This window comes from Typopeltis vanoorti, chromosome 7, assembly GCF_054136105.1.
Source record: "Typopeltis vanoorti isolate ZY-2024b chromosome 7, IOZ_Tvanoo_1.0, whole genome shotgun sequence".
Lineage (NCBI taxonomy): Eukaryota > Metazoa > Arthropoda > Arachnida > Uropygi > Thelyphonidae > Typopeltis > Typopeltis vanoorti.
The window spans coordinates 105,694,531-105,974,160 of record NC_143555.1 but is presented as its reverse complement, the minus strand read 5'-3'; the positions used below and the strand labels follow the sequence as shown (position 1 = coordinate 105,974,160).

Here is a 279,630-nt window from a genome sequence, read left to right as displayed (position 1 = left end):
TAATTTACTTTCTATAATCTTACAACCAAATCAGAACTTCATTGAGTTGAAAGTCATCTTATAAAAGAGAGGGGGGGGGGATGCTAATATACTTATATTTGCCCCGTCCTCTGTGTCTTGCAATAACTCTTCGTGTCTACAGCGTTTCACGAGATTGTTAATATGCAAATAATCTAACAAATCTGTTATTGTAGCAAATTATTTGCACATTAGTAATTCATTATAAAATTTGAAATATGTCTGACAATATTTGGTGTGTCTAGTGTGTTCCACTCAGAAGACCATATGCAATTAATGTGCAGGCTGCATAGTTTACTTTAGCTGCAGATACTGTCCATATCCATTACCAAAACTGCACCAACATAAGTTAACGTGTTGGATGTATTCTAATCCTGATAAATTGAAAAGACACGTCTATTGTTTGATCATACATTTCTCTAAAGTTTTTCAGGTATTTGTATCTGAAAATACTATTCTTCAGAATAGTATTTTCAGATACAAATCACATCGATAATTTTTTCAATTATCGATGTGAACTGAATTCAGTTGAATGTTGAAAATATATAATTAATTACTGCATAATATATATATAAACTTGCATTAATAAAATGTCAAAATTTAATTTGCCAAAAACAAAATGTCTTTGGATTCCCATCAGTTTCTGCCTTATCAAATTTTGATGCCCAGGTGAATTTTAAAAAATAGTAATGGCTTATTAACTAGTAATTGGATGACATTTCTTTACATGAGATGTTGTGCACTGATTTATATAACAATTTCTCTAACACCCAGATGTGCTTTCTTTCACCATCTACGAGTTAGTAGTTGAGGTATCTGATTATTTTTTCTTTTTACATTCTCCTATCCCACACAAACGTTTACAAAATATATAGTACAATAGTATTGTTTGAGGAAGTGGTTAAGGAAAAAAAAAGCTTATTTAATAAGTTCTTAATGTGTGACTGCTTTCAGTGTAAAACTTAAGTGTATCACTTGTTTTGACATGTGGAGTGTCGCACTACAAATTCCAGGAAGCAACTGAAATTGGTGATTAACTTGTAATCTGTGTTATCAGCTTGTGATAATACAGATTGTATCAAATGCTGTGTCTGGCAGACATTAAATCATATAGCAAACATGCATTATTTCCAACAGTAGAAAAAAAATCAAACATCTAGTACGTATTTTAAGTTTTTATTTGAGAAATTCAGTGTAATCTAGAAGCACTGAAAATAATTGCTATGTAAATATATCAATTTTAGCTGCTGTAATAAAAGTTATTACAGATATTTGCACCAATAGTTCATTTATATTTGGTGCAATGTAAATAATAGACAAGAAATTATATTCTTGTTTTTAATCCTTTATCCAAAGCATAAACAGTCTGCACATGAGGTATCTTCATAAGGAATATAAGCTGTTGACTCTTCAAATCAGTTGCCTCACTATCTCCATGCAAAGCACACTTTCTTTTAGACATGTATATTGCTGGACATTATGGAAAGGACCACTACCTCACCATAATGCAGAAACTGGTGCACTGTCTCAGTATAACTTGAATGCAAATCCCAATGATTTTGTTGATTTACTTATTCTAGTCAAATAAAATTCATTAACATAAAAAGGGTTACAAATTAAACTTTATACTTACATTCTTTGAACATAAGTAGATTTTTCAGTTGAAACCTGAGTTTTAGTGCATAATCAACATCGATAATAAGGTGAATGACTTGAACTGTTCTCTAATTATAATATGTATAACTAGTAATCTGCAATATATATTATATGTAGTAATTTAAAACAGATTTAAACATATATATACACACCTGAACAGAAACTGTTTGTCTTTGGTTCAGTTATTATAGTACCCTAACACTATTATTATTACGCCCTCCATAGGGTTAGCAGACTCATTGAGGGAGTTTCAACTGATAACATGTTTATCATACTGAATCTTAAAATCCTTAACACTCCTTACATTAACAACACGTTCTGGTAATGTGTTCCATTCACTGACAATTCTCCATGTAAAAAAATTTACTCCTCACACCCCTCTTCACCATGCTCTTACATAACTTCCAGGAATGGCTTATTGTTTTTCATTGTCGCTTTCAACTCTTTTTAATCCCACCTGGATTAATCTAATAAAATCCTCTCACTAACTTAAATGTCTCTGTCATATCACCTCTTTTCTTCCTATCCATCAAACCCTGCAATCCACATTTCTTCAACCTCTCTACATTGCCAGCATTTCCAGGTCCTGATATTGTCTTAGTCACTCATCTCTGGACCCTCTTGAATATTTCCACGTCACGCTGTAAACCAGGTGACCAAATTTGAGTACAATAGTCCAAGTGTGGTCTGATCAGTGCTTTATACAGTGGCACAACCACTTCCTTATCCCTACATGTTAGAGTACTTCTTATCATAGCAGCACTATGATGTGTAACACTTGCAACATGTCCTCTAAACTTAACTGTGCTGTCTACCATCACTCTCAAATCTCATCCACTTCCTGCAGTACGACACTGTCAATATAGTACACAGCCTTTTATATTTCTGCACTCCGAAGTGCAACACCTTGCCCTTATTAAAATATTAAAACTACAACCCCACTCTTTTGTCTAAATCAAAAGTCTATTATTCGAATCTTCTTGAAAGGAATTAACGTCTGCAGTGTTACTTATAATTCTTCCCAACTTTGCATCATCAGCAAAAACAATTGAATATCCCCAGTCAATCCATTTGATATATTATTTACAAACAAGGTAAACAGCAGATGTCCAAGGGCAACCAATGGGGCATTCCATTGGTTACCCTCCTTTTTTGAGATACTGCTCCATCGTACACAACTTGCTGGTATCATTCAGAGAGCCAATCTCTGATCCATATCTATTCCCATCCTTTGCAGCTTGTACACCAACTTATCATGCAGTTTATATCTATCAAACACTTTTACAAAGTCCAAGAATATCACTGTATATGATTCTCCTTTATCTAGCTAACTTGTTACATTATCATAAAATACAAGTAAATTGCTAAAACAGGACTTAACCTTTACAAATCCATGCTGACCATCATAAAGAATGCTGTGTCCATCAAACCAATCTTGTATTCTTTTCCTAATCAATCTCTCCAGCACCTTGACCACAACTTTAGTTATACAGACTGGTCTGTAATTGGAAACTTCTGTCCTACAACCATGCTATTTTGCCTTCTTTTTGCTCCTTAGGAACCCTACCTACTGCAAGACTTGATTAAATAACCAGCTCAAGGGCCAAGCAAACTGTTGTACACATTCCTTAAGAATACATTGTGATATGTCATCCATTCCCACAGCCTTATTCACATTTAATCCAACCAACATCTGATACACCTCTGTTTCTTTCACTTCCAATTCTCCTAATACTTGCCTCCCTTCTATATATTGCATAGCATCATTTACACCGGTATGATATACAGTAATAAAGTGCTTGTTCAACAATTCCACTATATATATAAAAATAATTTTGCCATTTGTAATAAAATTTGCTTACACTTGAAAAAAGGATTAAACCAAGAATATATCTTAGCATCTTTAATTTTGTAGTATAACCAAGTGGAAAAACTTTCCACATTTAGGAATATTCTCTATATATAGACCTTTGTAAATACCTTCTGCAAAATTTGACTCTTGCTATTCTTTTATTTAGCATTTGGATATTCACAAAAACTTCAGGTCAGAATCTAGAATCATTTTCCATTCATTTTTTAGATGATTTTTCTTGCATTATTTTAATTTAAATTTCAGATATTAATCTTCAGAATTACAAATATTGGGTTTTAATCTTAGCGATTTTTATTTTTTAGGATTGCTCTAGGGGATAAATGTATATGTTTGGGGGTTGAGAATCATCAAACAAATAAAAATACTGTTTTACTGACTAAGAAGTACAAATTATAAAATAACTATTTTAATACAGTTTTGCTAGCATTGCATTAATGATACTGCCTTATCGCTGATGAAAAGATTTATATGAAGAGATGTTATTACAAATTTTGTGTTATAAACAAAATCATTATACAATATCAACTTTAGTTATTGCTTGTTAATGAGGGGGTCTATCAAAAATGTGATATATTTGGAGTATAATAAAATATTTTAAAAGAATATAAAATAATGCTGGAGACCATTTTTAGTTACATTACATGTTTGTTAAATATCCAAAAGTATGCATAGTTGTTTTATCTCGTGTTATTTCAGAAGTCATTTAGGTGAGTTTATTTTAAACTGAGCTTGAGCAGATTGTTCTGAATAGAAAAGAGACCATCTGATTTTTCAGATGAACCATAAGCATCTTGAGACCTTTGTGTAAACCATCCATCCACTTTCTTCTTACATGCTTGTCTCAGTTTCATCATTTGATTAGAATTTAATTCGCTACTGAGTTATCTGTAGCAGCATATTCAAAGTTAACTTTGTTGGAAATAGGAATACAGTTCCAGCATAATCAAATATTTTTTAGTATCAAAACTATAAAGATCTGCAAAATTATACCTTATGTTTTCTTTGTTATGTTTGTTAAAAAACAAACAAACCTATAACTTGTGCTCCAGTATCATGAGGGTCTTTTCAGAAATACAGCTAAAATTTTTATTTTGTAAATCGTTAACATAATTTAAATAATATAACTAGTTCTCAAACTCCTGGAATGAATTCATAAAATGTTTTATCTGAATATTATAGATAAAACAGTTTTATTTGGCTTTATCTGCAATATTCAGTTGTCTGTATAGCTGTTTTGGTGATAAATATACTGCTTATCTGTAGAGTGATTTTTCTCAAAACAGATCCCTGAACTTTTAGGCCTTTTTTTTTTAAATCTTAATCAGTGATTTTGTCATCGTGCTAATTATTGATCAGTGTAAAAGTAAACATGAATATTTGTTAACTGTCTTTGTGTACACATGTATATGTGCATTAATAAATGAATGCAGAATAACTCAGATTAATTACAGTAAATTAAACCAACAGTAGTTAATGTAATTTTCATAGTGTTTTATTTAAGGTCCCAATTCATAATTTCATTTAAAATATAGTTGCAGCTCAGCTGCTAAAAAAAAATAAAATATTTCTCTATACATATAAATAAATCATGGTATTATTATATAGCAAACACATTCCAAAAATAAAATAATTTAATATCTTACCTTCATTTAATGCTACCATCACACATCCACATTTGGCATCATTATCACCGTGTAAGGCCGTTGGCTCCTTGAAACCTAATGCATTAAGCAATTGTCCTCAGGTAAGATCATTGTTTTAGCTGCAGTAATACCATCAGGCCTACATATGCCTGGGTGTTTGATCTTCTCCCCTCCCCATTTCCAGAAAGATATGCAGGTATAAAAATTTTTAAAAAAAATAACTTTTTAATAAAATGCATTTATTGAGAGTGATATATCATTTGCAAAACTATTGAAAACATGCATCAGATATTCAAAGCAGTTTAATAAATATGCTGTTTTTATTCAAATAGCGCATTATTAACAAAGCATAATTTAGTAAAAAAAATTATATAATAAGTAGAATGCATGCTGCCAAAGTATTTTTATAATATTTTACTGCCCAATTAAGTATACTCAAATATAAAATGGTCACTGTTTCAGTATCTAGCAGTCATACATTAGAGCTTTGATATATTTCATCTTGTAAAGATTTAACTAATTTAATTATTGTTCCATAGTGAAATTGTATAAAAGTTCAAAAGGCTGCCTATTTCCTGGATAAAATTAAACTAGAAATAAAATTGATCATAAGAATGCATTTCTGAGTGATAAGATTTAATTTTGATCTGATATTCTTATGTTTGTAAATATTTGTGTATAAATATAGAACTATGAATAGTGCTTCCATGTATTGTGTGTAACTGATGTAAAAACTAAGTTAAAATTATATTGTGTTTTGTTTTACTTTTTTTTGTTGGAAAGCAAACTTTGAAGTGTTATTTTATCAAAAAAAAAAAAAAGAATTTATGATGAAGCTTAAATTGTTGGATGTTTCAGAATTGTAAAAATTCAGAAAAGATTGAATAAACATGTTTCATCAAAACATTTCCTCAGGGAAAGCTTTAGAGCAAATTCACACTGACACTAGAATCAGTGTATCCTGTCTATATCAAATTAAATTTTCATTGAAGAGCATTATCAGATTTAAACTCATTATAGTCATACTTAGTTGTAGTATTTAATCAGGAAGGTCAGTTTTCATCCCTGCCTAAAAAATGTCCTATTGGAATATTATTACACAACCATTTCCTTTGGCTAGGAATGATTCATGAGTTGATGGATAACAGTGATCGCTTGTTCTTTCCTGTCATGTATTGAAAAATTTATCTATCTCTCCACAATATTTTGTATCGTCAAAAGTCCCCTTTTTAATTTTTCTGCCTTTTTTTCCTTTCTACTTTCAAAATCTTTCAAGAAGAATTACATATGATACATATCCTTGTTTTATTTATTTTTATTTTATTTTATTGTCTTTGTCATTCTTTATACATTCCTCATATATTCTGTCTGCTTACAATAGGGTATAAAAAATTTCAAACTTGCTCATATTGCTTTAAGACAATTGAAAATATTTGATAATACTAGATGACAAAACAATTGTCTTTTGTTGCATGAACAGAAATAGGTGGATCTTGAATTTTTAATACTAAGTTTTAAAAAGAATCAAAATAGTTCAAAATAAAGTCTCCGTAGCTCACATGGGTTCAATGATGCCCTTTGTTTTGAAAGAACTGAGTTTGAATCCCATCTAGGATGCAAAGAACCTTGATCAAGACTTTTCAATTGAAGTAAGTTAGCTGATTTCATATGACAGAATTTTTCTTCCTGGAAACTGAGGTTTTTCATCTTGCAAAATAAACCAGCCAGCAGAACATCTGCAATTAACAGCTATTATTAATATGTTAAGCAAATAGAATTATCCATGTTATCAGAGCTTTAATTAGTTTCGAAGATGCTAGTTTTGTTGGCCATTGCAGACCATTCAACCTAAAACTACGAGGATGTGCTGAAAAGTTGTGATAATCACCATGAAGGAATTGAGGTAAAACCATATAACTTACACATTATTCTACAAATTTTCCATGAAGTGTTAGACACTTGTTACAATGCTGCTTCATCATTTGCAGTCCTCTGAAAAAGTCTTTCCCTTGTTGCACAAATCAGTCCTCAGCTGCATATATGACTTCATCATCTGTGGTAAATTTTGTTCCTTTAAATTTGGGAATAGGAAATAGTCAGATGGGGCAGTTCTGGCAGACACTGAAGGTCTAAGTTATGTATTTGTCTGTTGGGTTTCATGAACAGTTGTGAGCCTGCAAAAGCAACATGTTATTCACAGGATGTTGTATTGGTGACCTATCCATATGGTACATTGATTTAAAAAAAAAAAAAAAAAAAAAAAAAAAAAGGAAAGCTAACACAAAGGATCCAAATGGTATGCTATTTGGACCCTTTCTGTTAGGAAACTCATCACAGCCATACCTAATCGGTTTCCTTTAAAAAAAAAAAAAAAAAAGTTGATTCTATTCAGATGGCAGTAGTTATATTAATTGGTAATTCACTCCAGTTGCCTTGTGTTATACCTCTTCTGTAGGTATTTTCATGAACAGCATTGTGTTGAACCTGATCAACATTCATTCACAGTCCAGCTTTGAACCTATTGAAACCATTTTCTCTTCTTCCTTAGAACACCCTTCATTTTTTTTTTTTTTCCAAAGGCTACAACTTCCAGCAGCACAAGAATTACATTAAAATGATTATTACTTTCCCTCTTACCTCATCATTGATATTCCATTGTACAATCTTTTTTGTATGGAACTGAGAGGGGAAAGTGATGCTGCCAGACCATACATGAAGAGTTGTAGTTTGTTGGTCTCTATAAAATGGCAGCTGCATATTAGACAATCATGTTAAGCAGCAGTGCTGATTGTTTGTGCAAAAGACATCAAGACCGGCCTTTAGATTGTTAGATGTCCTTAATATGGAGTGATGAATCATGTTATATATTCTCATGTAGGCAGCTGTCTGTGTGTGAGAGATGCTTGGACACAGAATACTTTGTCTGACTCAAGCATGTATTTAGTGACATATGGTGGTTGCAAATCAAGATAACTTTCAGATTTTGCAGATGTGCTAAGAATATTTGTCTCACCAGATGTCCAGTTATAATAACCAACTATTATGAAGTTGACACAAAAATATTTAATGATATTGAGCATTTGACCAGTTAGTACATCACAGTAAAATAGTAAACTTCTAAAAAGTATGCATTAAAGATCTTTGGGCTTGTATGGTCACTGGATTCACAAAAAAATGATTATCCAAAAATATCGCAAACAAGATATCAGACTTGTGGAACTGTGCATTTGTCATCCTGGTTGACTGAGTGGTTAGTATGTCTGCTTTCCAACAAACTTGTGATTTGTCTTTAGGTGGGAGACACCATCCCACCTTATTGGAGACCTGAACAGGTTTGAAAAAAGTTCCCATTTAATCTCTAGAACAGGGTTTCTAAATTATGTGAAATAAAAATATACACTGCTTGGAAAAAAGACATACCCATGGGCAAGGTGCATTATTGTAATGAGTCGTGTTTGCTCTAGTATAAATTGGAGGAATATGATGCTTCCAAGTCAGTGCAACTGTGTCCTGATAAAATGGCTGTGAGAAGGGAAAGGACAGAATTTGAAATGGACGTGATAGGATGCCATGTTGCAAGCCTATCTGTTCGGTAAATTGATCATCCTAGGTCAACAAAGATAACATACCATAATGAGATAAAAGCGCAGGGAATCAACAACCCACCACACTCACTGAACGTAACCATAGGGTGCTATGAAGGATATGTAAAATACGCCATTCGTCGGTGACACGTTGAATGCAGAGTTCCAGGAAGTGACGGCTGGTAAAAATTTTAAGTGTGGGTGCTGCATATACAAAACATAAAAACTTTTTTAAATTTTCATATCAATAGCAATGACGTGTAAACGAATATCGGCATTAGATCGCAGTGCATTTGTTTCGTGTAATTGAAAAAATTTTATACTTTTCATATTTTCAACAGTGACACTCGTAATTCAGCCTTGTATCTATAATAAATATGTTATTTTAACAAAATAAAATAAGATTTACAAAAAAATAGTTCACCACTCACATGCACCAATAATAAATGTTTCATATCTCACAGAAATAAGGCACGTAAGGATACTAAAAATACACTGCCTTTGAGCAGTTACAGTTGGGAATGACAACGTGCTATGACGAACAAACGAATATCAGCGTTAGATCGCAGTGCATTTGTTTTGTAATCTAAAGCGTTAATTACAATTCCAATTAACTATTCAATCAATGTCAACATAAGTTGTAACTTTTAACATGTACTGCATTTATATATATAATGTAAGCATTGTTATTTGTAAACACAATTTAATTTTTTTCCTTGGGGTACTGCAGTGTCACAGTGCTTATGTACGGGCCGCCACTGGTTCCAGGCATCGCGAATCTGCACCAAAAAAAATTCACAACATGGTTTCCATGGTAGGACCTTAATATGCAAGCCCAACATTGCCTGAACCTACATGCACCATTGTATACAGTGGGTTGTAGAAGATTGGAAAGCTGTATGATGAAGCTAGGAATCATCACACCTGCTGAGCAGATGATAGTTGTGGCATTTGCTGGGTGAACATCCACCAGGGTGCATAACCCCAACTATATAAATTCAGAGGTGGTTGTGCGATGATAATGGTCCTTTTTTAGGGTTTGGCCTTTGATCGTGGTGCCATGAACTTCGAAAGGTATCTGAACATTCTGACAATGCAATGCTTCTTTCTTTGCAGCATTTCTATGGAACTGGCTATTGTCTCTTTCAGCAAGACAATGCATTGTGTTATAAGGCCACTGCTGTAACTACATGGTTTGTGGACATGAACCTCACCACACTTGACTGGACAATGCAGAACTTTATTACATGCCTACAGGAAGAATAGTCCAAAATTTCCATTTATCTGTTGTGCAGTTGTGGACAGTATATCCCTTAGGATTGCTGCAGTCATCACAGCAAAAGGTCTGACATCTTATTAAGGTGAACATTGAACTCCGAGAAGTATCTGAACATTCTGAATAACACATTGCTTCCTTGTAAGTCGGAAGCTATACACACACACACACACACACGTTACAGTAAAAGCCCGAAAAGTGTTAAATCCTAGGTTTTACTACTTTTCGTGGTAAAAGTCCAAAAAAAAAGCTTGTAAACGCTTCCAATTCAGGCTTTAACTAAACCATCTCGGTGAATTCCAGCATTTACCAACACCAATTGAGCCTGTGTAGCTCAGTGGAAGAGGCGCTTGCGTCCTCTGCGCTTGACTGCTTGAAGTTAGACCTAGGTTCTAGTCTAGTCACTGGTAAGTCTGTCTTCGACCGGTTCCCGAGTTAGTCGATCTCTGGAACAGGCAAGCGGGTTTTTCCTCCCGGAAACTCGAGAAAATCGACTAGTACCCACGTTATTTCAGACAGTGACATATCTTGTTAGGGTTAGGTACCAAGAGATGGCAGCACTTGTTTGCCAGCCTCTTCATCGGTGGCTGCTATAATTACTGATAGACATGGGCCAGCTCTCTCTGATTGGCTACCGGTGGAGACTGAACTGCCCACTCAGTCTCCAAAAGCTAGATAAGGTATAAAGGCCTCGCCTACTCCCTGTTAGGGAATGAAAGGCGTTTAGTTGATTTTTTTTTTACCAACACCAATTGGTCAAAACCCGTTTTATTTACATTATAATAATTTACCTTTGTCAATTTAAATTTGAAACATAATCCAGAATAACATTAAACATAACTGCTTTATTATTTTTATTTTATTATTAATTAATGTATTATATAAGAAAATGTTCATGAAATAAAAGTAGCTTATTAGCAAGGTTAACTTGTGACATTTAGGGTTACAAAGTAAATCGGCTGATTTGCACAAACACTTCTTTGAACAGTTGCATTTTTGGAATCCCTGTCCAACTAAAGAAAGCTTTTTTTTTTTACCACTTCACATACACTTATTTCTTTCTTTCCGACTTCGATGCTTAAAAAAATTTTCTGTGCACCAGGTAAATTGGTTAGGTTCCTAACCTAACCTGATTCACTGTCTTCATTTTTATGAAGGAAATAAAAAACACCGAAAAATTTAATGTGATATACAGTGGAGTCGACAGAGACCAAAGAGCACAAGCAGGAGTCATGATTTGGATTCATAACTCCCTTTCAAAACAGTTAAAACATAAATTATGGAATGAAAGAATAATAGAAGTTAGAATAAAAATAGAGGCTACTTAACAATAATTGGCTTATATGCCCCAGAAGAAGGAAGAGAACAGGATAATATTGATTTTTATAACCAGCTACAAAACATACATATATAATAAAATAAATAAAAATGATTACGTAATTTTAGCAGGAGACTTAAATGCAAGAATTGGAAACACGAAAATTAATAAATATAGGAATACATGGAGAACATACTCTAAACAGGAAAGGTAAAAAATTGATTGACTTTGTAGTTTATATAATAACCTAAAAACAATGAATTCCATAAGATTTAATGATTACAACTACAAAGAGCCAACAATTTTCACTAGCCACTGTCTAGCATTTTAAATGCTGTACTGGTGTGAAAACAAATGCATCAAGTTACATGAAAGCATACACTTTAGTAACTGCTAGGCCGTTACATTTGATAATTCGTGTTTGATGGCGTGCATGCGTTCGAATGCTTCAGTCAGAATCCGGTACATGACCACGTGTGTAGTTTTTCGCATATTGTAGTTCTGTTGACCTGAGAGAATTGATGAGATATTTCCATATATCTTTAAGAATAGCACCTTGGTTTCTATTTAAATTATTGCCTATGCGTAGCACCACTGCTGCTGCTTTGAAAGTTCTGTGTCTGTAGTCATTCTCGATGTAAGGCACAGAACTATTTTTCCAATCTATAACGTGATTTGATGTTGAGAAATGATGAGCTAAACCAGATGTGATGATTCTATGCCTTACATCGAGAATGACCACAGACACAGAACTTTCAAAGAAGCAGTAGTGGTGCTATGCACAGGCAATAATTTAAATAGAAATAAAGGTGCTATTCTTAAAGACATGGAAATATCTCATCAATTCTCTCAGCTCAACAGAACTACAATAAGCGAAAAACTACACAACACGTGGTCATGTACCGAATTCTGACTGAAGCATTCGAACGCATGCACGACATCAAACATGAATTATCAAATGTAACGGCCTAGCAGTTACTAAAGTGTATGTTTTCATGAAACTTGATGCATTTGTTTTCACACCAGTACAGCCTTGAAAATGCTAGACAGTGGCTAGCGAAACTTGTTGGCTGTTTGTATTTGTAATCATTAAATCTTATGGTCTTTTAACAATAAAAGTTTTTAGTTTTAATACATTAGACCAAATATGAACAACTTAATGAATTCCTTCTATAAACATAAATAAATATACTTCTGCAGCAAGAGGATGGAAATCAATATTAGATTATTTTATATTAAATGAAAAGACACCAAAATTTTCACTAGATGTTAGAGTTCACAGAGGATATGAAATAAGCAGTGACTACTTCCTTGTTAAAATAAAATTAAGATTACCACCTAAATGGCTACAAGTGACAAGAACAGAAAGAAAATTTGAAACATTTGTTTATAAAACTTGACTATTGAATGACACAAATGTACTACGGGTATATGAACAAAGAATTTAACCAAATCTAGATAAAATAAAGCAAAATGAAGAAATAGAATGGCTTAATAGAAAAACGATACTAAATGCAGCAGCAAATGAAAGCTTGGGAAAGACCAAAAAATTCAATAAAAGGAAAAAAACTGAAGTTCTGGGATGATACAATCAGAGAAAGAAAAAGGAAACCTATCACAAATGGTTAAGCTGTAAAGATTAGAATATGAAATAGAATATATAAAAGAATAAAAGCCATAGCTAAAAGAGACGTCAGAGAATCATGGAACAAATTTGTTTCTAATTTAGAAAATGATTTATATAAAATAAAACCCAATGTATATATAAGATTTTGAAACACTTAAATGCAGATACCAAAGAAAACATAAAATTAAACACTGAATTGAAATTGGAAGAATTTCTAAATTACTACACAGAACTGTGGACACAAATATTTTAAAAAAGACAACTGGCAAACAATTAACGAAAATGAAAAGGAAATAACTAAAGAAGAATTAGAAATCAGCCTGAAAGAAACAAGAAACGGAAAATCACCTGGAGAAGATAAGCTAGGTTCAGAAGTATATATATAAATACTCAGGAACAAGACTCAAAGAAAGACTTATTATTTTTAAATAAAATTTATTCAACTGGTATCCCCCAATAGAATGGAAAAAAAAAGCAATTGTGATTCCTATCCTTAAAAAAAAGGTAATAGAGATGACCCTCAAAACTATAGAGGTATCAGTATACTAAATTCCTGTTACAAAATATATTGCAGAATCTTAAATAGCAAACTAATGAAATATTCCGAAAACTTTATTTTAGAAGTACAGAATGGATTTAGAAAAGGTCGATCATGTATAGACCCGGCCTTTTGCCTAAAATTAATAATAGATAAATGAAGAGAATACAATTTAGAAACACATATTGCATTTATTGACTTTGAAAGAGCATTTGACAAAGTTAAAAGAAAGGCAAGTACCAAATAATATCTTAAAAGCAATCACAAGTATATATGAAAATAATCAAATACAAATAAGATTAAATCACGAGCTATCATATACGAGAGAGATTAACCAAGGGGTCCGACAGGGATGTCCCCTCTCAGCAACTCTTTTTAATATCTACTTAAATGAAATAATAATAAAATTGAATAAAAATTCACATCAAGGAATTAAACTTTCTCCTACAGTGAACTTAAATACACTCCTTTTTGCCGACGACCAAATAATTACAAATTCTGAAGATAACTTACAGAAAGCTTTTAGATTTAAATGAGATAGCCAAAGATTGTGGTATGATAATATCAACAGAAAAATCAAAAACTATGGCCTTTAAAGGACAAGAACTAAAATAGTAATAGATAACAAGATCTTTGAACAGGCGAATTCATTTAACTACCTAGGATGTATGATCACATGGAAATGAAAAAGATATAAACGTAAGAATTGCAAAATATTTAAAAATAACAGGTGTAATTAACTCTATATATATATATATATATATATATATTTAAACCAAACCTAGTTCAAAAACAAACCAGACTAAAAGTATACAATACATTAGCCCTACCAGTCTTAATGTATGGAAGCGAGATCTGGACAATAAAACAAAAAGACAAAGATTAATAACAGCAGAAATAAAGTTCGTGAGAAAATCTGTGAAGTATACCTTATTTGATTACAAAAAAAAAAAAAAAAAACGAAGAAATTATGAAAGAATTAAACCAAGAACCAGTAATAGAAAATAATTAAAAAAATATAAACATAAATGGATGGAACATGTTCAAAGAATGAAAACAGAAAGATTACCAAAACAAGTTTTAAAGAACAAGCCATTAGGAAAAAAAAAACCAGGAAGTCCTTTTAAACGATTCAACGGTGACTTCTAAGACCGGAACAGGCCTAAATCCTTGATATGCATGATGATGATGAAATAAAAACACGTAAAATAAAACATATTAGCACAAAAACAAACTGGTTCTAGATCGTATCCACTCACACCCGTCTATACTCATCTTTTACCAATCGGTGTTGGTAAATTCTGGCATTTACCGAAATGGTTTGGTAAAAGCCCAAAATACAAGCAAGCATTTTTCGAACTTTTACCACCCCACTATGGTAAATGCTAGGATTTATCACTTTTCGGGCTTTTACAGTAAATATATGCCACACCATTGCGATTGGAAGTATGGAACATTCCGCTTAGCAAGATTAAAATGATAACTCCACTTATCTAAGTAAGCTACCAATCTAGTTACACTATGTTCATATGAATATGGATATTGCAACGCCATTGTATTTCAGAGAAACCGAAATTACGCACAATACCTGTGCCTCATTTTGCCGTGATCTCATTTATCATTATTCTTGACATACTCATAACACCACTTTATGATTATAATTAATTACGGCAAAATGAGGCCTTATTTTGCCGTGATTTTATCTCATTTATCATTATTCTTGATATACACATAACACCACTTTAAAAGAATGTAAGCACTATGTTGTTATGAACGATTCTTCAACATGACTAGCACTTCATGTACTATTATAAGATGAACAGCTCTGATCTACGTTTTCGAGGTCCTAATTCGTCCCAAATGTATTCTATTAGTCTGAGATTGGAAATTTGTAGCAATCGGTTAAACAAACTAATTTCTTTCACGGTGTGCATGATCTTTTACCAACTGTCGTTAGATCATATCGCTGATACACTGCTGAGTATCCAATAGAATTCCAGTAAAATATATCCTCCGCATGTGATTACATATTATTAGTAGGAAGAGTGAGAGCATCGTTTTAAATTGTAGCGGAAATGTAAGTGCGATTTTTTTACATAATTTTAAATGGTGTTGCGACGACATCCGTAGCATGACATGCTACACTGACTTGTTGATAGAGATATAGGTTTGCTCCATAAACCTACAATAAAAATCATCCAGGTGGTGTGTTGCATATCTTTCAAGCGTTATCCTATGTAATGACCTTTGGTTGTTTCTCTCATCCTTTCAGGCAACAACAACAAATATCCATAATCAGACCGATCTACTCTAGCAGTTCACCATACATTTCATGTGATCAATCAGAAATGTATTCTGATCTGTCCCTTTTCATATCGTTGACATCCACTGCTCTGCAGATCATTCACAATGTTCTTTATAAATGCACTGCTGATTGCCGTGGTTGAAAATTGGCTTATGTTTAGCTGGTTTTTGTGGGATAAGAAAAACTGCATTGTACAGTTGTACACGTAGTTGTCCTGCTACTAACATGTATACCTGTAGACTTTGAACGTCTGGTTAATCATTTCCCTATCAAAATGCTGAGGTTGCAGTAGAATCCCTTTAGTGCATTTGATGTTGACTTCATTAATCCTCCTGTGCGTTCTCTCGATTGCGATGTTGCAAATAGAATAGAGTGACACAGAACTAATATGGATAACATATTAGTAGGAAGAGTGAGAGCATCGTTTTAAATCGTAACGGAAATGTAAACATTAATAGTGTTACTCAATGGACAAATTTCCAATTTGTCCATTGAGTAACACCATTAATGTTTACAAGACTAGTGAACACTTCAAATATCTAGGAAGTATACTTTCTAGTGATGAATTTTAGACCAGGAGATAACGAGAAGGTCAAACTTTTTAAACAGTATAAGTAATATATTTTGCACTTCGTACTTAAGTGCAAGCTTTTCATGAAGAAAAGTTACTTTTTTTGCCAATTTTGACTTATTCAGCAGAGGCATGGAAACTAACAAAAAAAGACGAATAGAACACAAGCAATAAGAGCAATGTTAGGAAAGGCAATAGGAAATCTGGACAGAAATAATTTAAAGTTAAAAATGTTGAAGAAATTTTTATACATACTTTCGCTTGAAGTGATTTGAATATCTAATGAGAATATCAATAAAAGATGTATGAAATGAAATCTGAAGGGAAGAGACCATGAGGAAGATCACGGAATGGTATAGAGACCGGATAAGAGAAGATCTGGAAAAGAGAAACCTAAACTGACACAGTATTCATGAAGGAAATATTTGGGAGGATAGAAAGAGATGGAGAGATTTGATCTACCTATCTGACAGTTTCTGTTGCAACAGTTGTTGATAAAGAAGCTGTTCTCTTCACATTTTCTTCGACTGATAATGTATCACAGATTGCACGTCAGTGACCTATCCTTCGCGAACGGTGTATATATATATATATATATATATATACACACACACACACCGCTGATACATTACTGAGTATCCAATAGAATTCCTTCTAGTAAAATATACCCTCGCCATGTGATTTCCATCCAGAATGCACACGTCTATATATATATATATATATAGAAGTACGTATAGCCAAAATTAGGGTATATCTGTTTGTTTTTAATAACATTTATATACCATATGTGATGACCGAAATGTACTGTATATATCAGAATATTTCATCCTAAAACAGGGGCACACCAGCAATCATTTTATCATAGTGTAAATCCTCTTAAAGGAACTTGACCTCGGCATCTTTCTGAATATATCTTTTAAATCATATGCAACATCGTATAGCGACATGACACTGGATGACTACCATCTGCCTGTTGCACAGAAACTGCCCTCTGCTTACCTAATGATGTCGAAAGATATTTCCTACAGTCACTGAACTGTAGAACATACAGTGTACATACATATCTCACAACACACTATATCCCATAGGCGACCGATTAAGCTTAAGCCAATGAATTACCACACATCGAGATGGATGATTTCTTTTGAGGTGTTTCTACAGCCCATTCTTTACGAACCGGCCCTAGTGACATGGCACATTATTGTCTCTTCCTGAGACAATGTTCCAAGAAAGAGGGAAAAACCTATCTCTGTCTGAGAACAAACTGCTGCAACTTCTCTCGCAATGCATATGATCTTTTACTAGCTGTCCAAAGATCATATCGCTGATACATTACTGAGTATCCAATAGAATTCCTTCCAGTAAAATATACCCTCGCCATGTGATTTCCATCCAGAATGCACACTGGGAACCAAGCACAAGGAGCACAGCGACTTGTGTTGTTTACCAAATATGCACACGAGCGGTGCATTAGAAACCTGAACTTGTCGGACCAGTACAGCTGTATTCATTACTCAAGTGTCCAACTGGCATGCTGTTGACAATAGAGTAGTCGCTTTCGAAGACCACCGTAGCTGAGTGTCTTTTGAGCCTTCATCTGTGGAACTAAAAAGAAAGCGAACAGCATTATCTTATTCTGTTTCTTCATACCTCATGCATTGTGACATGAATTATGGTCACATACAGATTAGTCCTATGAGACGTTACTTGCAGGCACATCTAACTTCCAAGCTTCTTACCAGTTTTCAGAAGGAAGTGGTATTTCTTGCTGTCAGGCAAAATTCTGTATAACATTAATTCCGGTGGACTGAGAAAAAACCGACAAGATGTACCGTTCCGAATTAAAAATACTTGATGCACGACCCTGGTCCGACATGAAAAAAATCATAGAGAATGCCCTTTACGAACATAATAGAACTGGGAACTTATACATAAAATCTGATGTTAAATAAAAATCAAAGGGAAAAACAAACAAAAAAAAATCAAATCTGTTAACACCTTTAATCCTCTTACAGGAAGCAGACAAGGAGGTTTTAGCCATATCTAACTTTTGGATACTGAATGGGCAGTTAAATTCCATGCACAGCCAATCAGAGACTGCTGGTCTTATTCATTTTAAGGGGAGTTCAGTGAAGTTACAGCAAAAATAATTGCTGCCATCTAATGGTCCCTACAAATTTTACCATAACTGAAATATACTGAAAGTTCTCTGGTCGATTTCCTTGAGTTTCCTGAATAAAAAAAAAAAAAAAAAAAAAAAAAAAAAAAAAAAACGCCTGCAGTGCCAGAGATCAACTAACTCGTGAATCGGTCATAGAAAGACTTAGAAGGAAAAAAATATAAATAAATAAATAAAAAATGATAAATAAATAGATAAATAAATAAATAGTTAGGAAATTTATTGACGTTTTTAGTTATCTTACAGTAGCTACTTAGGTGGCGCCCTTTGGAATTGTCAGTTATTGTTCAATTAGGTTTATAAATGTACTGAAGATGCCTGCGATACACAGGCGAAAGCATACTATTAAATAATAATTTACGTGAGTTTTTCCGTTATTATATTTTTGAAGACTTAGAAAAAGTTCCTCCAGTGGACAACAAGAATTGGATGTAAGTCTTTCTTCGGCACTGCCTAGAGCCGTGGGTACAAACCACCGAAAATGAATTACAATCGTAAAAATTATTTGAAATAAAAAAAAATCACCTAACGAGATTTTATTCCCTTATAAGGAGTGGGCATGAAGTAATAAAACAAGAAACTGAAGTCATCTAAAATGTTACGATCATTATTTTTTAAATTTATTTATTTGATTTATGTATTAATTCCAATTCTAGAAATATTTATTATTATTATTATTCGTGACACCTCCAAGGAGTCCAAAGACTCACCGCGGGAGGACACCTATTGTAGAACTCTCCATCTCCACCACTGAACCTCTACTACCAATCATCTACATCAGCGCCATCTACCTCCCACCACAACTAGCATTTCTTGTCTGTAAATTGCGTGTGTTCTGAAGGGCTGATTTTTCTATATGCGGGATGAGAAACCCGAGTTTCCAGGAGAAAAAACCCTGCTACTTCCGTATGAGATCGGCTAACTCACCTTCGATTGAAAAAGTCCATATAAAGATTCCTCCCATCACGACAAGACTCGAGCTTAGACCCTTTCCAGTTGAATAGCGCAACGTACCATCGTTCTTCCAATTGTGCTACGGAGGCGGTTAATATGGCATATTTTATCCCATATTAAATCACAAACAAAAATGTCAAAACCCATTATTTTTTATTTCAGTTAGTTTTATAAAATATTTTATTTCACTTCATCAGGAAATAACATGAATAAACTAAAAAAACTGGAAAGCAAATAAGTTAACAATCTCCAGTGAAAAATATTCGAACACATTTAAACAATGGAAAGCGTGAATTCGCTGTTATATGCTGGTTCGTGAGTTGCTGTATACTGCTGATTGATATGAGTATGTCATGATGGATTAATGAAGACCAGACATGATGCAAAATCATAGCGTTAAATCACACTTTAGGTTGGTTCCCGAGTTAGTCGATGTTTGGAGTAAATGAGTAGGATTTTTACTCTAGGAAACGTTTCAACTCCCAAATTTAAAATAATAAATAAATAAATAAATAAAAAATCGACCGTAGAATTCACACTATTTCTGACAAAACATATACAGTACCTGTTAGGTTTCAGGTCTAGGAGATAGAAGTGCTTGTCTGCCATAAACTGTATTTTGAAATACATGAATTGCATTGACAGTTTGAGTTCACCATCAGTGCTTGATGAAGAATGAAGACTAGCTTCACGGCTAAACTTGGTAAAGGTTAGGAGTGGGAATAAAAGGTATTAGAGAATCTATTTATTTAAAGCGTTCCTGAAAGTAGTTTATTGGTTTTGAAGTGGAGGACAGGCTAACAATAAGGCAACGCTCGCTCACTCACACACACACACACACACACACACACACACACACACACACACACACACACACACACACACACACACACACACACACACACACACACACACACAGCCAGCATTTAAGTATAAGGATTTTGTCACATTTTAATTTTAATGTGGTTGTACCAACTTTTATTTTTCTATCAACAAACAGTATCATTTGCAGTGCAATTAGCATTTTGTGAAACAGATATGAATATATGCCAACGTGAGTGCGGCCATTGCAAGAGCCAAGTCTAATAAATTCATGTCGTGGAGACATGCAAAAACAAGAACAGGTTATATTATGAGATAAATTATGGTGTGTTTGTGTGTGCGCGCGCGCGCCCGCCCGCCAGTGGCGGCTCGTCCATATGGGCAGCATTGAGTATACGAGTATTAACCAGTACTACTCATATACTCAATGCTGGAGCTGCATTCAATGTAGCCCAAAGGAGAAGCCGCCACTGGTAGCTCAACTTTTGTCAGCTGGGGTTTCTGTGGTGACAAGGGTAACCTCGGTCTGTCTTCATAGGCAAAATTGGTTTTAAATGCAGATTGAGCGAGTAGTTTTGCAGAGCTTAATAGATAGACAGAGATGATATGTTAGAAACATTTAAGTTTGTGACGAAATTTTACAAGAATAATACGGAGGTGATTATTCACTGAGTTGGAGAGAGAAGGCAAAAAAACGAAACTAGAGTTATATAAGAATGGTGAGAATGACGAGTTGTGGATGAATGATATACATTGTTGGAAGATATTGTGAATGTGATGAGTTCAAGGTTCACTATTACAAATACACTTGTGATTTCACTATTATAAATATTATAAATACCAAATACCGGAGTGGCGTCGACCGGCGAATGCTTTATTCCACATGATCCCATAAATCCCTGAGATGCGGTGATTAATAATATCCTTGGATCATACTTCACAGGATCATTTCTGCAGTATGGTTAGCAAGTTCGCGTGTTCTTCGTGAAACAAACAAACTTAGCATCTGTTCATAACCGTTGATATCGGTACGAGTCCCATCGGGCCTCACGATATATTTAACGGATATTTACAGATCTTCCTAAACCCCGGACCGGGGCAATAATAAACACTTGGTGGTGGGAATAGCTAGGCCCCCCCTCGCCAGCTATGGCCAATATTTTGCCGCGCACGCGGACTCTCGGCATCGAGACTGACGCTGATCTGAGACCCCGACTTTTGGCTAAAGCCCTGATTGACTAAAGCCCTGATAGGAGCGCCAAGACTAGGGACAAGTTGCTCAAAGGCTTTCAATGTAACGGAAAGGAAATTTTTCCGTTCATGGTGGGGAGCATTATCAAACTGCTCAAAATCCCCAGATTCCCCTTGGAATATATACAATGTGATGAAAAAGTAATCCACGAAGTGTTTGGGAAATGGGGTGTTGTTCGAAACATACAAATCTTAAACGATGCAGACAACCCCCAATGGAAGTCGGGGGAAGTAAACATCTCGCTCGAGATGAAAACAGCGGTTCCAAACTTCGTCAGCATCGGATCCACTAGGGTAATGGTAAACTACCCTGGCGTTAAGAAGCAATGCTTCCGATGTGGATCCTTCGACCATCTAGGAGCGAACTGCCCAAAACTGACATGCAAAAACTGCCTAACGACAAGTCATTCACTAGACAAATGTCTCATGGCCTGCCTCAAATGTGGTTCCAAGGACCACAAAGTTAACACCTTCCCATCAAGAACGCATGCAGAAAGGATGGGAGGTGCTATTATGCCAGTCACAGTCACCTCAGTAGAGAAGCCTACAGCTACTACAGAACAAGAGTCGGGAAACACGGATTTTCCAACTATAAACGAGGCATACGGCAAAATAACGGCTATAGAAGAAAAGGCAGCCGCCACAGAAACCATAGCCTGCACACCCAAGAAAGAGAAGAAGCGAGAAACAGCCAATAAACAAGCTGTGTCACATGATGAAATCACTGCAGAAGGAAAAGTAAATAAAACAGAAAACATGGAGGCAAGCAGCGCCCCCTTCAAAAGACCTCTGAGTCCAGAGGAAAAAGAGATGAAAAAAATAAAACCAGCAGAAACAGAAGAATTGGAGACTCCTCATGCAAAAGCAGGGGAGACTCTAATGCATCTAGTTAAAGGTATCCCTGGGGTGGCAAAAAAATTTCAAGATGCAATAGTGAGAATAGGGTAACCTGAGCTCCTCCTCACTGGGAAATATGGTCCAAACGTAGTTAGTGCAAAATGGGGTGACTTATTTGTTGAAGACATCAGCCAAATCACCCCTGAGCAAGTACAGCTAGCCATGGACATAGACGAAGAGGCGGCATCGGCGTTCTTCATAGCTCTCTCCAAATTAGACATGGCCAAGGGAGGTGAGGTGGCTAAAAGAATAATAACTGCCCACAAAAAGCGACAGTCACAATAACCATCCCATGGTTTCCCGTCCACAGCAATAGTTCTCTAGTTCCAACAGGTGGGGGAGGGCCTGAGAACCTAAGCGGCGAAGGCCTACAGCGAGGCGATGCAGCTTCTTGAGAGCTGCATCACTTAGGCCAGACCCTTTTCCCCCCGACCTTTCTTTTTTTTTTTTTTGGTTTCCAGTTCTTTCTATAGTTTTATTTTCTCTGTACTTCATGTTTTTGTTTTTTTTTTCATGTTTCCTTTTTAGGACTTTTCTTTTTTTTTTTTCTAAAGTGAAAAATCAACGACCGTTTTAGAATCGCCCCTGGGGGGGAGGGGGGGCAAACAGCTAAAACAGGTCAACTGAGGCCTCTTTTACCTACTCTACCACTATGCACTCTATCTTTATTTCCTCTCCTACTATCTGCTGACTCTCAGTCTATCTTACTCTACAGGCCGATGATAAAGATTTCTTGAACTTATTTTTAATAATAATAATATTTGATGGGATTCAGATCAGAAGAATTAAGCAGCTATGGGAACAATGGGAACACACGCAATGCTTGGATATGCTATTCGAACCATGCTTGCTGCTAGTCTTGCAACAGCGGTTTAGAATTACCGGGTCCCATTGTTATGTAAGATAATACCTGTAAGACAATGCCCAGGTAAGAATTAACGGTTAACGTATAATTGTAAAACTCGATGTAGCTTTGAAATACCAAAGCGCTTTACATCGATTTTTACAGAGGTCAGGTCTGATGAGATTGTTACAAATATAACCTTGTTTGTCTCTCTCTATATATTTTAGTATGCTAAAATTAATGTAAATAACTCTACAGGAATTGACTGTACTTACTGTTTTAACAAAAATATTTAGAATGTCAAAAACAAAGGCAACTTTGCTACCGGAACTTTATATAATAGCTCTGTGTAAGGGCATAAGAAAGTTATTTGCACGCCCTGCATATAAACACCTTCAAAGTCAATGTCTAAGAGATCGGCAATGTTCAGACAAGTTTCCACTCCCCGACAAGATGGGATTAAAGGAGTGCATGGAGGAGAAGAAAGAACGGGTCGGTCTTAACAGAAGATCAAGCAGTCATGCTGAATTCTTCGGGGGTTACAACCCTTGGTGCAAGGTCCAGGAAAACACGAAATGAAAAGGGAATGAGCCGAACATTGGCGTGGGCAGTTTTCAGAGTCGGCAGAGAACTAGGGAGTCCGAAGTTAGAGTCGTCGGTAGTTAAAGGCAGAAATATCGGCAGTAGGATCCAGAGGACCAGACGTTACAGTGAACCCACGCCAGAGGAAAAGAACGGGAATGATGAGAGAACAGCTGATGTAAATACTCGAGCCAAGTGTCGGTCGGATTATCTTTTGGCCGCGAGAGGTCAACCGAAGCCAAATGCCGCAGAGCGATCTTCAAGCCCGTATGCCGAGACCTCTTGCCTGAGCTTTTCGGGTACCGGGAAAATTGCAGTCCAAAGCCGCCAATATCCCGATGAAACGTCCCCTGAAGCCTCTCCAGAAGGAAGCCTAAGGCCAGAGATGAAAGGAAAAGCATAGGGACTTTAGTGCAAGACCTTTGGATGAGTGTGTGACACAGAGCCTCTGTAAGTGTGTTCCATCTTTTGTTGTACATTCCTTTTGTAATCTAGGAGATACGTTATAGATGGACTGATAAGAAATAGTAATAAGAAGTGTCTATAAGAGAGTCCTCTGATTTATTATTAATTGGAATATAATTTGTGAGATAACTTTTCATAGTTAGCTAACCTCTTTGTGAGTAATTTAGTTTCAATAATTTGATTTAATAAGCAGAGCAGTAATTGAGTAATTATATTGTATAGTCATTTAGTATTGAAAAAGGAAAGTTTGTTTCTTTATGCTAAAAGTTTAACGGATAGGTAGAGAGAGTAACCTCCCTATCGTTTAATTAATGTACTTTGTTATTAATGTAAATAAATGTATTTTAATTATATGTCAATAGAGTGCCTCCTGATCTTTTTTTTTATAATGCACTGTTCCTAAATAAAGTCGGATCTGTGAGCGGGAAAAACAATTAAGGCGTTAAAAGTGTAGTTTAATACTTCAGAACCACGACTGTTTATGTAAACTTTATTGAAGGAATATATGTTAGTAAGAGAGAGAGAGAGAGAGAGAGAGAGAGAGATCTACCAGACGTATCACTAAGTCTTATGCAAATATAGAAACACTGGTGGCACTGTCTTAACAAATAAATTTTCCATAGGCATACGACTAGTAAATGCGAAAGGTGGATAAACATAGTACGCAATAGAATAAGTAAGAAAGGTTACGAAAGCAAAAGCACACTGCTAATTAGAATAAAGAGTTAATACCCCCGTCTACAATAACCCATTAGATATCATTTATTACATGTTCATCAGTGGGGATGACAGGACCCAGTAATGTCCAGAGAACAATGCGCATACTAGAATATCGCTACCATCGGTCTGTTTCCAGCCAACTGCAGTCTGGTTAGCCGAAAACAGGCTGAGTCATCATGATATTTGGGTTCCTGAGTTTATGTTAGTGGTCGAGTGCGATTCTCAACAATAAATTTCTTGACTTCATGGAGAAATTTTACTATACAATATATATATATATATATATATATATATATATAAATTTAATACTATATCTACGGCCGGGCTATTTGATAATGCAGATAGGGTACTTACTGTCCACTATAAAACATCCTGTTGGATTAAATCCCACCATGGGCATGAATGTTTGTGAATGTCATTGCCCTCTTGAGATAATTTTTCTGCTTTCTAGAGGCTTGGAAAAGTTTCGTATGGTTTACTACAGCAGGATTTCAAATGAGCTAATCTTTAGTTCATCTATAGTTTTCTGAAACTTAGTTACCAGTAAGGATATACTTAATAAATTGTTATCACATAATATATTATTATAGTATTATGCTATATAGCAGGGGTGGCCAGTGTTTTTGCAGCAAGAGCCCTAGTTACCTACCAGAAATTGTTAAGATGTTAAGAGCCACATCCCAAAGGTCTATGTCAGTCATATACGTACACATATATAAATACAATATCATTTATAAGGAATAAGGAAAAAAAGTTTTTGAAACATTATATTTATTATTACATATTTTTTTACATGTATTTACATTTTTTTATTTACTCTTTAGTGAAGGTTTATGGATTTCTAAGTTGCCAACTAATGTTTGATAATTTGATTTGTAATTAGTAATTGAACTTCTTATTAATTCTTTCAAATGTTGGTTTGTTAATTGAGAACTATATTTAAATTTTACAAATTTCATCTTTGAGTACAGTGATTCAACATCATACGTCGATCCAAAAATTGATAAGCCGTACTTTTTGGTAAGTACACATTTCCCAAACTGATTGAATTTACTGATTTATGTAACATTTTAAGATCTTCGTCTTCTTGCATTTCTATTAACTCCATTTCTCCTGAATGCCGTTCCAGGAAGTAAGCTTTTTAAAAGCGGGAAACCGTTGTTAATTACATCAATTTCAAATGGATTTAATAGAAATGCGATAGATGGTTTTAATTCTTGTAAGTCTACAAATCGTTCTTCAAAATCGTCCAACAGGTTGTTGAATTTTGCTCGATAGGAAGAATATCACATCCTGAAGTCGCTTTTTTCAAACGTGGAAAGTGATTGAATGTCTTTTCACTTATATGTTTTTGAAAAAGTTGTAACTTTTAAAAAAAAAAACTAAAAATGCTCTGACTCAGTTCTGCAATATTCTTGTCCTTGCCTTGCAGCGACACATTGAAATTTTGTAAATGTTCCATTATATCGGTAAAAAATATTAAGTCCTGGATCCATTCATTGTTTTTTAATTGTGGATATGATTGCTTTTTTATATCTAGGAATTCGATAATAGGTTCCAATAAAGCTACAATTTTTTTCAATACATCGTACGTAGATAACCATCTCACTATGAAGTACAATGATAATTATTTGTTCATTAAAATCAAGTTCATCAATAAAATTTCGAAACTGACGGTTTTTTGCATTGGTGCGAATGAAATTTACGATTTTTATGAGTGGTGTAAGCGCATGTTCAAAATTAAAGTGTTCAAAATTAAAGATGAAAGCATTCCCGATGAAATCGGGAATGCTTTCATCTTTTTTTAAAAGTTCAATTAATCCTACATGCTTATCCACCATTGCTGCTGCTCCATCAGTAGCCACACTTACTAATTTACTTTTTGGAACATTTTTAAGGGCAACATCAAAAGTTTCCTTAATATCAACGCCACGAGTACTATCTTTTAATGAAATTAAATCTAATAATTCTTCTCGCGTCACTCCGTCCTCAAGAACGAAACGAATAAAAATTGCTAATTCTGGTTAGTCTGTAATGTTGATTCGTCAAGCGCGAAACTAAATGTTACACAATCTTTTATATCGTTTTCTAATTATGATAATAAATCCTGAAATTTCTGGATTATTTCTGAAATTCGACGTTCAATTGTATGTCGGTAGGAATTTACTTTGTAGGAATGTCGGTAATTTACTTTAAAAGTTTTGAATTATTAGGGTCCAGTGACTCAATTGTATCAAGAATGTTTTGCTTAATAAATTCCCCTTCGGTATAAGGCCGTTTTGCACGTGCGATGTTCCATGATATTTTAAATCTAGCTTCTATTACAGTTTTAGATTCTTCAGTAAATTTTGTCATGAAGTTAATTTGGTTATTATATGAAGATTTAAACGATTTAAGTCGTATTTCAGATTTTTCTGATATTGAGACGAAAACTCGTGATGCAATTTTTCATAATGACGTTTTAAATTCCCTACTTTGAAATTGCTCACTGTTGAACTACGGATGAGGCAAAAAGCTTTACCATTTTTCTCAATAAAAGCATAGTCTTTTTACCATTCTTTCTTAAAATTTCTATGTTCGTCGATATACTTCCGTTTCTGTTTATTTTGAAGTCATGCTGCAAAATATTCTATAATAAAATTTTAAAAATAAAATATTAATATTTAAATCATTTGGAATTTAAATTATTACCGTTTTATTAATTAATATAAGAAGTACGAAATTCAGTAATGTATCTTTTTAATTTTTCTGACAAGGTAATATAAATATAACTACATTGTCGAACAGCATATGAACAGCAAATTTCAAGCCACTCAAAAACATTGACCAATCGAGCAGCAAAATACAGCTTATTAGGGATGGCAAACAAACATCGATGATTTTTTGAGAAAAACATCGATTTTTTCCCTTTTTTTTGGCTTTGCCTCGAGTTTTTTTTTTTAATTATTATCATCATTCGGAAAAACTTTATTACGTGATTGTCCCATGTCTGCTAGAAACTTAAAAAAAATGATAAATATTTTTTATTTGTTAGTTGAGCCACAATAAAACTTAAGAAGGGGCCACATGCGGCTAGCGAGCCGCAGTTTGACCACTGTGGCTATATAGTATGATTGAATAATTCGGCCGTTCTCGAGTTACTCGACCTTCGGCACAGGTAACAGATTTTTCTCCTAGAAACTCGAGTTTTTTAACCGTTCATTAAAAAAAATCGACCATTAAACTCACACTATTAGATACAATAATACGAGTGATATGGTTTTGAGCTACAAGGCGGCGGCAGTTTTCTGCTGTTGATTCTCTCTCTCCCTCTCTAAAAACCTCGATTCATTGATGATAATTTGAGCTCACTATCAGTGAAGATTAAAGTAGAGAGGTAAGCTGCTAATCTCTTTTCAAAAAGTTATTTAGGGATAAAAGAGTTCCACCTACTCCCTTTATGAAATAAAAAATAGTGGATTTATTTATATTTTATTTTTTATAAATAATAAGAATATAATGAATCATCATCATCATCATCATCATCATCATCATGCTTTCAAGGATTTAGGCCTAGAGTGGTCTGTTTCTGTTTTCCTTCTATTTTCATTCTTTCAACGTGTTCCATCCATTTATGTTTATATGTTTTTATTATATTTTTCTATTACTAATTCCTGATTTAATTCTTTCATAATTCATAATTCATTTTTTATAATAATAATTTACTGGGTGGATTCTTAGTGGAAAATTCACAGGTCACCTTACATTCCGAAAGTAGTAAAAAATTATAATAAGCCTTTCAATTCCCCAAAGGAAATAGGAACACACTTTTAAACTCTTTGTGGAAATCGTAAGCAGCTAACGTAAGATTATTATTAATCGTAATAACAGGAAATGATTTGTCCATATTAACATGTTTATGAAGTATTAATACGAGAATGAAGTTATACGATTGAACTGAACAAATTAAATTCTCTCGTTAAGCATAAAATTGCATTTTCGGGAACAAAGCATACCGAGTATTCCCATGTTTTGTTCATTGCGTCATCGCAAGGAAATCGGTTTTCCGCAAGGGAACTGATATTTTAAAACACGGATATTTAAAATAAGTTTCCTTGATTAAAATGCATGCACTCCATGTCAATGTTTAATCACAGTTTATAATTTCTTAACGCGTTTAATTGTATAATTTTCCTTGTTGCTTATTATAATCTTCATTGAAAATATTGCATTATTACTCTTTTTGGTATTAAAAATATTTTCATCAAATTTTATTAAAATAATTTTTTCGATTACCCACTTCTGGACACTGCTTTGATGATATCCTATAATAGCTAATTTTTCGTAACTCTGGTGGTCGAAAGATCGTAATTCTTTCCGTCCAACTATGTTACTGACGAGACGTTGACAACATCGAGCGATAGTTGCGCAGAAGTAAAAATCGTTCACAACGGTACGATAATAAATCTATTTCGTGTACTGTAATCATATAAAGAAATATGGAAATATTCTCGATAATTGAAAGTAAATAATTTTATAATACTGCTTGAAATGGAAACTGTAACACAGAGACAGATATTCAAGACAGGTTAGTTATATTATTTATTATTTTATAATTTGATCATGCAAAGTTAGAAAGGATTGTTGTCTTCTGAAATCGAGAATGTAAACAAATACCAAGTACTTTTTATAATACAGTAAATTATTATAAAATTATTATAAAAATTATCTAAAATATTAAATTATATTTTAGACAGAAGTTAAATAATAACCTTCGTAGCAGATAACACATATACGTGTTATGCCAAAAATGATATGGAATGGTACATTATTTTCTAGAACCATGAACGGCTATTTAAAACAGGTTTCACTGAGACCTATCTTTCTATCATATTTGGATTTCATCTTAAAATACGATTAAAAACAAGCATACACTTTCTTCTTATCTATAACATTTCACCCAATCCAATAATAAAATATTTCAACCCTTCTTGAAATAAAGGGTATAAAGAAGATATTTTTAATAAACAATTTTGTTTTTATGTAAGTGATATCAGGTTAGCAACTATCTGGAGAAGTGTATTCTCCACAGTGTATCTTTCCATTTGCTAACAGTGTCAGCGCAGCAGTTATATTATGGTGTGGAAATACATCTTGTTTGGGCAAGTCTCCCTTGATTTCGTGCCCGAAAACAGGAAGAAATGAAAATCAAATTTGCTTTCTGGACAATTCAATATAGTCTAGTTTTGTGGATGAATCCCCTGGACGAATATCAGTACGATTATGCATAATTTCGTGCTGCAAATATTGCGGAAATATGGTTTGAGGAAGCGGAGTGCAAAAATTCGATTGTCTGGCATAGAGTCCGCTCTGAAACTTTTTTTGGGGAGGTATAGTACGTTAGTTGAGTCAGAAAGCACCAGATTCAAATTCGCAACAGGAACTGATCTGTATTTACCAAAATGTAGTGAAAATGTACTTTAGGATAGTAGCATATGTAATTTATCGTGACCAAAGTTATGACAACGGTATATTAAAATTCAGAAATTTTGGAAAAAATAAACGATTTATGAAACACATTTGGGTATAATTTTTGTAACTATATTTAAAGAATTTCAAATCTAGTTAATTTTCCAGGTTTTTTTTTTTTTTTTTTTTTTTTATATAAATCGACGAATTTAAATTCCGCTAAGTGTAACTAAACAACGGTACTGTATTTAGATAATTGTAAGTATATATGTTACCGGAAAAGTGTGGAAACCGGCATTTTATAGAATGCCGAAAGTGGGATGTCAAAGTATGAAACGCTTAGATTTTCACACATTTCCTAGGCATTCTATAGAATGCCAAAAGGCAAATCGGTAAAGTATAAAATACTCTCGACAGTGACTCTTAATGTCGCAAGGCAAGTGACATGACTTTCGACGCTCGCCTCAAACAGAGAGCCAAAGCGCTTCCTAACCTAACCTAAACCTAACCTAACTAGAAATGGTTAGGTTACGTTTAGGTTAGGTTAGGTTCATGCCGCCTGCGGACATAAGAGTAAAGACGATGGAAATGAGAAAATAGAAGGTGATGATGTTAATATTTTGTGTACTCTTTGCTTCAATATTGAGAATGCTCTCGAAGGTAAAATTCGATCTAAATTGAATCTGGAAATACAGGCCGAAAAAATGAAAATGGATTCCAACAATAAATTTCCTCCTGTACCTTTGGGGGCCACTGCACCAGTTCCTACCTCAGACGTCGACAAGGGACGAGGTGACTCACGCAATCGGCTGGCGGTTGTTATGAGTGTGACAGACGATAGTTTTTACCGACTTGGAACTGCTGAAGGAATTTTAAACCAACTCTATGCCAGATCACAATTTACTTTATGTCCCAAGGACTTACTGAGAGTTGGAGACATTCCTGACCATGAAATAGCTCTCCGGTCAGCGGCTTCCGCTCTGTCCACGGGTAGCGGCCAAGGGTTCGTCAGGTGAACTTGCAAGACTAAGTACCGAAATTTGAATTGCTTTTGTATGAAAAAGTCAGTTAAGTGCAATTCAAAATATCATTCCAGTCTCCCTTATAGCAACAAGTAGTTCAGCACTGGTCTTTTTCTCTTTCTATAGAAAAATCCGGTATTTTACATTTTGTACTTCTTACATTTTCACATGCATCTTTTCAATAAAAGCCTTTCTCTTACTTTGCCGAAATAGTATTTGTCATTCTATATAATACTTAGGTATTCTACACAGTACCTAGGGAAAGTATGTAAAATATTAAAATAGAAACAGACATTTCATACTTTGCCTAAAAACGTCACGAATTCTATAGAATGCCTGCTTTTCACACTTTGCCGGTAACATATACATTAGGCTGCAATTTTTTTTTTAAATTTCGATTTATGAAATTTTTTTTTTTTTTAGAAAAGCATTACACAGGACTTTCCTAATAAGTCAAAAGTATTAAGGAAACGAAGAATAAATTGATTTTTTTTTTGTGTGTGTGTGTGTGTGTGTGTGTGTGTGTGTGTGTGTGAAGAAATGAATCGAGTATGCTGCTAGATATGTTAAAACGGGAATGTAGTAGAAATTATACAGAGAAAAATGAACAGAAATTGAAGGTTCAGAATATCACCATTTATACAATCATTTCTTTGAGAGAAAATCTCCTCGAAAATAATAGAAAAAATAGATTTTTTTGCAGAGTTTAAAAGTACAGTGGATGCGTATACGCAAGGAATTATACATTTTAATTTAGGGGTTTTTACATATACCTACTGCATTTTTTTTTTTTTTTTACATTTACGTACTCTGAAAACAACAACAACAACATATATATAAAGAATAAATAGGAGAAGCCCGAGAAAGGTATAACGAAAGTTTTTTTTTTTCCCTTCAGACGATCTCATCGAACAAATCGATGTCATATAAAATGCTTCTCTTCGTATTTTACGATGGTTGTCAAGGTTACAAAGAGATCGCGTAATGCAATAATAGCAAGTAGATATAATTCTCTCGTATTGAACTTCAAAACATGTCGTGTAGGGCTTGACCGTGCATATGCTGGGCTTCCTAGATATTTCTGCAAGCACATTACTGTTGACAACTGCTGTGCGTGCGTGCGTGTGTGTGTGTGTGTGTGAGAGAGAGAGAGAGAGAATATGAAACCCATATCCAGTTTTTGTATCATAAGTAGTTCACAGGCTGAATGCCTATTAAAAGTAACAACATTTCAACATGTATAAAGATATATTACTGCTTGTCATTAAAATAGGATATGTGCACAAGCCAAGTTCTTCACAGTAAGTTGAAGATTCCGCTTTGGAGGTAGTACTTACATCCACTTGGAATTGAGTTTAACTCCACGCTAGTAAAACATGCTTTGTACATGGAAGACTGAATCAAAAACCGGAAAAAGATATGCTGGACATTTTTAATACTTTCTTTCACCAAGCGAAAATGTTTTAATATTTTGTGTTAATTTCCAATAAGATTGTGTTGTTTACAACACAATCAGGGATATTAGAACCATTCGTTTCGTTATCAAATTAGGGCCGCAAAGAATTATACGTAAGGAATATGATATAGAATGTTGATAAATACCTCGTATACAGTCTTCAAAATTTGGTTTAGTTTCTATTTGTTGGATTTTGGAACTGTTCACTGGAGATCTGAAAAAGAGCTCCATTTTGTTTTTAAATGCAACTTTGTCTTATAAATATTGAACTTTGCATGTCTAGACAGGTTAGTTATTACAATGCATGCATGCATGACAAATTCGTTGATATATTTGCTTTTTGGACATAGTCACCAAAAATTTTAAAAAAAAAATTAAAATTGATTTATTGATCTGTCAGCTGCATCCTACACGACGCATTTCGCAGAAAGGACAGAACGCGTTATTTTGTGATATCTGATATCCCCTGCCAAAGGCTATCCAACTTAGAATTCACACTTTTCGATCTGCTCTGGCTCAAGATTTCCTTATCTTACTTTACAGCTTACATTTACAGCCTTTACTGCTCTCCTAACTTTGACAATCCTGCTGCCTATTTTGATTACCTATCACTATAAATTGATTTCTTAAAGACGAATTGCCTAAATTGTGAGATTGGGGACTTTAACGTCCATAACATACACTAGCTTCCCTACTCCAACTTCAAAGATGAAGTTGGTAGAGAAGCTGAATCATTTATCGTCGGTAATGACTAACACAAAACTAATCAATCTGCCAACCAGAATACTAGACAATCCTTATCATTCTACCAACGTTCTTGATCTTTTCATAACCAATTCTCCCTCCAAATATACCGTGGATGTCTGCTCTCCTCTTGGAAATTCTGACCATAATCATATTCAAGTCCCCTTCTCTACAGTTCGTCCTCCTCCCAGCCGATCTCTGCCTCGTATCCTGCGACACTATAATTGCGCCAACTGGGATGACCTCAGGAATTTTTATGCTGCTTTTCAATGGTGAGATTAGTGCTTTCGCTCTCATGATCCAAACACACCAGTACTGAATTAGTAATAGAAATAATCCTCATTGGAATGAGAATCTTTATTTCCCACTTCACTGCAAACCTCCGACCTGAATCCAAGCCCTGGTTCTCCAAAAAAAAAAAAAAAAATGTGGCTCTTTTGTTCATGATGAAAATGCGGCTTATGTTCAATGACTTACATTAAAACCTCCAGCTTCTCATTCAGCTTATATAACAACTAGAAACCTGTAAAAAAAGTTATAAACGATTCCTAAGCAGACTTCGTAAGAATGAAATGCAGTACACTCGACTCCTGCTTAACTGGCAGTCAAGTCTTTTGGTCCCTTGCTAAGGCAGTTGGGCATAACTTCTGCCCTTTCATGTTGCCACCTCTCTCTCTTGCATCCTGATGGCACTGTAGTAACCTCACCTAAAGAAAAGGCGGACTTCTTGGTATCCGTGTTTTCCTCCAACTCCTGCCTGGACGACCAAAGCAAATCACCTCCCGTACTTTCACGAACTGCCCACTGCATGCCTTCTCTAAACTTGCGAGAAAAAGACACCAGAAAACTCCTAATTAATCTTGATACTAATAAGGCTGCTGATCCAGATGGTATTCCTCAGGTTGTGCTCAAAATGGACACCCATCCTGTATCGTGTATATACTTTCACATTCTCCTGGCATCTATTCAAATTTTCTGTAACCAAAAAAGGGGAGACAATAGTCAGTCATCTAACTATTGTCCCATTGCTCTCACCTGAGTACTCTCAAATGTTATGGAGAACGTTATCAACAATCAGCTTCTTCATTATCTGGAGACTCATCAGTTAATTAGCGATGACCAATATGGATTCTGCCGTTCTCGTTCTACAGCCGACTTCCTAGCTAGTTTTGCCGACCTTTAGACTCAGGCCATGGAAAGATTTGGAGAAACTCATGTTATCGTTTCATGACTCATGTCATGGCTTCCTCTCATCAAATTTTCCCATGAATGTTGGATTCTGTGTTCTTACCCACACTCTTTCTCTATTACATTAATGACTCCTTTCTCTGACGTCAAATGCCATTCACATGACAGCGCTCTTCACGTGTTCGTTTCTTTTCTAAACATTACTTCTCTTCCTCTCAACTCCTAACACGCTAAGCGTCTCGGAACCATCCAACTTTGGAGCACTGCTCCCACATTTAGGGACAAGCACCCAAGACCTCTCTAATAATTCTTGATGATATTCAGAAGAAGGCAATCCGCTTAATAGACGACTCTTCCCTCACAGACTCCCTTCAGTACGTTATCATATGCGCGCTCTTTCAGTAATGTGTCTATTCTGTAGGTATTTTCATGGGCATTGCTCATTGGCTGCTACTATTCCTCCACTTTTTTATAACCGTAGAAGAACTAGAAAGCCACGAGCTAACACTCATACACTGTCCAGCTTCGAACACACCGAATTAAGTTCTCATTCCATCCACCTCTATTCTTTGGAACACTCTCTCCCATACCATTTTTCCCACTGAGAGTACAATCTCTCACTCTTTAAAAAACTTATCAACAGGCTATATTTCTCCTTAATCACTTGCCCTTTCAGGCTCCTCTATTTCGCTGCAATTCTTTCACTTAAAGATATTATAAAAGTAAAATTTTCTAATTTTAATTTTCTAATTTTCTAATTCTAATTTTCTAATTTAAATCCACTGAGAGTACAATCTCTCACTCTTTAAAAAACTTATCAACAGGCTATATTTCTCCTTAATCACTTGCCCTTTCAGGCTCCTCTATTTCGCTGCAATTCTTTCACTTAAAGATATTATAAAAGTAAAATTTTCTAAGTGGTAATTTATTTAAAGTATCTGGAAATAACATTTACAGTTAATTTTGATAAATAGTGCATATAATATGCAGCAAATAAAAACCCAAATTCTCTTCCAATCTTAACATCATAATGTCCGACATAAGAGACTCTATTTGTTATGCGCAATTAGTAGCATAACATAAATTAGAGTACGGGACGACTGCTGTGTGTGTGTGTGTGTGTGTGTGTGTGTGTGTGTGTGTGTGTGTGTGTGTGTGTGTGTGTGTGTGTGTGTGTGTGTGTGTGTGTGTGTGTGTGTGTGTGTGTGTGTGTGAGAGAGAGAGAGAGAGAGAAAGAGATTATAGAAGTTCAAAATAATAATTAGTTGAAGAAATTAAAAAAAAATCATTATTGATCTTTTTTTATTAGTGTCAAAACCGGTGAATGCCCATGAGTGAACAGGATCTGTTTCGACTGCTAAGCATGCAGAACTCTTAAGAACATCTAACGTATTCTAGTTTGACTGCACTATAAATATTGAACAGCAAATCGTGATCTATTAAATAAAATAAGACTAAATTTTTCATTTTTAGCCTAGTAAATGGTCTTAGTATGATTGATTGGATTCAAATCAGTAAATCTCATCAATTTTGTGATTGTCTTTTTTGTGTTTGTGACTGTCTTTTCCAACCCTGGGACCACTTCGAAGTCATGACTTTCTAAGTCTAAAAAATATCATTTAATATTTTTACTCGCTTATTCGTGACTTGATCGTCTATTTTATAATAAATAACATTTTGCACTTCTTTCCTTTATAGAAATTTAAATTGTTTTACTGTTAATGACAGAGGTAAGATAATTACATTCTTACTGAAGCCTTCCGCTTTTGGTTCTATCCTTAATACTATACCTTATAATTTGCACAACATGCACATTTTGGATGTTTGCATATATAATTATCTAAAATACTGCTAATCTATCCCTTTGTTAGATGCAAACTAAACAGAATATATCCCCCCACCCCACTTTTTTTTTTTTACAGCTTTTATCGTGACGATATTGGGAGTAGTGATGAGTATTATTTGGCAGTGGAGAAGATCTGCATACAGGATTGCGGATATTCCCAAAGTAGAATACGACTACATCATAGGTAATATATTTGTACCAATCATCCACATTACTACCATTCTTTAAGTTTGATAATCTATATAAAATCCTAAGAGCTGACCCTCGATCCAGATCACGAGGAGAAATCAAGATAAAGATAATGGTTTGTGTTTAACTGTATGCGATTGTAGATCAACATAAATGTGTGGATTTTTTTTAGATTTTACCGATGTTCCTTTCTTAAAATAATTGATATTTTGACTTTAAATTTTAAAGCGATAAAATTTTACAAGTTCTAATTTTGAAATAAATGTTTTTACTTGTCATATCTTCATACGGGTCAGAGACTCAAGAGGCTAAACATGGAACTTTTTCAAGCCTTTAGCAAGCGTAGCGGTGGTCTTCCATCAGATAATGAAGTTCATCTCTCACCTAAAGACGTTATAAAATATTCATGGCCACGGCGTGATTCGCCTGTTGGTTAGAGAATGACTACGCTATCCACTCGTTTAACCAGGCCGGAAACCATCTATTAGCTTAAGATAACTTAACTGTAGGTTAATATTTGACTTTATTGTTGTTGGTGGTGGTGGTGCAACAACTGAAGGCATTATTCTAGCAGAATTTCTTATCTAGCAAGCAACAAAATTATTGGAAACTTGAATTGAAAAAAAAAAAAAATATATATATATATATATATATCACAAACGTTGTGATATATATATAGCACAACGTTTTAATGTCAATTATGTATAGAGACCCTCTATGATGTTCATAGTTTATTTAAGCTTCAGTGTTTTAGTGTTTTTTCTTTTTTCTTTCTTTTATAATGTCACCTGATGAAGGCTGTTACAAGCCGAAACTAGTAGTGTTTTAATATTAAAACGTTTTTACTTAAATCTCGGTTCTAGTCGTTAAGTAAAATAAGCGAATATTCCTGGTGCTAGGTGTGCGGTGCTCATCCACGAAATATCAGTATCACCGATATTATATTTTTGCATTTATTCCTGTTAAAGACTCCCCCAATTCTTTGCAGACTTCATGCGATTCCTAAAATTGAACACAATATACTAATGCTTCATTGTCCTCTTCACGAGGATAATAAAGCATTAGTGCTTCATGAAGAAGGCGCTTTTCGCCGCAAACATTGCGTCACATTCCCGTTAATAGCCCGGATGTACTTTCAAAATGCACACACCTTTGAGCCATTCGAAAAGATGTCAAGAAGGCGCAGCATGTCAAATTCTTAGCTTTGTATTATTTTTAAACCGCTCAGAAGGCGTGACTAGGTGAGCTTAAATTTTGAGCTCACTCAGCACCTAGCGGCTGTGATTGGTTATTGTGTCAACCAATCCAATTGAATGTTGTCATTGTCATGAGTTGAGAGATCACTATATCCGATGGCTTTATTACAAACAGCTGTTACACATGTTTTCTGGAACTGAAAATGTGAAAGTCGATATTAGGAGAAAAATGCTAATTGTTTTTTCTTTTGCTTGTGCAGTATAGCCAGAGCCGGCGCTAGGGTCTTTGCCGCCCGCATGCAATTTCTATCTAAGCGCCCCTGTAACAATCCGGGCGTGTGTGGTTCTTTTACGATAATAAAAAGTTTAAATTATTTGAAATTTCTTAAATAAATTTTGACAGAACAGCCACACGTTGGTTCGCTAAATGTAACGAACCGGGGGTGTTGATTAGGCAGGATATTCGTTGAAAACCCGAATATTCAAAAAATTCTCAAAAGTTAAAGCAATTTTGATAAAGCCACTTCACTTTAATCGTTGAATATAATGATACAGTGATTATAGCCTTCTCACCGACCCAAATCGCTAACAAAATTAAAATGAATTTTAATTAAAGTTAAAATTTATTTGAACTACAGTTTAAAAATTCTTTCATTTTACAAGTTACTAAATTCTTAGTAACATGTAAAAATTTTTTAATAATATTTATAAGTGGAACTATCTTTTAGGAAAATAAAAGAAACTCAAGATAGATGAGAAAATAAGAAAAGAATTCAGAAATAATTACAAATTTTAATATAAGTATTCAAAAATAACATCTTTACAGAATAGCAGAAAATAAATTAAATTACATAAATATGCTTGAAATTTTTTAAATTAAAATTTTAGGGTTCTTGATTTCATGTTCACAAAATTAGAAATAAAAGTCTTAACGTCTAATTCCGCACATATATCATTTTCAATAGCTATTAACGCCAAACTAGCAAGCCCCTTTTGTGACGTACTTGTTCTTAAGTAGGTTTTAATCAATTTCAACTTGGAAAAGGAACGTTCACCGCTCGCCACACTAACAGGTAAGGTTAATAGTATTCTTAAAGCAATTGAAAAGTTAGGAAAGATAAATTATTGGACACCGTAAAATTAAGAATATCGAAAGGGTTTTGAATATTTAAATTATCCTTCCGAAAAATATCCCGGAAAGCACATAACTCGTCATATAGTTCTATTGCATTTACGTCTTTATTGTCGCTGTCCTTCAAGAGAATCTCTAAATCGTCACAATTTTTTCGTAAAACTTCGTTATTAATTTGTAGTAATCTATACAAGAAATTGAAATTATCATATTATGTTTTTAGTTGTTCAAAACGTTCTATTAACGAACACATTGCAACGTCTAGAAGTGCATAAAACACATTCACTCTAAATTTATCTTCTGGCGATTGTGGCGTTTCATCGTGATGCTCCTAGTCAAATTGTCGTGTCTTCTTCCGTCGTCGAACTTCCATACTAGTTTTAAATTCTTGTTCTCCATCCACCTCTTCACTCAGTTCTTTTGCCGTTTTTAGAACTTCTTTAAAATTTGTATCTGATCGATACTCTTGTAAGAATATTTTTAAGTTTTCGATAGATTCTAAAGCAAATGTAATGTCCATATTTCTGTCTTGAAGCATTTTACTCACAGGGTTTATTCTGTTAAGTAAATCATGCCATAGTTAAAATAAAGGACTACAAATTTTAGCACATAATTTTTGTGCTTCATGCTGAGTTTCTTTATTAAGATTTTCATTATTTAAAATTTCAAAAAGTGCATCGTAAATTTCTCGTAACTGATATCTTAGAGGGCGGATGGCATTAATTTTACTTTCCCAACGCGTTTCTGATTGCTGTTTCAATGTTAAATGTTTTACGAACTTTAAAAGGATTGCCCAACATTGTAAGAGAATGAAAAAATTGTATATTTCTTGAATAATTGCGAATAAACTAATTGTATCCGCATTCAATTTGGCTGCATCGTTAATGATCAAATTTAGAGTATGAGCAGCACACGCACTTAAAAAGCTCGAGGATTTTTGTTCAAAAGCAAATTTTGGAGCCCATATTTTTTCCCTTTCATATTTGCCCCATTGTCATACCCTTGACCTCGAATGTCTTCAATGGGAATGTTCCATTTTTCCAGTTGTTCCATTATTGTTGCACGTCCTGTAGAATCTGATATATCTGCAAAACCTAAAACGTTTTCCCTGATCTTGACAATTCCATTGTCACAAGAAACAAAGCGAATATTAATGGTCAATTGTTCTGTTTTACTTGCATCAGGTGTGCAGTCTAAAATTATGGAATAATATTTAGATTTTCGAATTGATAATAAAATTGTATCCCTGATTGCGTTATTTAAAGTTTCCAATATTTCATTTTGACTGTCTTTCCTCAAATAGTGTACTCTATTGTTTCGTTGTAGGGCCCTTTCAACATGATTTTCCATAACGGGATCAAACTTTGCAAACAGTTCGACTAATTTTAAAAAATTGCCGTTATTCCTTTCATATAATTTATCAGATGATCCGCGAAAAGCTAAATTTTGGCTACCAAGGAATTTTATAATTTCAATCAAGCATTCTAAAACACTCGTCCAATGTTTCTTTTCCATTTCATAGATGCTTTGAGTCTGACAATCAATAATAGTTTTGTTTTTTAAATTTTTATCAAGTTCCTTCCATTTTAAGAAATTTTTCATGTGAGTTAAACTAGTCTCATTGATTCAGTAGCCGCGAAAAGTTTGCAACAAAATTAAAAAACAGAATTTAAAGTTTCGGAATAAATGAACCATGTTAGTAGTATGGCGGCCACTAGTGACCAGATCAAGATCAAGATAAGATAAGGAATCGTGACGTGATTGGTTGATGACGTCATTGTGGGCGTGGCTTCATGGGTGTGTAATGTTTGGAATTTTTCTGTGGGCAAGTGTGTCACTGGCTTCTGTTGTTGTGTTTTGGTTCGCGTATGGGATTATGGGTGATGATAGATAAGGATTCGTGTTGTGATTGGTGGTGCACTAGTGACCAGATGAAGATCAAGATAAGATAAGGAATGGTGAGGTGGGTGGGTGTTGTTTTCAGATGTAGATAAGTGACGTCATTTGTTATTTGTAAATAAATGTCGTCATTTGTTATTTGTAAATAAGTGACGTTGTTGTTTTGAATGGAAAAGGGAGATATATTAGAGATAAGGATTCGTGTTGTGATTGGTGGTGCACTAGTGACCAGATCAAGATCAAGATAAGATAAGGAATCGTGACGTGAATGTTTGTTGTTATGAGATGTAGATAAGTGACGTCATTTGTTAGTTGTAAATAAGTGACGTTTTTGTTTTGAATGGAAAGGGAAATATTAGTGTATAAGTAATCGTGTTGTCATTGGTGGACACTTCTGACCAGATCAAGATAAGATAAGGAATCGTGACGCGAATGTTTGTTGTTATTGAGTTTGGAATGATAATTTAATTTAACTATATTCTATGTCACTCAAACATACAGTTTTTTTTTCTTCTATAGATGGTTGTACTAATTTTCCAATACATTTTGGGCATTTCTTTCCTGTTAAAGTGTGGGAATTCTTAGAGAAAGTCGTGATGGCTCTCGTGTTTCGAGTTTTTCTGAATAATTAATTATATACTTAAAGTACCTGTCCTTAAACACACACACACACACACACTAGACATAAAAATTGCTAATGTGTCCATGTTGATACTCTAATATATACCCTATGATTATTCTTATGGGAAAAAAAAAAAAAAAACTATTCAGTATTAGAATTACGCTTACCAAACAACATGCGATCAGTTATGTTTAAGTTAAAAAAGTACTTACAGCTTTCCAGATGACTCTTCGAAATTCGATTATTCCAAAATAGTTCAATTTTGTATCCACAACACAACACAAACACAAAAACCACAAAGAATGAAATTTCTGTAAATACTGTAACCTGAACTAGTTACTTCGTCCTTTAGATTACGGAGCGTAGATGGTGAGGTTTCGTCATTGCAATATCCCCCAGCGAGCGCTTTTCTTCAAAGGGGATGACATGAGTCACAACCGTAAATTGTGAATTTATTTTCCAATTTAGATTACTATCCGAATGGTTCGTTCTCTGTTTAATTCCTTCCCACAGTTGCTCATGCTATGTTTCCTAAGCATGGTAGGAAAGTCTATGCGCCTTTTTGTTTAGGGTAAGTGTAATTTCCTGTTTCGAATTCCGAGTGCTGTTAAGGTATGGAATTCTGACAAGTGAAATTATTTATTTTTTTTTTTTTTTCAAATTGAATGGCTATTTTCTGTATTTTAAAATTCAGTTAACTACATATTATAACCAGAATAACTGAGTAAAATAAATAAATTGTGTGTGAATTACTTTCCCACACTGTTAATTTTCATTAAGCTAGTTTGTAGATAACTGAGTGACTCATTTCCGGTCAGCCAGTCATCGTTCTTTTCATAGCCGTATATAGCGCTTACTTCAAAGGTAAAATATTTCCAGGGTAGTGTATTAGTCAAGCTTTCATGTGAGTAATGTTTACAATAGTGTTAGGTAGCAAAGATTTGTAAATGACCTCATGTGATCTTTGAGACCTAACTTGTTCGCATCACTTCCTATCCTACACATATTGCACTCAAGCTTAATGTTGTGACTAAGAGTTTTCGAGGTGTTACTCTACTGTTGGGTAGCAAAGGTTCGTAATTTGACCTTGTCTGATCGATGAGAACTAAATTATTCATTGTCACATGTTGTGATTATTGGTTTTCCATTGGTTCTGATTTTTCCCACACTGTTAGTTTTCATTCATTAACTTTGTTTCTAGATAACGAACAAATAAGACTTTTACTTCAATGAATCAAAAAAAAAAAATTCTCTGGTTACTTTGTGGCATGAAATTTCACAAGGAAAAAAAAAAAAAAAAAAAAAAAAAATGTTATCTTCTTTCTTAAATTTGTATAACACATCTACGACACCCAATTTGTTCATTTAATTTACACATTTTATTGAATGAAATATTATTTACAAATTGTATTTACTGAAGCTAACAATACAGAAAATAAATAAATTGAAAAATACATCAAAGGTTCTTCCATGGTTGTGGAATTACCATCGTATGGTTTTGACAATGTGATTCTCATCTGAAAGTTAATTTTCATTTGGTGGTTGTTTGTTGGGAATTTATTACTGTAGTAGTAAAATTAAGGGTTGCATATTTATATTTTCGAATCCAATACGTATACTTCAGAGAATTATTAAAAGCACAGAATCTTTCGTTATGTTTCCAAAAGCATTTAAAAGTACACATTATGTTTTCACGTTTTGGGCATCCAATTTCATTTAAATCAAGAACAGGCCTCCCTATTAACTTCGTTAATGTTTTTGATTTTTCTCTTCCTTTGGCAAGTAATATATGATATTTGCATGTTGATTCTATCATCCAATCTCTTAGTTTGTCCAAAGCTAGTGAACCAATTTCCCACTTCAGCTGATGGTTATATTTTATTAACCAAGAATTCTGTTTTTTAACTCTTTCAGGTAATTCTTTCCAACTACAAGGTGATTTTGTCACTGCATATCTTACACTAAAACCATCAGAAATACAAATTTCTGTAGGAAATAAATTTGAACTGCTATTCAACAAAAATTGTACATCAATTATCCCAATGATAAGTGAAAATTCGTATTTTTCACCCACTGTCGATTTTTCATAATCGTTTTCCTTCATTCTTCTTCTTCGATTACTTCATATGGCACCACAAATAAATAGTTATTTATTATTATTTCACTGATTATTAGCTCTGATCGTATACTTTATGGTAACTTTCGTTTACCAAATTCTAAACAATTAGAACTTTTCACAAAGAAACTTTCAATGAATTTGTGGCTCACCCATTATTTTTGCATTACCAAACACAAATCACAAAACAGCAGCTGCAGTGGATGAACGATTACCTTAAGTCCAAACTCACTCGACTCTCTGGTATTTCCTTATATTACTGTTTACACTTACCATCCCCTACCCTGACCGTTCCTTCAAAAATGAACCTTTGCGCAGATGACTCAACGACATGTTTTCACATGCTGTTGGATATACTGTTGGTGTGTTTTTATCTTACTTTGTGTAGGGAAAGGTAAAATTTTGTATATGTGTTATCTGTAGAGTACTAACATTTTCTCTATGCCAAACTTTAAAGAAGTGTTAAAGTCACGTTTTGTTGGTTTAATTAGATGCTTCTCTCTTTCTCTCTCTGTAAAATAACCAAATTCTAACAGTTCGGATTTTCGATTATGTGAACGATTTGTTTTCAGATAACTCAAATAATGTCAATAGATAGCATTAGACAATTTCTAAAATAATCAATACATGGATTTTCGTTTTCAACACTTTTTTTTTTCCTGTCCTGGCATTAATTTCACAGTTGTGATTTTTTAAAATAATTAAACAGAATTGCATTAAGATATAAAGTTGTGGATTTAAATATCAAGATCTAATCAGAATAACTGAGTAAAAATTCACTGTGGAAAAACACAACAACAAAAACACATCTTTGTTCATTTAAGTTTACAAATGCACATTTTATTTTGCTGAAATACTATTTACAAGTATATTCACTGAGAAAAATTCGAAACATGTAATTACCTAAAATATTTCACAATATTTAGTTAGACTCTTAACATTTTCCAAAGAGTTCAATGAATAAAATTTTTGTTACTCACTGTTTCTTGGTTACCTTACATCAAAATAGCTGGTCACGCAAAAGAATTTTTAAATCAGATACCATGGTAACCACACTTCCATACGTTTGATATTGTGTCAGTCTGGAAATGACACCATGCCTCGCTAAACATTCTGTGTATTCTTTTGTCAGCAAATATACACAAACAGTTTTTGTAAAATGTTCGTAAATGTCCCAAAATAAAGAATCTTTATCGAATTGGATAAAATCTTGAAATCTTAAAATCTTTAAAATCTTAAAGCTGACAAAAGAATACACAGAATGTTTAGCGAGGCATGGTGTCATTTCCAGACTGACACAATATCAAACGTATGGAAGTGTGGTTACCATGGTATCTGATTTAAAAATTCTTTTGCGTGACCAGCTATTTTGATGTAAGGTAACCAAGAAACAGTGAGTAACAAAAATTTTATTCATTGAACTCTTTGGAAAATGTTAAGAGTCTAACTAAATATTGTGAAATATTTTAGGTAATTACATGTTTCGAATTTTTCTCAGTGAATATACTTGTAAATAGTATTTCAGCAAAATAAAATGTGCATTTGTAAACTTAAATGAACAAAGATGTGTTTTTGTTGTTGTGTTTTTCCACAGTGAATTTTTACTCAGTTATTCTGATTAGATCTTGATATTTAAATCCACAACTTTATATCTTAATGCAATTCTGTTTAATTATTTTAAAAAATCACAACTGTGAAATTAATGCCAGGACAGGAAAAAAAAAAGTGTTGAAAACGAAAATCCATGTATTGATTATTTTAGAAATTGTCTAATGCTATCTATTGACATTATTTGAGTTATCTGAAAACAAATCGTTCACATAATCGAAAATCCGAACTGTTAGAATTTGGTTATTTTACAGAGAGAGAAAGAGAGAAGCATCTAATTAAACCAACAAAACGTGACTTTAACACTTCTTTAAAGTTTGGCATAGAGAAAATGTTAGTACTCTACAGATAACACATATACAAAATTTTACCTTTCCCTACACAAAGTAAGATAAAAACACACCAACAGTATATCCAACAGCATGTGAAAACATGTCGTTGAGTCATCTGCGCAAAGGTTCATTTTTGAAGGAACGGTCAGGGTAGGGGATGGTAAGTGTAAACAGTAATATAAGGAAATACCAGAGAGTCGAGTGAGTTTGGACTTAAGGTAATCGTTCATCCACTGCAGCTGCTGTTTTGTGATTTGTGTTTGGTAATGCAAAAATAATGGGTGAGCCACAAATTCATTGAAAGTTTCTTTGTGAAAAGTTCTAATTGTTTAGAATTTGGTAAACGAAAGTTACCATAAAGTATACGATCAGAGCTAATAATCAGTGAAATAATAATAAATAACTATTTATTTGTGGTGCCATATGAAGTAATCGAAGAAGAAGAATGAAGGAAAACGATTATGAAAAATCGACAGTGGGTGAAAAATACGAATTTTCACTTATCATTGGGATAATTGATGTACAATTTTTGTTGAATAGCAGTTCAAATTTATTTCCTACAGAAATTTGTATTTCTGATGGTTTTAGTGTAAGATATGCAGTGACAAAATCACCTTGTAGTTGGAAAGAATTACCTGAAAGAGTTAAAAAACAGAATTCTTGGTTAATAAAATATAACCATCAGCTGAAGTGGGAAATTGGTTCACTAGCTTTGGACAAACTAAGAGATTGGATGATAGAATCAACATGCAAATATCATATATTACTTGCCAAAGGAAGAGAAAAATCAAAAACATTAACGAAGTTAATAGGGAGGCCTGTTCTTGATTTAAATGAAATTGGATGCCCAAAACGTGAAAACATAATGTGTACTTTTAAATGCTTTTGGAAACATAACGAAAGATTCTGTGCTTTTAATAATTCTCTGAAGTATACGTATTGGATTCGAAAATATAAATATGCAACCCTTAATTTTACTACTACAGTAATAAATTCCCAACAAACAACCACCAAATGAAAATTAACTTTCAGATGAGAATCACATTGTCAAAACCATACGATGGTAATTCCACAACCATGGAAGAACCTTTGATGTATTTTTCAATTTATTTATTTTCTGTATTGTTAGCTTCAGTAAATACAATTTGTAAATAATATTTCATTCAATAAAATGTGTAAATTAAATGAACAAATTGGGTGTCGTAGATGTGTTATACAAATTTAAGAAAGAAGATAACATTTTTTTTTTTTTTTTTTTTTTTTTTCCTTGTGAAATTTCATGCCACAAAGTAACCAGAGAATTTTTTTTTTTGATTCATTGAAGTAAAAGTCTTATTTGTTCGTTATCTAGAAACAAAGTTAATGAATGAAAACTAACAGTGTGGGAAAAATCAGAACCAATGGAAAACCAATAATCACAACATGTGACAATGAATAATTTAGTTCTCATCGATCAGACAAGGTCAAATTACGAACCTTTGCTACCCATCAGTAGAGTAACACCTCGAAAACTCTTAGTCACAACATTAAGCTTGAGTGCAATATGTGTAGGATAGGAAGTGATGCGAACAAGTTAGGTCTCAAAGATCACATGAGGTCATTTACAAATCTTTGCTACCTAACACTATTGTAAACATTACTCACATGAAAGCTTGACTAATACACTACCCTGGAAATATTTTACCTTTGAAGTAAGCGCTATATACGGCTATGAAAAGAACGATGACTGGCTGACCGGAAATGAGTCACTCAGTTATCTACAAACTAGCTTAATGAAAATTAACAGTGTGGGAAAGTAATTCACACACAATTTATTTATTTTACTCAGTTATTCTGGTTATAATATGTAGTTAACTGAATTTTAAAATACAGAAAATAGCCATTCAATTTGAAAAAAAAAAAAATAAATAATTTCACTTGTCAGAATTCCATACCTTAACAGCACTCGGAATTTGAAACAGGAAATTACACTTACCCTAAACAAAAAGGCGCATAGACTTTCCTACCATGCTTAGGAAACATAGCATGAGCAACTGTGGGAAGGAATTAAACAGAGAACGAACCATTCGGATAGTAATCTAAATTGGAAAATAAATTCACAATTTACGGTTGTGACTCATGTCATCCCCTTTGAAGAAAAGCGCTCGCTGGGGGATATTGCAATGACGAAACCTCACCATCTACGCTCCGTAATCTAAAGGATGAAGTAACTAGTTCAGGTTACAGTATTTACAGAAATTTCATTCTTTGTGGTTTTTGTGTTTGTGTTGTGTTGTGGATATAAAATTGAACTATTTTGGAATAATCGAATTTCGAAGAGTCATCTGGAAAGCTGTAAGTACTTTTTTAACTTAAACATAACTGATCGCATGTTGTTTGGTAAGCGTAATTCTAATACTGAATAGTTTTTTTTTTTTTTTCCCCATAAGAATAATCATAGGGTATATATTAGAGTATCAACATGGACACATTAGCAATTTTTATGTCTAGTGTGTGTGTGTGTGTGTGTTTAAGGACAGGTACTTTAAGTATATAATTAATTATTCAGAAAAGCTCGAAACACGAGAGCCATCACGACTTACTCTAAGAATTCCCACCCTTTAACAGGAAACAAATACCCCAAATGTATTGGAAAATTAGTACAACCATCTATATAAAATAAAAAAAATAAAAATAAAAAAAAACGTATGTTTGAGTGACACCAGTATATAATTAATTATTCATAAAAATCTAATCACACCCGCCATCACGACATACTCTAAGAATTTCCACAGACGACAATGACAGATGTGTGTCACATTTAACTTAAACATAACAACTGCTCGTATGTTTTTGGTAAGCGTAATTCTAATACTGAATAGTTTTTTTTTTTTTCCATAAGAATAATCATAGGGTATATATTAGAGTATCAACATGGATACATTAGCGATTTTTTATATCTAATATGTATATGTGTTTGTGTGTGTATGTGTGTTTAAGGACAGGTTTTTTAAGTATATAATTAATTATTCAGAAAAACTCGAAACACGAGAGCCATCACGACTTTCTCTAAGAATTCCCACACTTTAACAGGAAAGAAATGCCCAAAATGTATTGGAAAATTAGTACAACCATCTATAGAAGAAAAAAAAACTGTATGTTTGAGTGACATAGAATATAGTTAAATTAAATTATCATTCCAAACTCAATAACAACAAACATTCGCGTCACGATTCCTTATCTTATCTTGATCTGGCCAGAAGTGTCCACCAATGACAACACGATTACTTATACACTAATATTTCCCTTTCCATTCAAAACAATAACGTCACTTATTTACAACTAACAAATGACGTCACTTATCTACATCTCATAACAACAAACATTCACGTCACGATTCCTTATCTTATCTTGATCTTGATCTGGTCACTAGTGCACCACCAATCACAACACGAATCCTTATCTCTAATATATCTCCCTTTTCCATTCAAAACAACAACGTCACTTATTTACAAATAACAAATGACGACATTTATTTACAAATAACAAATGACGTCACTTATCTACATCTGAAAACAACACCCACCCACCTCACCATTCCTTATCTTATCTTGATCTTCATCTGGTCACTAGTGCACCACCAATCACAACACGAATCCTTATCTATCATCACCCATAATCCCATACGCGAACCAAAACACAACAACAGAAGCCAGTGACACACTTGCCCACAGAAAAATTCCAAACATTACACACCCATGAAGCCACGCCCACAATGACGTCATCAACCAATCACGTCACGATTCCTTATCTTATCTTGATCTTGATCTGGTCACTAGTGGCCGCCATACTACTCATGTTCTTGGCACAAACTCCCCGTTTTCCATTTTTCTATTATAATACGTGTCGCCAAATTTACGACCATATGTATCTCTGGGATATATTATATTTTTCTTTTGAACAGGCCCCATTTCAATTAAATCAACTCGTAATTTTCCATCAATATTTCCCCATTCACCTGGATCTTCTAAATTTACAGAGATTAACAATGTGTTAGTTTCGTGGTCAACTACAACTAAATCTTCTCCTAACTGTTTTTCACTGAAATCATGCGTCTTGTTCAACAGTTGCAATAGTACTTTCATGCAAACAGGATGATGTGCACGGTTCTTCAACTCGGATTTCTGATATCGAGTTGGTTACAATCTGCATCAGAATATTTTAATAGTTTAACAAATTTATTAAGAGCCCCAGTTTGTGTCTTAATATATGCTTCTTTTGCGGCATGACGTGCACCGGATAACCTTTTTTAAATTTTTGATTTCATTTCTATTTTATACCCACAAGAAATTATTACACAACACGACACAAAGACGAAATAATAGTCCGCACTGTCAGTAGCCTACTGAGATGCGTACCATATCACTGGTTAACTAGCAACAAATGTTTTTGTACGAAAATTCGTTTCTGCGCATAAAAACCGTTCACCGTTTCACTTTAGATAGATTGCAGTAGACACAACATTCTGCAGGCAAGCATTTAGCCCTCTCGCTGCAAAATTGTAAACAGCCGGCTGATCAAAGAGGTGGCGATATACAATTTTTTTAAAATTTTTATTCGGTGTATCCGGCCTTATTTATTTTAATATTGATCATTCTATGAATTTTTTGTTTTTATGATAAAAATTTTGCTTCTTAAAAAATGAACTTATGAACCATGCCCCGGTGGCGGCGCCCCCTTCGTAGCGGCTCCCGCATGCTCTGCATGTCTGCTTCCGCCGGCCCTGAGTATAGCATCTGTTGAGGTTGCAAGTTTTTTAACGATATATATAGAGACATTTTTATTCTAGTCTTCAGAAACAACAGACAGTAAAAAATATCTATTCCTGAATAAAAAATGAATATTCTGTGTATTATAAGACGTTGTTGATCTATACAAAATATGTGAGATTGATAAAACAGAAGAACCGCTGATACTAAAAAAAAAAAACTAATCAATTTAGGATTCCCGAAAGTGTGGATAATTCCGATAATGATCGGATGTTATGTATACTGAGTCTCAGTAAACAAAATAAAATTCTTGGAAAACGGAGCGAACTATACACAAACCAGAGAAATACACATAACATGTGCAACAAATTTTACAAGATGATTTGCTGCTCCATCAAACCATATTTATTCCTGCAATACTCTCTCTCTCTCTCATAAGTTTTTTCTTTAATTATGCCATCATAAATTCACTTATTCATGTTTAGAATTTATAGGATCATGCTATTCGCTGTACCCAGCAACTTATAGGACACACATATCACAAATGATAATTATTAATTATTCTTTACCATTAATGAAAGTGTTTCTACTCTCACTTATTCTTTCCTATTCTCATGTCTTATAAATGATGGTTCACATATTTTCATCTTTGAATATTTCAAATATACCAACCAAATATGGCATTCTCCTTCATTGTTGTTTTCTAATCAATCCTAAAACAGATTGTTCCTCCACTCTACGCAGAAGTATTCAAAGTTATCCTGCAATTAATTGCATTGGACCAATTAAGATGAGTGCTGATGCGCTGTGCCCTCTCAAAACTTTCATACATCAATAAAATGCAATCCCAAGGTCATGGGCGTCCGCAGGGGGGGAGGGTCGGTGCACTATCCCCCCGGGATCGATTAAAAATTCCACAAATTATAATCGTAAAATTGATTGAGATATGTAATCTTACACCCTCGACCCTGGGGACGCTTTGTCTGTCTTAAAATTTTATTATGGGTTGGCCTGTTGCGGGGTAGGCATAGAACACGTGTTTTATTGCAGTAATAAAACACATGTTCCTGTTTTTGGTTCATCTTTTTCATTCGTGAACAGTGACCGGTTAGTTTGTCCTCTGTCTAGTAAGTTTCAGAGTGAAGTGTGAATTATAAATTTATAGTGAAACAAATTTAAACAAAAAGATACATTTTTAAAAAGTAGGTATATGTAATTTAATATTATTTTAATTGTTAGTTTTATGATTTTTTTGCTTTTAAACTGAATTAATTTAATTTAGGATTATTTAATTAGTTGATTTTTAATAAAATATGCCGGTCAAGTTTTTAATATGTGAAATTGTGCTAAAAACTATTAATTCTGAATACCTTTTTTTTTTTACCCCAAGAATTAAAGATCATTAAAATCGATACAAAAAGGAAAATAATGTATTTATAGTTTACATCGACAATATATATATATATATATATATATATATATATATATATATATATATATATATATATATAAAGAATTTATATGCGACTTAAAGAATTATTCTAATCAGCAAAAGGCTTGGAATCCTGCAACTGTAATATACTGGTTTAATCACTGTATAATAGTTCCTATTTTCTCATATTGACTGCGCAAAGTGTAGTTTTTATTTATTTTTTAAGATTAATTTGGATTTCATAGTTGGTGCTGGAACTGCAGGGACGGTACTAGCTCGTAGGCTGGTGGAAAGTACTAAGCTGAGTGTGTTGTTAGTGGAAGCTGGAGATCAAGAACCCTGGATAAATTCTATCCCGTTGTTAGCTCCTTTGTTACAGCAGACTTCAGCAGATTGGGCCTACACTACTACATCTCAAACTAAGGCTCTATGGGGACTTCGTGATAAGGTACGTATCATTATTTTATAGAGTAGTTGTTATTAATGTGGCACGAGTTTCGTCTCTGAAGTATTATCTTTCCATATCATTTTGATTATTTGATTTTATAACTATATGGAAGAGTGTCTCAATAGAAATTAGAACGAATTTGTAGCTGTACTGCATACAAACATATGCATCACAGGAGGCTTTCAAGTCCTTGTTTTAAAAGAAGACGGTCGCAGATGAAATTCTCATAGGATTGTAGAAAAATAAAGAGACGTTACATAAAATATATTTATTGTAAAATTTTCTCCCTCATATCACAGACATTTTCAATACATCTAAAATGGAACAATATAATGTACAAATTAAACATCAAATCAACTTTGGATATGTGGCTTGAAACAGCTGATCGATGCGTAAGTAGACGAAGAATCACAAACATCACTTCAATATTGAGTGACCATTGAGAATGCTACGCCCGTTCAACAAAATCATGCAGCTGTAGCTTACCACAGTTACATGATTAGGAAAAATGGGCGAAGAAACACCAGCATTGGAGACAGAACTGACGAAAGGACAAATGGGTTGATGAATCCCATATTTTATTATTTTATGCGGATGGAAGGACATGGATATGGCAGTAACAACACGAAACCAGATATCTATCACGCTTTATCACAAAAGTTCAACCCGCTGGAGGCAAAAAATTGTAGTCTACGATATAAGGTTTTGGAACCCATTGAAAATACTAATGGAGAGAGAGAGAGAGAGAGCTAATTTGTGCAACCTACCTGATCATCGTTGCAAGTCAAATATTCATATTAAGACTTATCTTGTATATGCGCTCCGAAAATAGTTATACGATAGTAACTTTATCTTAATGGACTGAACCTTTCACTCATCGCATCTCAATCTTGGGACATCTTTGGGACGTACTGGATCAAAATATTTGTGGCAGTAAATGTGAAGGGTGTTGGAGAAAATTATCATGTCTGCTAGTGGCATGTGTCAGAAAACTCACAAATTCGATTCCCTTATCATAATTATTTTTGAAGGTTCGCAGGTCCAACACGCTATTATTGGGTAACACAAAATTAATAACAGTATAGTTATGTTCATCAGCAGAGCTCATGATATTAACTGATAAGAAAGATTATCAGTTTATGGAAATATTCGCATACATAGTGAAAACTGTAATATTGTAGGTAGGCGGACATGTTTGTACTGTTTAAAATTTCCAAAATTATTTTATTAGTTTTGCGTGTATGGCAGTTTGTCTATAATAGCTTTACAGTATTTATTAGTATTTTCGCACCATTTTTAGTAAATGTTATCAACTTGTAAGGGGATGGTAACTTTTCTAGTACTGAACAGACAGCAGTGAATTCCGATAAATTAACACATACGCCACTAAAACGCTTCACATTGATCATCTTTGTCTAATTACAACGCATTCCAACTTTTATTTTGATAACAACAAGAAATGACATTATAGAAATATATCATGCACATGTACCAAAATCTATTTTAGATACTTTGGGAAAAAATTAGATAATATAAAGACGCCTTCAGCGGGCACATATTTAACGGTGATGGATGCACTATAATTATTTTCCTGCAAAAAAAATAATAAATAAATATAGTAACACTTACCTACAAAATTACCTTCGTTGATCCATTAGTTTTATAATCACAACATATTTTTGCAATGAAGTTTCCCACTCATACTCTTTCATCGAGAAGAACTAGTAGTGAGTAATCTAAATTGTAAACATCATGCAAAATAATAACACAAAAAACTTATTTTCAAAATCATTAGCCAATACAGATTTTTTAAAAAAAATTTCTTTCGAGAAATAGACTTGAACTTTCAACTCAGACGTACGATGGATATTCCGCTGGGATGCTGTAGTAAGGCAATATTATTAAAAATCATTAGGTTTGTATAAAACAATTAATTTATTAAGAAAATTTGGTTCGATTTATATATACATCTGTTCAGCCCTTCGTTTCCTAGATGTTAACTTCTACCTCTTCCAAACTGACGTCTGGAAGAGGTTTTTAAAACGTGACCTCGTATTCTCTGTTTAAAAAAAGGTGTACACAGAATATCTTCAACACTGTTTTGAGTTGTTAAGGATAAAAATAAATGTCATCTTAATAAATACATGGTAATTATTAGGAATAACTAACTGCACTTCCTTCTTAGCACCAGGTAATCCACTCAGTAGAAACCTAAGCTAATGCTATTGACAGTCTGCACACATTTAATTTCACTTAGTGTGAATGAGCTAGTAGGTGTGCTGCTTAGTCTCCGCCTACCTTCAGCCATTAAAAATGCACGTGCCTTGTCGCAGATTTCCGTTAGGAAATCACATTGCTCTAATATGACTAGTCAAGGTGTGCTTCGCTGGCAACGCTCACCTTATCTGATTTACAATCACACCGTGAATGTCTTGATATTTGTAACAGTTAATGACTATTTATTTCAGATAAAAACTGATCAATAATTATTTCGTTTTCCAGGTGCCCCGTACACCTAGGAATGTACTCCCTTGAGTGCACAACGCTATACGATATGCCATCTTGTGCTAAACCACCGTTACCATCTATATTGGGATTTTTTGTTTATTAATTGTGTTTTCCTGTTTCACCGGAAGAAAAACCGTTTCCTGGACTAATTAACTAACCTTCAGTTGCAAATGCCCATATAAAGATTCCTTCCATCGTGACTAGAACTAACTCAGGTCTTTTTCAAATCGAAGAGTGTCCAGGCCTGTCCTAGTTCTAACTACGCTATGGAAGCAAATACAGGGAGGGAAATGTGAATTTAGAAACTAATTTATCGATAAGTTTTTTTTTTCCTCGATGTGTTGTGATATGTTTTACATTGTCAAGCGAGCATAACCTTTACAGACTATTGTTAATACTTACCATACATTTTACCAAAGTTGTGTGACAGTCATAATTCTAATTGCAATTTCAATGACACTAATTGTAGAAAGCTATGTGGCCAAGAGGAAAAGGTCTAGGAGGCAGCAGTTCTATTAACTACTTCATCCATACATGGGGAACTAAAGAGGACTACAATCGCTGGTGCTCTGACAGACTGGAGTGTGACAAATGGGATTTCGATAATGCGCGTCGTTTTTTCAAGAAAGCTGAAAGCTATCAACCTATTCATGGGGTAACTCCAGGTTAGTATTTATTATTATTATTTTATTATGATTATCTTATGCCTCTATCAGGAGACTCAAGTCCATCCAGAGTGTTATAGCATGAATGTCAATTGCTTTAAAAGTGTGCTAGACGGTACTCATATTTTTGATGAGGAAATCTGAGCACATGGAGAAAAATCAACCCCGAATATCAATGGATGAGCCATATACTGGCAAACACCTTTTGTAATACAATAATTTATGTAATGCAATAATCTTCTATACTCATTGATAGGGTGATAATTATCTTGTGCGTCCTGATATTCATAATCATTTTTACACACACACACACACAAAATTTATATACAGTATTATGTATTATGCGTGTGTAATTATATATCTCCATCTTTCCCACTATTGTAATTTTGTTTAATTTTGTAGATCACCGAGGAAGTTCTGGTTTACTAAAAGTGACCGAATTCGATACTTCTAGCTCTCAATTAGCTCAGGCATTTCTGAACGGTGCTCAGGAATTAGGAATCAAAATTGGAGACCTAAATGGAGATTTGGAGTGTGGTGCAATGCCAGTACAAAGTGCGTATGGTTATTTTGATTACTAGTTATAAATACAGTTTTGTTTCTATATGATGAACCAGGAATAAATTCCGCAATAATGTGTTTTTTTCTGTGAATGTCTTTCTAATTTCTTGCATTTAACAGGCTGAATTTACGGAATCAATTACGAAATTTTTTACCTTCTAAATAGCAACATGTGAACGTATTCTAAGGATATCAATTTTCAGTGTATTGAATATTTTTGTATAGAGATCTGACAAAGGATTTGTGAAAGTTTTTTTTTTCCTCTCATTGAATATTAAGCTAATTGTAACATTGCCACAATAGTAGATGTTGAACTGCATACGAATGTAAACTTTTCTGTTTAATTTAAGATACATCCAATGGAATGATAAAAAAAATGTATATGAAAATAGCATGTCCATGCAACTTGTCATGTGACTCACTAGCGTTTATACCTCTTCCCTGTGACGACAATATCAGAAAGAAAAGAATTTCGGAACGTCGAAAAAAAATCTCTACCGCAGTAGAGATTTTTTTTCGACGTTCCGAAATTCTTTTCTTTCTGATATTTCTGAGATTTTTGGTCAGTTATCACTGACCAAACACTGCGTTATAAATAACGCAGTGTTTGGTTAGTGATAACTGACACAGCTAACACTGTAGCACTCGTAATCACTGACCAAACACTGCGTTATTTATAACTGCAACCACCTTAACTTCTTTCATTGATAATAAACCTCTGTAGAGTAGCCGATATGATGACTCGGCATTGGCCTTTCGGAACCTAGGTTTGAATTCCATCCAGGAGTTTAAGAAAAGATGAGTCATCTAGCCTCATACAGAGGTAGAAGAGTTATTCATGTTGTGCAATAATAATAATAAACTTGGTTATTTTTATTCTACAAATGGATAAAACTATCAGAGAACACGGGCCATTAAAACATAATATACTGATATCATAGTCAAGTTGCTTCGGCTGTAATTATAACCAAACTAATCCGTTGATAACCTTCACTGGAGATAAGGTGGCTGTGGTAGATTCCATTCGATGGTTGCAGGAAGTGCCTTCCTGCAACTGGTTTAAAAAATAAACAATATCTTCTAACGCCTTTTCATTTCCCAGAGTTAGCAGCCAGACCTCTCTTAGTCCTGAAATTGCTTGCAAAAAAAAAGTTCCATGTTTGATCTAGAAGGGTAGAGTTTTACGGAGTATTTAACCCTTATCCCACAAAAGGTACTAATGAGCGATGGGTATACTATCTTTCTTGGAGGTATTCGAACAGGAAAAAAAAAAGCGACCTAAATTAGTTTGGACTCTATTCTGGTTAAATGAAATCCGTTTCATCAAAAGGCTTATCAGATTTACAGAGAAGCTACATCGTCAGTCATCAAAAGCTCAAACACACCTATATCTTCCGATAAGCGGAACTTGTGAGCTATGGAAGTATTTGTGATCATTTTTTTTTACGTGATTCTCACTCACAAAAGATTATAAACGTACGGTATATCAGCCGTGTGAGCTTAAGGCTTATTATTATTATTTATTTATTTTATTATTTTTTTTTTTACATAGTTCGGAAACCCTCTCTAGAGACCAAACATAGAACATTTTCAGCTACTTCAGACTTACAGTAAGCGAAGCGGTGATCTCACAACGGGCGATGAAATTCATCTCCAATCTAATGACAAGCACAAACAATCATATTCATTGTAGTATTCGAACCCACAAGCCATCAAGCTTCCACTACTATATATACACTTCAAAATTCCTCTTGGATGAGCGGAACGTATCGTTTTAAGAGCCTCACACATGCTAAGATAGAAATTACTATTTCGCACTAAAATATTGAAATTCGACTGGAAAATAACTGCAAGCGGTTGCCTAAAATAACGCTGTGAACTAGAATTACGAAGTCATCAAACTATTTTTCCAAATTAACATATTATTATTTATTATTATTATTATGACCATTCACACAATTGATACACAATCAAAACAAGATATCATTCAAACAACAATTTTACTGGTAATACAGAACAATTCAGATTCTACCCAAGATTCTAAGAATAGTCTGTCAGGTAGCATCGTAAAACATGGACTGTTCTGAAGGATTTTATGTGGTCAATTTTTCGATGTTTCATTCTTGTAAATAGTTAGATAACTTCTTTACAATTGCACCTGGGGCACCGATATCAATTGGGATGCCTTTGGTGTGTTTAAGCCACAGCCGACCAACTTCGATTGCCAGATCTCGATGTGTAGTAATTTTTCTCAGTTCTTTGTTGTTTATGTTGTTATCAGTGGGTGCTGCGATGTCAATAATCCAAATTTGTCAATGTTCAATAATTGTGATGTCAGATCTATTGAGTTCCAAAAGGCGATCCGTTTGTATTGTAAAGTCCCAGAGAATTTTTGTTGTTTCGTTATCCAGTACTGTCTCTATTTTATGTTACCACCAGTTATCAGTAGGAAAACCACATTTTTTGCATACCTGCCAATGAATTATTTTGACCACTTGAACATGGAGTTATTTATAATCAGTTTGGGCTATCTTGCTGTAGTTACTGATCAGATGTTCTAAAGTCTCATCTTTCTGATCGCCTTGGAAAATTCCACATTTAAATGCTAATATCCCCTAATCGTTCATGATTGACTATTAAAGTTGTTTACCATGATTTCATAGCATCAGCCAGAAACGAACATATATCCGTGCTGATTCCAAATATTTTAGTGATCTTGGGATCCAGGAGCGTGGAAGGGAATCGAATGCTTTCTTGTAGTCTATCCATGCCATGTTTAAGTTAGTTTTTCTTCTTTTTGAATTTCTGAGAATCATTTTATTAATAAGGATCTGGTCTTTTGTTCCTCTAGATTTTTGAAAATTTCCCTTTTGTTCAATCGGATAAATCTGATTATCTGATAAGAGGTGCTTCATGGAATTTGCTGCAGTGAACAGCTTAAGCATAGTTGGTAGGCATGTTATTGGATGATAGTACTTTGGTCCTCGCTCTTATCCTTATCTTTCATGAAGAGAAATGTCTGCCCAGATATCATCCAGTCTTCCACTGAGCCTGACTGCAACAAATAATTAAATTGTTTTGCCATTCGACCATGTAGATTGGTTAGATAATTAGCCAAAATCAATGTAGTTCGTCTTTGCCAGGTGTGCTTCCGTTTTTTTTTTTTTTAATTTTCTAGCTTGTGCGCTGACAATTTCCTTAGTAATAATGACATTTTGCATTTGTTTTTGTTTCATTTCTGATTATGTTTCCTTAATCCATGAGGTGTATCTGTTATGTTTCATATGATTGCCCCAGACTGACTTCCAAAATTCGAGTGTTTCTTCCTTTTCTGGCGAATGATCGTTTGCATATGCTTTTCTCTGAGTAGATTGAAATTTTGATTTCAAAATTGCATATTTTGTATATATTGGTTGATTCTTGTTTCCTGTCTTTTAGATGTGGTAATTTTCTGCGCAGTCGCAATAATTTTTTGCTTTAGCTCTTCAATAATTTCAGCAATTGTTTTGCTGACAAAATCATATGTATTTATGACTTTGTTTTTTATGATTTTATTATTCAGCTATTATTCTTTTATTCAATCGGATAAACTTGGGTACGCAAATCAGCTCGAGGTTTGTTGAATTTTCTTTCAAACTGGATTTTTCATGGTGCATATTGACTAAGCATACGCACGTAACCACAATAATAATTTTTTTTAATAAGTAAATATTTCGTCCTAAGTATCATAGGACATCATCATCAGTACATTAATTCAAACAATACTAGGAATCATATGTAGTTAGGGCGCGTGCTTACAACAGAATCCCCCTATGCGTTCAACAGCGTGTTATAGAATTAAATTAATATATATTTTAAAAAAAAGCTTACATTAAAATGACATAACATATATAAAAATTATTCTACCCAATTTAGGATGACAATTTTCCAGACTTTAGGGATAATAAGAACGTCATTATGGTTCAAATTGGGTCTGTGACATAGGACTTCAACACTTTCTTTATATAAACATGAATGTTTATATAAAGATCTATGTAGTAGTTTGGTCTTTTTCTAATTTATCCTATGGTTTGAGTTTTCAATTCCGTGTTGTGGAAGGCCAGATTTCTGCGGTTTGATAAGACCGATATGGTCTTGAGGTTCCGAAATGCGTTTGTTAATGGATCTACCTGTCTGTCCATAGTAGGACAATTTACAGGAACCTGGGACCTCGTAGACGTCAGGTAGCATCAGAGGTGAGAGTTTGTCTTTAGGAGAAGGTAACCAATTGTAGATCTGGCTGATTGGTTTGTGGGTATCAACCAATTTATATGTCTTCATAATTTTTGAAAGACTTTCGGGAGATGCCTTTGACATAAGGCATGGGAATCCTACGGGCTTGTTCTTGTCTAGGCTGATTTTAGGGAAGTCACTGATGATTTTTTGACTTGTTGTTGAATTGCATCCATTTTGTATGGTTGTATTTTTGATTATTTCCAATTCTTGGTTTAAAGATTCTTCGGAGGAGCAGAATCTGTGTACTCTGGTTACTAATGATTTAATGATGCCAAATTTTTGAGATGGATGACGAGCCGTGAGAATTGTGAATGTAGCGACCTGTAAATGTCGGCTTACGATAGACAGACGTGGAGATGGAACCATCTTCTTTTCTTTGGATGTCTACATCCAGGAAGATGCCTGTGGAGATTCTTTTTCTAGCGTGAATTTGATGCGAGGATGAATAAGGTTGATTTTATCTACAAACAATTATAGTTCTTGTTTAGAATGATCCCAGACTTGTTTATTCTAAACAAGAATTACAATTCTTGTTTAAATTCACGCTAGAAAAAGAATCCCCACAGGGCATATTCCTGGATGTAGACATCCAAAGAAAAGAAGATGGTTCCATCTCCAGGTCTGTCAATCGCAAGCCGACATTTTCAGGTCACTACATTCACAAATCTTCTGCTCATCATCCATCTCAAAAATTTGGCATCATTAGTAACCAGAATACACAGATTCTGCTCATCCGAAGAATCTTTAAACAAAAGAATTGGAAATAATCAAAAATACAATCATACAAAATGGATACAATCCAACAACAACAACAACAACAACTCAAAAAATCATCAGTTACTTCCCCACACATCAACCTAGACGAGAACAAGCCCGTAGGATTCCTATACCTTATGTCAAAGGCATCTCCGAACGTCTTTCAAAAATTATGAAGAAATATAAATTGGCTGCTACCTACAAACCAGTCAACTAGATCTACAATTGATTACCTTCTCCTAAAGACAAATTCTCACCTCTGATGTTACCTGGCGTGTACGAGGTCCCATGTTCCTGTAAATTGTCCTGCTATGGACAAACAGGTAGCTCCATTAACAAACACATTTCGGAACATCAAGACCATATCGGTCTTATTAAACCGCAGAAATCTGGCCTCGCATAACACGGAATTGAAAACCCAAACCATATGATAAATTAGAAAAAGACCCAACTAGTACATAGATCTTTATATAAACATGAATGTTTATATAAAGAAAGTGCTGAAGCCCTACGTCACAGACCCAATTTGAACCATAATGACGTTCTTACTATCCCTAAAGTCCGCGAAATTGTCATTCTAAATTGCGTAAAATAATTTTTATATATGTTATCTCATTTTAATGTAATATTTTTTTTTTAAATATATTTTAATTTAATTCTATAACACGCTATTGCACGCATAGAGGGATTCCATTGTAAGCACGTGCCCTAATTATATGTGATTCCTAGTATTGTTTTAATTAACTGTACTAATGATGCCCTATGATACTTAGGACGAATTGTTTACTTATTTAAAAAAAATAAGTTATATAAGCTGTATAAGTGCTGATTTACTGTTTTAATCACAACATTATTGCGTCTTTTAGCTCCGGTTTATGTTTGGCTTTTAATGTTGGTAGTCTTATACGATCATTTATGGAGTTTATATGTTACAATATGACCGACTTCGTTTGTTTCTGTCAAAACATTCGGAGTGTGTCATGAACTTGATGATCACTGAGTTTAATTTCGAAGTTAGATACAGCTAGCTCCCAATGATTTGTAGTTACTGAAGCTGTTGGTTTCTTACGTATCTCTTGCAGCTCAAGTTCAGTAAATATTTTGTTACGGAAAATGAAATTCTTTTGGTCCATAAGCATTTGTTCTGTTATTGCAAATTCAAGGAATCTTTGTTTCTAAATCATTTGCAAACCCTTTCTAAAACTCCGTTTTTCTGGTGTTGATTTATAGTGCAGCCCATTTGTTACGTTTGGTTTCTTCCAGTCGCTTTTCAGCTTTGTCTGGTTGCCCAGTAAGGAGAGCTCGGTCATATAGCTCATTTGTCCCCTGATACCCAGGATCCCCAACATCTGACGCAGTTCTTGATGATCCGGGCGTCGACTGATCTGGTATGGATTTCTTGCTTTTTCACCATTAAGATGGGGGGGACACCGTTTGTCTGGCTCCTCAGTTGAGATCTGTCTGACAGGAATGATCCTGCTGGTAGCTGAACATCCTTGAAGCAGGTCATGTTCCTTGGGGAGGGAGTAATATTATTGGTTTGGTTTGTTACTTATCTCTGAATTACTCCACCATCAACAACTATTGATTCCTCCTAGCTGAAAATTCTATAAACAGTTGCAAACTTGTGATTCCTTGATGGCTTCTTGTGGTAATGCATTCGACCATCTAATGATAATCAACATTCAATCGAACAACCGAAGGCAAAAAATTGCAACTGATTATTCCGAATAAGAATAATGCACCACATTTATAAGAAAATCCACTTAACGCTTTTTCATTCCTCAAAGGAGGTACTCTTTAATCACAATTTTTTAGAAAGGTTTCGCTCACTATCGCCAAGGTTGAAAGCATTTCCACGTTCTTACGAGACGATGCTCCATAAGTTGTATATGTGCGTGTCTATTTGGAGGTTGATTTTGCTGAGTTGCAGAATTAAAACTCGGAGTCTCTTCTGAGAGAAAATCTTTGCTTTCCTGCACCAAAGATCGTTTCATTCTAGTAAGGGCTGCAAAGAAAAAAAAAAAAAAAAACGAACTAGAAAAAGTTCCTCTATTTTAATGAGTGGAATCGAACCATTAATGATCTTCTTTCTATAGATCTGGCATTAGAGATCGTCCTACGAGATTATGTAAGCCTCTTAGTATTATTTCAGCTTAAAGTAATTTATTTTTAAGTAGTTTATCATCTCGTCTTCCTTTTCTCTCTTTTACCTTGCGGTATCGAGGGTTTATTAATCATGAGACCTCAAACTGTTCACAGGTGGTCAGCCCGGTGTATCCTATGTCCATAGTGTTGAGTTCTCAAGGCCAGTTTGCCTACTTTGCGGGATGAAAAACCCCAGGATAAACTGGAGGAAAAAACCCTGCTGTCCTCTCCCAAGACCGGCTAACTTGGCTATGACAGATCCTTCAACTCCTGACGTTACCGACGGGAATCGAACCTACGACACTCCTTCCCCAGGCATATGGATGCGAAGCGCAAAGCCACTAAACTAACTGCGCGGACTTAAGTAGTTTATTGTAAATAAAATAACTGAAGCAAATGAAACATTTAAAATGATTAGTTTTTATTTCAGTTATTAAATTAAAATATGACTTTATTCTCAGTAACAAAACCCAATTTGGATAACAGAAATTGTAATATAATAATGAACTTCATATGCGTTAGGTAATATTTACAACGGAAAAAGATCGTCTGGTTTTCAAGCTTATCTCCGTCCAGTGATGGAACACGAAAATCTGGATGTCATGATTAATACCCTTGCAACAAAGGTAAGTACAAATGGTTGAGCTGCACTGAGTTCAAAATAGTATAAGCAACGTATCTGTATAGTTTCCTCAGTAGAAAAATATTGATTTTCTAATTGCTATCCTCTTCCAAGGAGTCTCTTAGCATGCTTAAAAGCATACTAAGATGACAGTGCTTATGAATGTGTTTTGCACATTAATAGCACAAATGTTCCATCTGCAGCAGTCATACCCAAGTAATTGAAACTGATCATTTTAATAAGAGTGGCTGCAAATTGTCCCTGTACAGCGTATCAGAAAACTCCTAAACGAGATATTTTGTTTAACGTACTGCAGCCATATTGGTTTGACTCATTTCCAGAACCAGAAGTGGTATAAATAGCAAAAAATCAACATTCAATCGATACAAGCAGATTTTGAAGTAGCTTTATGTCCAGCAGTGTCGGTATTAACTTAATTGTTTTTCCACGCTAAGAGTTCCAATTCGTTTACATAATGCACATCCAAGTCTCTTATTTTGATAATTTAGCCTATACTTCGTACAGAAGTCTTTTTTTTTTTTAATTTTTTTTTAATCAATAACAATAATTGGCCAAGTCCACCAACTTGGCCAATCATTTATATCAGTCATTCTGTACTGTTTGACCGATACCACCAAGAATTTCTTACCTGAAGCGGAGAAATGAAAGTAGCAATTCTTTTAATTTTTCATTTTACAATTGAGGACAATTTTTGTCTTCGGATAAAACCTACTAAAATAAATGATTTGTTTAACACACCGCAACGGGCATGGAGAAATCGTCTCGTGCTGTACTTGACCTTGAGGCAGGACATGGTAATTTATCTCATGCTTCCTGTTTGAGTATACAGTATATATTGGTAACTTATTCCTGGAATGAAAATGACTCTGTATGATGAACCCCCCCCCCCTTCCTACAGACACCATACTAATAGTCGCAAGCCAGAGTAAAAGTTTTATTGCAGCAATAAATTTAATATGCCAGTAACTTTTTTGCAATATATTGAAAATTGGAGAAACTTTTTCATTCATATAAACTTCACCAAGTGCAAAAACCCAATCAATTTATATAATGCAAAGTTTACCAAAAGCAAAAAAAAAAAAAAAAAAAAAAATATATATATATATATATATATAGTTTAAAATAATATAACATTACAGTTGATATTTTATATAACATTCAGACGTTTAGAAAATATTAATTTTATAATTAAAATCGACGGGAAAAAATGAAACTGAAATGATCTATTTAACAATTTGTAAATGGACCCAACTGATGTGGGGAAGGTAATATGCATCACGCAAATTTCCACCTGACGTGACCATGCTAATATATAAACATGAAAGGAATTTAAAATTCTAAAAATTGTTAACAAAATTTTATATATGTTTTTATGTGACTCTACTCGTGAAAGGTTGTAAGCCGTACATGAGAATAACGGAAATGGACAAAGAATTTTTCTTTCTTTTTTTTAAAAATTAAATAAAGAAATAAATTAATTTTTATTTATTTTTTACTTGATCAGGAAACCCTGATCTAGAGCCCATGAAACTTTTTTCCAAGTCACTTCAGGCCTCCAATAAGCGGGATGACGATTTTACACTGGGTGATGAAATTCATCTCTCACCTATGAACACAAACATCCACGGCGGGATTTCGAATCCACAGCATGTCGGTTGGTGAGCAGATACGCTAACAACTTATGCTTGTTTAAGGATAATAATAGTATAGAAGGTAGTACTGTAGTTATAAGGAAAGTAGTAGTGTCTGCTACTACCCTTCCTCATCCATAAATCTTCCGATTGGTTTATTTATGGATGAAGAAGGGTAGTAGCAGACTACTACTTTCCTTATAACTACAGTACTACCTTCTATACTATTATTATCCTTAACCATGCATAAGTTGTTAGCGTATCTGCTCACCAACCGGCATGTTGTGGATTCGAATCCCGCCGTGGATGAATACAATCCATTTATTACTCTTGACTTGTAGCTCCAGGCTTTTAGTAATTGAAGGAATGCCGAAGGATTAGACCCCATGTTTCTTTCAATATAATAATGTACCATGTCATACTACAAGTGCCACTGAGATATGGTTTGAGGAATATGATGTGATGTGAAAAAACTTGATTGGCTCTTCAGTAAAACACCTTTGAGACAAACTGAACGCTCGGGTGTAAGCTAGACTAGCACCTTCGTATAATAGTTACAAGAACATCTCAGCAGTTATCCGTTGGTTGGAAAAACCTGAGTTTGAATCCAGTCTATAACATGAGAAAACTTTAGGGACTTCAACAAAATTAGATAGCTTGTCTCCAGAGCTGATAGGGGGTTTAATCCCACAAAAGAAGCAAACCACTGGCTCCGTTAAACGTGTCAGTCTAGTTGCTTCGACCATAGTTCCAAGCAACTTAATTCAACAAATCTGACCAGACTGGTGCATCCAACAATGGTGCATGGAGTGGTGGTCATACTGATGAAAGAATGGTCAAAAATACCGAATCATATTATCTCAAAGTGATGAACAATATGCCTAGAAATGTGAATAATGCAATCAAAACCGGGGTGGGGCACACTATATCGAGTGAATTGCAATTTAGGTTTTACTCATGCAGTGTTATCCCAATACGTATTTTAGCATAGTAGATTGCGATCTTCTTCAGTCAGTTTGCATACTTTGGGAGAAAAAAAATTCAAGATTCTAGGAGGAAAACACTTTTCCAGATGAAATTGCTGTCACCCATAATTGGGAAGTCATTATAAAAGTTCCCAAAGAGAATCGAACCCAAGCTTTTTCTGCTGAACGGTATCGTCGCTCCAGACGGCGAAGGATTAAATTGATGTGTTAACCTTTTGTCTCATGTTGGGAAATAATATACTCGACGAACATAGTTGTACATTCTTGGTTCTTATCTTATTAGATAAGCCATAAGCAGTGGTGGCTTGTACATAAGCACTGCGACACTGCAGCACTCCCATGGAAAAAACGAAATTATCACGTTCGGTCAGTTGCGGCTAGACTCGCCGATATTCGTTTGCAGTAATCACTGCACGTATCAAGTGAATGCGGCACTGCTTTTTGAGCAGTGCCTCTACAGATAAATTGCATGCTTGCGCGCTTTCTGTGAGATATGAAACTTTTATTATTGGTGTGTGTTCATGGTGAGGATGAAATATTTATAATAAAGCAATTTTTAATATGTAAATTTACTTATTAATAAATTGGTTACTGATTAGGTAAAAATGAATTGTTTTTTCTTATTTTATATATGCAGCACCCCCACTTAAAATTTTCACCAGCCGCCACTGGCCGTAAGCCTATAGAATTACTTGTTCAACCTTTGGGAGAAACCTTTCTTACTTATTGAAGGAGACTAGAAACAATTTCTGGGACTTTTCTGTGGAAAAGCTGAACTAACTGCTCTCAGATACGATGGCAGACTTTTCTGAAAACTGACATTTATTTCCACGAAGAGCAGGCTAAACTAGCCGAAGATTACACGCAGCCGACAGTCATTCATTTTCATGGTCAAGTTGTATCGGTGTTGAAAGAATAGTCAAGTTCAACTTGAGAATGTTGTTTGATATTTGTGTAATATTAGTACCTACTGCTACTACCCTTCTTCATCCTCATACAAAATTGTGGTTTTCATTTGTTTTAGGGATGATGAGGACGTCACTATTCAAAAATAAATCGTGACCCACTCTGAAATATACATATCTTTTAAGGATCGTATAAGATGATCTTGTTAATTGCACCTTATTATAATTGCCTTTAGGTAATTGTGAAATGTATCATGTGATGATCGTATCAGATCATTTTCATTATTATTAAGTATAAAATACTCCAAATTTGATGTTTGTACTTAGTGAAAACCACCTGCTAACGTGAGATCGCGCAATAATGGTTTCGGTAGTATTTCTAACGAAGTAGCTTCTGAGTATATTCCAATTAGCTTATGGCGCGAGTGCTTAGATTAAAATGTTCTTCAATCATTATTGTTATATGAAGGCACTTTCTTTTATGATTAGTTTTTTGATGCTTCATCTAATTATTTGTGTGTTCTCCATCATAACGATTATTGTTTCCTTAAATCAGAAAACAATAATTTTTTTTTTTTTAATATCTCTTTGTAGCTCGTCATTAAACATAAGACAGTGATTGGAATTCAAGTAATGAAAATTGAATCTAATAGAAAAATTAACATCCGAGCAAGAAAAGAAGTCATCGTGAGTTGTGGATCCATAGGCTCACCTCATCTTTTATTTCTTTCCGGCATAGGACCTAAAGACCAGCTTCAAGCATTAAAGGTTCGTTTCTTTCTTTTTTATTTGTTCGTATAAAAAAAAAATGTAAAAAAAAAGTCGTGTTTTCAGTGTGGATTGAAATATAAGTATATTTATTTCTTTATTTTTTGTCAACAAATAAATTATATTTGTCAATAACATAATAAAATAATAGAGAATTTAATTTGTTTTTCTGCTTTCTGTACTAAACGTGCAGTTCAAAAATATGTATTGCACAAAGTATAATATTGAATATAATTTTTTTTTTTAAAGATTCCTGTTATAGTCGATTTACCAGGAGTTGGCAGAAGCTTACAGGATCATCTGAATATTCCTATGTATTTTCACTTAAAACAGCCTGTCAGTATGAACACTGCAAAGGTGAAAACTCTTAAACAAATAATGAATTACTTTGTCTTAGGAAAAGGTAAGTTGAAGTTACTTCACTCCGTGTGAGTTTCTCTAACTTTATCTTGCTAATCAGACCAGTTAAGGAAGTCTTTTGCATTGTGCTGTAGACAGAGAATGAAATATAACAACTATTAATAAAAAAAAAATTTAAAAAACAGCTAACGTTTTGTTCCCGTATAGGGAGTAGGCGAGGCGTTTTTTAGCCCTGTCTACTTTTGGAGACTGAGTGGGCAGTTCAATCTCCACTGCTAGCCAATCAGAGATAGCATACCCAAAGCTATCACTAATTAATCGGCACGCAGTGAAGAAGGCCGCTAGTAAGTGCCGCCATCTGGTGTTCCCTAACCCTAACACAATATTTTTAATGTCTGAAAATAGCGTGGGTTCGACGGCCGATTTCCTTGAGTTTACGGGACGAAAAACCCGAGTTTACAGGAGGAAAAACCCGCTAGCCTATGCCAGAGAGATCGACTAACTGTGGTACCGGTCGAGAAAAGGCTTAGAAAAAGTTCCTCTAGTCGGCGACTAGATTCGAACGCCTTTCATCGTGCGGTCAAGCGCTGTAGAGTGCAAACGCCACTTCTGCTGAGCTACACAGGCTCCTTAATAATAATATATAAATACATTTTCCATAATACTGTTCTACATTTCAATATAAACTTAAGATTTTAAGTTCATACTATAGTAGGCCAAGTCATTTAGGTGCAAGTAAATGAGTTGACCTGCTATGATTTATGCTGTAGTTTTTTTTTTTTTTTCTTTTCAATACATGAACTCCGATAAGTAGGGTGGTGTTTCACACCAGGTTATTAACACTTACCACAGCCGGATTGACACTGACAGCCCATTTAGTTACTAAGAACTTTTCTTCGTTCTAACTTGGCAAACAATTAGCAAAATTTAATTGATAAAAATATCGATTTCCATGCTAATTAATTAACCAATGTTAATTATATCGGTTATAATATGATAATAACGTTTAACAAGAAATAATAAGTAAATCTCTCAGAGCTACTTTTATAAAGCAATGGAAAATTAATCTAGCATGATATGGAGAAATGTTTATAAATATTTATAAAAGGTAACTTCTGTCACGGTACTTTTGCACAGTGCCGTAACTAGACAGATGCAACGGGTGCACAGGCGACGAAGGGGGCCTGAAATGGAGTATTAAAAAATAATGTTTTATATTTTCATTTTAAAATTTTAAATTTTGTCGATTCCGTAACGTTTTTGGTTAAAGTTAAAAATTAACCGATCTACCTCTATCGTAGAACGAAGACATGCTACCAAAAATACGCAAAATTACCAACTGTGACATCAACTTTAGAAAGGGAAAAACCTCCACGTATCCAGACTATTCGGTATATATTTAATTGGAGGAAAATTGTAGATAGGAAGTTAGTAATGATGTAATTTTTCATGTAGTACTGTCATATCCTGTACACCCCTTGAGGGTACATGGCAGGAATTTGATGATGATGATGATGATGACCTCTATCGTATTTTTTTTTTTTTTATTATTTTTTCCCCAAAAAAAGTGAGGGCCAAAAATAAAATATTGCACAGGGACCATGAAAAGCTAGTTACGGCACTGCTTTTGAATATTTAATTCCTGGTGTATCAGACTTAAATATTATTATTATTATTATTATTATTATTATTACGGGCAACTCCAGGGAGTCATTAGACTCATCGAGGGAGGCCCCAAATCATTTTCATCACAACTATTCGACATTCATACAGTATCTATCATACCTCGCCATAAAATCATTCACTGTCACAGCATCCACCACAGACTCAGGGAGCGCATTCCACTCATTCACTACTCTAAAAGTAAAGAACCCAGCTCTAACACCTTTACTAACCACACTTTTGCCCAGTTTCCATGGATGTCCCCTAGTCCTCCCACAACCAGCCCTGTTCTCAAAAATATCTTCTGAATTAATTTTATAGAAACCCTTCAGTAATTTGAATGTCTCAATCATATCTCCCCTCCTCCGCCTATCAACCAATTTTTGCAACCCACAATTCCTCAACCTGTTCTCATACGGTTCATTCCACAGACCTGCTATCATCTTGGTCACTCGCCTCTGGATCCTCTCCACCTCCTCCCCATCAAGAAGAAACCTAGGTGACCAAATCTGAGCACAGTAGTCGAGATGAGGTCTTATCAAGGCTCGATACAGAGGAACAATAACCTGCTTGTCTCTGCTTGTCAACGTATTCTTCAGCAACCAAGTGATTTGATGAGCTGATTTGGCCACTTTTGCAATGTGTCCCCTAAATTTCAATTCCTTATCCACCAACACTCCTAAATCTCGTGCCTCATCAATTTCCTGGAGCATGGTTCCACCAATGCAGTAAACTGCCTCCCATCTTTTCACCCCAAAATGCATAACCTTACATTTTGCCACATTAAATTGACATCCATTCTCCCTAGCCCAGACCTCCAATCTATCCAAATCATCCTGCAAAATTTTGACGTCATCTGCATTCACTATTGCCCTACCCAACTTCGCATCATCCGCAAACAAATGAACTGTTCCTCTCAGATCCTTTCCTATATCATTTATGAACAAATTAAACAGCAGTGGTCCAAGAACAGATCCTTGTGGTACACCACTAGTCACAGGCCGTCTAGTGGACTCTACTCTTGAGTAAACCACTCTCTGATATCTCTCCGTCAACCACCCTCCTATCCATCTCACCAACCCTATGTCCATTCCCATATGCTGCAATTTACTGATTAGAATTCCATGTGGTATCCTGTCAAAGGCCTTAGCAAGGTCCAGCAGAATCACTGTAAACCCATTACCCTTATCCAGTTCAGCCGTCACTGTGTTATAATACGTGAGCAAGTTACTGAGGCATGACCTACCCTTCACAAAACCATGCTGTCCCCGATACAGTATCCCATTTTCTTCTATCCAATCTTGTATTTTCCTCTTGACTATTTTCTCTAAGACCTTGATAATGATTCCTGTTATGCTGATTGGCCGGTAATTTTCAACAGCAGCCTTGGAACCACCTTTGTGCAGTGGAACTATTTTCCCCTCTTTCCACCCCCTTGGGACTGACCCAGTCCTGAGGCTCAAATTAAACATAATGGTCAAGGGCACTGACAATTCTTTGGCCGCTTCACGTACGACACGAGCTGGTATACCATCCAATCCCACAGATGTATTGACATTGAGGTTCTGTAATAGACTAGTTACCTCTACCTCATTCATCACAATTCCAGTATAAGCTGTTGGTTCCTCCATTTCTGCAAAGCCACCACCTGGATGATATACTCTTGCAAAGTGCTCGCTCAGTAATTCCACAACATCGACTGATTCAGTTACCTCCCTACCCTCAGCATTTTTTAAGATCATTCTACCATGAGCATTTTTCCTTTTACTTGCAACATATTGAAAAAACTGTTTGGGATTCTCTTTAGCCTGCATGGCCAATTTCCTTTCGTAATCTGCTTTTGCTTTTCTTACCACCCTTGTTACCATCCTGGCCTGAGCTTTATACTGTTCATGCACCTGATGGTCACCCTTCTCCTTAAATTCCCTCCACAATTGTTTCTTTTTTTGCAGCTCAAGCTTAATAGTGTTATTCATCCATTTAACCCCTACCTGATTTATTATTCGGACTCTTGGTATACAATCAACCATTGCCTCCTGCAAACAGTTCTTAACCACCTCCCATGCACCATCAACATCCAGCCCTTGCAGTTTTACATGCCATGGCATTGAGCCAAGCACACACCTAAGCTTGTCATACTTACCAGCCCGGTAATTCCACATATACCCTGTCTTAATTGTAAATTCGACTCCTTTAGCCACCTCCCAAGTCATGACCTTATGGTCACTCTCACCAATTGGTGGCAACATGGTCATGTTCGTTACAGCTACATTCTCAGTTGCAATTACTAGGTCCAGCACTCTCTGCCCCCTGGTATTTTCCAATACATGTTGCCGTAGATAGTTGTCCCTTAATAACTGCATAAAATCCAATTCCTTCCTCCCATGTGCCCTCTCCTCTTTCCAGTCAATGTTACCATAATTGAAATCACCCATAATAATTACCCTCCTTCCATTCATTTCTTCTATTTGCTTATGCATACTATTCCCACCATCCACTCCATCACCCGGTCTATAGCAGCACCCAATTGTATATTTTGTTCTGCTAGATTGTATCTCACACCAAACAGCCTCAAATGTGCTTTTTTCCCCATCCTGCAGTTCAAATTCTATACTCCTTGGCTGAAGCTCATCAGCTATCATCAATAACACTCCTCCCCCCTTTTTATTCACCCTGTCACTCCTGAACACGCTATACCCATCGCATTCAATCCCACTAGCTTTATCATCCTCTGTCAGCCATGTTTCACTAATACCGACAACCTGTGGCCTGGAAGTGCCAACCATGGCCAAAAACTCTTCCTTCTTGTTCCTAATACTCCTGGCATTAGTGTACATGAATCGCAGAAGCCCATTTGTCCCATCCCTACTTTGATTCCTTATACTAATTATCCCATTCTGATTTGTTGTCCGTCGTACTCGCCCGGGCGTAATATACTCATTCATACACTTAACTGCCCCCCCTAAAGTCTGCATATCTACTCCCCCCCTCTTAATAAATCTAGTTTCCCTGAGTCTGTACATCCACTTCCACATCATTCATCAACACTCTTTCAAGTCTCCGTACACCAACTCCATTCAAATGTAACCCATCCATCTTATATAAGTCCTTTCGCCCATCGAACTCATTCCACACATCCACAAATTCCACACCACTCTCCATGCATAACCCACGCATAAAGTCATTGGCAATTATGGCCCTCCTTCTAAACACTTCGCTGTCATACCGCGGTAAGATACTCACCATCCTAACTCTCTCACTCTTCTCTTTTGCTACCTCAAACAACTCCCTCACATCCTCTATCATTTCCATTTTGTCCTCTTTCAAATCATTCGTTCCTGCCACTATTATCATCTCTTTCACCCTCTGTTTTTGCAGTCGAATAGATTCGCTGACGTCCTTTATGTTCGCACCCGGCTGGTATGACTTCGTTAAACTCTCAATTATTACGCCTCTTAATAGCGAATCCCCATACAGCACTCGCTCCTTCATTTTATTGACGTTTACGTACATTCTATTTTTTGCCGTCACAGACTTCCGCCGGTTATTTGTCGGTACGTTCAACACACATTTTTGCATACGCTCCAGTTGTCGTTTGGCTCTGTGTATCGCGCCATGTAAACGGGCAATTTCGCTACTCGCATTTATCTCACCATTTTCATTATCGATCAAATCATCCATTCCTTCGGTGTTTCTACCTTCATTTACACTTTCAGCGACGCTCTCACACATATTCAACGTATAATTTATACACAATATAATTTAAATATAATTCAAAATACTGTGAAATAAATGTCAACTGAACATAGTATGAATCTTTGCCAACTATAGTTTCGATAATTTAAATTTCCAAGTTAAATCACGAGACCGGATTATGTGAAAGCCTCGAAATATTCATCAAATGATCTGGTGAATTCTGCTCGACTCTGTTTTTTTTTTTTTTTTTTTTTTTTTTAAAGAATTTCTTAAACTACAGCTTCGTTCTTTGTTTAATTTGTAGTCTGTTTTATTTAAAGTAACAGAAGGTTATTTCGAAAAGCTTTATTTTGGATTTATGGTCGAAACAATTTATGACCAAATTGCGTACTTTGTTTGAGAAACATCCGACGAGACCATCTTACGGCTAACTCACCTTCAGTTTCCTCAAAATATTGCCCTTTTCCTTTCCTACTTTAAAATGCTTAAACTACTTAGATGTATTTTCACGAGATGGTGTATCATCCTCATATGCCATTCATAACGTCCTAGTAATTCATTTATTATTTCCAAAGTTAGTGTACTTCCTCATCTGCCACTGCGCTGACTACATGAAATTGCATTCTAAAAGATATAATGAAAACAGAAAACTGGTCTTTGATTTTGTTTTTTTTTCCTTAATTACCAAATGTTCAGATAAGGAAGTGAGGAGGTGGGGGAGGGAGAGATAGACTTTTTCGTATAACAACATCGCAGATATTTGTGAAATTTCAGTTACACAAAGATATTAATCTACATAAAATGAGTTTTAAGAAAAAGAAAACTGTATTATATTAGCCTGCACTGTGATCATTACAAATGATTAATCGTAATGCCCCAAACTACGTGTCTTTTAGGATATCTGAGTCAGAGTGGAGTAGAAGCTGTGGTGAGAACATCATATCCACAAATTTCATCCTCGACGAAGCCGGAAGTGTTCTTGACATTGTTTAACATGGGGTCTGTGGACGAAAATGTGTTTGCTAAAATTTCCAACTTCAAAACAAAAGTAAGGCATACATTTTTCAGAACTATTTAATCGCATCAATGTTTACTATACATAATGGCGATATGTGAAACGGGTTTTTATTTTATGGCCGATTTTAGTGCAAATTGCAATTTGCAACTTTAGAAATCGCAGTCGTGGTTCTCATTAAGGTCATGATCATTGATTAGTTGATGCTATTAATTAGTCTCTCTATTAATAAATTAGGCTCACTATTAACTTGAGATACTTTTCTTTGTCAACTTGCGATCTCCTGATGCAACAAACACTGACATAATGAACAATAATAAAAATAAACACCAATAATAAAAGTTTCATATCTCACAGAAATAACGCGTGCAAGCATACGATTTATCTGTAAGCGATACTGCCCAAACGAGCAGTATCGGAATCACTTGTAACGTGCAATGACAAGCGCAAACGAATATCGGCGAGTCTAGCTGCAATTGGCCGAACGCGATAATTCTGACACTGCGTTAGATCGCAGTGCATTTGTTTCGTGTAACAATAATTGAGAAAATATAATTCTTTTCATATTTTCAACAGTGATACTCGTCATAATTCAGTCTTTTGTATCTATAATAAATAAATAATTATATGTTATTTTAACAAAATAAAATAAGATCGACAAAAAATCATTCACCCTCACCACGAACACACACCAATAATAAAAGTTTCGTATCTCACAGAAATAACGCGTGCAAGCATACGGTTTATCTGTAAGCGACACTGCCCAAACAAGCAGTGTCGTAATCACTTGTAACGTGCAATCACAAGAGCAAACGAATATCGGCGATTCTAGCTGCAATTGGCTGAACGCGATAATTCTGACACTGCGTTAGATCGCAGTGCATTTGTTTCGTAATCTAAAGCTTAAAATCGAACAATTACAATTATTAACTATTCAATCAATGTCAAAACATAAGCTGTAACTTAACATGTTGTACTGCATTTATATAATGTTGTAAGAATTGTTATTATTTATAAACACAAACAAAATTTTATTTTTTTAATTTTTTTCCTTGGGGGTGTTGCAGTGTCAACTGCAGAACGAAGCTGGTCGGACCGACGTTGTGCACATACTGCGTTATGCTGTCTTTCAACACTGGCAAGTTATCAGGATGATCCTGATAAATCCTGTCTTTGAGAAATCCCCAGAGCCATAAGTCACAGGGAGGTCAGATCAGGTGAACGAGGCGGCTATGCAGTGGGAAACGCACGGCTAATCACTCTGGTTTTCGAGAAATGTTCTCGAAGAACCTCCTTTACGGATCGACCGATGTGTGGAAGGACAGGACTCCATCCTGCATAAAAATGAATGGTCTAATGATAAACGAAGCAATGTACACCCGCATCAAACAGTAACTTTTGGATGAATGCAAAGGATTTTGTTGGATTGCATACGGGTTTGACGTAGCACATACCCAGCAATTGTGGTTATTCACAGCCCCGTTCAGGTGAAAGTCAGCCTTATTTCACCACAAAATCATCGACGGCGTCACATACCGTTCAACTGCACTCGAACAAGGGTTGTCAAAGCGAATGTCAGTCGACTTTCAAAGTCCTGCGGGAGCAACTCCTGTGTCTGGGTTATCCTGAATGGGTAGAAATGCAGAATCTTCAGTAGAATTTTCCAGACCGTTGTATAAGGGCGTCTTGATACAGCATGTGCACTGCAGGAACCAACGCTGTTATTCATGGCCTGCTCCACAACAAAAATAGTAACTTCATTCACGTGTAGTCAACTGGTTGGTTTGCAACCTCTGCCAGATCTAATCCCAACGATCACAGATGCGAGACTCTTCAACACTTCTGCGCATGTCAGAAGAAGGAGAATCCATTCCGATAATAGGGTAATCCAGTAGCGCACCCAGAGGGGGGCCAAGGGGATCTGTCCCCCCAAAGAAAAAAAACCACTAGAAAATTTTCCTAATTAAAATTCATGTTTTATTTATGTTGTGTCGTGTATTCTATTTCTATACTACTTATTAATTAGCGATCATTGCAGATGCTTATGCGATGCATAGTGTGTATTCTCAAATCGTATACTCAATCCCCCCCCCCCAAGATTATATTCTGAGTGCGCTACTGGGATAATCAATCCGTCTTGTAGGATGAGTTGTTTATTATTCCACGTCAGAAAATTAACTTTTCTTTTATGAACATTACAGTTTTTAAAGCGGTAACTATTTTGCTTGTATGACAGGTGGGAAATGTTATGTATAAAGCACGTGATTTCGCGTGTCAGTGACTAATTCGTACATCTTTTATTTCTTTCTCCCCTTCAGCATAAATTGACTTTTCTTGGGCCAGCCTTGGGTTCTATGAACTGTGGGCATACAAAATAGTGTCATCACTGTGGACGGTATTAACAACCAGAATGAAAGGGAAAATCTGTGTTCATCATTTTCAACCCTTTTGGCACCTGCCTCGTTGCGTGTGTGCAAATTCCATGTTTGGTGTTTACAAAGCCACCTGGCAGTGAATTTTGGAACTACTTCCCCCCTCCCGCCCAGATATCGCTTCCGCATGACACACAATGTATTCCTGCAAAGTTTCGCAGCATTTGGATCATTGGATGGCCTTCCGCAAGGTCTTAAACAGGGACTCTTTAATTTTGATCACCCTGTATATAAAAAAGAAGAAATCAATTGACAATTTTCTTGAAGATTTGGAGGTTGTTAAGAGACATCTTATGAGTAAGGTGATTCCAGAAGAGGAGAAGCAGGTTCGATGTGTTCGAAGTTGCACTGAAAATGGATGTTGGGTAGCTGCTGCTGCTGCTGTTTTAGTAATTGCAATAGATCAGAGCAGTGACCATGGAAGTACCTGCAGAAGAGACATAGAGCTGAAACATTGCGAGGTTGGAGTGAGTCTGTGATGGAAGGGTCATTTATGAGATGAATTGCTGTCTTCTGAACAAATCAAAAATTTATAGAGGATTTAAGTGAACCCAAATGTGTGAACCAGTATTCTAAGGATGGGCGGATATGAGACTTGTTTAGGATGGATGTAAAATAGCTTCTTGAATGGAAAAGAATGCCCAATATTTTAGAAGCTGAGGAAGCTAATTGATGTACTTGTGCCAGCAGAGGCCAGAGGTAAATTTAATTCCAAGGAGAGATCTGATCTTATCTGATTTTTATATTACTGAGGATAAAGGGATGTGAGGTAAGATCCCTTTTGCGAAAGAAAAGGCAAGACTGTATTTTGGTAACATCGTAGGTCAAAGTAATTTTTACCCCCACTGAAGAATGGTATGAAAATCAGTATTTAAGACACTTGATCTTGAGGCTTCCGATGTATGAGAACTATTTAGTTTGTAGAAAGAGTAGGATGAATGGCATGTACTCTTCTCGACAAAGATTGGTGTTGGTTGCAATTAGAATTCTAGCCAACGGTTTGCTTTTTTAGTATTCTGCTCTTTTATATTAGATAAAATCATATAAAAACACTAATATGAATGAAAATGAATCTTATAAACGCCTTTTAATTCCTCAGAGGGAGCAAGTGGAACTTCTTTAACTTCGAAATATTTGAAAATCTGTAGACAGGGGCATCCATGGAAGTTATCGTGTTGGAGGCTTAATGGATTTTTTACAACACTCAAAAAGAATTAAAATAGAATTTAATACTTCCTATATTTCGTCCTAGTCACTAGGACATCTACGGGGATTACAAAAATCAGTATCACCCACATGGTTGGGCTTAGTATTGTTTGTTATTTGTGTATATGTTACATTAATTGTTTTTGTAATCCCCGTAGATGTCCTAGTGACTAGGGGACGAAATATAGGAAGTATTAAATTCTATTTTAATTCTTTTTGAGTGTTGTAAAAAATCCATTAAGCCTCCAACATGATATCCTCACAGCACTTAAGCCTCTACACACGTAACCATGGAAGTTAACTTTGTTCGAAGTCAAGAAAGGAGTAAGAGCTAGGTTTTTCTCACAGAGCAGTGAGTAAGTGAAATTGTTTGCCTTTAAGGGTAGGAGTGAATCTAGTGTGAATAAATTTAAGGGAAGGTGTGACAGCTAGTTTGGGTGATGTATGGTTTCTGATGATTAGCCCTTAACTTCCTGGAAGTCTCAGATGATAATAATAATAATAACTGATCTCCATCCCTAATCGTAACTCGAAAACTGCCGTCAGCTCCTGTTCCTAAACTTTAATTGGTATTATTGTCTGAAGTATGAATTTGTCGGTCGATTTTCATGAGTTGCATGATTGAGAAACAAACCAAGCTTTCTCGATAAAAAATAGCCTAGGAAAAACTTTCTCTAGTCTGCAACTAGAATCGAACCTGCAACATCCCTCTAGTAATCTAGAGACATGGAAGCGTTACTACAAGAATAAACAGGCAATTAATAGGACTCAAAATTGCATATTGTCTCCAGCTGTAACTTTAACCGTTTCACAATACATGACAATTCATTCAAAGAAATACTGCTTAATTATTAGTAAACAACTTATAGTATGCTACAGCCACAGTGGCCTCATATATAATAGAATAGCCTGTATATATTCACCGTTTAAAGCATTCATTTCAGGCAATTAAACCTCCAATTTTATCTTTTAGGCCTTTCTAAAATCGTTTCCTGATACTCGGAATACTTCCAAGGAGGGATTTATTATCCTGGCATCTTGCCTGCATCCCCGTTCTCGTGGACAAATCACATTTACCTCTGCAGATCCTTTAGCACCTCCACTAATCGATCCTAGGTATCTATCAGAAGAGTATGATGTTAATTGCACTATACAAGGTTTGTAATTCACCAGTAGTGTGTTTAATTTATTGTACGGCAATGATGAAATGTAACTGAAGTGCATTCCATTTGGAATAAACTGAAATGTACTTATTACACAACTCGTGTTACTATTTTTAGTTTTCACGATAAATTTCTAAAATCAAAAAACAATCAACTAATGCCTTTTATTCTCTTATAGGGGAGTAGGCGATTTTTAGTCCACTCTAACTTTTAGAGACTGAGCAGGCAGTTCAATCTTCACTGGTAGCCAATCAGAGATAGCTGAACTAAGGCTATCACTAATTTATGTGGCACACTGTGAAGAACATCTCTTGGTCGCTAACCCTAAAACACAATATTTTTAATGTCTGAAATAGTCTGGGTTCTTCGGTCGATTTTCTTGAGTTTAAGAGATGAAAACCGAAGTTTCTGAGAGAAAAACCCGCTTGCCCATGCCAAAGATCGACTAACTCGGGAACCGGTCGAAAAAAAAATTTGAAATTTACTCCCGAATATGGATTCTTAATCTGATGAAGAAGAATATGGCTGTTGTTGAATTTTACGACAATCATAGATTGTCATAAAAAGGTGCGTTTTGATAATACAGTCTTCTGTAATGCGATTATCATTATCAAAATATTGAAACTAGAATAATTTTCTTGTAACTGTAGAGCTGATTTTACCATTAAAATGGTTCGTATGAAAAGAAAATTGAAACGACTCGACGAAGTTTAGTTTATATCCCAAGTAGTAAATATCATGACATTCCATGGTTAGATCTGAATTATTTAGTCTTTTAGCCCAATTTTAGAGTTAGATCAATAAAAATTATGCGATTATAACCATAATCGAGCTGAATGGACAACTTTTAGCAGAAATCCTAACTATCGAATTATATATTATAATATTACACATACACTGTTTGAAAAGAAGTCAATGGACTTACTAGTGTCAGGAGCCATGGCACTCACTATAAGATGCAGGACCTCCTTTTGCTGCAATGAATGCAACAATCCTATGACGCATACTTTCCACAAGCTTACAATAGCAATCAATGGAAATTTTGAACCATTCTTCCTGTAGGCATGTTGACGAGGTCCTGGATTATTGTTGTGGCACCACAAACAGAGGTCTCAACCAAGACCAGGAAACACAGAACCAAACCATCACACTGCATTTCTGAATTTCATAGTTGGGATGTCTGCGCGGTTAGCCTAGTAGCTTTGCGCTTCACAACCATATGCCTGGGGAAGGAGTGCCCTAGGTTCGATTCCCGTCGGCGACTAGAGAAGCTTAAAGATCTTCAGCCATAGCAGTTAGGTCTTGTGCGTGGACAGCAGGGTTTTTCCCACCAGTTTATCTGGGGTTTTTCATCCCACAAACATGCAAACTGGCCCCGTGAACACACATGGGTACAGTCACGAATACCTAAGATGATCCCTCCAGCCATAGGTCTGAATTGTCAGCTATGCCGGTCCCGAGCCCGGATAAAAATAGGGGGAAATTGACGTGGTACCATACCTCCCATAAAAGGGGCTCACTGCCGTTGATTCACCATAGAAATAAAATAAATAAAAATAGTTGGGGTTATGCACTCTGGTAAACCACATTCACTGGGCATCGGCCACATCCATACCCATCCATCTGCTCTACAGGTGTAGTGTGATTCATCACTCCATTAACATAGCTTTCCAAGCTTCCACGTCCAACTGTACATGCTCTTTGCATCTCTGAAGATGATGATGCATGTTGGTTCGTGAGTAATGTAGGTTGCTTATTGTGATCCTACCATCAAAACCAACCTGAGTCTCGGTTCTGAATACTTTTGTGCAGATTCGTGTTCTAACCGATGCCTGTAACTCCGCATTTAACGTGTCGGCAGAAAAATGGCGATTTTTACATGTTATTGGTAGCATCCTATGGTTCCGTTCCGTTCGGTGAGTATGATGGGTCCTCCACTGCAGGTAACGCTTGCAGTTGATACTCTGCATTTCCATTTTTCCCATCATAATTGAGATGGAAACGCAGGGCAAATACACATTTCCCATGGGAGTGTCCGTTGGTTTCTTTCCAAGCAGTGTATAAATGATCCTATTAAAACAAAAATTGAGATAACTCGAAAAATTCAGGTGTGGTGAAAACCTAAAAGATAAAGGTAATCTATACCAATGTTTTTTAAACTGTGTTCTGCAGAACCCTCGGGTTTCGCGAAAACCTGTAGGGGTTCCACAGAGTATACAAACATTTATACTTTGTATTAGATGTCATTTCTGAAGGGGAAAGAAAAAAAAATACTTCAATGAATACGGAGAATACTGTTTATCGAAAGTGTGTGTGAGAGAGTACATTATTTATCGTTACTTGGAGGCAGACTCACCAGTTATTACGGTTCAGTGAAAGCTAAGGGAACTTAATATTACTGTAATCATTTATTTACTGATATGAGTCAACAGCGTTCGATTTATTTTTTTAAAATGACAAGTTCTTTTTTATTAATATTTTGCAGTAACTGTCGATTGTTATAATTTCATTTCCTATAATTATTTAATAAAAGTGTGTCCCAAGTTTAGGCAAGACAGTGTATACTCTCAGAACAGCAAACTATCTGACAACAGTTCTATCTGTTGTCGTAAAATAATGTCAATGCACAAGATAAGCTGTGATGGACTATTAAATAATGCCACAAATGGCACGTGACTGTGGGAACATAATGGAAGTGTGTTTTAAAGCTGATAACAATGGTAACATATCGGATCTATATCTGCTTGCAGAGAACTGTGGTATATCTAGGACAGTTTGCTAGATCACATTCACCCATAGTAGTAACCATATTTTTATGCTCGTCTAAATAAATGTTTACAAAATGCTTAGTTTATTCCTGTGAAATAACTTGCAGGTTCTTTCGTATGGCTCAACAGCCTAAATCCAAACTTGGCCTCCTGGACCATGTACTTAGTCCAGTGGTGTCCAACCTTTTTATCATGGGAGGTCGATTACAAGAGAAAAGTGATCAAGGATCATTTAATATCTGAAACTGACAAAGAAGAGAGGGTAATCAAAGAAAAATGGCAATAAAATGTACAAAAATACGTATAGACAGAAGAAACAAAAGCTTATCCTTGGAATTTAGAAAACCATTAAAAAAATGTCAAAATTTAACTATAGTAAATTAGTATCTTCTACTACTTGGTGTAGCAGATAATTGTGGTTAAAAAAATAACCTATCCATGGGTGTGCAACACTTTCTTTTTTGGCTGTTGTGGGATTCCAAAGACGATACATGATTTTACAATAAAAAGACAAACGATTATTTGATATCCTATCGCTAGTTTTAGACGTTTTTTTTGTAAAATCGTGTATCGTCTTTGGAATCCCACAACAGCCAAAAAAGAAAGTGTTGCACACCCATGGATAGGTTATTTTTTTAACCACAATTATCTGCTACACCAAGTAGTAGAAGATACTAATTTACTATAGTTAAATTTTGACATTTTTTTAATGATTTTCTAAATTCCAAGGATAAGCTTTTGTTTCTTCTGTCTATACGTATTTTTGTACATTTTATTGCCATTTTTCTTTGATTAAGATCCTCTTCATCCTAACAGATGAAGAGGATCTTTGGAGAGCTGTTGCTGTTAATGATTATGCCAGAATGACTGATATCATCAGAGCAATATATCGTGTTTGATAACCGTCTTTTCTATGGTTGATTTTTTTTAGACAAATCAGTTCATATGGAGGTGCCAGAGAGGAAAATCCCTATCAAATTCCTTGTGCCCTAGATACGATTTGAATTCACATCTTTACAATCAAAGCACATATGTTAAACAGCACACTTGAGAAAGAGAGAGAGTGCAGGCACGTTTTAATGTAGCATGGGGCATGAAACAATCTTCATTAAGTATTCTCCCAATCTTCCTTTTTTGTTGTTGTACCTGGACGCGAATGTATTATCAAGTATGTGAGGCTTCAAGCTAGTGGACAGAAAAATATATCACATGGTAATAAAGTTCAAAGCTATAAGTTATAACACTCCTGATAAAGCTCTAATAATTTCATAATTGTGGGAGAGAGAGAGTGTGTGTGTGCATGATTAATGTAATTGCTGATGGTTGGATTTCTGTATATCTTAAATGAGAATCATCAGGAACATGTGTCAAGTATACACGAAGAGATGTGTGTGTTGATCAGTATGTTTTTCTATTGTTACAAATGCAAGCAGTGGTGCACTCAAGATTTAATCTGGGGAGGGGGTATGGACAAGTTGAGTAAACGATTTGAGAATACACACTACACATTGAATACGAGCTATGACTGAACATTTGCAGTGATTGCCATACATGATCTCTCCTGGCTCGACTCTGGTAAACGAGCGCACGAGCAATACTTCGTTCGCTTTGCGTTCACAGCGGCCAGGATTCTCGAGGGTTATAGATTATTCCCACCTAATGTGACCACTAATTCATAAGTAGCATAGAAATAGAAGACACGACACAACATAAATTTAAACAAAAATATTTTAATTAGGAAATGATTTTTGAAAAATTTTCTGTTTTTTCCCTTTTTCTTTGGAGGGGTGGGGGCTTGGCCCCCCCTCCCTGGGTGCACCAATGAATGCAAGGCCTTTGACCTTGTGGTTGAGCTGATGATGTTGATCATATCAACACAGTCAAGACTAGGATGTTTGTGGCTATGGAGGAAGTGATGAAGAACGAATTGCTGGACCTTCAGTCTGTACAGAACTGGCAGTGAACTTAAAACAGGTCAAAATATCTGAAAGGAAATGAGTATGTCTGTGATCAAGGGTGTCTCTTAGAGACCCAAACTGTTTGCAAACATCTCTCTTTCTCTCTCTCTCTCTGACTTCCACTAAAAATTAGTCTTTCACAAAACTGATTAGAAACCACTTTTTTTATAGCAAAAATTAAAAATGTCAATTGAGATACTGATCAAGTAAAAATTTAATTATAATCAATGTTTATCTCCATACAGCCATGAAATTAGCAGCCCTGATAGCCAAGACTAAGGCACTTCACCAGTTGGGAACTGAACTTCATCTCCCTACGTATCAATGGTGCTCCAAGTACATTACTAGCATGGATGATGAAAAATACTTAGAGTGTTGGATAAGGACAGCAGCAATCACTGCATATCACCCACTTGGCACATGTAGTATGGGAAGTATTAGTGATCCTTTGTCTGTGGTTGATTATCAATTTAGGTAAGTACTGTAGAGAACAAAATAGATTCTTCAGTTTACTTGTTAATAATTACTATATTTCAATTAAATAAAAATCATTATTTTTAATTCATTAAATTCAGCCTTTAAATAATTAGCCAGCTAACAAACATTATGAATAAGTTCCATATTTATTCACCAATATCCCCCTCCCCTTTCTGATACCTTAACTTTACTTAACCCCCCCCCCCCAACAATGCTGATCTCTTCACCATACTGGTTACTCAAAATTAAGTGGATATTGAATACCACATTATTTCTTAGCCGAATAAGAAAATCAAAGATAGGAAATCTAATCTAAGAGTTTCATGCCAAATGCCCTAGCATTGCACTACCAAGTGCAATGTTAAGCGTAAGCCAACAGGTGTTGGCTTACGCTCGGACTTGCCGAACTTCATATAGTTTTCTATATTCAGCATGGTCAAAAAGCCAATGTTTTTAAAATAAGGGACACTCCTAAATGAAAACAGGCAAAAATAGCCATAAAAATAATAGTTTTTAAGTAACATTGGAATTTTCCCAGAAATAATACCTATAATAAGCAAGTTTGTTATAATGAATGTCAACTGTATTCTGTCCCAAAATTGCTGCTATATATATATAGAAAATGCTAGGGCAGAAGCCATGAAAAATGTGAAAACCAACTGATTACAAGCAATTATTGACTCATCCTTGAATACTCCTTTTTAAAAACTGTATGAAACTGCCAATAAGGCAAGTGATACTTTTAATATTATTTTACTTTCTTTCATTTATTCATACTTTCATTGCGCTTGTTCTTAAATTATGTGTTTTGGATTTATTATTGTTATTGTTTAAGCAACAAAATATTACAGTATTTTTGAGGATTAATGTTTAGAAAACTAAAGCATATATGAGGGTGGTCTGAAAAGTTCTCTGCCTAACAATGAAAAAACTAATTTATAATTTCAAAATTATTATTTTTCAACATAATCTCCCTTAAGACTAATACATTTATTCCAGCAGTGGTCCAGCACCATTATCCTGTCCCTGTAGTGTTTCTCAGATACAAAATATTGCCTCTACAGCTACAGTCACCTCTTGCTTTGAAGAAAAACGCTGACCAGCGAGGAAGAGAAGTCAGAGAGAGCCAAATCTAGGGAATAGAGTGGATGATCCAACAATTCATAGTGCAGATCCCTTAATTTTCTTATTGGCAAAACACCTTTGTGGACTGGTGCACTGTCCTGATGAAAGATTTTTTTTCTTTTGCAAACCGGGTCTTTTCTCAAGAAGTTTTTCGTCTAGTCTGGTTAAAAGATCGGAATAATATTCCCCAGTTATTGTTTTACCCTTTTCAAGATAATTAATAAACAAAATGCCTTTAGTATCCCAAAACACCGATGCCATGACCTTTCCTGCTGATGGAACTGACTTTGTCTTATTTGGTGCTGAACAACCGGCTTCTGTCCACTATTTTGACTGCTGTTTGGATTCTGGTGTGTAATGGTGAATCCAAGTCTCATCCATAGTAATAAATCAACACACAAAATCAGTTTTATTCTTATTAAAATGCTCCAAGCATTTTTTTCAGAGATTTTCATGCAAGTGCGTTTTTAATGGGTGCCATGCCTGCTGTGAGCAAGCATGGCACCCATCTTGCGCAAAGCTTTTTTATTTGCACTTCTTCATGCAAAATATATCCTACACGTTCTTTTAAAGTGCCTATATTCTCAGCAATTTCACGCACTTTGACTTGCCGGTCATCCAATACCATATCGTGCACATGATCAATGATTTCTGGTGTTGTTAAACTTTTTGGACTTTCTTCATGTGATTCATCTTCAAGGATGGTATGCCGACATTTAAACTCGGCAGCCCGCTTCTTAATTGTCGAAAACTAAGGAGAAGAGTGCTCATAAACTTTTATGAACTTCGAATGAATTTCTTTTGGCGATAAACCATCTTTTACAAAGAATTTTATAACCGCACAATACTCAATTTTATCTCCATTTCAAGGGGTGCAGACAACACTTTTGCTTCAGACAGCTGTTTAGGTTGAGAACGAGAACTTTTCAGATCACCCTTGTACTTGTTTGGCAAGTGTTTTCTCTAACTGGGGTCAGTTTTGCTGAAGAAAATAAGTATCATTTCTGTATAAGAGAAGCAACATAGCTAATTTCATTTTGGTTGAAATGGCTGATTAAAGCTTCTTTACATATTTTTAGAATTGGCATAAATGTGCATTAGAGAAAACTAATTAATATTCTAATACGACGATAAGTTCAACAGCATCAATGTTCATCCCCCCCCCAAGTAATATGAAATAACTAATGGTTCTCTAACTTGGTACTATGTATAATTTTAGACTGAAATACAAAAAAGATATGGTTGTCCTAATCCCTATCATAAGAGTGTCATTTCTTTCTGTCTGTCAAATGAGTTTCGGGACCTGATAGAAACAAATGAAATATATTATATATTTGCCAGTATTAACAAATACATAACGATATGTATTTGTTAAATCTATTTATGAAAATTGCTATTCACAATTTGTGAAACATTTCTCGAAATATAATAAGATTATTAAATATCTGTTATATATATATATATATATATATATATATATATAATACATTATTATTATTTTTTTTTTCCAGAGTCAGGGAAATAAAAAATCTTAGGGTGGTAGATGGCTCTATTATTCCATCAGAATTTTCTGGAATGCCTAATGCTGCTGTGGTAATGACTGCTGAGAAAGCAGCTGAGGTCATTTTCTCCTCCTATACCTAAACATCTATGTAAAGAAAAAAAAAACTTGTACTAATTTAAATAATTTTTTTTTAATCTTAATCTCAGAGAAATATTTTAGACTATCTAGCTGTATTTATTTCACTATCTATTAAGGATTATGATATGGTATTGTTTACTGAAGTAAATATGAAAAATTGTTAAGTATTTCACATTGACATTATAGAATTAAAAGAGAAGTTGACCTGTTTTTTTTTTTTTTTTTTTAACTTTCTTCAAAAGATGACTGCATCTCTGATTTCTGGTAGGTAAAAGCAAATATTACTGAAAAGCTTTTTCCATTAATTCATTTTTATGTCAGTATCATTCTTACTATGTAATGAATCATACTAATACCAGTATAATAATGTATCATTTTATATTTAATGTGTTAAGTGTGTTGCTTTAGAACAATTAAGAATGTAGACATATTACAAAAAAGTTTATTTATATAATTTATATATATGTAACATGAAAGAACGGACAAAAAAAAGTTATTACTAGATTTTACTACTGACAACATAATATACTCCTCAATCCACAATAGCCAACTAGCTTTTGAAGAATAAAGCAAATTGTTATACAATGTATGGCAGTGTTAGAATTGTCAGGAAGTAAAGCACTCGCCACCTACCAACTTCATATGCCACATTCATTTGACTAGCATAGTACTTCATTTGGATTCTTTACATAAATGATGTTTAGCATTACAAGACATTTCCAATTTGTATGATTTATGACAGAGCAAATTCACATTCAAATCCTATTTCATGAATAATGATGATGCAAATATTGTTAACAAGAACAAAAAATAAATATTATACAATACTATTGATAAAGGTTAAAAACACACTAAATACAAAAAACAGTTGAAATGGAGTTGATGTATAAATCCCACATAAATGAGAAATATTTTTAATCTCTATTTCTGTTTGCTTTATAAAACAAACAAACAAACAGAATAACTATGGAAGATTTGCTGTAGCTCTTTACTCTTCCTTCCATAAGTAATACTGAATTACTTATTAAAATGCTTGGTTTCGTATGTTAAAACTCTGCACAGAAAAAGATGCATATTAATATAAAACTATAACAGTAACAAGGAGGCTAAAAACCATTTACAAATATAAGGCAAGTCATTAATTTGGAACCACAGAAAATTTCATTACCTTCTTTAATACTTATATCAGAACAGAAAACAAGCTCCAAAATCTGTATTTTCTAACTTAGCTTTAGAAGTACTTCCAAATGGAGCAGCCTATAAAAGATCCAGAATTGCAACAATAGAGGACATAACTGTATTAATATTTTGGAAGATATCTTTCAAGTGTTCATGATGGATGGTTAAGAAGGCTACAACAAGTGTAAAAGTTAGGTGGACGTATTGAGCACTTCCTGCAAAAAACATTTCAAAGGCATTTCATATAGTTCCAAAGTTATGACTTATATTGTATAATAAACATTTTTAATCTCTCTTAATAAAGCTCAGTATGTCACATTCTAATTATGCTTACTATAATTTTCTTTTAAGTATGGATTTTATAATTTACATTAAATGAACTGAACACTTAAAAAAAATGGCATCAAAAAGATGGTATTTACAATATATCATCTACCGTATTTGCTGGCATATAAGATGCACTTTTTTTCTTTGAAAATAGGTCTGAAAAACAGGGTGTGTCTAATATGCTGATACTCAGTTTTTTATTACTTTCATTTCTGGAAATTTTCTCTGTTCCGAGTTATGCGATTTGTGTGAGAGCATTCCAGTTATATAGAGTTCGGTGGATTCACATGCGTTGTCATCGACGATCACAGTCGTGTTCCTGTTCGTTTAAACTTTCCAACTGTTGTCGTGGTTGTTGTGAACGGTGATAAATTTCTGCCATTAAATTTTCTCTAAAGAAGGAAGAGGCCTAGCATTTCACAAGTTTGTGAGTGGGTCAAAGCTTCATGGGATGCTGTGAAAACTGAGAGAGAGTAGTTAAATCATTTAAGAAGTGTGGCATTGGTCATGTACTAGATAGTACAGAGGACACTTTGTTGTATGAGGACTCAGATTCTGATTTAGAAGAGGTTTCAAGTGTCTCTTCAATTAGCTCTGGAGATGAATTTCTCAGTTTTGACGAAGAAGATTAAAAGGTGGGTACTCTTTCCTAGTTAGAGTAGATATTTGCTGAAAGTAGACCTACTTATTACTTTATATTTGAAATACTGTAAATTCATTATAATATTTAGTGATAAAGTTTTTTCCTAAAAAATGTGTACAAAAAAGGAGGTGCGTCTTACACCCCAGCAAATACAGTATATATTCTTATTAACAACTTCTCTAAAGAGTCTGGTAAGCAAGTTATAAAAAGATATATTAGCATATCGGCATTTAAAGTATTCATTATTTAGATTATGTTAAAATAATGTAAATAATGAATAAAACTGTTGCAGACAAAAAAAAAAATCTAGGAATCAATTATGCTATACAAAAACTTCTGATGTCTCACTTAATGTATAAATAAGTCATATGCACTCAAAACCTTTTTTTTTAATTTAAAGAAGGAATGCCACACATTATTAAGGGCCTGAGTTCATGAATAATCAACACAAAATTACACTGTAACATTATAATTTCAAATAAAAATATGGCTTTCCTGTGAATATTTACAGCAATATAATAATGCATGTACATTTTCACAAACTTACATATTATCAGTCATGCTGCACACTTTCAAAACTATTCTGAAAGAGAATGGCAACAGACAGATAACAGAAATAAATACATGAAACAAAAAATAATAATAATCTCCGCAGTTACTAATGAATAGTAAAGAGAAACCCAAATTTTCAGAGGCTGTACAGAACAACTTTTTGAGAAGAGGAGGAAGTTAATTTTTAACGTAGAATAGTCACTTCCTTTTAGTTTCTATTCATATGACTATCCTAGAAAATCAATGCCTACTCACAATGAACTAAAACAAAATTAAACTTCAAGTTTAATGCTTATGACTTACTAAGCTTTTATAGTTCGATAAATGCAAATGACAGAAATTCAGGAAATTTCAAACATTATCGATTAAGAGAAAGTACTTAATTCAACAAGATATAAAATATATTCCATGTTTCTTACTCTCAGCATACACACACACACACGTTGTAGACTTAATATAATGCAGACCGTAGCATGAAAAATTTAGCACAACTTCTTCACAGTGAGCCTGCATTATATCGAGTTTATATATTTTGCAGTGATAAATAAGAGATGTGATAATCTTATAATGTAGAATGTTATGGATACTGGAACTAAAAAATTCATAGAAATAGAGGTTTGCTACAAACAATAACTAAGAACAACAAAACACCCACCCCTCTATCATTATCGGCTTAAAAAATGCATTTATATTATTGTGGTTTTCTTGATAAATGAATCTACAGTTTAGTTACCTGCTTTGTTGACACCCCCCCTTTTTTTTTAGCAATTTTAATAATTAATTTCAAATAAAGGATATAAATGTAATTTAATTTCTGATTTCAGCCTGAAATCAGAAAAAGAAATAAATAAAAATGGCAGCCAATCATTGACCAACCATGCTATAAGTGATTTCACATTATATCCGTATATCAATATCCATCTGGATCAAAAAATATATATTCAAAATATTTTAAATTGTAGTAGTAGTAATTCTCTAACATAAAAAAGCAAAAATGGTTTGCTGAATTTCGGGTACATTTTTTAACAATTTCAATTCATATCAAAGCAGTTTATATGATTTTTTTTTTAATTAATAGAGAGTGAATTTACTTCTGTAAGGAGAATGTTTACACCAGGCTGAGGATGATCCACTTTAGTCTGGTGTCAGAACATGTTGGTTGAGAGAATTATATGTTAGCAGTACAGTAAATCCTAACAAGGTGAAGCAAAGTACTTCTTGTTACATCTTCTTACTGTATAACATGCACAGTAAGAATCATGTACTGTACTTTGTAGCACAAACTAAAAACAAAACTAAAAGTGGGTAAACTGATTGTGTGTGTGCACGCGCGTGCATGAGGGGGGGGGGGGAATCATTACTGAAGATGATTTCTGCAAGATGGTATTGATAGCATAGCAAATTACACCTTGAAATTAATTTTGAAATGAATGTGCATTAAGAATCTATTCTATAATTCCAAAATCCCTTCAGGTACAATCCTATTCTAAAGAAAATTCACTATAGCAAATTATTCCTGTAATTCATAAGAATTCTGAACTTAGTTAATTGTAAGTTTCTTTTATACTATGCATGAATGGCATTAATTGTTTCATCATCTTCATCAGATGCAATAATTATCGGTTGTAATTTTTGTTAATAAATTATGGTAAATATCTCTGATTCAGTATACACATTACATGTCAGCATGCAACCATCCATCATTTCACATCTTACAAAGAAAAAATAATCTGAAGGAACATTACAAAGATATAAAATTGAATGCAATAAAGATATAGTTTGCTGTTCAAACATGAATGTATGATACAAATTACCCATAAATGCATTCATTTCACTTTATTTCAGATGCATTATTTCACTACCATTCTGAACTGCTTTTCATAATTAATTTTTTTTTTTTTTCTTATTTAGTTTTATGTTACCAATCATAGTGCACTCAGCAGAAACAATTTATTCTATGAGCAATGCAATAAAACTCTATTATTAAAAATAACAAACAAGACTTGATTATGAAATCTATCTGTTGCAATAATTACTGGCAAACAGATTAGATTAAAAAGGGAAAGGAAAAGAAAACAAAGCAGATATTCAAAAATAATCAAAAGAAATTTAACAAGGAAAAACACTGACAACTTCATGTTTTTCTTCGTTAAAAATTCTGTTTAACTGCTGCCCAAAGCTATGCTAAATGTTTTAATCAATGATGACATAACCTCTTCATTGTTCTAATCAGTGCTTAATCAGGTTAGTTCCAATTTCTCATCCTGTAATTCTTAAAATAAAAAGCTACCAAATAAAACTAGTCTGAATGATGTTAGTGATCATACTCTGCCTGTACTATACAACATAAAAAGGTGTTTTTTTTTTTCAATTCTTGCCTTTCACAGAAATACATGTTTGAGGTTAAGTTTTTCTCATATTCACATTTCTTGCTCCTTCTCCATTACAATGGATAATAAAGTCATACACAGTATATGTGTGTGTGTTTAAAAAAATAAATAAATAAGGTCTGCAAAGAAAGTGGTCTGAAACTAATTTTCAATTTTGTTGCATATTTTTCCAATTTTACCCAGTGAAAATGGATGGAATATTTTGTTCAACATGTTTGAGATTATTACAAAGGATGATGATGAGAAACAATTCATTTGGGTAAACTCATTTCTGAGCAATCAAATTATCTACAAAAAGCCAAAATTCAAAAACAGTGAAGATAATTAATTGTATACAAAAGAAGAAAAATGATCACAATAACAAATATATTAACCCTTAACTGTGCTGGTGGGGTCTGACAGACCATAAACGATAAAGTTTCATTTGTAGTTCCTAGAGAGGGCTCTGTCCCTCAAAGCATTCTCCTGACTCTGTGTGCTTGTGCATGTAGTGCACTGAAGGTTGTTTCTCCTTTCTGTTAAGTGATATTATATCTCTGGGATTCTACAGACCCCAACAGCAAAGAAGTATAACTTTTTTTTTTTTTTGAAAAGGTGCACTTTCATAATAGTAGAAGAGCTGTTATGAAAGACATTATAGTAGAATTGTTAGATGAGGATGACTCTATGGCTGAATCTGATGCATACCGACTTCTGCATGCAGAGTGACAATAATACCGGTACTGGAAACCATTTTTGTGGGAAAAAACAACTTCAAATTGGGTAAGATACCAAGAAAAGGGAGAATATGTGCTGTTAATATTATCATCCATTTTCCTGGGCTGGGGGGGGGGGCAGCTTTTACCTTGCCTGAGATTACCCACCAACGTGTTATTGGAAATTATTCATGTTGGATAACAAAATGGAACAAATATATGAACCCAAGACCAACTTAAACAAAGGATCTTGATATGGTTGAGTTGAAAGCCTTTATTAGATTGCTGTATCTGTCAGAAACCATGAAAACAGGACATGGCCTTTTTGCCATTGCCAATGACGGAACTGGTAGAGACATTTCATTGCCACCATGAATGTATCCTGATTTAGGTTTATGCCAGTAGGACCGCAATGTTGTCTCAGGTTTGATAACAAACAAGCATAACAAGCAAGGAAGCTTGCAGAAATTCATGAATTTTGGGATATTTCCATAAAAACCGTAAATCCGATTTTATACCAGGAGATTTTGTAACAATTGATGAGATGTTAGTGCCTTTTAGGGGATGTTGTAGCTTCAAGATGTACATGCCAAAAAAGTCAAAGTATGGATTGAAAGTGCTCTGCTTATGTGATTTAAAAACATTCTATCTATGCAATGCTCCTGTATACACAGGAAAGGATGACAAGTGCAACCAGCTCAGCATTCCTATAGACACATTGTTGAAGTTAACCCCTCCAATAGAAGGGACAAACAGAAACATAACTGCAGACAATTGATTTACCTCAGTGGAATTGGCAGATGAACTCCAGAAGCATAAGTTAACAATCACCAGAGTTCAAGCCTCACCGACAGCATCGAGTTGGTTCTGTCTTTGGACATACCTCCAATCTTAAATTATGTTCCTTTGTGCCCAAGAAAAATATACCTGTTGTATTGCTTTCAAGTATGCACCACAATCAATCAATTTATATATGATGAAACTGGAAAATCAGACATGATATTAGACTAGAACTGAAGTAAAGGTGGCATCAACTCCCTAGACTAGCTGTGTGCCAATTATTCAGTGACGTGGCAAACATGCAGGTAACCAATGGAAATCTTTTTCACTATGTTCAACATCAATGGAGTGAGCACTGCAGTTGTTTGCAAATTTAGAAATTCCTCAAAAGACAGTTCAGCTGCAAGACACATGTTTCTTATCAAAAAGTCTCTCATTGAACCTGAAGTTGCTTGTAGAGACATCAGGGCCTTCCACCTGATCTCCAGCAAATCATCTTGTAGTAAGAAGTAAAACAGCTTCGATTTCAAGCCAAGACCATCGAAGAAATACTGATACAAAATGTTCATGTGACTTTTGCCCAAGATTCAAAGAAAGAAAGACAAAGGTGATTGTCACAGTTGTGAAAGGAATGTATGTTCAGATCACACCTTATATGTCTGTAAAGAATGTGCATAAATATAAAATAATCCAGAAAAACCATTCTTCTGGTGAGTAGTGGTATAATTTTTAACACTGGGGTCTCTCAGACCCCATCAGAATGTATATGTGATTTTTTTTTTTCACCAGCACAGTTAAGGGTTAAAATCATAATTATGTAAATTCTTATCCATTTTTAAATCAGAAATCAATTAACCACCTGAAAAAATCTAAAACCTTGCCTTTATTTATATTTAAAAGAAAAAGCTTTTACTTTTTAACTATGCTACATATTTTTCTAGCTTGTCAGAACCAAAAATAATTTGCTCATCTCAGAGGACGAAATCTGTGTTTATATCTTAAAAAAAAAAACATTGGATTTATTCCTTTCTTATAGGTGTCTATGCACTCTCCCTATTATTCTTAGCTCAATTTAAACTGTCACTTCTGCTTTTACTTCCTGGATCCTCAGAATTTTGAACTGGGATCCTAGGAACACTAATCACAATGGCTAATGTGAAAAGTTTAGTTTCCCTGAGTGGTCTTAAGTTATGGGAGATAGCATTCATATTCATTCCAACTAAAATATTCTCCACCAAAATAGTACCAAAATGAGTCTGTATTACATCAGCATTGTTCCAAATTGAGTGAAGGAATGTTTTTTGTTTACTTCGCCTATACCATATAACACAAAATACTGTTTAAGCAAAGCAGATATTCAAATATAATCACAAGAAATATAAAAAAGGAGAGTGTATAAATTGAAATGGAATGACAATTTTATTTAAATGTGATGGAGAATATTTGTAGAGAAATAAGAAAAATGAAGTGTATAGTATCCCTCATAACTGAACTTTTATAAGCTATTGGAAATACCATTTTTCTGCATATATTTATTTTTTTTTAAATAACGAAACCTGTGGTGCGATCATAATTAAAAGAAACATAAATATTAACCACAGTGAAAATTATTTAATTGTAAATATTTCATCCTAAGTATCTTAGGACATCATCAGTACAGTAGTTTTAAACAATAACTTTTTAACTGTATGTTATTCCTATTATTGTTTAAAACTACTGTACTGATGATGTCCTAAGATACTTAGGATGAAATATTTTACAATTAAATAATTTTCACTGTGGTTAATACGTGTGTTTCTTTTAATTTTTAAATATATTTATTTAGCTGTACATTCAGTTCAGAATTAAATATTTAAGAATTTAAAATTTATTCACAGTTATTTTCAAACATTGTTAAACAAGACTAAAATACTGCCAACATTTTATCCTAGATATAAGTATAGCCCACAACTAACTATAAACCAATAGTATCCACAAGAACATATTGGAATATTATTACTTGACTATTTAGCCAAATCACAGAAGCTAGAATTGGAGTTATCAAAATTAAAAAGAATTCAACCATCCCACATTAATAATTATACCATATGGAAAGATGAGTAATATACAGAAGTGAATAATTATTTAGAAAAACTTTCTTTTATTTCTCATTTCACAACAGAATCAAAGACTATTGAGAATTAATTCCCTCAGTTTTAATCAAGTAAAATTTATTAAGAATGTCTCTATATATGTCAGTAGTTAATCAATCTTCCAATTTTAAGAGAATTTGAAAAAGCTATAACATTTAAATAAAATGTAAACACAACTGCAAAAATGCATACGATTAACAATCAATCCAGTGGCTAAAAGGTTTAAAATTATAATGAATGCAAAAGCTGATTATTTTGAGTGCATTAGCTCAGATTTGTTGAGGCATAAGTTCATTATAACTGCTGGGGGTCAACAGATATTGCAATGCAAAATCAAACTTCTTATCATTTATGAGACTATGCCAATGCTTAAATGCTGCATACTGATTATTTTTTGTTGACATGGACTAAAATAGTTATAGAGAGCAGACACCATATTAAACATAAGATGATATAGATTTGGTACAGTGAGTGCTGGACTATATTTTAACATTCCCCCCTCTTTTCTTGCGATTTATATTTTATATGAAGTTTTAGCGAAACTTAATAATTTAATAGAAAACACAAATAATGCAGAAAGTAGCCAATTGGTTTGGGTTTTAGTACTATAGATGAATTAAGGATTTAAATAATCTGGAATGTTGCTCTACCAAATATGGTGACATTTCAAGTTTGCAATTAGCACAGCAATGGTCTGGTCTCACAAGGTGATGAAAATTATCTACCATCTACTTACTGAAACAGAGATATTCTTAATAAAAGTTACTCTCAATATTGAAAATGTGGAAGTCTATTATTACTATAATGGCAAGTTGCAGATATATACTTCAAACTATAATTGAAAAATATATCTCAATGTTCTATACTGGTAAAATGCTTTATTTAAAAAAAATAAGTTTCAAACTCAATGCCTGAGATTATAACTAAACTTATACACACATGCATACAATGAGACCTAAACAACTTTGCTAAGTACTGACCACAATATAAACACCTCTGGTATGTTACTTCCTATATATTCATGTTATTTATTTATTTTGTTATATCACTATGATTTCTGTGAAAAAACTTTTCCACAGTGAAGCGCACACATAAACCACCTAAATGGCCATGGTAATATCAACCATCTTATACTCTATATCCATGCTATTTCAACAGTATCAAGTGTATCCATTAACCAAAGCATTTTTGCTATACAATGGATACACATTGTCACCGGCAGGAGGTTATAATCAAATGGAATAAGTAACAGCAACTGTGCACATTATATTCATGTAATTGTGTTATGTACACATAATCAATCAATGGCTATCCTGATGGAAAGCAAAACTCTGCCATATTTTGAAAGTTACTAAAATTTGCAGTCTCTTAAAAATTCCACCTTAATAGAAACTGCGAAGATTTCCTATGGCAAGAGACTGGATTTACTCTTATACTGTAGATTTAACATATTTTAATGTATTTGAATTCCTTAAAGCTGTGATTCTAATTCATTATAGAATATTAGAATTAATGCATCTTAATATTGGAGAGCATTACAGAGATGTAACAATTCACTATTCCATTGTCTAAATAAATATAACAACCTGAGAAATACGAAAGATATATTCATATTTGCAAAGACTTATTGATCCTGGCTCAAATATACTTATTGTCTTCTCCAACTACTGGATAATATCTGAATTGCAATCAATCTGTGTATATTTTTATAATGATATATGAAAAAACCTGCTTATGGAATTTATTATATACACTTTGTCCATAGTTTATTTCAGAAATGAACACAGCTGTTTCACATTCAGCAATGCTCTGCTCATACCAGTTTTTCAATATAAGGATTGCTTTGGTCACTTTCAGGCTATTGTATATTATCTTGGTCAATGTAACTATTATTATCATTATAGTTCCATTTTTTTCCTTTGTATTATGTTAAATAAAACCTCTCACACCCAAAATTCACTGCCACATTATTTCCCCATTCTTCTTATTAATCATCTGCTTACCTGCCTGTTCCTAAGAAGCACAGTAATGTAAGTATACTGCGATTTCCTCCTCTCCTCTTATTTCCTTTAATACTGTTCTTATATATATTAAAACAATTAACTGCTTCTTTATTATGGTTATAATGGAATTTAGTAATTTGTGAAAACAGCATTATTTTGACTTTTTCAGAACTATAATATGTACTCTTCACATCTGAGAAAATATATAATATGCTCGTAATCAGTGACAAAAAGAAAAAAAAACAATGTCTAGCAACTGATAAGTTCATATACTGTCATGGTCATGGCTTATAATCTTTCTCTTGAGAACACTATGAAATGCATGCCTTAAAATCTCCATTATTGCATAACAATTATGTTCTGCTGACTACCTGGAAAATATCTGCACTTGAGTACTCTGATCAGTAACTTTTCAATTCTCATTACTCTTTCATGAATTAAAAAAAAAAAAGTCTTTTTTTTTATGTTAATAGCAAGACAGTGTTGAAAGCAATTTTAAATTATGGATCTGATAGTTGGGTTAGAAACACAACAGCTGAATGATTGACTAGAGCCCACAGATATGAAAATTAGGGTAGTGAACAGATGGAATCAAGCAGAATCACATGAAAAATGAAGCTATCAAGAAAGAACCTGTAGTTGGTGAAGACACAGAGATGCAGAGTAGGTGCCCTCCCTCGATGAGTCTTTGGACTCCCTGGAAGTGTCATGTAATAATAATAACCTGACATTGCTAGCATTCAAGAATGTGTGAATGGAGCTAATCTAAGGTTCTATGCTCACTTAAATAGAATGGAGGAAGAAAGGGGTTAGCAAAAACCCCCTTTTGCTAACCAGAGAAAGTCCAAGGCCTAGGTAAATTGATGCAGTCAGAAAACATAGGATTGTCAATATTGGAGTGCTAAGAAGTGACTAATTTGGAGGGAAACTGTTGATAGGAAATTAGTAGTAATATAAACTTGATCATGTAGTATACTGTCCAAATATCCTGTATGCCTCATGAGTGTACCTATTTGGAATTTAATAATGATGACATTAATAGCAAAGCTTTTATACATAACTGAAGAGGGTCTTATCTAATTGACTTTTTTTTTATGTTAATTCCATTCACAAGGGGGGGGGGGTTGTTCACCTCAAGTACATAAGTACACTGTGAATATGCAAGGGGAGGGGGGAGAAGAAAGAATATTGTTAACATTAAATCTGAAGACTTGTAGATTGTACTCTAAGAAATGCATAAGATGGAAGACTGCTCCAAAAGACAACAGTAGAAGGAATAAATGAAGAAAAATATGCTCTGTGAGTTTGAAGTTGAACTGTGAAGGGGTGTTGAATAGCTGCCGTGGACATTTTAAGAGATACAGAAGAGACTGGAGGCCAATTCTGATGAACAGTATTCATGGAAACTTTTGTTGAAAAAGCACAAACACCAAACATCTGTGTGAAATAAAGTGGAGTGAATCGGTGACCAATGGGTCATTAAGCAATTTAATTGCTCTCTTCTGTATTGAGTGAAGTATTTTTTTAAAGAGATCTTAGGAGCACCACCCCAAAGGTGAAAAAAGATATTCGATGGTTGGACGGATTTGTGATTAGTTTAGTTAATAGTCGTTTAGAAATAAAGTAACATCTTGAGTGAAAAAGAAAACCTAATTTTTTGGGTGCTGAAAAGGCAATATTTTTAATATGTTTATGTCAAAGAGTAATCCCAAGAAGAGAAAATTTCATCTTGTCTAGAGATTTGGATGTTGTTAAAAGTAACACTATAAGAAAAGACTTTTTTTTTTTAACCTGTGCTTAAAATTAACAACACTGTTATCAGAATTTGAGATTATAGTTCATATTCTGGAAGCTTTGGTAATTTGTTTAGTAATGGCACTCCACTCCACTTTCTCAAATAAGAAAGTGGAGTGCCATGTACTGCCATCAGCAAAACTATATATTGGATTTGCAGCTGGAGAAGGTGAATGATATATAGAAGGAAGAGAAAGGGAAAGAACAAAGCCTTGTAGAACAAGGCTCTGTTCCACAGCATTAATTGCAAAGTTTGAGGATAAAGATCCATCCACCATCACATGTAATATATTCAATAAGCAAGCTGGCAACCCAGTTGTCAGTCTGAAGACAGACTGTATTGATGGAAGCTTACTTATTAGGCCTTTTTGTGAAACTCAATTAAATGCCTTAGAGATGTCAAGAGCAAATCACTTGAGATTCCTTAAACTTTTCCATGACAAGAAGACAGTGGACGTGAGAGTCCTATTTCTTTCTGATCAATTAAGAAAATTCAAATGACCATAAATTACTCATGTTATTAATAACATGAGTAAGCATATAAGCATTCTAATCTCAGAAGCAAAATTATCTAGTTCAATGCTGGTATGTGTGTTGTAAAGGGAGGGGGGGGGTGAGAAAATAGAATAAAAAGATGCAGAGACGAACTAATGGTGGAAGGGAATCAATTAAGATCTGGAGTAAAGATACTCTCTTTTCCACTTTATTCCAACTCTCAACAGTATGCTTATCTTTCTTTTTAAACTCAAATTGCAGTATTTTTTTTTCACTTTAACAGCTTCCACACCTACCAATTTAACAATGGTCATTAGCATCAAACCAACAAACTCTGCCACTTATGTAAGAATGGCTTCATATATTCCTTAAATAACATATGAAAATGACAAAATTATGCATGCAAACTCGAATTATATATACTATTACTAAGATTTTTATGATAATGTCATCTACAAAAGGTTGGAAATCTGTAGCGCAACAGTACTTTGGGTAGACAAGAGGAATCATGAGCAGGAAACCCTGCTCTAGAAACCAAACTTGGTCTTTTTTTTTCAAGTATCTTTGTGGCATTTCAGGTATCTAATAAACAAGGTAACAGTAGTTCCATACATACCAGATGATAAATTATCTATCACCTAATTACATAATTAATCACCTCAAAGTATAATTGGTGCAAACTGAACTTTTTATAATAATAATAAAAACTGTATAAGGTGTTATGCACATTTCTACAATGCACCAAACAACCCGGGGGGGGGGGGGGACAGAGATACCCTATTCAGTTAAAATAGTTAACAATTTTCTCTTTATATTACTGCAATATTTTTTCTAATTTCTTTCTGATCTCTTAAGGAAATTTAAATTTACATAATTTGATCTCCTGCCAACAAAACAGAGCAACGGTTCCTTCTTTATTATTGTTATTTCCAAGGAACAATTTAGAGGTATAACAACATTTTCAACTGAGAGCGGCTGAAAATAACCTAGGCTAACTTTTATGAAAACAATAGTTTTTCACATTATACTGTTACTGATTTTTCTGAAATTCAACTAGTGCTGTTAAAAATAAATAAATAAATTGAACCATATAGTTCTTTCCCCATCAGTGCACAATAATAAGAAAATAACATGCCAAAAATTTGCTCTCCTAATGCAGTTAATAAATCAAGTTGGTTTGGTAAGTATGCTGATAAATTAAATGCTATAACAATTCCTTTGTTAATATGCATGCATAATGCAATTCGAATTATCATTGTTCCAGACAGACAGAGCAACAAAACTAAGTCTCAACATAAACATTATTTATAAAAATTGTATAAATCAATATTCTCTGACAACTTTTTTTAAAAATATTGTCTATAAATCTAACCAATTACAATGTCTTTATCAATTACAACTGCATAAACTGAATTAACATTTTCACTCCCATGCCTTTCTGCTGCACATGGGCATTAAAACCTAGCATCCATAGGATAAACACTTTAAGATATAGATGGGACAGATTTTTCCAAGAACAGAAGGGAAGGTCCCTTGTCCCCAAGGGAACTTAGTTTAGATAACTGATAAGCAATGATCATAGAAATATGGGTAGAAATAAGAGAAGAAAAAAAGCATGCATAAGAAACTGAGTCTCTGTGTGTGCTAGAAGGTGTGGAATGAATCAGTGAGAGGAGCCACTGATTAACCAACTTTTTTTTTTTTCCCAAGCAGAATGAAGGACTTTTCTAGAAGTTTTTATTTTATTTATTCATTTTTTGTAGGACAGGTGAGTGGAGAGAAAGAACACCTTGTAAAAATGGGAACAGTTATTCAATAAATAAATATTTTCCAAATGGATCTTCCAACCTAATCAAAAACCATTATATATAAATATGCTCTCTCTCTCTCTCTCAATCAAGGGTGTACCTGATATATGAGGAGCAGTTTATTTTACATCATTTTGAAAGATATAATGGACTTCTCTTCAGGAGAAGATCAGTGAACAACTTCAAAATATTTTCATCATTAGATATGACAATTGAATTATCAGGCTTTTCAAAGTACTAACTATAATAATAATAATTAAAAAAAGTTAATAATCCCTTATCTGGTCGTTTGGAATAGGTTGAGTGAGGAGTGTTTCTGCTCTCCAGATATCAGGCTGTAGGTTTCAATCTTACTTGAGTAACAGCCCAGCGTGAGAATATTACCCCCCCCCCCCTCAAGAGACTATGTTTGATCTCTAGGGTTCTCAAATTATCTAATCCTCAGCACACCCACAGCATAAAATGTAGGATAGCTTTACATTTGAAATTGCTTATGTTCTTGCACAAGTTTTTCTGTGAAAGGAAAAGCCTCACAAACTCTGTCAAAACACACCTGACATTCCTGAAAAAGATAGACCTAAAAATTCTTCCTGTCAAAGGGGATTTAAACCAGTCTGTCCTAAAGAGGCAAACCATAAAGCCATTAATTCATCAAGTAATTTAGCAATAAATATATTTCAAATTACTACAAATAGGTTGTTTTTTTTTAGTACTTTCTGAGCATCTCCTAATGGTAGTGATCTGCTGTACTGGTAGCATTGCCTGTGTTAATAACGATATATCTTCTATATAGTAAAATATCTCAGTGACTGTCAAGTATTTTATTGACTTATCTCAAAAGATGCTGTTTCTGTTTTCATGGTATGTTTTTTATTTTGGTTCAAATTGCTAATATAAGTGCATAAGTTCAGTTTTTCAGGATTATGTTGCCAGATCAAACTGTAGATTTCTTCATTTAATACAGCAGTCCCCCCCCCCCCTCATCCATGGGGGAGATATGTTTCAATACACCCTGCTGATAGTGTACTGAGCCCTCTCTATATACAGGAATACCTTGTATAGTGCGGTTAATTGGTTCCAAGAAGCGTCCGCGCTATGCAAAACCGCGTTGTTCGAGGTCTATTTATAAAAGGTTTTCAATTTAATTTGTTTATTACAAAAATTTAGGATAATAAAAATGTTTAAAAATGAAAAAAAAATTGTTATTTTTATTAACTAAATAACAAATAAAATCCTTTTAAACTGATATAAAAGTTGTAGAAAACAAAACAAATATTGCTTCAATTTTGGCATACAGTAATTTATTTTTTACTAAAGTAGTCTTTTAGTGTTCGTTGAACCATCCTTGTCTTCTTTGTCTCTTCAAGTACTAGATCTCTGTAGCATTTGATGGCATTATTGAGACTTTGTCTCACTTTGATGCTTCTTTCCAAATTCGGGTCGGCATTTATGAGAAAGTCGAAAGCTTTGTCGATTTTTCTAACAAAAGTTGAAAGGTCAGCAAAGGAAAATACTTCAACCATGACATCAGTGGGGTCATCTTCGTCTTCTTCTGCTTCATAGGCTCGTTGTTGTTTCAACTCCAATAGGGTTTCATCATCCAGATCATTTGAATGAGAATCAATACATTCGTTCACATTGTAACAATCTAAACTTGTAAAACCAAGATCTTTGCCATTCTGCACAATTTCTGTTGAGATTTCCACTTTCTGTGTTGCAAAGGCAACCAAGTCCTTTGAACAATGCGGCAAGATATGATGCCATACGGCTCTCATGTTGCTTTGAGTCACCTCTTGCCAAGATTCATAAATATTTTGAATGGCATCTTTTATCTTAAATTTCTTCCAAAATTCACTCAAAGTCCAAGAATCTTCTTCTGTAGCTTGAGCAAAAGTTCGTCTTAAATAGTAAGCCTTGCAAGTGGAGATAACCCCTTGATTCATCGGCTGAAGAATTGATGTTGTGTTTGGAGGAGAAAAATGAATCTTGACATTTTCATCTAAGTCAGTCAGTGAGCCAGGCCATCCAACTCATCAATACAGTTGGATGGCCTGGCTCATTATCTAATAAAAGCGAAATTTTGAAAGGAATATCATTCTTTTTACAATAGCTTTTAACTTCAGGGCAAAAACAAGTTTTAAACCAGTCTTCGAAAATTGAACGAGTCACCCACGCTTTTTTATTCGAACGCCAATGAACAGGTAAATTGTTCTTTGTAAAGCCCTTAAGAGCTCTTGGGTTTTCCGCTCTGTACACTAACAGTAGCTTCAATTTTAAATCATCTGATGCATTACCTCCTAGTAAAAGTGTCAATCGGTCTTTTGACACTTTATACCCAGCTTGCGTTTTTTCCTTCTCTGCTAAAAATGTGCGCGATGGCATTCTTTTCCAGAACAAGCCTGTCTCGTCAGCGTTAAAAATCTGTGTAGCCTTCCTTCTCAATAAGCAACTTCAATTCACTGGGAAATAATTCTGCAGTTTTAGTGTCATCTCTTGCTCGTTCACCTCGGATTCTTACGTTATGGAGTCCCATACGCTTTTCGAAACTGTAGAACCACCTGCAACTTCGCTTTCATTTTCTTTTATTTTGTCAAGTAGACTTGTTGCTTTTGCCAGGATTATCATTTGACTCAAAGGAATCGTTTTCTGATTACAATCTTCAATCCAGATCATTAGAAGGCGTTCCATATTTTCCATTGTAGAAGATCGATTTCACGTGATCACTTTTGACATATAAGAAGCGGCGCTCATTCCATGTTGTTTAATCTTTGTTCTGAATAATTGTTCGTACAGATGACTCATTCATTGAATTCTCACGTGCTATTTTAGCAAACAAAGCGCCATTCTCGTGACATTTTATAATTTCAAGTTTCTTCTCTAATATCAACCACTTGCGTTTTTTTGTTACTCTAACAGTGTCTTCTTTATTTTGTCTCTTTTCACTCATACTTAATTAATAAAAAAATATTAAATACTAATATTAACGTAAATAATAAAATGCTGTGGGGAAAGAACGTGTCTACGTGAGAGCCTACGTGGCTCTCGACTGTCACTTGCGGCGCCCGGGAGTTGCTGGTCAGTGTTAACAATGTTAGTGTAATAATGATAAGTGTAATAATAAAAACCACGTTAGACCAAAACCCGCGTTGTTCAAAACCCGCTATACAAGGTATTCCTGTATACGTTTTTTCCAATACATACATACATACCTACCTACGATAGTTTAATTTACAAATTTGGCACAGTCAGAGATTAACAACAATAACTAATAATAAAATAGAACAATTATAACAACATACTGTAATAAACGTTATCTGAATGTGAATGGAATCTTGGCAACCTCATTATACTTTTTTATTATTATTTATTTTATGAACTTTCACCTTTTTTCACTTAAAAGGAAGTCACACAATTCAGATATGCCAAAGAGAAGCCACTTTATGGCTTCTCTTTGGCATATCTGAATTGCCAGCATCACTACTCTTGCACTTTGGGACCATTATTAAGTAAAATAAGGGTACCTTGAACACAATCACTACGATATGCGACAGTTGATCTGATACCCACGAACTACTCAGAATGATGTGCAATTTAAAACTTATTGTCTATTACTAAAAGAAAGAGCCATACTGCTTCATTTTACTGATGTAAAATTACATAGGCAAAGTGGATAGATTAGATCAAACATTATTTCAAAGCGAAATGATGTTTGTAGAAACAATGAAAGTTTCGTAAGTTGATCTGAGAGCTTACGAGAATACAGTCCTCAGCATCCCAGAGTTGCCTTAGCTACTTAAATAGAGTAATGCAAGCTAAGGCAACTTGGGGATGCCAAGGACAAGAATACCAAAATTATGTAAGAACATAATTTTGGCCTCTTTTTCACTGACCTGGTCAATGGTGCTTAAGTAAACAAGATCTATCATATTACTTTTTGCTCTTCTCGATGGTGATCGTAATTCATTATCAGAAGTATCACACTCAGCCTTCAAAGTCCATAATTTTTTTTTTTTTTTGCTTTCCTTGTAGGACTGACCATTTCATGATTACATAACATGTTATAAATTCAATAATTTTGCATTTTACTGTTGCAAAAAATCATGTAGTGCTACTTCCAATTCTTGACTTAAATTTTAAATGTAAGCTCATTTTCTCAATTTGAATCTATTAACATTAAAGCACTTCTAAAATGGGCAAACTTCAATGTTTGCCTAGGTTACATTATTATAAATTCAGAGATGGATTTTGTTATATCCTTCACAGCTTGAGGCTACTAACAGTGAGACTTACACTAATTTACTACTCTTTAAATATTACAACAAATACCACAAACTTTCACTTTAAAAGTAGAGTTACGCTCATTTACATTTAAATACAATTAAATGCATGTCACGGTAGTAGACTATAACCACTGGTATAATATATTCCATTTCTATGTTGCTTCATTTTTATATATATTTTTTTAAATAAAATAAAAAATAAGCACTAAATCCATGATAAAATCATTCTCATATTTTTGCTTTGATAATTACCAGTTACCAGTACACTTGTATGGCTTCTTTGAATTATAAAATGTTGGAAATTATTTTAAATAATTATAATTTATTAAGCTGTTGATATTTTGCTGAATCCAGCATCCTTAGAACAGAAAAAAAAAAAAAAATTGTCACAGAATACAAGGGATAAAGAATAAAATAACTGCTGGAAAAAAAAAAAAAAAAAAAATACAAGACTGTCAACCACTTTAAATCCTGTCCAAGAGGGTGTCACGATAGAACATTAGGTCTTTTTTCCATTACAGTTTTGAATTTGACAATGATAATTTCTATAATTACTTGACTGATGATACCTTGTGCTCTGTGACAAGCATTTTTGTGCTCTGAGGATGTGGTCTGAAATTAGAGAATCAATACTATTAAAAAGTTCATATAATTTCCTTGAAATTGTCTTAGCATGTAAAATAAATAAAAAATATAAACAAAACAAACAAATGGAGAAATTTTACAATCCCTGAATATAAAACCAATTAATTACAATATAAGTAAATATAAACAAAGATGGTTAGAACATCTAAATCAAATGGATAATAGCAGACTTCCAAAAATACTATATGGATATAAAATAAATGGAAAAAGAAGAATTGGAAGAGTGAGAAAGCAATGCCATGAGACTAGAACAAACCACTTGGCCAAAAATCCATTATAGGAAGAAGACAATATCTATAACAGGTATTTGTCAGATGTAACTACCAAAGGTAATTACAAACTTCTATATATATATATATATATATTTGGTCAATATATTTTTTTTTGTCAGTTCCACTCAGGAAAAGCATTTCCTATAGCAATATATATATATACTTATATATATATATATATTTAAATTGCTACTAATACTATTATTATTTGTTAAATGCTAGTCCTTAAAGTCCATTAAAGTCCTTATTAGTTTTCTGATTTTGAACTTTGTGTTTTAAATAAATTCAAGAAAAGACCTTAAACTAGAAAAAACAAATATTCACAACTGATATAATAATATAAATCAGCTACGGCATATACAACCCCTGGTAAAAAGTATCCAATCAATGCTACTATCACTACAATGATTGTAATATACACTGTATATTTCTTGGAAAGTTTAACATGCGAACGTTTTAGCATAAAAGAAATTAAATAGCTCACTTTAAAGTATAAAAAGAAAATTTTATGTGTGATTCAAATATTTAAAGGTTAAACAGAAAATAAATTATCTGTTTTAGAAAAAAGTATCCAATCAAGCTGATAGTTGAGAAAAAGTAAGCAACTGCTGAGGAAACAAATGTGTATCATTCTCCAATATGCAAATATACAATTGTCTGCACATGCGTAAAGCATAGAGAAAATGTTTATAAGGGGTGGAATCATGGTTGCAAAATCTGAATTTCATCTACACTGTTAAAGGATAGCTCCCGTGAAAGAACTTTCGAGCGATTTAAAAAACAGAACGACTAAATATCTGATTGATGGACTGTCTCAAAGACAAGTAGCAAGATTACTAAAATGTTCTCAAAGTACTGTATGTAACATTTGGAAAAAATATCATTCGACTAATAGTGTAAACAACATGCCTCGAAGTGGACGTCCACTTGCCACCTCATGCAGACAGGACAGAAAACTAGATGAACTTGTGAAAACCATGTGGGATTCAATGGATGGTCGAACTACAGAGTGAAGGTAAGTGACTGCACAGTACGAAATTTCATTTTTGCAAAGCTAAAATGAAACCTTTTTTTTTGACAAAGTAACACAAAAAAAAAAGACATTTTCAATGGTGTCAAAATCATATAATTTGGGAATCTGATGACTGGAAAAAAGTGTTTTTAGTGACGAATTTCGAATTTGCCTTGGTACCTAACCTAATGGTACTTTTGCATAGTAGAGAAGAGTTGGTGATAAAGTTCTTTGATGAGTGCATTAATACCAAGGCTAAATTTTTACCCTCATTCACCGTTTGGGGTTGTTCAACATCATAAGGTGTTGGAAAACTATGTATCATGTTATGTACAGTCAACTCCAAAGTCTATGAAGAAATTTTAGAGCATTTTTGGTTCCTAGTTTCAAAGAATGGTTACAGGATTCCAATGAGTTCATTTTTCAAGATGATAATGCATTTTGTCATTGCAGCAGACAAATAAAGAACTATCTGTGTAACAATGGACTATGACTTGGCCTTCGATTGCCCAGATCTTAATCCGACTGTAAACATTTGGAATATTTTAAAATGGAAAATCTACACCAAAAGGCCTACAAATGTCATCGAATTATGTCAAGCAATCATGGAAAGCTTATTGAGTTCATGCCACGAAGGATGAAAGCCATCATGTGAGTTAAAGGAGGAATAACAAAATACTGATTTTGGTGATTGGATATACATTTCCTGATCAAAGAATGATCTCATACTTTTTTTCTTCAGTGTTTGATTTTCATTCACCTAATGAATTTTATTTCTTTGTTAATCATTTATATTCATAGCTGTTCAAACTGAAACAAATTTTATGTATTGAGTAAAAATAAATCCTAATATATATATATACAATGTTAGTGTTACAGTCGTTGATCAGATACTTTTGTTAAGGGTTGTAGCTATATAGCACAGCAAAATAAGAATAAAGTGAGATGAAGCCTTAAAAAAATAGTTTTCATTTTGGTGATTGAATAAATTTAGAAAGATAAAATGCACTAGAACTTTGCTATTTATAAGGATTTTGGTAATGGAAAGCACTCCAATGAGAGGCAAATTTATCAATGTGCAAATAACATTCTTTGATATTACACAAATTTTAAAAAGCCTCATTTTATCCACAGAAACTTTGATTTCCATATTACAGTTTCACCAGTGGCCAAGTAACTACTGTGCCTAATGAAAAACACTATATACAGTGTTTTTTTAAATGCAATACTGTTTCTATATAATAAATACAGTATCATATAAGAATTAAGGCCTATCATCAAACAAATCATACTTGTGATTAAGAAAAGTTATCTCGAAGAAATAGGCAAGTTTACTTTGTTTAGCTTTCTTCTGCAGTTTTGTATACTTATTCCAGTGAAATTACAGTAACACAAATGGACTGCATTTCATGCTTTTTTTCCATTAAGTAATCCTTCCAGAAGAAATAACTAGATCAATTACCATTATACGACCTTTCTTCAGTTTGATTTTCATTCACCCAATGAATTTTATTTCTTTGTTAATCATTTATATTCATAAATGATTAACAAAGCATAGTGGTGTCATGAGCTAAGGCCTTATGTATTCACATACATATTGTGCTCTCATTTCATGGACATGTACGTTAATCTTCCTCAGTCAACTCAGACAGGTGTGATTCAGTTAATCCTTTGATATTAACTTCTTCAAAATCTCTCTGGCTAATTTCACAATTCATTTAACTTCAGAAACCTCAAGGAAATCTGTGAAACCATAATCTTCCCTCAGACAGTTTTTCTATTAAGAACAGAAGATTTTATCTTGTTCACAGCTCCTATGAGACTGGCAATAGTGTCAGCAATGTTATAGCATTCCAATAATCCCTAATTCTCCATATATCCTTGGTTATTACAAGATGCTTATAAATGTGGGCTTTCCTTCTCATATATGAGGGGCTACTAACAGGTAGTTTTCTGTGAGAGAATGATTCATATCCTACATTTTTTTTTTTTTTTAAATAGGTTTTTGTAATTATAAGATATATCAGAAGTAACATTAATTCTTAAGCTGTGTTCAATTTTCTTAATCAGTTGAATGGTGGGCACTTGATCAAGCCACAATACAGCTTTTACCAGCCTCTAATGGATCTAATAATTGCTCTCGCTCTCTCAATTTGAAATTCTTACTCGACTCTTTTATTAAAGTTAAAAATAACTAGATGGGTGTATGCACACACACACAAATAAATAAATAAATAAAAGAAAAAATAAGTAAATAAAATAGAGAAGAAAATGAGAGTGTATTCTTGTGTCACTCAATTTCACACTAATTTCTCTCACAAGAAACCAGGGTCAAATTCTTCACATCCTGAAAGATTTGCAAAATAGGGTTTAAAATTCATCCATGAATAAGCAGAACCTGTTCAAAAATGGATACACTAGAATTTTACCATTTGATCACAGCAGACAAACTGATGTCTGCACTAAGAAAAACTGAAGTTTCTGAAACCAACTGCATTATATTGGCTTACAGAGCATGAATTTCAGCATGAGTTGAATCTCTGAGTTTTCTATAATTTTCATTTTATTAGTATTTTCCTGACCTGACAGCACTACTTGAAAATTTGCTTCTTCTCAGAGACCAGCAAGAGAAAATTCAGAATACCCTTTAACAGCTCATACTGTAAGTTATACAGCTCATAAATTCCCTCTTGATTGGAAATATTTGATACTTAGGTTTCTTAACACACATATCAGTTTGCCAATTTCTGTAGAAAATTAGTATTTTATCTCTCTTCCTAATGGTTTAAAAATATGATGAAGCAAGATGAACTAATTATTGAGTATCAGTTTGTTTAATTCACAAGAAAGATATTTTATTCCTATTTAGCAAGATGAAATTCAGCCTTTTAAGGTTTTCTCTTCAAAATAACTTCATCTCCAATCAACAGCAAATTTATGAGTTATGTAACTTTCAGCATGAGTTTTTATATAGCCAACTGGAAAGAAAAACAATTTGACAGTGTAGTCATATAGGTGAAATTCTAATAAAATTAATCATCAAAGTTTCTGAGTGGATAATGTATCCATATGTGGACACATTATCTGCTCTACTATGAATTAAAATCCCACTGAAACATAGATGCCAATGTAAGTCTTGACATGGTAGACAATTGTCAGTGACTCATAAAAAACTGCAACCTGCTTATTGGAAGTTTGACGTAGCTTGAAAAAGTATTATATTTAGAACGGAATTCTGGATTATAAATTTTGTGCCAACCTTTTGTTTCCAAATGTTTCCAATCTTTTGGAAATAAAACAAAAAAAGAATAAATAAAATTGTAACTACAGTGTGCATACATATTCTAGCAACTCAGCCATATTCCTGACTAAAATTACAAGAACAATAAATAAAATTTACAAGTGAGTTATAAAAGAGAAAAATATACTTAAATTATATGTATATGAACTTTTTGTTCATACATATAAATATTTTTTTAAAAAAATGCAACAAAAATTTTTATATTTTTAAATGACTAGGAATTAGACCCCAAGTTTCCCTTCTAACATTCCTAGAAGGAAAACTTGGGTTTTCAGGATGTTAGAACACATTAAATGAATATGCATCAATATACGTTAATTCAAAAACATTAAAAGCTTAATTATATCATTCTTAAAATATACACTTTTTATAATAGTTTTATAGTTTAATAGCTAATCTCACTACGGCAAACTTATAAAGACCACAAGAATAGTCTGTTGGGAGTTTGCTACAGTGAATTTTCATTAGAATAGCATCATGCTTACAGGAATCTGGTTAGGATATTTTGGCAGGTTGTTTCAGTGAGTCAACTCTGAATATTAAATTTGATTGCTAAATGCATGCATGTACACACATATACACACAGTAAACTCCTACTGCTAACAAACCAGAAAAAGCAAAATACAGGTATTTTATTTCACTTTATAAAAACTGGGACATTGTAGAGCCTATTGCAACATGCAATATGTGAATATATATGTCATTCAAAAATTATAAGTTAAGAACAGTAGAGGGACTTGCAGTCTCATAGAAACTTCTATTATTCTAGTTTCTCAGGAAAAAAGATCTCATAAGTGTCACACCTTATTATTAAATTTCTCTGGATTAGAGATGAGTTGATGGAAATTTTTTCACTTGGCTATGCTACCAATTATAAAAAATTAAAGTGAAAAAACTTCCATCAACTCATCTCTAATCCAGAGAAATTTAATAATAAGGTGTGACACCTTTTGGCAACTGGCATATGGAAATATGACTTCTCCATTACTTCCACCTTAGTATCAGCACCTCTGGGCCTGGCTCCCACTGATGAGACCTCAATAAAGGTCGAAACCGGTCTGGGTAGAGACCCTTCCCTTAATGCATACCATTATACATGTCCGCAAGGATATGTGTTTTACATTATGGGATACTAAGGCAAGTGATGAGAACTTATACCACCTTTGCCACGAGTTGCCCCAGTCCTGAAAATACTTCAGGTGCAAACTTTGTTTGCTTACTTGGATAAAGGATTAAACCAAATATATAATTGGTAGCATAACCAAGTGAAAAAACTTCCATCAAAATATTCATTAATGTTAATAAATTAGTATTTGACTGTCTAACATGTGAGTTATGTAAATGGAAACTGACAAATTCCTCCAGAGAGAGAGAGATTATTAAGAAAAGACTTTATATGATGGCTTAAATCAGATAAATCATAAGTTAGAGGTGCTAACACAATAGAAAATGATTAGACTGTTATGTTGTTCAGTGAAAAAGAGGTATGCACAGAAAAAACATTATAATGCTATATAGAAATGTTACATAAGCAGATGACCTCAGATTCATATTTGAAAAACTTTCAGATGCACATAAATAGCAATTACATTGTTTGACATTCACATATTCAGTTATTACCTAATTTTGAATTTATATTTTATTAAAATTTTTCAATTTTTGTTACCAAGTATTGTTTGTTTTAAATGATTCTAATGTGTCTTTATTTTGTGTAAATTTAGTTTGAAACATTTTTACATATAGGAATGGGTCCCTGTTCATTCTATATTACATTTAGCTGTGATAACAAAGCTTCTTAAGTGATGTCATGAATGTATATTTTGTCAATCATGGTATAGCTATACTATTCAGATCTGCTTACAATAGCTTTTTTTTTTTTTTTTTTTGTGAACAACAAATTTCCATCAAATTGTTCCTCAACTGGTTCAAGATATTAAAAATGAAAGCAATAAGCATATTCAATATACAAGGCAACTCCAAAAGCAAACTCATAAAGAACTAGAGGAATAGTGCATTGTAGTTGAAGTGTGGTATAGCGAATTTTCTTCAGAATACATTTCGTACATGGAGATGTGGCTGGGATTTTTCAGTGTAGTAATTGAGTGTTATAATTACGTTTGCTATAGCGATATTTCCTTAAGTTTTATTTACATATGTTTTTTCCCTAAGAAGTAATCCTCTTATTCCACAGATAAATGAGTCGTATTACAAATACGTCAATACAAGAAAAACAGTCGTATATGTTGCTTTCAATTTTGCTATTGATAATTCTGGATTTCATTTTTATGGAACTGCCTTCATATAAAAAAAAAAGAAAGCATTCTTGATGCATCTTGTGTACATTGAATGTCGCCACCATTCTACAAACCAAAATGAGAGTGGGAGAGGAAGAATTGCAGAATAAAGGACCAATATTTTTTAGTGAAGAATCACTGTCTTCCAAAACTAGTTATGTTCTTGTAGATTTGAATGACAGGACTGTTTTCATTCAGTGAGCACAAACAGACCTGAGGAAGAAACAGTATGATTGTGTTTTATGAAACTACATTAGATGTGGTCTCTGAAACAGTATTATGCTATGTTTTTGTAGTAAAAGAAACTTTACAATCAAACTCTGAGAACCATTGTTCTGAATGTATCAAAACTAAATATTTGCAAATATATGTTATGGAATTTCATTTCTCCACTAATAACTAAAGAAATTATAGGATTTCCAATTGTCGTATCAATTAGTTTATCAGTCCCAAAAACTTTCATGTGATTAGTGTGTGTGTGTGTGGGAGGGGGAATTCTTGTACACATTTTTTCTTTAGTTATGTAATTAGCTGAGAGGGGGGAAGGGAGGGGAGAGGAATATATATATATAAATTTATCCTTTCAAGCTGAAAGCCTCTTCCTTCAAATTACAATCTTCAGTGTCTATTTGCACAACACAGATATTTCTACAATCTTCCACAATGAGTAACTTAGAGGGCCTAACCAAATTAAAACAGTCATTAGGTTTGAAAAATCCTGTAATAAAATTCTAAATAAGTGCCTTTCATGAATACCATAATACTGAAGCAACTCATTTGAATGGTTAAGAGGCATAGTATCTGTTTCATTATTACTAATGGATCTCCCTTTGCCCTTATATTTTGGATGAGAAAAATAAAGAAGGAAAGTTAAGCATTTTTGTTCTTCACAATTCAAATAATCTATAATATATATCTTGAGTGGGTTAAGCAAATTTACACTGCATTTTACATTAAAAGAAATGTTGCATGAGGCAAAGCATGATTTTTTTCCCCAAAAAAAAGTCTTAAGACAAGATCTAAAGTCTGAATACTAACAGTGGGCTTAAGCTACCTTTCAAAATTTCAGTCTTTCACAGATCAAACATGATTTGAAGCAATCATCAGATCAATAAAACCCTTTTAAGCACATCAAAATGCAGTCTGTCAGAAATGTTTGTCAGAAATGCCTTCACAAGTGGTCTTTTAGTACCTGGCTTCTACACCATGCAATATGATTCCCCAAGTATCAAAGAATTTTTACTAAAAACCTCTTCCCTCTACTCCTACCTACCTTATTAGATTTAGCTCTTTGCAATATCCTCTTCACCACAGAGAAAAATTACCTTGGAATAATGATTTCAAGATAGTGCAGATATACAACTGAATATGACACATTGGCTGCAGACCAATCCTACAGGCCAACCAGAGATGTACTGAACAATGCATGAGGGATTGCTACAGACAATGAGAATGATTATACTTTAAAGAAGATTAGTTGCATGTTTATTTATATGTCGTAACTGCTATGAGGCAAGTTGAATGGTCTGGCCAGTATGTGTGCAATGTAGGATGAAAAGCCCTAATTTTTTTGTGGAGGTAAAAAGTCTGCTGCATTCTATGAAAACAGCTAACTTTCCTCTCAGTGAAAAGTTCTTAATGTCAATGGTATTCATGTAATCCTTTTTAAAATATCCAGAGGAACATTACCTAACATTATACTTGCTTGTAACTGTTTTCCCTCCCATACTGATGTACCAAAACAATGAACAATCAACTTCTAAAAACATTTTATTATTATAATTCTTGTCATAATGCTGCTTAGTTTACTGACATGAAAGTGTAAACTTAATGAATTGTAAAACTTGTGGTAATCTGTATCTCACATCTTTCATACTTCACAATTTGAAATTGTAGAGATAATATATGAACACACCAGTACAAACAATGTTATTTATTGTTTTTATTTGAGAAGTACTATGTGTGTGTGTGTGTGTGTGTAGCTTAAACATGATAGTTTTACAGATTTCTAACTTTTGATAAGAACATAAGCACCTCTCGAAAACTTGTTTCTTCAAGAAAATCACCAAACAGAAGATTCTGGTTAAAATAAAATTTTATCCTATGAAGATACTGTTACTGGTATACACACACTAGGAGTTCTCACACGAATGGAGGATTTCCCTTCCAAGAAAGGTTTAGGGAGGAGAGGGAAAGAGCTACATTTGTTAAAATTATTTGAAACATTAAACAAGTATGATTAAAGGGCGATTATGTTTATTTTTTACTCATTTTACACTAAAGTTGATTACTGTTCATTTGAATTAAATAAAGCAAAGTAATATTTCTATTCAGATCATTAGCAAAGATATGAATGACTTAAAATGAGTTATACAAATTTATGTATAAAGCAACTCAAAGTACTGGACCAATATACAGTAAGGTCCCACATTATGGCATTTCATTTTACAATGATTTTCAATTATAGCCAATACCCATTTATATGATCCTGAATTTTGCTCATATGACAGTTTCAGCAACATGACACTGCCATTAGTAATTTAGTAACTTTTTATAATATAGTAAAAGTTGAGTTGGATAAAGGAAATGGCTACTGATGATTTTGCAAAGGCATTTGACAGAATACCACATGGAACTGTTATGTAAATTACAACAAATGGGGGGATGGATATGACACTGGTTAAATGGATAAAAGGGTGGGTGCTGGACAGATATCACAAAAGTTGCTGTTTAATTTGTATACATAAATGATATAGGAAATAACCTGAAGGAAAATATTCAGTGGTCTGCTGATTAGGCGTAATTAGGTTGAGTAATAGTTAATGAAGGAGATGTGGAGAGCTTGCAAGACTATTTAAATTGGCTGTCAGTATGGGCAAAAGTTAACAGATATCAGTTTAATGTCAAGAAATGTAAAGTTATGCATTTTGGGATAAACAGATTATAAGCCATGTATCACAATTGATGGCACTGTACTCCAGGAAATAGATGAAGGTAGATTTGGGAGTGGTGGTAGACAGAGTTAAATTTTAGAGGACATATTGCTAAGGTAGTCCATAAGATTACTTTGCTTTTGAAGAACACATTAACAAGTAGAGATAAGGAAGTTGTTATTCCTCTTTATAAGGCCTTGATACCACATCTGCATTACTCTGCTCAAGTCTGGTCTCCTGGGGATGAGGAAGTGGTCGAGATTCAGAGGCAAATGACCAAGATGATGAGTGGCCTGTAAAATGTTCCCAATGAAGATAGACTGAAGGTGTGTGTGGATTGCAGAAGTTGGTTGATAGTAGAAAAAGAGGGAGGGGGTAGGATATGATAGAAACATTTAAGTTGCTTAAAGGGTTTTATAGAATAGATGCAGGGGAAATGTTTCAGTACTTGGCTAGAACTAGAACAAGGGATAATTTCTGGAAGTTGAATAAAGGTGTGGTTAGTAAGGGTGTGAGGACTAGATTTTTTTTGCTGGGAGAGTTGTTAATGAGTGGAATGTGTTGCCAGAGTCAGTTGTGAGTGCTTTGTCTGTTAATGGGTTCAAGGAGAGGTATGATAGATTGGATCTCCCATGATGAGTCTTTGGACTCCATGGACGTGCCCATATAATATAATAATTCATCAATGAAGACGCACAGGTTTTTGGGCTTCTGTTGGTTCATAAACAGAGTAAAAGTTTGTATGCTGCTGCACTCTCCATGTTTTGTTGTCAATGTCTATACCTATTATTTTAGTGTTGTTAATGGCAAATAAAAATGAAAGTAAGTACTGTTGCTTCAGTGAAAATAAGGCAAACGCATAAACCTATTACATAAAATACTAAGATTAAAATTATTAAATTTAGTGATGAGGCATATATCAGACCCATATACCTATTATAGAGAAAAGAAAAGATTATGCTTCTAAATTTTTACCACATCTGCATTACTCTGCTCAAGTCTGGTCTCCTGGGGATGAGGAAGTGGTCGAGATTCAGAGGCAAATGACCAAGATGATGAGTGGCCTGTAAAATGTTCCCAATGAAGATAGACTGAAGGTGTGTGTGGATTGCAGAAGTTGGTTGATAGTAGAAAAAGAGGGAGGGGGTAGGATATGATAGAAACATTTAAGTTGCTTAAAGGGTTTTATAGAATAGATGCAGGGGAAATGTTTCAGTACTTGGCTAGAACTAGAACAAGGGATAATTTCTGGAAGTTGAATAAAGGTGTGGTTAGTAAGGGTGTGAGGACTAGATTTTTTTTGCTGGGAGAGTTGTTAATGAGTGGAATGTGTTGCCAGAGTCAGTTGTGAGTGCTTTGTCTGTTAATGGGTTCAAGGAGAGGTATGATAGATTGGATCTCCCATGATGAGTCTTTGGACTCCATGGACGTGCCCATATAATATAATAATTCATCAATGAAGACGCACAGGTTTTTGGGCTTCTGTTGGTTCATAAACAGAGTGAAAGTTTGTATGCTGCTGCACTCTCCATGTTTTGTTGTCAATGTCTATACCTATTATTTTAGTGTTGTTAATGGCAAATAAAAATGAAAGTAAGTACTGTTGCTTCCAGTGAAAATAAGGCAAACGCATAAACCTATTACATAAAATACTAAGATTAAAATTATTAAATTTAGTGATGAGGCATATATCAGACCCATATACCTATTATAGAGAAAAGAAAAGATTATGCTTCTAAATTTTTCATTTGCAAAAATTATTCTTTTTTTTTTTTAATTTCCATTAATGATGTAAATAAATGCTATATTGGTTACGTATGTATATGACTGCTTAACAATATTATCAAACCATTACATGCATTTACATGAGAAAAAAATTTGCTACTGGATGAAATTCTCTATATGACTGTGGTATGGAACCTAATGTGTCATATGACCAGGGTACACCTGTATATAATTTAAATGATACTGATGTCTCATGTCACCAATGTGTTCATTGGAGGGGAAGGAAGTAAATTTCAGCTTCTAATGACAATAAATATTAGGCACTCTCATAATCAAATCTGTATTATCCAAAATCAAAATGAGATTTTCTCATCCTTCACTAGACAAAATATGAAGGGCTATTTCTAAAATCAGCTACCAAAAAATATCCGCAATTTGATGTTTATCAATGATACTAATGAAACTAATTTAAAGTGTGCTACTTATTGGAACCTAAAGTGAAAATTTTATATTTGTTCAGGATCCCAGCATGTCTGTGTCAGCTTCTAATGTGATTTGTGAAACCACATAGTAAATGCAAGTTTTTATATCAGTGTATAAAGAAAGAAAATACTATAGCAGTGCAATGCATTTAATTCAAACTTATGATACTTATAGATTATGCTCTAATAAAAATTAGAGCTTGCTTGTGCAATGGAATATCCCAAGCTTTCATTTTGTGAAGCACAGAAAAATGAGAATGATGTTAAAAGAATCACTGAAGAACCTTGATTCTTTTATTGTATTAAAATATTATTCTTCTTTTTATTAAAGAGCATAATTATTCTTTTAGTGTATTGGTTTGATTAAAAATGAGGAAAAAGCAAGACTTATTTTCCAAAAATGAAAGAATGCCAAATAAATAACCAGCTGTGTTGTGAGAGAATGTTAATAACCAATGAAAAGACTGTCCTAGAAACATGGAAATATATCACTTCACTGGTGTTAAACGACCCTGCATGGTAAATGCAAAAGATATGATGAAAGTAGTCTATTAAGAAAATAAGAATACCCTGCATTTGTATACATTTTTATCTAAAATTAGTCAAGACCAGTTATATACATATCTTGATTATAAGTAAACATGACAGTTACCAATAGACATTTTTAAAAAAAGTGTTAAAAGAATTAATATTTCATAATGGCACAGGATGTGGAAATATAGTATTTTGAGATCTATCAAATATAATGTATTAAAAATTTTTTGCAAAAGTTGCTATAACAAGATTTTGTTCCTTGGGAATCTCATATCAAATTTTACTGTATTTAACCTTAAGCATATATGTTATCTGTTATTGCTATTTGTTCTGTCTTTCTTCTGCAAGAGATCAAACTCAATGAATTCTTATGTCTTTACAAATGATATTTTTGTAGTTATACTAAATGAAGATTAAGCTTCTCAAATACAGAGTGCAAGCATATAAGCTTTTTACTCATAACTCCAATAATTGTCCTGTCTACATTATCAAGACAAAAATGCACTGTTATAAGAGGAGGGGAGGTGGGAAATACTATTAACAACTTACTGATCAGTCAAGAAAATTCTTCTGAAAAACTGAGCAAGTCAGTCTTAATAACATATATAACATTAGACATTTCTTAAAACTGACATTTATACACATACAGTACCCACAACTATATTACATGACCTTACCTACACCATAAAAAGAAGAGCATTAATATTTATTTGAACAAGATTACTTAAAACAACAAAACAGTAAAATAGCTGATAGTAAGCAAAATAGAAAGCAGATAATGGGCTAAAAGGAATATGGGATTCAAAAATTCAAAAGCATCCCACTGTATAACAGCCCTGATACATCAGTATTTCATATTCCTTTTCACTTAAAGCAGTGGTTTTCACACTTCTGTTTATAGATAACAGTCACTTGTAGGTTAAATTTTGTATAATCCTTAATGTTGTTTCAATTAGTTTAACATATAGTAAAATTCATTTTTTTTAAAAAAAAAAAGAAAATCTAATTATCTTTGTGCACTACAGTTTGAGCACACTTATGTTGAAGGTGATTAAAATTTTATGTTTGATTACAATACAAAATTAAATTTGCACTTCACAGTTTTCTTTATATATATATATATAAAGTTTTGAAATGCAGCATTAATGAATATTTTTGTTGTTTCTTGTTAAAAAAAAAAAAGTTATTTAAGCCCAACATTAAATTTAGAATAAATAATGTAGAATCAAATTTTATAACCAATTTACAAATTCTATATTCAACCTGAAAGCATAGCTGCAGCATAAGAAATACCTTATGACAAATAGCATAGCATAGCATAATTTTTTTTCTGTACCTTTTCTGCGCTCTCTCTCTATCTCTCGGCATTCAGGTGATATGCAACAGTACCTATATGGTACAGATGCAGAGTTCTAGAACTTACACTTTCAAACATCCTCAAATTTGAAGAATGTATGAAAGAATGGTGGAGGTGGTAATCAAATATTGTCACTAATGTCCTTGAAGCACCTCTATAACACTGATTATCACATCAAAATGACATCTCGCTTCTTCTATTCTGATTTGGAGGCTGCTCTTCTGTATATTCTGTTTCAATATTCAAAAGAGAAACTACCTAAAAAAAAAAATATTTTCAGTAAACCTGAAATTATTTCCTTTGACTTTGCTTTATATAAAAATATGGACTGAGTAACCAAATCAACTGTACCAGATTAAAAAGAAAAAATCCACACATATTTCGGACATTACTAACAGAACTCACGAAATCAGTACTGAGCCTTAAAGCTGATTTCTCATGCTTTGGCTTTTGTTATACTCATATTGTCATGACATCTGGTATATAAAAACAGTACCCGTACACATACATTTATAGACACTCAAGATGAATCAGTCTTAGGCCCCACAATTAACTTTCTATGATTTTGAAAGAATGTACTAGCTCTGTGGTAAATCATATTTATAACCATCGAACACCTATAAATGCATAGATGCTCAAAAAAAATATTGTATAATATTGTAACATAACATAAACTAAGACTAAACCACATATATGAGGGTTCTAAGAAAAATTAGGATAGTAAACCAATGGCATCAATGGCAGAATCATATTAAAAAATGAAGATATCAGAGAAGAACTTGACATTATTAGCATACAAGAAAGCATCAGAAGAGCTAATCTAAGGTATGGCCACTTAAATAGAACGGGTGAGGAAGATTAGCAAAACAGGTGTTTGATGGTAGGAAGACCAAAATCTAGGTGGATTGATTCAGTGAGAAGTGCTATTCAGCATTAATAGACTGATTTGGAAGAAAATTGTTGATAGGAGATTAATAATAATGCAAACCTAATTGTTTTTTTTTTTTTTGTTTTTTTTTATGTTGGGCCCATATACAAGAGGTTGGCTGGTCAACCTGTAGTACGTTAGCACCGTATATCGGTACTTTTTGAAAGAACGTACTAGCTCTGTGGTAAATGATATTTATGAACACAGAACACCTATACATGTATAGATGCTAAAAAAAAATATTTTATAATATTGTAACATAACATAAACTAAGATAAACCACAGATATGAAGGTTCTAAGAAAAACATGGGGAATATTTTTTTGCTTTACGAGTATGGTTTTATAATTTATAAACCTGCCTTTATAATTCGTTCATCTGTTTTGGATTTACAACCATAGCAATTACAAGGCTATAAGGCCAATGAATTACGTCTGAAAATCTTGAACATCCTAGGGGGTACATATCAGAACATTGATGATTAAATTGGAATGCATGATTCATTCACAAATATGGGAGGTATTCTAAAAAATATGGTATCTGTTAGGTCTGATCAGTTCTTGCTTTTGTCTTCTAGGGCAGTGCTTCCCAAACTTATGGATGTAAAGGCCCCCTTGGAAAAATTAAAATATTTCACGGCCACCATTGGAAAAAAAAACGTAATACAGACATATATTTATAATATTTATTGCATTTTTATTCAATACAAAACATACACAGCGAATATCGCAAAAATCAAATGCAAATATTACATTTTTAGCATCTTACATACACGTTTGACATGCCACACTTAGTCTTAAAACATTTTTAATTTGTTTTCATTATTTCACAGCCCCCTCAACAAAATTAACAGTCCCCAAGGGGACCGTGGCCCACAGTTTGAGAAGCGCTGTTCTAGGGTAGTCCTAGAACTAAAAAAAAACCTATTCATGATCTTCCCTTGGAACTTTTCTGTATGATATTTGCTTTAAACATCTGTTTTGCCTAACTTTCACATTCTCTTCCATTTAAATGACTATACTAGTTTAGATTAGCTCTGCTTATACATAACTGAACATTAATGAGTTACTCCTTTATTTTTTCACCCCATGTACAATAGTTTAAAACTAATATTATCTAATCTCCTTGCAGACATGTATAATACTATGCATTAAGGGAAGGCCACTACACAGACCGGTTTTGACCTTTATTGAGGTCTCATCAGTGGGAGCCAGATGCAAAGGTAGTGATACTAAGGCAGAAGCAATGGAGAAGTCACATTTACCTATACGAGTTGCCAAAAGGTGTACTACCTTATTATTAAATTACTCTGGATTTAGAGAAAGATGTTGGAAGTTTTTTTCTTCCACTTGGTTAGACTATAATAAATTTAGTTTAATCCTTTATCCAAGTGTAAGCAAATAAAGTTTGTGCCTGAAGTATCATCAGGACTGAGGCAACTCGTGGTAAAGGTGGACCAAGCTGTCACCACTCCTTATCTCAGTATCTCCCATAATGCAAAGCAGATCTCCTTGCAGACATGTATAATGCATAGCATTATACATGTCTGCAAGGAGGCGTGATGACAGCTTGGTCCAGCTTTACCACGAGTTGCTCAGTCCTGAAGATACTTCAGGCGCAAACTCTATTTGCTTTCACTTCGATAAAGGATTAAACTAAATTTATTATTGTTATCTAATCTCATCAGTCTCCAAAAGTGGTCTTCATTCAATGTTTTTAAAATTGGTTTGAACACTTTTTTATTACTCATTTGGTGTTCTGACTGATTTCTTAATTATTTTACAAATTTATTCAACTGCCATCCAATTTCATAGTAGTCTTGTTGCTTACTTCACCCAAAACAACTCAGCATAGAAAAGGATGCAAATTAAAATAATCTAAAAATTAATTGAAGTGTCAAGTGCTGAGTAACATTTGAGCAACATGGTAATGGTTATTCCCCCCCCCCAAAAAAAGTCCCTAATTTTATTACTTATCTAGCTAAAGATTATAGCTGCTAAGCTGTTTAACTCAAAAACTTTGCATGTTACGGAAATTTTTAAGCCCTTATGGGTAAATTAAAAACATTTTTTTTTAGGATTTTAAGCTTGGTATTCCTCTCCTCCCCCACACACACGGCATCGTTTTTTTTTTTTTTTTTTTTGGGTATGGTTTTATAATTTATAAACCTGCCTTTATAATTCGTTCATCTGTTTTTGGATTTACAACCATAGCAATTACAAGGCTACGTGGCCATTGTATTATGTCTGCAAATCATGTGTTCTTCTGCCAGTTTGCCTGTTTGAAAAGGAGCTTTTATAGTAACCAAGCATATTTGTCCCTTTACAACTTCAAAGTAAAGCATTTACCAAACAAATTAAATTAAAGATACCAAGAAATTATATACTTGCTTCACTGGTATTATCAGGTGCAAACTTTGTTTGCTTACAGTTGGATAAAGGATTTAACAAGTATATAATTTCTTGGTATCTTTAATTTATAGTATAACCAAGTGAAATTTCAACTAACCCATTTACCAAACAGTTAAATGCTATATATGACAATACTGGAGAGTGCAAGCCAAAGCTTATGAAAATGTAAGAAAGAATCTATTTTGGGTCAATATATTTCTTTTAAAAAATTCTTCAAAAGACACATTATACAATGGAAGAGAAGTTCTTATTCTATCTAATCTCTTCTTATTAAATTATTAGGGCTAATAGCTTATAGTGTTTGGCTATGAGAAATCCACATTTAGGTTGGGACAGGTCAGTGGTGCACTCAGGATTTAATCTTGGGGTGGGTGGGGGGGGCAAGCTGAGTATACGATTTGAGAATATACACAACGCATTCATATGACCCATGACTGAGCATCTTCAGTGATCGCCAAAAGTTGGCTCAGTTTGCCTGAGCACTACTTCATTCACAGTGGCCGTGATTCCTGAGAGCTATAGGGTTTTCCCACCTTATGTGACCGCTAATTCATAAGTAGTATAGAAAGAGAAGACACAACACAACATAAATTAAAAAAATGAATTTTAATTAGGAAAAGATTTTTGGAAAATTTTCTAGTATTTTTCCCTTTTTTGGGGGGGTGGGGTAGGGTGGGGGGCTTGTGTGTGTGTGTGTGTGTGTGTGTGTGTGTGTGTGTGTGTGTGTGTGTGTGTGTGTGTGTGTGTGTGTGTGTGTGTGTGTGTAAGATTAAAAAAAATGTGTAGGCATGTACAAAAACTCACATAATTAAATAGTATTATTCTAAATAATAATTTCCAGATTTTTGGCATGGAGAGTCCATTATTTCAGTAAATGTATTAAAGTTTCAAACTCCAGATTCATTCAATTTACATCTGTTCTTTGGAGCAGCCTTTCTCAAACTGTTTTAGGTGAATCCAGAAACCTTGCTTTAGAAACTAAAGTACTTTTCGAGTGATTTCAAGGTGACTCGAAAAGTACTTTAGTTTTCGAGTCATTTCAAGGTGATTTTTCACCCACAGACTATAACTTCCGAAACAGCTGGAAGTGTTTAAGAAACACCCAATAGGTTATTACTTCTTCCCACTAAATAATTTATCTATACACAGAACTATTGCAGTATAGGTTTTATGACCTTGCATGTCTGTGTGCATGAGATTGATGTCTGACTGAGTGCATGTGTACGTAAGCATATCTAAAATAGTCTAGTCTTAAAAGTGAAGTGTTCGTCATCATCATTAAATTCCTGACATGTACAAGGGGTGTACAGGATATGATAGTACTACATGAAAAATTTACATAATTACTAACTTCCTATCTACAATTATCCTCCAAATCAGTCTATTACTTGTCAAGACTCCAATATTATCATTATCAGATCTTATATTTCTATTGTCTAAGGCACATTGTACCGTATCAATCCACCTATATCTTGGACTTCCTCTGGGTCGTTTTCCTGCCAACCTGGCAGAGAACACTTGTTTTGCTAATCTTTCCTCGCCCATTCTGTTTAAGTAACCATACCACCTGAGATTAGCTCTGCTAATGCATTCCTGGATGCCGACAATGTCAAGTTCTTTACTAATATCCTCGTTTTTAATATGATATTGCCATTGATGCTATCTGTTCACACCTCTAATCTTTCTCAGGACTCTCATATCTGCAGTCTCTAATCTTTGGTCAAGTGTTTTACTTCTGACCCAGCTCTCAGGTCCATAAGTTAAAACTGGTTTGAACACTGCCTTGTATACAGCTAATTTAGTGTTCCGACTAATTTCTCTCTTATTCCATATGAATTTATTCAATTGACTTCTTACCATACCAGCTTTGTTGATTCTGTTGTCTATTTCCATATTTAATTTACCATCTTCACTAAAAATCGTGCCTAAGTAGCTGAAATGTTTTACTTGTTCAACAGATTCAAACGTTCACAACACAGTTGACATTTTCAACAATTCTACCTATTTTCATTGTCTTTGTCATGCTGACCTTCATACCATATCTATTGCAACAGTTATTCAATTTAGTCAGGGAATCTTGCAAACTTGCAGCTGATTTATTCAGAGGTATAACATCGTCAGCATAAAGCAAAGAGCTGACATTAACATCTCCAATTCTGATATCATGTTTAATAGCACTTTCCTTCATAATGTGATCCATATAGATAATGTACATCCTTGTCTCACACCAGATTTAAAATTAAACCATCTTCCAGTACATACTTCAATTCTAACTGCCAACTTACAACTCAAATACAGACTAAGTATTGCTTGATATAATGCCCCATTGACACCATATAACTGTAGCGTATTGAATAACTTCTCTCTTGGCACCTTGTCATATGCCTTTTCCAGATCAATAAAACTTAAATACAGATCTTTGTTATATTCCCATGCTTTCTCGACTATTTGTCGTAAAGTGAAGATCTGATCCTGACAGCCTCTATTTGGCCAGAATCCAGCTTGTTCTTCACCAAGCTTTTCTTCCACAATTCTTCTCAACCGTTTCTCAAGTATACTTGCATAGACCTTGCCAGGAACACTCTGTAGGGAAATACCTCTGTAATTCTCACATTCAGTTTTATTTCCCTTTTTATATATGGGCACTATTAGAGTTCTACTCCAATCATTAGGATTTCATCCCTCTGTCCAGGCTTTCTGAATATGCAGTGCAGCCACTGTAAGACTTTTATACCACCATACCTCAGCATTTCTGGTCGAATATCATCTACTCCTGCTGCCTTTCCATATTTCATGCCTTTGATGGCTTTTTCTACTTCAAGAATGGATATGTATTCCTGACTGTATGCCTGTTGAGTGTTTTTTACCACTGTGCTATCACTGCTTGTTTCATTTAGCAATTTTTTGAAGTAATTACTCCATACTTCAAGGATATCTTTTTCTCCTGTTTTCATGTCATCTTTATCATCTCTAACTCCTTTTACAGCACTCTTTCCTCGATTTCTAAGCTTCTTCAACAACCTCCAGAATATTTTGCCACCTTCTTGATATTTATTTTCTATGTTCTTGCCAGAGTCCTCTCATGACTTTTGTTTAGCTAGTTTTACACAGTTTAGCTTTCTTACATTTGCCTCTGTATTCTCTAAGAGCACAAGCTGACTTATTTGCCAGGAACTTTTGATATGCTTTCTTCTTTTCCTTCACTGCCTCTTTAACTTCCTGTGTCCACAATGTAGTTCTAATTTTTCTCTCCTTGCAGACAACCTCACCACATGCCTCTCTGACTGAATCGATCAGGGTTTTCTTCAAAACTTCTCACTGAATCTCCAAGGTTTGGTTCCTGTTCTCAACCTCTTTCATTTTTTCTTCAATAATCTTTGTATATGTTAGTCTACAGTTCACATCTGAGAGCTGCTCAACTTTTATTCACTTTAAAACTTTCTTACATGTTATTCTTTTCAATATTAAATTGAATTTTATCCTGCTCAAGACTAAATAGTGATCGCTTCCAATTTCAAATCCTCTGTATGCTCTGGTGTCCTGCACCAGGGAGAAAACATCACTATCAACAATAACATAGTCAATGAGACTTTTCTTATTCCTTGCCTCTTCTCTCCATGTGAATTTGTGCACATTTTTATGTTGAAACATGGTGTTAGTAATAACCAGTCCATGTCCTGAGCAGAAATCCAACAGGTATTTGACATTATTATTAGCTTTGCTCTTTTCTCCAAATTTTCCCAAAATATTTTTGTATGTCTGACAATCATTTCCTACTCTGCTATTCAGATCCCCAACAAGGACCAACTTTTCCTTTTTCATTGTGTCAGTTGCTTTTTCTAAAAGCATCAAAAAATTCCTCCACTTCTACCTTAGTAGAACCTTCTGTGGGACCATAGGCACAAATAAGGCTCATTGTCCAGTTCCCTATTCTCATATTTGCCAACATCACTCTACTTGAGACTGCCTGTCATTCAAAAAGATTAGCCTCGTATTCTGTGTTGAATACTATGGCTACTCCTTCTTTTCCTTGATTGTCATTTCCTGAATATAACATTTTGTATTTATTGCTCAGAAAGATCTCACCAGTTTTTGTCTTTTTTGTTTCAGTCACCCCTTTTATGTCGATCTGGTACTCATCTAATTCCTCAGCTAGATCCATTTCTTTGTCATTTAGGCTTCTTGTTTTTTTTTTTCTTCACTTTCTTCACTGTCATTCAGTGAAGTGTTCTGAATGATGAAAAAGGTGATCAGAGAATAAATCCCACCAACTATAATGGGATGAAATCAAAAACATAGTATACATTCAGTAAAACTATGGCATTGCTTTTGTGAAAGAGAAAAAAAAAATCTGAACCCACAATGTATATATTGCTTTGGTCACATACACAGAAAAAAATAAATCCTTTATCCACCATTTATTACCACATATGGTGAGTGCACGAAGTTAGACTTAAGTTCAAGTCTAGTCGCCGACTGGAGGAACTTTTTCTAAGCCTTTCTTCGACCAGTTCCCAAGTTAGTCGATCTCTGGCATGGGCAAGCGGGTTTTTTTCCTCCCGGAAACTCGACTGTAGTACCCACATTATTTCAGACAGTACATATCTTGTTAGGGTTAGGTATCAAGAGATGGCAGCACTGTTTGCCAGCCTCTTCATCAGTGGCTGCTATAATTAGTGATAGACATGAGCCAGCTATCTCTGACTGGCTACCAGTGGAGAATGAACTGTCCACTCAGTCTCCCTACTCCCTTATAGGGAGTAGGCCTCGCCTACTCCCTATAAGGGAATAAAATGAGTTAGCTGATGGTGAGTGAGTAATGACATGCTGAGTAAAAACTGTTCATCACATGACAGAATATCAATTAAAATGCCAAATTAAAGTAATCATTTCATATATATATATTGTTGGTGGTGGTGGTGGTGCCCTGGGTGAACTAGGATGAGATAATATGAACACCTTGTGCTAAAAAAGAAATGCAGAATATTTCCAACTATTTCATTTTCAAGTAAGCGGAGGGGTAATAGAATTGCCAAGTAGGATAAAAATAATGAACAACCTAAAGACTTCTTTATGAACATCCATACTATAGTGGGATATGGACTCACATGCTACTGGCTGGCATATGGAAACACTATCTACTAGGCCAACCAACCAAATAGGCTAGGGCTACTAGCAAAGTGAACAGAGTCTCAGTTTACTTACACTGGTCACCAAGGATTCTGTAACAGAAATGAAAACTAACGGATTCTAGATATTTTAGGACAAAATTTAAAAATGGAAATTATTTTTTACAACAGATTAGGGTTCTGTGTTACAAGTTTGTTGTAACTTGTTTGTTACAAGTTTACCAAAACGTAAACTTGATTGAACAGTATTTAATGATAAAAACAATTGTTAATTTGTTAATTGTTAGTTGTGGTAGTGGTGGAGGTGGGCAGTAGATGGCGTTGATGGAGATGATTCGTAGTAGAGGTTCGGTGTAGTGGTTGAGACAGTTGTAGGTGTCCTCCCGCATGAGTCTTCGGACTCCTTGGAGGTGTCACAAATAATAAAAATAATAATAATAATTTGAAAAACACCAGCATTTTGTAAAATGAATATAAATATCTAAAAGCACAGCAAATTACAGTATCTGATTACTCATTAGCAACTTAGTATTCAGCTCATATTCCAATGACTGATGATGAGCAAGTTACTCATCTAACACGACACTCACCGAACACCAAAGTTTTCAGGAAAGAGGTTCAGCTGAGGAAGGAGTTAATATCTCAAGTGAAAACACTCATCAGTCACAAAGTTGATTGCTTCAGAGTACAAATACTAAGCAGCTAATGAATGGCTGATATCATACAATTTACCGGACTTACATATTTCATGATACTTAAAATATGAAAGGTGTTTGAAAAGCTCATAGCCTAACACAAAAACTACAGATTAGTTGGAATTAATTTTTATTTTTCAACATAATTTCATCTTAAACTAATGCACCATCTAAGTGGGAGCTGGTGCACTGTCATGATGGAACAGCACCTTTTTACTGGCCATTCTCAACCTTTTCTCATGAATTTTTTGTGTAATTGTCATACAAGGTTAGCATAGTGCTCGCCATTTAATCTAGTCCTTTGAAAATAATCATTATAATTCCCTTTGAATCTCAGAAGACTGACACCATGACTTAGCCAACAGAACTATCTTTGCAGTCTTTGGAAGTGGTCTCTGGTTTGCAGTGGTGGATCCAAGTCACATCAGTAGTCAAAAATCACCTCAGAATATTTTTGCAAAGCATTTCAAATACTTTTGAAATTTAACATCAATTGGGTATTTCAAAGGTGCCTATTTTGCAGACACCTTTGATATACCCAATTCTTGGATTAGGATATGGCATACTTTCGTTTAGGAGTGCTCCTTTTTTACAATGTCATTGGCTCTTTACCCAAAATTCTAGGGCATTACTGAAGTGTTATAAAACTAATATATTATTATTATTATTATTTCAGGCGACTCCAGGGAGTCCTTAGACTCATTGGGGGAGGTCCTAAACATCATGTCCACACAACTACAACATTCTCACAGTATCTATCATACCTTGCCTTGAACTTGCTCACCATCATAGCACCCACAACAGACTCTGGCAGCTTATTCCACTCATTTACCACTATAAAAGTAAAGAACCTAGCTCTAACACCCCTGCAAACCACACTCTTGTCCAGCTTCCATAGGTGTTCCCTAGTTCTCCCACCACCAGTCCTGATTTCAAAAATATCCTCTGAATTAATCCTACAGAATCCCTTTGGCAATTTGAATGTCTCAATCATATCTCCCCTTTTCTGCCTATCAACTAGTTTCTGCAACCCACATCTCTACAACCTGTTCTCATATGGTTCATTCCATAGACCTGCTATCATCTTAGTCACTTGGCTCTGGATCCTCTCCACATCCTCCCCATTGAAGGAACCGAGGTGACCAAATCTGGGCACAGTAGTCGAGATGAGGTCTTATCAAGGCTCGGTACAATAACTTGCTTGTCTCTGCTCGTCAAGGTATTTTTCAACAACCAAGTGAGTTGATGAGCTGATTTAGCTACTTTTGCAATGTGCCCCCTAAACTTCATCTCCCTATCCACCAACACTCCCAAGTCCCTGGCCTCATCAATCTCCTGGAGTACAGTTCCACCAATGTGGTATACTGCTGCTAATATTTTCAACCCAAAATGCATAACCTTACATTTTGTCACATTAAATTGACATCCATTCTCCTTAGCCCAGAACTCCAATCTATTCAAGTCATATTGCAAGATTGTGACATCTTCTGCATTCACTATCGCTCTACCCAACTTTGCATCATCAGCAAACAAATGAACTGTTCCACTTAGATCCTTCCCTAAATCGTTAATGAACAGATTAAACAGCAGTGGTCCAAGAACAGAACTCTGCGGCACACCACTAGTCACAGGCCATCTTTTGGACTCTACTCCTGAATAAATTACTCTTTGATATCTCTCCATCAACCGTACACATATCCATCTCACCAACCCTATATCCATTCCCATATGTTGTAGTTTACGGATTAGAATTCCATGTGGTATCCTGTCAAACGCCTTTGCCAGGTCCAGCAGTATCACTGTAAACCCATTACCCTTATCCAGTTCAGCCATCACCTTGTTATAAAACTTGAGCAAGTTACTGAGGCATGATCTACCCTTCACAAAGCCATGCTATCCCCTGTACAGTATCTCATTTTCATCAATCCATTCCTGAATTTTTCCCTTGACTACTTTCTCCAAGACCTTGACAACGACTCCTGATATGCTGATCGGTCGGTAATTTGCAACCGTAGTCTTGGATCCTCCTTTATGCAGTGAAACTATTTTCCCCTCTTTCCACATCTTCGGGACTAAACCAGACCCGAGACTCAGATTAAACATGGTCAAGGGCACTGTTAATTCCTTAGCCGCTTCACACAAGAGCCATGGCAGTATACTATCCAATCCCACAGATGTATTCACATTAAAGTTCTGAAATAGACTATTCACCTTCACTTCATTCATCACAATTCCCGTATAAACTAATGGTTCCTTCATTTTTTCTATGTCACCACCTGGATGATATACTTTTGCAAAGTGCGCACTTAACTCCACTATATCGACCGATTCAGTGACCTCCTTACCATCATTCCTTAAAATCATTTTGCCGTGTACAGTTTTTTCTTGCTTGCAGCATATTGAAAGAACTGTTTGGGATTCTCTTTAGCTTGCATAGCTAGTTTCCTTTCATAATCCACTTTTGCTTTTTTTTACCACACTCGTTACCCTTCTGGCCTGCACTTTATACCGTTCGTGTGCCTGCAGGTCACCCCTTTCTTTAAATTCCCTCCACAGTTGTTTCTTTTTTTGCAGCTCAAGCTTAATGGTGTTATTCATCCATTTAACCCCTACTTGTTTTACTATTCGGACCCTAGGTATACAATCAGCCATAACCTCCTGTAAATGCTCCTTGACCACTTCCCATGCTATATCGACGTCCAGCCCTTGCAGTTGTACATGCCATGGCACTGATCCAAGCAATCTCCTAAGCTTGTCATACTTGCCAGCACGGTAATACCACATATACCCTGTCTTAATCGAAAATTCCACACCTACTCTCACCAATAGGTGGCAATATGGTCATATTCATTAGTCAAATTCTGAGATGCTATTACCAGGTCAAGCACTCTCACACCCCTAGTATTTTCAATTACATGCTGTCTCAGGTAGTTATCCCTTAATAATTAAATAAAATCCATTTCCTTCCTCACATGTGTCCTCTCCTTCCAATCAATGTTACCATAGTTGAAATCTCCCATAATAATTACCCTCCTTCCACTCATTTCATCAATTTGTTTATGCATACTATCTCCGCCATCTATTCCATCACCTGGTCTATCTATAGCAGCACCCAACTGTATATTTTATTCTGCCAGTCTCAATCTCACACCAAATAGCCTCAAATGAGCTCCTTTCACTATCCTGCGATACAACTTCAATTCTCCTTGGCTGCAGTTCATCAGCTATCATCAATAACACCCCTCCCCCCATTTTATTCTCTCTGTCCCTCCTAAACACACTATAACCTACACATTATATCCCACTAACTATATCATCTTCCATCAGCCATGTTTTACTAATGCCAATAACCTGTGGCCAGGAAGAGCCAATCAAGGCCAAAAATTCTTTCTTCTTGTTCCTAATACTCCTGGCATTAGTATACATGAAATGCAGTGATCCCTTTGTCCCACCCCTATCTTGATGCGTTATTCTAAATGTCCCATTCCCATTTTTTGTCCTTACTGCTGGCTCGGGTACATTATATACATTCTTACACTCAACTGTCTCACTGATGTCCACATATCCACTCCCCCCCGGTAGTTCTAGTTTCCCTGGTTCTGCACATCCATTTTTACTTCATTCAGCAACACTTTTTCCAGTCTCCGCACACCAAGTCCATTCAAATGCAGGCCATCCATCTTGTATAAATCCTTTCGCCCATCAAACTCATTCCACACCATCTGCATAACCTGCGCATAATGTCATTTGCGATTATGGCCCTCCTCCTAAATTCCTCTCTGGCATACCGCAGCAACAGACTCACCATTCTAACTCTGTCACTCTTTTCTTTCGCTACCTTTAACAATACTTTGAAGTCCTCTCTCATAAAAAATTTATCTCCTTTCAATTCATTCATACCCACCACAACTATCAATTCTTTCACCCTCTGTTTTTGCGCTCTAATACTCTCACTTACATCCTTAAATTTCGCACCCGGTAAGTACGATTTAGTTAAACTCCCATCTATCACTCCTCTTAATAACGAGTCACCATACAACACTCTTTCCTTCATTTCAGAAACTCTCCCACTCTTATGCTGTTTATTTATGTTAGCCGAATCACTCTGGAAAGAGTTTTGCAGGTGCTCTAATTGCCGCTGCACATTTTGTATCTGCGCGCAACCTAGCAATCTCACCTCCTACAAATAATTCCTCATTTTTTTTATCATTCAAACCATTTTCTCTCTCTGTATAGTTGCTTTCACTCTTTCTTTGATCACCGCTCTCATTGCCATCTTATACATCGCAATTCCCTATCAAGCCACTATTTTCACTCAGATTCTGGCTTTCTTCAACCATAACTGTCTCACAACCTGGCACATACTTCAACTCCTCACTTTGCTTACACTTTCTGCACATTCTCCCACCACTATCACTTTCAATCCAAACTCCAGCCTCAATCGGGAATGCATACATCCCACACACATCACATTGGACAAACTCTCTCACATTATAGTTTTTGAACAATGCCGTGGTATTTTTGGACGCTATTATCTTACGTCGCATTGCCGCCATATTCAAATCTATGAAACGTATCATTAAATACTAAATTAAATAACGGAATTCACACCAAAATCACACAGACACAACAAGCTACCAAAATTAGAAAATATTACGTTATGATTTTAACCTATATTCTAATTTTCACTCAAAATTATACTTAGCTTTCGGGAGCTCTCTGAAAACACAACCGACCATCTAGCCCTCTAGCGGGCGTATGATATATAAAGAATAAAAATAGGAGAAATTTTGGACATACCTTTTTGGATGTTGTTTACTGTCTCCTTATTCCGGCGATGTGCCTTCATATGCTGTTAAGCTATTAAAGGAAGGTTTTTTTTTTTTTGGGGGGGGGGTAAAGTAATGTGGGGGAATTATTTGAAAAAACCCAGGGTTATTAGGCTATATTAGCCATTAAAATAATAGCTTGTTTAGAGGAGTAACATGGGAATTTTACCAGAAATAATACCTATAATATGGTGTACTTGTTTAGTTGAAATGCCCATAGCCTCATCAATCTTGCACACTTTAATTCAGTGGTCTTTCAATACTGCATTGTTGTTTCCATGATGATTTTTTTCATTTGTTGCAATGGATAGTCATCTTTAAAGCTCTCTCTCTCTCCCTCTCAGCCATGTTTAAAGAAAGCTGCTCATTTATTAACTATCAAAAACAAGGATCTAATTCCCCTAAAGTATTAACCATGTCTGGTTTAATTTCAGATGGAATTATATCTTTCTTTACAAAATCTTTGATGACCATTTTTTAAAAAGCACTGAATAAAATTAACTTTGATGAGCTACTGAACAAAAACTACTTCACGGATGATTATGACATTTCTCATATATTGATACTAAAGATGAAAGGTTAGAATACCAAAAAACATTTTGATGATTCAAGCTGTATTTCTATATTGGGCCAGGAACGTTTTCAAACACTCCCTCATTAGTATTGTTTTTCATCATCTATATATATATCACATTATGACAAAGCAGAATTAAACCTGATCACAAACAATACTGCCCTGATATCAAAATCAGAGATATTCAAATTAGCTCTTTACATAAGATGATGTTATTTTCTGAAATAAATGAAATACTAGTCCTGAGGACTCTGAAGATTTTAACTAAATCGAATAACTGCTCAGTAACAGATCTGGTATGAAAATCAGCAATAACGGGAAAAGAAATTATTAAAATAGCAGGTTGTTGTTTGGAATTATGGACATAATACTCAGTCTTATAACCAAAAAGCCTACAAGGCTAATGTATTTATGTCTTGATTGTATGTTACTCTGGTTGGTTTGCCTGTTTTGCAAGATGAAATACCCAGCTATGTTCAAGAACTTAAATTAAAAAGTTCCTTTTGAAGTTCTTTATGCAAGTCCAGCCATAGGACATTATTGATAGAAAATAAGCAGAAACAATGCATCTTCAATGGAGAACCTACAGAACAAGTAAAATCAGTTATTTATACAAACTTTTAGTGAAGATGGCAAATTAAATTTGGAAACATAGCATAATAATCAAAAATGGGACAGTGAATAAATTTATATGGAATAAGAGAAATTAACAAAAACATGAAACTTAATGGTATATAAGATGGTAGTCAAACCAATCCATAAATTAAAATTGGTTCGAAACTATCTTGCATACTGTGTCTTAGGTTTTTGCTCATTTCTCTCCTATTGCATATAAATTTATTCAACTGGCTCCCCACCATCCCAGCTTTGCTTATTCTATATATACTATCAGTTTCCAAATTTAACACAAATCACAGATATAAGAGTTATGAGAAAAATAAGTGGGGTCAGTATATGTCATGGCATAATCATATTAAGAATTAAGACATTAGAAAAGAACTAAACATTGTTAGCATTCAGGAATGTGTGCACAGAAATAATCTTAGGTGGTATGGTCACTTAAAGAGAATGGAAAAGAAAAGGTTAGCATAATAGGTGCAATGATGTCCTTCTGATCAGTCTGTCTGAATTATGCAGGAAGACACTAACTTTTATACCATCATAAATATGGTGAATGCATTTGGTATCAGGAGGCTTGAAAATTATTAATTGGTATGAGACCTAACACAGACAGTCATGGAAATTAGATTATAATGGGAGGAATGGTGAGAATCTATGTAAGAGCAACAATGCTGTAACTGTTAATGATGGGAATGGTCAATGCCATGGAAATGATTATGAGACAATTTCCTGTTTGTCTGGTTCAGACATATGAAGCATCTGCAAGGATGTCTGCATAAGTAAGGCACTAGATAAAAAAACAGAAATCTGAGTAACAGTTTTCCATGTAGCAGTGAGTATGAAGCCAAATGGTGTCAGGTGAAATCTAACAAGATCAAATACAGTGAGGTGTTGTTACAGAGCTGGTGAATTGATTGATAGCGACAAAGAAATGCATTATGAAATAAAGTTGATGGGTGTGAAACTAGTAATCATAATGGAGGACTTTAATTATCCAAACATTGACTAGCTAGCAGTGAGATCTCAATAAAAGAATGAAACTGAATTTATTGAGCTGTTACAACTCCCTCAAGCAGAAAGTGACAGAAGGAACTTGAGGTCAAAGAGTGCTAGATCTAATTACAGTGTCAGATGGGGGGAAAATGGCATTAACGTTAATTTAACGAATGCACCATTCAGAAAGGGCTACCTGCTAAACTACAAAGCAGGAAATTATGACAAACCAAGGAGTATGCTGGGTACTGTACCTTCGTATCGGTAGTTGGATGAGAAGGATAGCAACAAAGAATGGGAAGCATTATCAGAATGTGTGTCTAGAGTTTGAAGAATTAATAGGATAAGAGTTTAATTTGACAGATATGAAAAAGTGGTGTGTGGGGGGGGGGGGATATGAGTCTGTAAGATTTAAGGTAACCAGTGATGTACAAGGATCAGTCCACTGTTATTTAATCTACACATTAATGACATTGGGAAGAATTTGACAAGAGACATACAGCTATTTGCTGATGATGCAAAGATAGGCAAGGTAATGAAGAATGCAGCTGATATATAGTATTTTCAGAATGATTTGAATAAGCTGGAAGGCATAATGGCTACGAGTTCAATGTTAGTAAATATAAAGTCATGCACTTTTGTGTGACGTTATCTAATGTCATATTATGTTGTTGAAGTTCAAGGGTCATATAACAAAGATTGTAAATACCACTCAGAGGATAACTGCAATGCAGAAAACAATGGTATATAAAGGTAAGGAAATCACTTTGCCTCTTTACAAGACATTGATGAGACTTTACTTGGACTACTGTGCATAGGTCTGGTCTCCTAATTTCTGTGGTGATTTTGATAGTGGAGAGAAAGTAAAAAGGAGAGTATTAAAGGTGATTGTGGAATACAAATTATGAAGACAGATGGAGAATCTGTGGAATCGGAACAAGAGAAAGAAGTGATATGATTGAGACTTGCAAACTTCTGAAAAGGTCATAAAGGATATCATGAGATGGAATTTTAATTTTATGCAGGGACAAGAGGGCATTCCTGGAGAGAGAGGACAAGAGGGCATTCCTGGAAACTGAGAATGAATGCTGTCATGAAGAGGGTGAGAGCTTAATTTTTCTCTCATAGTGTGGTGTGTGATTGGAATGGACCATAATTGGATATGGTGAGTGCAGGCAGTGTAAATGAGTTCAAGAATAGGTATGACAACTAGTATAGATAACACATGGCCAGTCTCCCAAACACAGGGCATCATTTTCAAATGAAGTTCCCTCATTCTTCTGAGAGAAGAATGTTAGTTACTACCATATCCAAATCTACCTATACTGTGGTCTACTGCCTAAAAATGGAACTATACAGTAGCCTTCACACATTGCTTGAAGATGATGTAGTAGCCATTTCCTGAAAACTGGCTATATTTTGGTACAAAAACCTCTACAGCTGTAGATTATTTGAACTCCTAGTTGAGAGAAAGATGCATGATGGGAGGAATGCACAAGCATCTTTCTGGAACTATTTTATCCTATGATGCATATTTTCTAGGTTAGGTGGTCTGCCAACTTACATTTCAATCATTTTAATGACAACTGCTACAGTTAATAGCATCTTACTACTGTGTGGTAATTGCATAAACTGACATGTAAATAATATGGCAGCCTATAATAACAAATTACTAGAAGTTGGTTAGCCAAAAATTTCAAGTGCTGTATGTGACTATAATTATTTAGCACATATTCCTTTCCTTCATACCTTGCTATGCAACATAGTTGGCCACTGGTATGTAGTAGTAGTCATTGAATGAAGGATATTCTGAATAATTTTTGCAGCACAGCATACATCAGATAGTAATTAAGCTGAAAACAGAAATTTGGATTCTAACTGTTTTCGATTATGCAATTATCAAGAGAAGAAGTCCACAAATCCTATTAAATATTTATTGATAATGTATACAAGGAAGTGAGTGGTTACATAATTAATATCTGGAGGGAATTCATTCTGTGACACAGATAACTTCTTTTAGGGGATGTTTATAAATACAGATGCTGAAATTCATTGAGTTTACATCAAGTGGCTCTCCTTATTTTAAGGTTACTGATTTTCTTCTTAAGATAATGTGTACAGAGTGACATTTTCAAAGGCTGCTCACTTTTATTTTTATATTAATACTATACATGAGTGGAAGCAGAATATATATCCTGTTACTGATATATATTGAACCTATAGCATGGTACGTGGACAGAAACACTGTGTATGCTGCTTATTATATATAACCAGTAACATGCTTTATCTTAGAAGAGAAATTATATATTTGAATCACAATGCTTATGAAATATAGCAATGCACTTTATAAATACAGTATCACACCTAAAATTACAGAAAAAATGAAATAGTACAATCCCTAATAAGCAGTAGAAGTAAATACTGAACAACAACAAATCTAAACATCTTTAAAAAAAAAAAATTTTTTTAATGGATTATCCACATGCTCTTCATTCATATACAATTGACTCTTGCTATAGTAGCAACTACTGTTAGTACTTGCTCACTTATTCACTACAGAACCCTACCTCAAAAAGTACGAGGCATTAGCCTCACATTATTGCAAAGGAAATGCACTATGGCAAACTTTCCACTATAACATGATTCCAGTGGTCCCTATGAGATGACTACAGTGAGAACCAACTGTATATATATATATATATATATATATATATATATAACTGCATATTAATATTACTCATTATTAATAATTTTCATTCAAACATTAAGTTATTTTTAATAGTTCAAAGAGATGAAACTTATACACCAATCTTTTTTTTTTTATTTTTATTTTTTATGAACTATGTTCATAAATGAATGTTACCTGTTTAAACTTGGCTCGGATTTTTTGTAACTTTTCAATTATATCATCATCATGTATATTTGTCTTAGGAAAATTCTTTGTCATTTCATGCAGTGACTTCAGTGCTGTTAATTTTCTAAATCCAAACAAATAAACTAATTAATTATATAATAATTTCACTATTTGGCTAAAATAATAGGGTTTAATATAAATAAGGCAACTATTGTAGGATATTTGTACTAAAATTTAGATATTCCACAAAAAATTGAAAATAAAAAAAACGAACTGAATTCGATGTTATGCACTTTTATTATAATATAAAGTTGATACTTAAAAAAAGGATTTTTACTTTTGTATATCACAAGAAGGAAATATTTGGACTTTTTATCTTTTGGCTACTTGCTATTGCTTTTATATCTCCAAAAATTTCATATAAGAGAAAAAGAAATATATAATAATATATATATGAAATATATAAGAAAGAAATATAAAAGAAATTTCTATTAATTGGAAATTAAGAAATTAATTACATTTGTGTGAAATGTCAAATCTGAAATGTTGATAGTGTTTACATCTAGACAAATGTTATTTGAAAAAAGCCTATGTAAAAATAAGTAATGACTAATTGGCTTCGAATTGGAAAGGGATTTAACAAAGATTCCCTTTCTCCTTACCTATTTAATACCTATGGTGAGGACATCATGCATGTAGCATTGTATGAGATTAAGACAGGAATTAGAACAGGTGATAGACTTAAGCATGTGGGAAGGCTTATGTGTTCATTGTACATATTGATTCATTTTAACAGTATAGATGAGAACACAGACTGATAAGAAAATAACTATTTATAAACTTATTGCTGATATTTTGCTGGTATTCTATCCTGCATCTTCAGAGCACAAAAAGTCTTTGTGTTGTACCTTACAACTGCTCCAATGAGTCCCATTGTTATACCAGATTGTTCTTGTCGCATGTACTGTGACAAACTGATTTTTGTGTTCTGAAGATGTTGGATATAATACCAGTGAAATATCAGCAATAAGTTAATAAATAGTTATTTCCTTATCATTCTGTGTTCTTATCTATACCATTAAAATTAATCAACAGCTGGTAGAATGATCAGTAATCTGTGGTATGCTGATGATACAGTACTTCTTTGTAATGACAAGGGAGAACTAGGAAATCCTGGTCAAAAGTTAATGAGATCAGTAAAAACAGACTTAAGCTCAATCCTAGTCAGACAAAGATTATGGTTCTCAAAGGACATACAGACAGGGAAGCTCCTGAGAAACAAATGTACCATACAGACATGGAAGCTCCTGATAAAAAAGTGTACCTTAGTGGAGAAAGAATTGAGGAAGTTAGCAAGTTCAAGTACCTGGGATCCATTATTAATGTGAAGAATTGCTATTCAGAAGATGTCAGAAGAAGACCAGGAATGCAAAAACAATGGTCAGAGACTTGTCTAAAATCTGGAATGATGGATCTATCTCTATAGGAACATTGTTCCAGATTTTAGGATTCTGGATGTAGTTGTCTTTCCAACAGCGACTTATGGATGTGAGACCTGGAACCTAAAGTAGTCTGGTAAGAAAAGGATAGCTCCTTTTGAGATGTGTTACAGAAGGCTGTTGAGGTCATATACTGAAAGGCAAACAAACAGATGGGTGCTAGAAAGGATTGAGAACTTAGTCTTCTTAAAGATACTGACAGAAGAAAGTTGATATACTTTGGACATATTGAAAGGATCGAAGGAGGATTTCTCAAAATTGTAATAGAAGGTCAAGTTCCTGGAAAAAGAGCTAGATTGCCAATGAAGAGGATGACTGGAGTGACTGATCTTCAGAGAGTTAAAGCCTCCAGAAAATCATACAACAAGACCACCTGAAGAGGACTGGTGTTGCATATCACTGAGCAACTGAGTGACTACACATCATCTGATGATGTTCAATAAACAGATTGAGGAGAACTAGCTGGTATTGACACATTCTGCAAAATAATGTATGTCATGGCCCAGGTCCATGGATATTGGTAGTTGCATGAAACACAAAATTGCCATTATACTTATGTTATGAGAAATAATCAAGTTAATTTACTTTCATGTAGAAACATTACAAATTGTGCTTGTTCTATGACAAAATTATAAATGAATCTTTTCCTGCACTATGAAAGGAACTTGGTCACTGTTTCAAGCAATGTGCCGAAACCAGTAACGGCTACACACACACACACACACACCTACTGGATTATGTGTATAGCCAATTGTCAGCTGTTCAAGAGAGGAAAAGAGAACATTATAGAAAGAGAATCATGGCAATTTATATATCTTCAATATATGAGGACTGAACAGAAATTAGGTTAGAAATGGAAGAGAGGAAATCCTTTAAAAGAAAAAGATAACTGTGAAGTTTATTGGAGTCATTAGTCCCTACAGCATTTATTCAGTTAAAACTTTATTGCTGTCCAGTTTCATACAGAAATGGGCTTAGTAAAGTTTTTGTGAGTCATGAACTTTTTCTGTGTTCCCCCACTTACAAAAAGATTGTAAACCCATAGTATATTCAGTACCATGGGTGGGTTAAGGAATTTTTCTATCATATCTATTGTTTTATTTCTATTTATTATTATTTTTTTTTTTTTGTGTATTTATTCATTCATGTTTAGATAGTCCAGAAGATCCTGTTCTGGAAACCAACATGGAACTTTTCTTCTTTCAGTCATTTCAGGTCCCCAATAAGTGGCTGATACAGTTCTGTGAAGAAAACGATCTCGTAATAACAAATACTTTATTTAGCCAACCTCCTAGAAGACTTTGCACATGGAAAAGTCCTGGAGACAGCTATAGGAACCAGATTGACTATATAATGATTAGAAAAAGATTCCAGAATAACATCTTACAAGCCAAACCATTCCCAGGGACTGATAGTGGATCACACCACAACCCTGTGGTCGTTAAAGCAGCAATAAAATTAAAGAAAACAATGAAACCTATAAAAAGAATATGATCTTGGCTCCCTTAAAAATCAAGAAATAGAAGATAAAATTTTAAAGGAAGTGACACAATCCAGTGCTGTTGATGTTCCTGATTCCATCAAGTATCCTTACCCTAAAGATGAGATTGAAGATAGATGGCAGAAATTTAAAGAGGGTATAAAAAAAAGGCAGTAAAACAAACAATTCCCATTGAGAAGAAGATGAGTAAACCCTGGATGAATGACAACTACATTTTTTTCAGTATCGTTTTGTCATTTTGCAAATGACAAAATGATACTGAAAATGATGGAGGAAAGAAAGAAACAGAAAAATGTCCTGAATACTTAAACAAGGAAATCAGGAAAGAATGTAGGATTGCAAAAGAACTATGGCTCAAGAACAAATACAAGGAAATTGAACTTTTGGACAAAAAGCACAAAACCAGAGAACTTCATGAAAAAAGTTAGGGTGCTAACTAACAAATCTTGCAAAAGAATAGGCTCTCATTGCATTGAAGATACCAGTGGAAGCATTCTAACGGAGAAGCATTCTAACACAAAATAAGGGATAGGGGGTAGAGTATTGAAAGGAACTCTATAATCATGATAGAATAGATAAGCCATTGCAAGAACATTTGGATGGGCCAACTATTCTTACTTGGGAAGTAACAAAAACAGCTCCTGGAATGGATGGAATTATGGCAGAATATTTAAAGGCTTTAAATGATAAGGCTATACAATTACTGACTGACATATATAACAAAATATACGAAACTGGACACCTGCCAAAAGATTTTAAGCACTCGACATCCCTACCAATACCTAAAAAATCTAAGCTAATCAGATGTGAAGAGTACAGAACAATCAGTCTGATCAGTCAGATAGCAAAAGTTATGTTATATATCATCATAGAAAGAAATAAATATAAAATCAAACTGGAAATTAATGAAATGCAATTTGGTTTTCAGGAAAATGAAGGAACTACAGAAGGACTCTTCAACATTAGAACTGTTATAGAAAGATATCTGGAGAAGCAGAAAGATGTCTATTTACGAGGGTCGTCTGAAAAGTTCTCGTCCTCAAACATAGGTGGCAGCACGGTAATTTTTTTTTTTTTTATAGTTGGTACTTCTGTCATAAGCATCCATGTGAAATTGCAAGTCATTCTATCAAGTAGCTTGTTTAATACAGCTGTCTGAAGCAAAAGTGTTGTCTGTATCCCTTGAAATGGATAAAATTGAGTATCGTGTGGTTATAAAATTATTTGTAAAAGAAGGATTAACGCCAAAAGAAATTCATTTGAAGTTCATAAAAGTTTATGGGCGCTCTTCAATTCTCGGCAGCCAATTAAGAAATGGGCTGCCGAGCCCATTTCTTAATTGTCGTGGTAACAGCCTTCAAGATGATCCACATGAAGGACGTCCAAAAAGTGTAACGACACAGTTTTTTTATAATTAATTTTTAGGCTGTATTGTGTGAAAATTTCTTCCATCTTTGTCAGGGTAGAAAAGATCCAAATGGAACATAAATAACCTGAAAACAGAGGGAAACCATAGAAACTATAAACAGTAAACTGATGAAAGCATTAAAACTAGAGAGAGGGGAAAAGAAAAACATGAAAAATGGACTCATTTGAAGGATACAATCATCACGGCTGCCAACGACTGCATAGGGTTAATGAACAAGCAAATAAAAAAGCCATGGATCACTCAAGACATTCTAGATCTAATAGATGAAAGAAGGAAATACAAAACCTCTCTAAAGGAAGAAAACAAAGACAAATATAAACATATAAAAAATATGATAATAGAAAGTGTAAAAAGAAGCAAAAGAACAATGGTATACAGAGAAATGTAAAGAAATAAAAGATCTAACAAAGACTGGGAGAATCAATAAAGCTTATAACATTATAAAAGGAATAAGCCAGCAAAACAAGACAAGAAGTACAATTATCAAAATTAAACAGGAAAATATACTAATAGATAAGGAAGAAATTTCGGAAAGATGGAAGGAGTACTTAGAAGATCTATATAGTGGAAAAGATCTAGACACCAAGGCTATAGAAGATGAAACAAGACTAGATATGGAAGAAATTGGTCCAACTATATTAAAAGATGAATTTGAATGGGCACTGAATGAATTGTCAACCAACAAGGCACCAGGCATTGATAACATCCCTTCAGAATTAATAAAATACTCAGGAAACAATAACTAAGTCATACCTTTTCAAGATCATAAAGGATATTTATGAAATGGGGATCATCCCCAAAGATTTTACACAATGCTCTTATCATACCCATTCCTAAAGTAAATAATGCAAACAAGTGTGAAAATCATCGAACAATAAGCTTAATATCACATGCTTCGAAAATACTACTCGAAATTATACAAAAAAGACTAACAAAGAAGGTTGAAGAATATGTTTGCAATGACCAGTTTGGATTCAGGAAACAGCAGAGAACAAGAGAAGCAATCCTAGCTCTAAGAACAGTTATTGAAAGAAGATTTGAGAAGAATCAAAATACTCTGATAGTCTTTCTTGACTTGGGGAAGGCCTTTGACAGTATTGACTGGAACCAAATGTTTCACCTCCTAAAAACAAAGGTAGATTGCAGAGATAGAAGGCTCATATTTAATCTTTACAAATATCAAGAAGCCCTGATAGAAACAGCCAGCAATAAAACAAAAACCACAATAGCAAGAATACGTAGAGGTGTAAGACAGGGGTGCTCTCTTTCACCCATACTGTTTAATCTCTACATTGAAGATGCAATAAATAAATTGAAAGAACTAATAGAAACAGGAATTAAGATAAATGGAATTAATATTAACTGGCTATGGTTCGTGGATGATATAGCAGTTATAGCTGATAACGAAAATAAACTGCAAGTCACCCTGACAATGTTATCCACAGATGATGAATTACAGTAGAGATAACATTTGCCTCACACTATCTTCTTCCATCTGCTTCAATTTTAACTACTGACCTACAACTCAAAGACTACACATTGCTTAATATAATGTCCCACTTACATCATATAACTGTAGCATTTTGAAGAGCTTTTCTCTTGGTACCTTGTCATATGCCTTTTCCAGACCTACAAAACTTAGACACAGATATCTCTTATATTCCCATGATTTCTCAACTATTTGTCTTAACCACCCAACCGGCCAGGACGTATATATATGTCCAAGTTACCATGGATGCAAAGTGCATATTAAGATTAAAATACCATTGATATTACATTGAAATATGTGATGGATACAAAGTGTAGAGGAGTGATGTATTTTATCCATATTGATGGCGATGTGGTTAAATAAAAATCTAATATTGACAATATCTATCTGGCCCAAACCCAGTATGTTCCTCTCCAAGTTTCCATTCCACAATTTTTCTTAGCCTTTTTTCAAGTATACTTGCATAAATCTCACAGGAACACTGTAAGGAAATTCTGCTTAATGTTCATGTCCAGTTTTATTCCCCTTTTCACAGAGAAGCCAGCGAGAGCTCTACCTCAATCATTTGATTCTCTAACCAAGCTTCTGAATAATGCAGCTACTCTAAAACTGTAATACTTCAATATTTGAGCATTTCAGATCAAATATCGTCCAATTGCCTTTCCATATTTTGGGTTTCTGATGCCTTTTATTACCTAAAGTAGTGATATACATCACTACTGGTTGGCCGAGTGCCCTCCTTCGATGAGTCCATGGACTCCCTGGAGGTGTTATATAATAATAATAATATATACTCTGATTGCATTACTTTTGCATTTTTTTTCTATCACGGTTTGTTTTATTTAACAATCTTTCAAAGTAATTGCTCCAGACCATCCAGAATATCTTTATCTTCAGTTTTCATATAATCTTTATCATCTGATTCCTTTTACCACACTCCTTCCTTCATATTTAAGCTTTTTCAATAGCCTCCAGAATATTCTGCAGCCTTCCTGATATTTATTCTCTATGTTCTTACCAAAGTTTTCCCATTAGATTTGTTTGGCTACTTTTACACAATGTTCGCTTTCTTACCAGGAACTTTCAATATGCTTTTTTCTTTTCTTCAACTTCCACTTTAACCTTTTATAATTCCGCTATGAATTTTTGATTTTTTTATCCTTGTAGACAAACTCATCACATGCCTCTCACTGAAACAATCAATGTTTGCTTCAGAGTCTGCCAATGAATCTCCAAGGATTCATTCTTGTTTTCACACTTTTACATATTTCCTGAATATTTGTGTAATTGAGTCTATGATTCCCCTCTGAGCTGCTCAACTTTTATTCTTTTTACACACTTTTCTTTTCAATATGATATTTAATTTTATCCTGCTCAAAATCCAATTTTAAATCCTCTGTATGCACTTCCTGAACCAGCAGGAAAACATCACTATTAACAATAACACAGTCAATGAGACTTTTCTTATTTCTTCTCTCTTTACATGAATTTCTGCACATTTTTATGTTGGAACATGGTGTTAGTAATAACAAGTCCATGTCCTGAACAGAAATCCAAAGACTAAAAATAATGGCTTAACATTATTATTAGCTTTGCTCTTTTCTCCAAATTTTCCGCAAACATTTCTATACACTTGTTAATTAGTTCTCACCCTGCTGTTTAGATCTCCTACAAGGACCAACTTTTCCTTTTCTTTGTGAAAGCTGACTTCTCTAATGACTCAGAAAAAATTCTCCACCTGTTCCTTAGTAGAACCTTCTGTGGGAATAAATAAGTATCATGGTTGAATTTCCAAGTCTGATATCTTCAGACATCACTCTACTTGATGCTACCTGCCACTCAAGATGATCTTCCTCATATTTAGTGTTGAACTATAGCTACAATTTCTTTACCACGATCATTATTGCTTGAATAATATCTTGTGTTTGTTACTTAGAAGAATCTTGCCTGTTTTTGTCTTTTTTGTTTCGATAACACCTATTATGTTGATCTAGTTCTTATCCAAATCTTCTGGCAGTTCTATTTCTTTTCCATTGATGCTTCTTATACTGATGGTATCAATCTTTAACTCTGCTGATGTTGAGTTGGGGTTTGTTCCTGTAGCTGACTTTTTGCTGTTGGTCCTGGTTTCCTGATAAAAACACTCATGGCCCTCTTTACTGTGCAACTCTAGCTAATATGAAATTCTGTCATGTAGCATTATTTTATGGTGGTTGGCTAAATCCTCAATTGCTAGCTTTTTTTTATTTCTTGTTCTTCTCTCCATTCAAATTTGTGCATATCTTTATGATAGAACCTGGTATCAGTAATGACCAGTCCATGCCTTGAACAGAAATCCAGCAGATATTTACCATGATTATTAGCTTTGATGTTTTCTCCAAATTTTCCCAAAATAGTTCTGTATGTCTGGTGCTCATCTCCCACTCTGATGGTTAGATTACCAGCAAAGATATCTTTTGTTTTTTTCTTTATGATAGCTGCATTCATTAATGACTCATAAAATTTCTCCACTTCTTCCTTAATAGAACTTTCTGTGCAACCATAATCACAAGTAAGTCTCATTGTCCATTTTCTCATTTTGATATTTGTCCACATCACTCTGATACTGCCTGTCTTTCAAGATTATTTTCATGTTTATGTAGAATAGCTACTCCTTCCTTTCCCTGACTCAGCTGTTTTTGTCTTTTTTTGTGTGCCACCAATTATATCAACTTTGTACTTCTCTAATTCTTTGCTACTTTCACTTATTTTCTGTTGATTACATCTTACACTGATGGTGGTGATCTTGAATTCTGTTGCTGTATAGTTGGAATTTGTTCTATAAAAAACTAACTGCATTCTGTATTGGCTTTAACCAAATACTGTACCAAAATGATGTTACAATATTCTCTGTGTTAAATTTTAATAACTGACCTCTAAATAGTTGGAAATTTTTCCACTTGGTTATACTATAAATTAAAGATACCAAGAAATTATATACCGGGTTTATTCCTTTCCAAGTGTAAGCAAACAAAGCTTGCGCCTGAAATAAAGGTCGAAACCCGTCTGGGGTAATCCATCTCATAATGCATAGCATTATGAGATGGATTACCATAAAGATATGTGGGTATGTATCTTTATTATGGGTATGTATCTTTATTACCATAAAGATACATACCCATAAAGATATGTGCTTTGCATTATGGGATATTAAGGCAAGTGATGTGAAGTCATTAGCTTCTATATACGAGTTGCCCCAGTCTTGATTATATTTCAGGCACAAACTTTGTTTGCTTACACTTGGATAAAGGATTAAACCAAGTATATAATTTCTTGGTATCTTTAATGACCTCTAGATAGGTCTGAATGCATTTTGGTAAACAGTTTCTAAAGTTAAAATTATTAAATTCTGGAAACAAGCACAATTTAGGTAGCTTTCATAGGTGAACAACATATGTAAACTTTGCCAGTTCATGAATATTTCAAGTTTATAAGGCAGAACACCGGAATAAGTTGATAACATTATTTACTTAGTAACATGACATTTCATCCTAATTGCACAGGATTGCTTCAGGTGTAAATAAACAAACTAGTAGACCAAACAGAAAGACTAACAAAGGTGACAACTGTTATGCAGTTATAAAAAAGAGAACGACATTATTTTTTAAAAATTATTTCTAATTGTTCCGAATGTTCTGCATGTTTTTTTTTTTTTTTTTTTTTCACCCTCAAGTTAATGTTTCTTGACTAATGAAGGCTAGGATGTATACAGACAAGTTAATACTTATACATATGAGAGGGTACCCAAAAATAACCGAAATCTGAACTTGGCACGCACGTGCTTTTTCTAATTACGGATGATACTGCTAAGCATCATGTTTCTGTGCCAGTCCGGCAAGTGGCATCATCCTGTGGTTCGCTCTTCTGGCTGCTTTTTTTTTTTTTTTTGCTAAAGCTTACAAGCAAGTTCAGCAATTTTGTGATAACTGACCACAAGGAACAGAGTGAGTGTGTGTGTGTGTGTGTGTGTGAAATTTTATTTTCTTTTGGGTAAAACTGCAGCTGAAACTATTGTTTATGCTTGCAATCTTTAAGGATGACACTTTATGTAAAACGCATGTCTATGAGTGGTTTCCCCCATTTCAAATATGGGAAAACCAATCACAATCTGGCCAACCTTCAACAAGAAGAAATAATGAAAATATCGAAAAGGTTTGCCAGGCAATCAATGAAGATCATCGAAAGACCACTGAGCAAGTTTCTGAAGAGACGAATTTGTCATGGAGTTCGTGCCAGCAAATTTTAACAGAAGATTTGCAAATGAAATGTGCCTGCTAAATTTGCGCCTCATTTGATCACAAAGGATCAAAAATCAAAATCACTCTTCATGTGGCTTTTTTTTTTTTTATTCCTATGGATAAAGAAAACCATGAAAGGGCAGCAATTCGTTGATGTGGATGAAATGAATGAAAAGTTGCTGGAGGCCATAAACAGTATTCCAACTAAACAGTTCCGGCAGTGGAAAAAAACATTGAGACAAGTGCACTGACTCACATACTTCATACTTTGAAGGAGACTAGAATATGAAATTATAAACTTTAATAAAAATTAAAAAAATTCAGGTTATTTTTAGGTACCACCTCATGCATGTACACGCACATGAAGAATGTGGGTTTCAACAACATGGATCCACTTATAAGCAGTTTTTTATGAATAAATATATTGGAAATTTTTTTTTGAGATTTGTGGCAATTTGAAAATACTCGCAGACAAACCGTGCAGCTTAGAAATATCAAAAAAATTAAGAAAACGTTAGGTATGTTATGAATGCATAAAATATGTAGATACTAGTCTATTTTATCATTTACTACCATAAAGTATACACAATCTATTATAAAAAGTTAAAATTCATCAAAATTTATGCACACAAACAATTACAGATCGTACATGGCCATTTGCAGTTGAAATGTAAACAAACGTAAAAATGCAGTGTTAAATCATAACTGCAGAAAATTAACCTTCGTTAATTAGTTAAATTAATTAGTAGAAAATAAAATTTTTATAATGATTCATTCATTAGTGTATAGGCTAGGCTACCACGAAGAAATTGCATCGATTGCACTAATCTACTATAAAGCAATCATATTGCTGTTTCTTCATTATCAATGCATGAATCGTTATACCTGTAAATAAATATGAATTTCTTTTTCACATTATCTTTACATTATTGGTCTAGTATTAGTAATACATCTACAGTGTTTTGTATCATATAAGACAATATTGATGTAGGTACTGACAGACTTATGATTCATCTTGTGAACAGATGATGTAAACTTATGGTATCGATAAATACAGAACAGTATGTAAATGTATTTTTACTTCCTTATGGTTTTCTTTAATAACATTTTCTTTTCTCTAGCTTACTTTATTGTAAGAACACACTATATATACACCATATAAAATGTGTTAATCGGCTGTTTATGTTATCGGTAATGCTTCAGGTCAACAGTAGGCTATTCTAGATAAGTTTTTGGGAAGTCAAAAGTTATATGCAGATTTTTGAACAAAATAACCCCAAAATTCTGGAAACAAGAGCACAATTTAGGTAGCTTTCATAGGTGAACATTATATATTTATATATATATATATATATATAAAACAACATTAAAAATGTTATCTAACAAAGTGCACACATACCTTTGCTTGGCAGTTTCTTCTCCTTCTAGTACTGTTATCCATGCGTGGACAAATCCCTGGTAAAAACCCAACTGTAAAGCACCATGTAAGTATATATATAAATATATAAACCCAAATGTGCAGTTTTCTTTTAAGAATTTAAAATCTTATTTAAAATAAATATGAAAGAAAGCACTTAAATCACAAAAAAAAAACAAATTAGTTATGCTGTTGGCTAACCTAAACTGTTGTGTGGGAGACTAAAGTTTCCCAAATCTTGTTGAGTTTAATACAACCATATTTATTGAGATTTGGTTGATTTTTTAAATCTGCTACTGATTCTTAAAAAAGTCTTTCAAGTTTGTATTTGTTATGGTGAAGCATAATAGTTTTCTTCCATTTGGTTCTGTTATTCTCACACTGTGTTCTCTATTTGGCCACATGGCTCAGACACATTAGATTCCTTCCTCGTCCTCCATCAAAACAGACAGCACCCCATAATCCAGTTCACTGTAGAAAAGGAATATAACAACCAGCTTTCCTAGATATCATGCATTTTCCCAATGCCACCCTTTCTTTCTCAGTTTATAGAAAACCCACCCACCCACATAGGATACAGACACATAGATACAAATTTTCCGATCATCCCTTCCCCTCTCAACAATATGATATCAAAACCCTTGCTAACAGAGCATCCAATCTCTGTTCTATCTAGGCTGAACATACAGCCCAACTCTCCTTTATTTGATTTTAATGCGCAAAAAAAAAAAAAAGACAACAAATTATTTGTTCTTCCCATCTATCTCAACATGTTGACTATAGTAACAATGCTGTCATTGTTCCTTATATCTAGGTCTCCTTGGGGGAAAAAATAGCCAGAACTAAAAAAAGTACAATCTTTGCACTGCATTCAAATCTTATCTGAAGTTGGCTGCTCTCATCTGCTCCTCTCCCGGATTCTATCTCCTTCTCTGTGTTTCTGATGTTTACAAAGTTCATTGTTCTTGCAACATGTCATATTATTTTCAAACTGAAAGATCTGCAAACATCTGCTGCCATAAGCATGGTTAGTTGGGTCTAGCTGACCATGCCTTGGATACTCTGCATAGAATCAAATGGGAAAAAACTATCATGTTTAACCATTACAACCTTGAACGATTTTTTTTGAGAATCAGTAGCAGATTTAAAAACCAACCAAATCTCAATAAATATGGTTGTATTAAACTACCCAAGAGTTGGTCAACTTTAATTCTTAGGTTTCCCACACAGCAGTTAAAGCTAGCCAACAGTATCCATAGAGGGCACACCCCTCATAGAACTTTAGGCTGTCTTTTTTTTCCCACTTATTGTTTTGTGCAATTTTAATACTGTTTTCCTGATGATGTTTCAGTAACTGAGAAGAAATATAGGATTTATTAAATGTGTTTTTATTTATATGTGCTGTATTTATTCCATTAAACCTTATAATTAGTTCTGATTGAAGTTAAATGGACAGACAAAAAAAAATTTTAAAAAATGAAATGACATACTCTGAGCTTGAAAAAAAATTTTCATTGGCCTGTCAATCAAATATCACATAAGTCAGGTGTTATTGGATGGCATATAATGGTCACCTAATATATCATAGTTACATATTCAACCTTGGACCAAAGCAAACATGCTGACTTTTAGGTAGAAGATAAATGCCTGAAATTCATTTCTCAGAGAGGGTTTCCACCTTTTATTTCTGTATAGGGAGTAAGCAAGGCCATTTCAGCCCTATCTAACTTTTGGAGACTGAGAGGGGGGGGGGAGTTTCATCACCACTGGTAGCCAATCAGAGATCATTAATTATACATGCCGGTGAAGACAGGCGACTGACAGGTGATGCCAATCTTATGGTCCTTAATTCCTAACGCTATGTTTACTGTCTGAAAATAGTATGGGTTCTACAGTCGATTTTCTTGAGTTTACAGGACGAAAAACCCTAGTTTCCAGAAGAAAACACCCACTTGCCCTTGACAGAGGTCGACTAACTCGGGAACAGTCAAAAAAAGCTTAGTAAAAGTTCCTCTACTTGGCGACTAGAATTGAACTTAGAATGCTCTCTCTTGAGGTGATCTAGTGAAATGGAAGGCACATGCCACTTCCAATGAGCTACACAGGTGCTTTAAGTAAAAAAAAAATAAAAATAATAATACAGTTGTTAGAGAAGGTGTAATAATAACCCTTAGACCCATATAACACCTCAAAGTTATTATTTAGTAGACTCTCACCCATTTTATTCATCTTTTTCTTGGTAATGCTATTATGTCAACATTTTTTTTTTATGTTGAGCCCATATACGAGACGTTGGTTGGCTGGTCAACCTATAGTACTTTAGTACCGTATATGTGTAGTGCGATAAGAAAGGAGAAATTTGTTGACATTCGATTTAAAAGCCTGTATATTGTATTCCTTGGGAATACATCGGGGGAAGAGTGTTCCACAGTACAGCCCTTGACAGAGGTCGTAGGGATGAAGGAGGAAAAGAAACCAGCTTCAAGGTGTACTGTGAAAGGATGTTGGGGTGGCGGCTGTATGTGTTCCAATGGGCTTAGTACAGAGTGAGGGAATTATCGATGCTGTTTCAGATGAACATTTTCCATGGAAATATTTATAGAATATACAAATTGCAGAGACTAAACGTCTATGTGGGGGGGGGAGTTGATAAGAGATGGATCATTTATCAGTCTAATTGCTCCCCTCTGTATTGAGTTCAAGCATTTTGAGAGAGCTTTTAAGAGTCCCACTCCAAATGTGAGAACAGTATTCGATAGCTGGGCAGATTTGTGATTTCTATAAAGTTAACAGCTGTTTTGAGGTGAAGTAACGTCTTGAGTGAAAGAGAAAGCCTAGTTTTTTGGAAGCTGAGGATGCAATGTGGTGTTTCTTTAATTCTTCTGTTAGTTCCACTTCTTTTCTGTTGATACTTCTTATGCTGCTGGTGCCCAGCTTCAATTTTGCTGATATTGAGTTTATTTTAGTAGCTGACTTTTTCTTACTGCTTGCTCTAGTTCCCTGACCAAAAACAGAAGCACGGACTTTGTTTAACCAGGTGATGTCCCAGCCAGCAGAACATTTCATCAATACTTATCATTTTGTTTTCTGGTTTAAGCCAATAAACACAATGCAACTTGGTCACAAGTTCCAAATTTCCAACCCATTCTCATTAGTTCAGTATCCAGGTGGATAGGGGGCACCATGAGAAGTTGCAAATCATCTGTCCTCATATTTCAGAGACCAGAAACTGACTTAGTCAATCGTCTCTGAACCATCTCAAATCTGATCAAAGCCTGCTATAATGGAATCATAATATCCTTAATTCTACATGTTAGTGTTCCACATCATTCCTATAACCTGCTGTGTTCCTCACAGTTTTAACAAAATATCCATGAAATTTCAAGTCCCTATCTACCATTCCTCCCCAGATCTTTCATCTCCTCCATCTCCTCTAAAATATTTCCACCAATCCTATACACTGCATCCCATCTTTGCTTTCCAAATTTTAAAACCTGATACTTGGCTACGCTAAACTGACATTCTCACACATTTGCCCATTCAGACGGTTTATTTAGGTCCTTTTGCAAAGCTACAATATGCTCTACTTCTCATTATTTTCCAACTTTGCATCATCTGCAAACAATTGTATATCACTATTTAAGCCCTTTCCAATGTCATTTATATACAAATTAAATAACAATGGTCCCAAAACAGATCCCTGGATCATACCATTGTGATTTTCCTCTTTTGGGATATCACTCCCCCCCCCCCAAAACACACACACACACACACACACACACACACACACACACACACACACACACACACACACACACACACACACACAATTTGCTGATACCTATCAGACAGCAACTTCCAATCCAATGCACTAACCTGCTATCCAACTCCATCCAATTTTTTAATTTTTCTTATTAAGTTTAAGTGACTGCCCTACCTGAAATTAGCTCTGCTCACACATTCTTGGCTAGCAATGCCACATTCTTTTTTATTATTTATAATATGATTTTCCCAGTGATGGCATATATTTTCTCCCATAACTTTTTTTCTTATACTCTCATATCCATGGTGTCTAGTTTTCAATGAATTGTTTTATTTCTAACCAAACCCTTAGTTCCATAAGTTAAAATTGGTTTGAATGCATCTTGTATACTGCTAGTTTATTATTTTGGCTAATTTCTCTATTATCCCATATAAATTTATTCAACTGGCTCTATTATACTAGGATTATTTATTATCTATTTCCAAATTCAATTTTCCATCTTCACTAAAAGTAAAATAGCTAAGTATTTTACTTGTTCTATAGATTTTCCATTGAGAACACAGTTATGTTTTTCAGATTCTGCTTATTTTCACAGCTTGTCTTTTTATTGGCATCTGCCAACAGGAAGTGAGATATCCAGTGCCATGGTTAACTCTATAAAAGGCCACATATATTTCTAAAGAAGAGGATGCAACATGTCAAGATGTAACACTAAATTAAGCTGTCCCAATACCCAGCTGGATAATGAGGCAGCAACAACATTCATCCTGATGAGAAGAAGATTATCTGCAAGTGACAACAGTGTGAAGGATACTGTAGTAGGAGAACAATCATGAAGAACGAGAAACAGCAAGCACAACACCTCCGCAGAAGGTTACTGTTCTATTTTCCCCTAGTAAGGTAGCAGAATGGATGGAAGTTATAAGAGATAATAAAATGCACAATGGCTAAATACTTGTGTACACTGGAGGAAGAAACAAGGCTTCCCAGATTGTAAACCAGTGAAATCCTTATGTTCATTGGGATATGGAACAGGAGCATCCTCCTACAAATTGGAAAGTTAGAAAATTTAAATAAAGAAATGGAGAGATTAAAAACAGTCATTCCTGAAATTAGTGAGATAAGATAGAGCAGAACTGAAGACTTTTGAATTGGTGATTACAGAATCATTTATTCAGGTGACATGACAATAAAATGGAGTCAAAACAGCCCTCAATCAGGAATGGGAAGAAGAATAGTCAACACAATAATGTACAAGCCTACACACCTACTACAATGAAGCTGAAAGAGTATATGCAAATATTGAGAATTTGATAATACTTACCAAAAGTGACAATCTTATTGTAACTGAAATGCCATCATTGGAAAAGGAAAATATTGTAAAGAGGTGGGAAAATACGGATTTGGATGCCAAAATGAAAGAAGAGATAAATTAATAGAGTTTGGCCACCAATTTAATCTGAAAATCCCAAAATCTGGTTTGAGGTACCAAAAAAGAAGATACACTTGGAAAATGTCAGTGGGAGATTGGAAGGTTATTAGATTATATTAAGACAAAATTAGATTTAAAAATCAAGTAAAATCATGCAAAAGTTGCCCTGGAACTGATGCAGACAGTGGCCACAATTTCATTTTATTAAAATGCAACCTGAAATTTAAAAGAGCTTTAAATTTGTCAGAGTCAAGGAAAAGGCCCAACTGAAATACACATACCCTTAAAATATAGGAAAACTATAAAATCTATAAACAGAAGACTGATGAAAACATTAAAACTGGAGAAAGAGTGGAAAGAAATACACAGAAGAAAAGTAAATTCATTTTAAGGATGCAATCATCAAGGCTGCCAATGACTGCAGAGTATTAAAGAACAGGCCAATAAAAAAGCAAAAGATTACTTGAGATACTCTAATCTGATGTTTATCAGACATGTAATCACAAGAATATACAGACAGGTCTCGATTAGTGCAGATAATGAATCACATGAAGTGGTCGCATTATTTGAATTCACACTATTCTAACTAATAATTATATGTAAAATATGGTAATTGATTCAAGCTTGATGGAAATATGCAATGAAAAAGTTTAAACATAAGTTATTTATTAATCAAATATTACAGTAAAGGATAAAAAGAATATACTTATTAATTTAAATTTATTGTTAATAAAGAGTTGTTATAGAGCAAAAAATAAAAAATTTCTAAATATTATTCCCGAAGGGTAAGCTTACACCGATGAAAATATATTTGTCCTTCGAAATATTTTAATAGCATAGACCAAACTGTTTCTTCTTTCTTAGAAATGTAAGTCTGGAAAGCATCCTTTTCCAAAATAAACTAGTTTCATCCTCCTTAAATATTTGTTGATTAGCATATCTAACATCTTCGAATATTTTTTTTAAACATCAGGACATTTAAATGCTGCATCCTCATTTACAATAGTGTCACCTTACCAGTGATTTTAGGATTATAGGTAAAAATGTTTTTGTTTTCAATCCTTATTAGCTCATCTACTGCATTAAAATATGGGACCAACCATTTGTGAATGGAATGGACATGGGAAGGAGGGAGGGAGAGATAAAAATACACACATACAAACACTAGACTTGAAAAACAAAAATAAGTTTAATAAACCATTCAAACTGACACCTGTATTAAATGTTTCTTCTACTTTATTTTTTTTCTTTCACTCTCATAAACAAATTTAAAGCTTTTGTCTGAATGGCTGCTCTGCTAAGTGGAACATGTTTTTGATTGCAATTCCCAATCCATACAGTTAAAAGACATGCTATTTCTATTATTGCAACAAGTCTTTCCTTGTAGATGTTTGCAAATCACAAAAAGCTGACGCAACTTTATTTTTGCTTTTATTTCCCTTGCATGTTTTAAAATATTCTGTACCACAGATTCGGGCATTCCAACATATCATCCTATTTTAGAGTTGTTATGACCACATTCAAATCGCATCAAATATTTTCTCTAATGTAATAACAAATTCAAGAAAAGGTATGACAGCTGCTGGTATGGGTGATATGCATCCTCTCATGACGAGTCTGAAACTCCCTGTAATAATAATGATGATAATAAAGTGTTGTGGTCTGTTATACAAGTTTTCTATTTATTTCCTTTGAGTGATAGTATCTGCATTTGAAGATTTTTCATCACTAGGTGATGAAAAATGTTTTTCATTTTCAATCCTTAGCTCATCTAGTACATTAAAATATGGGACCAACCATTTGTGAATGGGATGGACATAGTAAGGAGAAATATAAATACACACATATAAACACTAGACTTGAAAAAACAAAAAATAAGTTTAATAAAGCATATTCAGTCTATTATTTTATTGTAGACTGCAGACACCAGCAACAGGAGAAAGAGGGGTGATACAATAGAGAACTAAAAACTTCTGAAAGGGTCATATAGTACACCAGTAGATGAAATTTTGTCTTATACAGTCAAATTTTATATTATATATATAACAATTTGTCAAATATGTATAAAAAACATATGAAACAAAATCTCATATATTCAGGGCTCAAGCAAAACATATAACAAAAGATAAAAGCAAAATGCTTAGTAGTCTGAGATGAACCATCCTTTCTTTCATGCTTACACAGTGATCAGAATACACTTTGAAAAATTATGGAGACAACTACCATGTTAGAGTAAAACTTTAGTTTAATATAAACCAAAATCAACATTTGACGTTTCGACCTTCGTATCAAGGTCATCATTTGGAGCATACACAATATATACAGAGAAACAAGCTGCACTACAATCTACATGGTTAGCTAAAGTTACCGTCATCAACATTTGACGTTTCGACCTTCATATCAAGGTCATCATTTGGAGCATACACAATATATACAGAGAAACAAGCTGCACTACAATCTACATGGTTAGCTAAAGTTACTGACCAACCGTTACTACAATTATTGGCCTGACCTCTGGTGGAGGAAAACATTTACTACATCAAAGCTAGAATCCTATTATTATCTATTAGGTTACAAAACCTTTAAGAATATAGATTGCAGTAAAAGAATATAGATTACAGTAACACCATAGCTATTCCATAAATTAAAGGGTTATCAGAAAAAATCAATAGAATCCTACACCATTATAATCTCAATGCCACTTTTAAACCACCTATAAAATTATAAAATGTATTCAACTCCTCTCCTCCCATTGGCACATCCTGGAGTTTATTACATCTACTGCACCTCTAACTTACCTTACATCGGCAAAACTGGACGTACAATCCCAATACGTAAAAAAGAACAAAAGACACATTAAATATAACAATTTTGGTGAAGCCAAAATTGTTATATTGGCTTCACCAAAAAAAGAGCAGGTATTTTTCCAAATTGATTGGAAAAATACCTGCAAAAAAGCCTGTGAAATTCTGATTAGCCACCCTAATTTCAACAATAATGGTGGCTTAAAAATTCCAAGAATTTGGATGGCACATATTCAGCCTACTTAGTATCTAGTATACTTTAGGAAACTATTCCACACCAATTGGTTGAAATTTATATGTATAATCACGTTTGTTTTTTTTTAATATATATATATATATATATATAGATGAATTCATTTAATTACCTAGGATGTATGATCACATATGAAAATGAAAAAAGATATAAATGTAAAAATTGCAAAATATTTAAAAATAACAGGTGTAATTAACTCTATATTTAAACCAAACCTAGTTCAAAAACAAACCAGACTAAAAGTATACAATACATTAGCCCTACCAGTCTTAATGTATGGAAGCGATATCTGGACAATAAAACAAAAAGACAAACAAAGACTAATAACAGCAGAAATGAAGTTTATGAGAAAAACTGCAAAGTATACCCAATTTGATCACAAAAGAAACGAAGAAATTATGAAAGAATTAAACCAAGAACCAGTAATAGAAAAAATTAAAAAATATAAACATAAATGGATGGAACACGTTCAAAAAATGAAAACAGAGAGATTACCAAAACAAGACTTAAAGTATAAGCCATTAGGAAAAAGAAAACCAGGATGTCCTCTTAAACAATGACTTCTAAGGCCGGAACAGGCCATGCTAGGCCTAAATCCTTGATACATGATGATGACTTTCTCTCTATATATATACATATATAAAAAGATAAGCCAGAATTTGAAACGTTTTTATGTCACATTTTTTTTGCCTACCAGCCCGGAACTCAGGGGAGGGAGAGGGGGTGCTAATAGATAATTATATAATAATTATCTATTATTAATAGATAATAATAGGACTCTAGCTTTGATGTAGTAAATGTTTTTTTTTTCCCTCCTCCACCAGAGGTCAGGCCAACAGTTGGTCAGTAACTTTAGCTAACCATGTAGATTGTAGTGCAGCTTGTTTTTCTGTATATATTCTGTATGCTCCAGATATGAAGGTCGAAACGTTGAGTGTTGATTTTGTTTTATATTAAACTAAAGTTTTACTCTATAACATGGTAGTTGTCTCCATAATTTTTCAAAATGTAAAAATGAGATCAGCCATGTTTCCATGTTAAAATGAACAGGTCTGTACTAGAGCTAAAGTAATAAATGAACACTGTTTTGATGGTATTGAATGCTGTTTAATACCATCAAAAGAAGAGGACTGGATGCCTCTTCATTACTGTCTTTTTATTGTATTAATTGTCTTATTTTATTATTATTATGGTATTATTGCCTTTATCTGCATAATCAAACTTTTTTTTTACATGGCTATTACACTGTTTTTAGCTGTGTAAAAAAAGAAGGAAAAAGACTGATAATCTAATACATTTTTAAATTGCATGTTAAGAGAAAAAATAAATTGTAAGTATAAAAATAAAATGTATACTTCAGAAGCAATCTGTGCGCCTCTTTGCAATCCTAAAGTATATCCTTCTTTCCAACCTGCCTCTTCGCCAAGACTAAATCCTCTGGTAAAGCCCATTCTTTGATACCTTAAAATAAACAATTTAAATATGAGAACTAACTATAAATATTAATAAGTTTAAGTGAAAATAAATAGTATTGCAAGTACTAAAGCAACATGAACCTTATTTACAGAACTGAGTCACGTCCAGGAGTACCACCACACGTGGTTATAAAATAAAATGAGAGTAAGGTTAAAAATTAAAATAATGAACTTGAAAATACAATAAAATAACAAAAATTAGATAAATCACTGAATGACAGCCATACACAAACACACACAAGTAACTCATATCTGCTTTGGTTATCCATATTTTCATTAAAGTATATAAGAATATCAATGTTTCCTATCTAAAGTGAGGAAGCTTCTGTGCATGTATACCTTGTTTACTACTTATGTCCACTGTGCTACAGGCTCAGTGTCCATTTTGTGTCCCTACTACTTTACTGTTCTATATGGTATTATCTTCATATGTAAATAACTTTCACACTATTTGAACAGTATGTCTGGTAAGAAAAAACAAAAGAAACTAAGAGTGAAAAGAAGAATGTGCATAAAGACCAACTGAAGCAAAGGCCTAGGAAATCCCGTTCTTTAGAAATGGAATTGGAAGTTTTGAATCAGTTTGAAAGAGAGTAGAGTTCTACTCTACAGTAAGAACCATTCATAATAATGCTGATATAATCTTCTACAAATCTCAGCATAAAATAGTAATGAAATCTTGGTCTCATGCAACTGAGAGATGGAAAGGATGCTGGCTATAAGGGATTGGGCATTAAAACCAGTAGAACATCCCTTTGTCTGGAACAATTATACAAGAAAAGGCAAAAAATTTGCATGAAGATCTGATGAAAGATGAAAAGCAGCAACCACCTTTTGTTACAAGTTTTGGGTAGTTGGACAGCTCTAAGCATGGCCCCACAAGGGCGGGGCTGACAGGGCTCTAGCCCGGGGTGCCCGTCTTGTCGGGTCGGCCAGTTAAGTGAGACTACTAAAGATAAAAAGAAACTTTAAAATATGAATGAATATGTGCCGAGAGGGACTACTAGCTTTTACAATCGTTTCCAACCCATTATCCATCTTTTCAGACTTATGATTACTCTTCTGAACTTCCCATTCGAAAGGATTTAGTTTAGTTTTCGTTTGCCCGTCTCGCTTTCTATGCATGCCTTCGTTTCAATGCCGACTTTACCGGCACACTACCCTACCGGTGCCTACATTGCGTATGCTATGGGTGCTGAGAGAATGTTATTTTATTCATAAAAGAGAAAGCTTTATTTGATAGTTTTAGTTGGCTAAGTTGATCTAAAGAAACTGAAAATTTTCTACAAAATTCTTTATTTGAGAAGAATTTGTCTTATTTGAATTAAAATTTTGCTAGTTAGTAAGTAAAAGAAAATATAAAGCTTTTTTAGTTATGATTTTTTGTATGAAACAAACTTACTTATTATTTTTTTCAGATCATACAAATTTGAGATATTAAAAACATTTAAATAAATTGCTCTAAAGTAAGAAAAGACAGACATTCTAGTTAAAATAAATAAAATCCTAATGTCTGATTCAAAGTAGAAACAGAGCTCAGAAGAGGAAACTTAAATCTGAGAGAGAATCGAAAGCATCGCAAGGGTCGTCAATTCATAACCAAATTTTTCAAATCTTAAAACAAAACGGACATAGTTTCCAGTACTGATCGTAGTGAAGGTGGTGGTAATGTTTGTGGCATTGAAATCCAAACAGAATATATGTGTCAAAAACTCATAAGGCAGTCAAAAGTCAAGGGACTGTTACATGTAAACGAACCTCATGCAACGGAAGAAAAGGCCGCAAGTGAAAAAACCTGCAGAGGGAGTAACTATAGAAGAATATGATACAGTTGATGCTTCAGTTGCAGGCCCTGTTGAAAAATCTGATATAAAATGTGATGACCCTAGTACTTGGCCCCAGAATAATCTCAAAACAACATGAGGCAAGAGATAGTACAAACTATCAGCTTTCAAGAATTCCAAAAGATTTATAAGTAGCCATGAACGACTTAATCACCTTGCAATTTTGTGCATCGGAAACGATTTGGCAAAGCAAATTGATTTTACTGACATCATTGATAAATCTGCGTCGACAAAAGCTAGAAAACATACTTTGAAGTAATTTTGAATATTATTATTAGTTTGTATTATGTATGTTGGTAGTTTTTTAAATAAATATTAGTTTTGTGTTATCATTTAAACTAATTGATCTTAAACCCTGTAATACGTTGTCCTTAACCTAAGCAACAGGTAGGGGACCCGCCAAAAATCCTGGCCTGGGGGCCCACTTCAGGATGTGGGTGCCATGGCTATAAGAGTTGGTATGTGTTCAACAATCTCAACAAGATTGGTGAGGATGCATATCACATTGCCACTGAAGAATTTCTCTTTAAAGCAAATATGAAGGAGGAGGTTACAATCAGAAGTTGAAAACTGTAAGTCAGGTTTCTACTGAGAGACTCTTAAAAAAAGCAGCCTTCTACCTCCTATGAGCCTTCACAACTTCAGCATGCCAGCTATGAAATATGTGATTAAGATGTATTAATTGTGAAAATAAAGAACTACTTTAATCATTATTTGTTTTATACATACTGAATATCTGGTTTACTACTCTTATGGCTTAATATGTATGAAAAATAACTGCATTTTTGATTAAATTAATCTTGAAAGATCAGAATTTTGCTTGTTTGGGAACACAACCCTCACATACGAGAGTTACTTTGTGTGTGTGTAAATAAGGGGGTGGGTGAGAAAGAAGAACACCATTGCTTTCCATTTATGAGAATGAAATTCTCCCAAATCTTGGCAATAGATTGACAATCATTCCAATTTCAGTTTAGGCAGTGTAGAAGTGCTTCAGCACTCTTTAAATAACTGCTCAAACCTAAATAGGCACCATTATAAAAGGCAGGTATTGGAGAAGAGGATATTGTGATCAGTGCCCACTGCGCAAGGCTTGATTTTTCAGGTTTATTGTTCTTGATACAATGTTGGTTTTTCAATTGAATATCCTGTTTGTCCAAAGTACAAATACCAATCACAATGAACCAGGTAAAAAACCAGAGGGGGGGGAACTGTTTATCTTTTATGGATGGTAACCAGGAATAGATTTTGTTGATAGAGAAGAGTGGAGGGACTAAACTATCTTTTCAGGATCTTTGCAATTGCCTTCAAGATGTCTGTGATGTATGGGATAGGGACTAGTCGTACAGGTTCAGGATTCTTAGGGATAAGCTTGTAAGTGTCCGGGATGCATTTAAATTTCCTTGAGGTAAAGCGATTCTATTGCATCATGCAGTGATTGATGCTCAGTTCTTGTTGGAGTCCTCAAAATTGGCACAGATAATATGTGTGCTCTATTGAGTAAAGATTTCAAGATGCATTAATTTCTGGCCAAAATACAAGCAATAATTATTAGTCTTTATTCTTGTGAATGTGTATAATAATCATTACTATCTCATAAATGCCATTAAAAACTTGTTTAAGCAAAATTAGGATGACAAAATCTGAAAGCTAAAATCCATACTACTAAAATCTATTAGGATCTTTTTTTAACAGTGTAACTTGTGAGGATTGTGCACGATTGGTCTTTTCTAATGTATTCCTAGTATAATACTATACACTTTACATCACACTTCATCTTCATATACAGTGAACTTACACTTAACTAAACGTGACTCGATGGGAGAAAATTCAGAATTTAAAATCACTAATTCTTCATTCCCCCCCCAAGAACTTAAAAACTCTCCTGATCTCATTCTGATATCTTGGGTACACCGTTAAACATAATTACACACAGTTAATAGCCTTGCAATGAAGAAATGAGGCCTCTTAAAAGCAGTGTTCTGTGTGTGTTGAAATTAATTATATTGATATGTAGCATAGAGGCAATCCTCTCTTGATAATCAACCACTTGAACCTGTCAAAACTAGCCAAGTGTCGGTGAGTGACAGACAAGGTAGGTTCCAAAAGTTTCTGTCCTGACGTACAAAATTTGCACCGATTTTAAAATGCCATGCGTGACAGATAGCACCATCTATGGATAGCTTAGTGTACCATTTTCAACTCTCTACCTGCATCATCCAGTTGGAGATATGCATCTGACTAATTCGTGGAATGCTAAGTGGTTGTAATGTTAAAAATTGAGTACTGCGCTGTGATAAAGTTTTTCAGCAAAGAAGGGCTTTTTCCAAGTGCTATCAACCAGTGATTGGATGGTGTTTATAGGAAGCTTCTCCTTCATATTCCACTATGAGAGAATGGGCTAAACAGTTTTGCCTAACAACTGGCTTTTGCATCATTCACGAAAAGCTTCACATGATGAAGCTCAGTGCAAGGTGGGTGCCCCAACTTCTCTCTTCAATTCAGAAGGAGCATCATGTGACCTCTTCCCACAAGTTTTTAGAGCTTTGCCAAGGGAATCAGAGAGAAGTGCTGGAATCCATGGCCCTTTATTATGATCCTCTTTCCAAAAGGGAATCCATGGAGTGGTGCAAATCAGGAGAAAAGCCAAGGTCACTAAATCCACCAAGAAGATAATAGCAACAATCTTTCGGGATTGCCAGGGAATTCTCTTAATTGACTTCAAGGAAAGGAATACCACCGTGAATCAGAATATTATGCTTCACTCCTGCACAAACTGAGCGACGCCATAAAGGTGAGAGAACGAGGAATGTTGAGTCATGGTGTTTACCTGCTTCAAGACAATGCTCCAGCCCATACGGCTATGTTGCAAAGGCTAACCCACACTGCAGCCCAGATCTAGCATCCAGTGACTATTACCTCTTCTCGAAACACAAGAAAGACTTTTGAGGAAGAAAATTTGCAGATGACATGAGGTGAAAGATGTAGTTTTAGGCCATTTTGCAAATAAAAGTACAAACTATTTTACAAGGGGATAGAAACGTTAATTCAAAGATGTGAAAAGTGCATTGAAGTAAAGGGAGATTATGTTGAAAGTGACAGTTGTTATCTTTCTATCATCTCTAAAAGTTAGTCAGGCCAGAAACTTATGGAACCATCCTCATACATACAATGTATTATGGAACAGTCCATAAAATTCGCAACAATACTGCCTCCCTCGATGAGCCCCTGACTCCCTGGAGGTCTCAGATAATAATTTATACCGTGAAATGTTATTATGAACAAGCAACACCCAAGCCTTTCCAGGTGTACAGAAAAACTAAGGATAGGATTAGATAAGAGGGGTGAAATAATTGGAAAGAATATTGTGAGAATAAGAGTGAGAGGAGTTATGAAATATATAAAGCTCAGGTCAGAAAAGTAACGAGTATTGTGAGAAAAGCTAAAACGGAGTATGAAAAGAAATTGGCCATGCAAGCTAAAGGCAATCCAAAAGAATTTTATCTTTATGCTGCAAGCAAAAGATAGAATGAATGTGGAAGAATAACTTTATTGAATGCAGATGGTACATGAGTGTCAGAAGTTAAGATTATTCTGTTAATGAGTGCTCACTTTGCTAAGATATATCAACCAGGTGTATGTAGCATGGTGCACAGTGCTACTGCTACATTGGATGAAGAGTTAGAGGTTCATGAAAATGAGGTTGAAGAGCTCTTGCATAACCTGGATAAGAATTTGTCAATAGGGACAGATGGAATATCAGCCCGTTTGGCTGATATTCCCTAGGCCTTTCACACATTGGTATAACTTGAGTCTCAGCTGAGGAATGATACCAACTACCAACCTATTAGTATCTCTGGTGTGGTAATGAAGATTTCACATACAGAAATGGGTAGACAAGCATTCTATACTCTGCAGGGAACAGCATGGGTTTACTAAAGGAAGGGCATGTTTTAGCAATTTGCTCATATTTTATAACAATGTTACGGCCGAGTTGGATCAAGGGAATGGATACACTATGATAATATTGGATTTTTCTAAGGCATTTGATAGAATACCACACGATAGGCTGTTGAGTAAACTGGAGAATATGGGATTGGAATATAATCTATTGACTTGGATCAGGGGATGGTTGACAGACAGATATCAAAAAGTGGTATACAGTAGGTGTGAATCTGCCAGATTTAAGGTAACCAGTGGTGTACCTCAGGGTTAAGTCCTTGGACCATTATTGTTCAATCTATACATTAATGACATCAAGCAGGGTCTATCACCAGATTTGCAATTGTTTGCTGATTATGTGAAGATAGGGCAATCAGGGATGCTACTGATATTCAGCAATTACAAAATGATTTGAATAGACTGGAAACCTGGGCAAACGAAAATGGCTATCAGTTTAATGTTAGTAAGTGTAAAGTTATGCACTTTGGCATGATTAGAGTTCCAGCGACATATTACATTAGCGGGATTATGCTACAAGAAACTGCAGAGGCAAGGGATCTTGGTGTATTGGTGGATAAGAATTTAAAGTTCAAAGGTCACATAGCAAAAGTTGCAAATACAACTCACAGAATAATTGCTATGTTGAAGCAAATCTTGACATGTAAGGATAAGGAAGTAATTTTGCCTCTTTATAAGGCTTTGATAAGACTGCACCTGGATTACTATGAGCAGATTTGGTCTCCCAGGTTCCAAGGGGATAAAGAAGACGTGAAAAGGGTGAAAGAGTTACAAAGATTATATCCGGATTATGGGATTTAGATTATGAGGATAGATTGCGAGTATGTGGATTGCAGACTTTGGTTAACAGGAGAAAGAAGGGTGATATGATAGAGGTCTATAAACTTTTGAATGGGTGTTATAGCATTTCAAATGATGAAATTTTTCGTTATATGGAAGGTGGGGAGAGAACACAGGGCATTCATGGAAGTTAAGGTTGTTCTCAGTCAAGAAAAGGGTAAAAGCTAGGTTTTTCTCCCAGAGAGCAATGAGTGAGTGGAATAATTTGCCCTCAGGGGTAGTGAGCACATCTAGTGTAAATGAATTTTAAGGGAAGGTATGATAGCTAGGTTGGGTAATTTACAGCCTCCCTCGATGAGTCCTTGACTCCCTGGAGGTCTGACAACAATAATAATAACAACAGAACCGTGAGGAACACTGTATTGGTAAGAGCTGCAGAGAGAACACCCTCTATCATCACACACCGTGAATGACCTAAAAGAAAACTAGCATCCAATTACAAAAAGTGGAAGGCAGATCATAAGATGGGGATTTGGTGAGAATCCCTATGCTGTAAATTTAGAAGTTGGATGATGTAGTGAGATCTGTGGTAGATCCTAACTGGAAGAATTCATACTAATGGTATCTGATTGGTTGATAGTTCTCCAGATGTTGAAGTTGACTGCTGATGACTTTCTCCATCACTATATAGCATCAAAGTGAGAACACTAAGCTGATAATTTAATGACAGATTATAAAGCCCACTCTTCTTTAGGAATAATAATAATATAAATAATGGCTAGATTCCCAATAAGGATTTAGCTACCTTCATCAGCTACCAAACTCTCATTAGCATCCAGAAGCTTCACGTAATATAAATATTAGGCAAGTTTGCCTTGGATTTTAAATGCATTCAGCAATCCTGCTTGCACTATATATATATATATATACAGGGTGTTCGGGATAAATTTGACATATTTATAATTAATTATATTTTTCCGTAAGTTACATGTATTAACACACACTTCTCTTCATTTAAAAGTTTGGACCCTTCTTCATTCATATACAAGATGTCAGAAAGGATGGATAGCTGGAACCCACCTGAATCATGGAAGAGAATAACTTGTATCATGATGATTCGTGCCCGCCATCAAAATAAGGATATTACGACTGCTGCCCAATGCTCCCTGAATACAGTAAAAACAATCAGGCATGAACTAGAGACTTGCAATGGTGACTACGAGGATGTAGCAAGAAGAAAGATCCCTAGCAGACGATCTGATTGCGTTCGTACAGCAGAATTCCTCGCAAATCTGCAGGAACAGGTGTTGAAGAACCCTGGCATTGGAATTCGGGCTTTGTTCGTGGAGTTGCTAACTGTAGTCAAGCCCTGGATAACAAGGGTAGCCAATGGTAGGCCGTATGTATGGCAGCAGGATTCGGCCCCTTGCCACACCTCTGGGAAAAGTCAAAAATGGTTGTCTGAAAATTTCTACGACTTCACCAGTCCAAATGTTTGGCCTCCAAACTCCCCAGACCTTAACCCCATGGATTATTTTGTATGGGGCGCAGTTGAAAAAGACACCAATCGCACTTCCAGTAATACAAAAGCCCAGTTAATGGATAAAATTAAAACAGTTTTTGCGGCCCTTCCCAGGGAGACTGTAGCATCAGCTTGTTCGAGGTTCCGAAGCAGAATTGAAGCTGTGATCGATGCTAATGGTGGTTATTTTGAGTAAATCTTGTTGATAGTATTGTAATTAACTCTGCCTGTAATGTTTTTTTGTCAATTCATTAAATTTAATAGATACAAAGAAGATTTTCTTTTTCCTTACGAAACTGTCAAATTTATCCCGAACACCCTGTATATATATATATATATATTTTTTTTTTTTAAAGGTTCTCAGCAAGACAATGCATGGATCTAGATTATGGCCAGAAGCAGATACAGGAACTGGAACTTAGTACTTCAGCCAAATAAGAAGTATTTCCTACCAATGCAATAACTCCGGTGTGGTTTCAATTTGAGTTTATCCAAAATAAAAGTCATCCTGTGTAACTTATATTAAAAAACAAATTTATGTTACTATGAGCAGAAGTTAAAGTTGCACATTTTCTAAAACAGATGTCATTTTTTTAAAGTAAATCTGCAATTGAAGGACAGATTACAATAATTTCATTTCTCGAAATTCAAGCATTTGCTATAATGCTTTCATTTCACTTATAAAAAGCAAATATTAAAGCAGAGGTATATCAAAAATAATTTCTACCAATTTATTCACAGAAATAAATAAGTCATTACTAAAACTCACAGAAAATGACAGAATTTAGCTAGAAGATCACAATACATTCTTGACAGCTGAGAATGAATGCCGCTAAGAAAATCTCTCTGTGAGAGAAAAATCTAGCCCTAGTGCATGTGGTATGCGGTCTCTCTCAATCATCCCCGACTCCCTGGAGGTCTCACTTAATAATAATAATAATGAACACATTAAAAATAATGAAGATTATTACAGGAATGTATTATATAATTATTACAGAAATACAGGGATGTTAATTAACCACCCAACAGACCACATGGATTAATAAATATATCAAAAGTATGTGCTTTTTTTTGTACCTAAAATTTATCTGAAAATTAAGATGCATCCTATAAGTGAAATGTGTCTTATAAACCAGTGCATCTTATGGTGCATCTAACAATGTGTTTTATATGTATGTGCAAGTACAGTGCATCATTGCTTGTCGGTAATGTATGATCAGTTTGAATAGTTGCATGGTTGTTAACGTTGTTACGCATTTAAACTAGTAATCAATACATTATTATATTTAAATTTTTTTATAACTCATAGATTCTGCAAAGGACAGACATAGCTATACAATTGAGTTTAAGCATAGTGTGATTGAGCATGCAAAAAAAAAAAACGAATGGCAATAGGGCAGCAGAGTGGCACTTTGGGCCTCCACCTACAGAAAAAAATGGTACGAACTTGGAGGAAACAAGAGCAGCAATTAATAGAAGCAAATTCTAAAAAACACAATCTCCACAGAAAACCGACAAAATGGCCAGAAACTGAAATTTAATTAAAAACTTGGATAATGGATCAAAGACAATCGGATTGCTGCATATCTACAAAAATGATTATTCAATGAGAAAAATTATTGGCAGCAAAGAAATAACATCAATTTTACAGGGTCGCCATCATGGTGCTTTAGATTTATGCATGCGTGCAAAAATGAAAATATCGAGAAATTCCAAACAAATTCAAAAATAAAATTGAGTTTGACAGATTCATCATAAATGCTAGAAAACAAGACAGTTTAGATAGCTAATATGGATGAAGTGCCTCTGACTATTGATGTGCTTTCGAACAAGACTGTTGACTCCAAAGGTAAAAAAAAAATATCATTGCTAAAACTTTGTGCGTCTTATACTGCAAAGAATTATTTTTCCAAAAATTTTGGCATGAAAAATGCGATGTGTCCAATACAATAGTGCATCTTATAAGGCAAAAAATAATGTAATTTATTCTATAATGTCCAATGGTTATATTGATTTCAATGAACACTTTGCATCCATGTAATTATGGTTGTATATTTCTTGTGTGTGCGATTAATGTTCGGTGCCTTTCCAAAAAAGTTATTTTTGAATAAAGTCGAGAAGAATGAGTTATCAGCAGTAAGCCGACTTTTAGGGTCAGACCACATGCATCTGATCCAATTAAAATTAGGATACGGTCCTTACACGGAACTCAACAATTAATCATAAGTTGATTTATGATACATCAAAAAATAAAGAAGAACTATTTTAGGTATATTTTCGTAAATTTTAATTAAAAATTACAGTGATATAATCGGGTCCAGAAAACAATTTCAGAATTTATTTGTTCATTTCCAGGAAGATCTGAAGGAGCCTGAACGGAAGGTGACATACATTCATAATTATATGTACCATTCGTTGTTCGTTTAAACTCTTATCTCGTATTTTTTGACATTTTTTAGGTGCCTTTTCTTCTGCAGTGCCTGTGTATATTGCACACGCCACCAGCTGGCTCTGTATATACATATACCACATGTCCAGGCTGGTACAGTGATTAATGAGCTGAAAATAAACAAATCAGAGCTAACTGCTACGGATGTTTTAAAAAAAATTCAAAACTTTGAATTCCTCTTTATTACATTACCAAAAAATGATTTATATCACTGAAAGACACAGATTAGAGAACATCACAATCCAGTTTGGAATACTTAACACAAGAAAATATATAACCTAATAACTATTTCTAAACAGAATGTAAGGCACATCTAATATGTTCAGACATATGCACTGTGTTTAAAATATCCTAATTTCGATATAAGGTTAACTTCAATGTGCTACTGGGCTGGATGGCCAAGGGGTTAGTATACTCATTCTTCAATAACTATGGATTCAAATCCTTCCGTGGGAATATGTATGTTTGCCCTTATATGGGAAATGAATTTCACTGCCTAGCATGAGACCAATTCCCTGCTCACTAGAAGTCTGAAGTGGCTTCAAAAATTTCCACTGTTCAGTCTCTAGAGCAGGGTTTCCAGATTATACCATCGTCATTGTCCAGTAGCATCCTCTAGCAAGAGGGTTGTAGCAGATGAGCAGCTCTTCTCCATTTCTCTCTGTCTGTCGCTTCTGTCATTCTTAAATCAGTCCAATCCACAATGTCATCAAACCACTCTCTAATTGGTCTTCCATGTCTTCCCTTCCCCTCAACTTTCCCTTATAACATAGTTCTTGTCAGATTTCCCGAAGAACCTCTCAGAAGATATCCTGCAAATCTGGTCTTTCTTTGCATAATATTCTTGAGCAGTGTTCTTTCCATCCCAACTCGTCTTAAATCTTCCTGATTATACCATAAAACAAAAAATTAAGGAAAAAGATTTCTTCCATGGGTAGAGGTCATATACATACATACATATAAGGGGTTAGTTATTAGAAATTTGCATACATACATACATATTATGTATGTATGTAAATATTATGTATTAGAAAATTTCTAATACATACATATTAGAAATTTTCACATAATGACAGGCTTAAGTGTTAACAGTAATTCATAATAATTCTTTAGAGTATAAGTATAAAGAGTATAAGTATAGAGTATAAGTAAAAAATATATAACTGATAGAGTTGCTAATGTTTCACTGGATTCCAATCCAGAATCTTCAGTATAAATAAAGAGTTTGGTGGATAGAAGAAGGAGAGGTGATATGATTGAGACTTTTAAACTGTTGAGAGGTGGTTACAGGATTGACACTGGGGAGTTCTTTTGCTTGGTTGAACAGCAGAAAGGAGTGATGACAAGAGGCCATTCCTGGAAGTTACGAAAGGAAACTGTGAGAAAGAGGGTGAGGAGTGGTTTCTTTTCATGAAGGGCGGTTGAACCATGGAATGCATTGCCTGATGGAGTGGTGAGAGCGAGAACAGTCAATGAGTTTAAGGAATGGTATGATAAACTGTGTTTCTCAGGGGGGACCTCCCCTCGATGAGTCTTGATAGACTTTGTGTTTCTTAGGAAGGACCTCCCACGATGAGTCTTTTGACTCCATGGAGGCCTGAATAATAATAATAATAATAAATTACAACTGTGGTAAACCATAAAGCATTTAATTAGATTGTTTTAGAAATAACTGAAATTTTAAACGAAAATAATTAACACTATCTAGGGGCCAGAAAGGGGGGAAGAGAGTTAATTCAAAGAAGTCAGGCTAAATTATAGTCATAGAATAACTGTTTCCAGATCTTAAGCAAATTAATGCACCATACCTGCAGAGGTTAGAGGAGTATTTCATTGCTTACATTTATTCTAAAAATATGTCATACTGTTGGTATTGATGATGGTGTGACTGCACATGTAAGTACTTTTTGGTGTGTGTAATTTGTGTCTTAATTTGTGCACTGAAGATACTGGTTTGGAAGCCAGTACTTCCATAAATTATTTTGTTCTTCTGGTAAGGTTTACATTATATCACTTCAAATTAAGTCAATGATGACTTACTACTTGAAGACTAACAGATTTTTTAAATTATTAGTAGATATTAAACTGTCATCCGAACTTATCAGAGTATACCAATGAGATTAACTTGTGTCTGGACAATTCATCACGGGAAAATGAATTGTGTGGAAAATTAATCTCAAAAAAAAATATATATATATCATGGGAAAATTCTTCACGAGAAAATTTGCAATCCCATTGTCATGTCATTCCCATATATGGAGGAAAAAAAAATTATATTCTGTAGGTAGTTTTTGGTATTGAGACCACATATTAATATAAAGTTTATTTAAATTAAGGGGATATTAAATCCCACATTGTTTTAAAACCGAATAAGAAACTCAAAGATTGGAATCAGAAAGTTTCATGCTGAATATAGTAAATAGTAAACTATAAAAATATCAGCGATTACCAGCATAAGCTAATGCAAGTAGTCCTAGTATGTAGTACAATACCAAGCAACTCGCTGCAAAGGTGGTAAAGTTCTGATCGCTATTCTTGGTATTTTCCATAATGTAAAAACACATATCCTAGGAAACGTATGCTGTTATTACATTATGGCAGGAGGTCACTACCCAGACCGGTTTCAGCCTTTTTTGAGGCTTCATCAGTGAGTAGCTAGACCAAATTAATACCAAAGGGTATAGCGAAAAGAACTTATATACTCTGCTATACGAGTTGTCAAACAGGTGCACCCATTAAGTTACTTAAATATAAAGAGCCAATAGGCTTCATTTTGGCGATATAAACATTATTTAAATTAAGGGGATATTAAATCCCACATTGTTTTAAAACCAAATAAGAAACTCAAAGATTGGAATCAGAGAGTTTTTTTAAACAATGTGGGATTTAATATCCCCTTAATTTAAATAATGTTTATATCGCCGAAATGAAGCCTATTGGCTCTTTATATTTAAATAAAGTTTATTAAAAATAAACAATTAAAAATTCAGACAAGTTTCTTGTGCCATAAGACTTACATCATCATCTTCACAACTGTTAAATAATTGAGAAATCAGAATAACAATGATATATTCTGCCTGGTTGGCCGAGTGGCTAGCACATCCGCTCTCCAGCCAAAAGGCTGCGGGTTCGAATCCAAGCATGGGCATGGACGTTTGTAATTGTTTGTGAAAATACTAATGGTGGTGGTGGTCAGCGGCAGATGGCATTGGTGTAGATGATGAAAGTAGTTGCAGTTCGTTTTAGTTGGTAAATGGAGTGGTGGAGACGGAGAGTTGTGGAGTAGGTGCCCTCCCTCAATGAGTCTTTGGACTCCCTAGAGGTGTCATGTAATAATAATAATAATATTCATTACTGTATGCATGTTGGAACATTGCTAGTTGTTGTCGCGCTCTATGGTTCACATGTGCTATATGCTAGGTCCATGGCATTAAATGTTTGATGAAGGCAGACCACACTTGATGTAAAAATCAAGCCTTGATTTTTATTGCACTGTATAGGAATCCTAAGCATTCGTGTGGCTTCTTTATTTCTTGTGAAACAGTTATTATCAATATATGACATTTCTCTGTTGCCAGAGTATTTGATGGCCAGAAGTGGCTGTGTGGAATGCTAAACCTGATTGGTGTTCCCTTCTTTTTTCGACGTCTTTTACACGTTCAGACATGCGAATCTCTCCCAACTTTCCTGTCTGGCCTACATAGCAAATACCACAAGAGCAATGACTCTCATAGATACCTGAATTTTTAATAGGGAGATGTGGCGGTTTTGGTGGATGTAGGAATCTTGATATTTTTTGAAAAGGTAGAAAAGCCACTTTTATGTTGTATTCATGGAGCAACATAGCCACTTTGTCTGTGACATTTTTGATGTACGGCAGCGTGATTGCATTCTTGAAATCTTATTTAAGTAAAGGAGTTGCAGGAGCTGTATTAAGAATTTTTTTGATTGTCTTGGGTTCAAAACCATTAAGTGCGAGTTTCTTTGCCAGGTAGTGTAATTTTAATCGGTGTGCTTGATATATTGTATGCCTTGTCTCGCAAAGTTTTAACTATGCCTATTTTTTTGCAATGGATGGTAATGTGAAGCGGCATTTAAAAATCTTTCCATTGTGGTGGGTTTTCTGTATACAGAGACCAAATGACCAAATGCCGCTTGACAAAACCAAATGACAAAAATATTATCGATGTAACGAAGCAAAGCTTTTGGTCTTTTCTGATAGGTTTTTAATGCGTTTGTTTCGAAATTTTCCATAAATAGGCTGGCTAGAGCTGGAGAAAGCCCTTTCTGTTCTCGATATTTGCCTTGAAAGATGAAAAAAGTGTTTTCCATGCAGTGTTTGAAAAGTCCTACATATCTGGTGGGAAAAGGTTCCAAGTAGATCCACTGTGCCATTTCTGGGTACATTGGTAAAGAGACTGTACCAATTATTTTATTATTTTTCCTATCTTTCAATCTTTTTGTATTTCAAAATGTTGTATTTTTGGAATTTTCTTCTTCCTGTTCTGGGTTCCATGTAATAGTTAATTATGCTTTTATTATTTTGCCTCAGAGTAGTATGTCCAGTCTGATAGTTCCATTCCTCTACTGAAGTAGGTTCTCTAGGGATTGTAAGGCCCAACATATAATAGTTCTATGTAATAGTATTTTATAGGAAGGATGTTTATGTCAGAAGGATTTTAATAAATGCCAATGGTAGGGAGGTAACTGAATCAGTCAAAATAGTAGAATTACTAAGTGAACACTTTTGCAAGAGTGGAGATATTGCAGTAACAAGAGAGCCAAAGGCTTATGTGGGAACTAAGGTGGAACCCAGAAGAACAGGAAGAAGAAAATTCCAAAAATACAACATTTTGAAATAGAACAAGATTGAAAGATAGGAAAAATAATAAAATATGAAATAGAGGTGCATAGCATATTACAGAATCTTAATGTGAATACAGCTATGGGATTAGATGGTATACCAGCTCAAGTTTTACATAAAGTTTTACATAAAGATTGTCAGTGTCTTTGACCACATTCTTTAATTTAATCTCAGCTCTGGGTTAGTCCCAAGGGGATGAAAAGAGGAGAAAATAATTCCAATGCATAAAGGAGGCTTCAAGACTGATGTAGCAAATTATCAACCGATCAGCATACCAGGAGTTTTCAAGGTACTGGAGAAGTTGGTCAAGAGCAAAATACAGGAATGGATAGATAGAAATGGTTTTGTTAAGGGTAGGTCATACTTCAGTAATCTGTTTATGTTTGATAATACAGTGATGCTGAGTTAGATAAAAGTAATGGGTTTACAGTGATACTGAGGGACTTTGCAAAAAACCTTTGAAAGGATACCACATGGAATTATAATCAATAAACTGCAGCAGATAGGGATGGATATAAGGTTGGTGAGGTGGATAAGAGGCCGGTTGATGGAGAGATATCAGAATAGTTTATTCAAGAGTAGAGTCCAATAGAAGTCCAGGGTCTGTGACTAGTGGCATGCCATGGGGCTCTGTTCTTGGACTGCTACTGTTTAATTTGTACATTAAGGATATAGGAAAAAATATGAAAGGAAGTGTTCAGTTGTTTGCTGATGATGTAATCGGGTAAAGCAATAGTTAATGGAGATTATGTTAAAATTTTGCAGGATGAACTGAATAGATTAGCAGTCTTGGCAAAAGAGAATAGATGTCAGTTTAATGTGGCAAAGTGTATGGCAATGCATTTTGGGGTGAAAAAATTGCCAGCTGCATACCACATTGATGGAACCATACTCCAAGAAATCGACAAAGCCAGAGATTTGGGGGGTGTTGTTGGATATGGAGTTAAAGTTTAGAGGGTAGCAAAAGTAACTGAAGCAACTCATCAGATCGCTTGGTTACTGAAGAATACTTTAACGAGCAGAGACAAGCAGATTATTATTCCTTTTTATCAAGCCTTGATAATATCCCCATGTTGACTACTGCATGCAGATCTGACCTGGGTTTTTCGGCAATGAGGAAGAGGCGGAGAGGATCCAGAGGCAAGTAACCAAGATGGTAAGTCTATGGAATGAATCTTAAAAGATCAGGTTGAAGATATGTGGGTTACAGAAATTGGCTGACAGGCAAAAAAGGAGTGATATGATTGAGACATATAAATTGCTGAATGATTTTTAGAAGATTAATCTGTATTAATAAAAGATTAATACAGAGGAAATTTTTAAGAACAGGTCTGGTGGTGGGAGAATTAGGGGTCATCCTTGGAAACCGAGCAACAGTGTAGTTAGCAAGTTTGTTAGAACTAGGTTTTTTGCTTGGAGAGTGGTGAATGAGTGGAATAAGTTGCCAGAGTCTGTTGTGGGTGCCATGACTGTGAATGAGTTCAAAGCAAAGTGTGATAGATACCGCGTAAATGTTGGATAGTGCTCGATGTGATGTTTAGGGCCTCCCTTAATGAGTCTAGACTTGGAGTAGCCTGTAATAATAATAATAACAACAACAGTATTTTTAACAGTGCTTGTGGTGTTATGCAATTCTGAAAAATACTGTTGAGCACTTTTTATCTTTGATATCTCATCCTTTTTATCTTCTAGCATCCCCCCCCCCATTGTGAGGTTGTTTCGTAGAACTTTGATATCTATTATTTTTTGTATCATTTTATCTTCTCTTTTATCTTCTTTACTATTTTTTTCTGATTGTTCTGTTTATTTCTGTAAGTTCTACCTTCTCCAATTAGTTTTCTTTTCTCCAGCTTGTTATCTTTGTAATCTTATGTGCATTTTCTATAAGGATTAGATTAAGATTGTCCTATATATTATCCATTTGTGGATTTTTGTTTTCATTCATGTTATTTCTTCAATTGTATAATTTTTTTGCAATTTTCTCTTGATATAATTTTTTGCTGGCTACTAATATATCGTTATTTATCTTCATGCATTTTGTTTTGTTTTTTCTTGTAAATTTTTTCATCATTATTTTCCCATCTAACTATTCTGTGATCACTTTTTGTTCCTATTTGATTGATTATTAAAACATCTTTCAATATTCTTATATGAGATTTTTGTTTAACCATTTGGATTAATCCATGTCCATTTTTGGTTCGGTTTTTTCTTGTAAAATGTGTTCATAGCATTCAACTGGTTCCCTATCATGAAGTATAACATTTCTTTTATTTCACTCTCCTATTCCATTTTTTCCTATACACTTTTCAAGTTCATTTTTATTTTTTTTTTAGTCATGCATTAAAATCTCCCAACACTATTGTGTAAGCTGTACGATCCTGCTGTACTGTATTGGATGCTGTAATTCTTCACCTTCATTGCTGCTATTTAATTGAATTTCTATACATTTATATAGCATGTTTGTTATACAAAAGTATAGAAAACATGGTTATTAAATATGCTATCTGATCTGATATTCCTGCATATTTAATAACCATGTTTCCTATACTTTTGTTTATAAGGAAACCTACTCCTCTCTGTTTGACATCTGATCCTTTCCGGTAAAGCATTGATTTCAGTGTTATGCAATCTTCCAATTTTCCTTTCACTTCACATGTATCCCATTTCATTTTTCCCAGTACTATTATATCCCATTTCATTTTGTTTATTTCATATTCCAATTCCTCTACCTTTTCATCATCTGCTAATGGTCTTATGCTGTATGTGGCAATCATAAAATTTGTTTCTTGTAGTTTTTATTATTTTGCTTTAGAGTAACATGTCCAGTCTGATAGCTCCATTTCTCTACTGAACTAGTTTCTCTGAGAATTGTAAGGCCCAGTGATGCCGAATACTGTAGCATATTCATGGTTTTAATGGGGGGGGGGGGTCATCTTTTCTCCCACGATGACGAATCAGCTTGAAAGAGGATTGGTAGTAGTCTAACTAGAGTTGTGGAATGCCATCACAATTATCACTCTTACTATCCAAAAAGGATAGGTAACCTGTCCCTGCTCCTGCACAAGAACCAAGTGAGATTAAATTCATATAATCATATATAAATTATATATATATGTAAATAAGTTTTTTACCTTGGGAATAATGTATATTAGGGTTACCAAGTAATTTTATACACTTGGTTATTTTACTCCTAATCCCAAATAAGCAAACAGTTAAGTTTACACCTGAACGTAGTTCAAGTCTAAAGGTGGTGCAACACCAGGGCAACTCACTGTAAAGGTGAGTAAAGCTCTGATCACTATTCTTAGTATTTTCCATAATGTAAAGCATATCTCATTAAGAGATGTATACTGCAATACATTATGGGAGGGGTCACTACCCAGACCAGTTTCAACCTTTTTTGAGGTCTCCTCAGTGAGTAGCTAGACCCTAAAATAAATACCAAGGTTTTAGTAATACAGAGCCTTATCAACTTTATCTATATAAGTTGCTACAAGGTGTTTTTTATTTTGAAAGAATCGCTGGAGGAGATATAGATGTAAATAAGTTTTTTACCTTGGGAATAATGTATATTAGGGTTACCAAGTAATTTTATACACTTGGTTATTTTACTCCTAATCCCAAGGAAGCAACAGTTAAGTTTGTGTCTGAACGTAGTTCAGGTATTCCCAAGGTAAAAAACTTATTTACATCTATATCTCCTCCAGAGATTCTTTCAAAATAAAAAACACCTTGTAGCAACTTATATAGGTAAAGTTGATAAGGCTCTGTATTACTAAAACCTTGGTATTTAGGGTCTAGCCACTCACTGAGGAGACCTCAAAAAAGGTTGAAACTGGTCTGGGTAGTGACCCCTCTCATAATGTATTGCAGTATACATCTCTTAGTGAGATGTGCTTTACATTATGGAAAATACTAAGAATAGTGATCAGAGCTTTACCCACCTTTACAATAAGTTGCCCTGGTGTTGCACCACCTTTAGACTTGAACTACATTCAGGCGCAAACTTAACTGTTTGCTTACTTGGGATTAGGAGCAAAAATAACCAAGTGTATAAAATTACTTGGTAACCCTAATATACACACACACACACACACATACACACACACACACAAGGGGCTATGCCCCCCCCCCCCCGTGTTCCGGACTGGTAGGCCAGTTCTCCTTGAATTCTGATGACTCGACACTCAGGGTAGCGCGAGTGTCGAGTCTTCAAAAAAAAAAAAAAGTTTATTTTTTTTTTTTGAAACCCCTGGCACCCAATCCCCCCGAGTTCCGGATTGGGAGGCTGGTTCTCCTTGAATTCTGATCTCGAAAGGCCAAGTTCCGCCCCCCCCCCGGTGCCTAGGGTGGCCCCTGAGTGTCGAGTCTTCAAAAGGGGGATCGGTCCCCCCCCCCCCGAGTTCTGGACTCGGGGGGGGGGGGGTAGTTCTCCTTGAATTCTGATGACTCGAATTGTGAAAAATCAAAAGGGGGACTGGTATGCCAGTTCTCCTTGAATTCTGATGACTAATTTTGAAAACTGGAAAGGGGCAGTTCTAATGCTACCATCACTAGGTTTCTCTCTGTCTCTATCGAAGGCTGCATCTAGAGTGTAGTGTTAATCAGCTGTGTTAGGTTTCTCATTACCATATCCATCATTGTACTCTTTCTGTATGATATTTTGCTTGTCAATTTTATATGGTCACTCTGGGTTTTTGAAATAGGTTTAATAGTTCCTCATTATGTCTTTGTTCGTATAATTCAGAACTTTGATTTGAAAATTCATATCTTTCTCAGTATTTTTCTATTATCTCCCTTTATTGCTGACCATGTTTCAACTATAAGTTAACAATGGGCACAGATAACTTAAATAGTTTTTCTTTGGATTTTGTTGATAATATTTGGATTTCAGAAACTGTAAGATTACAAAATATCCATGACTAGCCTTCTAAATTTTCTCCTTTACTTCTTGATGCATATCACTGTAGGTGTTAATGCCAATTCCTAGATATTTAAAATTATTCACCTGTTTAAAGATATAATTATCAACATCTAAATTGGATAAGTCCTGATGGATCCTTGAAATGCACATAGTATTCTACTGTTTATCCGACCTTCAAAATTAACTGGTGAAAGTATCTCCTTGGCAAAGCCCAGATTTTATTTCAAAAACTGATGAATATTGCTGTGGGAACCTACCTTGCAGAGCGTGTGGCAATGACACAGTTGTATCACAAAGAAATAAACAAAGGCTTAAGGTTCCAATATTTTGTCTGTTACAGAGACATCTTCTGGGATACAACAAAAATTTTATTAACACACAAAAATACACAACAATAAGCAAGTTGAAGATGTTAGATTAAAAGAGGAGAGGCATTCTCTATGGAATGCTGTAGCTAGCTTTGGCTGTTGGGCAAGAAGTCTAAGAATTAATGTTTCCCAAATCTTTGGAAGTTTAATAACCATATTTATTTAGGATAGTTTTTAAAATCTGCTGCTGATTTTCAAAAAAAATCTTTCAAATTTGTATTTGCTATAGTAAAGCATAGCAAATCCCCCCCCCCATTTGATCCTGTGATATTCTAAATTCTCATTGCACATCACAGTGTATTTTGATGTATGCTGTCATATGCTTCTTTATAGTCCACAAATACTAGAAGTAATTCTTTATTACATCTAGCATCACAATGTCGAAAACCTACCAGACAGGTTTTCGATATTCCTTTGCAGAAGTCATGCTGATGGTTTCTAACAATGATTGAAACATACACATAATTCTTTTCCTGATCAGTAAATAGTATTTTGTTGCTCAAGTGTCCAAGAGGAAAATACCTCTACAGAATATACTGGTAATCATGGAGTCTCCTTTTTAAAAAACAGGACATAATATCACCATATCCCAATCCCAACTACAATTCTTCTTTTTGTCATATTAGCTTTATAAGTTGATAAATTTCAGTTGTTTAGGGTGCTCCTCTCCAACTATTAGAAGTTTCGAATTATATTTTCACTGGCTGCATTGTTATTTTTTACTGCTTTAATACCATTCACAACTTCGGTCAGAGATGATTTCTCAATTGTAGGTTCTTCTACGTTTCCTTCAAAAAACTACCTCAGATGTAAAGTTTCCATCAGGTGAAAATGTATTTTGTTTAGTAGTGTCACAAAATACCATCTGAATTCCTTAACAATTTCTTCTTCTTGGGAAATTCTCCCTGTTTATTAGTATTGAATTTGTGGTTTATGTCCTCTTTTAAATATCCCAATGCAACTGAAGAACCTCTTAGTTATTTGTATCATTAATCTTTCTTCAGTTTAAATTTTTTTTTCTCTGCCAGCTGTTTTTCTCAAATAGCATTTTACTAGAGAAATTTCTGCAGCCCCTATAGATCTCAGTATCACAGGTCCTGTAGCATTTTCCCTCGTCTTGTTACATATCTTTATAACTTCTTTACATGCATTATTGCATGATTTGTTTTTCTTTCTGCTGTTTGTGAACTGAAGTTTCTTCTGTACATTGAGTAATAATATTTCTGAACTTAGTCCATTTGTTTTCTATGTCCGTTATTGGAGGAACTGGATATTGCATTTCCTGATTTATTCTCTCTGCATGTTACTCTTGTATGTTTACATCATGATACTTGATATTATATTGATTAGCATTTCTGTTTCTGCTTAGTTTATCGATTAGTTCTATTCCTACCAGTGATAATATCATTGACATAAATGTGGAAGACTAACCCTGAGAGAATCTGAAAGGAGGATATTAGCATTTGAGAAGAAGTGCTATAGAAAGATCTTGAGAATAAGCTGGATCCAGAAAGTGAACAATGAGGAAATCTACAGACGAATACAACTAAAAGAAAACCTGATCCAGAAAATAATCTAAAGGAAACTACATCTCTTTGGTCATATATGTAGAATGAACAATGAGAGGAATATAAAAATGCTGCTGTTTGGGATGATTGAAGAAAAAGGAAGACCAAACAGAGAATGGGGCAATGATATTGTTAAATTGTGAGGAAACTCTATACACAAGCTCAGTCATCTTACACAAAATAGAATGCAATGGAAGAATCATATCAAGATGGCATCAGACACCTACGGACATTGCACCCATGATTGTTGATAATGATGATGATGATAGAAGAGTAACAGTCTCAACTGAACTCTGTGGAATCTTGCTTATAACCTCCCTACTCTTGGACATATTTCTTTCTCCATACACACAAATTTCTAATATCTTTCAGAAAGTCAACTTCCAATCCAATCCACTAATCTGATACCTAACTCATATGTTTCAACTTAAATATCAACTTATGTGAAACACTATCACATGCCTTTGAAAAATCCAGAAAAATGACAGTGAAGTATGTCATTCCCTCATCAGCTGCTATGGTTATCGTATTATAAAAAAGCAATCAAACTACTGAAACAAGAGCACCTCTAACAAATTTATCATCATCATCATCAAATTCCTCATATATATCCACAAGGGGTATACAGGATACGATACTACAATATGAAAAATTTACATCATTACTAACTTCCTATCTACAATTTTCCTCCAAATCAATCTGTTACCTGTCAAGACTCCAACAACATTATCAGATCTTATATTTCCGTCTTCTAAGGCACTTTTTACTGTATCAATCCACCTATATCTTGGTCTTCCTCTGGGTGCATTTCCTGCCAACCTGGCAGAGAACACTTGCTTTGCTAATCTTTCTTTGCCCATTCTGTTTAAGTGACCATACCATTCAAGATTAGCTCTGCTAACACATTCCTGGATACCAACAATATTAAGTTCTTTCTTAATATCCTCGTTTTTAATATGATATTGCCACTGATGCCATCTGTTCATGCCTCTAATCTTTCTCAGGACTCTCATATCTGTGGTCTCTAGTCTGTGGTCAAGTGTTTTAATTCTAACCCAGCTCTCAGATCCATTAATTAAAATTGGTTTGAACACTGTCTTGTATACAGTTAATTTAGTGTTTTGACTAGTTTCGCTTTTATTCCAAATAAATGTATTCAGTTAACTTCCCACCATACCAGCTTTGTTGATTCTGTTGTCTATTTCCATATTTAATTCATCGTCTTCACTAAAAATTGTGCCTAAGTAGCTGAAATGTTTCACTTGTTCTATAGGTTCTCCATTCACAATGCAGTAGATATTTTCAATGATTCTACCTATTTTCATTATCTTTTACTTGTTATTGCTGACCTACATACCATATCTATTACAACAATTATTCAATTTAGTCAGGGAATCTTGCAGACTTGTACTTGATTTATTTAGAAGTATAGCATCATCTGTATAAAATAAAGAGCTGAGATTAACATCTCCAATTTTGATATCAGGTATTATACCACTTAGCTCATAATGTGATCCATATAGATAATGAATAACAGAGGGGATAATGTACATCCTTGTCTCACACCAGATTTAACATTAAACCATCTTCCTGTACTTCCTTCAATTCTAACTGCTGACTTACAACTCAAATAAAGACTAAGTATTGCTTGATATAATACTCCATTGACACCATACAACTGTTGCATTTTGAATAGTTTTTCTCTTGGCACCTTGTCATATGCCTTTTCCAGATCTACAAAACTTAAATACAGATCTTTGTTATATTCCCACAATTTCTCAACTGACTGTTGTAAAGTGAAAATCTGATACTGACAGCCTCTATTTGGCCTGAATCCAGCTTGTTCTTCACCAAGCTTCCCTTTCACAATCCTTCTCAACTGTTTCTCAAGTATACTTGCATAAATCTTACAAGAAACAGTAGGGGAATAACTCTGTAATTCTCACATTCTGGTTTATTTCCCTTTTTATATATGGGTACTATGAGAGCTCTACTCCAATCATCGGGAATTCATCTCTCTGTCCAGGTCTTCTGAACTATGCAGTGCAGCCACTGTAAGACTTTTATACCTCCATACTTGAGCATTTCTGGACTGAGCTGGTCAAATATCATCTACTCCTGCTGCCATTCCACATTTCAGGCTTTTGACGGCTTTTTCTACTTTAAGTATGGATATGTATTCCTGACTGAATGTTTTTTTATCACTGTGCTCTCACTGCTTGTTTCATTTAGCAATTTTTCAACGTAATTACTCCATATATCAAGGATATCCTTTTCTCCAGTTTTCATGTCACCTTTATCTCGAATTCCTTTTACAGCACTCTTTCCTCAATTTCTGGGCTTTTTAACAACCTCCAGAATATCTTGTCACCTTCTTGATATTTATTTTCTATGTTCTTACCAAAGTCTTCCCATGACTTTTGTTTAGCTAGTTTTACACAGTGTTTAGCTTTCTTACATTTGTCTCTGTATTCTTTAAGAGCACAAGCTAACTTTTTTGCCAGGAACTTTTGATATGCTTTCTTCTTTTACTTCGCTGCTTCTTTAACTTCCTGTGTCCACCAAGGAGTTCTGATTTTTCTATTCTTGCAGACAACCTCACCATATGCTTCTCTGGCTGAATCAATGTTTTCTTCAGGATTTGCCACTAACTCTCCAAGGTTTGTTTCCTGTTCTCAAACTCTTTAATTTTTAGTCTATTTTTCACATATAAGAGCTGCTCAACTTTTATTTGCTTTAAAACTTTCTTACATATTCTTCTTTTCGTTATGAAATTCAATTTTATCCTGCTCAAGACTAAATGGTGATCACTTCCAATTTTAAATCCTCTGTACACTCTAGTGTCCTGCACCAATGGAAAAACATCACTATCAACAATAACATAGTCAATGAGACTTCTCTTATTCCTTGCCTCTTCTCTCCATGTGATTGTGTGCACATTTTTATGTTGAAACATTGCATTAGTAATAAGTCCATATCCTGAGCAGAAATCCAACAGGTATTTGACATTATTATTAGCTTTGCTCTTTTCTCCAAATTTTCCCAAAATATTTTTGTATGTCTGACAATCATTTAATACTCTGCTATTTAGATCCCCAATAAGGACCAACTTTTCCTTTTTCATTCTGTCAGTTGCTTTCTCTAAAGCCTCAAAAAATTCCTTCACTTCAACCTTAGTAAAACCTTCTGTGGGACAATAGGCATAAATAAGTCTCATTGTCCAGTTTCCCATTCTGATATTGCTTGCCATTCAAGAAGATTAGCCCCGTATTTTGTGTTCAATACTATAGTTACACCTTATCCTCACTACCCAATTTTGTATGAGTAAATTTCCAAAATCTTACCAGTCTATAGTTTAATACTTCCATTCTACCACCACCATTATGTAGTGGCACTATCTTACTCTCGTTGAGAACTCACCATGTTGCAGGACTTTTATTAAACAGCCAGGTCAACAGAACAGCAGTTCCTTGGGATATATACTTTTAAAACAGATGGCAAAATCTCATCCTGTCTTACTGACATCTAAAGTCTTAGCATTTGAAATACAACCTTTTCATTAACTTCTAATTGTTATCCTCCTCATCCCTCTAGGAATAAAACCTGCTTTACCAGTTCATATGACACAACTTAATAAAGTGGTCATTAAACAGCTCTATTGCATTATCTGTACTGGTCACCCAATTCCCATCTCCATCCAACAAATAATTCATACTGAATCATTTGTCTTACTGGCCATATAGCAAACAAACTCCTTAGAATTCTCTTTGGATCACGGTTTAATCTCATATTCTAAGAATCCAAATATATCTAAAATGGGCATCTGAGTAATAAAAATCTTAAGTGTCTCCATAGCATAACTGGTGGTAAAAGTATGCAATACTAGCCTGATAGAGGAGATGAAAGCAAAACCTAGTAACCAGTGCACTGGTGTCATCACTTAGGTGATCAATGCACCCCTATTCATAAGGCTAGAAATTGATGCACTGCCATGCAGAAGACTGGTAATCATTGCATGGAAAATTTCAAAAATACTGAATTTCAAAAATGAAAAAAAAGTAAAAAAAAGACAACAACAACAATAAAAAGGACATGTTACACACAATACACTTAAACTAATAATAAAAACAACTCAACATCATTAAAACATGAACAACAAAAATAAATTTGATAAAATAGAAAAAAAAAAAACCCATTCACACATAAAAGCATGCAAGCAGATGACAAGCAATATATCAAGATTTTCCTATGCATAATAATAACACATGTTGAGGATGTTTGGTGGTGCAGGTATGGTTAGTAGTGTTTTTTTGAGTTGGGATGGTAGGTGATTTTATGAAGGGGGGGGGGCTCAAAGGCCTGGCAGCTCTCAGAGAGCTGATCTGACCATTTAAACTTAGTGAAACAAACCAATATCAGAAACAAACATCAATACATTTCAAGATTAGGTTTTTGATTCATTTACAGCAAGTTGTGTCTTTTCACCTCACATAACACTTGAAAATTCATCCCCCTTATTACCATCACTTGAAGTGAACCAAAAACACCTAATCTCAAAATGTACTGATGTTTGGTTTTTGATGCCTGCATTTCTGGTATAGGTTTTTGCATGTGTGTGTGTGTGAGAGAGAGACACAGGTTCATTTCACTTGTTCATTCTGAAGGCTTGGCAGCCCTCAAAGAGCTAACATGACTATTTAAAATCAATGAAATTAAACAATAGCCACCTCTATGCAAAAACAAAAAAATACCAAAAAACATGAAAAAAACTAACATAGGTATGACCTGGTTTATGCTGGGTTAGGTTCCTAATATTTCTGCTGTAAAATGAAGTGTTATAAATTGAAGCAAAAATATAATGGGAACATATGTAAATAGATTAGGTTCCATTTCAAGATTTTCAGTAATCGACAAAATACATGAAAAATGTTTTATTTTTATGAAATTTTATATTGAAAATTGTACAATGTTTTGGATAATAATGTTTAAGAAAAAGAAAGAACAATTACTGCTTTAAAATCAATAAAACAGATGCCTGTCTGGTTTACTTCTTTTCTGATAATAAGTTATAGTATATCTGTAGAACTATTTCAATTCCTCTCTTAACATTCAAGGTCCACTCCCAGTTGGGGTTGTTGCTACAGATTTCACATCCCTTATTAATAACTTTCATTTTTTCTTTGATTTTCAATGATTTATGTTCTTTTTAGTCTCTTGTCAAAACACACTTGATAACATTTTGGGGCATGGTGGCAGATATTTGAAAATATTAATAAAAAGAAAAGTGCAAGATGGACCACAAACACCAAGAAAACAGAGCAACTAGGATGGAAAAAGAATGCACTTGTTAAAAGGACTGGAGAGAGAGAGTAGAGGAGTGACCATCACAGGTGGGAGTAGGACCAATCAGAATTAACCTTCTGGCATCCTATTATCTAGACAGCAGTGCATGTTTGTCATTTCACTTGCAGTTCTTAGTCTGAAATTAATGTAATTTGCTTTTTCTTACTGCATTTTATATTCTGTTTTTTGTTTAATTAGTCAAATTTTAGGCTGAAGTTTAATCATTTGATATTATAGTTTTATGTTTTATTGCAATGTCAGAAGATCTGCGTCTAGGAAGTCAGGGAATCATGATTCATTATCCTCTCCAATCATAATCTATCAGAGTGCAAAAGTGAAACATCATAAACCAAGTCACTACCTGTACCAGAAATGCAGGCAACAAAAACCAAACAACTCTGGCCTGTGCTCCTCAAGAGCTACCGTAATGTACACTCACCTTCACCACTACAAAAAACACCCACCCTCCCACCTCAAAAAAACACATCAATATACATCACCACATTCATCAAAAATAAAATCCATTTCTTACTATAACACTGTTCACGCAAACTGTAGAAAAAAAGAGAATCCACAAAAACAAATATACCACGACAACACAATAAAAAAAAATTATAAATTCATTTCAAGAAACTCTACTAAGAAAAAAGCACCTAAAACAATAATCTGAAGCAACTTCAATTTAAAAAAAACACCACAATTGTTCGCATGGTAGCACATTGGTATTTGATTTGCAAGAAACTTTGGAAATCTAGAAAAAGATTTGCTAGATTCTTTTTCTAGCAAATCTTTTCTAGCCAAGATTTCTAGAATCTTTGTAGAAATTCAAAGATTCTACAATCTTTGATTCTACAAAGCACTGAATAAAAATGCTTTGTTTTTATTCAATGCTTGGCATTGAATAAAATGCCAAAACATCTTAGTTTATAAGTTTTATATGTTGTAATTTCCAGAAAAATAATAGTAATGACAACTCTTGTGCTGAAAGCAGCCACTGCTTTTAAATTATATTTAGCTATCATAAAAGAGTAAAATGTTTCATTATTTTCTTTTCTGAACTTTTTCCAGAGCTTGCTTCTCACCTAGGAACACAGGTGACCAAATCAATGTGGTATAATCAAAGCCTTATACAAAGGAATGACCACATTTTCATCTCTACTAGTGTTCTTAGTATACTGGCATTTCTTTGTGCTGTTTTTATTATTTTTGCAATATGTCTGTTGAACATCAATTCTTTATCCACCAATATCCCAAGATCACACACTTCCTCCACCTCCTGTAATATAACATCTCCAATATGATACGCAGCTTTACTTTTTTGAGATCCAAAGTGCAAAACCTTAGATTTACTAGTGCTAAATTGACATCTCCACTTTTCTGTCTGCATAGACATTTTACTGAAATAGTTCTGAAGCACCAGTACATCTGCATCATTCCTAATAACCTTTCCCAGCTTAACATCATTTGCAAACAGCTGAATATCGGCTTGCAGACCACTCGCATTATCATTAACAAACAAATTGAGCAACAGTAATCCTAAAAACCAAACCCTGTGGGACTCCACTGGTAACTCTCCTCCTGAGAAACATGGCACCTCTATACACTGTTTAATATTGATTAGAAAGCCAGTTTGCCATAACTTACACACCAGTTTATTATGTGATAGCCTATTAAATGATTTTGTAAAATCCAGAAGTATTACTGTATATGAATCACCTCTATCCAGAACAGTAGTCATCTTTAAATAAATTTTAATGTTTATACTCTTCAAGGAATTATTTTATTAATGTTATTACAATCCCCATGGAGTCAAAACTCATCATAGTAGATCCATCCTTTAACAAACCCATGTTGACCTCTGTACAGAATCTTTTCCTTCTCCTACCTAATCGTGTATTCTATTCCTAACTAATCTTTCCAAGATCTTCACAACCACTCCAGAAATGCAAACTGGTCCTGTAATCTGAACCATTTGTTTTGCTTCCATCTTCATGCAATGGAACAATCTTGCCCTCCAACCCTCATTAGGGATTGTTGAAAAGAGACTCTCGTTAAACAACCGAGTCAACAGAAGAGTCAATTCCTTAGTGCATTCTTTCATAACACATGGTAAAATTCCATCTAGTCCAATAGCCTTATTCACATCAAGATTACGTAAACAATTATAGGCTTCTACCTCATTCACCTTTAAGGAACTAGGTTGAAGTATTGATTTCTCAACTTCCCATTCCCTTAGAATAGTATCATTACCATCAGTATGAAAAAACCTTAGCAAAACAAACACTGAACAACTCCACAATAACTTCTTCTTTAGTCACTCTTGCACCTTCTCTATCCAGCAGAGTTATTTTCCCATAATCATTCTTTCTTTTGCTAGCTGCATAACAGAAAAACTCTCCAGAATTTTTCTTAGCCTGTTTCGCTAGTCTCCTCTCATACTCTAATTTCACCTTTTTTGTTATACTTGTCACTCTTCTTGCCTGCATTTTAGAGATTTCATGCAACTGTTCACATCTTCGAAGTTTATCACATCTTCAGTTCTTTTTACAACAGTTTACACAAAACTTCCACCAGAAATTTAAAAAATCATCAATAAATGAGTTAGCTATTAGCAAAAAACAGTTTACCCATTCAGTGGTAAACTGTTTTTATATATATATATATATATATATATATATATATATATATATATATATGTGTGTGTGTGTGTCACTGAATGGGTTAACTGCTTTTTATATAATATTGTTCCTCAGTCTATTATACTAATAGACCAAGGAACAATAGTACATTTTATGTTTTCATAGCTAGGCAAGTTTATTTAGTTGCAGCTAAAGGTAATAGGAAAATATACACAAAAATATAGACATTTAGAGAAGATGTACAAGAGAATGGGTAAACATACAAAATGATGAACAAAGATCACGACAATTCAAAATAAGCTGCCAAAAAGATTGTAAAGGTATGCTTAAAGATAATACAAAAACACACAAAGATAACAAAACAGATGTAGATAAGAGTGGAATATGTAAAATGGGCTATACTACTACAGCAATTCAAACTGAACTGTCAAAAAAAAGTATGAAAATATGCTTTTGTGATATAAGGCACCAATCTATAACTTCAACATGCATGTATTCATCCATTCCAGTGGTGCAGCTAAGGTACTGCAAAACCAGTTTTTGATTTGCCTGGAAATAAAGATCATGAGACATGAGAGGTTAAATCAAAAATGTGAAATACTTTACAATAATGTAATATTATTTTAATATGAACTTAACATATTTTTATTCCTAAAAAAATATAACACATTCAATATTCAAAATTTTGGCTAACTGTGAGAAGAGGAGGAGGTAGAAGAAAAGGATATATTATTTCCTTTTGCAAGAACTCCATATACTGAAGGGCTAATGTTTATACTCTTGAAGGAATTATTTTATTATTATTATTATTAATATTATTACAATCCCCATGGAGTCAAAACTCATCATAGTAGACCCATCTTAGACAATGCAAAGTCTATCATACCACTCCTTAAACTGACTCACTGTCTCTACGCATTCACCACCCTATTAGGCAATAAATTCAGCAGCCCACCCACTCTTCATGCAAAAAAAGGCCACTTCTCACTCTCCTACTCACTACCGCTTTTTCAACTTCTAGAGACAGCCTCTTGGCCTTGTTCTACATATGAAAAATTTTCCTGGTGTCAATCCTGTTAATCCTCTCAAAAAGGTCAAATGTCTCAATTATGCCACCATTCATCTTCTGCCCACCAATCTCTGTACTTTGCATGCCCTCAGTCTATTCCCATAACTAACATAACTTATAGAGACATTGTAATCATTATATCAGCTTAGTTATCTATTTCTCCTCTTTTCTTCTTCTTCTTCTTTCTTCCATCATCTATGTGGATGATGATGATGAGGCCGAATGAACTCTTTCCACTTCTGTCTGTCCCATATATTTTGATTCTGGAGTCTTCATTGTTTAAGGCCTTATTGGTTGCTTCTTCCAGTATAAGATTGAATAGGTCTGGTGACAGATTGCATCCCTGTCTTACTCCGCTCTCTGTGTGGAACCAGTTGGTTAAGGTGTCCTCCATTCGTACTGCACTTTCAAATTTCTCATACAGCTTCTTTATTATTCTTATGGTTTTGTTGGGAATTCCAAATTCTTCCATAGTTTTCCATAGTTCTCTTCTACAGATTGAATCAAATACCTGCCGAAAGTCTATGAAATTTATGTAGCAACTTTGATTGTACTCTACTGTCTCTTCTATTAGCTGTCTTAAGGTGAATAGTTGATCAATTGTGCTTTGCCCTGGTATGAAAACCGGCTTGTTCTTCTTCTACTGCCAGTTCTATATATGGCTTAATTTGTATTTGCAGTACTTTCATAAAAACCTTACTTGGAATACTGAGGAGGCTAATGCCTCTGTAATTATTGCATTCTGTTTTATCTCCTTTTTTGTATATAGGAGTTATGACTGATTTGGTCCAATCAGTAGGCACTGCTTCGTTTTTGTAGATCCCTTCAAATAATGTTTTTAATGGTTCCAAAAGTTGTTCCTTTCCTGCTTTTAAGAATTCTGCATGTATTTGATCAATGCCAGGTGCTTTCCTAGTTTTGAGTTTTTCTATGCTGTGCACTATTATTTCTTTGGTAAAGATATTTGTTTCCTCTTCCATTTCAGTGGCTGGAATCGTAATATCCTAGGAGCTGTTTTTATTATATAAATCTTTGAAGTATTCTTCCCATCTGGCCATTCTTTTTGTTTTACTTTCAATTAGTTGTCCCTCTTTGTTTTTGATCATTATAATTTTTGTTGTCCATGTCTTACAAATTTGGTCTATTTGTTTATATAATCCATGAAGGTTATTTTCTTTTGATAGCTTTTCTGCCATTTTGCATTTTTCTTCTAACCAGTTATTCTCGTCTCTTTTAACTAGTTTCCTAATTTCTCTGGTTAATCTATTATATTTATTTCTGTTATAGTTCCATGCTTTTCCTTTGATCGCTTAACCTTTTTACTTCATTCGAGATCCAATCCTTTTTACTTTCTCTTTCTGTGTAATAACCTATTGTTTTTTCTGCCGAATTTAATATTATTTCTTTTAATTTGCTCCAATGTTCTTCGATGTTTATATTCTGTTTTGGTAGTTCCTTCAGGTTTTTATCTAGTTCTAGCTGATATTTTCTTAGAATATTGTTGTCTTGTAGTTTTTTTACATTCAGTCTCCTTTTGACTCTAAAAGTGCTTCCAGATTTTAACTTTATTCTTAGGTTTGCTAATACTAGCTAATGGTCTGATCCACAATCTGCAGAGAAGGATCTGTAGTTTAGGATACTTGATTTCCATCTTTAGTTTACAATAATATAGTCTATCATATTCTTGGTTTGTCTGTCTGGTGATATCCATGTCCATTTTCTTTGGGGTTTTGGATGTTTAAAGAGAGTGTTGGTTATTGTTAGTCTATTATTTGAGCAGAAGTTTAGCAGTCTTTCGCCACGTTCATTGCTTTCTCCATACCTGAACTTTCCAATTACTCTTGGCCAGGTATCCCAGTCTTTGCCTACTTTTGCGTTTAAGTCCCCCATTACAATTAGATGATCTTGACTTGATGTCTGCTGTACTGCTTTTTGCAAATCTATATAGAACTCCTCAATGTCTTCTTCTGATGATGTCAAAGTTGGTGAGTATACTTGAATAATAGTTAGTGATCCGACTGATGTTTAAATCTTGCTTTAATTATCCCAGGTGAGATAGGATTGTAGGACAATAGAGAGCTTTGAGCCTTTGGTTTTAATATAAGTGCTACTCCTTCTTGGTGTTTGTTGTCCTCCCTGCCTGAAGTGAAGATTTTGTACTGTCCATGGTGGAATTCTCCTTTTCCAGTCCATCTGGTTTCGCAGAGTCCAATCACTTCCCATCGGTAGTTGTCTAATTCAAATTCATGCAGTAGTATTTCCAATGCTCCTTCCTGGTGAAGAGTTCTTACATTCCATGTTCCTATGCTTGTTATGTTTTTCCTGTCTATTAGGTGATGTTTTGTTCCAATAGCATATTTTTCGCCTTCACTATCTTGGTTACCTAATAGTGGGCACGACCCTTGTTTGAACTGTTGACAGTTGAGCCGGCATGAATCTTAAGGTTGGTTAGAGTTCATTCAGTTTCAATGGGTAAGTTTTTGTCAAGTGTCAACCATCACTCTTTGACATAATTCAGCCGCTTTTTTTAGTAGATAGTCGAACTACAGGAAACTATTTGAGAGAAAAGAGTCACCTCCTTGCCCTCAAGTTGCTCTAATAGCACTGGGGGGGGGGGGGGGGGGGAAGTAAGAGAGAGTAGAAGACCAGTCTCCAGATATGATATACCAAGTGTATATTGTATGAAGTAAGATCAGGTCTAGTTTGGGTATCTCGGGTTTGCCAAGCCCGTACTCACTATCAACAGATCCTAAATTTCAAGACCTTATATTTAATTTCATTAAACAATTATTTTCTCTTAAAACTTAGAAATACATATCAGCAAGTATATAAAGATATTAATAAAGAAATACATCAACATACACAGGATGGTATACAAATCAGAGTTATCCCACTGCACTGCATGATTAGAATACAGATACCCTAACGGGGAAAACTCCATGGAATTATGACTGATGAACTTCCAGAGCCGAGTATAGCAATTAAAAACAAAGTGCCGAGTACTCATTTTGAAAGTACTTCAAGCATTTTTCTTCAAGTCCCTTACCCAAAACATAAATTCCATATATGAAATGTTACAGAATGGCCACAGGGAGCACATTTGTGCTCCTCACAGGCTAACTCTGATACATGAACTGCGACTAATTGATATATGTAAACATTTTCACACACACACGCATGTGTTTCCTCTTTCACATTTATTTCTGTTCGGATGACGGATAACAATGATAAATAAAATTACTGAAACGATAATCAAAGTCAGAGATGCTATGTAAAGTAAGCGTGCTTACCTGCCATCCATATTGTATAGATATGATTGTTTGGTTTCATGCAATGATTGCCACCACAGCTGTAGCGATGAGCGAATCACACGAAAGTAGCTCTCGAATTTGCGCTATATACTGGTAATAATTATCATACAAGTACTGATTTATCAATGGATAAAAGGTTTGGTTGAAAGAGAATATCTATAGGAAGAAGTTATGTTTTACCTCTTGAAAAGTAATAAGCAACATTTTTTTTTTTACTCCAGAGAATTTTAGAAAAGGATTCTGTTACGTTTCTAAGACAGCGTCTTTTTTGTTATAAAGTAACAACTGCCAAAAAAATAAAAATGCTTCTACAAAAATATACCGATTTTGAATGTCCTACTTCATTGACACTTCTTAACGGACGGAGAATGACAGCGTTAGCAAACTCACTTTTGGCTAGCATTATTATTCCTCTATACATCAAGAAAAAATACACACGGATTCTTTTTTTGGGAATAAAAAATTATTTGCTGAATTCAGAATCACTATATTACTGACACATACCTATGGTCAGCAAATACTATATCATCCAAGACATCATTAAAGTCACGCGCCATCTTGCCTTTAGTACCACTCGCAAACGCTAGAGGTAAAACTGCTCCAATTAGATATGGGGATATTAACACCTCATTATGTTTGAAGTGACAGAATGCTGTAAATACAAGGAATATGTGACTGTTAAAATTCTATCATATTATGTCTTATCATCGCACTCCTCATAAATTCATGTGCGATATAATGCACTAATTCTTTTAAAGCGAATAAAATTTTAAGGATATTAATTTGTCGTGAAAAAACTTCAACAATAACCAGGGCCGTTTCTACGTTTTGCGGGGCCCTGTGCGAAATGGAAAAGCGGGGTCCACTAAAAGTTAGAAACGTTTATGGAAATTTTAAATGGAAGAATATCTTGTTAATTAATTAATTAAACCAAATATGAAAAATATTTATGCACATAAATAAATAAGTATGCACTTTAGCATCAATTTAAGTAAAGGGAAAAAATTAGTTAAAAAATAAATGTGTTTGTATGTACATGATATATTATTCTATTATATAAGTACACATTATCATATAAATAAGCCATAACAATGATTTATTTAATAATATAAACAATAATATAAAAATATATAAAAATTTAAAAATTTTTACTATAAAGAATGAAATATATGTATAACAACTTATAAGATTTAAAAGAAATCTTAATATATTAAATTTTATTTAACCTAATGCGATTATCAATAAAATCATTTATAACGCTATCAAAATTCAAATTTTTTGCAATTTCATGCTCTATAGATATTATTGCCAGGGACGATAAACGTTCTTGAGACATAGAAGATCGCAAATCGGTTTTTATTAATTTTAATTTGGAAAATGACTTTTTTGCTGATGCGACCGTAACTGGACTGGTCAATAATGTTTTAATTGTCGTAGTAATATTTGGATAAATATCCGACAAATTATTTGCAATTATTTAACATATTAATGGGTGCATCTTCTGGAACAATATTCCTAAAAATAATTAATTCATTGTAAAATTCAGATTCATCAATATCTGTATTTAATTTTTGATACAGCTGTTTGCACAAAATTTTAGTTCATTTTCTGTCATTTTTCTTATTAATTTCATATCATAAAGAAATCCAAATGATTTTTCGTGAATTTCATACAATTCAAACTTTTTTTTGACAGATTGTAGAGCAGTATCTAAAATTACAAAAAAGAATTTTATCCTAAAATTATCTTTGTTATCACCTGTGTGTGATTCATCAGGCGTTTCATAATCAAAAAATACTTTTCTTCGACGTACTCAACTTTCTTTAAATTTAATTTCTATTTTCTAATAGATTTTACAGTTCTTTAGCAATTTCAAAACAGTTATCAAATCCTGATATTCTATGTACTGCACTAACTCTTTAATATGCTTAGTTGCTACGTCTATGAGAATTTTTGCATTTTGTAATACTTGACTTACTAAATTAACTTTTGACAAAAGCTCATACCAAATTACAAGGCTTAGTATAAACTCAAATGAATCTATTTGTTCATATATTGAAACCACTTCTACTTTGATAGTATTATCTTATGCAGTTTTTGATAATTCTTTTAGTGCATTTAAAAATTCTGGAATTTGAAAACGTACAGCTCTAACTGATTCTATTCTACATTCCCATCTTGTATCACATAACGGTTTTGGAGTTAATTGTTTAACAAATTTCTTTAATATGTCCCAACGTGAAGTTGAGGCAGCAAATAATGTATATATTTTTTGTGTAACATTAAAAAAAATTATTGCTATAATTGATGATTTTGCGACATCCCCTAAAAATCAAATTTAAATTATGACAGGCGCAAGGAGTATAAAATGCCTTTTCATTTTCATTTAAAATGTAAGCACGGACTCCCTTATATACTCCTTTCATATTCGCTCCGTTATCATACCCTTGCCCTCTACAATCTGACAATTTAAGATTTAATTTATTCAAAAGTGATTTTATATTGTCATATATACCTTTATCAGTAATGCCGTTAGTTGTTAAAAACTTCAAAAAGTGTTCACGAATTTCAATATCTGCTTCAAATATATGTAAAAATCTAAAAATTACTGAAATTTGCTCCTGATGTCTAACATCAGGAGTACAATCGAGAATTATTGAATAGTACTTTGCCTGTCGTATCATATTTACAATATTTTGTTGAATTTTGGTTCCTATATCAACAATTAATTCATTTTGCACAATGGGTGATAGATCCGAATTTTGTTTCTTACCTACAATTTTTTCCCCGAACATCGCATTAAATGATCTTTTAAAAGTGGATCAAATTCTGCAATTAATTCTATGATTCCTAAAAAATTACCATTATGGGCTGTGTACAAAGTATCGAAATTACCTCTAAAAGCTAAATTATGTTGGGAAAAATAAAGAATTGCTGCTACTATTCGTCTTAAAACATTTCTTAACCGTTCTGCTTCAAATTTTATTCATTTTGATTTGCCTGATCAATTGTATTGTGATTTTTAAATTCCATTCCACTTGTGTCCATGAATACATGCATTTCATGTACACTGGATTTCGTTCGTGCGACTTTAATCTTTCACTTACATGTCGCCAGTCAGAAAATCTAGTATTAGATAAAAAATTATGTTTTATTTTTATCTATTATCTATTATCTAATAATAGAATATAAATAATAAAAATATATAAAAAATAGAAGAAAATAATTTGCAACAAAAACAAAAAAATAGAATTGGAAGAGTTTGAATATACAAGCCATCTTCTGTTTTGCTTCTCTCCGTTTGCAATTGTCCTAACATAGTGAGCTGTGGAAAAACACCTCTTGTTGTCATCTTTTGGAAAATCAATTTCAGTCGGAGGAGACGGTGGACCACATTGTACAATTTGTGTTAGTGTTGCGTTGTTCAAAAATTTGGCCATGTTGCTGGATCATCAATAGTAAATAGTTCACCTTCCTCTGGTGTCTCAGTTTTAGGATCTTCAATACTCATTGTTTGATCAAACGCGTCATGTTCTCCGCTTCCTTTGAATATTTCAGAACTCTCATTATTAATTAATGTTGAAGCCGAAGAACTGTTTGTAGTTATTTCAGAACTCCCGTTATCAACTGATATATCTGAACAAATATATGAGTTCAACTTCATAAATTTAAACAGTGAATTTCTTTGACGTTCCTCAGCCGCTTCTTTTTCTTGTTTTCGCTTTCGTTTTTCATGCCCACTTGGGTATTTTCTTCCATAATAATCTCTCTCTCTCTCTCTCTCTCTTGAATTAAATAAGATAGATTTAATTTTAAAATAAGTCAATAAATTAAAACAAAATTACTTACCTCATAAATAAACTATATCTAAAATAGATAATATTAGAAAATAAATATATCTAATATAGATTGAAAACTGCTATTGAAGAAAAATTCTGATGTCGGATAACCTGAAACTAGTTTACGAAATATATTTTTTAAGATGTTTTGCAAGTAATGTCACATAAAAAAATTGCCATCACAGTACGTGTATATATTTACTTATTCATAAAATCATAAACTAAAATCAAAATATCTCCTTAAAATGATTAAAAACGCCTGTTTTAAAATGCATTTTTCCCTATTTAACACTATGTTGTAGGATATTGTTATATATATCTTAGAGTAGTTTCGAATACTACCGATTTAGCGCTACGATCTTAAAATTTATTCCATATACCAATTACTGTTTATCCTAATGTTATTTCATCGAACAATAGAGCCAGACCGCCGGTCTGGCTCCGGCCATGAGATACTGGAAGAGCAGTAACGCGGTGCAGTGCTAACGAAAGAACGACGCGCCGTTATCAGTTTAATTTGAAGGTATTTTCATGAAAAATTCGGTGTTTATTTTACCAAGAAAATACATAAAAACTGTGTGGTGGCGCGGGGCCCTGTGCCACCGCACAGTTCGCACACCCATGAATACGGCTCTGACAATAACATGTACAGCAGGACTCAAACTTGCCAACAGATTTGTCGTTAAAATGATTTAGTAACAAATATGAGCATCATGAAATTCATTTCGATGAACAGATAGGATCCATTATTTGAGAGAGAGAGAGCACCTGTGAACTGAAAGTTTATGCCGTCTATAAATGTTAACAAAAATGTAGATATCCGATAAATAATCTTCTTCTTCTCATTTGTTCATGGCGGGTTGAGTTCCTCAAAGACGATTTTTTGCCATTACTTTCTGTTTGCTGTTTTTTTTTATGTAGTTCTATTACGGAGTTTAAGAGGGTGCTTTCTTTAATGTTATCAATCCATTTTTTTTTTTTTTTTTGGTATTCCTCTGCTGGGCTGTCCTTCAATTTTTCCATTTAATAATATGTTAGTAGTATTTTTAGGTTCATTTCTCGGGGGGGGAGCCTGAAATCCCTTGAGAGCGCATCCCCAGGTGGCAAATCGGGGAATGCCTCCCAGAAATGGTGGTGGGAGGGAAATGAAATATACCTGTTGGTCAACAGGTATGCAGCAGAGGAACGGCAAACCGGCTGCATTAATTGCCCCAAATCCTCAAAGATGAATCGACCAATAAACAGAAGTAGAAACAAATAATAAGAAACATAAATCCATCTAGAGCTGATATATTGCATCGAGTCTTCATGCTCCATAGATGTTCCTTAATAATATTTTTTATGATTGTTTCATAAACTTTAATGAAATATCTTCGGGATCCATGTAACAAAATTACTTAAGCTTGTTTTCTGACTCTACAAAACTTAACAGCATAAGTGCCTGTTTGAAATTGCAATCATTAGTCAAATCATTATGACAACCTGCCTAGTAGTCTGTTGGATCTCCTTTAACTGAGAGAGTCTGCTGTCATTGACTTAAGTCATTGGCGCACCCAGGGAGGGCGTCAAGGGGCCTTGGCCCCCCATAAGAAAAAGGAAAAAACACTAGAAAAATTTCCAAAAATATTTTCCTAATTAAATTTTTTTTTTTTAAATTTATGTTGTGTCTTCTGTTTCTATGCTACTTATGAATTAGCGATCACATAAGTTGGGAATACCCTATAGCACTCGGGAATAAGCGAATGAAGTAGTGCTCGGGCGCAACTTCGTTCGCCCGAGCCTGGCCAGAGATCACGGGCATCATGTATTGGCGATCACTGCAGATGCCAAGTCATAGGTCGTATGCAATGCGTAGTGTATATTCTCAAAACGTATACTCAACTCGCCCCCCCCCAAGATTAAATCTTGAGTGCTTGGCCCCCTCCAAGATCAAATCCTGAGTGCGTCACTGACTCAAGTAGACTACAGAAGATGTCCTGAAATATTCTAGACTAACTAGCACAGAACCCCCCCGGGACTGGGGTTATAGAATAGTCCCAATTTATATCATAAGAGGAGACTAAAATGGAAATCCAGTGCCTGGGAGTACAGATGGGCCACCCTACCCCCAGGGTACAAAAATATGGAGGCCTGACCCTCCAGGTTGGGGGTTTGGCAACGGGCTAACAACCCATTCCTGTAAAAAATATCTTGTTAAGAAAGCTAAACAATTGAAAGATGGACTAACTTCGAGGAAATGACAAGCTAAAACTCAAAAAAAGTTGTAAAGCTAGAAGAAGAAGAAGAACTAGCACAAAATAACGTCCGTATGACCTCTTCTGAGCGAGGCATTAGCAACGACCAGCAGATGTTATGTTCCCCCATTCAAATTAGGAGAACTAGGCAACCAGGTAAACACACAGAATGCCTCGATATGTTCTTCACAATGCTTGTACAATGGAAGCGTTAAGAACAAGGAACACTGTCTTGCTAAGAGTGCTCAGATCCATTGGCCACATTGTTATCATGTAGGGCAATACCTGGTACAAAATAATTCACCACGTAAGAAAAGCGGTGAGAGGATCCAGTGATATCCTTGTGAACCATCCTCATGTCACAATTCCTTCACCGCTAACAAGACTGCACGGTTGGCAGGAAAGTTAGTTAAATACAGTCGGCGTAGTCATTATGTCTGAGTAGTCATATTGTTTTGGCTCATGAGTGAAAAAGTAAATTATTTGCAAAATAATAAATCTCCAATTTTTGTAATATTCATCATATCTCTTCGAACTAATCTAACTGTGATTTGAGAATCACAGTCGAATAAGAATGACGACTGAAATGAAAATAAGAATAATAATGATAAAATATTCTAATCATTTCCTTCCTATAAGAGTGACATCCTCATTTCTATGACATTTGAAACAGAAATAGTATTTTAACATTTTTATGATTGTCTGTGGTGGTGGTAGCGGGCAGTAGATGGCGTTGGTATAGTTGGTGGATTGAGTGGTGGAGACGGAGAGATGTAGAGTAGGTGTCCTCCCTCGATGAGTCTTTGGACTCCCTGGAGGTGTCATGTAATAATAATAATAATGTAAAAATCTTATTATTATCAACTTATAGGGCATTTGGTTATATACGATAAACAGTGGCGCACTCAGGATTTAATCTTGGGAGGGGGGGGAGCCGAGTTGAGTAAACGATTTGAGAATACACATTACGCATTGCATACGACCTATGACTGAGCATCTGTAGTGATCGCCAATACATGATACCCGTGATCTCCTCTGGCTCGGTCCACCCGAACACTTATTCGTTCGCTTTGCGTTCAGAGCGGCCGTGATTCCCGAGAGCTATAGGGTGTTCCCACTTTATGTGACCGCTAATTCATAAGTAGTATAGAAATAGAAGACACGACACCACATAAATAAAAAAATAATAATTTTAATTAGGAAAATTTAAAAAAAATTTTCTAGTGTTTTTTTCCCTTATTCTTATCGTCAGTGGCACATTGGGTATGCCACTGACGATAAGAATATAAGTTTGATATATACGTTTCCAATACTTCAATGCAACCAATCGCTTTTAGTCTTCCAACTAGTTTTGTATTTGGTTTTCAGTCTCTTCCAGGTTCTCGGTGCTAGCTTAACTATTTTTCTTTGGTCCATCATATTAACACGTTGATTCCATTCTGATCTTCTCCTTTTTTTTTATTCATGCGTTTATGGGTTGTAATTGAAATTCTTCACAAATATTTTCATTTTCTACTTTATCAAAATTTGATTTCTTAAACTATTTTTCCGATGTTTTCATTTTACATGTTGTATTTAGCTCTCGTATTTTCACTGCTTCTATTTCTTGTTTCGCATGTGTTTGGCAATATTGGTCTAACTATTGATTTTAGAAATTATTCCTATTGTTTATTTTGTTAGACCTTTATTTTTACGATATACAGTATTTGACTTGAAACAACCTGATATTTTATTTAGCCTTCTGAGATTATTGTCTTACTTCATCCTGTCTGTGTTATATGTTCACTCGTCACACTTATTCCTAGGTATTTAAAGTTCGTTACTAGTTCTAGTATTTTTCCATTAATTTATAATTTATTCGATCAGTTCTTTTGAAATCACCATTGTTTTTATTGTTATTATTTCTCTCTTGATATATACATGTTAAACTGCTGCATATCCGTTAGAGCTTGAATGATTGCTTTGGAGATCATCTTCATCTTCTTCAAATAATGCTACATCATCTGCATATCGAACCAAATTTAAATTTCCCCCTTTTTTTAATTTTTGTTCCATTTAAATTCTGTTTATTAAATTCTGTTATGATTTCATTCATGATTATGTTAAAAACACAAATAGGGGCTTAACGAATTGCATTGTCTGATCACTTTCCATATAGGGATTTTCTGTATATTTGTGTTCTGATATTTTATTACATATTCATTATTTGTTTATATACCTTTGATCACTTCCACGATTTGCAGTGGCATCTTTCATGATGCTAGTACTCTAAGGATAACCTGTAACCTGATTCTATCGAAATCCTGCTCTAAGTAAATGAAACATATTAATATTGGTTTGTTAAATTCTATTATTTGCTGTTGTTTACGTGATAACAAATATAGCATCGGTACATGAACATGATCTTCGCTTATGGAATCTTTGTTATTCATTATGATAATTAAGTAGCTTTCAAGCCTGTGTAGCTCAGTAGAATTGACGTTTGCACTCTACGGCGCTTGACCGCACGAAGAAAGGATTTGGTAGTTCAAATCTAGTCGCCGACTAGAAGAAATTTTTCTAAGCCTTTTTTCGACCGGATCCCGAGTTAGTCGATCTCTGACACGGGCTAGCGGGGTTTTTCTCCTGGAAACTCGGGTTTTTCGTCCCATAAACTCACGAAAATCGACCGTCTAACCCACACTATTTTCAGACATTAAAAAAAATATTGAACTAGGGTTAGGGACCACGAGATGGCGGCACTAGCTTGCCGCCTTCTTCATTGTCAGCTATCTCTCTGATTCGCTACCAGTGGAGATTGAACTGCCCACTCAGTCTCCAAAAGTTAGACAGGGTAAACGGCCCTGCCTACTCCCTATACTGGAACAAATGGCGATAGCTGATTTTTTTAATTTTTTTATTTTCTCATAATTCTTGTTCACATTTTAGGGTAGTTCACATTTTAGGGAATTCATTCCATGATAGTTTTTGGTTGAGATGAAAGTATTATTTAATATAGTTATTTTATCATGTAATTTGCTAAAATAGTTTTCCATTATTCTCTTTATATTACAGATATACTTATGTATTCATAAATTTCTTTTCTTTGATTTCATCACTTTCCATCTTTGTTTCTGTGTTAATTAAAAGTAATTTTCCAGTTGATTAGAATAACCTTCCAATATTTTTGCTTGATGAGGCTTATTTTTTATTAATTTCATTGGTTATTTTTATATACTTCATATTTGAATATATTAGTTTTATCTTGTAAATATTTAGTAAATGCAGTTTTTTTCCTGATAGTGCTTTAATTTCTTCAGTATACCAGGGAGTACATCTTGTTTGGCATGCTCCAGTTTGTTTTTGCACCAGTGTTTCATATGCTGTTTGGTTAACGTTCATTTAAAATTTTCCTCGAGAATCTACATTGCTTCGAAAGAAGTCAGAGACACTCCCATTGCCAAGGTGCCTTGTCTGTTCAGCAAACTGTTGAAAAATTTGGCAATCCCAGGTCAACATTCAATGATACTATACTGAGTTAAAAGCGCGGGGAGTCAACTGTAAGTGCTACTCGCAATGGATAATTCATCACACTCACTGAACGGGACGTAGGGTGCTACGAAGGATAATATTTAAAAACTGCTGTTTGTCGGCCGACACGTTGAATGCAGAGTTCCAGGCATCGACAGGAACAGGAATCCGCAAAAAACATACAGAAATTTCCCATGGTACGACCGCAATACGCAAGTTCCGCATTACTCGAACCAACATACAATGTCGTCTTCAGTGGTATGAAGAAGAGTGTACAGTGCGACATGGAAACTGGGAAAGCTGTGTCATGGAGCGTCCTCCACCGAGCAAATGGACGGTGTGAGTGTGGCAGATGCCCGGTGGTCCTCTCTAACCAGAGTGCATAACCCCCAACTATGAAATTCAAAGGTAGCATGGGCGTGTTTCTGGTGGTTTGGCCTCTACCTTTGTTTGTGGTGCCACAAACATTGAACTCCGAGAGGTAACGGAACGTCTTAGACAATACAATCCTTCTTACTTTGTGGCATTTCTATGGAACTGACCATCGTCTCTTTCAGCAAGACAATGCAGTGTCCTTAGGCTGCTGTTGCAATTGCGTGGTTTGTGGACATGAACGTCACTGAACCTGAATGGCCTCCACAGAACTTTAATCTCGACCTTATTGAACATCTGTGAGATGAACTGATGTGTCGGGTCGGGTGAAGGGACGTCCGCCTGAGAACAATCAAGAACTCGATTATTTGCGTACAGTGAGAATGGTGCAAAATTCATTGATCGCTATCTGTCCTACACTTGTGGAAAGTATGCCGCTAGGATTGCTACAGACATCGCAAGGAGGTCCTACGTCTTATAAAAGTGAGCGACATGGCTGTTTGTTCCTCACACTATAGTGTCTGCTGACTTCTTTTCAATCAATGTATATCTTCTTCGCTACTAATGACATTTTTTTGAAATTGCTATTTAGTCTATTTTGGTAAAGTATTCTTATGCTGTCTTGTAATAATGCAACCTTAAATTTCTTTTCTTGTATTTATTTATTTTGATATTTTTACTTTGTTTATTATTATTATTATTATTATTATTATTATTATTATTATTATTATTATTATTATAAGAGAGACCTCCAGTGAGTCATGAACTCATCGAGGGAAGCCATGCTATTCGCATTAGCTGTCATACTTGTTCCTGAATTCATTCACATTACTTGCACCCACAACATCTAACGGAAATCCATTCCAATTACGCATCACTCTATGAGAGAAAAATCTAGGCCTCATCCCATTCTTAACAGCATTTATTCTTAACTTCCAAAGATTCCCTCGCGTCCTTTCTCCACCCTCTATTATACAGTATTTTGACTTTGTTTATATGCGAGTGCGGGTATGCGTACTACTTCCTGCTACAACCTGGATACTTCCGTGTAAAACCAGCTAAATCACTTTCTACTAAAACTTATAAAGCTCTTATTTGTAAATAGGTGGCGTATTAGTTAATATAGTAGATTTTGCAGTTTTCGTATACTGTATATGTAAATAGTCTGTTGAGAGTTGATTTATATTAATAGTTTATGTCTAAGTCTTAGGATAAATGAAATGATTAATATGGTGAGTAAAGTCAGTAATTTGTTGGAATTCTTTCATATTAATAGTCTATGTCCAAGTCTTAGGATAAATGAAATGATTAATATGGTGAGTAAAGTCAGTAATTTGTTGTGATTCTTTCATAGATTGGAATTTCGTACATGTGCCGGATTAGGCCTAATTTTTATGTACATGACGATTAGCATCGGAAGTAAACGCATGACAATCTATTAATAAGATACTAGTCGTATTTTACCAGTGGGTATTGGTAATTTCAAAAGGCTAATAGTTACAAGCACGGCTATCTCCAAAATAGCAGTAAAATCACGAAATTCTTGCTGTATTTTGATCAGTTAAAAACCAGAACGTAAATAAAGAAGTAATTAAAGTAAATAATAATAAAAAAAATGTGTAATTTCCATTCATTAAAAACGACACTCTTTTAGGTTTCACTGACCATGAAATCCTATGGAAGGAGAACGGAGATATAGATTTTCTGTTCAGCTTCATGGGGAACCTGGAGCATATAAGTAGTGCCATATTTTTGAACGCCTATTTTCTAATTGCATATTATTTCTAAATTCCTACCCATGTTCCCTTCAAAAAAAATACGGCACTAATTACGCGTTTTCTTATTGCATTTTTCTGTTCACATATTCCATGAAGCCGATTTCAACCTCTGTGTTGTGCGATTACTATAGCCGTGGTTGTAATTATTTACTGATATATGAACTGTTCTTCATGAATTACTTTGTCTAGCTCAGTGGGATTAACAATTTATATTATTAATAACAGTAAGAGAAATGGATTAAGTGCACAAAATTGAATGTAACTAAGAATATAATTATTGTTATGTAACTATTGTGTAATTAGAAATAAGTATGGAAAAAAATCAAAATATGTCACAAATCTAATAAGAAATGCCTTAAATATAGAAACTACAATGGTTTGTGGGACTATGAATTGTAAGAAGCAATTTCACAAAATTAAACAATTGTAACAGACTGTAATATCCCTCAGGGTAAAAGCAGCTGTATATATTGTAAATATTATTTACCATGAAGAACGTATCATGTATATATGTGCAATTGGTTCAACAAAAGAATCTCAGTGGAAGTGACATTTTGCATCCTCTATGCTAGGCCGCCTGAAGATGTACTTAAGTTCAGGTCTAGTTGTTGACAAGACTAGCTTTTTCTAAGCCTTTATTTGACCGGTTCTCAAGTTAGTCGATCTCGGGATTTTTTGCCCATACACTCAATAAAAGCGACCGTAGAAGCCACACTGATTAAGAAAACAATGTATTCTGTTAGGGTTAGGGACCAAGGGATGGAAGCACTTGTAAGCCAGTTCTTCATCTATTACCGATTGTAATTAGTGTTAATCTTGCACCATCTATCGTTGAGGCGGCGAGCAAAGATTATCAGTGCCATGCTAGCACAGCTATATGAGGAGAAAGGGATTCTTGTGAATGTGAATCCGAATATGTGGATAAATTTGAGGGATGATGGAACTGTATAAAGAAGATGGGCTGCTTTAAATAGTTTTGGTGTAGGTATCTGGAGACAGAGATTGTTATTGGAAGGAAATATAATACTGTAGTGTATAGATCTGAAGTAGTGCAATGTAATGTGAAAGAGCAAAAAAGCAGGTTAGGGAAGCTTGTGAATGGAGAAGTGAGTAGCATGAGTAAAGGAAATGAGAGGACGGAAATACAACGCAGACAAGGAGACGGGGATAGTCACTTTTTCATGGAGTGGAGGTACTCCATGAAGAAGTGTGGATGCTAGATTCAGAAGTGAATGCATGAGTGGTCAAAAAAGGAAAATTGTAGAATCTGTGGTAATATCGAAGAAGAGACCAGGGAAGGTATTGAATAAATCAGAAATTATTTATATTTTACTAATGCCTGAAGAATTCGAAATATGGGGAAGGAGATTGTTGGATTGATTGAGTTTATTCGCCCATAAGCGAGACATAGTTAGATGAGGATGGTATCCTGAGAGGAATATGATATTGTGAAGAAAGGCAGGGCAGACAGAAGGAGGAGTTATGCCCATCTAAAGTGGATGTACAAGGGGAAAATATTGGCAGCGGCTTTGAGGCAGTATGGTATGAAATACAGGTGCACAGGATGAAATATTTAGTTCGTGAGAAGAAATACATAGGCAAATTAGCCTGATTAGCAAGAAACAAGTGATCATTATGGGGGACTTGAATTAGTAATATAGATTGGAATGAAGAGAATACATCTTGGGGCAAAGTATGAATTTCTGGAGTTTCTGAGAGGCAATTAATTACCTTAGTCAGTACGGCATTAAATACCCTTGCTCCTCGCGTACATAGGGTGCGCGAGGAGCAAGGTAATTGATAATCTCATCAGATGATCTTTAAAGGTACCTGTGGCATGACTATAAATAATAAATTACACGATAACCAAAAAAAATTCATTTCATTAAAGTTAATTACTGTGGTTATCCTGTAATTTATTATGTATTACTCATCAGATGATGTTATTATAAATCTCAAATCTTGAGAGTGGGGTGATCCCTTGGAGGGAGGCCTTCCATGTGAGAAAGTCTGTTAGAAAGAGATATATGCGGAACAATAAGGCTGGTAATTATGAGATTCTCAGGAGACAGCTTGTAGCAATAACATGAATGAAGAACTGAATGGAAAAGATGTTAATTCTGTTTGGGCCCCTACTCAAGAACTATCTGGTGGAAAAAATATCAGAATGTATTCCAAAGGGCAAGAGGTTAAATAGGACAGATGTGAAATGGATGAAGCAAGAGTTAAGGTGGGTAATCTGGAAAAAAGGTATTATGGAAGAAGCACAAGATAAGGGTAGCGAATGTGAAGTACGAGAAGCAGATAGTTAATGAGGCTAAAAAAAATCCCAGGAGGTTTTTTTCTATATGTGGCCAGTAGAAGAAAGAATGATTATGGAAGGATGGCAATGAATGGTGAAAATGGAGGAATGATAACCGCTACAGAGGATATAGTTGAGGTATTTAATGAGAAATTTATAAAAATATTTCATTTTTCTGAATGTGAAATCATGTAGAGCTTGAATTCAGTGGGAAGGAAGGAAGATCTGTTAGTAAGTGAGCAGGAGGTATATGAAGAATTGTATAAACTTGATGATAATAAGGCTGTAGGATTTGAAGATATTTCGCCACGTGTTTTGAGCGGTTCTGGGCAGTTAACCATAGCTTCGACATATTTTTTTTTAACGTGAAGCATGTACTGGTACACATTCCAAAGGAGTGGAAATAGGGCAAATTGCAGATGATAAAACTAATGCCATGAATTATAGACCATTCTCTGTCTGGAGTTGTGATTAAGGTGTTAGAGAGGTTAATTAGGAATAAGATTCAGAATTTGGTTGATAATAGCAAAATACTCTTTGATAGTTAGCATGGATTTGTTAAAGGAAGTTCGTGTTTTAACAGTCTGCTGACTTATTATAACAGCATGACAAATGTATTCGATTAGGGAGATGCATACACAGTGGTATATTTAGATTTTTCAAACCCTTTGACAAATTGCAGCATTACACGCTGGTAATTAGATTAGCACGGATGGAACTAGATAGTAGGTTAGTGCGTTGGATTGTAGATTGGCTCTCTGATAGGTATCATCAAGTTGTCTCGTGATCATTATGGGGGACTTTAATTAGCAATATAGATTGGAATGAAGAGAATACATCTTGGGGCAAAGTATGAATTTATGAAGTACCATAAGGGTCTGTTTTGGGTCCATTGCTGTCTTATTTTTCTGTAAATGATATTGGGAGAGGTCTAAATGGTGATACGCAGTTGTTTACAGATCATACAAAGTGGAGGAGATATCAGGAATAGAGCGAACGCAGTGCCATTGTAAGATGACTTGAGTACACTGGCTGAATGGGTGAATGAGTGGGGAATTCATTTTGATGTTGCGAAGTGAAAGGTTTTGAAATTCGTGAAGCAAGTTTCAAAACTTTTTTGAAAAGGTTTTGAAATTTGCTTTAAAATTTAGATGCAAAGAAGGAGTTATTGTTGTAAGCACCTAAAATTTGGGGGATATATATTGCTAAAATTGTGAGGCCAGTACATTGGATATTTGGAATGACGCGGAGGGTGCTGACTTGTAGAAGTAATGATATTATGGCTCGAGTGTGTGTGTGTGTGTGTGTGTGTGTGTGTGTGTGTGTGTGTGTGTGTGTGTGTGTGTGTGTGTGTGAGAGAGAGAGAGAGAGAGAGAGGGATCTCCTGCGAATAGTCTTTTAACTCCATGACGGCTTGATGATGATGATGATAATAACTAAAGGTCATCGTCATTACCAGCTGAATAAGTGTGGAGGAACGTATAAGTGTTGTTAGTTGAATGTTGTTCAGTGACTTTATATATATATATATACTAGGGGGATCCCCCCCTGGCGCCTACGGCGCCCAATCTCCCGGGTTCCGGACCGGTAAGCCGGTTCCCCTCGAATTTTGAAAACTCGAAAGAGGCAGTTCCTCCCCCTTGCGCCTACGCTCCCCCCCCCAAGTTCCGGACTGGTAGGCCGGTTCTCCTTGAATTCTGATGACTCGAATTTTGAGTCATCAGAATTCAATCCCCTGGCGCCTACGGCGCCCAATCCCCCCGAGTTCCAGATTGGTAGGCGGTTCTTGAATTCTGATGACTCGAATTTTGAAGACTCGACACTCAGGGTAGCTCCTGAGTTTCAAAACGCTTCAAATAACTTGACAAAAAACGTGACACAAAAACGTTATATAAAAAAGCTTATCATTTTATATATATAGGATAGATATAAACTAACAATTTCAGTTTTGCTACACGTTTCGAAAATTGATATTGCTTTACATCAAATAAGAAACCAAGAAATTTTCTTCAGGTTGCTTTTTTTGTCGATCGCTGTGGTAAACAAAATTTCTCCACGAATATCGGAATTTTAAGCCTCCAACTTAGAGAAAATCAACAGTAGACTTACATTATTTTACAGAATAATGCCAGTTATGATTAAAAACAGGAGATGGCAATAGTTTGTCGTATCCTTTTGCGATTTGGTGAAACACAGTGATCGCACTGTGTTTCGCCAAATAATTTCGATGGCGAAAATGGAGATCTGTTTCCGTCCGATGTAAAAAAAAAAAAAAACCAAAAGGGTCAGTATGCAGCACACTCTCTCTAGGAGTAAAACAAAATTGAATGACAAATCATACAGGATTTTTTGTATTCATTTTATTTATATAAAGTTTTTATTTAGAATCGGTTCATGCTTTTTGAAGAAAATCTTGTTCTTTTCGTTAATTTAATTTAACTCTTTCGGTTCACACTCGGTTTCAGGGTGTAAGAAACACTTTCGTCGTTTTTAATGAATCACATTTTAATTAAGGATACGGGTGAAGCATTTGTATTATACAATTCTGCCGATGAAGGTAAGATAAATTATCTTCATCAGTCACTTATTTAAGCCGGTTCTTTTATTTCTGTTATAGCCTCATACGTTAACTTAGAATGAATAGCAATTTTGTCTGTACCTTTTTTTTTTTTTTTTTTTTTTTTTTTTTTGAGGGGTGTCGGTTTGCATATCATCGAAATAGCGTAAGGAAAATATTGTTACCTGTCCTGCATTATTCAACAACACGTTTAAAATGTTTGCATATTGAAAAAGCAAACTTAAAAAAAAGTTTTATAAACATGCACTGAAATTTGTATGTGTATATTCTAGTATGATCTATACCATTGCCCACTTCGCGCTAACGCCGTTCGATACTTGCAACAACGAAAGCTGTATGAGCCAGTGAAAATGCTTGGCATTCAGATTTTCCAAATACAAAAGCAAACGAAAAAATCGAAGACACTTCACTGTTAAAAAAGAAGCAAACGTGGGAAACACCACGTACAGTACAAACAAAGTTTGTAGGTGGTGTTAACACTGTTCATTCAGTTATTTCATAGTTATATGCTAAACCAGGAGTCGCCAAACTTCTTCGACCGTCGACCCCTTCAAGAGTTTCTTGACTTTTTATCAACCCCCCTCTATTTTACTATTACGTAATTATAATAAGACAAGCAAAAAAGATGCTTATGTGAGTTTTTAGATTGTTTATTTTATAGTTACAGTGTTTCTTGTATGTATAATATAGTATATATTATTATATTGGCTTAACGTCAAAGGGATACGTTTTTGTTTTTGACGTCCTTCTTAACATTGCATATTTGATAGGAGGGATAAATAATATATAAAATATAAAATTTAATTTAGATAACAAAATAACAATAATACAATCTTCCTATAGGTATATATAGGATGTACAAAACTACCAGCCCTGCTCAACTCTTCAACATATTGAAATTTAGTTCGTGAATGAATAACGATTGAATTATAATATGTATGTTGATGAATTTTAGAACATTAACGCTCACTTGTATGTCGATGCGCAAAAATGAGACTGGGATCGAATACATGTAAGTATAAGTAAATAAGCAACCATGCACGTGTTGCAATCTCGCTCCCGCCGCGCCGCTGGGCGTGAACCACCGACATCCGTTTATTGGTAAATACGTCATTTTGGCCTACATGATTGGCCTCCGTAACTATTTTCATTACCTTGCTCCATTTTACAGGTCCTATTCATGTCACTGCTTCCACGATTCACTCTTAATTGCGTTGTCAATCAGGATGGAGGTAATCCAATTTAACCGAATTAAATATCACCCGTACAATGATGTCTTATATTTTTCTATCGACCCCTAACAATGTTATATCGACCACTTTGGCGACCACTGTGCTAAACTAAGAGTTTCGTTGATGTTCTGCTTGCTCATAAATTTCATAATTTTCTTAGTCGTCTTCCTAAAAATGATCAAGAGAAGAACCAAATACACTGATTACATTGTTCATGCACGTTTTGGAAGAGATTTGGAGACTTGGAAAACTCGTCTGTTGTGATGATGATGAATTCTGTTGTCACATTCTTCTTGAATGTCATAAACTATTCGGCATTCTTTCATTCTCAATTTCAACTTGAAAAGTAGAAAAAAAAAGTCTAATGGAGCAAGTCAAGGATGACAGTTGAACACTGTAGTCTGCTTTAAGCCAGAAACCTTGACTGATGTGTGAGCAGGCACATTATCATGTAACAACCGCTAACCAGACTGTTCCAAATTTGGCTACACTCGCTTGATTCGTACCAAAATCTTTCAATAACTCTAAAGTAGTTCTATGGTAATAGTCATTCCCTATGGAACGAATTCCTGATGGATTACTTTTGGAATCGAATCGAAGAATGCCATCAGCATAGTTTCATGTGCGATTTTTGGGGACGAATTGGCTTTCGTTTTTGGTTGGTAATCGCCATTCTACACTTCGTTTCTTTTGATCTGAAGATCAAACTAGAAACACGATCTCTTGTCCCCCCAGTAGAAAACGTTTTACCATCAGTTGTTTGAACAAAGTTGTCGCAATCATCCATTCTTCTGCGTTTTTTTTCCTGATCACACAAACAGTGCAGAACAAACTTCAAGCAATTTTTTTTGTGTGTGCGTATGTGTGTATGGTAAATATGGACCTTACTAATTCCTTATCGCATTTAATGCGCTTGTATTCTCAGTGGTAATCGACAGTCGTTTAGTCATTTGCTGGTGTTAATGGTGCTAATTGGTCGGTCAGTTGTGTATTTTGTCAACCAGTTCGGGAATGCAGGTCGTTTTGGTGATTCACTTTCAGGATCGTGGCGAGTAGCTGCAGACTAGACAAAATGGAATTTTTTAATGTAATAAGAATAACTCTTTTAAGCAAGGTCTTTTTAGCTTTAAAACCACAGATGCAGAAAACTACTGACCAGTTTAATAAACTCCAACTGACTTATTACCATACTATTTAAAAAACAAGCGGGGGGAGGTGTTCTTGGGCGAGTACGTATTTTAAGTGGCGAGTAGGATTTTACCTAATTTGTAGACCTATATATATATACAAACACACGATGAGAATGTTGAAGATTTCACTAATGTGGAGTGTAATTATCAATTTGCAAACTTTCAGTAGTAAAAGGTGTCTGAACTTGAGAGAAATTGAAGTGTGCAATGCACACTGTTAAGTAAAGATTTTATATCAAACCTGCCCTCACAGTTATGTATTATGATGAAACAATTAAAAAAACATGATTACTTTTATTTTAAAGTGAACCTTTTTTCAGGAATATGGAATTTATATTAATGGAAAATGACAAAGAAGTTCATAGATGTAAAGAAGCTGAAATGAGAAGAGACGAGGAAAGGCTATAGTTATAAATTTTGATCTTGCGATCCGTGAAATTGAAAACGTGAGATAAAAATGAACAGAAGGATCAAGATACGGAATATAACGTCCACGTTATTTTCTGTATCTTGAACGTAATCAGAAACTTGGGCAGAGAGTGGAAGAAACAAAAAACAACAATAACAGCAAGAATTCAATCTGTGATAGGGTATGCAAATATATATGTATATATCCGACGTTATATGGATTTATGGATTTATTTGGTTTACTGAATCGACATACAGAAGGTTCCGTTGTAGGGAGAGAAAAGTGTAAAACGATAACAATATAGGATAATATGCAAGTGCCGTATTTGCACTTACGGATTTCCATATAACTGTTCTATATCTCTTTTCTCTATATTCCGAATTATTTTATTCTTGTTTGCAATTGTGTACTTCATTTCACTGACAAGTATAGTAAGAATCTGAAAAAAAAAATCTGGGATGGAAGGAAAACAGAAGATTGTATCGATAATAATAAAATAATATTTTTTTATTAATAATATATATATATATATATATATATATATAGTTTTATGAAAAAAATTGAATGACTAGAACCGAGATTTAATTAAAAAGGTTTTAATATAAACACACTACTAGTTTCGGCCTGTAACAGCCTTCTTCAGGTGACATTATAAAAGAAAAAACACTAAACATTGAGGGTTAAAAGACTATGAACAACATAGACAGTCTTTATACATAATTAGCATAAAAACGTTGTATTTGTATTTGAAGCTGTTCTTTCATTTGTTGCATTGTTGGCAGAGTGCGTGCTTGCTACATCACGTGAACGCCAGTACATGATTACAGCTGAATGACTATCTGTGAGGTTGTAGCTTAAGTTGTTATTTAGATGAACAGGATTGAAGATGATTTCTCTGGATTCTACAATTTTTCTCTCTATTTCGTCACTGCAACGGAAGATGTTTGTAGATTTTTCTCAGCAGACTTTGTGACTTTGGTTATCATCATTAGGATTAGCCGAGAAGAGGATATGACTTGATAATGCACTTGCTCGCTGTCTCTTGTAAGTAATGTCTCTCATGTGTTCTTCCATACGCATTTCTACAGATTTGTCTGTCTGACCGAAATAAGGAATATCGCAGTCACATAATATTTTATATACGCCAGGGTATTTGAGTTGACGATGACAAGGTTTTGGGTGGCTAATTAAGGAACGGATCTTTGGAAGTGGAGTGAACAAGGTTCTGATATTGTATTTTTTTAGAACTTTTGCTAATTTATGTGAAACAGTACTTATGTAAGGAATAATCTATTCCTTACATAAGTACTGTTTCACATAAATTAGCAAAAGTTCTAAAAAAATACAATATCAGAACCTTGTTCACTCCACTTCCTTACATAAGTACTGTTTCACATAAATTAGCAAAAGTTCTAAAAAAATACAATATCAGAACCTTGTTCACTCCACTTCCAAAGATCCGTTCCTTAATTAGCCACCCAAAACCTTGTCATCGTCAACTCAAATACCCTGGCGTATATAAAATATTATGTGACTGCGATATTCCTTATTTCGGTCAGACAGACAAATCTGTAGAAATGCGTATGGAAGAACACATGAGAGACATTACTTACAAGAGACAGCGAGCAAGTGCATTATCAAGTCATATCCTCTTCTCGGCTAATCCTAATGATGATAACCAAAGTCACAAAGTCTGCTGGGAAAAATCTACAAACATCTTCCGTTGCAGTGACGAAATAGAGAGAAAAATTGTAGAATCCAGAGAAATCATCTTCAATCCTGTTCATCTAAATAACAACTTAAGCTACAACCTCACAGATAGTCATTCAGCTGTAATCATGTACTGGCGTTCACGTGATGTAGCAAGCACGCACTCTGCCAACAATGCAACAAATGAAAGAACAGCTTCAAATACAAATACAACGTTTTCATGCTAATTATGTATAAAGACTGTCTATGTTGTTCATAGTCTTTTAACCCTCAATGTTTAGTGTTTTTTCTTTTATAATGTCACCTGAAGAAGGCTGTTACAGGCCGAAACTAGTAGTGTGTTTATATTAAAACCTTTTTAATTAAATCTCGGTTCTAGTCATTCAATTTTTTTCATAAAACTATGTATGTTAACCGAGTCAATGATCATTCTGTCATATATATATATATATATATATATATATATATATATATAGTACTACACAACTAGTTTCGGCTTGTATCAGCTTTCGTCAGGTGCACATTAAAAAGAAGATTAGAGGAAAAAAACGGTAAACAACATGGAAAATTAGTGTATATATATTTCAACGTTGAAGTCTGCGCATTCAAAATTGTTCCCTCGTTGGCTTCATTGTTGGGCGTATGCATGCGTATGCGTATAGCATCTCGTGAACGCCAGTATCGTCCACAGCACAGTGTGACAGTCTGAAAGGTTGTAACTCAGGTTGTTGTTGTTGTTGAGATGTAGGGGGTTGAGAATGATTTCTTTTGATTCTATTGTCTTCCTTTCTACTTCATCATGGCAACGGAAAATGTTATTAGACTTGTCCCATAGGACTGTTTGGCTAGGATTTTCTTCATTAGAATTGGCCGAGAATAGAACATGACTAGACAAAACACTGGCTCGCGTTCTCTTGTAAGTGACGTCTCTCTTGTGCTCCTCAATGCATAACTCGATTTTATATCAAATAAGTAAGGCCAAAGTAAGGTATGTCACAGTTGCACCAGATCTGGTAAACAATAGGATATTTAAGATTATGATGTCTAGGTTTCGGATGGCTCATAAGGGAGCGGATTTTAGGAAGAGGAGTAAATAAAGTTCTTATGTTGTATTTTCTAAGAACCTTGACTAATTTGGGTGAGACAGAGCTTATGTATGGAATAGAAATATTGCCTTTTACACTAATGGTTTCTTCATTACAGCGACTGGGAGGATTAAATAGGAATTTATTAGTAGTTAATATTGACTCGGTGATTAGTTAATTTAATGGAGTACACAACATGGTTCGTCAGAACGACTTCTTCAGGTGTGGTAACACTTAAAGCAAATAAAAAAGTGTTTTTTTTAATTTGCTTTAAAATTATATATATATATATATATATATATATATATATATAAAGATTAGTCTTTAACTTCTAAAAATTAGAGCAAGACGAAGAATATGATATCAGTATAACATTTTTGAAATACGTAAAAAAAAAAGAAAAGAACAATGGTAATGTTACTTTATATACAAAAGATATCTTGAAGTAATACAAATATATAAAATTTATAAAGTTATAGAAGTGACAGGATATGGAAAGAATAATTGATAAGAAATGAAGTTTAACTCAGAATACCAACAGCATTCAATTTGGTCTCATGCCAGGAAGAAAAAATTCCGATGTTAGTTGCATTATGTTACAAAACAGATGTTCCAACAAACGATTTTGGAAGAGAGCAGAATAGAGAATACAGAATATTTACTTCAGCTATTTTTAGACCTTGTAAAGATATACGGCGATATAAGGAGAGTTGACATCTGGGATATTAAGCAAGAAGGAGTAGCGAGAAGTTATAAGGTTAATGGCATGGGAAACAGAGGATTAGAATAACAAAGCACTTGGAAGTCAAAGTTGAACCCTCGGTATCGTCTATTTTATTCCATTATTATAAATGACATACTCAATATGCGTCATGGGAGGCGATGTTACAGGAAACGCCTAGCGATTTGCCATTTTCAGATGATTTGATGTTATAATAGCGTTGACTACAGAAGATTTTTGAGAGCACGCTGAGACAGTCAACATCAAAAACGAAGACAAAGATTAATGTCAGAAAATTACGAGGCTTTAGATCGCAGAGATTTAAGAAGAAAATATTACAGACTAGTTTAACTGCTTAAATATTCGCCGTAACAGAAGAAAATTGCTTTTGAAAACTAATAGGGGAAGCAACGTCAGAAACATGAATAGAAACAGGAATGTCGTGTTCTAGGATGAAATCATGACAAAATTTATTTGAAACACCAGCCTTATTCTGGGTATTATTTACACACACACGCACACACACACACACACATACACATACACGCACACACACACACACACATACACATACACACACACACACACACAGAGAGAGAGAGAGAGAGAGAGAGAGATGTACACTATCGTAGTGTGCAACTTTGCGTGGGATAAAGATTAGCTAATCCGAGAAGTCTGTGCCAGAGGTCAAATATATCATGCTTTTTCAAGCCACCTCAGGCCTCCAATAATCAGCAGTGGTTTCAGTAGCATTTTAGTAGCAGATGAAAATCATCTGCTACTAAATTTCTTTCTCAGATATCTATGTCACACACATAAATACGTGTTCTCTGTATGAGATTGGCTAACTCGCTTTCATTTAAAAATTCCTTAAAAAGTTCCTCGTGTCATGACGAGATACGAACCCAGGTTTCCAACCAAAGGACGCATGTTGCATTGTCCTTCCGTCTGCGCTACGGAGCCTCTAAGGAGCTTTTTAATTAAATTTTTAATGATGAGTTAGCTGATTTTATTTGGAGTTGGCAAGCTTTTTTTTTTTTTTCTCTGAAACTCGATTTTTCATCCCTCTGAAAAAAAAAGCTACCAAATAGCAAATCATAATACTTCGAATAAACATGTTACTAGCCTTTTTTTTTTCTCTCGTAATTTTTCTCTCTTTATACTGATCAAGATGACATTATGTTTCCATAGTGCCAATAGATTCTGCTTGCGTGTACCATGTGAACATACTGCATTATGTACATGACACAATAAGAAATAGACGATGTGGCATCTCTCTCTCTCTCTAAGCTTGTGAAATCTCTATTTTGTAAAATTAATGTTTTTTTCTATTGGTGCATGTGCTGTACGCGATATACTGTATCCCCTCATAGATTTTACTACTACATGTATATGCATATTCTTTAACTTGCCATAAGATTTCCCTTTTATGTACATTTGTACTTTTATGAACATCATTTATCATAATTAGTTCTCTTAATGAAGCCGTGTAATCTCCTAATACTCTGTTTCGAGGTTACATTGTAGCTTCGGCCTAGGCTTAGAGATATGTACTGTTCTCTTTTGCTTGTTAGAGAAAATAAACCTCGTCTGTATGACAATTAATATTCATCGGGCTGACATCCTAAATTACACATGCTTTATCAATGGCTGATCTTCTGTGTCAGAAAAAAATATCGACCATGGTTTGTAAAAGTAATCATTGCTCATAAGAAGGTGACCTTCCTAGCTGGATGCTTTTCGCCTCTGAAAACACACACACACACATTAGTGAGTTACACAATTTCAGCTTTAAAACTTATTTAGATAGTAAGAGCGTGAAGTTAATGGAAATGAATTGTTTAATTAGGTACGTCTACCAAACTCTTTTCATTTTTCGTTTTTTATTTCCTGTTGCGAATCTGGAGAGTTTCATATCGCTAATTATGAAACGGCTTTCGTAGAATTTTTTTTTTTTTGCAATTCCTATATAATTTGGAATTTAATAAGAAATATGTTGACATAAAACTAACAGAATAATAAAAAAAACACAATTCTATCAAAGAGACGTCCATAAAGTCATTGAAACCGTGTGTTCCTAAGGTTGGTTTGCTGGAGGAAAATACCTTGTCACCTACATATGAGATCCAGTAAATCATTTATAACTGAAAAGTCCCCATGATAGGTTCCTCTCTTCTTAGACGGGTTATGATGTCCTCACAGCTGCTCTATGAAGATGTATTTTATGTGGCATGGTTTAATAAAAAAAAAATCTAGATACATGTTCCAGTTAGGTTTATCAAAATTTATATACAATGATTATCCAGTTTGAAGTCCGCGTGGTTAGACTAGTGACTTTGCGCTTCGCAACCATATGCCTAGGGAAGGAGTGTCCTAGGTTCGATTCCCGCCAACGATGTGAGGAGCTGAAGGATCTTCCTCAGCCATAGCCAAGTTAGCCGGACGCGGACAGCAGGGTTTTTTTCGCCAGTTTATCTGGTGTTTTTCATCCCGCAAGCAGGCAAACCGGTCTGAGGACACACGGATTACAGTCAGGAATACTGACCCAGCCATAGGTCTGATTCGTCAGTCTATGCCGGTTCAGGAGCCCGGATAAAATTTGGGGGGACTAGATGGCACCGTGAACTCCAGTAAAAAGGGGAGGGGAAACGCAGTATCATCACACAGAATTTATTTATTTATTTTGAAAATGTTGAGCAGAATGGTATTGTAGTGTTTGTATATAAATATATATGAAAAAAACATATAAATAATAAAAAATAAAAAAGGGATATGAGATAATGAAGGAGAGAGAGAAAAGCCGAGTGAATATATAAAAGTCAACTTATACGTGTGTAGTGAATTTCGTGATTTGCTTATCAGTTTAGCCACAGTGGTGATTATTCAATATACGTTTCGGCTACTATAATCCCCCCCCCACGCCCTAAAGTTAGTTCTCATAATTGGGTTCTGAGTTTGGTTTTCCTCCACTTTTCCTGATATTAGACTGTTTGGTAATAATATTTGGTAATAATTTTTTATCTAATTCTTACCCACGAAAGATTGTAAATTAAACTTGACAGTGAATTTTATACTTGTTTAATCGGGGGGATACATTTGAAGATGTACCCCCCGAGACTTCATATAAATTGTGAAGTAATTGGCCTTTATAATAATATTTTGATAATATTAATGATAATAATAATTCCATAATTATTTTCTACCAAATAATTTTTAAAATATGCATGTATGCGCATGTATGTGTAGACTGTAAGAGACAAAAAAAAAACATTTCTTATATAATTATATATATATATATAAAAGTACGGGTATACTTTTCCTCACAATCATTCTCAAGTTCATGTGTCAAATTTCACCAAAATTAGTACAACCATAATCCAACATTATATTACACGTGGATTGATGAATTCGATGAATAAATTAGCTCTTGTTTGGATGTTTTTTTTTTTGTTGTTGTTGTTGTTGTTGAAGCAGAATTGGTCAGCAGGAAACAAAAGTGGTAAGAGTTCTTACTCGAAAAACGTTATTATATTTCTCCTCATAAAATTAAACATGAAATGACAATTACGTGCAATTATGGATATAAGGCATCAACACATTATATATTTGGTTTCTTTGCCTCCAATTTAAAAATTACCCAATCAACATTAAAATATAATACGAAATATATCATAATGTCAAAAATGAAACGTCCACACGCATCTACATCCCCTTTTTTGATTAACGTTTATCTCATACAATTTTATTTACCAATCATAAAGTGATATTTTCTATCTAGGTACAAATGACAATCCAGGACCACAAATTTTCATTAGTCACATTTTATATTTTCTTTTCATTTTTATTGAACGAGTTACTTATTTATTTTTAATTCATACTCTGACTCGATTTTTTTCCAGCATGTGCAATTATCTTAAACACTGCACTCTATCAGGACTTTAAAAATGCATTAATAAAAATCAAATATACAAACTTTTAAACAGCGAAATTTTGCAATGACCTTTATGTCAAAAATCATAAACATGTTTATGAAGTTGCTGAGATTCAACCACAACGTTGCTAAGCTTCAACTGTATTTTTATTTTATCCTTCGCCCTTTTTAAAAACTACAAAATTGGATTCATACACGATCGCAAGGTCTCAAATATAAATTAAGATAAAAAGAATTTTGGGGAAAAAATCAAATTCTCCTGATTACTCTTTAACGAGAGCGAGCCGAGTATCATCAAGCCACAGCGGAGCAATAACACAGGGCATTCGAAAATTTTCTCATTTCGAGAATTTAATAACTTTTCCACCTTAAACATTGATCGAAGGTATGATATGGCAGGAATTTTCCCACGCACACGAAAAATAATAGCATAAACATGGCTTAATATTAAAGTGGTTGCCTTAAGTATTCACATGACTGTCAGAGCTGATCAATTATAACTTAAGAGAGAGAGAGAGAGAGAGAGAGATCATGGTAGTGAACGTCTTGGCTAACTGCAATTAATATACCATTAATTGATATTCGTTGTGACAGGCGATGATCTGTAGGCGTAGAATGATAAACGCTTTAACCTATTTACGGACAACGTGCCTTGTGCCAGTAAATGTCAAGGTCGAATGAAGTGCTTAGTTTCGTTGTCATGTCGAAATACAACAAATTCAGAGCTCAGCATATTTTATAAATGTTACAGTAGGTGATTAATGAAATAAAATTAAAATTTTCTATAATTGAATGCAGTATATCTGCTATGAATTGATTTATTTTCATTATTAATGTGTTCTCTTCTTTTCATCAGCTTTCTCTTCATCCACAGTACTAGAATATGTTTGTTTTTTTGGAAGGGGGGGATTTGGTATGAAGCAACTAAGACTATGCGGATGATGTATTAGGTCTGTAAATTGTGTTGCCTTGCGAATGAAAAACGTTGCCACCTATGAGACCAGCTGTTCACTTTCACTTGGATGTCCATATAAAGGAGACGGGATTTGAACATAGTATTGAATATTATATGCTAAATAGCAGTTTAAATTTGCTATTAACAAATATTTAATAATTAGTGAAAATGAAAGATGAAGTAAAAATTAAATAACCTACTGATGAATTTTTAATCCCTAGCACACCGAGACCGATTAGTTTCTTTTTAGATGTTCTTATAAAAACTTGAAACTTACCTTAACATATTTTTGTACTGTTACGTATTCGAAAACACAGAAGATATAGGTTAAACATATATTTCATATTATTAATAGCTATTCTAAATTATCAAATGTTTTCCAGGGGATGAAATACTACTACTACTACTAATACTACTACTAATAATAATAAAAGAAGAAGAAGAAGAAATAAAATTTCTGGATGAATTTATACATATAATTTAAAAATGTCTCACCTTCAAGAAAACATTACTGTTTTTTTTAACTTTTTAAGACTACGAAACCCAACATTAATAAAAATACGTCTTCGGGAATCCCTATGAAAATTTTCATAGAAATTATCGAAAAGGAATGATAACAACGAATCGTTCCTGTAGTGCAAATTATTTTAATCGAGAAAACATATGGGTAATATTACAAATGCTAAAGTAACGTATAACTAATTTTTTCCTGAACTATAATATAAGTTATAATTTTCAGTATGCTCTGGAGAATCCATACAAGTTTTTACGGAGCACAAATGTTCAGCAGAATAGAAATTGGATACACTGCGAGAAAATTACCGTAAAGCGAGGATGTTATACAGAGAAGCACCCTCTACAGGAGTAAAAGATGACTCCTAACAGTCTTAATGTCAAAAATCGAATTACGAGTCTGCTACTTAACCCAAAATAATGCCTGAAGGCATGGCTATAATTTACAAATTAAAACATAGTAAAAATAGTACATTACTTATTTTCTTACGATCTATATTTTTTTACGATCATATCCCCTTGAGCCTCTTTAGCTCAGTCGGTTTCGACTGTATTTTTATCTAAAGGGGATGTAGTCAGTCTCATACAGAGGTGGAGGCTTTTCTTCCAGAAACTCGAATTTTTATTTTTCACCTCACAAAGAGAATGACCGGCCAGAAGAATACACACAGTGTATAAACATAGACACTATGGGGATTAAGGATTAATTCCCCCTATACTGTCTAATCTGGTTTCGAAGGCTTGCATGGCACGGTATGGATCTGCGCGTAAAAATGTCCCTGAAAAGCAATTGTGTTCGTTAATTTACTACAGTTGTTGGCAAATGATTCTTATATGCTGTTAGGATTTGCAGATTATGCTAATTCATAATAGCCTTCTGACCGAAATGGTTAGAGAGGAGAGGATTATATTTGTTATTTAGAATTTGAATTCTTTGTTTTTTACCAGATAAGTTCCGTGTATTGGAGTTCAATTTTTTGTTGTTAATTTTAAGTCATAAAGTGTTATGCTTAACGTTGTTCTAATTGTGAGATTCAGACATCCCTCTCAGGAATAAAGTTATTTTATAAAGAGCATCCGATTTGGTCAGTTTATGTAATTCGACTCAGATGTCTTTAAAACTCATTACATCATGTTATATTTGTTTCGGATGAAATAAATTGAAGCTAGTAAAAGTCTACATAGTATATTATTTTAATAGAAGGATTTTTTTAAAAAAAGTTAATACCCATTAAAATACAAACAGTTCTATTATTCCTGCTGATTTAATTTTATTTCAGTATCTTAAGTACCAGGCCAGGGCAGAAGGAAAAAAAAAATTAAGAAACAGATCGAAGGAAATTAGATGGTTTTTAGTATATTCCATTATCATTGCTCTTCCTCGTACAATTTTTATTTATTTCAAATAAATAAAATCATAGATTTCCGATGATTATCCGAAGTACCTCGCAAGTTATTGGTGAGTAATCGTTTTTGTTGATTCTCCAGTCAACATATGACCGTTGTTTAATTTAAGAATAGTTCAGCAAAACAATTCGCTGTCTCCAACTCAGCATCCCATTGCTTATTGTTAGCGATTTGTAAAATCATTTTTAACAATCAGCTAACAATGCTTTGATGTTATTGGTCTTTGATAAACGTTGATATTATTAGCTCGTTCTAACAGTAATGTGAGAGTTCATTATTCAAGTAAAGCATCTAAAAAGCTACCGACGGCAGACTTACACAACGAGTGCTTCACAAAAGGAAGGAAAAGCGTGCAGACCTCTTTGCGTGAACGAGGTGATTCCATTTATCTTTTGTCTGGTTTGTTAAAATCATTTTCTTTATCTACATTGCGTCTCATTTTGTGTCTTAATGTTGAAGTTATCTAATTAGGAAATGCTTTAACAATAAAAGATGCGCTTACGTATTGGATTTCAATAAATGGCTCTCGACCATTAATTAAAATCCAATAATCAAGAGCCAATAATACACTTATGGTGAATAATTTAAAGGTCAGAAAGAAAAAAAAATATTTTTTTACGATCATTTACGATATTTCATTTAAATGTCATAAATGGTAATTTGAGGTATTTAAAGGAGGAAGATCATCTGAAGAAGAGTTAACGTTACTTTGTATGAGATTACATGATATATATATATACACACCTTCGTATGTATCCCATGATGCAAAACACACCCCCGAAAGTTAACGGGGTTATATATATATATATATTATCATTTTGATACATTACTATTCTTTTATCATTAGATTAATACATGATATAGCTATTAATATAATATAATATAATATAATATTTACTCATCGTCTCATTATCATATTATTAATTACTTATTATCCTATTATTATTTAATCAAAATCTTATTTAGGTAGAGTGAGAGTAAGCTGGGGTAAAAAATTTTTACCCCAGCTTACTCTACCTCACTCTGACGGGAAACTGAAAGTGAAACCCAAGAATAATCTTAACACAACAGGTTGTGAAAAAGCGAAACCATAAACTAGAATACGCGAAAGTGATCATGATATAAGCCGGAAGTTTATTGGTTAATGAACGATGGCAATGATAATCCAAATGCATGTTCAAAAGCTTGAAAGACTTATGATATATATTTTAATTAATACAAGCTCTGAGAGATTTCATTTGTTCGATTTAATGTTTTAATGGATTAACATTATAATATTAATATTATAATAAGAATATTGGCGATATATCTACCAAATTATACGAATTCTTTGAAAAAGAATGTTAATATTTTTTTATTCGATTTTTGATAAATAGGATTTGAAAATTATGATAGATAAAAGCAGACCTTCATAATATATTTTGATAGCTATGTCGACGATATCCTTATTCTAGGTATCGTAATTACATTAATGATCTTGCTTAATAACGCCGGTCATCCATTTAATTCTGGTTTCGTTCACGCTTCTATCCAATTTTTCCTTGCAAATGACTCCTACATGTCTCATACCCTCTCATGAGGTGAATATGATGACCATCTTCAATATCAAAATGGCAATATTTTGATATATATATATATATATATATATATATATATATATTTATTTATTTATTTATTTATAAAATTAATATGATAAATGATAAAATTAATATTGCCTAATTCCCATAGCGCAGTAATCCAGTACTGGCGCTCTAAAATTAGCTATCACACACATTCAATTTATGCTAACAATAGCATGCGGTCACCTATTCAAATATGACTGTTACTATTCTTCTTCTTTTTATTAAGCTGGAAAGTCCATGTTTTTTTTTTTACCTTGTTAGTTTTATAATTTTTGTGTTATTTCTTACTCACCTGAAGAAGTCGGGACACCGATGAAACTAGTTGTGATTTATTAAAGTTTTGTGTGTTATACTTTCCTTTCTCGGGTTCTAGTCAGTTAAATGTTAATTTTATAAATGTATACATCCGGAGATCCCGAGTCAATCCAAATAACATATATATATACTATAATAGCGCAGTAATCCAGTACTGGCGCTCTAAAATTAGCTATCACACACATAAATGAACCTGTGGAATGAACCGTATGAGAACAGGTTGAGGATTTGTGGGTTGCAAAAATTGGTTGATAGGCGGAGGAGGGGAGATATGATTGAGACATTCAAATTACTGAAGGGTTTCTATAAAATTAATTCAGAAGATATTTTTGAGAACAGGGCTAGTTGTGGGAGGACTAGGGGACATCCATGGAAACTGGGCAAAAGTGTGGTTAGTAAAGGTGTTAGAGCTGGGTTCTTTACTTTTAGAGTAGTGAATGAGTGGAATGCGCTCCCTGAGTCTGTGGTGGATGCTGTGACAGTGAATGAGTTTAAGGCGAGGTATGATAGATACTGTATGAATGTCGAATAGTTGTGATGAATATGATTTGGGGCCTCCCTCGATGAGTCTAATGACTCCCTGGAGTTGCCCGTAATAATAATAATAATAATAATAATAAAGGAAAAATGTTTAGCTCGCCCACGTTCGCTGGTGGAAGTTACTTTAAAAATCCCGCACAAAGTTAAAAATTGATCTATAGTTCATTAGTGTCCGCAGTGTTAATATTACTATTGCATATCCATATTGAATTCATATTGAAATCAGCGTTGAATTCGCTGATTTCAGTAATTAGACATAATGTTTTTTTTCTTTCTTCATTCTTCGTTTACCCTGCTTTATTTTTAATACTTAGCTCCTAAGTTATAGTCAAGGTTATTATTATTATTATTATTATTATTATTATTATTATTATTATTATTATTATTACTATGATATATACACTTTTTTTTTCCTATATTCAATGCTAGAATATTTTGTAGGCGATAATTTAAAAACGTAATTATAAATAACTATAATAAAAAAGCTACTGAGCACATCTATGGATCAAGTAATGAACACATTTTTCTACATGTGTTGTTTTTTTTCTGCATTCAATGTGAAGTCCGTTCACGGACTTCACATTGAATAATAGTCAACATAAGATTCGGAGGTTAGTCTGCTAGAAAATAGTTCCTCTACTGAACGCATTTCATAGTTTTTGCTGTCTTGGAAATACCGAAATGCGTTTTCTGTATGCCGAACTGTCTTCATAGAATGCTGTATAATATCGTTTAATATGAAAAAGGCAGTTCGTCACTTCACCAGTAGATGGCACTGGATCTTTCGAGGGCAGCAATTTACTTATAAACATTTGCTATGTAGAAAACTGTGTTGATTAATTGATCCATAGATGTGCTCAGTAGCTTTTTACCTTTTTTATTATAGTTATTTATAATTCCGTTTTTTAATTATCGCTTACAAAATATTCTATACTATAGCGAGTGACTTTCATTTGCTAATTACAATTGATAATCGAACAAAAACTATCATGAGATTCTTTAGAATTATTAAAATTATCAAATTAATACTTTTTTCCGTCTCTATTACGTCACAAGCACCACATGACAGAAATGCTTTATGTGTAACAATAAAATAAGCATTTCGTTCTGAAATTTGTTTTATTGTTTTATTGAATAAAAATAATCAATTATCTACGTAACAAAGAATACTAATCACAGTGAAAGAGTGAAAAACGGATTTTTTCTTACTGAAATCATCTATATATTTAGTGTTTTGAAATTTGATAATATTATTTGAGACTTTGATATTGGATTAATATGATTAAGTCTGGAGTATCTACAATGGGACGATATTGAAAGAAATTATAACAACTATTCAATATAGGGAGCGTCATCTTAATTATAGTTTAGTTGGACCAGTCCAAGGAATGGCAGCAGAATTAAGAATTAAAAAAGTTGGAATAAATACAAGAGTCCGTACTGCATCTGAGTCCAAACCGATTTAAATTTGTTGCCAGGTATGAATACATTAGAACAAGGTTAGTTTTTGAAATGAGAATATTATGATCGCAAAATTAGTTAGCTAACTTGCGCTCATAATATTCTCTGCTGTTTCAGTTAATTTGCTTTGATTAACGAAATATTTAAAAAAGAAATAATCAAACTGCGGTGTCAGTTTAGCGTGTGCTTTTCCTATTTCAAAGTTAATCCATCTTCTAAGAATGAAATGTATATCTTTTTTTTTTTTAATTTAAAGACTTAGAAATATCTATTTTTTGTGTATATCAGCCACACGGATTTTTTCTGAATTTTTATTTATGAGAATTTATATATATATACTCACAGTAAAACTAAACTTTATTTTTTATAAATAATAATAATATAGTTTTAAATTAAAAAGTGCTGCAATTATTTCATTAATAGATTGACTACGGTGAATTAATTGCATTACTATCTTCAGTCATTCCATTGACTGTCGTAAAATTTCTCATTAGCATATATAGTGATTCAGAATTAATAATAACTTTTTAAATCCAATTTTATTTAATTCCGTTAGTAATTAAGAAAACTTAATAAAAGATGTTTTAATGTATATTAAACAAAGACAAGCAATTATAATAATTTGAAAGCTAACATTTATTATAGTCACGATTCCAACTGGTAGCTTCGAAGCTATTTGAGTAGTTTTTTTTTTTTTTTTTTTTTTTTTTTTTAAGATGCTGTAATAATTAGTTAATGTGACTAGTTCACTTCATTATGATCTAAGTGAAGGCTGATATATTTTACTTTTTTGGCAGTATATGAGCTTTTTTCACATATTGCTGCATTCTTGTTTCCTAGCAATTATTAGTTTTTCATTAGATGATGATTGAAGTCTACTTTTCCGTGAAGTCTAGATTTGAGTGAAAGGAATTGTTGTGGAATTACTTTACTAGTTGATTTATATTTTCTTGAGCTTGTTCTACCGCTTTCTGAAGGTTGGCATGATCCACAATCAATGCCGTGTCATCTACATACTGATACAGAAGCCCATTTATGGAGAGTGTATGGAAATCAATCACGTCAACATGAAATAGCATCATCATGCCTATCAAGAATTTAGGCCTAGAGTAGCCTGTTCCGGCCTTAGAAGTCATAGGTGAATCTCTTAAGAAGACGTCCTGGTTTTCTTTTTCCTAATGGTTTGTACTTTAAGGCTTGTTTTGGTAATCTTTCTGTTTTCATTCTTTCAACGTTCCATCCATTTATGCTTATATTTTTTAATTTTTTCAATAATTGATTCCTGTTTGAATTCTTTCATAATTTCTTCGTTTCTTTTGTGATCGAATAGAGTATACTTTGCAGTTTTTCTCATAAACTTCATTTTAGCAGTTATGTTATTAATTTTTGTCTTTTTGTTTTATTGTCCAGATTTCACTTCCATACAATAGGACTAGTAGGGCTAATGTATTGTATACTTTTAGACTGGTTTGTTTTTCTTCTCGGTTAGGTTTAAATATAGAGTTAATTATACCTGTTATTTTTAAATATTTTGCAATTTTTAGGTTTATATCTTTTTAATTTTAATAAGTAATCATACATCGTAGGTAGTTAAATGAATTCACTTGTTCCAAAATCTTGTTATCTATTACTATTTTAGTTCTTATTGGTTCTTGTCCTTTAAAGGCCATCGTTTTTGATTTTCTGTTGATATTATCATTCCACAATCTTTGACTTTCTCATTTAAATTTAAAATATCTTTCTGTAAGTTATCTTTAGAATTTGCAATTATTTGATCATCGGTAAAAAAAGGGGGGGTGTTTAAGTTTACGGTAGGAGAAAGTTTAATACCTTGATGGAAAATTTTATTCCATTTTATTATTATTTCATTTAGATAAATATTAAAAAGTGTTGCTGAAAGGGGACATCCCTGTCGGACTCCTTGGTTTATCTCTCTTGTATATAATAGTTCATGATTTAATCTTATTTGTATTTGATTATTTTCATATATACTTATGATAGCTTTTAGGATATTATTTGGTATTTGTCTTTCTTTTAATATGTTAAATAAAATGCTTCTTTTAACTTTGTCAAATGCTTTTTCAAAGTCAATAAATGTAATATGTGTTTCTAAATTGTATTCTCTTCATTTCTTTATTATTAATTGTAGGCAAAAGGCTAGGTATATACTATGATCATCCCTTTCTAAATCCACTCTGTACTTCTAAAATAAAGTTTTCAGAATATGTAACAGGAATTTAGTATACTTATACCTCTATATTTTTAGGGTCATCTCTACTTCCTTTTTAAAGATAGGGATCACAATTGAATTTTTCCATTCTATTTGTGGGTTACTAGTTGAATAGATTTTATTTAAAAATAATAGGAGTCTTTCTTTGAACATTGTTTCTGCATATTTATGTAATTCTGAACTTAACTTATCTTCTCCGGGTGATTTTAGATTTCTGGTTTCTTTTAGGCTAATTTCTAATTCTTCTTTAGTTATTTCGTTTTTTTTCCCATTAATTGTTAGCTAAATTAGAGAATCATGGAACAAAATTTGTTCCATGATTCTCTAATTTAGCTACTCTTTTAGCTATGGCTCTTATTCTTTTATATTCTATTTCATCTTCTAATCTTTTACTGCTTAATCATTTATGATAGGCGCCTTTTTTCATTTTGATTATTTATTTGATTGTATCGTCCCATATCTTCAGGTTTTTTTTTTTTTTGGTCTTTCCCAAGCTTTCATTTGCTGCTGTATTTAGTATCGTTTTTTATTAAGCAATTCTATTTATATTTCTTCATTTCGTTTTATTTTATCTAAATATTGGTTAATTCTTTGCTTCATATAGCCATTGTATGTTTGTGTCATTTTATAATCTAGTTTTATAAACAAATGTTTTTAATTTAAATTTTCTTTCTGTTCTTGTTATTTGTAGCCATTTAGATAGTAATCTTAATTTTATTTTAACGAGGAAGTGGTCCCTACTTATTTCATATCATTTGTGAACTCTAACATCTAAAGAGAATTTTGATGGCTTTTCATATTGATTTCCATGCTCTTGTTGCCCAAGTATATTTATGTTTGTCTTTATGTTTATAGAAAGAATTCATTATTTTAAGGTTATTATAAACTACAAAGTCAATCAATTTTTGCCATTACTGTTTAGAATATGTTCTCATATATTCTTATATTATCATTAATTTTTGTGTTTACAATTCTTGCCTTTAAGTCTCCTGCTGATATTATATACAGTAATCATTTTTATTTATTTTATTATATATATTTTGTAATTGATTATAAAATTCAATATTATCCTGTTCTCTTCCTTCCTTTAAGCCAATTATTGTTAAATAACCTCTATATATTTATTCTAGCTTCTATTATTCGTTCATGCCACAATTTATAATATTTAACTGTTTCGAAAGGAAATTATGAATCCAAATCATAATACCTGCTTGTGCTCTTTGGTCTCTGTCAGCTCCATTATATATTACATTAAAATTTTCAGTTCTCATGGTTCCTTTTAATTTCTTTTTTGTTTCAGTGATTACTGCTATTTGAAAATTTCTTTTATTTAATATTTGGTCTAATTTTATTTCTTTATATGCTATTCCTCTTACGTTCCAGTTTGCTATATGTATTATATTTTGCCGTTCCCATTTTCGTTTTACCTTTTCCATTCCACGGTCGTTTTCCATAGATTCATTTCGATTACCTTTCTCTGTTGGCTTAAAAGTAGATTAATGTTCTCCATGTCAGGTGACTAGCTTGGCGATGTATAGTCCAGTGGTACCAGTTGGAATCGTGACTATAATAAACTTTTATCCTTAAAAATCTTGACTTTTATCCTTAAACAATGCGGGTCAGCCTGCTGTGCAAGAAAGGAAAATGGATTTTTTAAAAAAAATGTATGTCCACTATTTGCCTGGCTTTTTTTAAGTATTCCATCCATATCATATCCACTCTGTGTGTGTGGTTATTGATATTTCTTATTTATTTTCTTACATACATCAGAATGCAGAAATCAAGTTTGGAAGGACGTGGACGCTTAAGTGCCTGTTAGAGCACTGATGATGATGACGATGGAATGTCACGATCACTCTTGTTTTCTATAAGTCATTTAGCTTTGTAATATTTGTTTTGTTTTTCAGAACAACTTTAAAACAGTTGTTCAGTGGTGTTTTTTCTCTTACTTATGCCAAATGCTTATATATATATATATATATATATATCCGGTTGTTTTTATCCATAGTCAAGTTAACTTCCTCACAGAGATCATTTAGTAAGATAATGGTTCCTTTATTTTTTATGAAATCTGTATTGTGTTGGATAACACAGAATTTTTCTAGATATCTGAATATTTTATCGTTGGCCATTCTTTCTATAATTTTTGTATTGCTCATATTGCAGATATAGGCATGGCATACCATACATAATTATTACTATTATTTTTTACATTTTTATGTAATGGAGTTATCACTACAGTTGTTACGTTTAGTGGTATTTTGTATTTCTGAAAAATTAAGTTTATCTGATTGAGTATGATTGGTTACAGGCCAGGCCAGTACCCTTTCATATTCCCAGATCATATATGTGTGTGATCAAATGCAGAATGTTTTAAAAATTAATTTTTGAAATTAGACTAATTTTTGAGATATATCCATATCTTTTGTGTTATTCAAAAATAATAATAAATAAATAAATAATAAATAAATAAATAAATAAATAATAATAATAATAACTAAATTGGAGTAGTAAAATATCAATGGAGAAAACATATAATCATGTATTATCATTATTCAGAAGTATGTAAATTATGTAATTATTCCCTTTCTTGCACAGCAGGCTGACCCGCATTGTTTAAGGATAAAAGTCAAGTTACGAGTAATTTTAATTATGAAAAAAAAATTCTTTTCATTATTATATTTTATGTATAATATATAAGAAGAGCCTTAAGATTTCATTTGGAAACCATCTAAAACTATCAAAAGAAAAGAATAGTAAATATCTATTATTATTTCTGAGCCAAATAACATCACAATGTGAACCAAATATCTTACGCGAATCCAACCTTTACCGTGAGAGTTTATTTAATTTTATAATTTTTTATGTTGAGCCCATACACGAGAGGTTGGTTGATCAACCTATAGTACGTTAGTATCGTGTATGGGTACTGAGTTCGGAAAGAAGAAAAAGAAGAGAAGGAAAGAGGAGGCACTGAGTACTGTGCATCTGGAATGGTTGAAAAACATTTACGATTATCAATTTTGTTTTCATGCATTGGATGAAACGCGTGAAGCTATGAGATTATCTTTTTCTATGGGTGATGACGCAATAGAGCCATCTTGTGTGAAAGAGTGGGAGGAGTGTTGAACAAAAATTAACCAATTGCTTTGGCGAGAGATCAAAAGGCTGCCATTTGTGCAGTATACAAGAGTTTTCTGCTTTTTCAAAGAAGGTCAAAGTCAGGCAAGTCTAGGTTGGGCGCTCTCTGGCATGGTTTATCAGAGCAGAAAGGAGTCAAAAAGTGTTTAATTAGGAAAGCTGAGATGAGTAATGTTTGGTGTGTGGGGGGGGTGAGATTTGGCTTTCTGCGAGGAAAAGTAGATTCGGTAGACTGGAGATGGTAAACACTAATGAGATCGGAGTTGAGGCCGCGTATGTTTATGAAGTGAATTTGGAAAGTTCTGTGTGGCATATATTTGGCAACATGGATCGTGCATGTTTCCTATGCAAACAGACGTTTAAAGATCAACATTGCTACTTTAGCATATTTATTATCCTTTCTTTTAATAATTTTATATTTTTTTATAAAATTCAATAATATAATATATATATTATATAATAAATAATAAACTATTTTTTGGGGATTTTTCTTTTATTTAAGTTTCTTGCAATGGATTAAATCAATATTTTTTTGCAAAGAGATAATGGCCTAGATTTATCATTTAATTAAAATCGCTGTCTTTGAATGTCCGTACCATTTGTGGAATGGATTTTTTTTTTTAAATATCATTCCCGCACACGAGAGGTTGCTATACTTAAAGTACCTATATTCACTTTATAGTATCTTTACATTCATAATTTTGAGATTACTTATTACTCCCTCCCCCCCGTTAAGTTGAATACCTTTACTCTATATAGGACTTTTCAGGGATCATTATTTTATTATTCTACAGGTCGTTTGGCGTAAACGTTAAAGCATCTCTTCATATTTCATTTTTTACCATTTAAAAATAATAGAATAAGTTGGACTGGAACGCAGAAAACTTGCTGTCAGCATATTGAGGTAGCCTGTATCTTGTCTTGGTGACACATACCTCCTGTTTCTTCCTGTAAGCATAACCTTCCGTTGCTATGCAACGCGTTACGTCACGCGCCAAGTATTGATCATGCAGTCTATGAATTAGTTCTTGTACATATTTCATTTAATAGATTATAGTAATACAGGATATCTCAAAAATGTATGCACAGTTAATAACATCATATTTATTATACTTTTAATTCAAACATATATACTATATAGTACAGCGAAACAGTTGCTTATGAAAGGTTAATTAGTCCAAGCGTTCAGTCACTGTTGGCATCTACACACAGCTGAAAAGGTCAACCAACTTCGCGAATTTCACTAACGTGTATGCTGGGATGGTTCTACACATCTATTCAATTGCTTCTCTTAAGAATTCAAGTGCTTCAGTTTTTTTTTTTATATATTTTTTATTTTATTTTATTATTTATATTATATATCTGAAGAATGAAAACCCCATAGATTTCACTCTTCAGATATCTCCAAAAGTAAAAGTCTGGTGAGCGCACTGATTATTTGACATTTCCTCTTCGCCCGATCCGTCGATTTGTAAATGTTTAATAGAGGTGGCTCATAACATCACGATGGTAATGGGGTGAGGGACTCTCCACCTTGTCGAAAGTACGTGTCTCAATTTCTATATAAATGTTGCATTGAGACTTAGTTGCTGTCCGCATGTTGAGGTATCCAGGAGCAGTAATTATTCCATTAAAAAAAAGGGAGGGGAGGAACTAAACCTATTGAAGATAAACCACACCAAACTATAATAGTTGATAGATCTACATCCTTTTCCACATGAACGCGTGGATTATCCTGTGACTAGAATGTGCATTCGTGACGACTGACTATACCATTCAGTTTGAATTCAGCTTCATCAAACCATGTGATTTTGTCTGCAAACTGCGCATTTTGGCTTCTTTCGTCTAAATTCGTAAAACTAAGTTCTATGATCCGGGATCATCCGCATTCACGCTTTAAAAAGCGGTATGCATCTCTCCTGCTGATTCCTGTCTCAAGAGCACGTTGGTTAATAGATTTCCTTGTGATCGGCTAAACTGTTGTAGTACTTCAGCAGACGCATTAGTACTGGTAGATGTTGTAGATGTTCGGGGTCTTCTAGACCTTTGCTTGGGCACACATCTTGCACATTACTGTCTGCCTCACATTTATCATGGATGCATGCAATGTTAATTCAAGATGAAGGATCCGTTTCGATGCTCCACTGCTGGTGAAATGCAGACACATTCTTGAATTTCCTGTTGTGCAGCCAGTCCTCGACTGATGATGTATGCGATCTACAATTACGCGCACTTAAGACGGGATAGCGGTCGTAAAAAATATAAAATAAAATAAATAAAAACCATTAGCACCATCACGCCGTTATTTAGTGCTACAATAAAACTTCTACTGTACTTTGTTTGGCTTGCAGCTGTGCAGTTATGTCTATGGGGACGGAGGGGGGGGGAATGTTGCTTGAGTCGGTGCAGTATGGTGTTCGTTGGTGAGGGAAAATATTTTTCCCTATAGAGAGTTACTTCCATTTCAGTATTAAGACACCATTCCTCTGTAGCTCAGTCGGTATAGATGAAGCCCTTTGGTTAGAGAGACCTGTGTTCAAATCCCATCTGAGGTGCGAAGAACCTTTATTAGGGCTTTTCAAGTGGAGGTGAATTAGCCAGTCTCGAACAGAGGTGGCAGGGCTTTTTCTCCTGGAAAGTCGGCTTTTTTTTTTGTCTCGCAAACCGGCCACAGTATTTCATCGTAACTCAGTGACTTCGACAGAGGTGTCATCGCGGGCTGTCACATTGGTGGCATGTCCATACGTGCCATTGCCGTTCAGTTGGAGCATTCAAAATCAACGAGTGGCGATGTGATCAACAAATGGAGACGTTTTTGCATCACTAGTGCAGGAAAACACGCAGAACGGTCGCCGAAAATAACTGACAGGGACAGGAGGATGTTAAAACGAGTGGTAAGCAAAATCCGGCTACAATCGGCACAGACCATCCGTGATGAGTTCCAGAGCGCCAGTAACATCATATTGAGCACTAATACTGTACGAAAACAACTCCATTTATGTATATTATTTCTGGGAAAACTCCCATGTTACTCCTCTTAATAAACTATTATAATTACGGCTATTTTGCCTGCTTCAGTTTTGCCTGCAACAGGGGCACTCCTAAACTGAAGCAGGCAAAATAGCCGTAATTATAATAACAACTCCATTTACTGGGTTTCCACGGAGAGCAGCGAAATACAAGCCGAAACATCACAACAACGAACAAGGCGGCTCGTCTGGCCTGGTGCAAAGAGTGTGTGAACTTGATAATTGACCAGTGGAAAACGGACCTCTGGATTGATGACTCAAGGTTCACCTGTTTCCAGTCTGACGGCAGGGTGTGGGTGTGGAGGCAGCCTGATGTCCACTTGTTACCACAGTGTGTTGTACCCACAGTAAAGTTTGGTGGTGGAGAAGTAATGGTTTGGAGTGGGACCACTAGTCGTTGTCCGTGGTTCTATGTAGGCAGCTCAGTACCCTTGATATTCTGGATAATCAGGTGCTATTTACATGGAGTTTTTATGAAACGTACCTGTTACTATCAAGACGACAATGCCCATGCCAGAAAGCTGTAGCTGTTATGGAATGGTATGAAGCGATGAGTGTTAAACGACTGTCCTGGCCTGTGCAGAGTCCTGACCTCAACCCCCCCCCACACACCTGTGGGACGAATTGGGGAGACGATTGAGGTCCAGAGCAGCACGTCCACTATCTGTCGTTGAACTTAGTGCTGCTTTGATAGAGGAATGGAGACAAATTCCACCTATCTTCCGCACATTAGCGCAAAGCCTCCCTCAAAGCGCTCAGAAGGTGATTAGGGCCAACAGTGGACATACCCGACATTAGGGTTCGCCTGCTGGTATCAATTGTAAATTACTAAAGTGTCCTGAATAATTGTTGGTAGATAGTGTATATGGCGAGACAGACTACAGTGGCAAGTTGTTGGGCTAATGAAATGAATCACCACATTACCGGGGGGGGGGGGTACTAAAGGAATAATCATTGAAAGAATTATTCAAACATTGATTCGATATCAAAGAAAACTAATGAAGAATGAAGGAGAATATATTGAGCTGTTGTAAGACGACTTTCTCACTCTGCGTGTGATAAAAACAGCTGTAGACCAAAGAGTTTGATTTTATCTGATCTGATCCTGTGGCTTCCTCTCTTTGAGAGGGTTGCAGCTAATTACTAGGGAGATAGTGACGCAAGGTGGTTTCCCGTTGCCTTCCTTGTCGTATTTGTATGACTGTAGCCTGTGTGTTCACGGGTCCGGTTTGCCTGCTTTCGGGATGAAGAACCCCAGATAAACTGACGAGAAAAACCCTGCTATCCACGCCCAAGACCGGCTAATTTGGCTATGGCTGAGAAAGATCATTAAGCTCCTCACGTCATCGACGGGAACCGAACCTAGAACACTCCTTCCCCAGGCATATGGTTGCGAGGCGCAAAGCCATTAGGCAAACCCCACGGACTTGATTTTATCATAGCTGTAGAAAAGTCTCAGTTAAGGATGTGACGGTTTTAAACAGTCAGCGACAATGATCATGCCTGGGAAGAAGACAAATATATAAATGTTCCAATTAGAACAGATTATATGCTGGATTACAAAGCTGGAAATTATGACGAACTCAGGAGAATACTAAGTTCGGTCCCATGGTTTCTGTTACTAATGGGAAGGATGTACGATATCACCACTGAATGGGAGACTTTGTAAAGATACATAAATGATGTAGTATATAAATGTGTCCTTAGGATTCGACGAAAAAATAGGGTGAGAGTGAAATGGTCGAACCACTATAGTAAGATGATGTGGAAGAGTATCGTGAGAAAACGGGCGAGAGGAGTTATGAAATATATAAAGTGCATGCCAGAAAATGTACGCGTGTTGTATGGAAAGCTAAGTCAGAGTATGAAAAGAAATTGACTGTGCAGGCTAAAGACAACTCAAAAATGTTTTATCATTATGATGCAAGTAAAAGAAGAATAAACGTAGAGAAATAACTTTCCTTAACGCATATGTCATTCTTGTATTAGAATCGAAGTAGATGCCAAATAATGAGCTGCCTTTGCCAAGATATATCAACCAGGTATATGTAATGGTAGAGCTGTGTGTCACAGCTCTACCATTACCGGATGAAGAGATAACTGTAACATAAGAAAGAGTTTCTAGAGCTTTAGCATTTATACTAAAGGAATGTTCAACTGAACTGGCTACGCCCTTGATATTTTTGTATAATTTGAGTCTTAGCTCAGGAAATATCGTATAAGTATGGAGAAAATATGCGATGGTCCGGTTGTACACATTGCAAAAACTGTCGACCTATCAGTATCTCTGGAGTGGTTGTAAAGATTTTGGAGGTCAATTATTAGCATACAGAAATCGTTTGATAGACAAGCTATGCTTTGTGAGGAACAGCATTGGTTTACTAAAGGCAAGTTATGTCTAAGCAATTTGCTCATATTTTATAATAATATTACGGCTGTGTGTTGGATAAAGCGAATGGATACTATTAATACAATACTGTTGGATTTCGCTAAAGCATTTGAAGGGATAGGATCCTTTTTATATGGAGATTAGTCATTTTAATATTATCATTTTAACACTATCGCAAAACGATAATGTTAAATAGTGTTTTCTTATTTAAGCCTTGGTTATTTTATGTCTTTTTGTCCTTGTTTTAAAGCACTTCTCTTAAATAATTTTTGTTTGGTGTTAGGCACATCTAAATGATTGTTTTCGGACTTCCAACCCAAACAAATGCAGTAAACGTATCATGTTACCGAAGTTTTTTTTTAATGGTATGGAAACATTCAAACAGTAAATGAATTTTTCTCTTCAGAGTCAAAGGAGTATGCCAGGAAATCGAAGAGGTCTGTTGATTTAAGTTCAAGAGTGAAACTTATGCGTGGGGCATACGCGTAGACTGTTCGGGTCTAGTTTGTCTGATGAACCTTGCCAGATGATGAAAATATTACCTACGTAACGCTGCCATATTTTGGGTTTTTGATGGTATTTTTCTAAGTTTTTTTTTTCTTCAAATGATTTCCATAAAAAATCTACCGAAGTGTGCAAAAAAGGTGCACGAAACTAGAGAAAAGTATGGTACTTAAGTTGTTTTTTTTCCCGATATGGTATTTATATCGAAATCCTGAAGAATTTCAACATAACTATATAAACCTCAGAAGCGTATAAATATATTACATTTAGTGCTTCCTCAGCATCCAATAATCCAGAATTTCTCTTTTCGTACAAGGCGTTATTTTACATCGAAAATCTATTAACTTTATACAAACTCGCCGATCCACTCAACCATGAAATACTGTTCTCACATTTGGTGCGGTGCCCCAAAGACATCCTTAAAATACTCGATTCAATACAGAAAAGAACAATTAGATTGATCAATGATCCATCTGTCATTTTACTCATCTCTAAATACTTCCATAGTCTCTATTCATTTGAATTTGCATCAACAATTTCCTCACTCTGTACTAAATACGTTAAAATGCTTGCAGAAACCACTCAGCACTCCACAGTTTAACTTCAAACTTATAGAATAAATTTTACTACCCCCTTATTCATTCCTTCTACTGCAACCGCTTTGGAACAGTCTCCCGTCTTATGTGTTTGCCAATTCAACACACAGGTCTTCAAATAAAATGTGAACAAGTTTCTCCTTGCTCATCTACGGTACTAACGTTTTATAGGCTGACCATTCAACCTCTCGTGTATGGGTTCGATATATATATATGAAAAAAAATCTTTGGTATTGTGATTCTCACACTAAACTTGTAATACTTAAAGCTAAATCGTCTTGCGTTCCATGGTGGTAATTGGGAAAAGAAAAATATACAGTTTATAGAAATTTCTAATATTGAGAGCATACAGGTAAGATAAAAAGGAGATCACAAGACAGGATGTTGTGATGTGCTGCTATAATTGCCAATCTTGGGATTGATGCACCAAAGAAGAAAACAGGTAAGTGTAGGTCAAAACAGGCATAAATGTTCCCTCTTCACAACAACGAAAAGAGTTATAAAACCCCTTGATTCAAGAATTAATGGAAAACAATAGAGCTGCTGACAGTGAAGCCGTCCATTTGACAAGGTAAGATTATTTTTGCTTCTTTTTAAGTTTAATGCAGTTTGCAAAACCCATTCCACATAGGCTGATTTATAAAAACTCTCAAGCACTTCACCAAAATACTCGTGTGAGCAGTCAGAAGTGGCTTTTCCACAGAACAGTCGCAATTGTAAACTCAGAACTCGACAATCAACACTTTCATACACTTGTTGTGGTGTCATCACAGACAACAAAAACAACACATCTTCCTACTAACTCAGATCTTCTACACACCAGACAGGAACTATATTAAATTGAATTTTATATATTTTATGTTAAAATTGAGTTTAATTTTAATCTGGCTTTCATTCTTATTCTTAATAGTAAACATACCTATATGTTAGTATTCTTGCCTGTCACGTGAAAGACCTGGGTTCAATTCCCTACAGGAGAGTTTTTTTTTTTTTACTGGTTTGCTCAGTGAACTTTGAATCCCTCAATAAATTTATCGTCCCTCTTATTGGAGACTTGAAATTACTTCATCTTTAGTCAAAGTATGATTTCCAAATTATGAAAGAAAATGTTTAAGCTTAATAAAAAATAGAAAAAAAATCTCAAAAATAGAAAATCATTTTTGCCCTAAAAATTAGGGACAAATTCTTCAGCCGGTCACGGTACAGTTTACTATAGGTTTACAACCTTTTTCGTGGGTGAATTTCGAGAGTCATATAAAAAATATATCAGTCTGTTTGAAATGCTAATTCTCACTTCTTTCAGCGTATCGCACAGAAGGTCCTTAAGGGATCTATTATTTTATTTTTATTTTTTAAATTTATGTTTGTAGGGAAATTTTACTTTTGATTACAGTGTGTTGAGAGGATGAAACGTTATTCATGAATAGTTAAAGAGCATATTCAAAAGATAATGCTTATTCTTTGTGTCCTGTAATAGCTTAAGATCACGAACAAAAAATAAATAAATAATAAATAAATAAATAGTATTTCCTTTTTTGTTTAGTGTTTCAGCAAGGCCTACTAAAATGTTTACGAAATGTGCGTGTTTCTATTAATTTTTCACCAACATTAGAGCAACCTCGTTTATTCTAACGTTGTTTTTCCTGGGTAGGCAACTATTAGAGCTAGTTTTCTATTCCATCGCGTTACAGTAGTTATTCTAATAAAATATTTGACAAGATATTATTTTTCTTTTTCCATCAGCCTGTATCATCGGCAATATAAGTTGATTCCTCCTTTGACCCCTCCTCCCTTCTTCCCAGGTCGATATGCTGAAGCGTACTAAAAAATAAAATAAAATAAAATAAATAAATAAAACGTTGCAGTTATCTTTTACCAATGTTCTCCAGTGTGATAGGAGAGCAAAAAAGGTTTTTAAGTGGTGTGAGGCATTTACAGGAAGAAAAAAAACGATTACTTTTTTTTTTTTTTTTTTACTTTTATACATTTGTCTCCGTATTCTCGCAAATAAGTGCAGATCTATTATTCTATATTCAATAACTACCAAATCCAGAGGAAGTTTTAAACAAGATGTATCTCTTGGCATGTATCGACTGACATCAGCTAATAGAGTCGCGTATGATTGCCGGCATGATTGAATTCCAACTCGAACTGTTTGCATTAAAGTTTAAATTCAAATAGTTCGAAAATTTGAGAATCATTGCGTATATTAAATTGGAACGCTCCTCGGCGATTGTTTACCATCCGTGCGTGCATGTTTATGTGATTAATCGTATTCGTGTGTCACAAGTCGTGACAGATAATGTGCGTGGATAATACTCTTACTTTTTTTTTTTTAAGAACTCAAGTGAGTTAGCCGGTTTTGTACGGTGGTGACAGGGTTTTTCCTCCCGGAAACTCGGGTTTTTCATTCCGCAGAAACCGACTATTCGAATCCGTCCGATTAACTAACGGTTTGACCTCATAGTGTGAGTTGCTTCTGCTGTAAATCCACATCAACTAATTAACTTTTTTTTAGCAGTTGGGTTGTTAATTTTAAGAAACCTTCAGGTGTAATCTGTTATTAATTAATATTAAAATATTTAATTAATAGCTCTCGCTTTTATTTCTTAAAGCTAAAACCGTTTAATGTGGATCTTTAGGTAAAAAGGGATGTTTGACACGTACAATAGAAAATGGTGAAGGAAATGAAAATTATTGTGGCAGCTGTGAGATGCATCACGGTGATGCAATGCATTAGGATCAGATATCTGTAACGAAAGTTATGAGTAAGAGCCACACGTAACTCTCTTTAAAGAGTCCACTACAAACGTGAAGTGAAAAAAAAATCCATAACTAGATTATCTGAAATTAGGGCTTCGTAGACTGGCGCCGAAGAAACCTATTCCAGTATATGCCATTCGATAGGAAACTCTCACAAATGAAAATACTGTATGAAAACAATTCAACCTAAAGTCGAGAAAAGCATAAAAACTACCAGGGTAAAATCTATAGAATTTTTCCATAATAGATCTCAAGATTTACAAAATTCCCCAAAAAGAATACTTGGTGTGACGGGAGGTGAAAATATAAAATCTTTGGAAGCTTCATTTCCTATGATGTTAGCAGATGAAACGAATGGCGAAACATTAGTAAAACTTACGTACAAAATAACGGCGGAAATGGTGATCAGAGATAAAGCAAGTAAAGTTGTAGATCATATTCCCTTGTTCAAATAACACTCTTCATTATAGAATCACAGAAATGGTCGAAAATGTAAAGCAAATATTATTGTCATATACCATATATCCTACAGAGCTGCTATTACGTAATTCTAGTATACTGCGAATTTTGCAAATATTTTACTGTTTGCCATGTATGCAAGGTAAATAATGAAGTACACGATGATCTTATATTTCGGCAACCTATGCTAGGTTATATATAAGTACTGAAGCTAATTTTAAAGTTATGGACGATTTTATGCAAAAAATAAAATAAAATAATAATAATAAATAAACTGGATTGGAATCTGTTTGTTGGAATAAGTACGGATGGATCAAAATCCTAAAAATAGGACTTGTTGTTTTGTATCCAGACTGTTGCGCAGAAGCAAGATCAATAATTTGTTGTACTCGTATACACAGAGAATCACTACACGTAATATGCATGCAACTTTAAAAAAAAGTGCTAGACGAAGGCGTTAAAATTATAAATGTCGTGAAGGTCTACCTACCCTTTGGATGTCGGGCTTTTTTTTTTTTTTTTCATTTGTGTGATGAAATAGGTAGTAATCATATTAAACTTTTTTTTACCGAAGTGTGTTGGCTTTTCGAAACGTCCCAAATCGACTGTTTGAACTGTGGGAAGAACTACGAGTACAATTTTTTTTCGATGAAACCTTTGAGCTAAAGAACTGTTTACATGACTAAATATGACTCTGTAATTTAGCATACATAAAATATATCTTTTCTCATTGAAACAAGCTCAGTCTTTCCTTACAAGGTGAACACATTTCTACATTTTACGTGCAAGAAAAAGTGAATGCAATGAATGCAAAATTGTAGTTGTGGCAAAATCAACTTAACAACTTTGGTAGGGTTACAAGGGAGCGAAAGGAAGGAAAAGTAGTTCCGTTATTTGTATAAAAAGAGGCTGTAGATTAACAAATTATCAACTGATCAGCATCTCAGGTGGTCAAAGTATTGAAGAAGTTGGTTAAGAGCAATATTCAGAATTGGGTGGATACAATTATGATAATATATCGAGGGGGGGGAGAAGTATGGTTTTGTGAAGGGTAGGTCATGCCTCAGTAATTTACTCACTTTTTATAATAACGTGGCAGTTGAGTTGGATTAAGATAATGACTACACAGTGATACTGTTGGACTGTGCAAACACATTAACTGGATACTTCCTGGAAATAAAAAGGGATAAATACGAAGCTGATGATATGCGTAAGAAGATGTGGCAAAGTGCAAGATTATGCATTTTGGGATGAAAATGATTGCCAGCTGTGTACTACATTGATAACCTCACTCTAGGAAATTCTCCATGGATTTCCTGCAAGGGAATGGTGGGGGAGGGATTTGTGGTTCAAAAGGCATATTGCAGAGGTGGTTAAAATAGTTAATATGATTACCTGATTATTGAAGAAGATAATGAAGTTATTCTACCTTTTTATAAGACTTTGATATGGCGACATCTGAACTACTTTGTCTAGTCACTGGGATTCCTTGAGAATGTGGGAATTTTTAGTACATGCCTGGTAGGGAAAAGCAAAGGAACGACACTCTTGGAAATGGAATGAGAATGCGGTTAGCAGACCCGTGAGGACTATATTTTTTCTTTGAAGCGTGGTGAATGGATTGCCAGAGTCACTCAATAATAATATTAAGTATAATAGTTAATTTGTGAATAATAAGTATAATAGTGATATATTATTTGTGAGAAGTAGTGCTTAGTGAAATGTGAGCCTCTGTCCAAGAGTCTTTGGACTCCGTGGAGATGCCTGCGTAGTAGTATAGCTCTGTTGGTTTCAACGACGTCCTTTAGCTGGAAAGACCTGGATTGGAATTCCCTCTAGCACGTGAAGAACCATTATCAGGGATTTTCAACTGAAGATTAGTCTGTCGTATCATATACAGGTTGTAAGGGGGGGAGGAGTTCCCCTCCTGAAAACTCTGGGTTTTCGCTGGCAAAACAGGTAAACCAGCAAGAAGAACCCATGCAGTTTGCAAACATAATGCGCAAACCGCCATATCAGAGCATTTAATCAGGCGCAACGAAGTCATGTTACTTGGTCGTGATAGACCATTAACGCATTGGAACGGGATAAGGATATAGAAGAAAATATACTTTCTCGTTGACACTTGGTGACAGGAACCAGAAAATGAATTCTTGGGAGAATCATACTGTTATATTTCACCCTTTCGAAAGAAAGTGGATTTGTAGACCCGAGTTAGTTTTTTTTATTTTTCAGTATTTCTTCTTTACGCACTTTCGTCTAACCTTATTATTTGACGCCTCCAGGGAGTCTAAAGACTCATCGAGGGAGGGCACTTGCTCTACAACTCTGTCTCCACCATTCAGTTCACCAACTGACCTCAACTCCACCAACGCCATCTACCACCACTAGTTTTTCCATAGACCATCACAAACATCCATGCACACACGGGATTCGAACCCGCAGCCTTCAGCTGGAGAGAGCGGATACGCTAACCACTCGGCCAACCAGGCCGGCAATACTTGCATCGGCCTTATTATGACATAATATTACGGAGAATGGAGCAGGGTGTATAGTAAATACATATATATTGTATTTAATAACTTCTTTGCTTATGATCGAATTTAATTTTTATCAGGTTTATGTAGTAGTATTAGGTTTTCTTTCTTATATATTTCAAGAAATATCGCATTATCGGCAAGACAGTAGTAGTTTCTTGTTTTGTCATTCATTCCGTTTTCCTGCTCTCTTCTCTTCTCTTGACTTTACCACACATGTGATTCGATTTTTTTCTTTGTTTTATTTTATTTATTTATTCTTTTGAGTAGTTTTTTTCTTTTTTTTTTTTGTATCTACAGTACGTCTTGAGAAATAAAAAGATTTTTATTCTGAAGAATTAAGATACATATGAGAAGAGGAGGAAAAAATGGTGGATGCTTCTGAGATGCAATCAAATTGATATATCTACTTTACCTAAAACAAAAGATTGTTCCAGTACCTTGCAATGAGAGCCTCTGTTTCGAAGTCCTTTGATCTGAAAGACCCGAGTTTGAATCCCTTTTTTGACGCGAGGAATGTTATCAGGACTTTACGATCCGATATGAGTTAGCCGGTCTCATACGAAGGTGGATGGGTTTTCTTCCCTTAAACTCGGGTTTTTTCGTTTCTCAAAATACGTAAACTAGGCTTCTGAACACTTATCTACAAAACAAGGACACTATTGGAAGGAAGGCAACTGGAAACCAGCTTGTTCTATAATATAATATAATAATTTCCTAGTACAGTTGCTTTGCCACCCCACCAAACCATTGGGTTGAGAAACACACACATACATCTTGCGATGACACAGGATGCTTAATTTTTTTCATTATTCTCAGTTTGATCACATTTGATGTTCTACCGCGCGGTTAGCCTAGTGGCTTTGCGCTTCGCAACCATATGCCTGGGGAAGGAGTGTCCCAGGTTCGATTCCCGTTGTAGACGTGAGGAATTTGAGGATCTTCCTCAGGCATAGCCAAGTTAGCCGGTCTTGGGCGCGGTCAGTAGAGTTTTTTCTGCCAGTTTATCTGGCGTTTTTCATCCCGCAAACAGGCAAACCGGCCCCGTGAACATACGCCTCTACAGTCAAAAAATATATCCCCCCCCCCAGCAGCAGACTAGGCGACGGATTGGTTGGGAGTAGTACTAACAAGAAGTCGCATCTAAGTAACACGCGGATCCTGCATAGGAAGCGGGAATAACGCGTAGAAGAAGAAGAAGAATCACATTTGATGTTCTCATAATTCATGTTACATGGTTCCTAAAATTATTGATAATACTTCAGTTCCTGAAAATATTTTCCTTTTCTATAGGAAAGTATTTAGTAATACATACACAACGCAAGTTGACACAAACTTCAATAAATGAGGCCATACTTCTGTTTTTCTACATTTTTACACCACCATCCATATTATTGCGATTTTTTCCCCTAGTTTTTTTCTGTTTTCTCTCTCGGCTACAAACTCTCACACCGAGGTGGCAGGGTTTTTCCGTTCAGAAACTCGGATTTTTCATCCCTCAAACAGGCAAACCTGCTATTAGAACACGCACAATTAACAGACATATTACACTGGCTTCATCGCCTGAGTAGCTTCCGGCCGTAAATCCAATTCAACCAATCAACCATTCTCAACTTCAAAAAGTTTTATAAATTTATGTTCCTGAAAGTAATCTTAAATATGAGCAGGAAAACTGAAGAAGTAAAAATTGTATCCCTGTTGAGATACTATTAAGTGGACGCATCTGTTTTACCTAAAGCAACAAATGATGTGTTTGTTATATTCACTACGTATGCCTACTGCAACAGAATTTATTAATTTATATTGCCCTCCTTTAGCACACATCACAAATTTTCGAACAGTCCATATCACACGATACCTAACAGAATTATATCCTTAAGTCTTTGTGTGTGTGTGTGTGTGTGTGTGTGTGTGTGTGTGTGTGTGTGTGTGTGTGTGTGTGTGTGTGTGTGTGTGTGTGTGTGTGTGTGCGCGCGTGTGTGTGCGTGCGTGTGTGTGTGTGTGTGTGTGTGTGTGCGTGCGTGCGTGTTAATGATACCAAGCAATTTTATAAACTTGGTTTTAATCCTATTTCCCAAGTAAGCAAACACACAAGTAATTGGATTAAAACCAAATTTATAAAATTGCTTGATATCTTTAACGCATAGTATACCCAAGGTAAAAAAAAAACTTTCTACACACACACACACACACACACACACACACACACACACACACACACACACACACATATATATATTTTTTTCATGATTTGTTTTTCAATTTACTCATTACTTCTTAATGTCATTTTTCTTAATTGAACTTTTTCCCCCTTTTATCTTTGGTGAAGCTTGGTAAAAAAGAAATGCAATCATTTTTAATTGACATTTGATTTGAAACAGAAGATAAAATTATTAATACATATAAATTACCTTAAAGTTAAGATAATGGTAAAATCTTGTTGTTATTTCCATTTTTCTTTAATTTCTTCTCGATGAGACCAGTACCATTCTCCAGATTTTTTTTAAACTCTTTTCTCTTTCTCTCTCTCTCTCTTTCTCTCTTTATGCTTGTGACCATGCTTCATAAATTAAGATTGTATAAACAAAGAATTAATCGTACAGATGACAAGGAGAATGGGGGAGACAGGAATCTTGGATGCTGTTGACATGCTATAATGTAAACATATATATCTTTCTAAAGCAATAAATGTTAACATTCGCCTAGTGACACGCTCTTTTTAATTATATCCACTATCCATTCTTAACAAAACATAGCAGTTTATTACTGTCCACAGCATATTGTAGCTAACAGAATATGTAATATAGGTTAAATTCTTTCCTTGAATTAAATTCGATTTTTTTTAATAATTAATCTCACACATGTAAGGTCACAAGACCTATATCATAACAGCACTATGTGTGCGTAAGTGATTATGGAGAAAGAAGAAATCTATTGATATGTTTCTTAAAGAGTTGAAGGTTGTACTCAGTGGGAAAACAACATGGGGAAGCTTATTCCAAAAAAAAAGAGGTGGATGAATGAAAGAAGATGATGAGAAGTTCGTTCGGTATGGTTCAAGTTGTAGAGCGTATGGGTTTTGGCCAATTGCTTCTCTAGCCAAATAATTAGATGAAAGTAGAGAAACAGTAGTGGCCAATTCAGAGGAGCAATGTCCATGAAAATACCCATAGAAATAGCATATTGCAGAAACAGAACGCCCGTGGGAAAGTGATATCAAATATACCTCTTTTGTATATCAAAGAATGCACCGCCCCGAATGTGAGAACATCAGATTTGTCGGATGTGAGACTTGTAGTGTTATGAGTTTAACAGAGGAAAGTAATGTTTTGAATGATACATAACACCAAGCTTTTTAGAGGCTATCGATGTCGTATGTGTGTGCAACACACACACACACACACACACACACACACACACACACACACACACACACACACACACACACACACACACACACACACACACACACACACACACACACACACACACACACACACACACATATATATATATATATTTAACAATTTTTAAAAATGTGCCAGCCAGATATCGAAGGAACATGTTAAAAGGTCAGCAGAGTTACTGCTTATCATACGACTCGCGTCAGACACAGCATGGCGTGAAAGTATTTTGAGTTTACGAATCACCAGTAGCACTACTAGTGCTACAAAATCATCGCGAAATATTTAATGAAATAAAGCAAGTTTTTAATTTACAGAAATACAGAAATAAATTAAATATTTGCCAGTAATTTGGAAAACAACGAATCACTGGCAAATTTTTAAAGGATTTTTGTTCCATTTACCGGTAAATAGAGAATCGTAGGACTACAGGCTTTGCAACCTCTAATACTGCCACGTCAAAAGTTGCTGAGCTCTTTACTATGGGCCATTTTACTGTTTATCTTTCGTTAATGTTTGTCTACGAAGTTTAAGCGCTTTAAACGCAATTGGAAGATTGCGTTTAAAGAATGGAAGAATAATGACACTTAACGTCATTGTTCTTCCAATCATATTAAACTTTTTTTACTATCCTTTCCAATAGGCCTTTCCAAAAAAAGCCTTTGATTGGAAAGGCCTAAAGTTCGATTTTCGTCGTGAACTCAGGAATTTTTTGTATGTTTTTCTTTCCTTTAATTGAAAGTAAGTTAGCTGATCTCATACGGAGATAACAGGGTTTTCCTCCTGGAAACTCTGGTTTTTCATCCCCCATGCATGCAGAACGAACGATGATGATGCCACTACCATCATCATCATCGAATGGTGGTGGTGGTGATGATAGTGGCGTTCTGTATAGTTATTGGATTAAGTGGTGAAGACGGAGAGATTTGAAGAGTAGAGTGCCCTCTCTCTCTTAATGGGTCCTTGGGCTCCTTGAAGGTGTTACGTAATAATAATATTTACAAGAACGTGTACTTCTTTTTATACCTGTATGAGCCCTGGTTGTGAAGTACATAGCCATATCCACTACCACAAACTGATATCAGAATATTTCTGATCAGACAGTGTATTTGTAATAGATGATGACTGATAGCAAATGATTCGATTTCCCTTCCGGCTTGATCTGAAAAGTTGGAGAAGGGTAGCGTGATTGTGTTATGATGTTAAAATCTCCTAAGTTGGCATGGTTGTCAGTGTTAAATAAACGTGGCAAACGAAGAATATAAAGTAAGGTAAGGATATCTTGAGCAGATCGAAAGGATAGAATTCTAGATTAGGTAGCCTTTGACAACGGTTATGAAATTTGTTCCTTTCTTTTTGTAGAATGCGTCATGCAAGATATAGACAGCTTAGATGGACTATAGTAATTGAAAATGTCATTTGGGGTTCGAATAGGTAGTTAGGTTTTCATGTCTGTAATTGGTGGTGAATATTGTTAATGTTTGTATTGTTTCGAATGTTGGTGAAATGGATGCGGAAGTGATTTTTATTGGAAGACATTTTGGTATTAATTTGGATTTTTTTGTATATTTTTATTTATTTATTTTATAATTTTTTCAATTTTTTTGTTATTTTTATGGAAGATTTTTTATATCCTCAGCCAAAACGCTGGAATTTGTATGACTTTGATGTAAGAGTTGTTAATTGGGGAAATTTAAAGAGAAGCGCGCATGGAATTGGCGTCAATGACATGTGCACATAACTCCCATACAGAGAATGTCCAGACTCCAGTCCAAGTACGACCTCAGTCAATGTCTCATACATACCACTAACTCAGTCTACCTCAGTCAATGTCTCATACATACCACTAACTCAGTCTACCTCAGGCAAGACCTGACAGATTAAGCGCTAGCAGGATTATTCTCCAGCTGATTGAGAAGCCTCCATGCACGCAGCAAAGTCTGGTTTGGTCCCGTGAACTATCTGGTGGCGAGCTGTGGAAAGCTGCTTTACTACTGTGCACTCAAATGAAGCAGATACTCGCTACCTAGTTCAATAATATATCAGTGTGTTGGGCTTGCCCAGCAACGTGCGAAGAAGGAGGGGGGACAGAAGCCGGAGTCCCTACTCAGGAGTAGGGCTCAATGCTGGAAATATGTCATACCACGGGAAGGTGGAGATGATTTGACTGGGATGGGAAGAAGCATGTAGATATCTGTCAGTATGTGTTGGCTTTCGAATATAGAGACTTTTAATTTATCCGATTCCTTAGTTAGTAGAGAGTCCAGAAATGGGAGTGAACCTTTAGATTCTAATTCATAGCCGTACCTTGACGATTCAGGTATTCATGAAAAAGTAGAAGTGAAGGTAGTCCATGGTTCTGGACTAAGAATATATCAACCAACGTAACTTTTCCACAATTTTGATTTATGATGGTATTCTTCTAGGGCCTTGTTTTCGAATGTTTCCATAATAATTTGCTAAAACTGGCGAAAGTGGACTGTCCATGGCTAGATCATACTGTCTGTATATTATATTTTTATATTTGAAGTATTCAGATGAAATACAGTGCTTGAAGAGTGCCATAAGTTTCTTAGAGAGTTTATCTTGTAGCATTACAAGCAGATCATCAGTAGGAACATTGTTAAACAAATTAACTACATCAAAGCTTGCTAACATGCCACGTCCATCAAGGATAGTGTTGCTGATGCTTAAAATAAAATGTTCGGACTAATTACTTCCAGAGTACTAGGCCTCCTGAAGAAAGACCTGAGTTCAATTCTAGAGGAACTTTTTCAAAGTCTTTCTTCGACCTGTCCCCAGTTAATCGATCTGTAGCACGGATAGCTGTATTTTACTCGCTGAAACTCGGGTTTTTCTTACCGTAAACTTAAGAATGACATTTGAATCCACACTATTTCAGTCAATAAATATATTAAGAGTTATATATAAATATATATGTTATTATTTTTTTTTATAAATGATATAGGATGATGCAAATCAGTTGGCTGCCAGCCAAACTTCAAAAAATTAGTTTAGATAAATGAGCCTCAGTTACTCTCTTTGACAATGAAAGGGTCAAAGGGTTCATTTTATTTTATTTAGGCTGTGAACCAAATATAATATATATATATATATATATATATATATATATAAATATCGAGAAAATAAGAATCCTAGTTGCTAAATAGCAACTAGCATTCTTATTTTCTCTATCGATGCTATCCACTGGCCATCTCTATTTGCGTCTTAGAGAAGATGTTACAAATTTTTTTACAGTTTGTTCTTTATCCTATCCGAGATAATTATATGAGTTAGGTACAAAATCGGATTTCTCGCCATCATATATATTTCTGTTTTTATTAATCCATTAATATAGAAACGTTAATTACTCTCAGCCAGCCGTCGTTGAATACTAGATTATCATTGGAAGGGGGTGAGTGTAAAAACTTCTAGCTTTACAAGATGTGTGTGTATATTATATTTAGTATTTGTGTATGCATTTCTGTTTATGTATTTATGAGTGTATATTATATTTAGTGTTTGTGTATGCATTTCTATTTATGTATTTATGTGTGTATAATATATTTATGTAGGCACTTATATGCTGTGTACTACAGTATATATATATATATATATATATATATATATATATATATATATACTGGGTGAACCAAAAGTAACAGAAAAAGTAAAAATTCAATAATTCGAAAAGTATAGACAGTAGAATGATGCGGTTTTCACAGAAATACACAGAAAGACATGGTTTTTTTTTTTTTTAATAACGAAAACTTTTATTACCAGAATAGTTACATTTGTCACCGACAGGTGGCGCTTCACTTGTGTCAGTAGTTTGTGCAGTGGTGCAGTACAGTTCTCAACGCAGCTAGGATTACAAATGTTCAATATGACGGCCGTCATTCATGAGAATGGACGTCAGACGTGGCACGGCACCCTGCAGAGCATCGAAAAGGGTTTCAGCTGTAATTCCTGTCACATGATGGCGAATAGCTTCTTTCAACATGGCAAATGACGTCGGCCGACCTCTGTACACCTGTGACTTCAAGTAGCCTCCATAACCAAAAGTCGCAGGGTGTAAGGTCTGGAGATCTTAGTGGCCATTCGTGCGGGAAAGAGCGACTGAGGACGCGGTCATCGCCAAATGTCGATCGCAGCAGATGCTGGACAGGACCTGTGATGTGCGGAAGTGCTCCATCCTGCATGAATGTTACACTATGGAGCGCTTGCCTCTCTTGAAAGGAGGGAATGATGCTGTCTCTTAAATGCGCTGCATAACGCTCGTCTGTGACAGAAACAGTTCGAAATGTACTGCTGTGGGCTTCCTCAAAGAAAAGGGGGGGGCTATAATTAATGACGCAGTGAACCCACACCATGCTGTCACCTTTGGCTGATGCAAAGGGGTTTCTACAATCACGTGTGGGTTCTCTCTCGCCCAGATGTGGCAGTTGTGCGCATTTACACTTCTATTAAGCGAAAAGTGCGTCTCATCAGTCCACAGGACATTTGACAGCCAGTCCGCATTGTTTTCCATCTGTTGAAAAGCCCAATTTGCAAATTCATGACGTCTCTCGAAATCGGTTGGTTTCAGTTCCTGTACGTCTTGGATTTTGTAAGGATACATCTTGAGGATGATCCTGAGTGATCGCCATACAGTCCCGTACGAAATGCCAGTTCGTCTTGAAATTTCACGCGCACTGCATCCCCCCATGTGCGGAAGGTGCGGTTTGTGTGTCGGTCTCGTGTTCGACCTCGTGCACAACTGCAATAGCTTTTTTGGGTCTCCCGCTTCTGGCACGTGCTTCCAAGCTGCCAGTGTCCTCAAACCTTTTCATCATAGCTATCAGTGAGGAACAAGACATCGGTCCCTTTCCACTTCTAATACCCCGCATCGAACGATAGGTGCGCAAAGCCATGCTTGCACATTCGGAGTTCTGATAATACAGCTTAACTAAAAGTGCTTTATCTCGTAACGATAACATGCCTCGCCTTGGCAGAACGTTTAACTTCAGTAGTAAACGTTAAATGCTGAAAGTTTAACTTCAGTATTCACTACATCTGAAATTTACGTATCTCACGGTTTAAATAGTGACAGGTAGCAGCTCCGGGACAGCTACAGCGCTACCTGTCGGTGACAAATATAACTATTCTGGCAATAAAATGTTTCGTTATTAAAAAAAATCCCATGTCTTTCTGTGCATTTCTGTGAAAACCGCATCGTGTTACTGTGTATACTTTTCGAATTATTGAATTTTTACTTTTTCTGTGACTTTTGGATCACCAGTCAACAAGACAATGTTGTCTTGTTCAGCATTATTTCTATAGTAAGGGTTTTGTTTCCGTGGCATCTCTGCCGAGTTACGGAACACCTTTAACCATTGAACTGAAACTAGAAATTTTAAAGAAAATTGAAAAAATCGAAGTCTGAAAAAAAAAAAAAAGTATCGCTTCCTGCAACTTAGTCTTTCGACGATAATCAAAAACAGTGCCAACATTAAGCACACTGCAGCGGATCTTGTGCGAATACAAACTACAGTACTCTACAACACCCTTTAACTGGGTGAAATCTGCTTAAAGCAAGAACATGCCGATGCACGGCAACGTTTTGAAATCCAATACTGGAAGATTAATTAAATTAAGGGGATATTAGATCCCACATTGTTTTAAAACCGAATAAGAAACTCAAAGATTAGAATCAGAGAGTTTCATGCCGAATATAGTATAAAAAAACTATAAAAGTTTCGGCGAATACTAGCGTGAGCTGAATGCAAGTAGTCCTAGAACGTAGTACAAACACGGGCAACTCGTTGCAAAGGTGAGGGAAGTTCTGATCACTATTCTTTGGTATTTACCATGGAACGTTTGCACTGCATTTCGGTCTGAATAATTTCAAGCACTGTTTTCTAATGGCTGGATACAGCAATTAAAACCATTAAAAGTTATTAAAATCAAGGAATATTCTTTAAAAAGATATGTGGTGATAGTGCTTTAGAAGATTCTGACACTGTGAAGGAAAAACATTTAAATACTTTAATGAAGGATTATGATGCAAAGGATGTGTTTAATAGATGAAACTAGCCTGTTCACGTATATCTGAACGATGAACACGCAAAGTGTGTTCATCGTTCAGATATACATGTTATACGGTATCAGATTATACAGTATTTTTAATTAATCCAGTTTGTGCTGCAATATTAATATACATTATATTTCTTTCTCTTGGCTTTTTTTCCTGGTTTTCACTTTCTTTTTTTTTTTGGTTTAATTTTTTATACTGGCGTTATTTCTGTATATTACAATTCTTCTTCCCCTCCTTGTTACAGTATTTCTGTTTTCAACTAAACTCCATGTATTATAAATTTCTAGTATTATAAAGGTTTAGTGTTACTCTAGTAAAGTGTTTATTTTAAACTTTGTTTACCTAACAGACATATGGGATTAATTACTTCAGATAGTATAACATCCTGTTATGGCCTTTCTTCCCTCAAAGTCAACAGAGCAATATATCGAGTTGTTTACTTTCGGTGGGAAATGCACAACTTTTCCTTTCCTCATTAAAAAACCACGTTTTTTTTTTTTTTTTTTGTTGTTGTTGTTTTTGTTTTCTAGTTGAACTATTTGCCAACTTTTATTTAAAAGCACTGTTTATTCTAATTTTTTAAATATTTATTTTATGGTGTTATAATAATTCATATAATTTTAATATTATTACATTATTTTTCTTTTATTTGGAATGCTTTTTTTGGCTTGTTTCTTATTACCTAGCAATTATTGGTTATTTTTTAAGTATTTTAAAAAATGAAGTAAGTCAGTGCATTTATACATCATATAATTAACCTAATTAGTTATCTTAATATCTTCACAACATTCCGCTCTGATTCATTCATTGGCTTTATAAACCTTATTATGTTAATGTTTACAGTACATAAATACGTCATAAAATGTTTTGTAAGTTAGTATCATAAGCATGTGCTGATAGAAAGTATGACTTCTTCCATTCTAAGCCAGACTTATCCAAACATAGATGTCATGTAAAATTATTTATTAACATCACTAACCATAGAAGAAACGAATAAAATTATATGTAGAATACTTTCATTTTTTAACTTTTGCTTCTACTTTTACTATATTTACAGTACTTTAAATTGGAATTTTAGATTTTAACTTTAGGATTTTTATATTATTTAATTATGTATGATTCTTGTTTAAATTTTCGCTGTCGTTTTCTAAAGTAATCGACTGAAACAATCTTGTTTTCACCATTTTGGAATTTGGTTCATATTATATCTGATCCACACACACGAAAGGCCACAAGATCTAGCACATTCGTGTCGTGTGTAGGCAAGAGGAATAAAAGAAAGGAGGAATCTGTTCACATCTTGCTTGAACAGCTGAGGGTTGTAATCTTTGGGGAAGACAGAGTGGGAGATTCCAAAGGTCAGAAGTAAATGGGATGAAGGAGGAGGCAACGAAGTTGGTTCGATGAGTTTCAAGATGGACTGTAAAAGGATGTTGGTTAGCAGTGGCTCTTGTTTTAATGATTTTGGAGGAGAGTGAAGGAATAATAATGTCAATTCAGTAGATTACTGCCCATGAAAGTATCTGTAGAAGAAGCATAAGGCCTCTTTTGCAGATAGTAGAAGAGGTCTGAATAGATCAGAGAAATCTGATCGTGTTTGGATATCTCAGTATTACCGAAGGTAAGGGGGAAGGGAAGTGGGCGCTTTCTTGCAACAGATCAGACAAAACTGAGTTTTGGCGTTGAAGTTTTCAAGGTTGTCCTTGCCCGACTGGGGTATAGCTAGGATATCTGAATTCGGGTCACTGGTCATGGTTGTTTTCGAGGATTCTAATAGAGCACTACAAGGTTTGTCGAATGAAAAAGAGGAATGGAATATACTGTCATCGGCAAAGATATGGATAGGATTGGAAGTCTGAGAGAGCAGGTATGAGAATAGCTGTGTAATGTGTGGTTTGCGCAGTTGAGGTGGACAGTTGGGATTCAGATAGGAATAGCACTTCATGACCAGTGACCTGATACATATCATTTATATTGATGTTTAGACTACGGATGTTGGATGTGGAATTTTTTATTTTTTTTTGGTAAGAATTAATGTTGGTGGGTTTTTTGGTTAGATTTTTGATGATTTTTTTGTGGGTATAATTTTTAAAACTATCTTTTGTTTTAACCCCCTCCCCTGCAACCACACTATTTGGTCTGCCTCCAGTCACGAATTGGCAAAATATGCGGCTGCAGGATTTGACACTGGCTGATCGGGAAGCCTCCATATTCTTTTTTATTTTATTTTATTTTATTTTTATTTCGTATGATGATACAACGACCGTGAGCCCCTTTAACGGGGAGGCACGGCACCATCTCAATCCCTCCTATTTTATCCGGTCTCGGGACTGCACAGCTCACGAATCAGGCTTATGGCTGGGAAGGATCGTTTCTTACTATCTGGTTCGGTCCCTTGCGCTGTTCAGCCGCCGACCTGCAGAACCGTTTTACTGCTGTGCCCTCGAATGGGGAATTATCCTGGTCCCCTACAGTGTGTCACTCTCACTGCAATTGGGAAGAGTGGGGGAGGGGGGGACAGAAATCCTTGCTCTAGAGGCCAAACATGGCTGCAGCCCCTTCAGGTCTCTAATAAGCAAGATGGTGGTATTTCACCTGGTGATGAAAGACATCTACCACCTAGAGGTCTAGTTATATATATATATATATATATATGTATGTATGTATATATATATATATATATATATATATATATATATATATATATATATATATATATATTGCACATCGACAGCCCTTTAGTAGCCCTTAAATTACACGTCTGAAATGAGTATGAGTTATGCTGAAAGAATTTATGCTTGATCGCTAGATAATTATGAATCCTTACAGTTATTTTAACCGAGGCAAGTGTATCTTAAAAAAGGTATATTAAGCCTTTGTTCAATAGCGATCATTTCTGCAGAGGTAATTATGCAATACATAATCCAGTTACTGCTGTTTTATTACTGGGGTTTTCCTTGCCAGAAGAATACAGATTTTTTTTTTTTTTTTAATGTGTTTGCTGAAGAAATTTCTTCATTTTCTTTTTACTGTGTGGCATATCAAAATTATGTATCTAAATTATACTTTATTTTCATTAGAAAAGGGACTGACGTCCGTGTGATTATCATAAAAAAAAAAAAAAATTTTTTTTTACCCTAGATAAAGAATTAACTTTTCAAAGACAAAAACGAGCTGTTACCTATGCACATGTCATAACTTTTAATTAAAACAAGTTCTAATTAAAGAAATACTGTTGTAATATACCGTATTTCTTTAATTTACAGTTTAACCATATAAGAAAATCAACTTATGTTTGCTATCTATCATTGGATCTGTCTTCCCTGCATGATTCAATCTACCGAGTGAAAAGCTGACTTTTGCACGCCTGTTCTAATCACTTTTCTTCCCCCCCCCCACCCCATCCCCTTGTGTGGCTGAGGGCAATGCGCACACTACGTATTCATCACTTGTGCCTCCTTCCTCTAAGTGAATGGAGTGAAAACTGCCGAAGTTTTTAGTTTGTTTTTAATTTTAATAGTACACACCACATTGTCGTTATGAGATTCAGGTAAGCAATTTAGATTTTTAGCTATCATAACATTTCAAAATAACTCTGGATTTTGATTTTTATATTTTCTTACTCTTCTAATTCTCTCTTTTATGGTTTGAATTTTAATTTGTGTTTTTCATGTTGGAATTTTTATTCTCTAGGTGCGGAAGTTCCTGCCGATCGTTGCTTTGTCAGTTTGTATTTTTAAATTTTTCTTTCTTTCCATTAAAAGATCATGTTGTCTTGCCTATGATATTGAATATTTATTAGCTATTGGCAGTTGTCATCAAGGTTAATGTATCCTCCATTCAATGGACAGCCGGTTTAAATCCTGTTGTAGGCAAGGATGTCCTGTGAATATCTTTGCATGAATCTTAATTTCAATTTCCGGTGAAAGGCTGTCTTGCTTAATTGGGGACCTGAAGTTACGTTTGGTCTTTAGCAGGGTTATGTTAATATATATATATATATATATATATATATATATTTTTTTTTTTTTTTAAATATATTTATTTATTTATCGACAAATTAGGCAAAATCTTACTTGCCACGGAAGATATGTACTCGCCCAAGAATGAATCCGAGCGGTTAGCCTGGTGGCTATGCGCTTCGCAACCGTATGCTGAGGAAGGAGTATCCTAGGTTCCATTCCCGTCAACGATGTAAGGAGCTCAAGGATCTTCCTCAGCCATAGCCAAGTTAGCGGGTCTTGGGCGTGGACAGCAGGATTTTTTCCCCCAGTTTATCTGGGGGTTTTCATCCCGCAAGCAAACAAACCGATCCCGTGAACACACACGGATTATAGTCATGAATATGGCCCTTGGGGGATATAGCAGAGGAGTGGCGAACTGGCTGCATTAATACGCCAGAAATCCTTCATTAGGAGGGGGACTCAACCTGTCCTAGGATGAACGAGAAGGATAGGATATATATAGTGGCGCACCCAGAGGGGGGTCCTGGCATCCTCCAAAGAAAAAGAAAAAAACACTAGAAAATTTTCCAAAAATCTTTTCCTAATTAAAATTTCTTTTTTTATATTTTTGTTGTGTCGTGATTTCTGTTTCTATACTTATGAAGTGGTCTTAGACCACTTCATAAGATGGACAAAAGCCAGGATTTTGTACAAATCTCAGTTTAAATTGGAGAGACTGTTCCTGGAAGTGGCACAAGTTTTATAGAACCTTGCTAACTGTAACAGAATGGATGATATCAAATACATTCATGACTAAGCTACTTGTATATATATATATAAGCTAATGTCATCACATTAATTGCCTTTGTATACTATCCCATAATGTAAAACATACTCTTTCAGACATGTGTAATGTTATACATTATGGAAAGGGTCACTACCCAGGCAGGTTTCGATCTTTGTATAAGTAAAGAGTCTTCTCCAAAAACCATGTGATCCCTCAGATCACTCTAACTTCAATGAACCTGAAGGATCATTTTGGCTCATTAACTCTTGAACATTCAAAGATACTCAGCAGTGGTTCTACCCACTGACAGGTACTCTGCCGGGAAGCATCCACCAAAGAGCTTCAATAAAGACTACATCAGTAGAAGCTATACCATAAGTTAGAATCTAATAGAATGCAGTGATTTTGACCACTTCGGTGGGCCCACATAAGTGGGAGCGCCATGTCCAGAAGAAATACCAAGATTAACTGTTCTGGCAAGATGGATTGATTTGACTGGGGTAATTTATCTATTTTGATTTGCAATGAACTTTCTGAATTAAGGAATGGTACTGAGTCCTCAGCTTGCCCATTGTGGGCTATTGACTACAAATTAGTTTTTTTTAAAAAAAACTATTTGTTCGGTTCGATTTTCTGGGATATTTGTTTTTTAGTTTGCTGCTAAGTGGTAGAACCATAACAAACTTGGAATATTATTGAACCTTAATAAATTTAGTTTAATCCTTTATCCAAGTTATGCATTAAAGGAAGGGCCACTACCCAGACTAGTTTTGACGTTTACTGAGGTCTCTTCAGTGGGAGCCAGGCCCAAGTTGAGATACCAGTTCTTAAAAGAACTGGGCGATGGACTGAGTCTTTGACTCTTTATCCGTCATCTGAATGAAGTAAATCTGTATGGATGGAGTGTTGTTGAGCTAAAAAGCTCTAGTCATGGCTGGGTAACGGCAATAGCCGAGCCTCAATTAAAACTTTATTGGCTGCAGCATCGCCATTTGTTACCTTGGAAGTCCTAAAAAGGACTTCCAAGGTAACCGAGATCGTTGAGATACCAGGCAAAAGCATTAGCAGGTCATCTCTACCTATAGGAGTTGCCAAATGGTGTGCCACCCTTTTTTAATAAATTACTCTGGATTTAGAGAAAGATGTTGAAAGTTTATTTTTCACTTGGTTAGAGTATAATAAATTTAGTTTAATCCTATTAGACATATCCACAAGGAGATGTGTTTTGCATTATAGGAGATACTGAGACAGGAAAGTTGGTAGCTTGCTCCACCTTTGCAACGAGTTGTCCTGGTGTTGTACCACCTTACCCCAGTCAGTCCTGAAGATACTTTCAGGTGCAAACTTTGTTTGCTCACACTTGAATAAAGGATTAAACTAAATTTATTATACTCTAACCAAGTGAAAAATAAACTTTCAACATTATTGAACCTTTCGCTCACCAATTTTGGGCTTCTGGCAGTGGGTTTTAAAAAAACTGACTTCTTCAGTATGGTATGGGATGTATGGGTTTTGCAAAGTCATGCTCACTGTAGTTACAGCTCGGCTGATTAATGGATTAAGTTGATAGCAGCATTTACAAAGAATTTTGCAGCCCTTTTTTGCATAGGAAAGTTTGATCTCAGAGATTATCGGTTTCTCAGTGAAGCGATGTGTTTCTTATGAACCATGGTGTGTTAAATACTGTTCATAAACATTTGTTTTGGATTATCTGTAGTTTGCTCATGTTTGAATCTGCTGTGTAACTGCATGCTGGTGAGCCATACATTTAGGACTGGTCTGATCAGCATTTTGTATAGCAGCAGTTTAAGTTCCGTGCTTAGCTGGCTATAATAATTCACTAATGAGTAGCTGCCCATTTGCCTCATTTGAACATGAACTCATATTGTTCATGTCTGCTTTTGAGCTGACATGAACAATATGAGTTCTGAAGCAAAGCCCTTTATCTAGTTTACTATGTCACCCACATTTCTTAATATCTCCATTTATTCTTATGACTTACACCTTATGACCTGAAGCAGAGTAGGAAACCTATTAATATTCCATCCTCAAAATTATCAAAACGGTCTTAAAATGAACACATTACCTGCCTGTATTTCATATTCTTTAAAGAAACCTCCTATTTAATAAAATAAAAAAAAATTAAAATTAAAATCGTAGTTTAATCTTATGTCTTAATCAAATGAATGACAAGAACAAACAAACTTTTGTCTCTACTGAGCAATATTGAATTAAACAGACTAGCCTGTTTCTAGAGAGAAATGTTCATTTGTACTTAGAGGTTTATGGTTCTTAATTAAGAATCCTGGTTTTATTCGAAATTTAAGTTTCATCAAACATTTGTATTATATATAAATGCTTTATATGAACTACCTCCATTTCTTTTTGAACTGATCACATGTTTTTGAAATTTATTCATGCTTCCATATATTCTTAGTTTGTTTTTAGTTGCCTTAAATTATATTTGATTCGTTTTCATTGTCACTTATTTCATAGAGATATTGGTGAGGTAAGGACCAGGAGTAGGGGTGGAGGAGCCTGGCAAAAAACTTTATTTAAAAAATATTTAACTCGATAAATATTTTAGGACTGACATTCTGATCTTAAACAAAATGAAATTTTGCAAATGTCAGTATCTTTAAAACTAACCTGGGTTCAAGCAATGATTTCTTCTTCTCCTTCTTTGATTTATCTTCATATAATTAACACAACTCCAAAGACTTTTTGCATCAGGATGAATACTCACAGACCACCATAACTGTCATACATTTTCCTTGATGACATTCAATGCTGAAGCACTCCATGCACTCTGGCAATGCCTTCCACTCATTAACCACCTGTCAAGCGAAAAGTTTCCTTTTCACTTCCTTACTCATATGACCTTTGTACAGTTTCCAGAAATGACCTCACATTCTCATATCACCCATTACCCAATGCAATTTATTACCTATATTTGTATTGACTTTGTCTTTTAATTTGTTTTTCCAGTCTACTCCCTTTTCTTCAGAGGTCTGTTGCATTTTTATTTCTATCTTTCTCAATATGGGGTGACAAAGTTTGCAAATAAGAGATCATTTGAATGAAATGAAATTTTTTATTGTTAGGATGAAAGAATGAAATAAGAATTTTGCTGGTACAGGTAACCCTCGTATAACGTGGATGTTAGGTTCCATAGAAAAGCCACATTATATAAATCGCATTATGGGAGACTCAGATCACATAGAAAAAGTAGGGTTAGGTTCCAAAATTGTTTTTTTTTTTTAATTATATAAACGACAATAACATATCCAAAAATTTTTTTATTTAATTCAGGTAATTTATGAAGTTAAGAAAACATGTAAACTATGAAACAAATACATAGTATAAGCTTATAAAAATACAAATTGTACGTAAACTTCATTCATATAATGCATAAATGTTTTAGACAAAATAAAATAAACTATATTTTAATCGTCATCACTGTCTTCAAAACTAACATTCCGTAGATGTTCATTATTTATGAGTGGCCCGACGTCGTCATCACTTGAAATCTCTTGGACATCATTTGTATAATTCTCATTGCATACTTAAGCTGATTTGGTTATCGAGAAATCAGTAACAAGACCTTCCTTACCACTATGCTGTAATTTTTTTTTTATTAAGTTCATAATACGGAGCTAAACAAATATCCAATTGTCTCGTGAATTTTCTGGAGCACTCCATTGAGAGCTCATTATCCATAAAATAACTTTCTTGCCTAGTTCAATCCTTCTGCTAATTTCTTCATAAACTGAATTCTTTAACGGATTCATCGCAATCAGAATCTTCGGCTGAACTTTCTCCGCCATTTGATTCGACGTCAGCTATTAATTGTACCAGTTCCCCTCATTTAAATTTATTTCCCTGTCAATTAATTCACTAATTTCGTTTTCAACCATATTGCCATTACTATAAAAATATTTTTTTTTACATGAAAAAAAAAAGCATTACATATTGCATGCAACTCACCAAAAAATAAAATGCTCAGCTTGAGATTAACACACTTATGATTTTTAATGCGCTTTCCTGGCAGAAAACGAAGACAATTTTCAACGATAAATACTTTATACGGTAAGCAATTGACATATATGGTTTCGGAGAAAGAAATGAACGAGGTGAAAAATTGTTAGAATTTGCTGTGGACCACAAGATGATGATCTGTAACATAAGATTCCAACAAAAGGAATGTAGAAAATGGACATGGCGATCAAATGATGGGAAAACCAAAAACATGATTGATATGATTAAAAGAAGATGGATACCATCAGTACAGCAATGTCGAACTTTTCAAGGAGTGGATATAGACTCAGACCATAGTTTAGTGATTGCAAACATCAAGATGAAATTGAAAAAGAAATATAAATCCCAACATCAGAATAGAAGAGATGCAGCACGAATAAGTGAAGCAGAAATAGGAAGAAGGTACAGAACAGTATTAGCAGAGAAACTTAAAAGTGTGGAGAAAGAAAAAAAAACTCGAATTTAAGAGTGAAAAGAGTAATGAAGGCGATAGAAGATGCAGGTTGAAGAAACAACCAGAAGAAGAAGAGAAGATCAAGAAGAAGAAATGGATTACACAAGAAACACTGAAGTTAGTACAGAAGAAAAGAATTTTGAAGATAAGAAGGGATACATCAGAACAAATAGAAGAGCAATATAGAAGAAAGTGTAATGAGGTGAAAAAAGCAGTCAGAATGGATAAAATGAAATGGTTAGAAGCCCAATGCAACAATGTAGAGCATTGGAAATGCTCTACATTGTTGGAGAGTATGGAGAGCATAAAACAAGGGAGGTATACAAAATGATCAGAACCATTAATAGAAAGTGGCAACCAAAACAGACCACAATTAAAGATGAAAAGGGCAAAGTATTGATGAATAAAGAAAAAATTGTACAGCGGTGGACAAGATACTGTAGTGAGTTATATGAAGAAAAACTAGATTCAGATAGCATTGGGAAACTCACTGAAGAATTGAAGCAGATATCACCACCAGGTAATGAGCATGATATGGACATTTTAAGAGGAGAGGTAGAAAAAGCAGTAGGATGGCTAAAACACAACAAGAGTCCTGGTAACGATAACATTACTGGAGAAATGATTAAATATGGTGGTTGAAAGTATGGTTACAGAAATGCACCAACTATGCAATATGGTATGGAAAGAATGGAAAATGCCAGAGGAGTGGGTGAAATCAATATTAGTAACATTATACAAGAAAGGAAATAAGCTAGAATGTAAAAATTATAGAGCAATTGCCTTGATAAGTCACCTTGGTAAAGTGATGATGATGATCATATTGACAGAAAGATTGAGAACACAATTGGAAGCATACCTTGCAGACGAGCAAGCAGGATTTAGGAAGGATAGAACTACAATTCAACAGATTTTGACAATGAGGTTAATAGCAGAGAAAGCTAGGAGAAAAAGCAAAAACATATATACTTGCTTTGTTGACTTTCAGAAAGCATTTGACAGTATTGACCAGAAAGTGACATTAGCAGTTCTGGAATCCTATGGAATTGATAAAAAACTAATAGCTATATTAAAAGATGTTTACCAGAATGCAGTTGCAGCAGTTAGAATAGGTGATGATTTGGGGAAATGGTTTAAAACAAGCAGAGGTACTAGACAGGGAGACCCAATATCACCAAGCATTTTCATCGCACATCTAGAAAGAGCAATGGATAAAATGAAAGAAGATGCCAAAGGAATATCTGTACACGGAATGAGAATTAACAATCTGAGATTTGCAGATGACATTGTTATTATTGAAGAAGACGAAAGAGAACTACAAAAAACACTGAAACTGTTAAATGAGGAAGGGAAGAGATTTGGACTTGTTATGAACTTTGAAAAAACAAAGACAATGGTATTTGGTGAGAAGAACATGAAACAAAAGATACAAGTGGATGGAACTGATATAGAAAATGTAGAACAATTCACATATTTGGGAAGTAAACTGACATATGACTTGGACTGTAAAAAAGAAATAAAGATCAGGATTGCAAAGGGAAGAACAAATCTGAAGGCCATGGATAACATCTGGAAAAGTAAAGTGATCAGTCTGCAAACAAAACTAAGAGTATTGGAAACATGCATCTTCAGCGGTGTACTGTACGGATCTGAAACGTGGGTAATAAATAAGGAATCAAGAAAAAGAATTTTGTCATTTGAAAGAACTTGTTACAGGAAGATTCTAAGAATAGGATGGGTACAGAAAATCACCAATGAAGAGCTCTATCAGAAGATACAACCAAAACAGAATCTATTGCAGAAGATTATAAAACGGAAGCTGCAATTATTTGGACACATCTGTAGAATGAGTGAAGACCAGAAGATAAAGACATTTATGTTTGGTATTTTGGATGGTTTAAACAGAAGAGGTAGACCATACAGAGAATGAATAGACGATATAAAAGACTGGTGTGGAATGGGTGTACAAAAACTGCGACACTGTGCACTGGACAAAGAAAGGTGGAAGAAGATAGTGAAACAGGCATCAGACAACAACTGGCAGTGAGCCCATGATTCGTGATGATGATGATGATGAATTGACATACATGCATGCTAAAGGATATTTCCCCTAATATAAATTTGCTTCTTATAACTAAATATGTGATACGGCAGACACAAATTTAACGAAGATAAAATTTGATTTTTTTAAGTCGCGCGTTGAAAAATATATGAAAAGATAAAGGGTTACTACAGTTCGTAGACCGCATTATATCAAATAAGTACTGTGTCATACGAGGGTTACCTGTATTTGGGAATCCATGAAATCGACCTATCAGCTGCAAAGTTAAAAATATTTATTTGCACTTTCTTGCGCACACCCCCACATTTTTAATTATGTCCATTTTTCTTCTTATAAAGACATCAGAAAATTTCACTAAGGTATACTTGGATATATGAACTAGAGTATAAATCTGTTAATATCTGAATGTCATAAATTACCAAAGAACACATTACCTGCATCTGTGTTCATTTATTGTCAACATTGTTAAGGACACCTAGTTTTTCTTAAAAAAATTTTCAATGACTTGGGTATGTCTATCTTGTGAAGAAAACATGTATAGTAAATTCATTTCACTTATATAATTTGAACTGGATGAATGAGCAGAACAAACAAAATAACTGCCCCTCTCTCTTCCTTGAGCACCATTGAAGTGGACAAATCAGAACATTTATGATGAAAAATGTTCATTTCTACTTAAAGACACATTGTCGTTCCCTATTTTTGTTACAAGTCGAACAGCTTCATCAAGTATTTTTTATTATATATATATACATATATAATAATGGGAATAGGTCATATATGACTCATGTGACCTATACCTATGTCTTATTGAAAATACCTCATATCTTCTATCATATATTTCATAACCTTATACAAATCTCAAATCTACCCAGCTGTTGAATATTGCTCTCATATTTGGAGTGGGGTTCCTAAAAGCTCCTTCAACATGCTTGCCTCAATACAGAGAAGAGCAATTAGACTTATTAATGATCCATCTCTTACCAATCCATTCCTTCCACTTTTGCCCAGACATTTGGTTTCTGCAATATGTGTATTCTATAAATATTTCCATGAGAAATGTTCATCTGTAATAGCATGAATAATTCCCCCCACTTAGTATTAAGCTTGTTGGAACACATGCAGCTGCTGCTCAACATCTCTTCACAGTGCACCTTGAAACCCACAGAACAAGTTTCTTTTCTTTCTCCTTCATCCCTGCTATTGCTGTATTGTGGAACAGTCTCCCCCTGATGTGTTTCCCAAGGAATACAATATACAGTCTTTTAAATCAATTGTACACAACTTCCTTCCTTCCCAATCCACTACCAATATATATATGGTACTAATGTACTATAGTTTGATCAACCAACCTCTCATGTATATCTTTTAATTTTCTGACATTTTCAAATGTTCTTAGTCTGTTTTTCAGTTGCTGTAAATTATATTTGAATCACATTTGTTGTCATCGATTTCCTCAAAATATTGCTGATTTATGGACTAGGAGCAGGGGTACAACAGTCTTGTGAAACTTGAGGAATGAATTACATAGGTAAAGTGGATATTAGATCCAGTGTTATTTCAGAGCTGAATGTTTGTAGAAGAGTTATGAAAGTTTTGTAAAATTGACCAGAGAGCTTACAAGAATACAATCCTCGGCATCGAAGTTGCCTTGGCCTGCACTACTTAAAAGACAGAAGTGCTACCAAGTGGTCATATATTCACCTTCTATTAGTGCATTTTTTAAGGTTTCACTGGCCTGATAGCTATTTTGAACTGGTTGGTTCTCTTCATAGACTAGGCAGGCACAACATTTTTAAAACCACTCAAGTTCCAAAGGTTACCATCCAGTATCCGTAAACTTGTTAGTGCCCCCAAAAGGGGGTCACTGTCCCAAGTAGCTGACAACTAATCAATGCCTGCTCAAAGGTTCATTGTCTGGAATCTGTCAAGCTCTTACAACCATGCCAAACCTTAGCCAGCACAACCTGAGGCAAGTTGGCTACTGCACCAGGCCTTTACTTGGCGAAGTGGAAGGCAAGCTGCCCAGGCTTACTGTTCTTTTTGGTGAGCAGGCAGAAACCTTAAGAGAGCAAAATCTCTCATTCAGTACTAAGGAAATCAAATATCAGAGAAATGTATATTTCTTAAGTAAACTCTCAGTTGATGCATAAAAGTAATTACTAAAAAAAAAAAAAAAATAGAGCCATATGGTTTCATTTCAGCGATGTAAAATTACAAAGGCAATACTTTGAAATAATGTTGGATCTAATATCCACTTTGCCTATATAATTTTACATCGCCAAAATGAAGCCATATGACTTTTTTTAATAATTACTTTTATGCACCGTCTGAGAATTCGGTTCACTTACTGAAAATACATTACTCCGATATTTTATTTCCTTAGTACTGAATGAGAGTTTTTCTCTCTTAAGATTTCTGCTTTAGGAGAACTTTTGAGCATCCGGGGGATTAGCATTTTCCAGGATGGCCTCTATCACAGCTGTGTCAGTGAATGCTTTTCCCTGGAATATGAACGGTTCTGCTCAGTGGTAGGGTAAGTTTGTCTCTGAGTAGAGCCACCGCTGAGTTAAATGATCCTTTGAGTTACTCATTGAATTTAGACTGATCTGGGGGATCACCTAGATATGTTAAGGGTCTACTCCAAAAAAAGCTTTTGAAGTAGACCCTTTACTTTTACGTGGGTCTCTGAAGAGAACCGGCCAGTTCGAAACAGCTGTCAGGCCAGTGAAACCTTAAAAAAATGAAATAATAAAAGGAGAATATATGGATGCTCAGACAGCGCTCATGTCTTTTAAGTAGTACAAGCTAAGACAACTCTGATGCTGAGGATTGTATTCTCCATTCATTCCACTCATTAATATCTCATTTCATTTTGCTAATATTTTAAAAATTATGTTAATTGATATTATATTGGATTCAAATAATCAAAAATGGAGACTATTTGTACACAATTTCATCATGTGTATGAGGGAGAAGAATGTAGGAAATAAGAAACATGGTTGCAGCTGAAATGACAGATTACTTCCACTGTAAGCATTTGAATCCCCCACAAGCAAAATTTTATTTCATTCTCTCTTCCTGTCATTAATATGTTCTCAAATTCAAATATAATAAATCACACATTTTTTCCTCCTGCCTTGAAGCTGATTAACAGCACTCAAAGTTAAAATCTTTCGTTACTTACCTTTGTGGTTCACCTTGTTTTCTAATGTTTCCTTTGCCACTCTATTCCATGTTATTCAAGGAGTTGATTTATTTCATCTTTTATCTCTCTCTCTCTCTCTCTCTCTCTAGGCATACAGAATGAAATAAAATTTTGTTTGTATGGGTGATTCAAATGCTCATTTGTACCATGTTACCCATATATCTTAATATCTTCATTTTCCTCTTAAAAGACTTCAGAAATACTTCATGTACTTACACTTTGTTACTTGTATCCAGAGTAGAAAACCATTAATATTCAAATGTTGAAATTACCAAAGTGGCTTGAAACGAACATGATATCCGCCCCAGTTTCCATATCATTTCAAATTCCTTAAGGAAACGCTTCCTTTTTTCATTATTTTTTTTTTATTGATTTGTGTCTAACTCAGTATGTTGAGAACATGCAAGCTAAACACATATTCATAAGAGATTATCTTATTTAACTTGAGCCAAATGAACAAGCAGAACAGATGATGATTTTGTCATTCTCTCTCTCTCTCTCTCTAGAGCAGCATTAATTTGAATAGACTGGCCCATCTCTAGTGAGAAATGCTCATTTGTAGCTAGAGATGTTTGATGTTAATTATATTATGTTTTTCTGTTTTTATTAGAAATCAGAAATATCTGTCACGCTTTTCGTTATATATATATATGTAAATGATATATAGCTCTAGCATGGTTAAAGAATGTTCTCAACAGGGGTAGCAAGTATTGTGTACTCTTTGACAGCCAAAAGGAGAAGAAGAAGAACTGTATTGTCAATAACAGAAGGATATGCATAATGCATATCCTTCTGTTATTGAGCAGGCATAAAAATTACCTTAGCCTAATCAACAACTGGCAGCCCTACACAAGTTCTGGTTAATGCTCCAACTGTAATAGAGGATTGGAAAGCTGGTTACAGTATAGTGCAAATCAATTCCATTGATTTGATATTGAAACATGATGACAATGCTACTGCATTTAGCAGAGCTGATGCACCTAGCCTGGAACCACAGGAAACAGGTGTAAAATTAGATATATGGTCCTCAAGAAGACATTATCATGTCTCAGCTGTAAACATTAGACCACTTCTTAAAACTGGTAAGCTTAGACTACTTGAAGAGGAGCTAAAACATTTTGGATGGAATGTAATTGGAATTTTGAAGGCACATTAGACAGACAAAGATATATTAGTCATCAGTGAAGGACAAATACACTATACTGCATCACTCAGCAGTGAAAAGAGAAGGATTTGCAGTTATAATCAGAAAACATCATAAATATCATCACTGATAGTAGACTGATTTCTTCAAGAATCCGAATCCTATTAATCAGATATAAAGCCAATGACAAAAACCTATACATTAAAATTGTCCAAGTTTATTCACAGAACCATTTCTATAAACAAGTGGAATATTCATAAATTTTAAAACAATAAGAAACATATCGGAAACTAGAGAGACACTCTGATAATCTTGAAGATGTTAATGCAAAACTTTAAAAATCCTCAAGAAAATAGATATGTATACAGACCATGAACAGCACAATGAAACATCAAATTTTCCAAGAAGATTATAGCTCCGAAAGCAAAATAAGACATCAATTCAGGTTTAAAAAAAAAAAAGCTTATTTGCATCAGTATGAAAAATGATTACAGGGAGATTTGGAGCAATAAGAGAAGAAATCATAGGACATTGCTGGGATCAAGGTAAAAAAAAAGAATTGCTGGACAGAGCAACAACGCCTAGTTACTCCAAAAAGAGTAAAAACGAATGGATGACAGGAAACATTTTTGAACTGATAGAGAAGAGCAAGTTGAAAAGCAAGTTATCCATAATAAAACATCCATGAAAACTGAATTTATTTATAATTTCATCATGAAGCAAATATACAGAGAAAAATAAAGATCCAGTGGCTGAATGAAAAAGTAGATGAACAAGGCCACAACACAACATCAAGCAGATGTTGTGGCCTTGTTCTTTATTAAAAGGTTGTATGAATGGGCAACACTATAGAACTGTAAGTTCAATATATATATATATATATATATAAGGCTCTTTGATAGATAGCAACAATACCTTGGTGGTGAAATTTTGGAGGAAGTTGAGTTGGACAGGGATATGAAGTTCATACTTCATATTACACAAGCTGTGAAGCCATCACATCAGATTATGGCAACCATGTGGCTAACCTTAACTTCCCAAAATAAGTCGATTATGTTTCCTTCGTATAATGCCTTTAATCATACCACGTATGGGTGATTTTGTACAGATTTGGTTCCTGGTTTTTCATGGTGATGAGGATGTATTAGAAATAGTCTGTTGAAGACTGAGGTAACTGGTCTTTATCATGTGAGATATGAAGACTGATTAATTGAATGCAATTAGTAAACATTTTGAATAGGAGGATGAGAGAGGTTATGATGAGGTATTCATGTTGGTAAAGAGTTGTTACTTGGCTAATTTAAAGGAAATTTTTAATAGAATAGGGAAAGGTGGGTAGAATGAAGAGACATCACTGAAAACTCTGTGGCATGAGGAGAAGGTATATGTGGAGAGTGGAATTGCACTGCCTGACATTGTGTTATTGTGAATATATTAAATGAGTTTAACCATGGATTGATGGGATTTTTGTGTAACATTGTATATCTCTTGCAATGAGTGTTTGGCTCTATGGAGGTTTGTCATTAATAATAACAACATAATTAGCAAAAATTTATTGTAATGAACATGCTACCTGAGTCCGTTTTTTTTTAAATTATTTGTGCCCATCTCTGTATTCTCTGAAGAAAGCATCAAAACTAAAGCTTTTCTCGCAAAAGTCAAACTGATACATTTACTGAGTGGACAAGTAGAAGGAACAAATTCCAGATGATTGGAGTAATGTGCTCTGAGCACCCATCTATAAACTGAATATAAATTGTATGTAAACTTGCAAGTATGCAATTATATGTAAAGGATGGCTAAGAAACATTGATGGGAATCATAGAGAAGAACTAGCACTATTCAGACCTACTAGGGATTCACAGAAACTAATTTCATTTTAAGACAAATAATCAAAAAACTATGAAAATATAACCTGGATCTATATTTAAATAATGTTTATCAAGAAAAGGCTTATGACAAAATGCTAAGAGGAAAGCTGTTCAAGACACTACCGGTATACAGTGTAAACAGACATTATATCAAAACATACCTTTTCTATATTTGAGTTGTAATTCAAATCAGGTGCATGACACCATGGTGGACATTATTGGCATTCATCATCTATGTGTATCACATTATAAAGGAAAGTAGTATTCAATTTGACATCATAATTAGATATGACAATCTGAAATGATGTTATACTCCTAAATAAATCTAGTACAAGTCTGCATGTTTCTGTGACTAAATTGAATAATTGTAGTAATAAATTTGCTGTAAAAATAAAAATCAGCTAACACCTTTTTATTCCCGTATGTAGGGAGTAGGCAAGGCCGTCTTTAGCCCTATCTAACTTTTGGAGACTGAGTGGGCAAATACAAAGTCAATTAAAATAATCAGAAACATTGAAAACATCAACTGCATACTGAATGGAGAACATACAAAACAAGTAAAACATTTTAGCTATTTAGGCACAATGTTACTGATGAAGGATTGAAATATGGAAATGATAAGATAATTAACAATGTTGGTATGATTGGAAGTCAACTGAATAAATCTGGATGGAATGAGAGAAAAATCAGTCAAAACACTAAACTAGCTCTATACAAGACAGTGTTCAAACCAATTTTAAGTTATGGATCTGAGAGCTGGGTTACAAAAAAAAACAATGACTTTCTTGATCAATGACTAGAGACCACAGAAATGAGTGCTCTGAGAAACAAGAGGGAAGAGAATCAATAGCACCAATTTTTTTTTTTTTTTCAGATTAAAAATGAGGATATTAGGAAAGAAGTGATATTATTAGCATTCAGTAATGTGTTATCAGAGCTAATGTCGTATATTATGGTTTAAATTGAATGGGATATGAAAGATTAGCAAAACACTGTATTAATGACAAAATCATTACTCACCAAAATAAGGTCTTGAAATGAACAAGTTACCTGCTGCTATTCAAATTCATTAACTAAACTTGGTTTTTAATTAAATTTTATGTTAATGATTTCTGTCTGTCTCTATCGTGTGAAGAAAACCTATAATGTAAAACCTAATGCACAATAAGAAAGAATGAAAACCCTTAGCTCACTTGATGAACATTGTAATGGACAGATCAACAGACTGTCTGTAGTGAGAAACATTCATCTCTACCAAGTCATATGGTTGTAAGTTAAGTATGTTGTCCTATTTTTATTCCAAATTTAAAAGTTGCATCAAACATTTTTGCTATGTATAAATGATTTATACGACATACATTGATTTTTTTTTTCTGCTTTCGTTAGCCATAAATTATATCTAATTTGTTTTCATTGTCATTGATCTCTTAGAAATATTAGTGAGGATATTAGTATGGACCATGAGTAGGAGTGCCTTTGTTTTGTAATTTGTTTTTTCCACCAATCTACTCCATGTCCTTCATAGGGCTGTGTCGTTCTTGTTTGTACTTCCTCCCCCTATATGTGCAGACAAAGTTTCCAAATAAGAGAAGGCATTAATGAAGTGAAGTGAAAACCTTTTCTTTAACAAGAAGAAAGAATGAAATAAGAATTTTGCTGGTATTTTGGATTCCATTAAATGGACTGATCAGCCCATGTGGAGTAACTTCATCAATTATTTTTCTTATATAAATGACTAACGTAACCTATACCCATTTTTTAGTGAATTCAGCTCATGTTTTTTTTTTTTTTTTTAATTTTCTGAGATTTCCAAATTTTCTCAATTTGTTTCCACTTGCCATAAATTATATTTGATTCACTGTTATTTTCATTTATTTCTTCAAAATATTGCAGAGGCCATAGATCAGGAGTAGGTGTGGAAAAAGCCTTTTGAAAGTTAAGGAATAAGTATTTTAGGATGGACATTTCACTATCTGAACCAAAATAAGAATTTGCAAATTTTGGTATCCTGAAAGCTAATCATAGGTTTAAGCAATAATTTATTCCTTTTTATTTTATTTTTTTGTTATCTTCAAATAAATCAGAGGAGGCTATTGTAAATGAATTAATCACTTCGCCGTCAATATGGATAAAATACAACACTCCTCTACACTTCATATCCATCATCTATTTCAATGTAATATCAATGGTATTACAATTTTAATATGCACTTCGTATCCATGGTAATCTGGACGTATATTCGTCTTGGCCAGTTGGGTGGTTAACCTCCAAAATAGTGAAATTAAAGAAAAGAAAATTAAAGAAACAAAGCATGGAATCAGGTAAGTCAGTAAGTAATGAAAATCAGGAAAGTAACGTTTGTAAAAACAAGGATGTTATTTGGTATGATGACTTTATCACAAAACATGCTGTTGATGAGCGGGTTATAACTCCAAGTTTTCTAGGAGAAAAAATTAAAAATATAATGCAAGCAATTCAAAAACAGAAAAGAAAAGTAAATAGGATTGTAGTTGTACTAGAAACTAACAACTTAACTAGTAATAAGTTCAGTATGACAAAGGGCATTATTATTATTATTATTATCAGGGAGTCAGGGACATATCAAGGGAGGCCACATACTACACTCACCAGTTATCATACTTATTCTTAATGCATTCACTCTGTTTCCACATACACATCATCCAATGACATTCCATTCCATTCCAATCATGCACCACCATATGAGAAAAAAAAAATCTAACCCTCACTCCCTTCTTAGCAGCATTCATTCTTAGCTTCCAAAGATGTTGCCCTCTTGTACTTTCCATATGCTGCATAAAATAATAAATTCCATCCACTGCAATCCTGTATGACTCTTTAAGAAGTTTGTAAGTCTCAATCACATCATCCCTCCTTCTCCTGTTTGCTAGTGTCTACAGTCTACAAATTCTCAGTCTGTCTTCATAATCAGTATTCCACAATCCTGATATCATTTTTAACAATCTCCTTTGCACTCTCTCCACTGTATCAGATTCACAACTGACACCAGATCAGTGCAGAATAGTCCAAGTGACATTTTATCTAGGCCTTGTAAAGAGGCAAAATAACATCCTTATCTTTCCATGTTAAAGTTCGTTTCAGCATTGTAATTATCTTTTGAGTTTTATTTGCAATCTTTGTTACATGGCCCCTGAACTTAAACTTGCTTTCTATTAACACTCTAAGATTCCTAGACTGATCAGTTTTTTCTAGCATAATCTCATCAATAATGGCATTGGATATTGAACATGAAATGGTTGTTGGAAGAGGCGAATGGAGAGTCAAGGAAATTAAATTATATGGGAGGAATAATGAGAATATGAGTGTAAGAGCGGCAATGTTATATAATTGTGCTAATAACGGGAATGGGCATTATCATGGAAATGATTATGAGGAGAGATCGATTTCTACTTTGTGTTCGTCTGGTTCAGACCCATCAAATATGTGCAAAGATGTGGTATATGTATAAATCGCTAGAGAGGTAATCAAATATGTGTATATGTATAAATCGCTAGAAAAGTTGGACAACTTGTAGATAGAGATCTGCAAGTTATCCAACTGTATCATGCAGACAAGAGCATACTAAATAACATGCAGGTAGATTATTATGTCTATACACGAATGCTAGGAGTATCAGAAACAAAGAGGTAGAGTTTGTTGCCATGGCTAATATATTGGGACCTCAGATTGTAAACATTAGTGAGATCTGGCTATCAGAATCAGGCATACTAACTTTTATTGAGTGTAAAGGGTACAGTATTTTTAGGAAGAATAGACAGGATAGGAGAGGAGGGTCATGCTGCTAATGATATTGGATGACTTGAAACCAGTTAGTGTTGACACCTTTGATTCTGGTACCAGTAACAGTATTTCATGTGGCAGTGAGTTTCAAGCCATTTTGTGTGATGTGGAATCTAACGAGACCAATTACATAGTGGGATGTTGTTACAGACCTGGTGAATTTGTTGCTAGTGGCGAACAAATGCATCGATGGATGTGAAAAGGGTAATCATAATGGGAGACTTCAATTAGCCAAATATTGATTGGTTAGTTTTAAAATCTCACGAGAAGAATGAAACTGAATTTACTTAGGGACAACTTCTGCAAGCAGAATGTGACAGAAGAAACTCAAGGGCAATGGGTGTTAGATTTGATTATAATGTCAGAGGATGTTTAAGTTAAAGACGTAAGTATTCTGCCTCCGGTTGGTAACAGTAATCATTCAGTACTCACTTGGGAACTGACTATGTTTATGAATGTTCCATTCAGAAAATGTTACATGCTAACTACAAATCAGAAAATTATGATCAACTGAGGAGTACACCGAGTTCAGCAGAATGGTATTGATTGCTGAATGGGAAGAATATCGAGGTCAGTGTATGAGAACCATTTAAAAATTATTTCAATGATGCAATATAAGAATTGTGTCCTGAATTTTTGAAAATATATAGGGTAGGATTCAAATAGATGAGCAATCTTATTATTATTATTATGCTGGCCTTCATGTAAAAAGTAAAAAGACTCATCATGGGAGGTCCTTCCTAAGAAACACAAAGTCCATCACACCACTCCTTGAACTCACTTACTGTTCTTGCTCTCTTGCCACTCTATCGGGCAATACATTCCACAGTTCAACCACCCTCCATGCAAAGAAACCACTCCTCACCCTCTTGCTCACAGCTTCCATTCGAAACTTCCAGGGATGCCCCCCCCCCTTGTTATCGCTC

The 279,630-nt window shown here is 34.4% G+C and overlaps 2 protein-coding genes across 2 annotated transcripts; one reads left to right on the top strand and one right to left on the bottom strand.

Moving 5' to 3' along the window:
* The first annotated feature begins 37,330 nt into the window (after window positions 1-37,330).
* Window positions 37,331-87,901, top strand: LOC150104943 (glucose dehydrogenase [FAD, quinone]-like). Its single transcript, XM_090395092.1, has 11 exons — window positions 37,331-37,448; window positions 52,347-52,549; window positions 55,527-55,722; window positions 56,125-56,277; window positions 63,985-64,088; window positions 68,222-68,395; window positions 68,645-68,798; window positions 75,010-75,161; window positions 79,740-79,923; window positions 84,901-85,129; window positions 87,769-87,901. Exons 1-11 carry the CDS (start codon window positions 37,331-37,333, stop codon window positions 87,899-87,901), a joined length of 1,800 nt encoding a protein of 599 aa, XP_090251218.1.
* Window positions 87,902-88,341: 440 nt separating this feature from the next.
* LOC150104942 (protein LTO1 homolog) lies at window positions 88,342-161,886 on the bottom strand. Its single transcript, XM_090395434.1, has 5 exons — window positions 161,785-161,886; window positions 152,160-152,230; window positions 140,575-140,689; window positions 121,512-121,790; window positions 88,342-89,293 (listed from the first exon to the last, which is right to left on the bottom strand). The coding sequence occupies exons 1-4, from the start codon at window positions 161,878-161,880 to the stop codon at window positions 121,707-121,709; spliced, it is 366 nt and encodes a 121-aa protein (XP_090251560.1). The 5' UTR covers window positions 161,881-161,886; the 3' UTR covers window positions 88,342-89,293; window positions 121,512-121,706.
* Window positions 161,887-279,630: the final 117,744 nt, after the last annotated feature.

Coding starts and splice junctions, on each gene's coding strand:
- LOC150104943 (XM_090395092.1), top strand. CDS start 37,331: ATGGAACTTTTTCAAGCCTTTAGCAAGCGTAGCGGTGGTCTTCCATCA. Junction 52,550..55,526: donor TATGGGGACTTCGTGATAAG/GTACGTATCATT, acceptor CACTAATTGTAG/AAAGCTATGTGGCCAAGAGG. Junction 68,396..68,644: donor ACCAGCTTCAAGCATTAAAG/GTTCGTTTCTTT, acceptor TTTTTTTTAAAG/ATTCCTGTTATAGTCGATTT.
- LOC150104942 (XM_090395434.1), bottom strand. CDS start 161,880: ATGGGCTTTACCAGAGGATTTAGTCTTGGCGAAGAGGCAGGTTGGAAA. Junction 152,231..161,784: donor GCGCACAGATTGCTTCTGAA/GTATACATTTTA, acceptor GGTGCTTTACAG/TTGGGTTTTTACCAGGGATT. Junction 121,791..140,574: donor TCCGAGCCAAGTTTAAACAG/GTAACATTCATT, acceptor TTTTTTTTTTAG/GTAGTTTCTCTTTTGAATAT.